Source organism: Stigmatopora argus, chromosome 2, assembly GCF_051989625.1.
Source record: "Stigmatopora argus isolate UIUO_Sarg chromosome 2, RoL_Sarg_1.0, whole genome shotgun sequence".
Taxonomy (NCBI): Eukaryota; Metazoa; Chordata; class Actinopteri; order Syngnathiformes; family Syngnathidae; genus Stigmatopora; species Stigmatopora argus.
In genome coordinates, this window is record NC_135388.1 from 22,094,390 (window position 1) to 22,334,972 (window position 240,583).

General features: G+C 41.8%; 2 protein-coding genes and 2 long non-coding RNA genes across 18 annotated transcripts; 2 read left to right on the forward strand and 2 right to left on the reverse strand.

The window, feature by feature from the left end:
* The first annotated feature begins 7,894 nt into the window (after window positions 1-7,894).
* Window positions 7,895-123,197, forward strand: LOC144065513 (serine/threonine-protein kinase BRSK2-like). Of its 7 annotated transcripts, XM_077588452.1 has the most exons (20): window positions 7,895-8,272; window positions 9,052-9,088; window positions 44,358-44,452; window positions 54,313-54,398; window positions 56,331-56,471; window positions 57,585-57,701; window positions 63,726-63,759; window positions 66,993-67,061; window positions 75,572-75,718; window positions 76,612-76,643; window positions 77,144-77,308; window positions 77,395-77,492; window positions 78,168-78,321; window positions 82,509-82,569; window positions 85,022-85,679; window positions 94,505-94,553; window positions 95,235-95,358; window positions 99,184-99,364; window positions 105,936-106,028; window positions 121,420-123,197. In XM_077588452.1, the coding sequence occupies exons 1-20, from the start codon at window positions 8,225-8,227 to the stop codon at window positions 121,641-121,643; spliced, it is 2,613 nt and encodes an 870-aa protein (XP_077444578.1). In that variant the 5' UTR covers window positions 7,895-8,224; the 3' UTR covers window positions 121,644-123,197. The 7 variants fall into 7 exon arrangements, with proteins under 7 accessions (XP_077444578.1, XP_077444561.1, XP_077444605.1 ...); XM_077588435.1 differs by lacking the exon at window positions 9,052-9,088; XM_077588479.1 differs by lacking the exon at window positions 9,052-9,088 and having other exon boundaries at window positions 85,472-85,679.
* LOC144065543 (uncharacterized) lies at window positions 103,172-139,470 on the reverse strand. 3 transcript variants are annotated; one of them, XR_013297196.1, is made up of 4 exons: window positions 138,593-139,470; window positions 133,119-136,013; window positions 132,465-132,557; window positions 103,172-106,025 (listed from the first exon to the last, which is right to left on the reverse strand). It is a non-coding gene; the product is annotated as an uncharacterized LOC144065543 (long non-coding RNA). The 3 variants fall into 3 exon arrangements; XR_013297195.1 differs by lacking the exon at window positions 103,172-106,025 and adding an exon at window positions 131,329-131,837; XR_013297193.1 differs by lacking the exon at window positions 103,172-106,025 and having other exon boundaries at window positions 131,329-132,557; window positions 138,593-139,468.
* On the forward strand, window positions 115,134-120,143 carry LOC144065555 (uncharacterized). The gene is made up of 2 exons (XR_013297199.1): window positions 115,134-115,630; window positions 118,956-120,143. It is a non-coding gene; the product is annotated as an uncharacterized LOC144065555 (long non-coding RNA).
* A 22,507-nt stretch (window positions 139,471-161,977) lies between the features above and the next one.
* LOC144064422 (para-nitrobenzyl esterase) lies at window positions 161,978-214,943 on the reverse strand. 7 transcript variants are annotated; one of them, XM_077586978.1, is made up of 10 exons: window positions 214,827-214,943; window positions 211,657-211,927; window positions 208,274-208,694; window positions 188,586-188,693; window positions 177,874-178,070; window positions 174,274-174,473; window positions 174,139-174,197; window positions 170,426-170,593; window positions 164,473-164,700; window positions 161,978-162,498 (listed from the first exon to the last, which is right to left on the reverse strand). In XM_077586978.1, the coding sequence occupies exons 2-10, from the start codon at window positions 211,918-211,920 to the stop codon at window positions 162,356-162,358; spliced, it is 1,788 nt and encodes a 595-aa protein (XP_077443104.1). In that variant the 5' UTR covers window positions 211,921-211,927; window positions 214,827-214,943; the 3' UTR covers window positions 161,978-162,355. The 7 variants fall into 7 exon arrangements, with proteins under 7 accessions (XP_077443104.1, XP_077443094.1, XP_077443115.1 ...); XM_077586968.1 differs by lacking the exon at window positions 214,827-214,943 and adding an exon at window positions 214,565-214,710; XM_077586989.1 differs by lacking the exon at window positions 214,827-214,943 and adding an exon at window positions 214,082-214,547.
* Between the last annotated feature and the right edge of the window lie 25,640 nt (window positions 214,944-240,583).

A 240,583-nucleotide genomic window follows, 5' to 3' on the forward strand; every position in this document is an offset into this window, starting at 1 on the left:
AAATCCAGTATGATGGTGGGTCCCTCCCGACGGCGTCGATCGGTATGGAGAGAGGGAGATCCAACATACATTGATGCAATTGGCATCCCCGGGGCGTACCAGATGAGTATAAGTTGGCTAATCAGGTCACAGCAGGTTGGGAGTCTATTTTTTTTTAAGTACCCCAAAACAAAAATGTGATAAATTACCTGCACTACAATGTCCAAAACCTTGGAAATTATACTGAACAGGGATTTGTGGCGATAAAGGAACAACTGGCAGCCACTAGTCTGATGGCGTTCCAGGATCGTGCAGCGGTTGAAATGCTTCTTGAAGGAGCAGGGGGCGTATTCAATGTTTGAAAATGCTGCACTCAACAACACGTCCCCCACTGGGTCCCACACCAGGGTCAACGATGGCTTGCAGACCCTAAACCGCAAGATGAAAAAGCATCCTGGAGTAGAATTATCCGCTTGACAGATTTGTGGGATAAGGCCTTCGTACATACAAAGATTTGGCCTAATCTGTTGCATTTTCCGTAGCCATTTTTGCTACGATTTTGACATTATGTGGGTGTTGTGTTATTCCCTGCTTAAGATCCTTGATAAGCCGACTTATAACCACTGCGATTGCCCCTACAAATTCTAAATTGCATGAATTATATCCTCTGCTGATGAAACGTACTAAGGGGAGCAGTGAATTCCAGGAGCATGGTATTTCCGAGAATGAATTGGGCAAAAATGATTTTGTTTTTTTGCTTTTCAGACCAGCCGAACGAGTAGGGCCTAAGCGGGTAAAATTAAAGCAGCCAACGGAGATATCCCTCTCTTCTTGGATTTGCCATAAAATGAATAACAAACATATAATAAAAAGGGGGGAAATGTAGGATTTATTATGGGATGTTTCTATATGTTTTGTAAGCATTTTTAATAAGTAATAAGGCTATGAATTAATTCATGATAATATTATAGATGTATGCATTTTAATTACTTTTGTATAAGAGTGTCTTTAATTTGAGACTGGGGCAAACTCGAGGTCACCCTGCTGGCTCCAGCTTGTTGACATAACACCTCACCCTCCAAGAACTGTTTACTGGGAGATAGACCTCGCAACCCAGACACCCAGATGCAAGTTCGCAATGATTTACGAAGGACTCATAAATTGTTTTGTCTGGGACGCTGGCAGTTTACCTTATAAAGAAATTATTATGCTTATACTGCAAATTCTTACGCAGGTGTTTTGGTTTCAATCTAATAATGGCAATTGTTTTGAATCAGATTACATTGAAATGTTTTCCGTTTGTCGCGACTAAATACGATGAAAATATACTACACGTCAGAAATGCTCAGGAACGAAGTGGCGTTATGAGTGTAGCTCCTTGCAAGTTGTAACCAGATATGTGAAAGATGTCTTCCAATTTTAATTAAATATTACTAATAATGATTTAAGGGTATTAATCATTATTACAACAGTAACCCACTAAACATTTTGAACCAACATTTTAAATAATGACCACCCTATGGTAAATTCAGGTAACTGTATTCCTGTGTTCATGTGAAAACATACAGATCAAATAAAATAAAAATGAAGCTCACATACACAACTTTCGTTATGCAACTTATGTAATATAGCCAAAATTAGGTGTGCAGCCCGCGATCTACCAGACTTTGTAATATCTTCATCGTTACAAAAGAAGCATAAAAAATATACAGTAATACCTCGAACATCTCGGATTATATAAAGCAGACATTGCCACAATAATCGAAAATCAGCGAATTAGGATCACCCCTATTATCATTACATGCCATACTACATGTTTTTCCGCCTATCCCATACCTGTCAACTTATACGTTTTTCCCGTATTTTATACTGTTTTTGATCATTTAAAATTGTGTAAGCCTTATAACAACTTTTGTACGGTAATTTTTTTAAGTATGTTTTTTGTAAAACTGATCATGTTTTACCCATTTTGGATCGTCTCGGTCACTGGTAGCACACGAGAATGTCATCATGTCTCATTGTTTTCCTGGGCTTATTGGATGGCAGGATGCTTAGGAAGCATTTTCAACGGTGCCTCAAAATCCAAACAGCTCGGCGTAGTCTTTCTCCACATGTTGTGTGCGGCGGGAAATTCACTCGCAACAAAACAGGATTAGGCAATATGTTACCGTTTTCTGCCTGTTTATATCATTCTTCTACGGTCAAATATGGCTTCTTCTTCAGCGTTGAGTGCCACCCAATTCAACGCCAAAGAAGAAGCAGAGCCTTGACTTCCGCCATTTTTTAAATCCCCTGTCTTCCGCTTGCGAGCTTCAACATGAATTTTGAATTTTTTATGAACTTTTTTTATACTTAAGATAAAAAGACGCAATGCACTAAAGCCGCAAATATTGAAGCCACGAAGTGGTGAAGGATCACAGTATTTCAATATTTATTATTCTGTGGACGAGTGGTTAATGCATTGGCCTCACAATTCTGACTTCAAGGGTTCAATCCCAGGTCCGGACCTAGCTGTGCGGAGTTTGCATGTTCTCGCTAGGCTTGCGTGGGTTTACCCTGTGTACTCCTGTTTATTCCCATATCTTAAAAACAAGCGGGGTAGGCTGGTTGAACACTAAATTTCCCTTAGGAGTGTGAGCGTGAAAGGTTGTCTGTCTGCTTGTGCCCTGTGATTGGCTAGCCACAAATTCACGGTCTCCCCAGCCTGTCACTCAAAGTCAGCTGGGATGGGCTCCAACACCCTCTGCGACCCTTGTGAGAATAAGCTGTACAAAAAATGAATGAATGGATGAACGAATGAAGGACTGAAGGAATGAGTGAATGAGTGAATGAGTGAATGAGTGAAAGAGTGAATGAGTGAAGGAGTGAGTGAGGGAGTGAGGGAGTGAAGGAGTGAGTGATTGAAGGAGTAAGTGAGTCAAGGAGTGAGTGGAAGGAGTGGATGATTGAAGGAGTGAGTGAGTGAAGGAGTGAAGGAGTGAGTGCGTGAGTGAAGTAGTGAGTGGGTGAAGGAGTGAGTGAGTGAAGGAGTGAGTGAGGGAAGGACTGAGTGAGTGGAGGAGTGAGTGAGTGAGTGAGTGAGTGAAGAGTGAGTGAAGGAATGAGTGTGTAGGAGTGAGTGAGTGAGTGAAGGAGTGAAGGACTGAAGGACTGAGGGACTGAAGGAGTGAAGGAGTGAAGGAGTGAAGGAGTGAAGCAGTGAAGGAAGGGGTGAAGGAGTGAAGAACTGAAGGAGTGAAGCAGTGAAGGAGTGAGTGAAGGAGTGAGTGTGTGAAGGAGTGAGTGAGTGAGTGAGTGAGTGACGGAGTGAGTGAGTGAGTGAAGGAGTGAGTGAGTGAAGTAGTGAAGTACTGAAGGAGTGAAGGAGTGAAGCAGTGAAGGAGTGAAAGGGTGAAGGAGTGAAGAACTGAAGGAGTGAAGCAGTGAAGGAGTGAGTGAAGGAGTGTGTGTGTGAAAGAGTGAGTGAGTGAAGGAGTGTGAGTGAAGGACTGAAGGAGTGAAGCAGTGAAGCAGTGAAGGAGTGAGTGAAGGAGTAAGTGAAGGAGTGAGTGAATGAGTGAGTGAAGGAGTGAGTGAAGGAGTGAGTGAAGGAGTGAGTGGATGAGTTAATGAATGAATGAATATTCTCATCTCTCATCTCATTTTCTGAACCGCTTCATCCTCATTAGGGTCACGGGGGGGCATGTGTTTTCCCATTTCTTTTGTATTGAAGGTTTTATTTTGTAGACTGCCCGTTTGTATTAAACCTTATGTTCATGCACCCGCACTCCAGTTCCTCTGATCGTGAAGAAAAATTGCAATGGACCGAAACCCAACCACGTCTTTATAATCTTTTAAGCAAATGTATTATGATTGATGCAAAGCAAATGTATAATGATTGATTCTCATAATTACATGTATCTTACAATTATATATACTACAGGTTGACCTCTATGGTTCCCTGAAATACTCAGCTGTTGCTATAAACAGTGACAATTTACCCAGACAGTCAATCAACCATGTGAGAGGCATGTTCATGACATGATTATTCCACACTGACGCAATTAGAATGGTTCACATTTATAGATGCTGCATGGCATGTGTGCCACTGCCAGATAGCATTACCACCACCAGGGGACTCAGCATGCACATGATCATGAATTGAGGAAAAAACTCTTAATTAATTGTTGGATGCAGGTCACAATTTCCACTTGCTAACATTTTGGATGGCTGGGGTAGGGAGATAGTTCAAAAGTGTTGTTGGTGTCACTTTAAATTAGCAGGAAATCATTTTGGAAAAGGCCGTCTCTTGGCAACTGCTTCTGACATTAATATGCAGATTCTGTCTTTGTTAGGGATACAGTTGTGAAGGGGGTGGGGGTGGGGTCTGATGGATTTGCGACTAGATAAGAGAGAGGCAGATGGGCTTGGGGGAGAGAGGCAGTTGTCATAAGGGCCGCAATCCATCTGCCAAAAAGCGTGTTGCCTTTTGTTAAGGTGGAAGGAGTGATGAGACATGGATAGCTCGATGTAACCAACTGCCAAATCCACCAAAAGTGATCCAGCTTTCCCTCTCTCTCTCGTTGGTTCCCTATCTTTTATTACACTCCCCCGTCGATTTTACACAGAATAGATATCACCGCAGACAATACCCCCCTCCCACATACACACAAATATAGGCAAGGACAATTTCTCTGTATAGCACAACTTAATGCAAGGCACTTCGAAGTGCTTTACATTACATGAGAATCAGCAAAGCACAATTAAAAAATAGTAAAAACCAAAATTATGCAAAAGTTACATAACATTATTAAGGCAAGTGAAAAAAAACCAATGGATGTTTGTAAAAGAAAAAGAGTCGTAAAGATTGGTATTTATACCAGTGTTTCCCAACTACTGTGCTATGGCACACTGGTGCGCGATGAGCAATGGTCAGGTGTGCCGTGGCAATTTACCTGCCAAGAACTCATACATTGTAATATTATGAGATATAATTGAAATATGACAAACATTTATAGTCCACATTGTGATATTACAAGATTCAAATTGTAATATTACAAGATTAACCACTCGTGACAGTGAAATTGTGAGCGTGAGTGGATATTCGTTTCATTATGCACTGCGATTGGCTGGCAACGAATTCAGGGTGTCACATGCCTGCTACCTATTGTTGGCTGAGATAGGATGCCCCTAAGACATTTGTCTAGATAAGCGGTGAGGATGATGATTAATGATTAAGTGATTGAATCAATTTTGGGAGGGAGAAAAAGTCATAAAATTACGAGAATAAAATCCGTACATTACTTATTTTTACATGTCATGAATCAGAAGTTGTTGGGGGTTCGCTGTTGATAAAACTTTTATGAGAACAATTTTATATTGTAAACAACGGTGACAAGAGTTTTAAATTAAGCGGCCCAGCGGCTGAGATGCTAGTGCGTCAGCCTCACACTGGGGTTCCTGGGTTCAAATCCAGGTCAGTCCACCTGAGTGGAGTTTGCATGTTCTCCAGTGTGGGTTTTCTCTGGGTACTTCGTCCTCCACATTCAAGACATGCATGGTAGGCTGATTGGACACTCGAAATTGCTCCTTTGTATGATTGTGAGCGTGAATGGTTGTTTGTCTCTTTGTGCCCTGTGATTGGCTGGCCACCAATTCAGGATGTCCCCTGCCTCTGGCCTGAAGCCATCTGGGATAGGCTCCAGCACCCCCCGTGACCCTAGTGAGGATAAAGCGGTTCAGAAGATGAGATGAGATGAATTTTAAATTAGAAGAATTTCAGCTGGTGGTGTGCTTTCAGATTTTTGCTATACAAAAATGGGCCACAGCTCAACAGTTGGGAAACATTGATTTATACAATAGGGACAGTTATAAATAGGCTATAGTAAATAATAATGTGAGTAAGATAACTGTATGTCAACTTAGCCTGATTTACCTTTTCTTGGAACACACAGCAGGACCAACTCTGGTCCTCGATGGCCCTTATTCAGTCTGTTTTCTATGTCTCCCTCCACCAACACACTTGACTCAAATAATCAGGATCATTATCAAGCTTCTGGACAGCTTGCTGATGAGTTGATCATTTGATTCAGGTATGGTAAAGGAGCAAGATATGGAAAACAGACTGGGGGCCTCGAGGATCAGAGTTGGGTACACCTTACCTAAAAGATCTAAATCAGGGGTCTCAAACCGATTCCGCAAAGGGTCCTGGTCTTTTTTTCAACCGATCCAGTGTTGACAGTTTAACCAATGAGGGGTCTTCTAAAATAAATAGCACCTGGTTGCAATCAACTGACTACACTTGCAAAAGGTGTTCGCTTGTTCGAACAATCCACAAAACATTTAGACTGCTAGTCTAAATGCTTTGTGGATGTCAAACAACTTCAGTAGCATACATTTTGGTGCAAGGCCATAAGTGTTTTGCAGACCAGCAGTTACATTTTATAGACCATCATTGTATTTACAGGAATCCAATGTAAGAATTTCTTTACAGGGGTAATATGGTCGAGTTTCTTTGTAATTGTCAGGATTCTGGATGCAACATTCTGGATTAACTACAGTTTCTTGACTGTTTTTTTTTAATTCACCATGGAAATATGTACTAAACACGAACGGATGAATATGTTTTTTTCATGTCTTGTTTTTTAGAGATGCCCTTAATTCTGGCTATATTTTTGTCGTAACCGGCTGATTTAGTTATTCAGTAATACCTGGACATACGAGTGTCCCAACATTTGAGAAATTTGAGATACGAGGAAAATTCTGAGCATTTTTTTGCCTTGAGATACGAGATACATTTCCTCTTATTTCTCTCTCCTGTCCCTTCTCTCTCTCTCCCGTCTGTCTGTACTGAATAATATCACATTTTAGAATTGAAGATTGTAACATCTACATAGCAGTGGCGGGCTGTCAGGGCATTCAAGGCCTTCTCTGCTGGCCTAAGAAATATCTGAATCAAGCTCCAGTGTTTGTATTTAAGCTCCAGTGTTTGTATTTAATCACTAAATGCTGCAAGGAAGTGGATTGTACCCAATTTTAGTGCATTTTTTGCCGTTTCGCCATTGACGTCCATCGCTGTCTTTTCCCGAGGAAATCACCCCTCTGGGCTGGTTGTAATGTCTCAAAAGCTCCAGTATTTGTATTCAGTCAATAAATGCTGCTAGGAAGTGGATTTTACCTAATTTTAGAGCATTTTTTGTCATTTCACGTATGGACGTATCAACGTTCATCGCTGTCTTTTTACCGGGGAAATGATACTCCGGGCCCGGTTCTGATGTCTAAAAAGCTCCTGTATTTGTATTTAATCAATAAATGCTGTTTTCGGCTGGATTTTACCCCATTTTCGGGCAATGTTTGCCCGTACGCCATTGACGTTCATCGCTGTCTTTTCCCAGGAAAATCGCCGCCCTGGCCTGGTTTTAATGTGTGAAAAGCTCCAGTATTTGTATTTAATCATGAAATGCTGCTAGGAAGTGGATTTTACCCCATTTTTGTGCATTGATTTATTGATTATTTTTTTATGTGTTGCAGCTCTTGCTGCAGTAGAGGTTTTATAACCATAAAATAGTTCTTGAGGGTTGGATTGATACGTTGAAGGCGCTACGAGAAAATGCACCGACCGCCACTGCTACATAGGTATTTGTTATTTTGTGAGTAGGTGGTGATTTAGACCAAATAAAAAGATGTTTTTCCATTGTAATATCCTGTTTTGGTGTTTTTTCAGAGGTTGGGAACGGATTAGTTCGTATTTAGGTCATTTCTATGGGAAACATTGATTTGAGATATGAGTAATTTGACATAGGAGCTCGAACCCGGAACGCATTATTACGGTATTACGGCATTAAATAATGGCTAATGGATGAGGGAATGTCCGGCATTTATTTTGAAAGAAACATCCGGAAGTCAACTTTATTGACCATACACTGGCGTCGGATGCTCCAGCTACAACGGCGGTGGATGCTGTCCCATCAGTTCACAGTTCACACCCAACGGCGCAGCAGCGCACCACTCAACATGATATCCCGTTTCAAAGGTTTTAAGTGAGTTGCATTTGAGGACAACGAGCTCCGGGAATAGCGAGGAAGTAGCCTGGATACCCACTTTCGGAGAACCCAACAAAGCAAACTCCACTGCGCAGCAATTTTGTGGTTCTCTTTTCAGAAACGTGTCCAACTTGGACAAGAAAAATTCCCCCTTCAGCGAAATAGTTCACGCCTAAACATGTCATCGTCGGGCAAGGAAGCCAATAGCGGACAATACACCAACTATGTGGGACCCTACCGCTTGGAGAAGACGCTGGGAAAAGGACAAACAGGTCAGTGGTATACGATGTGTTGCTTTGGCTGCCCCTTGATGGTCCTCATCATCTCTCCATCTGCTTTGCTGACTTAACATGTGTACCGGCAATGCAGCTTGTAGTTGTGTGGAACGCCTGGAATAGGGGATATGTGCACTGTGTTGCGTTTGCCGAGACCTGTGCCGTGATTACACAGGGATGCTGCTCTCATTGTGGTGATGATGACGGTGGTGGTTGTATGCCTTTAATCCCTGTTGTCAGGCAGAGAGTGCTCAGCGATAATGGGCCCTTGTGGGCTTTCTTGTCTCTAATTCCGTTATAGTATCCATTTGTCACATGGACACATCGTCCTGAGGTTGCTTTCTGCAGGAGGCTGCTGCCACTGTCATCATCACTTCATGCACATCTAAGGCTCTTTTGGCAGCCTTTGTATGAACACGATACGTTGATTCAGCTTTGTCATGGTTGGTTTTAACATCTGCGCCTGAGTTTTGATGTTCAGTTTTAAGGACCAAAATTGCTAAACAAAAAAATGCCATCAAAATGTCCCCACCCTTGGCAAGTCACATTGTGTTTGGCGGTCATAATTGTGTGTAGAGGGTGGTGGTGTTTAGTGGAGGCTATGGGGTGCAATTGACCCATTAGTAACAGTCAGTAAAGAACAGGCAAAGTTAAAGTTAAAGTTATAAAGCAAGTGCACTTGTATTGTGGTTGCTTGAATGAATGTTCTGGGTAGAAATTTAGCTTCAGGCCTTCCCGGTTGATGTTCTTCTTGTGCCTATGTGGTTTTTCTGCAGGTGGCCTGGTGTCCGCCCACATTCCAAAAACAAGCATGTAAGGAAAATTGAAGAATTTAACTTGCTCTTGGGGTTGAATTTGAGCTTACTCCATGTTGTGTTACCCAGGTGTTCCTAATTGTAATCAACCCCTATCTATCTATTTAAACCCTGTGTGTTTGTGAGTCATTGTCAGATCGCCTGCCTTGTTTATTCCCTGCCAAGTTAACACGCCATGTTCCATGTTCCTCATTTCCCCATGTCTTCTGTCAATTAACGTTTTGTTAGAGCAATTCCACGCACTCACTCGTTCATTGCCTCCTTCCCTGCATTTGGGTCCAACTACGTCCCACGACGCCACACTTGACATAACACATTTCAATCAAGTTTTACTTCAATTTATTACTCAAAATACATTTGGAGCAAAACAGTAAGCAGGTTTTCAATGTTTTTATGTGCTTCCAAGGCACTCAAAATACTTTTATACTTTACATACATTATCTGATTCACCTACTGATGGCACAGCATCAGAAGGAATTGGAGTTTTAATGTTTTGCAATAGTGTTCTACAGAAAAGAAACCCCCCAAGAATGATTCGGTATTGATTTTACGCTTGTTTTTAGTGGGCTTTGGGCTTGCTTCAGTGTGTTTTATTAGGTTTTGTAACATTCCATACAGGCTAAACCAATTTATTACCTATCATAAGAAACCATGGAACGTTTTTCCACTTTGTTTGTTAATTCTAGAAGGATGTGTTTATATTTGTAGTGTTTTTGGTTGAATGGACTGATTGGAATTATTTAAAATATCTCATTACACTAGGTACACAACTTGTTCAGAATACTGTGGATGGAATGGAGCTCATTGGATAAGCTTTCATGTCTGTGTGTATTCTACTCTAAAATAACAGTTTCAACAAAAAAGTCTATCCATTTCAGTATGTTAGATTTAACACTAACAGCGTGATTAAGTACAACCACACTGTAACTCTATCATCATACCATTGGTGTTACTCTAGCAGCATCAACTATTCAATGGATGACACAGGTTAGATTCAGCTGCCCTGTCATCTGTTTAAGCAGGGAGACAGAACTGTTAAAGGTATTTACTGTCTATTTACAATCCCAACAAATCGAAGATGGACTGCATTATTAGCTAAATGAAAAAATCACAAGTCTTGATTAAATTGTGTAATTTGGATGAGGCAGAGCTTCTCAATTATTTTCTGTTGCAATTTCTGTAGCATGCATGCTTGTGCATGTCATGCTACCACTACTGTAATGTTGCGCCCATTGAGGCAAAGCGCCTTATGTATGGGCAAAATACAGAAATTTCTCCCGCAACTGAGACAGCACCCTTTAAGTCGGTGAGCCCTATAGGCGTGAAAATACGGTATTTGTTTTGGCTTCATGCTGTCTGTCCGCTGCATCTTTTTGGCACAGGAAACCTACAGGTCTTTACTCCTCTCCCACCGAAATAACATTGAAGTCAAGCTTTATATACGCAACATAATATTTCCTCCTTTTGGCTTTCGGGTGAGTTATGTTTGACTCACTATCTGCGTTGTTCCCTGCCCTTCCTTCCATCCCTATAAAACACTTTCCCATGCCGCTGATATCCAGAGTAAATTTGCAAGGACACTTTATTCTTGTCTGGCAAAAAAGTATGTTTTTTAAGTCGCAGGTAGCGCTTCGCGCGCCCCTGGGATGGCTCTCCCACCCCCCATAGGGAGCCCTGCTGCACTATTTGAGAAGCATAAGGCATAGGGAGACTTCGATATATATGTAAGGTGGATTTCACTGTTAAAGTAAAACAATATGTCAAAATACTTCACATAAAAAATAAAATCATTGACTTATAATTATTGCTGAGAAGAGTAATGAGCTGAATCTTTTGTGAAAGTTTTAAATGCAACAAAAGGGCGCCCAAGTGCCCTATAAAAGTGAAGCAAGACAACTAGCTTCATTTGTTTCATTTTGATACTAATGCTTTGAAAAGCCAACATGTCGCGTGAAAACGTTTACTCATTTCTTAAACAAACAAATCATGAACTGTTGTCCTAGCTTGTTACTGTACACTTGTAGACAGCATTTGCAGAACTATTGTATAAAATGGATATTACAACAAACCCACCCTTCCACCACTTCAACAGCTCAATTGATTAAGTAACATTTTGCAAAAGCTCCAACAGGAAAACCCATTCACCCCCGGCACAACCTTCTTGGTTAAGATGCACAAGCCATTGCAGACAGACATATACCGGGGAGTTTTAAGTGATTTATTTTGGAGCAATATGAAAGCCACATCCTTCAGCTTTAGAACAAATAAAATGTGTTGGAAGCTATCAAAGAAAAGCCATACAGGTTCAACAATTACACCGAAGCAAATTGTTAGGATACTATAATGCAGTGGCGGGCCGCCAGGGCCTTCAAGGCCTTCTCTGCTGGCCTAAGAAATATCTGAATCATATTATATTTTGTCCATCAATACTTATTATTCCAAATGGTCTGTTAGCTTCCTTTCATTGCTTTTCCCCCTGGTTGCACTGCTTCCAGATGTGTGTTTTCATATTGAAGCATTTAACCAATCACATTTCAGCCATTATTTGTTGCCTGATCAGATCTGCCTCAAAGCCTTCACAATCAGTTCTAGCGGGCTCTGCTGCCTTAAACTAGACTGTTGCTTTTAACCAATCAGATTCCGAGTTGGCAACCCCACAATGATTTTTCATAGGCGTTAGCATTTTGCTGGCTGGGACATGTCATTGCTTTCACAAATTATGATTGGCCTGTAGGCGGGCCAAAGCAGCCAGAGATCGCAAACTCCACCCACATGGCCGACAGTGGCAAAACAAATGAATTCTGTTGCAGATTTCTCACAAAGCTATTTTCCAGACGGACTTTTCCAGAAAAAAAAATGGACATCATTAAGAAAGGGCGGTCAACTCTGAAGCTAGCAAGCCTGTTACAGCCGGGTATATGGTGTGTACGGCACTTTCAGTGTGCTAACTTAGCTCCACAAGCAAATAGTAAATTGTTGTTTTGATTTAAAGCCATTTTCAAAACGGACCATGCCAGAAATATGACAGGACAGGCTCGACTTTCATCATTAGCTTCGATGGCGATAGGAAAGAAGGAAGAAAGAAAGGAGGATGGATATTGTGTAAAAATGATTTTTGATGAGTAAAATATGGCCATATTCCTAAATAATATTTCAATTGTGGGCCAAGTTCTGATATCTGAAAAGCTCTAGTGTTTGTATTTAAGCTCCAGTGTTTGTGATTTAATCACAAAATGCTGCTAGGAAGTGGATTTTACCCCAGTTTAATTTTTGGCGTTTCACCATTGACGTCCATCGCTGTCTTTTCCCGGGAAAAATCACCCCCCTGGGCTGGTTGTAATGTCTCAAAAGCTCCAGTATTTGTATTCAATCAATAAATGATGCCAGGAAGTGGATTTTACCTAATTTTAGTATTTTAGTGCATTTTTTGTCATTTCACGTATGGACGTATCGATGTTCATCGCTGTCTTTTTACTGCGGAAATGATACTCCGGGCCCGGTTCTGATGTCTAAAAAGCTCCAATATTTGTATTTAATCAATAAATGCTGTTTTCGGCTGGATTTTACCCCATTTTCGGGCAATGTTTGCCCGTACGCCATTGACGTTCATCGCTGTCTTTTCCCGGGAAAATCACCCCCTGGCCTGGTTTTAATGTGTGAAAAGCTCCAGTATTTGTATTTAATCATGAAATGCTGCTAGGAAGTGGATTTTACCCCATTTTTGTGCATTAATTTATTTATTATTTTTTATGTGTTGCAGCTGTAGCTGCAGTAGAGGTTTTATAGCCATAAAATAGTTTTTGAGGGTTGGATTGATACGTTGAAGGCGCTACCAGAAAATGCCTCGCCCGCCACTGCTAGAATGTCACACCCATATCTAGGGGCAATTTAGAGTGTCCAATCAGCCATGCATGTTTTTGTTTTGGAATGTGGGAGGAAAGCAGAGTACCCGGAGGAAACCCACGCAGGCCTGGGGAGAACATGCAAACTCCACACAGATGGACATAACCTGGATCTGAACCCTGGACACTAGAGCTGTGAGGCCGACGCGGTCACCACTCGCGCCACCAGGCCGCCCGAAAGAGCTGTATCCATGCTAAAATACTCCTAGAGTAACTTGTGATTAATTTAGATTTTCCATACGTGCATCACTTCACTATTTGGGATGTCTGCAGCTTCCTGTTGCTTTCTGTCAGTAAAGTTTATTTGTATTTTTTTTTAGCAGTTGGTGATCTCAAAAGGACCCAGTCAATCAATCAGACAATGGGGTATCTGAGTGTTTGTCGACTAATACTGGCCTAACAATGGTCTTTAACGTATGATTGGTCGATGACTGTTTAAGAGGCGGTGTTTGTGAAAAGTCAGTTGTTGCCTATTGCTTGGCTTTGATAGTATGTTAGCAGATGAAAAGGTGTTCAAAAACAACTAATCCTAATTACATATATGCAACAGATACCGTAATTACTCGAATATAACACGCAGATTTTTGCTATATAATTAATTCCAATAGATGGGGATGCGTGTTATAATCAATAACTAAAATAAATTACAAATTTTCGATCGAAAAAAGCATTGTCAAACTCACTTTGACGCACGGATTTTACGTCATCTCGTAAAGCCGACGCACGGATTTTACGTCATCTCGTAAAGCCGACGCACGGATTTTACGTCATCTCGTAAAGCCGACGCACGGATTTTACGTCATCTCGTAAAGCCGAGACCACCACTGCCCCCCTCTAGCCTCGTACTCGTCTCAGTTCACCCTCTCTCAGTTCAGTGTTATAATCAATAACTAAAATAAATTACAAATTTTCGATCGAAAAAAGCATTGTCAAACTCACTTTGACGCACGGATTTTACGTCATCTCGTAAAGCTGACGCACGGATTTTACGTCATCTCGTAAAGCCGAGACCACCACTGCCCCCCTCTAGCCTCGTACTCGTCTCAGTTCACCCTCTCTCAGTTCAGTGTTATAATCAATAACTAAAATAAATTACAAATTTTCGATCGAAAAAAGCATTGTCAAACTCACTTTGACGCACGGATTTTACGTCATCTCGTAAAGCCAATCGGATGATGTGTTGTGGGAGGAAGAGGAAGTGGATGAAGGAAGCGTGGACGTTGATAGGATTCTCAACGAAGAGATGTATGAGGAGACGGATGAGAGGACAGACAAAGAGAGAGAGGAACTCTTCATTTGAAGGATTCTAATGAATAAATTTGTTTGAACAAAACAATCGTGAAACGAAGAAAAAAAGGTAAGATTTCTGATTTTCGTCAGCGGGAAATTTTAGGTGCGCACTATATTCGATTACTGCGTTTTTCCAGATGTTTTTGGCCCAAAATTACCTGCGTGTTATTTTCGAGTGCGCGTTTAATTCGAGTAATTACGGTATACTGTGGTGATCCTTCACCACTTCGCAGCTTCAGTACATTGTGCTTTTTTTAATCTTAACTATAAAAAAGTTCATAAAAATGTCAAAATCCACACTGAAACTTGCAAGTGGAAGACAGAAGATGAAAAATTGTGGAAGTCAGGGCACCACTTCTTCAGCGCTGAAATTGGTACTCAGCGAGAAGAAGAGAACTTTCACCGTAAAAGAATTACGCATCGATAATACAATTAGGGTCGTGCCAGCCTTTGGATTACATTAAATACATTTGGCATTGCGCACAGAAAGACGACAGCGAGCCTCTTCCAACACTGTGTGGATTTTGAATTGGCATTGAAAATGCCTGTTAAACGTCTGCATAATGTCAAAATTCACCCTGAAACTCGCAAGCGGAAGACAGGAGATGAAAAATCCCGATGAAAAATGGCGCTTCTTCGCCGCTGAAATGCGTGGCAGTCAGTGCAGAAGAAGAAGCGAAATTTCACCATAGAAGAAGAATCATGCGCTGATTATACAAACAGTGTTGTGGCTTCTCTTCTTATTAAATTCCATACATTTCGCATCGCGCAGAGAGACTACCCGAGTCTTTTCCAGCATTTTATGGATTTGTAATCGGCATTGAGAATGCCTCTTAAACATCTTGCATCATCAATGAAGCAACCGGAAGAAGCGAACATTCCATGTGAATAAAAATGTTTTTTGCTTATAAATTATACTATGAACTTAAATCTCAGCATAGGGGTCAAATGTAGAATCTGTCTTAAAAAATAAAATTATCAGACTATTTTTTCATTTAAAAAGCTTCAGTATATATCATGTTAACTGCTAGAATAGACCTTTAGGCTCTGTCATTTTAAACAGCATATCTGATAAGTAGCTAGTTTTCTGTCCTCAGTTCAGAGACTTCAGTAGAACAAAGAAACCATAGTGTGTGTCCATCAACAAAATAACATGTTTTCTACACTGAATGAACAATTGGTCTGTATGTTTGTGGGTGTTGGAAAGAGTGAGCAAGTGTGGGTCTGGGCTGAGGAACTCATTCATTCATTTTCCATACTGCTTATCCTCGCGAGGGTTGCAAACTCCACACAGGAAGGCCGCCCGAACCCGAGATTGAACCCTCAATCTCAGAACTGTGAGGCCGACATTATATATTTTTTTCTTATTGTCAGATGTTCATCTTCAAAATGATGAAACAGCAGTAGGCATTGTTCTACTGGTCTTCATGTGACAATGATCACTCTTCCTCCAGACCAATATTTTTTTTCTCCTGTTCTTACTCCTTAAGAGAATTTATTGCCTTTTATTGATTAATTAATTTTTTCACTGACTATTTAGGGTACAGGCAAGGGTCTTAGTTCTTAAAATGTTTAAACGCAAATTATTTTTGTCCTCTTTAGTCATCTTTATAGTGCAATTGACACATCAAGGCTCTTGCAAAAATATTATGGAATCTGCGGTCCTTCTCCTTTTATTTTATTTTTTGAATTGATATAATGTGGCCGTGTTGTGACTGGCTGCAAAAATGACAGTGATATAATTAATCCGTCTGTGCTGTAGATCTTAACATTTGGAAAAAAATGTTAAAAAAGTCCCAGTAGACCCGTGTGGGTGCTTGTGTCCACATGCCTGTGGCTGTGTAATGGAGCAGAGAAAACCCAACACAGATGGCTGCATCAAGGTGGCCGAGATATAAAGCTACATTATCGGCAGGTTGCAGATGGCAAAATTCCCACTACTTTCAACATGAAGGCTCATGTATTCAGGCATACTGTATGAACGTATATGTGCGCTCACAGTGTGCAACATGCTTCCGGTTACACTGTCTGTCACACGTGACTTTTTTTTACTTAACTTGATGGGTTCCCTTATAATTGCAAAGTACAAGGTTTACACAGAAGTCAAATAAAATTCCATACCTGCCCAAAATGGATCCCAAAAATCATTTAAAAAACGATTCCACCATTATTGTCACCCGTAACTTGGACAAAGCAATTGAAAAAGGTGGCAATATATCTAAATGGCAATATATGCGGTACCTAAGTATATAATTTGAATGAGCATGGAGCACATTTTTCAGCTGATCCTGATAAAGACTACCCACAGCGTGATCCTCAGCGATGCCGCTGTTGGCCTTAAAACACGCTGACATTCTGATTCTATATTCCTCAAAAGGTTCACCATCTTTTTCCTTAGCCCTGCTAATAGTGGTGTAATTTGCTTTAGTTTTAAATTTCCCCTTGGCCCGTTCGATCATATCACGTACTCTCAACTCCAATTCACGGCTGCCATGACCTATCAGGCCACTATCAGCTTTTGGATCCCAATCCCCCCTAATAGCAATCACCCTCAATGCGGTCATCCAAATTTGCTGTGTTTCCACTCCGTTTAGGTCATAAGATCGCCTAATGTCCTCCATTTGTAAGACAAATTCCTCCACATCAATTTTGTGCGACGTGATGCCGTCTACAGCTTTTTTCACGTCGTCCTGTGTCCAAGTTCTATGAACCAAGATAATAGGGGGCTGATCAATCTCCACATTAGGGTTGGCAACCTCGATCATGGGATATTGTCCAGGAAAGATGTCATTTGTTTGCGGCGCCCCAGCCTGGGGGATAGCGTTTTACCCCATATTTTTGACCATTCCCCTACCGGGCCCCCTGCTCTGGTCAACCGGTCGAGCACATATGTTGGAGGGGGCAGCGACGGATACAACCGCGTCTCCTCTGTACTCCCCGACAATGCCCCCTCCACTTTCTCCCTTTTATGCCTCCTTTTTTTCACACCGGACCCGTCTCATCATCCTCCTTCCTGTGGAACAAAATTGCATGCTCTGCTTTTCCAGCCTCGCTTCTATCAACATGCTCATTCACACTCCGCTCAACCTTCTTAACATTTCCATCACAACGTTTCTTTGCCATCAAGAACCAATAATTGGTATCATCATATCCATCCTCCTCCATTTTATATAGATTACCTCTACGCTTAGTGCGTATTTTATCCTGCAGGTCTAATATTTTATGCATATATTAAGCTGGCCAGCAAACCCATATTTGTTTATCCATAAGTTTAGGTGTTTAACCCTTGTAGCATTTTGATTTTCAACAAATTAACAATCTTTACACGGCAGACGCTGTTTTGGATCGTCTTCACTAGCCGCCTTATTATTCGAGCTCCCCATTTCGAAGTTGGTTGGTGCGCAATTAGGTAGTAGTTTTCTTTTTCTTTTCTGCTTCTTTTGTTTTCCTTAGGTTATCACTACACACGCAACACACAAGTATACCCTCCCGCTCTTGGTATACTTTCGGAGTTTAAGTACCGGACCACAGTACAGGACACCGATGCCCTAAGTTTTATAGACTCATGCTCTGTCTCTTACCTGTTAGGGACTAGTATTCACAGGGTTTTATAGTCGCCGAGTCCACTTCTCAAAATTGACCTTCACATGCAATACTCTTTCCCCGCATTCGGCAACCGTCAACAAATGCAAACATTCACGTGGGCTCACCAGAGATGTCCTCAGATGTCCCCATTAGCAGGATGAGTCTTCAACCGTCGTGAATCCAGGCGCTCCGCCGAAAATCCTGCCCGCAAAGGGTTTTTAGACGCCGTGGCCACGGTCTTTCCCAGATGTCGACCAAGCGCCCGGACTCCTTCGGTATGTTGACCCCCAGGCTCAAAGGACCAAAATGATAGGTTCACCAATAGGCATTCCCAGATGCACGCACAAATAAGGGAGACATCAGACTCCTCTGTAGTGTTCTTGCAAGAGAGAAATCGAACCTGACGCGTCCTCGTCCAAGATTCATTCTGGTGTTCGACGCCTCTCTTGCTTGTTTATTACATAAGATTTTACAACAGGCATCACAGAAGTCAAAACAATTGAGAGTCCTCTGGATCTTCCCAAGGAAGCGGTATGAACCACCCTGTGAGAAGTCAAAACAATTGAGAGTCCTCCGGCTCTTCCCAAGGGAGCGGTGTGAACGACAGTGTGAGAGGTCGACGGTTCCCAAAACATTCTTCTTCATTGCAAGCAAATATATAATGATGTAAGACTAATAATCCTAAGTGAAGCAAAGCGTTCTTCATTGCAAATATATAATAATGTAAGACTAATAATCCTAACTGAAGCAAAGCGTTCTTCATTGCAAGCAAATATATAATAATGTAAGACTAATAATCCTAAGTGAAGCAAAGGGTTCTTCATTGCAAGCAAATATATAATAATGTAAGACTAATAACCCTAACAAATACCTTGAGATACGAGCTTAAATCGTTCTGGACTGAGCTTGTATGTCAATTTACCGTATTTTTACACCTATAGGGGGCACTTAAAAGTCTAAAATTTTCTCTAAAATGGTTGATGCACCCAAATCGGTCAGTGGGCCTCGTCTGTGCACTAAATTAAATTTTAGTATGGCCCTGACCGCTTGAGTTATTTCTTGCCGGCACACTACTTATTGATCAACCCAGCGGACGTTCACCCTAAAAATAGCCTCCCCGCACATTCCAAGCATTACGGTAAATCCGTTCAACACTTCCCAGGGGAGTGGCATTTGACTTCCGTGTGCTTGCAGCACCTTTAACCCTCAAAAACACTCTCAATACTCAAAGAAACAGCATATTAGAGCTATACAGAGGAAATGCCTGATGTGAATGACAACACAATGCGGGTGTGAACACTTGGAAAATGGACTGAAGCCATGAATAGAACACAATTTAACAGCCTTGCTAATGGATGGCCAACAAAGTAGTTCGGGCAGGCAGCGTCGCACGAGTTACGTGACGATTTCGAATGAATTGTCGATGGCGATATAACACAGAGGAGAATCAAAGGCTATTAGTGATGCATGTCGCAAGTTACAATGGATTGTGGATGACTGGGCTCAAGTGTCGGCCAGCACTGTTGTTCGAGCTTTCGCCAAAGCTGGAATCAAGTTCCTGGAATACACAACTCTGACTGACAGAAAAATGCCCAACTCTTTATATCAGAGTGTACCTTTTACCTCAATAAAGCATTATCAAACTTAGTTTTGCTCGTGCTGTCTTTACAAAAAAACATGCTAGCAGCTAGCATAACATATGCTTGCGGATAGCATAACATACACTAGGGGGTAGCATAACATAGGTACAATAGCGGCTAGGATAATATACTCTTGCCTTGTGTCATGCTAGCGCTTTTTCAAACGAAGCGTCCTATGCATTGACAAAAAACAGAAAATATACCCGCAAATGAGACTGCGCCCTATCACACGGTGCGTTTTATAGGTGTGAAAATACGGTACTCGTATCTCAAATTAATTTTCCCATGTAATAGACCGTATTTTCACGACTATACGGCGCATCGTATTTTCAGCCGCAGTGTCAGTAACGAGTGCTATTTCTGTATTTTAAACACAAAGGACGCACCGTTTTTTAGACGCAGCCAGGCATGGCATATATATATTATATATGGATGAATATCGAACCGCAATAGCGCTGGCTACGGGAAGCAGCCCAAGACTCTATTTCCGGTTTCAGGTGCGCAGTGACTCCTGGGATATATACCGTATTTTCACGACTATATGGCGCATCGTATTTTTAGCCGCAGTGTCAGTAACGAGTGCTATTTCTGTATTTTAAACACACAAAGGACGCACTGTTTTTTTTAGACGCATATATATTATATATGGATGAACATCGAAACGCAATAGCCGTTGGCTACCGGAAGCAGCCTATTTCTGGGTTCCGGTGCGCAGTGACTGCTGGGATATATAGTTCTTGCACGCTACACCCACACGCTAAAAACACGTTTTTAAAAAGGCAACGGAAGCAAAACTGAGTTCGGTTGTACTTTATTTAGACATTTTACAACTTACTCACGTCATCATCACCCACAAATCCATCTAAGTCATACCTGTCAACCTCTGCCGATAACTGCCCTTATAAATGATTATTGCTTCCCCTTACAAACCCCAAAAAAACCTTACAAACACCGTACGACTCGTACGGTGTTTGTAAGGTTTTTGGGTAGTTCTTTGGTCAAGCCTCCGGGAATGACGGCAAGCTCCGAGTTCATTTTCATGACTTGGTTTTTCACCGTTGATGTGAGATGAGCACGCATGGAGTCGCAAATCAAAAGTGATGGCGAGCCGTGAAAAAATCCATCCGGTCGCTTGACATACACGTCACGTAGCCATTCTCTCATTTTCTCCTCGTCCATCCAGCCCTTTGGATTCGCCTTCACGATGACGCCGGCTGGAAACTTTTCTTTTGGAGTGTCTTTCGCTTAAAGATCACCATTGGTGGTAGCTTCTGCCCGTTAGCATGGCAAGCGAGAACGACAGTAAAACTTGTCGTGCCCCGTTGTTCGTATCGCCACCGTGCTGGTCCCCTTCTTCTCGACAGTGTGGTTCATCGGGATGTCAAAAGTCAGCGGTACCTCGTCCATGTTCGTTATGTGGTTTGGCTGTATAAGTTTGTCGGCAATCATCTTGGTGCAGTAGGAGCGGAAAATGGCTAGCTTGTCAATGTATTCCGCCGGAAGTTGCTGCGCCACGGTTGTCCTCACTCTAATCGCCAGATGGTGCCGTTTCATAAAACGAAAGCACCACGACGGTCCTCCTTGGAAATGTTCAATTTTCAATTCTCCGCGAGCGCTTTTGCCCTCAGTCGAATGGTGACTGTGGAGACGTTTCTCCCAGCTGCTCTTAGACCAAGAATCCACCGCTCCAGTTGATCTTCCAAGCCGGGCCACCTTGCCTTGTTCCCATGGAAACTCAGCTTCCTCTTATTGACTTGGCGAAGCTTCTTCTCCTGCTTTCTCCATTTGCGAACCATAGATTCATTTATGTTGAATTCCCTCGCCGCTGCTCTGTTCCCATGCTCCACTGCATAATCAATGGTTTGAAGCTTCAACTGAGCTTCGTAAGCGTGCCTCTTTGTAGTATTATTCATTCTTCGTTTTGCAATTGAGCACATGCATGCCCACACTAGTATATATAGGAACCTTGTAGGGGCGTGGCTTTAGCGTCTTCTCCCACACACCCCCTCTGCAAGCCTTTCCCCACCAATGTCTGCCTGTAGCGTCTGACTCCACCCACGTCCGCCTTCTCTCTATATAAGAAGCGTGTCGGCAAGAAGTACTCAGTCAGGCTCCGGAGCTCAGAGCTCACACAGGGCGCTCTGCATTATAAGACGCCCCTGTCTATCTATGTTCGGGGGGACTTTCCACGACAACGCACTCTTAACGGAACAAACAAATTTAAATTAACTTGGATTAATATATACAACACTCAAACATACGTTTAATGTAACTTTACACAAAACTGAGTTCAATTTTTTTTAAATTTATTTTTACCTTCGTTCTGGCCGGGTTAGTTGTTTGCCACGCCTCCACTCCATATTATTTTTGAGTCTCTGCCTCTGTCGCGGCCGAAAAGAAAAAGCCACAGAGCGTCAGTCATCAGAAGGTGGAATGAAGGAGAGCTGGTACTTGAGTGTGAGCTTCCCGATGACAGAATTCCACCCAAGGGCAGAAAGATTCATTGTCCATCTGAAAATGGATGAAGGCACAACAGAAACCTATCTTGGAAGGCCCTTTTTGTGGAAAAATAAATGCTGTTAAATGTATTCATGTCTTTCCTTTATATAGCAAAAAATGCAAGTACCATTTTAGGTTAATTTTTTCACCTTTTTTACCTTAGCTAGCGATGGGCTGTTTTCTGTTGTATATTCAAAATATTCAGAAAATGATGCACACAGATGTCCTCACAATAGGATAACACACGACCACTTGCCAACGAGAAGTAGTCTTGAATTAGCGATCGCTCCGCCAACGGGAGCTAACATGCTAAGGGGGAAAACAGCAAATGCAACAGCCTACCCACATATTGATTGTGGGTAATGAAGTTTTATTCTGAGAAAGGGTTGTCATTGTGTTAGGTTCAAACACCAGACATTTGTCTCACCAACCTGAAAAGAAGGAAATCACAGAGAATTTGAGTTAACTTTATTTAAAAAATGAGAGGTTCAGGGACTGTCCCTCGTGACAGTCCTCCAAAAGCACTCTGAAGAAAATCTTCCCTCGCCAAGTCTCTTATTGTGTTTTGGGAGTGTCCAAGTTACAAGAAGTTTCAAGCTGATCACAGGAGAGAGAGATCTCTCCCAGTTACAAAAGGTTCTTTGATCATGACCATATGCCCCTTCGAGATAACATCTTTACAGTCACCCTCCTGATACCCTGCAACCCTCACACAATAGCTCAAACAGACAGGCGTCGGCCCCCCTGGGTAGTTCCTCTTTGTTGAATAAGGTGAAAACTTTCCAGGGCCCAAGACACTCTCATTCTATTAACTAACATTTCAACAGTCATACCAGAATCAGGATAACTTATATAAAATAATTCCAACATAACCCTCCTGTTTATCCGGATTCTGCTATAAAATATCATCATCCATAACCTCTTCTTTTCAGATTTTCACATTACAGGATCACAAAAATAACAGAAAAACGTTACACTCAAAAGTCAATGCCATAGTCTTTAGCATCTGGGAACATGTCAGGCAGTCCAGTGAACTGCATTTCCTCCTCATCCCCAGATGCGTCGGCGTCGTCGTCATCCCGTGGTTCGCCTCCAGATGTCAATAAGGCATACATTTCGGATTTGACTGGTTCTATGGCATTTGTTATTAATCTTTGACATAACGTACGAATAAGGGGAATGCAACAACATCCACAAGTTGTGAGAATGGCAGCATAAACAGCGATTGACATTAAAACTGATACAACCAACTGTTTGTATCTGCCAAACATGCTACCAAATTCGCCCCACATTGAGGTGTCGATTCCAGAATGTTCTTTCATCTTGCTGTTGAGGGATCGAAGGCCCTCCAGGGCCTTGGTTAAACTCCCGTCAGCTGCTGTGTTGTTAGGGATGAACATGCAGCATTGGTCGCCAAAGATGGAGCACACGCCAACACAATTTGGATGCCATTATCACAATAAATCAATAGTACTTTGGAATTTGGTATCAAACACTGTTTTTTTTTTTTTTTTTTCAGTGCTCCTAAATTTTGCATAGCAGATTTGTTTCTCCACTTCAAATTTCACGTTTGGAGTACTGCTGCTTTTACCATTAAAATTTCATTTGACTAAACAATTTTCCATAATTTTCATCAAAAATTGATTTCAAATTTCTAAATCATTTTCCACCTTGATATCTGATTGATTATATCTTGATGGTCGGCCAATTAGAAACACAAAAAGACAAACAAACCATTCATTTACACTCATTTTCAAAAATCAGTGGTCTGCAATTTTTTCATCACTGGTGAAGAGCCATCCCCAGTCTGGGGCTTCTTGGCAGCTAACCACCTTTTTGCTGTGCTATCAGCCTAATCATTCTCAAAAGAAATAGGTTAATGTTGTTTGGTTGACATCAACTGTTTGATGCTAATGCGATTAATATTCTAATCGTCATTAATATGAACCACGCTAACGCATACTTCCACCTGCTGATGGGCAAAACAAGAAATGTCTTTCTGTGCACCGAAAAACATTTCATGCCTCTTCCGTCCTAGGGAAATCATGCCTATCCTAAATTAATTATTTTATCTAAATTTACCTAATAATTTGGATAAATGCCATTTCTGCATTGTTTTCATGTTTGATATCATTAATAATTTGGATGATTCTTAATACTTAAGTCTAAATCGCAAATCACTCTCATATTTCTAAAACCCAATAGTTAAAGCTCTGGCTGAATTCCTATCCGCTCTAAGAAGGCAGTTTTATTTAAAATAAGAGCCATTTTCTGTGCTCACTATTACCTCAATTACAATTTAGGGAAAATAACCTTTCACTAGGCATTTCCTAATATAATTTTTAGTGTTTAATAAAAGACCCATAATTTTTCCACTAATATATCATAACACTATCAACTATCTCTGTCTCTCTTGTGGTAGTCTTTCCTGCCCTTTGTTTTTGGTGTGAAGGGAGCAGTAAACTGTATGGGCGAAGCCCCCCCCCTCTCCTTTTGTTTGCAAAGAGTGTGCTTAGCTGGGGGGGGGTGTCCGCATCTGTGAAGGGGGGGCTTCACCACCTTTTTTATCTATCTATCCCCTTACTTTTGTTAACCATTTGTTTTGCTACCTCCTGTTTTAGTCGTGCGCTATCATGTCGTCGCTGTGCGCGGGGAGGGTTGCCCCCGCATTCCCTGGCTATGTGGCCCTCTTTGCCGCACGACCAGCAGGCCCCCTTTCCCCCCCCTCGTCGTCGTGCTCCCCGCTTACGTGTGGAGCCTCGCACGAGGAGAGCTGAAGAGGGACCACTGTTTTTTAACAGGCCTAATATATATATATATATATATATAAATCTTATCTTATTTATCCGCCTAAGTATATTTCTTAGTCGTTTCTAGTCTTATATTGCGCTACAATCGAGATTTATGAACGCGTCACAGCGTACTTATATCTTATTTATCTATTCATATGAAGATTACTTGCATGCGTTTATAGTTTTATTCTATTTTTTTTTCTTTATATCGAGCTCTTTCAGTCACTGTATAACAATATCTTTCTCACTTTTACACTTTCACTCCTTTTTAGTTCGGTTCTTTTCTCTTTAACCAGGACTCTATCTTTTTTTTCACTTTTCATTCAATACACCCAGAACTCCACTATCCGTCACAGATTTTTCCTATTCAATACATCCTGGACTTCGCTTTCCTTTACAGAATTTAATTAGTCTTTTCCAACTAAGGGTGTCTGTCCGCCTGCGAAAGTTTGTTGTTTGAATTTGACCTCTGTACGCATGTGGAATTTTGTTGTTTGAATTTTTTTACCTGATAGGGCCTAGGATTGTCAGGGTTTTCATTTCTTTAATCAGGACTCCGCTATCCTTTACAGAGTTTAATTAGTCTTTCTCAACTAAGGGGGTCTGTTACGCCTACGGATTTAATTTTACAGAGTTTAATTAGTCTTTTCCAACTAAAGGGGTCTGTTACGCCTTCATTCATTCCTTTTTTCTCATTCATTCCTTTTTTAAATAAAATTTACTCACGATTCTCTGCGTCCTCGGTATCCCTTCAACCTTTGGACCCCAGCCCGTAAGGAAGAAACAGTCCTGGAAAAGGATCTTTATGCTGTGGCCACAGACTTTTCTGGATCTTGCTCACCCGCTGGGATCCTTAGATATCTTGGGATCCGGCTCGAAGGACCAATTAAATGTTAGGTTCAAACACCAGACATTTGTTTCACCAACCTGAAAAGAAGGAAATCACAGAGAATTTGAGTTAACTTTATTTAAAAAATGAGAGGTTCAGGGACTGTCCCTCGTGACAGTCCTCCAAAAGCACTCTGAAGAAAATCTTCCCTCGCCAAGTCTCTTATTGTGTTTTGGGAGTGTCCAAGTTACAAGAAGTTTCAAGCTGATCACAGGAGAGAGAGATCTCTCCCAGTTACAAAAGGTTCTTTGATCATGACCATATGCCCCTTCGAGATAACATCTTTACAGTCACCCTCCTGATACCCTGCAACCCTCACACAATAGCTCAAACAGACAGGCGTCGGCCCCCCTGGGTAGTTCCTCTTTGTTGAATAAGGTGAAAACTTTCCAGGGCCCAAGACACTCTCATTCTATTAACTAACATTTCAACAGTCATACCAGAATCAGGATAACTTATATAAAATAATTCCAACACATTGGCTATCGGTGTTGTGTGCACGAGTATACTTCATTACCCAGAAAGCCCTCTTTTTGCCCGCGCATGCGCGTTTCCTGGTCGATGCGCAGGAAAAACGAGTCTGAATTAATCGTTCAGTGCTCGTAGATATCTGTTATACACGAAAGATATGCGGCAAAAAAGACAGTGCGCTACAATGATAAACAGCCTCTCATGTCATGGCCACCTGGCTTGGTCGCATCTCGAAATTTTGATCGTATCGCGGGCGATCAAAATTTTCATCGTACCTCAAGCATGTCGTAGGTAAAGCTGATCATAGGTCGAGGTAACACTGTACATATATATATATATACACACATATATATATACACACACACACATATATATATATATATATATATATATACAGTGGTACCTCGAGATACAAGCTTAATGCATTCCGTGACTGAGCTCGTATGTGGATTTTCTCGTAACTCAAACGAACGTTTCCCATAGAAATGAACTAAAAACAAATTAATTCGTTCGAACCCTCTGAAAAAACACCCAAAACAGGATATTGGATTGGAAAAACATTTTTATTTGTTCTAAATCGCCATCTATTAACAAAGTAACAAATAACTAGTGGTTTAATATTACTAAAATTATACGGATTTCGAAGGGCGAGAGAGAGAGGGGGGACTTTTTGCACGGCAACACGCTCGTAACATAACATAAACAAATTTAAATGAACTTGGATTACGATGCAGACACACTCAAAAAAAGGTTAATCTAACCTAACACTAAACTCAATTATAATTTTGTTTGACATTTTGATACCTTTCTTCTCCCGGGTTGGCTCTATTTGCCCCGCCTCCACACTGACTTTCAGTCAATATCGAGGGTTGTTTGATTTTGTATTCCCTTCAAAATATTCCCAAAATGATGCACACAAATGTCCTCACAATAGGATAACGCACAACCACTTGCCAACGAGAAATAGTATATACGCCATTCGTACTGACTAACGGGGGGAAAAACACAGAAAAAAATGCAACGCTCCGCCAAGTGCTCGCAGAGGCATTACACAAGGGAGTTGCGACCACAGAGACATTACACGAGGGAGTTGCGACCACAGAGACAGTGCCCATGATGTTCTTATGAGCAGCCTCTCGCATCCGCTGTCTGCTCGTATATCAAAATTTGGGTACACGGTCGATTGGTCGCCGGTCTTTTGGTCACCGGTCTCTTGGTCACGGTCTTTAGGTCGCCCGGAAGTTTGGTCGTCGTCTTTTGGGTCGCCGGTCTTTTTTGTCGCCGGTCTTTTTTGTCGCCGGTCTTTTGGTCGCCTGATCGGCTGCTGCCATCTACTTTCAATTTATTAAATAGCAGATGGTGTTTTTATTGAAGCAGTCCAATGAACCTTCATTCTCTCTGGGAGAACTTGCAATGTTGAAATACTTTAGATTAGATGGTCATTTTTATCAAACAAATAAAAGTATTAGTATACTTTTAGTTAGACAGTATTTAGATCGTTTCAACAGTATTTAGACTCTAAATATACTGTTGAAACGATCTAAATGCTGTTGAAACGATCTAAATACTGTTGAAACGATCTAAATGCTGTTGAAACGATCTAAATACTGTTGAAACGATCTAAATATCTAATATAAAAATATCAATAAGAGCACTCATTTAACACATCGGCTGCTGCCATCGACTGTCAGAGGCGTCCAATGAACCTTCATTCTCTCTGGGAGAAATAAGAGCACTCATTTAACACATGTAGTGTGAGTGGTTAGTGCGTCGGCCTCACAGCTCTGGGGTCCTGGGTTCAAATCGAGAAAATGGCCATCTGTGTAGAGTTTGCATGTTCTCCCGAGGCCTGCGTGGGTTTCCTCCGGGTACACCGGTTTCCTGCCACATTCCAAGACAGGTGGGATTGGCTCCAGCACCCCCCGCAACCCTAATGAGGATAGAGCGGTTCAGTAAATAAGATGAGATGAGATGAGATTGTTTTTAATTAACTTTTAGGTTCTAAATCCAAGATTATAGATTTTGTCTATATTATCAAGGTTATGAACTCAATGATCCCCATTTTCTTCTGGATTTAATATACAAGTACAGTGGTACCTCGAGATACGAGCTTAATCCGTTCCGGAACTGAGCTCGTATGACGAGATTCTCGTAACTCGAGCGGACGTTTTCCATTGAAATGAATGGAAAACAAATTAATTCGTTCCAGCCCTCTGAAAAAACACCAAAAACAGGATATTGGATTGGAAAAAATGTTTTATTTCTTCTAATTCGCCATCTATTAACAAAGTAACACATAACTAGTGGTTTAATAGTAATAAAATGTAAAATGTGTTTAATTTAACTAAAATTGGGCAGATTTCGCCGACGGGAGACAGAGACGTTTGGGGTCGTGGGGGGGGGGGGTTCTTTGTTTTTCCACGACAACGCACTCGAAAACGGAACAAACAAATTTAAATTAACTTGGATTAATATATACAGACACTCAAGCATACGTTTAATGTAACTTTACACAAAACTGAATTCTAATTTTGTTGTAATCTTTTGTTACCTTCGTTTTTCGGGTTGGCGGTTTGCCATGCCTCACGTTCGCTATCGATGTACTGTTTGCTGTTGTATTGCCTTCAAAATATTCCCAAAATGATGCACACAAATGTCCTCACAATAGGATAACGCACGACCACTTGCCAACGAGAAATAGTCTTTAAGGAACGATCGCGGGACCTTTCCTAAGAAAGAATAACAGGAAATTACATAGCTGAGCTTCCCACATATTGATTGTGGGTAATGAAGTTTTATTCTGAGAAAGGTTGCCATTGCCTATGGGTGTTGTGTGCAGGAGTATACTTCATTACCCAGAAAGCCCTCTTTTTGCATGCGCGTTGTGCGTTTCCTGGTCTTAGGAGGAACTCGTCTGAATTAATCGTTCCGTGCTCGTAAATATTGTTATACACGAAAGATATGCAAAAAAGACCTGGCTTGGTCGCATCACGAAATTTTGACTGCATAACGGGCGAATTATTCGATCGAAATTTCCCCCGTAAGACGAGCATTTTGTATGATGAGCGGTCGTATGACGAGGTACCACTGTACAATTTTACTTGATTCACTCATATATAAAGAATAATGTGTAATGTTTGTTCAATGGGGCGGCCCGGCAGCTGAGTGGTAGGCGCGTCAGCCTTAATTCCAGGTCCACCTGTGTGGAGTTTGCATGTTCTCCCCAGGCCTGCGTGGGTTTTCTTTGGGTACTCCGGTTTCCTCCCACATTCCAAAGACATTCACGGTAGGCTGATTGGAAACTCTACATTGCCCCTAGGTATGAGTATGGTTGTTTGTCTTCTTGTGCCCTGCGATTGGCTGGCCACTAATTCAGGGTTTCCCCTGCCTCTGGCCCGAAGTCAGCTGGGATAGGCTCCAGCACCCTCTGCGACCCTATTGAGGATAAAGGGGTTCAGAAAATGAGGTGAGATGAGATTAGTTTGTGTCTATGTAGCAACAACATAGCAATGAGTCATGAGCTACAGAGAAAAAAAAATTATTGAGCAGCACTGACATCAGTTTTGGATTGCGCAAGCAAAATTGTTAAAAACAGGTGTCACACTCAAAAGAATAGATAAATAAAAAAAATAAACAAAAGGGCGGCTCGGCGGTTTAGTGGTTAGCGTGTCGGCCTCACAGTTCTGAGGTCCCGGGTTCGAATCCAGGTCAGTCAACCTGTGTGGAATTTGCATGTTCTCCCCAAGCCTGCGTGGGTTTTCTTCAGGTACTCTGGTTTCCTCCCACATTCCAAAAACATGCGTGGTAGGCTGGTTGGACACTAAATTGCCCCTAGGTATGGGTGTGAGTTTGTATTGTTGTCCGTCTCCTTGTGCCCTGCGATCGGCTGGCCACCGATTCAGGGTGTCCCCCGCCTTGGCCCGGAATCAGCTGGGATAGGCTCCAGCACCCCCCGCAACCCATGTGAGGATAAAGCGGTTCAGAAAATCAATGAATGCATGAATGAAAATTTGAAATAAAATAAGCAAAAATATGTAAATGCTTTCCTTTCCTTTCATTGCGCTTCCTCCCTTTCCATAATTAGCTCGTCTGAATGATAGAGAGCGGATGTCATGAGGATCCCAAACTGAAGTCAGAGGCCTACTTTGGGCTCTGTGATGGGCAGCATTTTGTTATTTCCTAAACCATACACACCTTTTTAGAGCATTAAATGAAAATGATTCTGGGGGTAAGGGGAGATAGATTTTATATGTTTTTGCCTATATTATTAAGACCTCATATCTCACCTAGTATATTGGCTCACAAATATGTTTCTTACTTTTTTTTACCTCTTCAATTAGAAAAGATTTCCTGCAGGATGGTCTGTCTTGAAAAACTGATTTTATTTGATTGCTATCCATCTGTCCTTGGACTCTCTGTGTGCCAGCTGCTGTCTGCATTCAATTCATCCTCAGCTTAGGCCAAAAAAGACAGCTCTTTGTTGTCTATTGTTAATCCTTGATGGGAGGTTGGGCCTCTTGGCAAGAGTCCTATCGGTCACACAGTATGGGTCTTTGAGCATGGAAGAAGTGTGTTGATTAATTTGTGCCCATTTTAATTTTTGTACTCACCAAAACACTTAACTGGACCTCGTGAAAGTCTCAATGCCCAATTGTTTGACACATGCAATACATCACATGACTGTAAAATGTAGAATTTGCAACATTCAAATGCGATGAGTGCGCATGCACTTTTATCTGTTATATAACATAACTGAATTTCTACTTTTTGTTTATTAACTAATACATTGATGGTGGTTTGTAGACATTTGAAATCTAACCTCTAACCCGAAGCCAATCTCTGCCAGATTACGGTTAAATGCCAGGATACACTCCACATATTGTTAGTCAACCAGAGGGCTAACAAATAGAGATAGATAGCTACTTTAATGTCTTTGTTTTTTCAGCTCTCCTTTGGACATCAAACCCCCAAGATCACCATCTATGGTGCCAGTATGACAGATGGGGTTAAAGAGTACTAGGAATTACAAGGGTTGTTTTTTTCGTTAAAGCTTCACTATCACAGATTTTTGCATGTTAATTAATTGATATAATCTTTTTAAAGAGTTCTCAAAAATTATTGACTCACATAGGCCTATGGTGACAAATTTTAGTGTGCGATATATTAACTTCTAAATTTATGCCTATATATGCAATATTATTATCTTTAAAAAAAACAAATTAACAACTATTGTGGCAGTAGATTCCAATAAACCACCCATTCAAATGCAAAAAATGTTCATTCCTAAAGAAAACAGTAACTACAGTAATCCCTCAAATATCGCGGAAATTGTAGACCAGACATGGCCGCGATAATAATAAAAAACGCGAAGTTGGATCACCCGTATTATTACTACCATATTACAGTGTTTATTCAAGTATAATGCGCAAAATTTTGTACCAAAAAACTGAAGCAAAGTTCGGGTGCGCGTTATACACAAGGTCTTCGCTTTTGTGACCAAATCCCAGTGAAAACCTGCCCTCTGCCGGTGAAAAAGTCCCCTTGGCAGCCGTTATAAAGGGAGACGTAAAACCTGTCTTTGTCCGCCAGATGGGGCGCGAGAGCCCGTTCTGTTGCTCACACTTAGAAAAAAAAACTCAAGAAAAATGGAATCAATTGTTTGGTGAATCTGATAATGATGAATCAGACTTTGAAAATGTTTAAATATTATGACGTATTAGACATTTAAATTCTTTTTTAAATTATAGTTTGTGAATTCTGATCAGACTGGTAGTTTGTTTTACTAGTTTTCCGTACCATATATTGTGAATAAATGTTTTGTCATGGTGACATGTGTTCAGCATTTCCCAGTTTCGAGTACCGGTGCAATCATTGGAGTGAGCTGAGAAAAAGTGAAAAAACCTATACCAATTTTTAGTCACAAATTATGGGTGCGCGTTATACTCAAGGTCTTCGCTTTTGTGACTAAATCCCAGTGAAAACCTGCCCTCTGCCGGTGAAAAAGTCCCCTTGGCCGGCCGTTATAAAGGGAGACGTAAAACCTGTCTTTGTCCGCCAGATGGGGCGCGAGAGCCCGTTCTGTTGCTCACACTTAGAAAAAATAACTCAAGAAAAATGGAATCAATTGTTTGGTGAATCTGATAATGATGAATCAGACTTTGAAAATGTTTAAATATTATGACGTATTAGACTTTTAAATTCTTTTTTAAATTATAGTTTGTGAATTCTGATCAGACTGGTAGTTTGTTTTACTAGTTTTCCGTACCATATATTGTGAATAAATGTTTTGTCATGGTGACATGTGTTCAGCATTTCCCAGTTACGAGTACCGGTGCAATCATTGGAGTGAGCTGAGAAAAAGTGAAAAAACCTATACCAATTTTTAGTCACAAATTATGGGTGCGCGTAATATTCGAATAAATATGATACATTTTTTCGTGCCTATACAAAAATAAAAGTACCGTATTTTCACGACTATATGGCGCATCACATTTTAAGCCGCAGTGTCAGTAACGAGTGCTATTTCTGTATTTGACACACACAAAAGACGCATCGCATTTTAAGGCGCACCCACTAGATGGTGCTGCGCTAAAGGGAATGTCAACAAAACAGTCAGATCGTTCAACCAAATTTTATTAATAGATTACAAATCAGCTTTCTGACAACTCCATTCACTCCCAACGTGAATAAACAACAGTTTTTTTTAAATTTTCTCCGAGGTTAAAGTATTAGTATTTTCGTGACACAGCAATAGCATAATAACTCATGTTGAACAGGTGGGCATCTCACCAAAGTCGTCATTAATCGAGTCAGTAATTTCTGCCTTCCTGAAACCTCGGACCACAGTTGAAACTTCCACTGGGAATGACGACAAAAATAGAATTAATGTGCTCGATCAAGCGAAATGCAACGCCGTTTTATGTCTCAGCATTCACTGGCGCACCAGAAATAGAGTCTGGGGCTGCTTGCCGAAGTTGCCAGGGCTGTTGCAGTTTGCTATTCATCCATATATTATATACATATATATATATATATATATATATATATATATATATATATATATATATATATACATATATATACATATACATATATATATATATATATATATATATATATATATATATATATATATATATATATATATATAGTTCGTAGTCTAGCTTTGAATGCTCTGTTGACGCCAACATCTAGCGGCAGGATTTCTTTTGTAAATCCAGCCGGAATGACGGCTAACACCAAATTAGTGTGTTCACCATCATACCGGGTGTATTGACAAAAGAACTATATATCCCAGCAGTCACTGCACAGTACTTTTTCTACGGGAAAAATAGTCGGGGGCTGCTTGCCGTAGTTGTGAGAGCTGTAGAGGATGGTATACCCTATCGGCTGATTTATTTTATTTAATCGTGATAACATTTTTAGTATTGGTCCATTTATAAAGCGCACTGGATTATAAGGCGCCCTGTCTATTTTGGAGAAAATTTAAGACTATAAGTGCGCCTTATAGTCGTGAAAATACGGTACACAAGTTCAATTATCAAGAAGTGTTTTGATTCAATATTACAACTATAAGCATATGAAACGACTGTAATGTTTTAATATCTAAATATAATCTATATACTAAAAAAATTGTAAATACTTTAAGTACTGTACTCGCAGTGAAAATAATTCCTCTCCGCTTTATTTAAATTAAAAAAACAGGTTATTAGTTTTTTTAATCTGATTCGAGAGGCATTCGATCATCGATGGAATCTTCGGGAGGCGCCGTGGGGGAGCTTTTCAAGAGGAGCTTTTGTGAGAGGTTTTCGGCACACAAGGCAGATGTTGATGGGAATTGGGATCGTTTCTTTTTTGGTACAAATAGAGCTTGGCGATATGACAAAAAATGTTATCACGAAAAAAATATCAGCCGATATCGATAATTATTACAATAACTATCACATCTTTCCTCCTTATTCAAATAGGAAAAGTAACTCTTACCTTTTCTTAAAGAAAATAACATGGAATATGATGATTTTGTTGTTGTTCTGTTGTGCAATAAATATAAGACAACTCCCTCCTTACACTATGAAAAGTACAGAATAAAAGCAGAAATTTTGACAGGCGTCTTTATTTTTATAAATTTGCCTTCAAACCAAAGGTTGCTGTGTAAGATGAAATAAATAAAATAATCAACTGAAGACATCATCACCATTGGCAAGCAGACTATTTTCCGCCTCACAAAAATGTAAATTTTCCTCACATATGGCCATTTACAAAAAAATTAAGTTGGATGAATTTAACCCATTTTAACCCGAGATAACAAGTTTTAGATTTTTGAAATGTTTTCAGAACATTTCCATAAAATCGGGAAACACCTCTATCAAGTAAGAAAAATATTACAGGCTGTCCTCAAATGAGGATAGTGGGTTAAGGACATTTTCAATAAGGCTGCAATTTGCACAGGTATTTACAAGGCATTTTAAAAAAAAGTAAGAAAATGGCAGGGAAAATTCACTCAGATCTTTTGATGGATTACATCTGTGTTGTCCTGCATCTCATAATCACTCATTTTGGCCGTGTTATTGTCCTGTTGCATTCATGGTCTGTCAGCTTTTATTGCTAACTAATCAAAAACACATATCATACCTTATCATCCTCTTCTCCTGAGCGTTGGCCAGGAACTAGCGTTCATGTTGCAACAGCGCCCCATTCTATGTTGTGGTCGGGTGGTGTAATTGCAGTTTAAAATTATCAAATTTTCAGGTTTTTATTATTATTGTTGACTAAAAATATTTCACGATAATTATCATTATCATTTTATGACCCAACTCTAGGTACAAATATATTTTTGTCAAGTACATGAAACTGTCAAGTCGATTGTCAAATTCCATGGCTATGTCCATGTTGTCATCAATCTCTGGGACACTTTGCTTCAAACTCTGAGTATTATTCATACCTGCAAACCTTGGGCAATTGCTCCCCTTACTAATGATTGCAATTCCCAATAGTAAGCGATAATAAACCGTACAAACACAACGCGGCACATATTTACTCACATAGGGCGCACTTAAAAGTATAACATTTTCCCCAAAAGTGGATGGGGTGCCCAATCAGTCAGTCCACCTTTTGTATGCACTAAATTCAAGATTCTGTAGATGTCACTGACAGTTTGACTGGCTGGGTACGTGCTATTGTATTTATAGACAGTAATACCTTGACAGACAGTGGGGCAAATAAGTATTTAGTCAACCACCAATTGTGCAAGTTATCCTACTTCAAAAGATTAGAGAGACCTGTAATTGTCAACATGGGTAAACCTCAGCCATGAGAGACAGAATGTGAAAAAAGCAGAAACTCACATTGTTTGATTTTTAAAGAATTTATTTGAAAATCATGGTGGAAATTAAGTATTTGGTCAATACCAAAAGTTCATCTCAATACTTTATTATGTACCCTTTGTTGGCAATAACAGAGGCAAAACATTTTCTGTAACTCTTCACAAGCTTTTCACACACTGTTGCTGGTATTTTAGCCCATTCCTCCTTGCCAATCAACCTCTAGGGCAGTGATGTCTTGGGGCTGTCGTTGGGCAACACGGACTTTCAACTCCCTCCACAGATTTTCTATGGGGTTGAGATCTGGAGACTGGCTAGGCCACTCCAGGACCTTGAAATGCTTCTTACGAAGCCACTCCTTTGTTGCCCTGGCTGTGTTTGGGATCATTGTCATGCTGAAAGACCCAGCCACATCTCATCTTCAATGTCCTTGTTGATGGAAGGAGATTTTCACTCAAAATCTCTCGATACATGGCCCCAGTCATTCTTTCCTTTACACAGATCAGTCGTCCTGGTCTCTTTGCAGAAAAACAGCCCCAAAGCATGATGTTTCCACCCCCGTGCTTCACAGTGGGTATGGTGTTCTTTTGATGCAATTCAGAATTATTTCTCCTCCAAACACGAGAACCTGTGTTTCTGCCAAAAAGTTCTATTTTGGTTTCATCTGACCATAACAGATTCTCCCAGTCCTCTTCTGGATCATCCAAATGCTCTCTAGCGAACCGCAGACGGGCCTGGATGTGTACTGACTTCAGCAGGGGGACACGTCTGGCAGTGCAGGATTTAAGTCCCTGGTGGCACATTGTGTTACTGATAGTAGCCTTTGTTACTGTGGTCCTAGCTCTCTGTAGGTCTTTCACTAGGTCCCCTCGTGTGGTTCTGGGATTTTTGCTCACCGTTCTTGTTATCATTTTGACACCACGGGCTGAGATCTTTCATGGAGCCCCAGATCAAGGGAGATTATCAGTGGTCTTGTATGTCTTCCATTTTCTAATAATTGCTCCCACAGTTGACTTCTTCACACCAAGCGTTTTACCTATTGCAGGTTCAGTCTTCCCAGCCTGCTGCAGGTCTACAGTTTTGTCTCTGGTGTCCGTTGACAGCTCTTCGGTCTTGGCCATAGTGGAGTTTGGAGTGTGAAAGACTGAGGTTGTGGACAGGTGTCTTTTATACCGATAATGAGTTAAAACAGATGCTATTAATACGGGTAATGAGTGGAGACCTCGTTAGACCTTGTTAGAAGAAGTTAGACCTCTTTGCCAGCCAGAAATCTTGCTTGTTTGTAGGTGAAAAAATACTTATTTTCCGCTCTAATTTTGAAATAAATTCTTTAAAAATCAAACAATGTGATTTTCTGTTTTCCCCCCCACATTCTGTCTCTCATGGTTGACGGTTTACCCATGTTGACAATGACAGGCCTCTCTAATCTTTTCAAGTAGGAGAACTTGCACAATTGGTGGTTGACTTAATACTTATTTGCCTCACTGTACGAGTCTCCCAACATACAAGGAAAATTCAGAGGACATTTTTGCCCAGAGATACTAGCCTAAAAAACAATTCTCGATGCGGCCACCTGGTTGCCGAGTATGCGAGAGTCTGCTTATCAGAACAGTTTTGCTCTCTCTGTCTTTCTTGCCGCATCTCCTCACGCGAAGATATCTACGATCACTGGCCGTACAGTTTTCATTTTTTACGTCTTTTTTGCGTTGATCAGTACAGAATTACCATATTTTCTTGTATATTACCCGCTTCTGTGTATAAGCTGCACCCATAAAATTGCCTAAAAATTGTAGAATTTTACAATTTCTCTCGTATTAGATGCCCCCTGATTCACAATGTTCACCTCCATATTCATGGTTTTAATAGGGAGTACAATTGTGTCACTTTGAAGGGAAAATCTTAAGAAAAATCATCGCATGTGTTATTTCTGAGATACAGACGCTCCCCTACTTACGAACGCAATTGGTTCCGAGCGATTGTTCATAAGTTGAATTTGTTTGTAAGTTGATTCAGTGCTATATTTTGTATTATAATTTATGTTTAAGGCCGATATAAGTATATTGAAGGTTTATACAAGTGCATTTGTATGTTTAAGGCTTGTATAAGTAACACGCATTGGTTTGTACTGAAAAAAAACATAAAATGGAGAGAATATGTACAGTACTGTAGAGAGAGAGATTTATGTATTGGAAACTGGCCAAAAGAAGCGACCTAATGACGATTGCACAGCTTTCTTCTTTTTTTCATCATAAATGATGAGGTAGCACTGTATGGCATCATTCAATTGATTTGCAAACTTTGTGCAACGTTCAATATTTGGGTCCTGCTGCTCGATCTTTCTGTTTATAAATGGTACTGAATGTGCAACGCTCACCACTCTCACGCGCATCAAGCTTCGTTATTATTGCCACTCGTTTCAAATGAAATGGCTTGCCTCTTCCTTGCAACTCCCTCAATAGAAGCCTTTAGCTTTTTACCAACCATATTCAATATTGGATGCATGAGATATTTAATGATACAAATGAAAAAGGTTCTTTGCACACTGGAGATACATTCACGCACTTCCGCATTGCAACGAAGAAGAAGGTAGATGCTGGGTGAGCTGAGCTCTCACAGCGCCAGGTGTCGGTATTAGCGGCGGAAAGAAGTACTACTCCGAAAAAGGGGCGAAATACAAAATTGGACTTGCGAACATTTTTGGACTTAAACGCAATTTGCAGACATGTTCGTATGTACCGTTGTTCGTAAGTTGAATGTTCGTAAGTAGGGGAGCGTCTGTACTGTATCGTCTGCTGGATTGCACATTATTTGGGTCAATATCATAAGGAAGTTAATATGACTCTCTTTATAGGGTGTCGCCTGCATGTAGACAAAAAGGATGTCACATGAGCAGTACAACCAGATGGTCCGCAGTGGTCTACTTTTCTCTGGGTGCTTGAATAGCATGCGATACCATTACGCAGGTATCAAGACTGATATTTTAATGATTGACCTTCGATTAGCCTTAACAACTATTGGGATGTACTGACATGGTAAACACTACGAACACATGTGCCAAGGCTACTCGCGTCTGGCCAGTCAGCATGTTTAACTACAGTAAGATGGTTGCCCCCTGAGCGAGCAATGGCAGGTCCAAGTACGAACACATGTATCAAGGCTACTCGCGTCTGGTCAGTCAGAGCACGTTTCACTACAGTAACATGGTTGCCCCCTGAGTGAGCAATGGCAGGTCCAAGTACGAACACATGTATCAAGGCTACTGGCGTCTGGTCAGTCAGAGCACGTTTCACTACGGTAAGATGGCGGCATCCTGAGCGAGCAATGGCAGGCACAAGTATGTGAGTTTTTTCACGATTTATGCAAGATACGGTTTATTTTTTTCATAGATGTCAGAATAAATTTTGTTTAGCGTTTTCTGTTTATCTTTTCTCAATTTTGAAATAAATGCCTTTGTCGGACGCATTTTCTCGCGTTATGGCATTTCATCTTTGTCACCTTGCAGTTTTGTCCATGTTAAGTCTAATTTGTGCACGTATTAGCCGTACCCTTGATTCATTCCAGTTTTTTTTTAGCGACAAATACAGCGTATATGCGAGAAAATACAGTAAGTGAAAAAAACAGTGCAATGAAGGGTCGTGAGAAAAAAAAAGCACATGATGACAATCGATATTAAGCATGAAATAATAAAAAAACATTAAAGAGGTGTACGTGTGACTGAGCTGGCTCGCCAACGTAAGATTAAAACTTATTTTTAAGTGTATGTGTATAGTATATAGCGAAATCTACAGAATTCTGAATTTACTGCACACTCAAAGCGCTCTGACTTATTGGGTGCCCCGTCCATTTTGGAGAAAATCTTAGACTTTCAAGTGCGCCCTATAGCCGTGAAAATATGATAATTGATAATTTCACATCAGAATTCTGCTGGTGGAATTCGGCTAACCTGTACTAAGTACTGTACGAAGATGTTGTTAAACATGTACTAAATCATGCTTAAATGTGATAACGTAGGCAACCTTCATGTAAACTACTAATCAATGGCAAATATAAAGCTGAGCCAATTGTGTGAAAAATACACTTCTGCAAGCAAAAGTATTGCAAGCTGCTTTGGGTGAAATATTCTCTCTACTTTGAGAATGTTCTCGTTCAAGAAACATACCTGTCAACCTCGGCCAATTGCTCCCCTTATTAATGATTGCAATTCCCCTTATTAAGTGATAATACACCGAAGTTAGGCCAGAACCCTAACTAAGAAAATAGTGTAAAAAAAAAAGTCCAATTTCAAGTTTGCATATTATTGTCTGAATTTTCTGGATCACAATGGTGGTTTGGGTTTGTAATGGAGTTACAGTATTATTTGTTGTATAAATGGTTTATTGTGTCTTTTTTTGTAACACGAGAAAAACATGATGTGCGTGTCATGAACATGGATTTCCTACCTACCGTATTTAGGGAAACAAGACGAGACAAGTGAGCGGGAGACCAATACACTGTATGTAGCTCGTACTGTTTTTTTTGTATGAAGATTTGTTTTTGTTTTGATTTTGTTTGTGACTTCTCTCATCTTATCACACTTTGGTCTTCTCGTTTTAAATCAGCCAATGCAGTTGAAGTGGGATGTAGAGCAATACAAGCTTAACCTCAACCACCTCAGACAGTTGTTCTATGTCGGCAATAGCTCTAAAACCCCATAGACCCCATTTTTCATAAAACCTCCATTTACACTGCAGATGAACCCGTGCTCCACTTTCCCATCTTCCCATGCAGGAGTTGGGAAATCTCTTTTGTGTCTTGAGAAAAAAAAGAAGCATAATAATAAAAAAGAAGATAAAGGTTTAATTTTCTTCCAAATCGCACAAAGAGACAAAAATAAAAGTATGTTGGGTTTTTCCTAATGGATATAATACCAAAATACACAGTTATATTGGTATATAAAACTCAAATGCATCAGTTTATTGCTTTAATTTACAAGCATAGTAGACGATAATGTCCCAGTTTCTTACACAGACAAGCCCTACATCTATCAACTGAATATCCAATAGTTGGGGTCACAGATATTCATTCATTCTCTAAACCGCTTATCCTCAAAAGAGTCGCGGGGGGTGCTAGAGCTAACTACAGACACCAGGCGTGAGACACCCTGAATCGGTGGCTAGCCAATCACAGGCCACAAGGATATGGACAACCATTCACGCTCACACTCATACTGGGGGCAATTTGTGTCACAAACATAAAAATCTCAACTGCGTGTGTTTTTACAGACTTACAGTCCAAAATTTACAATTTTAGTCTCATCAGATCGATTGTGAGTGTAGAGACTTCACTTCACTGAATTTTTCCCACAGGGGGCTGTAATTTCTCTGAAATTATTTTTGACAACATTCCAATGACGGCGGCCCAGTGCTGCGAGTGGTTAGCACGTCGGCCTCACAGCTCTGGGGTCCTGGGTTCAAATCCAGGTCATGTCCATCTGTGTGGAGTTTACATGTTCTCCCCGGGCCTGTGTGGGTTTCCTCCGGATACTCTGGTTTCCTCCCACATTCCAAAAACATGCATGGTAGGCTGATTGGACACTCTAAATGGCCCCTAGTATGGGTGTGAGTTTGCATGGTTGTCCGTCTCCTTGTGCCCTGCGATCAGCTGGACACCAATACAGCGACCCTAATGAGAATAAAGCGGTTCAGAAAATGAGACGAGAGATGAGAACATCCCAATGGAATCGGGGAGTATTTATGTAGCTCATTATATTGGAAAGTAGGTCAAGGTGAATGTTTCTGTACACAATATGAGCATGTATTGCCTTTAGTTGGAATGAAATGTAATTCACGAGTACTGTGCTTATCATGGCAAAAATAATGTGTTGATGTTTAAGATATGTGCGTGTGTGTGGAGGGAGGGGGGTGTTTTGTTAATGGTTCTATCCTTGATCCATGTCTCTTTAAAAACTTCTAGTAAACACCTCACAACATGCGGGAAGACTCAAATCATTTGAGTTGTTTCTCATTCTATTATTGACACTAAATGCAACACAACCTGTATGTCTATCGTCTTTAGATTAAATTTGATAAGGACATTAGCGAAAAGAAACAAAAAAAACTTTTTGCGTTTCCCCCCAAATCTATTTCAAGTGGTACTCGGATGATTCGCCTAAAGAAGTTTTGCCGACGGACGTTTGACAGACGGACAGGTCGCCGAATGGACGTTTTGCTGAAACGGGAGTTGCGCGCTCGCCCCGCCACCCCCGGATCGTGTGTGTACATGTTTTGCAACCTCGGCCCACGGGCCATATACGGCCCGTTAGGATTTTTAATCCGGCCCGCCGAGTAGGTAAATCATATCCCTACGGTCATCGGAGGGGTTTCTCCCCGGGAACAGTGCTTCGTGGGCGGATTTTAATGACACATGCCGAGTTTCATTATCGAGCTCCATATATTTCCCGAGTTTGAGCACTTTAAAAATCGGCGGGGGTTCCCCACGAGCCTATCCGAGAATAGTGCACCGTGAGCGGACTGGGTTGTACGACGCCCCGCTGAATTTCTGCAGCTCCAGAAATTTTTCAAAATCCATCTTAAAACAGCGTTTAATGATTAAATACAAATACTAGTATTTGTATATACAATACTAGTATTGTATTTTATACTAGTATTTTATTTAAAAGAAGACAAAGGAAATTCACATATTCTTCGTGTATACAGAGTAGATTTCCGATGCGCGTTGTGAGGCAACGGAGCTCGACGTCGTCGCTTGTCGGCCATTTTAAGAACAGAGCCATTCGCCAAACGGCTCAAAATGCTCTCAAATTCGGTCAAATCCAGCCGAAAACAGCATTTAATGATTAAATACAAATACTAGTATTTGTATTTGCGACATCAAATGTCGGATAAGCACTGGGGAAAACACAGTTGATGTGTGTGGTGCTCACACTTAGAAAAATTTATGGAGCTCAGGATTTCAGCGGGGCAACAGCCAACCCAATCCGCTCATGTGTCACTATCCTTGGTTACGCTCGGGAAAAAACGCCGCCGATGTGTGTGGTGCTCACGCTTAGAAAAAAATTATGGTGCTCAGGATTCCAGCGGGGCATGTGTCACCCCTGTCCGCCCACAGAGCACTGTGCTCGGTGAAAACCCCCTCCAATGTGTGTGGGGCTCAAATTTGAAAAATTTCTGGAGCTGCAGAAATTCAGCGGGGCGTCGTCCAACCCAGTCCGCTCACGGTGCACTATTCTCGGATAGGCTCGGGGGGGAACCCCCGCCGATTTTTAAAGTGCTCAAACTCGGGAAATATATGGAGCTCGATAATGAAACTCAGCATGTGTCATTAAAATCCGCCCACGAAGCACTGTTCCTGGGGAGAAACCCCTCCGATGACCGTAGGGATATGATTTACCTACTCGGCGGGCCGGATTAAAAATCATAACGGGCCGTATATGGCCCGCGGGCCAAGGTTGCAAAACATGTACACACGATCCGGGGACAGGGCGAGCGCGCGAATCCCGTTTCAGCGAAACCTCCGTTCGGCCGAACCTCCATTCGGCCGAACGGCCGTTCGGCCCAATGACCGTTCGGTGGAACGTCCATTCGTCGACCTGTCCGTCTGTCAAACGTCCATCGGCGAAACGTCTTTAGGCGAATCATTCATTCATTCATTTTCCATACCGCTTATCCTCACGAGAGTCATTGGTGGCCAGCCAATCGCAGGGCACAAAAAGACAAAATACCTATGGACAATTTAGAGTGCTCAACCATGCAAGCCACACAGGAAGGTCCGAACCTGGGTTTGAGCCCTCAATCCCTGAACTGTGGGGTCGATGCCCTAACTAATCTTTCCCCCGGCCACCCAAAACACAACTTAAAATTAGTATCTAGTACTGTGATCCTTTGCCACTTTGTGGCTTCACAACATTGCAGATTTTTTTTCTCGAGTATAAAACAAAAAGTTCATAAAAATGTAGAAATCCACGCTGAAACTCACAAGTGGATGACAGATGAAAAATGGTGGTGAAAAATGGCGTAAGTCAGGGCACCGCTTCTTCGGCGTTGAAATGGGTGGTGCTCAGTGCAGAAGAAGAAGTGTCATTTCACTGTGGAAGAAGAATGAAGCGCCAAAAAACAGCAAGCCGAGGAGGACTTTTCCTCTTTTGCATCGCGGACACAAAGACAACGCAGAGGCTATTCGAGCATTGTTCGGATTTTGGCGTTGAAAATGCCTCTTTAGCGTCCCGCGTCATCATAAATGAATCCACCGTGCGTTACGATAAGCATGGCTCGACCTTAACAACTGCCCGAATGCCCGGGGCAGCGAAGTGTACTCTTTTCCGGTAGCGAATTCCGTTTTGACAGCTACCCAAAAGAGCAGGTAACATTTTTATTATGTGATGTAAAATAAATGAGGAAACTCACAATTGCTTCATCTGTTTTGTTTCTTGCCCTGGTCGTGGTCATTTTGTGACACATTTTCATCGTCTGCGCAGATTGCTGCGCAAGTGAACTCTATCTTCTGCTCGTGTGAAATATTTCTTTTCTCTTAAAGGCGCCACCTTTTTTTATGCAGGCCAGTGCACATGAATCATGTTCCGTTTGGGATATCGTCTTTGTACCGGTAGTCATAAAATATTTCACAATATGTGTGTTTGGGTTACGTTATAAATTAGGGCAGGTGGATTGCCACCTCGGGCAGTTAAGATAGATAGGTTACCTGCCCTAAGGGCAGGTGGCTTATAAAGTTCGTCAAGAAGGAAGAAGGCCGAGGCTATTCCAGCATTTTTTTAATCGCCGTTGAAAATGCCTCATGAGCGTCCTCCGTATTTGTTGTCATTTCATATTTCAAATTGGTTTTAAGATTTTTTTTCTTCTAAATTTGATTTACTGTTTTTGTAGGTCTTGTCAAGCTGGGTGTTCATTGTGCCACGTACCAGAAGGTTGCTATAAAGATTGTCAACAGAGAGAAGCTCAGTGAGTCTGTTCTAATGAAGGTAAGATTTTTCTATACAGTATTTGTAAGTTGAGTTACTGCTCTTAACGGAAAACAGAAGTATGATCTGTGTAAGAGAATCATTCATTGAGTGATAATTTGGGGTGTAATGGTTCACGTGGATGTATTGAACCATTTTGTTATTGTGTGTTCGGTTTTGTTACACTTGCATGCAATTTTCCTTTTAATCTATTTGTGTCCCCTCTTAAAATTTATTTTCAATGTGAGCTAAACGCGGCCTCTTAAACCTTTTTGCACGGTAACGCGCTCGTAACATAACATAAACAAATTTAAATGAACTCGGATTACGATGCAGACACATTCAAAAATAAGTTTAATCTAACCTTGCACTAAACTTAATTCCAATTTAAAAAAAAAATCCCCTTTCTTCTCCGGGTTGGCTCTATTTACCCCGCCTGCACCCTGACTTTCAGATGCAACCTATCGAAGGTTGTTTGCTTTTGTCTTCCCTTCAAAATATTCCAAAAATGATGCACACAAATGTCTTCACAATAGGATAACGCACGACCACTTGCCAACGAGACGTAGTATATACTCCTCTCGTATTAGCGCTCGCTCTGCCATTCGCACTGACTAACGGGGAAAAAACACTGAAAAAATGCAACGCTCCGCCCAGTGCTCGTAGAGACATTACACAGGGGAGTTACCACCAGAGAGACATTACACGAGGGAGTTGCGACCAGAAAGACAGTACCCATGATGTTCTTATGAGCAGCCCCTCGTGTCCGCTGTATGCCTGTATATCAAAATTTGTCTGGTATATGAAGATAAATATTTGCTCAAAATTTTACTCGTATCTCAAATTGCTCGTATGCCAGGGCACTCGTATGTCGAGGTATTTCTGTATATGTAAATATATAAGATTGTAGCCGGGGGTGTCCCATGGTTATGCTTCGTCTGTCGTCCGCACCGAGACCGCCGGAAAAACCGTGAATCCTCCCGCCACCGCCCACTCTTAACGTCGTCCTGTCCGGTCAACTCCGACCACCGACCAACTTAGTCCCCCGGATACCCGTGGCTGCCCCACTGGTCGGAACTAAACTATAAGGCTCCGGGTACCCGATGCTCTCCCCCACGCCTTCGGCGGGGCTGAGGGGGTTTCAATGCCTGCGCTAGTCCTGGCGGAGCGCCCGGCGGCTGCCGTCATCCGGACGTCATATAATTTGGGAAAATAATACAGGGTGTCTCAAAAAAATCTACTCACTTTTAGAATGACGAGAAAACCTTTATTTATGAACATGGAGTGAAGGGAAATAGCATCGAATACATGAGACAAATGTAATTGAAGAATCATGTTCGCAAATGTTCAAAGTGATGACCATTATTGTCCAGACAACGCTGATAACACGCACCAACGGATTCGCAAACGTCGCGAAACATGTCATTAGGAATATCACGACATTGTCTTTCAATTTCCAATTTCAATGCATCAATTGTCCTTGGTTTGTGGCCATAAACGTAGTCTTTTAAGTATCCCCACAAAAAAAAGTCCATGGGTGTTAGGTCTGGGGAACGCGCAGGGTATTCAGTGGGGCCCCTTCGTCCAATCCATGTTGGTATTCTGTACGGTTCCATTTGCTTCAAATTTGTCTCTGATGCGCGCAATGGTCCGGCGCGTGGGTGGCGGTTTTGCGAATTCACTTGTGAACGGGCGTTGCACTTCAGTGGCGTTTTCGGTCTTCCAATAGCATTTCAGGACAAACTTTCTCTCTTCGAAACTAAGTTGATTTCCTGCCATGGCTTCAGTAATTCAGGATATCTGTAACACAAAAAAAGAGTGAGTACATTTATAATGATCATCAATTTGAACATTTGTCTCATGTATTTGAAGCTATTTCATTTCGCTCTATGTTCATAAATAAAGGTTTTCTCGTCATTCTAAAAGTGAGTACATTTTTTTGAGACACCCTGTAGTATAGAAGAGGCAAGTTTGTCTATACCAGGGGTGGGCAAACTTTTTGACTTGCGGGCCAGAATGGATACTAAAATTGGACAGCATTTGGACACGCAATGTAATTTATCAAACCTGGGGATTGAAATATAAGAAAAAAGACACAATTGGAGGTGAAAATTTATTTTCAAATTTACTTTCAACATTAAGAACATATTATTATTCAACGAAAGAAAGCAGTCTTTAAATTGAGAGTGATGAGCGGTATTGCAGGGCAAAGGGAAATGAATGAGCTCATTGATTTTTACTATAATTTGGACAACGTCGGCGGGCCGGATTAAAAAGCCTAACCGGCCGTATATGGCCCGTGGCCCGTAGTTTCAAAAACTTGTACACACACGCCCATACGAGTGAATCCGGGGGCGGGGCGAGCGAGGGAATCCGGCGAGGAGTAACATGTACACACACCCCAATAATACACAACTTATTGATAATTTTGATATTAGATATTTAAATATTAATGCTCTTACATTGTCAATGCAATTACAAACTCACTCTCTCTCTCATGATTATACGCAACTTATTGATAATTTTGATATTAGATATTTAGATATTAAAGCTCTTACATTGTCAATGCAATTACAAACTCACTCTCTCTCTCTCATGATTATAATTTTGAGAGCGAGAGATTACCTGGTTGATCGCTTTAGACAGTAAACTCTCTGTCTCTCTCTCTGTTCTCCGTTCGACGAAATGTCCGGCGGCGAATCCGTCGACGAAACGTCCGTTCGACGAAACGTCCGTTCGACGAAACGTCCGTTCGACGAAACGTCCGTTCGACGAAACGTCCGTTCGACGAAACGTCCGTTCGACGAAACGTCCGTTCGACGAAACGTCCGTTCGACGAAACGTCCGTTCGACAAAACGTCCGTTCGACGAAACGACCGGGTACACGAAATTGGTGGTGCTACTCCACAAAGTGCGTTTTCCCAGTAAAAAAACATAAATAAGTAATATAAAAATATAAAAAGTCATATCCTGGCAAGATAAATTCTAAAATATTGCACAAGCTAAGATATTGCACATTGTTATTGCATACCCCGAAGTTATTGCACAGAAGGGATTGTGTGTAATGCTAACGCAAGTTCAGAGTCCTAATGGCTGTGGGAAAAAAACTGTACGTAAGTCTATTTGTCCGTGCTTTGTGAGACCTGTATCGTCTGCCATAGGGCAGCAGCTGGAACAGGTTGTGACCAGGGTGGTCTGGGTCCCTGACAATGTCTGCTGGGGTAGCGAGGGCTGGCAATGTCATCGAGTGAGGGCAGAGAGCAGCCAATGATCTTCTGGATGACTGAGCACTTCCAGGTTTCAGGGAAGAGACTGTCAATTATGGATTTGTTTACAATCGTGGTTAATGGAGCTATGAGAGATTCTTTGTGGGATTTCAAAAATATTACATCCATATTAAATGCATCTTTGGCTTTGGAGGTTTTGAGACCTTTTTCAACTTGTGACTGGGAAACTACATGCTGGTTAAGAATGGGTTCATTGGTCTTCAGTGGTTTTGGTGGGTGATATTCTATTCGAGGGATGTTAGGTGTCAGTTCTCTAGCAGTCTATAAAATAATAAAGTTGTAGCTATGTCCATTGGGCCACGGATTGTTTTCTCCTTGAACTGTAGTTCCTTTATTTCTCTTTGCTTTGAAGTATTTCCTGCCAGTTTTTAAATATTTTTCCAGATGTCTTTAGTTTTCCCTTTTGCAGTACAATTTTCTTTTTTCATTCATTCATCTTCCATACATCATTCCATCCTCGAAAGGGTTGCGGGGGTTGCTGGAGCCTAACCCAGCTGTTCTCAGGCGGAAGGCAATCTACACCCCAGACTGGTCACCAGTCAGCCGTAGGGCACACAGAGAGACAAACGACCATTCGCACTCCCAATCATACCGCCACCAGAGGGAATCGAGCCTGCGCCACCCCGCACCGAAGTCAGGCGAGTGAATCTCTATACCACGAGGCAGCGGTACTATTTATGTTTATAAATAAATTTTATTTTGAAGTCAGAATTTTTTAAATGATTTTGTTTCTGAGAGAAGTAAATGTCTGTGATCCTTCTTCACTTTGCGACTTCATCTTTTGTGGCCTCACTACATCACTGAATATTCTTCTCACGTATATAAAAAAGAAGTTCATACGCTGAAACTCGCAACCGGAAGACATAAAAAAATGGCTGCGAAAAATGGCGGAAGTCGGGGCACCGTTTCTTCTACGGCGCTGAAATGTTTGGCTAGAACCGCTGAAGAAGAAGCGAATACGGCAGAGGAACAATTGGTGCGCCAAAAACTATAAATAGCTGCAAAACACACCGCCAAGTTGTTTTCATGTTTCCATCGGGTTGCGTTTTGAATCCTGTGGAGAAAGAATAACTTTGAGTCAATTCCAGCTTTGTTTGGATTTACATTGACACTGAAAATGCCACATAAGTGTACAGCGAGCCGAGGACGGGGTGGGCACGCTGCCTCCCCGTTGCTGATCCGGGGGCCCATGTCAGCGTTGTCGGCCAGCGATCCGGCTGCCCATGCCCACGGCGTCGGCCAGCGATTCGGCGGCGAGAGAGGTTTTTGTTGTTCTGTTGTGCAATAAAGATAAGATTACTCTCTCCTTACATATGAAAAGTAAATAAAACCTGCAGAAATTTTGACAGACATCTTTATTTTTATAAATTTGCTTTCAGACCAAATGTTGCTGTGAAATATGAAATAAAATAATCAGCTGAACACATCATTACCATTGGCAAGCAGACTATTTTCAGCCTAAAAAAACAACTGCAAATTTACCTCACATATGGCCATTTACAAAAAAATAAAATAAAAAGTTTGATGAACTTAACCCATTTTAACCTAAGATAACAACTTTTAGATTTTTGTAACCTTTTCAGAATATTTACATAAAATGGGAAAACATCTTTATCTATAATCCTTATAAAGCGTGATTTATGGGCGTGTGAGTGTGTGTGTGTATGTTAAGATTCTCTCGCTACGTTTGTCCAAACCGTGCAACCTAGAGAGTTGAAATTTTTTATAGTGGCCAGAAACGGCTGTCAGATCCTAATAGACGAGTGATAGAGTGATTGAATTTCTTCACCTTCTCTCAGTGTGTAAACTCAACTTTTATTTGTTACAGCTGAAAGCACAGTGGATGTATGAATCGTTTTTACATAATGTGCCCTAAACGCACTATGTGGCTGATTGGTCCGCCAGCGAGTTTCTAGGTGCTCCCCGGAACACTTTTTTTTCTGTCGTGACGGGAGTTATAAAACATCCACCCATCCATAAATCACGCTTTATCTATTCTCTAATCCTTCTAAAGTGTGATGTACGGATGGATGTGTGTGAATAAAAGAAAAGAAAATGCCAGGGAGAATTCACTTGGATCTTTTAGTGCAGTGGTCCCCAATTTATTCCAGAAATTCATTCCAACCTGTAAGAGGAAACCTTTCCACCAATCTGGTAACCTTGACGTACAATCAGTGGATTGCAGTCAGGTGCTTCTTTTTTCAGCTGAAACCTCATTGGGTAAATAGTTTGTGTTGGATCGATTGGAACAAAAACCTGCATCCACAGTGGCCCTCAAGGACCGGTTTGGAGCCCTCTGTTTTAGTGGGTCGGCTCAGTGTTTTATTGCATTGCATAATTGCTTCTTTTGGCCCTGTTATTGTCCTTTTGCATTCATGCTGTGTTAGCCTCTATTGCTAACATGCTAAATACACGTTTCCTCATCATCCTCTTGGTCTGGAACTATCGTTCATCTCGCAACAATGCCCCATAGTCCGTGCTGGTTGGGCGGTGTAATTACAGTTTAAAATTATTTCATGATAATTATTGTTATCGTTTTATCGCCCTGCTCTGATCTCAATGTAAAAGTACAACCACTAAAAGATAACAAACTCAGTGAATAATTCCTCTAGCAAAACCAGGCAGGGGACACCCTGTGTTTGGTATGGGTTCTTTCATGTTTTGTTGGGGTTTTGGTGGTTGGGTTTTTCCCCCTGTGTGATCTGTCCTTGTGATTTCCCATTGAGTTCACTGGTGTTTCTCCTGCTTACTGCCTCTCGTGTCACCCATGTGTTTCTAATTGTCTCGTCAACCCATGTCTTTCTATTTGAACCCTGTGTATTTATGAATTCTGGTCGGATGGTCTCGTGTTCCTGCCTGTTTCTACCATGCCCTGTTCAGTCCTGTACCTGTCATACATTCACGTCCAGCGCTCCTCGTTCCCCCCATGTTTTCCATCTAAGTTTAAATTTCTTTGACTTAGTTGTTAGTTTGTCACTTCCCTTTCTGTATCTGCCTGCTTTCCTGCATTTGGGTCCAACCACCTACTCCGCACACCACGTGAAATCCTAACACCCTGAATTGGTGGCCACCCAATTGCAGGACACATGGAGACAGACAACTATTCATGCACAAGCTCCTACCTATAGGCAATTTAGATTGTTCAAACAGCATACATTGCATGTTTTTGTGATGTAGGAGGAAACCGTACTGAGAGTACTCAGAGAAAACCCACGATAGCCCGGGGAGAACATGCAAACTCTACACAGGAAGGTCTGGAACCCGGATCGAACCCTCGATCTCAGATCCGTGAGGCTGGCTTGCTAACCACTCACTCACCGGGCCTGTACCAATCTTCATTGTATTAAAAAAATATTTTTATTTATTTATTTTTTTGAAGAGAATGAGTTTGAAATTAAATTTACTAAATGTCAGCTTTCTTTTTGTTGTTACTTTGGTTTTTCATCAACCTTTCTTCAGCATTTCCATTATTTTTGAAGTCCCATATGTACTAGTGGATCCATGTGTGTATGTCTAAATGGTAATTGTCGAATACAGTCATACCTCTACTTACGAACGCCTCTAGGTACGAAATTTTCAGGTAATGAAAGCTTTTAATATGCAACTGAGTATCTCAAGATACAAAAACAAGATCCAAGTTACAAAATCCACCCCAAATGTCAATACATTTACCATATCCATTATTTTATTTTGAAATTGTCACGGATGCATTGATTCTTACTTTACAATCTCACTACACTCTACTGGACTCTCATTGGCTGTCTCACAACAACCACTATCCATGTTTCTAGATTCTTTCTTATGTACTTTTGATCGCCGTTCATTGTCACGTGGTTCTGACAGTGTTTTTCTATGTTGAGTTTTTCCAACTGTGTATATAGCAGTTTATTCTGCTTTTATCATCATGCCTCCCAATAAAATTACCAGTGTGAATGAGAAGTGGTCAGCGGGGATGACATTAACGAGTTGGTCGGGGGGCATAAAAACAGACTCTCAACGGAGGAGCTGAATGAACTAGAGCTAATGGAACACTTGGAAATACAGGAGGAATATACCAAGAAGGCGGAGGAGGGGGAAGGAGCAAGCATTCCAACAACAAAAATCAAAGAAATGCTGGAGAAATTTAACAAACTTTCTGTCTTAGAACAAAAACCCATCCTGAAAGTGTTCATGAGTCGTGCGATCGCCCACTTTGAAGACATTTGTCTGTTGCATTATAGATACATTATTAAGAGTCGTCAAAGGCAATGGTCTTTGAATTGTTTTTTTTCTTCCAAAATGTCCAAACAGGTAAGAACCAATAGCAAGAAATAAAATGGATCAAAAATTTAATTTCAAAGAAATCATAAAACATTTGTTTTTTGTTGATTTATATTTTTAATGTTGTTTGAATTCTTAATTTTGTGTTTTTTAGATGTGTTCATGTGCTCTTTTTCTGTTGCCTACCGTTAGCTTCCTTTTGTCCACCTGGGTTTTAACACGGATAGATTTTGCAGGTTTGTTATTAATTTTAAGAGATTAATAAATCATTTTCTTACTATTTTTACTCATTTTTGTGTGTTTCTTACATCTTCCATACAAAATTGGGACACTTTGACCAATTTTAAAGGGTTTAGTTGGTAGTTGTGTGAGGACCCTGGAACAAATTAGAGAATTTTCATCTAAAGTACTTTTCAACTTACAAAAACGTTTTGGAACCAATTATTTTCGTAAGTAGAGTTATCACTGTATTGTGGTATTTACTATTTAGCTCAATAATTACGTATATAGCAGCCGCCTTGTTGTGTAGAGGTCCACTCGCTTGATTTTTGTGCGGGCAGGTGCCGGCTCGACTCCCCCTGTTGGCGGTATGATTGTGAGTGCGTATGGTCATTTGTCTCTTTGTCTGCCCTACGGCTGACTGGCGACCAGTCTAGGGTGTTGTCTGTGTTTCGCCCGAAGTCAGCTGGGTTAAGATCCAGCAACCACGCAACCCTTTCGAGGATGCCTGGTATGGAAGATGAATGAATGAATTATATAGCATGGCCGCTATTTACATTTCACATGCACAATAGGCCTATTTTAAAGCACTGCTTTTTCTTCCTTACAATTCATTCATTTTCTGAACCGCTTCATCCTCACAAGGGTCGTGGGGGGTACTGGAGCCTATCCCAGCTGACACCCTGAATCGGTGGTCAACTGATCACAGGCCACAAGGAGACGGACAACCATTCACACTCACACCCATACCTAGGTCCAATTTAGTGTCCAATCAGCCTACAATGCATGTGTTTGGAATGTGGGAGGAAACCAGAGTACCCGGGGATAACCCACGCAGGCCCGGGGCGTTCATGCAAACTCCACACAGTTGGACAGACCTGGATCTGAACCCAGGACCCCAGAGCTGTGAGGCCGACACGCTAACCACTCGCTCCACCGGGCTGCCGTCTTTGGAATGTCGTCAAAAATAATTTCAGAGAAATTACAGCCCCTTGTGGGAAAAATTCAGTGAAGTGAAGTCTCTACACTTGGTCACTCACAATTCATCTGACGGGTCTAAAATTGTAAAGTTTGGACTGCAAGTCTGTAAAAACACACGCTGTTGAGATTTTGATGTCTGTGACACAAATTGCCCCCAGGTATGAGTGTGAGCGTGAATGGTTATCCATATCCTTGTGCCCTGCGATTGGCTGGCTTCTGATTCAGGGTGTCTCACGCCTGGTGTCTGTAGTTAGCTCTAGCACCCCCCAGGCTGTCTTCCTTACAATATTCTTCTTAACGCTTGGTTGAAGTTGTGTAATTATGCTAATGTATTTGGAATTAATGTCACTAGAGGATGGAAAGCTTTGCAATCATTGAATTTACGCAGAACAATCACCTTAGAACACAAATTAATAAACATGAATATTGTAATCAACCACTGTTCTTTCGTGTCTAAGAAAAAATATTTTCACTCAGTTTACCTGTTTTAGTGGGACAGTCAGTTAAGTTTACACAACTCCACGATGAATCTCATTGTGTAATGATATAGTAGATGTGGCTGTGCAAGTGGGCCAAAAATGAATTTTTGGAGCCGATTGGGAGTAGCAAAGGCATATCGCATTTCAACTTTTCATATGGGCTTCACTCATGTTGATGGGAAACATATTTAAAGTAAGAAGTGGGATCTAATGGATGCCAGCTAATGCTATGGGTGACATCGCCAAGATCGTCCAGTTCCTTTTTATAGTTGATTTTAGCAGGTTTTTTTTTTACCTCAGTTCGATGGTTTAATGGTGGTTTTGATTAATTTTCGCCCAGTTGCTTAGTTGACTAATCTGTACATTGTCTCCCTTCTAATATTTTATCACAATCATGAGTTGAGTGCTCAGGTTTTGGTAGGGGTCTATTGTGAAATTTTATAAATAATAATACTGAGTAATAGTTTGAGTAGAATTAAGTCGAAGCATTTATAAGGTAATAATTTTGAACATTTAAACATGTATTAAATCGAGTGTCACCCCACACAAAGACGTATATTTTCTTCCTGTTTTTTTTTTTTTCAGATTCTTTCCATTTCTGGAAAACAAGTTGCTGTGTATGTCATTTTTCCTTTGTCTAACTTTTTTTGTCTAGGTTGAACGAGAGATAGCCATCCTGAAACTTATAGAACATCCTCATGTGTTAAAACTGCATGATGTCTACGAAAACAAGAAATATCTGTGAGTACAATTATTACACATTATTGGAACAGTAAATACAGACCTACATACACAAAACTCCACACAGGAAGGTCCGAAATTGGGATTGAATCCTTGATCTCAGAACTGTGAGGCCGATGCGCTAACCACTCATCCACGGGCCGGCAAAATGCTTTTTATCAAGGCTGATTAATTTAATTTGTTAATGAAATAGATTAAATCGAATACATTGGTGAGAATTCTACTCAGTAAGCAGCACAGCGTTTTTACATAATGGCATTCCAGGACTGCCCAAGTTTTTGAATAATTTATATTATATAAGGCCTTCTCTGCTGGCGTAATAAATATCTGAATCACAGACTGATGTTAATTATATTTTGTCCATGAATACTTATTAAATAATTCCAAATTGTCTGTTAGCTTCCTTTCATTGCTTTCCCCCTGGTTGCACTGCTTCAGATGTTTTTTCATATTGAAGCATTTAACCAATCACATTTCAGCCATTATTTGTTGCCAGGGTCAGAAATCTGCCTCAAGGCCTTCACAATCAGTTCTGCAGGCTCTGCTGCATTAAACAAGCGTCGATAACACTGTTGCTTTAACCAATCAGAATTCGATTTGGTGACACCAAGGCCTTCCAGCAGGCGTAGAGATACGTCATTGCCTTCTCGCAGGCGTAGGGATACGTCATCGCTTTCACCAACTATGATTGGCTAATGATAGAGTAGGCGGGCCAAAGCCAGAGTGATCCAGCCAGAGATCGCAAACTCCACCCACAATGGCCGACAGAGAAAAACTAATGGATTTGGTTGCAGATTTGCTGACAAAGCCATTTTCCAGACGGAATTTTCCAGAAAAAAATGGACATCATTAGGAAAGGGTGGTCAACTCCGAAGCTAGCAAGTCTGTTACAACCGGGAAAAGGGTTTGTCCACCACTTTCACTTTCACATTGTGGGCCCGGTTCTGATATCTGAAAAGCTCAGTGTTTGTATTTGAGCTCCAGTGTTTGTATTTAAGCACCAGTGTTTGTATTTAATCACTAAATGCTGCTAGGAAGTGGATTTCACCCCATTTTAGTGCAATTTTTGCCATTTCGCCATTGACGTCCATCGCTGTCTTTTCCCGGAGAAATCACCCCCCCGGCCTGGTTGTAATGTCTCAAAAGCTCCAGTATTTGTATTCAATCAATAAATGCTGCTAGGAAGTGGATTTTACCCCATTTTAGTGCATTTTTTGCCATTTCGCGTATGGCCGTATATGGACGTATCGATGTTCATCGCTGTCTTTTTCCCGGGCAAATGATACTCCGGGCCCGGTTCTGATGTCTAAAAAGCTACAGTGTTTGTATCTAATCAAAAAATGCTGTTTTCGGCTGGATTTTACCCCATTTTCAGGGAATGTTTGCCCGTACACCATTGACGTTCATCGCTGTCTTTTCCCGGGAAAATCACCCCCTGGCCTGGTTTTAATGTCTGAAAAGCTCCAGTATTTGTATTTAATCATTAAATGCTGCTAGGAAGTGGATTTTACCCCATTTTTGTGCATTGATTTATCGATTATTTTTTATGTGTCGCAGCTGTAGCTGCAGTAGAGGCTTAATAGCCATAAAATAGTTTTTGAGGGTTGGATTGATTCGTTAAAGGCGGTACGAGAAAATGCACGGACCGCCACTGAAATATACCATTAAAAATGTAGTTCATACACCCAGAAGTCATGCCCAGTTGAAATTGAGAACCAGTTCATTTAGTGTGAAAGCTCAAGAGTGCTTTTTGTATGTTCCCCCACTCTGTAAAATGTAATGACTCATTTCAAAACATTTCAGTTGCTCCACACTTAAATTTTGTTGATAGTACTCGCAATTACACAAAGAACCATCACTCAAATTAGTTTTAACTAAAGCAAGCATGTGGTAAGAACAATGTTTCAGCTTTATTTTCCCTACACATTACAGGTACCTGGTGCTAGAACATGTGTCCGGTGGAGAGCTTTTTGACTACCTAGTGAAGAAGGGCCGGTTAACACCTAAAGAGGCACGGAAATTCTTCCGACAGATCATATCGGCCTTGGACTTCTGCCACAGTTATTCAATATGGTGTGTTGCATTCATCTTCTAACCCGTAATAGCTACAAATATAACATAAAGTTTCACCTACACATTATTTACATATACATATAGGTGGTGTCTGTACATAGATATAGTACATTCTCTACAATGCATATAAGGCTGGGCAAAAAATAGACTAACTTTTCTTTGTTGTCTCACAATTCCAGGGTTAATTTCTTTTGCGATCTTTCCCGGCTGTCTACTATCGTTTATATCTAGCTCTAATAAGTCTTCATAACTGGTTCTAAGCCTGGAAGCACAAAACAGATGCTGATTTATAATAATAATATAATAATAATAATAATTGGACATAGGCCCTGTCGTCATCATCAACAACAAAAGCTATTTGTCATCAGTAAATTATTATTTGCTAAGTAACAAAAAGTTTAATAGCTTCAACATGATAACATGTATTTTTAGTGTATTCAATCAAACGTTGGTTGAACATCATCATTGTATTCAGTTTTCACAGGTAAAGGTAAAGGGAGCATTCTAGGTACATTAATACCTTGTCAGTAACAAGTTTTTACTAATAGGGAATTATACTAGTCACACTAGTGGATGATACAAATAATATTATTGGCTAACTCTGCATCTATTACTCTCTGTGAGCTGTTTCTCCCTGCATTCAAGTAACAGAAAAGCTTTTTGAGCCCACAGGTCATTGTGAGCCATCACGTCATTTCGTCACAAATCACCGGCAGATGCAAATATTAGTTTTTATCTTGGCTTGAAGGAGTGTTACAACATCGTCATCCCATATCACTAGACAGGATCCTAACTTTGAGTTTCTTGATTGCACTACGCGTATAATTACCTGGTTAGCACTGGACATATACACATTTGTTCTGCAAAGCCCGTTTTTTGTCTCAATCCTAATTAACTTGATTTATTGTTTGCAGATTATTGTTGTCTGTTCCGAGTTAGCCAATTGAAGGCATGCTCACACCCTGGATGTGTTTTTCATGTCTCTAGGCTAATGATATGTTTAGAGAGAAAGTCAGGCGGTCATAGTTCACTTGATTTTATTTTTTGCTGAAAAATTCTCTTAGAAGAACCCGATGTATAACCCTTTCATTTATTTCTATCGCTTTTCTCCAGCCACCGAGACTTGAAGCCCGAAAATTTATTATTAGATGACAAGAATAACATCAGGATAGCAGACTTTGGCATGGCGTCTCTGCAGGTTGGGGAGAATCTACTAGAAACCAGCTGTGGGTGAGTTAAAAAATTACAATCAACTGAATTAACTTGTGTTGATTTACTTGTATATTTTTTTTAATGTATTCATCAAAATATAAAAATAATAATTAAGGTAGTACCTGTATTTGCAAATGTCTCTACATACAAATTATTCTGTTTACCTAAAGCTTGAATGGGAATACAGACGCTCCCCTACTTACGAACATTCTACTTACGAACATGTCTGCAAATTGCGTTTAAGTCCAAAAATGTTCGCAAGTCCAATTTTGTATTTCGCATCTTTTTCGGAGTAGTACTTCTTTCCGCCGCTAATACCGACGCCTGGCGCTGTGAGAGCTCAGCTCACCCAGCATCTACCTTCTTCTTCGTTGCAATGCGGAAGTGCGTGAATGTATCTCCAGTGTGCAAAGAACCTTTTTCATTTGTATCATTAAATATCTCATGCATCCAATATTGAATATGGTTGGTAAAAAGCTAAAGGCTTCTATTGAGGGAGTTGCAAGGAAGAGGCAAGCCATTTCATTTGAAACGGGTGGCAATAATAACGAAGTTTGATGCGCGTCAGAAAGTGGTGAGCGTTGCACATTCAGTACCATTTATAAACAGAAAGATCGAGCAGCAGGACCCAAATATTGAAAGTTGCACAAAGTTTGCAAATCAATTGAATGATGCCATACAGTGCTACTGCATCATTTATGATGAAAAAAAGAAGAAAACTGTGCAATCGTCATTAGGTCGCTTCTTTTGGCCAGTTTCTAATACATAAATCTATCTCTCTCTACAGTACTGTACATATTCTCTCCATTTTATTAAATGTTTTTTTTTTCAGTACAAACCAATGCGTGTTACTTATACAAGCCTTAAACATACAAATGCACTTATATAAACCTTCAATATACTTATATAGGCCTTAAACATAAATTATAATACAAAATATAGCACTAAATCAACTTACAAACAAATTCAACTTATGAACAATCGCTCGGAACCAATTGCGTTCGTAAGTTGAGGAGTGTCTGTATTTTCTCTCTCGATACGAAAGAAATTCCAAGTCACAAAGCACAAAATTTAAAAAATTAAAACATCCACTTGTAGCATCCTGTATCTTATTTTGAAATCGCAGTGATAGAGTTGGTCTCACATTGGCTATTAGTTTGGGAGCGGCCACTGGCGGAGTATGAGGGCAGCCATTCAACCAAAGGCCCTCTCTCTGGGCATTTTTCCAGGGCCATGGCGGTGCCACTATGGCTGGCGATGAGTGATTGCTTTGTGTACCTTCAACCCTTGTTCGTCACGGAGTTCTAACACGTTTCTTGAGTTACGGTGCGAGTGAAAAGAATAAGCGTGCTGTTCTTAAAGTGTTCACGAGTCTTTCCATCGCGACAAATGCCTTGCGCATTTCAGGAAAATTATGAAAGGCAATCGTCGTTGGATCAAAATTTCACCAAACACAACATAATTTTAATATGTTAGGTTGGGTGCATATGTTTACTCAGCCGCCAAATGTTTGCCTTGTTGTCCACCCTCACCTAAATGTCTTTGCAAGTTTTGTTGGAGTGCGTTATTATTGTCTTATTTTTACTTTAGTGGGTTAAAAAAAATATTATCTTATTTTCTCTTCTATTTTTTGTTTCAACAAATGCATCATCGAGCGCAGGGGTGGGCAAACCGGCCTTTGAGGGCCGCTGTGGGTGTAGGTTTTTGTTCCAACCGATCCAGCACAGACACTTCAACCAATGAGATCTCTGCAGAAAACAAGAAGCACCTGACTGCAATCCACTGATTGCACTTGTAGGACACCAGATTGGTGAAAAGGTGTCCTCTTTATGGTTTGGAATGAAAACCCGCACCTTTTGTGGAATAGTTTGCCCACCCCTGATGTAGTGCGTATAGTGTTGGACGTGGTAATGAACCAACATTACTAAACCATTGTTTTAGCTTGTATATGGCAGTGTACATAGCTAACAAACAGGGATACAGTGATAACTTGACATACGAGTGTCCCAACATACGAGAAAGAGATACGTGGAAAATTCCGAGCACATATTTTCCTTGAGATACGAGACAAATTTGAGATACGAGCATACGACCTGGTTCCCGATGCGGCCGTCCGGGTGGCTCAGTATGCGGGAGGCTGCTTATGAGAACAGCATTGCTCTGTCTTTCTTGCTGCATCTCCCTCGCATAAAGATATTTAGGAGTACAGGTTGCATTTTTTCCTGGAGATAGCGTGACCGAGTTGATGATCTGCGAAAAAGCCAGCGGAATTTACATGGACTTGAAAGCAAAGCAAGCATCTGATAAAGACACCAGCGAAACCCTTCAAAGCGAGTCGTGGCTGGTTCGATAATTTCCAAAAACGAACACTCGGTTCTGAGGTATGGAGAAACCAGGAAGTTCCGACTCGAAAGCAGCGGTGGAATACATTAACATCTTTGCCTCGGTTACTGCACAAGAAGTTTAGTGTAAAATAAGATTAAAAGTGTGTTTACAGTAAACAAAGTTCATTCAAGTCCAATTTAAAGTTTGTCATCTCACGAGTGCAATGCCGTGAAGTCTCTCTCCTCTCTCCCTCCCTCCCTCTCACCCTTCAATCCCTCCTGTGTAGAGTTTGCATGTTCTCCCCGGGCTTGTATGAGTTTGCCTCGGGTACACCGGTTTGCTCCACATTCCAAAAACATGGTAGGCTGGTTGAACACTTTAAATTGCCCCTAGGTGTGAGCGTGAATGGTTGCCTGTTTACTCATGCCATGCGATTGGCTGGCCACCAATTCAGGGTGTCCCCCGCCTCGTGCTTGAGGTCAGCTGGGATAGGCTCCAGCACCCCATACGATCCTTGTGAGGATAAGCAGTTCAGAGAATGGATGAATGAATATTCACAGAAGTTTGAAGTTTTAAATCTGAAAGACAAAAGATGTGATAGTTATCGTGATAATTATCGATATCAACTGATCATATTTTTTTATCAGGGTAACAATTTTTGTCATATCGCCCAGGCCTACTTTAAACTGTGAAGTGCACTTGTACTGGATACTTTGCATATTGCTAGAATTACTTGAGTGACTAATTGTCAGGCCCAGGGCAAGACAAGTGGTTGGTTGCGCCTGCCAGCCAATCACAGGTCCAGCGCTGGATGGGCCCAACAGTGCCAGGTGTGGCTCATCAGTCGTCAAGGAACTAGGTTAGTTTAGAACTTTATTTCATCCCGTATTCGGGAAATTTATTGGTTGCAGTAGCAAGACAGACACAAGACACATATACCTAGGTAAAAAACTGGAGCCACACACAGGAAGTCCACAAGGTGGGGACCTTCTACAGACTGAGACTGAGGTTACCGCAGTCCCTCAGTAGTCTGGAGGTTTTAAAGATCATCTTCCTTGCCTAGATCCTCCTAAGCTGTCCTATCTCCTAATCTGCAGCAGCGGAGAGTCCGGTGGGGGGCTTCAAAGCACACAAGCAGCCCAGCAAGCACCGGCAGCTCCTCCATCTGACCGAGGATAGATCTCACGCTCCCATAACAATGATGGAATGCTCGGTCTGGAGCGTTGCCTCTTCTCCCAGCACTATTGTCCACTGCTTACAGCTGATCCTGCGTGCATGACAGCGGAGGCACGGCTGAACGGCTCTAAAGACGTCTAGGACTAGCACAAAGAAACCAAGCCACGCGGCGGGTGGGGCTGAGTCGCAAAGGCCGTAGAACAACAAAGCAAAAAGCTCAAAGTACAAAGCAAATCAAAGTATATGGGAAATCATTCAGAAATACCAAAATACAATAAAAAAAAGACAGAAAAGCAGCAAAAACACAAAACAAGCAAGAGCGGACGGAGCTACCGCTTGTCAGGAGCAGCTCGTTTGTCCATCCTGCCTTGCCGTCATGTTCGAGCAGCTGCGAGTGATTCACGATTACTTCCTGATGTGTGTATTTAAACACAACTGAATTGGTATTCATTGTCGGATCGTACTGCGTGCATCACTGCGAAGGTACCTGCGTAATTCCTGCGTAGATCCTATGGCCATGCAGCCACGCTACCATTCACTTTGATGTCACTTGTTCACCATGCTCCGGTTTGGTTTCATTTTGGATTCAGTTCCTTGTTGCTTTGTAAGGCTTTTCTGAGTTATTAAAGTTGTTTTCACGAGCACCAATCGCCTCGTCCCCTCCTGCTTCCCGGCTACTGGGTCCTAATCCCTCCGACCGCGCCACGGCGTCTCGGCGCGATTGTAACAGAACGATCCGACCACATGGACCCAGCCGGAAGCCATCGACGCTCGCGCCGACGCTCTCGTCGACGCCAGCCACCCAGCTCTTATCCCACTGACCACATGGATTCAGCGGGAAGCTCCCCAAGATCTTTTAGGGAAGTTATAATGACTACGGCGTGGTGTGGGCGTCTAGAGACGTTTTTGCAGCGGAAGAATCCTGACTAGGAGGTAATCCCCAGCCTCCATCGGCCCCGTTGGAACGACGCATGTCGATTGGGACTCTGATTTTTCTGAGTGTGAGGATGACCGGGAGCAAATTGATTTGTGGGCTGGAGATTCGGACTCGGACTGTGATTCCCTCAGCCGATTCGGACTTCGATACTGACATCCTCCCCGATTATAGTCATCAACTCACCACCAGGTGGTGATCGGTTGACAGTTCTGCCCTTCTCTTCACTCGAGTGTCCAAGACATGTAGCCACAGGTCTGATGATACAACTACATAGTAAATGATTGAACTGTGGCCTAGGGTGTTCTTGTGCCAAATGCACATATGACACCCTTATGCTTAAAAATGGTTTTCTTTATTGACAATCCACGACAAGCGCCCAACAATAGAACACCGCTCAGGTTCTGAGCAATCATGACCTCAAGGTCTCACTGTCATTGCCCACATGAATATCGACGTTCCCTAGCAAACCGAGGGAGTCCCCAGAAGGAGCACTCTCCAGCACCACTTCCAAGGACACCAAAAAGGGTGGGTGCTCTGAGCTGCTGTCTGGTGCGTAAGCACAAACAACAGTCAGGTCCTCTCCCCCAACCTTGTCTACTGGGGTGAACCCCATAGTACAGGTACCAAGCAAAGGGGGGCAATGAATATGCCCACACCTGCTCATCGCCTCTCACCATGAGCGACTCCAGAGTGGAAGAGGGCCCCTTGAGAGGAGTGGGCACGGAGCCTGAGCTGTGCGTAAGAGGTGAGCCCGACTACATCCAGCCGGACAATCTCTGCATTATAGAAAATACCCAACAAGTGCACTAATATGCTCAAAATATAAATTATCAATCATCAGATCAAAGAGGGTCGTACATTGTGCAGGCCTCTTGCCTACAAACTTAATGATAAATAAATGACCTACATACAAATACACCTTATTTTTAAGCAATGAAAAGAAATCCATGTCATTACAAGCCATGTTTCTCTTCGAAACATAGAGAATGTAGGTAACATTCACAAGCGACACTGTTCAAAGCTGTTCCCTAACACCACGGTACAGTCCTAAACCATTTCATCTTCCTCTGTAACTGTAACCATGCCCATCTGTATCCTTTTTTTCTTTCATTGCAGACAAAATACTTTCCTATCTTTTCTTGTTGACCTTGTCTAGTGTGTAGTCTGCTTTTCGCACAAAGTAAGCTGGGATAGGATCAAGCAACCCTTGCGAGGATGCGTGGTGTAAATTTCCTTTGTAGTGTAAAGAACAAATTAATTGCCTTATATTTCTTATTTATTTAAATGTAATCATATTTATTGTTATTTAGGGACAGCCAAAAAGGTTATTTGTCTTACGTACATTTTACATTTTGCAAGCAATATTGTATTTACTTTTGTTTAGCCAAAGTTATGCATGCCCCTAATGTTATGTAATATTGTGGTGTAAAGAAACCAAGATAGGGATTTGTTCCAGAGGTTTTTTATATGTAGAGACATAGGAGGTAATTTCATCTTTGGTTAGTTGGCTGATGGCTGTGTTCTCTTAGAGTGACTATGATGTGCGATATAGAGGACCACTTTGAGCCCTCTCCAGCATCCACCCATGTCTGACTCTTTTACAGATCGCCGCACTATGCCTGCCCAGAGGTTATCAGGGTAAGTGCTCTATCTTTTTCCCTCCCTCTGTTTGCTGTCTTTTATGAAGTAATAGTAGCACCAAATTCCTGCAGCGCTTGTTACATCACTGCTGCAACCTCTAAGCATTTAATTTCTTTCTGCCCTCATACTATTTTTCTCTCCTTACTCAAAGGAAATTACAATGTCCCACAGCAAATATAGCTGGTTTTACCCCTCATCTGTATTATGTATACATTTAGTACGCATACCATATCTTCACATGTAAGTTTTAGTCTAATAAGGAATTGTTAAGGTGTGTGAAGAATTTAAATATTTCTAAATCTAAGTTTGGATTCTGCATTACCTCAAAAAAGCCTCTACCAGCAAGTATGCTTTTCAATTAATATCCCTAAAAACAGCATTAGTTCATATGAAAATGGAAAAAAAATCAAAGGCTGAGTGGATGTGAAATCTTTTCCAAATTTTATGATGAATGAAATTAAAACTAAAAACTGTCCGGTCCACTATGAACATTCACAAGGTCGAACACAAATAAAGCACACCGAGACAGATGAGTGAGATTTTGAAGCTTCTGCAGAAGGAGGGTCCGATGACTCTCCTTCTACAGAAAATATTTTACTTAGGGCAAGATTTCATGACATATAAATTCTCTATGACAAGGGACATACAAATTGCCTGTTACAAAGATGCAGCGCGACAGTGACACCGATGAAGGTGGTGATACTGATGATGTTAAAGGCTACATATAAACAAAGGACATACCCTATTACAAAGATGCAGTTTTGAAACCGATGGTTGTGATGTGGATGGAAGGTATCTATGACATGGCATGACACGGATTGAAGGTGATGTCATAGATGTGAAACATTATTTGATTACTTTTCAAGATTATTTCACAAAAACTATCACGCCAATTTCAAAATATGGATAAGGATGCTAAAAGTTCATTTACGTTTCGGGCATGTTAGAATTTTCGATTATGGACAGTATTGTCAAATAATTATTAACTAAAAAGAGCATTAACTCATTCACTGTAATTGACAATGATAGACGTTATAGGTTTGTTCGTTGCCAACCTTCGCAGGTCAAATGGATGTTTTCAGAACTTTTCTTCAAAAAAACATGTATTTTACATCTATATAAGAAAATCATTAAAATAACTTTTTTTAACAAAAAAGGCTCTTTAAGATGGCACAAACTCAGCTGTAACACTGAAAATATGAATAATAGCAGTTGTGAAAAACAAACCAAAAAAGTGAACCGGAAAATTGTCGGAGGACCTTCACTACGGGCTGTGCAAAGAGCCCATTAGCAGTTCATTTTAGCTTTAACATACCTGTCAACTTATACGTTTTTCCCATATTCTTTAAGTTTTTTTAACATTTCAAATTGTGTACGCCGTATAACAACTTTTGTTTTTTGTAAAACCGATCTTGTTCTACCCATTTCGGCTCTAATCCGGATCGGTCACTGGTAGCAGACGAAGACATCATTGCTGACTGCTAATAGTGTTGTCGTGCTTTAAGCATGACATGCGCACGCGTATTCCCCTTTCACCCGACCACCTTTTCACTATATAAATATAGCGCGTCAGAAAGCCGTTCACTATGGAGAAAATGCGCCCTATGTGAGTAAATATGTGCCGTGTTGCATTTGTATATATATATATATAATCGCTTAATAAGGGGAATTGCAATCATTAATGTGGAGAGCAATTGGCTGAGGTTGACAGGTATGGCGTTAACTTCTGTATTTGGGTGCATGTCTGGAATGCACTGCTAGCATGTCAGAGGAGTATCCCATTAAACTGTTACTGTATGTTAGATAACCCTGTGAGTTTGAATTGGATGGCATGATAGGACAGATTTTCAATGATCCGGCAAGTATGAAGTCCAAAGTATGGAGGAAATGAAGATTTTGTATTAATAATGGAATATGCTAAAAAAAGATGTTATTTGGTAAGATTGTTAAAATACATGCAAATACCCTGGCAGTATGGCAAATCTTAACACAGATGGATGGTTAGGGAGGAAGTAAGCACACACAAATACACACTTTCCAAACAGAACTTGCCTACAATTAGATAAGATGCTCTCTGAAGGAAATGCATTCACAATTTTATGTGTGTATCTTCAACAAAACATTGTCTCACACTTTTCTAAATGAGCTATGCAACACTGAATCAAATCGTAATCCTATTGAATTGAACATTTCTGAATTGCTCATCTAAAACGGTCTGAAATCGTATCGTGCATGTCGAGATAATGTACATATTAAATTGTGTTTTTTGTGGAGAAGAAGACATCTGTTACGTAAGTGTAGCGTCGTAGTTGGACCCAAATGCAGAGAAGCAATCACTGGGACAAGGACGTGGAGTGCTATAACAAAACTTTAATACTTAAGGCAGGATTCTTTAGAAAATAACAAGGACTTAGAAATCAAATCACAATACCAAACCTGACAGAAGACATGGGGAAACGAGGAACATGGCGTGTTGACTTGGCATGGAGTAAAGAAAGCAGAGGATTCGACAATGACTAACAAACACACAGGGTTTACAGACAATGGCTGATTATCAATCACACGCAGCTGGTTACAAGAGGAAGGGAAGCCCAGAGGGGCACAAGAGGCGAAAAGCACACACACACACACACACACACACACACACACACACACACACACACACACACACACACACACCTCCACCCAAAACCCTAACAAGATGTGACAACACTGTTCGTTCATTTTCTGAACCGCTTTTTCCTCACTAGGGTCGCGGGGGGTGCTGGAGCCTATTCCAGCTGGCTTCGGGCCAGGGGCGGGGAACACCCTGTTTCGGTGGCCAGACAATCGCGGCACAAGCAGACAGACAACCATTTGCACTGACACTCATATCTAGGGGCAATTTAGAGTGTCTTTGGAATTTGGGCGGAAGCCGGAGTACCCGGAGAAAACCCACGCAGGCCCGGGGAGAACATGCAAACGCCACACCACCACTGAGTGTAAATAGATTAGATGGCACCTGCACCAGAATTAGGTGCATGTATAATACACCATCAACTAATTTCATTATTTTTATATGAAAATGTGAAGATGTATTTGAGTCAGAAATGATGGCCCTGTGGCGCAAATTGAAGGGATTTATAGAATAATAAAGAGGCTCCTATTATAAGTATACTACTGTACAGTCTCCAAACAAATGCTGTTTTTCGCTATTTGTGGCTTCTTACATCTCATTGTTTATCTACTAGGGGGAGAAGTATGATGGTCGGAAAGCAGATGCGTGGAGCTGTGGAGTCATCCTGTTTGCACTTCTAGTGGTGAGTTATACACTAATCTCTCAATTTTTTCGGATAATGTAGACCAGACATGTACACAAATGCAATTGTCAAAAAGTGTATATTTATTAAATAATACAGCTACAGTGCCATGAAAAAGTATTTGCCTCCTTCCTTATATCTGTCTTTTTTGCATATTTATCACACACAGGCTTCAGACCATCAAATCAATTTTCTTATGACACAAACACAACCCAAGGAAAGAGAAAATGAAGTTTCTAAATGATGATTTTTATCTACGAAGGCAGAAAAAATTACGAACTTGTCTCTCCCACTGTGAAAAAGTAAAATGTTAAATGACAATCTAACTGTGGCTAATCAAGATTGTAAGAACGCTTACCGTATTTACCCACCTATAAGCCGCTCACGCGTATAAGCCGCATCCTGAAAATTGCCTTGAAATTTTTGAATTTTACCATTTCTCGCGTATCAGCCGGCCCCCTGATTCCCAATTTTCACCTCCATATTCATGGTTTTAATAGGGAGTACAAATGTGTTACTTTGAAGGGAAAATGTTAAGGAAAATCATCACAAGTGGTATTTCTGAGATACTGTGTGAATCAAAAGCACATAATTAGCATCAATATCATAAGGAAGTTAATATGCCTGTATTTGTAAATGCTAAATATCAAATTATTCAATTTGAAAAAAAGTAATACGTCTATCTTGATGAGAACCTGATGGCTTCTGATTACAGAAATTACAATTTTCTTACCAGAAGTTTAAGATGTTGTGGCAGCCGTATTGCTTCTAATGTCAAAATATCTCAATTCTTTCGATGTTCATATTACTCCAACATTTGTCACTTTCACACAAGAAATACAACGAAAAAACATCAAAGTGGAATTTTGTTTTATTTAAAAATCAAGGATACTCGCATCTGGCCAGTCAGAGGACGTTTAACTAGGTTTATACGTCAGCGCTCTAGGTAAGATGGCTGTGCCCCGAGCGAGCAGTGACGGGAACGTGTTTTTTCACGTTTTATGCAAGATACGTACGTTTTTTCTCTTGAATTTCATTCAGACGTCAAAATACATTTTGTTTAGCGTTGTATCTGTTTATCGTTTCTCTATTTTGAAATAAATGACCGTATCGGCCGCATGTCTTGCGTCATGACGTCACGGCGCCATTGCGTCATGACGTCACGGCGCCATTGCGTCATCAGCTTGCATTTTTGTGCATGTCGTGTTTTTATGCGCATATAAGCCGTACCCTCGATTCAGTCGTCATTTTTTTGTCCGACAAAAGCGGCTTATATGTGACTAAATATGGTAATTCTATTTCACAGGCCACACTCACACCTGATTATTATGTGTTGAATCAAGAAAACAATTAAACAGAACGTTTCAGACAAAGTGAAGTAGGCTAGAAAGTCAAGAAGAAAAGCAAAAAAAAGTCATGGACATTTATCAGTCTGGAAAAGGTTATAAAGCAATTTACAAGGATTTGGGGCTCCAGCAAACCATTGTCAGAGCCATTATCCACAAATGGAGAGAACTGGGAACAGTGGGAAATCTTCCCCGGAGTGGTCGCCCAGCTAAAATTATTACAAGACTTTGACGATGACTCATCCAGGAGGTTACAAAAGCACCTAGAAAAACATTGAAAGAACTGCAGGCCTTACTGGCCTAAGTTAAGGTCAATGTTCATGACCATTGCTGTCCAAAAACAATATAAAGGCTCGTCATACGTTTGCCAAAACACATTTTGATGATCATCCACACTTTTGGAAGAACATTCTGTGGACTGATGAGTCAAAAGTTGAACCTGTGTGGCCCGTTACATTTGGCGAAAAAATGGCACAGCATTCCATCACCATTCCACCAGTGAAGCTTGGTGGTGGCAGTGTGAAGGTCTGGGGCTGCTTCGCTGCCTCAGGACAAGGACGACTTGCTGTAATTTATGGAAGAATGAATTCTGCTGTCTACCAGCAAATTTTGAAGGAGAACGTCCAGCCCTTAGTTGGTGCACTCAAACTTCAGCGCTCTTGGAGCATGCAGCATGACAACATTCCAAAGCACACCAGCAGGTCCACCTCTGAATGGCTAAAAACAAAAACAAAGCTAAGGTTTTGGAATGGCCAAGTCAAAGTCCAGATTTAAATACTATTGAAATGGTGTGGTGTGATCTGAAACAGGCTCTTCATGCTAGAAAAGCCTAACATTGCAGAATTGAAACAATTATGCACAAAATACTTTGCCAAAATTCCTGCAGAGCGTTGTGAAAGACTCACATACCTGTCAATCTCTGCCGATAACTGCCCTTATAAATGATTATGATTCCCCTTACAAACCCCCCAAAAAACCTTACAAACACTGTACGACTCGTACGGTGTTTGTAAGGGTTTTTTGGGGTTTGTAAGGGGAATCATAATCATTTATAATGGCAGTTATCGGCAGAGGTTGACAGGTATGGACTCATCACAAATCATCGTAAACACCTTGTTGGAATAATGATTAATACCCTTAAATCATTATTAGTAATATTTAATTAAAATTGGAAGACATCTTTCACATATCTGGTTACAACTTGCAAGGAGCCACACTCATAACGCACCATCGTTCCTGAGCATTTCTGACGTGCAGTCTTCTCTTCTCTGTATTTAGTCGCACATAACTGAAAACATTTCAATGTAATCTGATTCAAAACAATTGCCATTATTAGATTGAAACCAAAACACCTGCGTAAGAATTTGCAGTATAATCATAATAATTTCTTTATAAGGTAAACTGCCGGCGTCCCAGACAAAACAATTTATGAGTCCTTCGTAGATCATTGCGAACTTGCATCTGGGTGTCTGGGTTGCGAGGTCTATCTCCCAGTAACAGTCCTTGGAGGGTGAGGTGTTATGTCAGTTATTGCTGCCAAAGGTGGCACAACCCATTATTAGGTTTAGGGCCAATTACTTTCTCACAGAGGGCGAGACAAGTTTTTTTTATTTTTTCTGCCTTGCTAAATAAAATCATGATTTAGAAATTGCATTTTCTATTTCCTTGTGTTGTCTCTGTGTCATACTAATATTGGTTTGATGATCTGAAACCTTTGTGTGTGATAAACATAAACACAGAAATCACAAAGGGGGCAAATACTTTTTCACTGCATATATGCATATGAAAAAACTCTAATGTATTAATATTTAAATATAAGGTATATGTAAAAAATGTTAATACTTTAAATACTGTACTCACAATGAAAATAGTTCCTCTCCGGTTGATATAAATCCATAAAAAAACTGTTGAATGGGAGTTTTAGTCCAAGTCCCTGAAGGGGAGCCCCTTTTCAGTGAGGTACAGCTTCGCCTTCAGGATTAAACAGTTTGTGAAGGCTTTGGTGATCCCGGCTTTCCGGTTGCTCATCCAGTAGACAGGAAGCAAGGCTTTGTTCTTGTTTTTTAAGCATGAGGACCTATCGAAAATGTTGATTAAGCCTTGCTTTTCCATGAAGCCAGCCACCAGCATCCGAACACATGTGAGCCGTCTGAACCTTGGCACTTTCAGTTCATCTTTGAATAAGTATGTCCAGGAAGGCATCCGCTTCCAAAAAACTTGATCCGGAAGATAATATTTCTCTTAAGTTTTCCTAGGAAACTCTTCCTCGACGTACCGCGTCGCTGCCTGTTCCGGTCGGATCGCCGCCTTCGGCTCGCTGTGGCTCCGCTTTTCAGAATAGTGCACCGTGAGCGGACTGGGTTGGACGACGCCCCGCTGAATTTCTGCAGCTCCAGAAATTTTTCGAATATGAGCAAATTTGGGAATAAGCACTCTTGGGCGGGCATATCAGCCCGGGAATAAGCACTCTTGGGCGGGCATGTCAGCCCAGGAATAAGCACTCTTGGGCGGGCATGTCAGCCCAGGAATAAGCACTCTTGGGTGGGCATGTCAGCCCGGGAATAAGCACTCTTGGGCGGGCAGATGTAGCAGAACCGAGCCGTGAAAGGACAGCAATCGGGTCAAATCCATCTTAAAACAGCATTTAATGATTAAATACAAATACTGGAGCTCTTTGGACATTAGAACCGAGCCCAGGGAAGTGAATTTCCCGGTAAAATGTCGCGATGATGTCGCGATAAGGCAAAAAAACGTCTATATACGTCCATTCGCCATCGGCTCAAAATGCTCTCAAATTCGGTCAAATCCAGCCGAAAACAGCGTTTAATGATTAAATACAAATACTAGTATTTGTATTTGCGATATCAAATGTCGGATAGACACTGGGGAAAACACCGTTGATGTGTGTGGTGCTCATACTTTGAAAAAAAATCTGGAGCTCGAGACTTCAGCGGGGCTTCAGCAACCCATATCCGCCCATGTGTCACTATCCTCGGATAGGCCATGGGGAAAACACCGTTAATGTGTGTGGTGCTCACACTTAGAAAAATTTATGGAGCTCAGGATTTCAGCGGGGCATCAGCCAACCCAATCCGCTCATGTGTCACTATCCTTGGATACGCTCGGGGAAAAAAAACCCGCCGATGTGTGTGGTGCTCACGCTTAGAAAAAAATTATAGTGCTCAGGATTTCAGCGGGGCATGTATCACCCCTGTCCGCCCACAGAGCACTGTGCTCAGTGGAACCCCCCCCCCCCCCCCCCCCAATGTGTGTGGGGCTCAAATTTGAAAAATTTCTGGAGTTGCAGAAATTCAGCGGGGCGTCGTCCAACCCAGTCCGCTCACGGTGCACTATCCTCGGATAGGCCATGGGGAAAACACCGTTGATGTGTGTGGTGCTCACGCTTAGAAAAAAAATATGGTGCTCAGGATTTCAGCGGGGCATGTATCACCCCTGTCCGCCCACAGAGCACTGTGCTCGGTGAAAAACCCCCCCAATGTGTGTGGGGCTCAAATTTGAAAAATTTCTGGAGCTGCAGAAATTCAGCGGGGCGTCGTCCAACCCAGTCCGCTCACAGTGCACTATTCTCGGATAGGCTCGGGGGGAACCCCTGTCGATTTTTAAAGTGCTCAAACTCGGGAAATATATGGAGCTCGATAATGAAACTCAGCATGTGTCATTAAAATCCGCCCACGAAGCACTGTTCCGGGGAGAACCCCCTCCGATGACCGTAGGGATATGATTTACCTACTCGGCGGGCCGGATTAAAAATACTAACGGGCCGTAAATGGCCCGCGGGCCGAGGTTGAAAAACTTGTACACACACGATCCGGGGGCGGGGCGAGCGCGCGAATCCCGTTTCGGCGAAACCTCCGTTCGGTGGAACGTCCATTCGGCGACCTGTCCGTCTGTCAAACGTCCGTCGGCGAAACGTCTTTAGGCGAATCATCCGAGTACCGTTTAATCCCCAATCTTTGTCCATTTCCTTTTGATTAGACAAACAGTATCAGTGGCCATCTGGCTCTGTTTTGCTCATTTTATTGACGTCAATGGGTGATCACCCCAGCTGGGGTGCAGAGTCACAGACCTGCTTCATCATCCCTAGCACTGATGACTGCTATCTCTAACTCAGAGCATCCTCTTTGTCAGAGTTCAGGTACAACATCAAGGAACATCTGACAGGCTATTTCTATTACAAAAGAAGGATTATTTTTCTGGTGATGTGCCATTTGTTAAATCATATTAATTTTACACTTCAACTAGACCTTTAAGGTTTGGCAATCATTCTTGACTCGTCGTACGGAGGAGTTTCTGTGTTTGACCTAGTTACATCTCAACATTTCGCACTAATGACATTCAATGTTCCCTCTAATTTTTTGTTTGTCTGGGCAGAAAGACAACCTCCCTGAGCACACTGAGTACCAGTGTGAGCAACATCATCATTTCTCGCTATGGGCACACACCAGTATCACACCTGCCATAAACAGGTGCATGTCTACTACACATAAATGATTTAGTAATAATAAAATGTAATGATTAATATCTATGAATGGGCGGCTCGGCGGATGAGTGGTTTGCGTGTCGGCCTCACAGCTCTGGGGTCCTGGGTTCAAATCCAGGTCGGTCCACCTCTGTTGAATTTGCATATTCTCCCTGGGCCTGCGTGGGTTTTCTCTGAGTACTCCGTTTTCCTCCCACATCCCAAAAAGATGCATTGTAGGCTGATTGGACACTCTAAAATTGCCCCTAGGTATGGGTCTGTGTGCACTGCTGTCCGTCTCCTTGTGCCCTGCGATCGTCTGGCCACCGATACAGGGTGTCCCCTGCCCCTGACCCAAAGTCAGCAGGGATAAGGCTCCAGCCCCAACCGCCCCCCCCGCGAGTGATAAAGTGGATAAAGCGGTTCAGAAAATGAATGAAAAAATATCTATGAATACAACATCTTCATAAATGCCATTAGAATATGCACAAATCCGACTTAAATTTTACCTTATTTTACACATCTGTCCTTCTCACTTCTCATTCTCGTTCAAATGACTTTTCTGCTGAACGTGTCACTTGAGATAGTCAAGTTTCCATTTATATGCAATATTTTTCCATGATTTTGCTTTGATTTATTTAATAAGGGATAGCACATATTAATGAACATATTTATATTTATGTTAATGAACAAATATATGTAAGATTGTAGGCGAGGGCTAATTTCCTTTTACTATAGTCCGTTGTGTAGGTTGAAGACAAACGGTCACACATACTAGACACACACGCACGCACGCACACAACCACACACACAGCAGATTTAGACAGTTCTCACCCGATTTCACCGCTTGTTCTTCTATTTGCACAGTAAAGTAAAAAGGAATGTATTAAGAAATATTAAAATGTAATTAAAAAAAGAGAGAAGGGCTGTAAAACATTAAAAACATAAGAGTGGACAGAGATACTGCCTGGCGGGCCACGTGAACGGCGCCATCGTGGAGAAAAAAAATTGTTTGTCTGCACAATTTCCTGTTGAATGCTAACCATCCATCTGACTGTTTCTAATGGTTAACAATAATTACCCATGTTATATTACATCAACATGTTTACAGAGGTTTAGCTATTGTTGATTATTGCACATTTTAGAAGTATATTTCAGTACAGTGCTTCAGTCCTGTCAAATACTGTCCTCTTAGTACATTCATTTATTCATTTTCCGAACCACGTACCCTCACAAGAATCGTGGGGGTGCTGGAGTTTATCCCAGCCAACTTCGGGCGGTAGAGCAGGGACACCCTGGCTCACACATTCAAGGTCACACTTATAACTAGGGCAATTTAAAGTATTCAACCAGCCTACCATGCATGTTTTTGGAATGTGGGTGGAAACCGGAGAAAACCCGCCCAGTCCCAGGAAGAACATGCAAACACCACACAGGAATCGCCAGAACCCACCGGGGGTAGAACTGTGTGAGGCGGATGGGCTAACCACGCACCACCATGCCTTGTCTTGTTCACATTCTTTACTTAATCCTAAAACACTTTTGCTATAAATAGCAACACCATCACTATTTTTAACTGATAGAATGTACCCAATAAAATGGCCCTGTCATAAACAATATGATCACAAATGCAAATTGTAGTGGCTTTACTTTTTTCTATTATTATATCCTATTATTATCTACTATTTTAAACTGTTACATGTCCAACAAAATGGAAGAGGAAGCTCCATAGTTACTGAAAAAATTAGAAATTAGAGAGCAAAAAAATATTTTTACAAAGTCCTAATCATAGTGGAAACTTTTTATATATTTATAACCCTACCATTTATCATCAACAGCATTTTGTGGTGTTGAAACCGCAAAAAAATGAAAATTCCTTCCAGAATGGAAATTTTGATAACCATCCACCTTGTTGTCGCTGTCTAAATGGTTGACTACGCAAAAGTGTGTTTTTGGTATGTTTCAATATATACCGTATTGCCCCGAATATAAGGCTTTGTTTTTTGCATTGAAATAAGATTGAAAATGTTCGTCTTACATTCGTGGTCTAGACATTATACCCATTCACAATGCTAGGGAGCGCCAGATATCTTTAAAGTGAATGCTGAACACTTTGATGATTAATGCAATTTTGTTGTTTTATCACAGTGGATTGGTTAATTTACATTTCATAAACCAGAAGCCATTCATTTACAAATGTGATTGCACTTTAATTTACATATTTAATTGTTCAGATATTATGATGTAATATACGGCTTTGGATGATGATTGATTTGAATGAGGGAAAATAACATTCCTTTTCTCTTGAATATATTGTTATAATCATTTGTCTCAAGTGTACGGATATAATTTTCTGTATAAAAATCAAATTTAGGGTCCAAAATCTTTTTTCAAACTTGAATCTTGAAAAACAGTCTTATTTTCACGCCAATACGATATTAGGAGTAGAAAGGTTATTCACAGTCAAGTTTTATTGCTACTGCCACCTACACACTGAGAATGCATACTATATCAGCAAATTGGAGGTTTTATGGACTTTTGCATGACCGTGTGCATGCAATTTACCCACACAAAACGGTCATGTAAATGTGGAATTAACGTAACAGGAAAATGCCACTTTTGCATTTTCTCTGAAGATGGTTATCGTGCAAACGTAGCCTAAGTTCTCATCTCTTGATCAACAGGGTGCTCTGCCTTTTGATGACGACAACTTGAGAAATCTTTTGGAGAAGGTGAAACTAGGAATTTTCCACATGCCTCACTTCATCCCTCCAGAATGCCAGAACCTTCTTAAGGGCATGATTGAAGTGGATGCTTCTAAAAGACTGACGGTGAGTCTCTGCAATTTAAAAGGAACCAGTTCACCTCATAGTTAAGTCAAGTCAATCAACTTATTGTCAGATGTTATACTTGTCTGTAAGATCACAGTGGGTCAGGATACAAAATACAAAATCTACTTTGTGGAATAACAGTCTTGGGGTAACGCAGGGGTCAGTGCTAGGTCCACTGCTCTTCAGTCTTTACATAAATTATCTGCCAAGCTATCACCTGCCAAATGTATGCGGATGATGCCGTTCTATATGTCCACGCGAAAGACAAAACAACATGCTACACAGGGACTCACAGATGCAATGATGAGCGTGAATAACTGGCTTGAAAAATCCGAAATACAGATAAACATATCTAAGACTGTCTATATGTACTTCTCAAAAATAGTTTTAAATAACAGTTTTTGTCCGAGGAAAAACAATCAATGTCGTCCAAGAATTTAAATACCTGGGAATCACTCTTGACTCTAAACTTGTCGTTAAACGACAGATAAAAAAAACCTCTGAATAAAATTAAATTATTTTTGCTCTGTAAATATGGAAAAGTCCCAATATATACTAAATGATAATATTGATATGAAAATCATATACATTAAATGCATTCATTCATTCATCCCAGTGTACTTTGGGTAAAAGGCTTACTATACCCAAGACTGGCCCTGGGATTGGCTGGCAACCAATTCAGGATGTTCTCTGCTTACTGTCCATTGTTGGCCAGGATAAGCTCCAGCACTTTTGTGACCCTCATGAGAATAGGCGGTTTGAAAAATTATTGAATGCATGAATGAATATTAAAAGAGAGCCTTGTTAAATTATTTTGTATTGTGTAATTTCTATGGTTGAATGTCTTTTGTTTTAGTATTTAATCTTAAATGTGTTTTTTTCTTGTGCTGCAGTTAGAGCAGATCCAGAAGCATATGTGGTACCTGTAAGTAAAACCAAACCAACAAAATTCTTTAATTCTTTTATTGGATGGATGGATGGATGGATGGATGGATGGATGGATGGATGGATGGATGGATGGATGGATGGATGGATGGATGGATGGATGGATGGATGGATGGATGGATGGATGGATGGATGGATGGATGGATGGATGGATGGATGGATGGATGGATGGATGGATGGATGGATGGATGGATGGATGGATGGATGGATGGATGGATGGATGGATGGATGGATGGATGGACGGACGGATGGATGGACAGGCGGGCGGATGGGCGGGCTGGCGGGGTTCAGAGGGAGGGGAAGATGGCTGGATGTATAGATCAATAACATTTTCTATCACAGGATTGCTTACTATACAGCTCAAGCGGGTCTCACTTGATCTAATGTAGTCTACTATACACCAGCCAAATAGTAAAATTGGGTTTACAACTGGCATTGAAAGCAATTTTGACTGAGTGAATTGGATTTGTTGTCTTGTAGAGCTGGAAAGAATGAACCTGAGCCTGAACAGCCTCTCCCCAGAAAAGTTGCCATCAGGCTGCTGGCTACAGCAGACGAGATCGATCCAGATGTCCTGGAGAGTATGCACTCTCTGGGCTGCTTTAGGGATAAAGACAAACTGACCAAAGACCTACTGTCTGATGAGTAAGTTATTAGTTGACTGAGTTGACTGAACTAGTAGGAATAAATGATACATAAATATGTATCTATTCACTTCGCCTTCCCTCCAGTGACAATCAGGAAAAGATGATCTATTTCCTTCTCCTTGACCGCAAGGAAAGATATCCCAGCCAAGAGGACCAGAACCTTCCCCCACGCAACGAGATTGGTAGGATCATCTAAAAAGAAACGTGATGGTCCATAGAATACAATAGTGTGAAGTTTTATGATATTTAAAAACTTACTCTGAGTCAGAATACAGTAAATTCTGTGAACTTATGAGCCATCAACTTGTCACGTGTGTTGGGCACGTCTTCCAGGCCACACTCTCTATGGAGAGAGGGCCAGCTTGGCACAGAGTGATCTGGCAAATTACAAACAGCGAGGTTGATGCTACCATGAAAATTAAGATGTGCTGAGTTTTACACTAGAGAGCACTCATAAAAATAAGGGCCCTATTTGGATTGTTGATGATATTTCTTTATGTTCTACCATTGTTTAGACCAGGGGTGGGCAAACCGGTCCTCAAGGCCCACTGTGGGTGCAGGTTTTTGTTCCAAGCGATCCAGCACAGAGTCTTTGACCAATGAGATTCCTGCAGAAAACAAGAAGCACCTGGCTGTAATCCACTGATTGTACTTGTAGGACACCGCATTGGTGAAAAGGTGTCCCCTTTATGGGTTGGAATGAAAACCTGGACCCACTGGGGCCCTTTGGAGATTAGTTTGTCCACCCCTGGTTTAGACTTTAGCCTCTTAGGTTTGTGCTTTTTTGTAATAAGTTACTTTAAAAACATTGATAACATTATGACCTATTTACTTGTTATTCAATCAATTCTGATTAGCAGACCCTCCCAGGAAACGTGTCGATTCACCCATACTAAGTCGTCATGGGAAGCGGAGACCAGAACGGAAGTCAATGGAGGTGCTTAGTCTCACGGAGGGAGGATCACCCGTCCCAGTTCGGCGAGCCATCGAAATAGCAAGTCAGGGACAGAGGTAATTGACTGAACACTAGTCCTTTAGGAAGACCCATGCCCAAAAAAAAATGAAATATGAAATTTACACTCAATTCTCCAATCGCAATTGGGCAAGGTGGTTATGCTGCAAATATAATTTGGTGATATTCCAATGAATTTATGGAGACATCTCCCTTAAGAAGGCATGAGAATTTCCAATTGTTTGATGATGTAGGGCTGCATGCTCAGAAAAGGCTCTGGGGAAATGCCTGTTGTTACACTTTCATTGAATGCACAAGTTTACAAATGACATTTTTGGCCACATTTTTGTTCCATTGGTAAAATGATGTTTGGATATGACTAAATAAACCTATAGAAAAAGCTATTTTTGTGTGCTGCAATAATCAACTAGGCCGGCTTCTTTCATTCATTCATTCATTTTCTGAACCGCTTTATCCTCACTGGGGGGGGGGGGGGTGCTGGAGCCTATCCCAGCTGACTTAAGGCCAGAGGTGGGGGACATCATGTATCGGTGGAGGGCCCATCGCAGGGCACGAGGAGACGGACCACCAGTCACTCTCACAATCAGGCCTAGGGGCAATTTAGAGTGTCCAATCAGCATACCATGCATGATTTTGGAATGTGGGAGGAAACCAGAGTACCCAGAGAAAACCCACGCAGGCTCAAGGAGAACATGCAAACTCCACACAGGTGGACCGACCTGGATTTGAACCCAGGATCCCAGAGCTGTGAGGCCAGCGTGCTAACCACTCGCTCCACCGGGCTGCCCAAGCCCAAATTCCCAAATGTGCAAATTCTTTATTCCTCTCAAGTGGACAGGAAAAGGTACCAACTTATATTCTAAGACAATAAAACAGCAAAGCAGAACGTAGAACTATAACACAAATTAAAACAACACAGACAGAACATTTAGACAATACTGACCAGTCCGGGCCCCCTCTCAGTAAACCCTTCAGTGGCTTCCGGGTTGAAGTGAGGGCCCTGCTCCCAAGACACTTTTAAGACTATATTCAAATGAGCCAGTGGGTGTCCTACAAGTCATGTCCTGTAGCAAGGAGATGAGTTGAGAACAAAAAGTGCAATCCTCCCTTGCCCATCTCAAGAGCGGGGAACAAAGCAACCATTCATTCCCTTTTGGGGGCCCCCTGCCTAGATAATTGAGTTAATTATGTAAAACATGTTTTACCTACATAGCCAACAAAGGATTGTACGGTAATCCCTCGAATATCGCGGCTTCACTACATCGCATATTTTTTTTATATTTTTTTTGTAACTTCAGAAAAATGTGAAAATCCACGCTGAAACTCACAAGTGGAAGCCACTCCCCTGTCCTCCGCTTGCGAATAGGACTCAGCTCTGATGTAAAAAAAATGATTTTTGTTTTGTTTGAGTTCATAGAAATGTGAAAATCCACGTTGAAACTCGCAAGCAGAAGCCACTGCCCTGTCCTGCGCCTGCTACTAGGACTCGGTACTGAAGTTAAAAAAAATAAAAAGTAAAAAAAATCTATATATTTTTTTTAAATAGGGGTGACTCTACTTCGCGGTTTTTCGTTTATCACGGCCATGTCTGGTCTAGATTAACCACGTTTTTGCATGGCAATGCGCTCGTAACATAACATAAACAAAGTTAAATGAACTTGGATTGCAGACACACTCAAAATACGTTTAATCTAACCTTAAAAAACTTTATTCTAATTTTGTTTTAAATTTTGATACCTTCTCCCGGATTGGCTCTATTTGCCCCGCCTCCACCCTGACTTTCAGATGCAACGTATCGATTGATTGCTTTTGTATTCCCTTCAAAATATTCCCAAAACGGTGCACACAAATGTCCTCACAATAGGATAATGCACGACAACTTGCCAACGAGAAGTAGTATATATGCCATTCGCACTGACTAACCGGGGAAAAAAATGAAAAAATGCAACGCAGTGCTCGCAGAGACATTACACGAGGGATTTGCGACCAGAGAGACATTACACGAGGGAGTTGCGGGGAGGTAGACAGTGCCCATGATGTTCTTATGAGCAGCCTCTCGCCTCCGCTGTCTGCTCCTATATCAAAATTTGTCTCGTATCTCAAGATAAATATTTGGTCAAAATTTTACTCGTATCTCAAATTGCTCGTATGTCGAGGTACCACTGTTTAGACCAGGGGTCACCAAACTACGGCACGCGGGCCGGATACGGCCCGCCGGCACATTTGGACCGGCCCTCTGAACAATACCAGAGACGCTATCAGATTTTTTTCCTATTTGGCCTTGAAGACTGGGACGTTTTAATCTTGGTTTTGGCTCATTGCACCCCCGCTGAGCCCACAAATCATCCCAGTGAAGCGGGGCTTCGCATTACTTCTTTGGTGACACGCGCGGGGAGAGTGTTTCCCTTTGATGCACGCGGGCACGTCCACCATTGCATGCGTGACCACAGTGTTACCGAGACATCTGGATGATCGCAGGTGAGGGCGGAGCCCTGGGACCATCGCGGACAATTCAAGCATATAAAAACTGTGCAACCTGTTTGAGAACGGAATAATGGTGAAAAAGTTAGGTAAGAGAAAAATTGATTCAGAATGCAGGTTATTTAACCTGGAGTGGACAAACGATTATTTTTTTGTTCAATGCAAAGAAAAGGCTGTTTGTCTCATCTGTCAAGAGACGTTGGCGGTATTCAACGAATACAATCTTCGCCGACACTAGGAATCCCGTCACAAAGACAAGTATGATAGCTTGCAAGGCAAAATACGAGCAGACAAACTCTCAAAGCGAAAAAGTGGATCCGTTCGGGCCAGCTTTCGGATTGCTAAACTGATAGCAAGCAGCGGTAAGCCTTTCACTGACGGAGAGTTTGTTAAGAAATGTATGGATGCTGTCGCGGAGGAGGTGTGTACCGAGAAGAAAGATGCATTCAATGCCGTAAGTCTGTCGGCGAGTACAATGACCAGACGCGTTGAAGAAATCGGGAGTAATGTATAAGTCCAGCTGCAGCAGAAGATGAAAGAATTCGACTTTTTTTTATTAGCACTGGATGAAAGCACAGACGTGCAAGACACAGCGCAACTGCTCATTTTTATTCGTGGAGTTAGCGCAAACTTTGAGATATGCGAGGATCTGGCAGCCCTCCAAAGTCTCAAAGGGACTACAACGGGAGAGGATATTTTTGGCAAAGTGTGCCAAACCATGGAGAAGTTGGACCTGGACTGGTCAAAGCTAGCTAGCATCACGACTGACGGGGCTCCTAGCATGGTGGGCGAAACTCGCGGTCTAATGGGACGCATGAACCGGGAGTTGGAAAAAAGGGGTCTCACCGCCCCGAATCCACTGCCTAATTCACCAGCAAGCACTGTGCTGCAAAGTGTTGACGTGAGAGATTCTGCTCTGACAACTGAGCTGAACTTTTATCTGTTAAGATTGTGCATGGCACAACAGAAAGTTAATGTTCCATGGCTTTTTTTCTATGAAGAACCCAGAGAGAGTTATTTAGTTATTATTTATTTCATAAATAGTGTTATTTATTTCCTGTTTTTTCTGTGGAGAACTCAGAGAGGGTTATTTAGTTATTATTTATTTCATTCATAGTGTTATTATTTGTTTCCTGACTTTTTTTCTGTAAAGAACCTGGAAAGGGTTATTTGGTTATGTGTGGCTTTCTGGAAAACAATAAAAAAAATTAAGCTCCCCTACGATCGTCACACATTTTCTGTTACAAACTGACACCGGCCCCCCATCAGAGAAGGGAAAGGTTATGTGGCCCTCACAGGAAAAAGTTTGGGGACCCCTGGTTTAGACTATTCACAGCACAAAAAAATGTGGATTAGGACCCAGTAGCGGGGAAGCATGGCCATGGAATCATACGCAGGAATTTACGTAGGTACCTTCGCAGCGATGTATGCAGACGATCCGACAATGAATACCAACTCTGTGGTGTTTAAATACGCACATCAGGAAGTAATCATGAATCACGCGCAGCTGCTCGAACATAACGGCAAGGCAGGAGGGACAAACGAGCGTGGGGATAGGAGCCGGGCTGCTCCTGACACATGTATCTTAAAGACTACGGAAGCCATTGGTTCCTCCCCAAAATAGAAGAAATAAAACATGTTTAAGATCTGGCTTTTTCTTAATTTTTACATGTGTTCTTTTTTAGAATTTTTTATGTGGTGTGGTAGCTCTTGACTTTTTTGTTATGTGTTTATACATGTATAGGTCACGGTCAATCAGTGGAGCATCATCGGGTCTGTCCATCAGTCCGCTTAGCAGTCCGAGGGTAAGTGTTTTTCCATGCTACGGATTCCTTCATTGAAACCTCACTGAGTTCCTTTACTGCCATGTCATGGCATACTCAGGCATGCAGATTATATACTGTATGTTGGCCACTTATCACCAGCTCCATCATGCACCTGTGTGACAGGCCAGAATTGTAAAAAGTCGCAAATGTATTATTTCTGTGTATAGTCTATCATTAAAACGCCGGAAATATAATGTGAGCACACCTGCGATTCTTTGGACAACGATCAACCAATGTTGCAAAGTCAGCAACAATTCGATTTGAGGACATTAGAAGAGTTTAATACACATTGAACACAATCAGTTAGATTTTATCTAAAGCAATAGAAAATATTAAGCAGTTTTTAGATTTTAATTGAAAATCATATTTGAAATAAATAAATCCTCTAAAAGATCACAATTTTGATCAATGCTTTGCATTTTAATTCATTCAGATTCAATTGTGCTTCAGGAATAAATATATACTGTGTCCATCTGAAATCTTGGGTTGGCCATTTGATAAAAGTGAGAGAGGGAAAGGAGTAATCTCTGGTCTATTCAATAAGATGAGACTGAAACAAAAGAATTGATGACAGTATGGAAAATGTAGAAAATATTTAGGTTACTCTCCCAAAAATATTTTTTGCTTTGAATCTGAAAACTACAATTTACAATGATGAACTCCAAACAGCTCGCTTTAATAGCATGGTGTTTTCCTTTTTAAATTTACAGTGGTACCTCTACTTACGAAATTAATTGGTTCCGGAACTTTTTTCATAACATGTATTTTTCCTAAATAAAGCAGTATTTTGTATGTGAATTCTGTAATTCATTCCACGGTCCTCAAACACCCACACACTACTGCTCCTTCATTTCATTTGCTCCAGTAATTTGAATAAAGGACGTGCTTTAACCACACTTGAAAAACTTTTTTTTTAAATTAAAAAAGGACTGTTGTTGTTGGGAGGCAATGTAAGGCCAGCAAAGTGTAGAGAGATTGTCAAGCAGGACGCGACGCTACCGCAAAAAATTCAAAATAAAATGGTTTTAAAATGTTTCGATCGATTTCGTAACTTGGATCTTGTTTTTGTATATTGGAACATTAATTTGCATATCAAAGGGTTTCGCAAACTGAAAATGTCATATGTAGGTAGAAGCATTCGTAAGTAGCTGTACCACTGTAGTACTTTAGGATTCCAAAAATGGAGCCAAGTACTGTAGATAACCATTAAACATGCATTCATTTTCTCAACCACTTCATCCTCACAAGGGTCATGGGCAATGCTGGAACCTATCCCAGCTCACTATGGGCAGCAGACGGGGGACACCATCAATCGGTCGTCAGCCAATTGCAGGGCACGAGGAGACAGACAACCATTCATGCTCACACTCATACCTAAGGGCAGTTTAGGGTGTCCAACTCAGCCGCCGGGCTATTTCAAAATCCATTGGGTGACAAATTTTGTGGTTTTTTTCTAATATTATGGGAGACCTTTTCAAATTATTGCGCTGCAATCAAAGAGAGCTTGAATGGCATGCAAACCTAATTTCGTTTGCGTGAACATTGCTGTTGTTTTATTCTCTATGTTACTTCCTTATAGAGACATTACATGCTATAATCACGAAGCAAATTACACTTGACAAATTATTGTGTATTGTTTATATATTCATTAAGGTTCATTAGTTTGTGCCATTTTCACATACATACATACACTTGTAGTCTATGGCCCTTCAGTGCTAATGTTGGAGCACTTGCTTTATAATGTTGCCACAAGAACAAACTATGACATCATGTCAGATAGGCACTACTGTAGCTTGTTCAGTTGTCAGTTTATCTCATTCCAAAAACTTGCACATCCACATCATTACAATGCATTCACTCTGCTACCTTGGGTAGAGGGTTATGCTTTGTTAGCTTTCAACTCTACCACGAGCTAGTGTTTTAGAGATGCACCGATATATCTAGCATAGATTGCTTTGTTACACTAAGGGACAAACAAATAATTTACATGTGGACCAACCACATGGACACATGGACACAGTTAAAGGACAAACTGAATTATGAAACAAAATTTTGAATAGGTGCGTGGTTTAAAAGACACTGACACACAATGTATGTCAAATGTGGTTCACAAGTAACAGAAAGTCGCTCTAGCTGTTTTGATGTCGGTGCATCTCTGCTGTTAATGCATCAAGAATGCTTCACTGCTGCCTCCTGGTTTGCTGATAATCACTTTGCTAATCGCATGTTGTGTTTTTCTTTTTTTTCTTGCACTCTTATCACCTCCTCCCTGCTCCACTTCTCAACTCATCTGCCACATGCTTTTTTTCTTTTCCTGCCATGCTTTACTCATGGGAATAAACACTTGCTGGTCCACATTGTTACCCATGGCTGCCGGTCCTTCTCTTGGCTGAATCTGTTGTCATGTTTACCGGCGCATGACAAATTACAGCCCAATCGACGTTTTTTCATCCTGCCCCAGTCCCCAGACCTTTGTCGGTCCCCAAATTGCAGCCCCACCCACTCCCTTGATGCCCGCCTTAACGGAGTGGGGCCCCGAACACCCCACATCTTCCAGCCCAAGATGGGGTCTCCCCTTATGCACCCTCGTACCCAGACCCTCCCTGCCAAGCCCAAATTCTCTGCGAAACCTATGCTGGCTACCAGATCCAACCCTCTTCCCAATACAGTCGAGACAACCTCCAACCCCAAGTCTGAACCCTCCATACCAAGCCAGCCTCTAGCGCCCTGCATCCCCAACAGCCCCCGTGTGAAACGGCACCCTCCGCTTACTGTACCCGCAAAGCTTTCCATCCCTCTGTCTCCCATGCCTCCTATGTCACCTCTGCGTCGTCACCACCTGCACCCTGACCACAACGGCAAATCTTTCCACAACTCGCAGGTCACCCCCCATGCTTCTCCCAGAGGAAGTCCTCTCCCCACTCCCAAAGGCACACCGGTGCACACGCCAAAGAACAGCCCGACTGGCACGCCCAGCCCAACACCTCCAACAAGCCCCTCAATTGGTGGCATGCCCTGGCGGACGCGCCTCAACTCGATCAAGAACAGCTTCCTTGGTTCACCTCGTTTCCATCGAAGGAAAATGCAAGGTAGCGTTTGACCGGAGGATTCACATTCTGAGACTATCTAATAGTTGAGTGAGACAAAATAGAACCTTTATAGCTCTAACAATAAATGTATTCCATACTTGAGGCAGTGATATAGATATACTGTGGTTATAGTAGGTTATAGAAGATGTCCCTTTTTTAATGTGTAGTGCAAAAACTGGGATAACAATGGCTAGGTTCTTTCTATAGCAATCTTTATCATCTCTAATCAATTTAACTGAGTCATTTTCACAAGAAAGTCATTTTCTAGTGCGCAAACTATACTTGCAGTATATAACACTGAATAGTAGGTAAAGTTCGGTAATGTCGCACTAGCATAATATTTGCAGTATTAGTCCTTTACAAATCACATTTTTGTGACGGGAGTGGTTCGCGCGTCGGCCTCACAGCTTTGGGGTCCTGGGTTCAAATCCAGGTCGCGTCCACCTGTGTGGAGTTTGCATGTTCTCCCCGGGCCTGCGTGGGTTTCCTCCGGGTACGCCGGTATCCTCCCACATTCCAAAAACATGCATGTTAGACCGATTGATCACTCTAAATTGCCCCTGGGTATGGGTGTGAGTGTGCATGGTTGTCCGTCTCCTTGTGCCCTGTGATCGGCTGGCCACTGGTTGAGGGTGCTAGCCCGGAGTCAGCTGGGATAGGCTCCAGCTCCCCCCTAATGAGGATAAAGCGGTTCAGAAAATGACATGAGAGATGAGATTTTTATTTTGGATGATGTTGAGAAAAAGGGTTACCCAAATCCGGACCGCACATCCTCGCAAGGGTTGTGGGGTTGCTGCACTGTATCTCAGCTGACTATGGGCGAAAGACAGACTACACCCTATAGTGGTTACGAGTCGACTGTAAGGCACACCGAGAGACAGACAACCATTCGCACTCACAATCATACCGCCACCGAGTGGGAATCGATCCCACACTTGCCAGTATCCAAGTCAGGCGAGTGAAACCCTACATCAGGTGGCTTGCCTTCAATTTTACAAATTTTAATTTGATGGCAAGCGCCTAGTGGGTGTAGGCCCGACCAGGCACAGCCGAAGAGGCTATATGGGTTTCCCTTCCCATGTGCTCATTATCTGTGAGAGAGGCCAAAGAGGTGTGACAACAGTTGGGCAGCAGCTAATGTTGGGATCCTTGGCGGTCCGATCCCCGGCTGCCAAAACTAGCTCTTGGGATGTGGAATGTCACCTCTCTGGTTGGGAAAGAGCCTAAGGTAGTTTGTGAGGATGAGAAATTCCGGCTCCATATAGTTAGGCGCACCCACACGCACCGCTTGGGTTCTGGTACAACTCCTCTAGAGGAGAGTTAGACACTTATCCACCTAGGAGTCGCTCACAGTGCGAGGCGCTGAGCAGGTGTGGGCATACTTATTGCTCCCCGGCTCATTGCCTATACATTGGCAGAGCTGCCAACCTCCGACGGCCCCATTTCAGGAGCACCCTTGTCCCATTTCCGGAGTTTATCTGGAGTGAATGCGATTCACGCAAAATCGATATGCGCTGAAGTCGCACAAGATGAATCATTCCTCGGAACTTGTAACTCGGATGATTCACAATGCACTCTTGTCACCAAATTCTTCCGGTTTACAGTGCAGTTGAATCAATATGGCGGAAGCCGTAGCGATAGTGTGAATTTCGAGTCATTTAAATTGGAAATTTGGTACTTTTCTGAAATGGTTGCTTAAAAAAAATTAAGTGACAATTTTTGGGGATTTCCGGAGTTTAGGGAGGTTGTCCGGAGTCCCGGAGTTTGCGTTGCATTTCCGGGTAAACTCCTGAAATTCCGGAGTAGTTGGCAGCTCTGCATTGGGGTCCACCATGGTAGACGAGAGGGTAGCAACCCTCTGCCTTCATTAGGGGGATGAGACCTGAGTGTTGTTTGTGCATATGCACCAAATGGCAGCTCAGTGTACTCACTTTCTTTGGAGTCCTTGGAAAGGGTCCTAGGGAGTGCTCCTTCAGGGGACTCCCTCGTTCTGCTAGGGGAGCTCCTTGCTCACGTGGGCAATGACAGTGAGACCTGAAGTGGCATGATTGGGAAGAATGGCCCCCCTGTTCGGAACCCGAGTGGTGTTCTATTGTTGAGTGTCTGCGCTCCACTGTGGATTGACAATAATGAACACCATGTTCAAGCATAAGGGCACCTTAGGCCACGGTTCGATGATTGACTTTGTGGCGTGTCATCGGACTTGCGGCCGCATGTCTTAGACACTCGGGTAAAGAGAGAGGCAGAGCTATTAACCGATCAGCATCTGGTGTTGAGTTGGCTCCGATGGTGGGAGAGGATGCTGGTGCAGCTCGACTGACCCAAACGTTTTTCGAGGGTCAGCTCGGAAGGCCTGGCAGAGTTCCCTAACAGAGGTTTCAATTCCCACCTCCGACAGAGCTTCTCTCATGTCCGGGAAGAGGTGGGGGACATTGAGTCTGAGTGGACCATGTTCCACGCCACTATTGCTGTAGTGGCATTGCAGAGCTGCGGCTGCAAGGTGGTGGGTGCCTGTCGTGGTGGCAACCTGGTGGTGGACACCGGAGGTAAGTGATGTCATCAGGTTTGAGTAGTCCTATCATGCCTTTTTGCCCAACTCTAGGGGCAGCTGATGGGTCTCGGCTGGCCATGCGGCATGCAGCTCCGGTGGTCTCCGAAGCAAAAACCCATCATGGGAGGAGTTTGGTGGGGTTTATGGACAACAACATTCAAATGGGTTCGAGGAAGTTTTGATCCACCATCCAACATCTCAGGAAGGGAAAGCAGTGCACCATCAACACAGTGTATAGTGGTACGGTATCGGTGGGCCGAATACTTTGAAGACGTCCTCAACTGCACCGACACACCTTCCAATGAGGAAATAGAGCATAGGCCCTCTGAGGCAGATTCTCTGATCTCTGGGGTTAAAGTCACTAAGGTGGTTAAAAATATCCTCGGTGGCAAGGCCCCAGGGGTGGATGAGATTCACCCGGAATTTCTAAAGGCTCTGGATGTTTTAGGGTTCTCTGAGTTGAGACGCCTCTGCAACATCATGTGGACATCAGGTACAGTGCCTGCCTCCTTTAAAAGGGTGGACCAGAGGGTCTGTTCCAATGATAGCGGAATCACTCTCCTCAGCCTCTCTGGGAAGGTATAATCGGTGTACTGGAGAGGATGGTCCGCTGGTAGGTCAAATCTCCAATTCAGGAGGAGCATTGTGGTTTTCCTCCTGGCCATGGAACAGTGGATCAGCTCTATACCCTCAGCAGGGTGGGGGGGCTTCATGGGATTTTGGCGAACCAGTCTACATGTGCTTTTGTGGACTTGTAGAAGGCATTTAACCATGTCCCCCGGTGAGGCCCGGTCCCTCTATGACCGGTGTCAGAGTCTGGTCCGCGTAGCCGGCAGTAAGTCAGATCCGTATCCAGTGAGGGTTGGACTCCGCCAAGGCTGCCCTATGTCACCGATACTGTCATAACTTTAAAGAGAGAATATCTAGATGCAGCCGTGGTGTTGAGGGGTCCGGTTTGGTTGCCTTAGTATTGCGTTCCTGCTTTTTGCACATGATGTAGTTCTGTTGGCGTCATCAGGCAGCGATCTCTAACTCTCACTGGAACGATTCGCAACCGAGTCTGAAGCAGTCGGGATGAGAATCATCACCTCCAAATCTGAGACCATTGTCCTCAGTCAGAAAAAAGATTGCATGTCCTCTCCAGGTCTCCAAGTGGAGGAGTTTAAGTATCATGGGGTCTTGTTCACGAGTGAAGGAAGAGTGGAGTGGGAAATCGACAGGCGGATCAGTGCAGCATCTGCAGTGATATGGACTCTGCATCGGCCCGTTTTAGTTCCAGTTTTAGCCCTATTTACTGGTCGATCGATTTATGTTCCCACCTTCATCTATGGTCACGAGCTGTGGGTTGTGACCGAAAGAACAAGATCCCGGAAACAAGCGACTGAAATGAGTTTCCTGTGTAGTGTCTGGACTCTCCCTTAGAGATAAGGTGAGAAGCTTGGTCATCCGGGAGGGGCTCGGAGTAGAGCCGCTGCACATCCCGATCAAGAGGAGCCAGATGAGATGGCTTGGGCATCTGATTAGGATGGACCCTGGATGCCTCCCTGGTGAGGTGTTCCCGGCACATCCCACCGAGAAGAGGCCACAGGGTCGACCTAGGATGCGCTGGGAAGAGTGTCTCCAGCTGGCCTGGGAACGCCTTGGGATCCTCCTGAAAGAGCTGGATGAAGTGGCTGGGGAGTAAGGAAGTCCGAGCTTCCCTGCTGAAGCTGCTGCCCCCTCGACCTGACCTCGTATAAGCGCAAGAAGATGAAATGAGGTAATTTTACGTTGGTTAATCATTCCAGCAGCCAAAGACCACTGACCACATCTGCTTCACAGTTGAAATGTCACATTGCCTTTGCATGCTATTCCTGCGGTTACATGGTTTTACTCTGGTTACTTAGGTTTTCTTCCAAAATCCTAAAAGATACATGTTAGGCTTATAAAAGGCTACAACTTTCCTGGGGTTTTGATGTGAATCCGATTGTTTGTTCATCTAAACTTGTATGGTAGGTGTTCTGCGATTGGTTGGACCTAGACCTGGGCGATAAAATGATAATGATAATTATCATCAATCAATTTTTGTCAACAATAATAAAAACTTTGGCAAAAAAATCTATAAATTTAAACTGCATTTACACCACCCAAACACCACAAAGAACAGGGCGGGGCGCTGATGCGAAGTGGACGCTATTTCCAGACCGGTACACGGTCGATTGGTCGCCGGTCCTTCGGTCACCGGTCCTTCGGTCGCCGGTCTTTTGGTCGCGGTCTTTAGGTCGCCCGGAAGTTTGGTCGTCGGTCTTTGGGTCGCTGGTCTTTTTTGTCGCCGGTCTTTTTTGTCGCCGGTCTTTTGGTCGCCTGATCGGCTGCTGCCACCTACTGTCAATTTAATAAAAAGCAAATTCACAGATGGTGTTTTTATTGAAGCAGTCCAATGAACCTTCATTCTCTCTGGGAGAACTTGCAATGTTGAAATACTTTAGATTAGATGGTAATTTCTATCAAACAAATAAAAGTATTAGTATACTTTTAGTTAGACAGTATTTAGATCGTTTCAACAGTATTTAGACTCTAAATACTGTTGAAACGATCTAAATACTGTTGAAACGATCTAAATACTGTTGAAACGATCTAAATATCTAATATCAAAATATCAATAAGAGCACTCATTTAACACATCAATAAGAGCACTCATTTAACACATCGGCTGCTGCCATGGACTGTCATAGGCGTCCAATGAACCTTCATTCTCTCTGGGAGAACTTGCAATGTTGAAATACTGGAGCTTTTCAGACATTAATTGGGGGTGATTTTCCCCGGGGAAAGACGGCTATAAACCTCGGCGCGACCAAATGCGACGACCGTTTGCGAAAGGGCCTACATTTCACTAAAACGGGGTAAAATATGCACTTATTGATGAAATACAATACAAATACCGGAGCTTATCAGACATGACTACCGGGCTCTGGGGGTGATTTTCCCGGGGGAAAGACAGCTATAAACCTCTGCGCGACCAAATGCGACGACCATTTGCGAAAGGGCCTAAATTTCACTAAAACGGGGTAAAATATGCACTTATTGATGAAATACAAATACCGGCGCTTATCAGACATGACTACCGGGCTCTGGGGGTGATTTTCCCAGGGGAAAGACAGCGATAAACGTCGACGCGACCAAATGCGACGATATGCGACCATTCGCAAAAGTGCCAAAAATGCACTAAAATGCGGTAAAATCAGCACTTAGTGATGAAATACAAATACTGGAGCTAAAATGACAGTCAATGGCAGCAGCTGATGTGTTAAATGAGTGCTCTTATTTCTCCCAGAGAGAATGAAGGTTCATTGGACGCCTATGACAGTTGATGGCAGCAGCCGATGTGTTAAATGAGTGCTCTTATTGATATTTTGATAATAGATATTTAGATCGTTTCAATTGTATTTAGATCGTTTCAACAGTATTTAGATCGTTTCAACAGTATTTAGATCGTTTCAACAGTATTTAGAGTCTAAATACTGTTGAAACGATCTAAATACGGTCTAAATTTTAGACCGTATTTAGATCGTTTCAACAGCTAAAAGTATACTAATACTTTTATTTGTTTGATAAAAATGACCATCTAATCTAAAGTATTTCAACATTGCAAGTTCTCCCAGAGAGAATGAAGGTTCATTGGAATGCTTCAATAAAAACACCATCTGTGAATTTGCTTTTTATTAAATTGACAGTAGGTGGCAGCAGCCGATCAGGCGACCAAAAGACCGGCGACAAAAAAGACCGGCAACAAAAAAGACCGGCGACCCAAAGATCGACGACCAAACTTCCGGGCAACCTAAAGACCGCGACCAAAAGACCGGCGACCGAAAGACCGGCGACCAATCGACCGCACACGTTCCAGACCAACGTACAGTCGACAAAGAAAATTGTAATGATTGTAATTGTATTTTAACATGGTTAACAATACACCGGCTAACACAGCGCATGAAAGCAAAATGATTATAACACAGCAAACATGAGCGATTATGAGATATAGGACAACATTGAGCCAACCCACGAAAAGATCCAAGTGAAGTCTGCCGGTCATTTTCTTTCTTTCTTTTTTTTTAAATGCCTTTTAAGTACCTACGTACAAACAGCAGCTTTATTGAAAATTCCTTAACCCATTTTAACCCAGTCTCCTCATTTTAGGATTTCCTGTATTTCTTTTTACTTCATATCAAAGTTTACCCATTTCATGCAAATGTTATGAAAATGTTGCAAAAATGTAAAACTTTATACAACTTAAAAAAAGGAAATAAAGTAAGGTAAATTTACATCGTTTCTTTTTGTGAGGCTGAAAATAGTCTGCTTGCCAATGGTGAGGATGTCTTCAGTTGATTATTTTATAGACCGTATTTACTCACATATAAGCCGCTTTTGTCGGACAGAAAATGACTGAATTGAGGGTAGGGCTTATATGCGCATAAAAATATGACATGCACTAAACTGCAAGTTGACGACACCATGACACGATGATTGGATTGGATAACTTTATTCATCCCGTATTCGGGACGCAATGTCACCGTAACGTCATAACGTAATGGCGCCGTGATGTCATGACGTAATGGCGCCGCGATGTCACGACTCAAGACAATGCGGCTAATGCGGTCATTCATTTCAAAATAGAGAAAAGATTAACATAATAAGCTAAACAAAATGTGTTTTGACATCTATGATTATTATTCAATGAAAAAATAAACCGTGTCTTGCATAAAACTTGAAAAATCTTGCTTGTGCCAGTCACTACTCGCTCAGCGCGTCGCCATCTTACCGTAGTTAAACATGCTCTGACTGGCCAGACGCGAGTACACTTGTGACCGCTATTGCTCGCTCAGGCGACCGCTATCTTACCATAGATAAACGTGCTCTGACTGTAGCGTTTACCATTTCCGCACATCCCAATAGTTAAGGCTGATCGAAGGTCGATCGTTAAAATATAAACCTTGATACCTGCGTAATGTGTATGCTATTATTGCACCCATAGACTTTGTGAACACTACGTATACCGCTATTGGCATATTTCATGGTTGTGCTTACGTTACTTCCTTTATAAATTTGTCTATGTGCAGAAAACACCCTCCCTTTCGGAACACAGAAAAGAAATGATTGTACATTTGTGATTATGAAATAAAACAAAATAACGCTTTTCTTTTTTTTCTTTTTCTTTCTTCTTCGAAAGTGACAACTATTGCAATAATATGAACCATCGAAAAAAATCGAGATATTTCCACATTAGAAGCAGTTTGGCCACCACAACATCTTACACTTCTGATAAAAAAAATTGTAATTTATGTCATTAAAAAGCATCGGGTTCTCAAGATAGACTTATTTCTTTTTTCAAATTGAATAAATTGATATACATTTACAAAGACAGGCATATTAACTTATGATATTGACCCTAATTATATGCTTTTGATCCATATAGTATCTCAGGAATACCACGTGTGATGATTCTTCTCAAGACTTTTCCTTCGAAGTAACACATTTGTACTTCCTATTAAAACCATAAATTTGGAGGTGAAAATAGTGAATCAGGTGGAGGCTTATACGTGAGAAATTACAAAATTCAACCATTTTAAGGCAATTATATGGGTGCGGCTTATACTCGCAGGTGGCTTATATGCGAGTAAATTTGATATTTCATTTTGCGCCGCAACTGTTGGTTTGAAGGCAAATTTATAAAAATAGACACCTCTCAAAATTACTGCTGGTTTTATTATTCATTACTTTTCATCGTGTAATGAGGGAGTGTATTTATATGTATCATATTTCTAATCTCATCTCATCTCATTTTCTGAACTGCTTCATCCTCATTAGGGTCGCAGGGGGTGCTGGAACCAATCCCATCTGGTATCATATTTCATATTCCTTTTTTTAAAAGTAAGATAATGAAGTTACTCTCATAATTGACTAATGAGTAAAGTCATTTATTTACTTTTCACAGAAGTTTATCCTTTCAATTTTTTTATTTTTCTATTTTTATCATGATAACAATTTTTGCCATATCGCCCAGGCCTAGTTGGAAATCAGGGACATGTTCCCAGTGCGGGTAGGCTTCAGTCTAACCAGCAACCAAATGATGATAAGCACTAGACAAAATAAATGAACGTATGAATAAACTAGTTTATAGCACTTGAGTGGAATACAATAAATTGCCTACCATTGTGTTTCCTTAAATAACTCTAATATATATATATACACATGCCAAGTATCTTTTCTACAGTAACTGACCAAATTCATGCATGTGCAGTTCCGACACAGGAGGACATGTCCAGTCTCACGCCAGATTCTTCACCAGAGTGAGTAACACAGCTGTACACCTAATGATTCTCCTGTAAGACAAACTGTTCAGAATTTTTTTTATTTTCTGAAATCAAGGGGATCAACCAGTTGTAAGTGTGAAAGGAAAATTGTATATCTCTTGTCACAATGTGTTTAGGAACCACGACTATTAAAGTTTGGCTTCAGCATGAACGAATCAAGTCACATTGATTCTGCTTGAGTCGAAAATAAATAAATAAATAAACAACTGGATAGTAGTAATACCTTGACATACGAGTGTCCCAACATACGAGAAATTTGAGATACGAGGAAAATTCCGAGCAAATTTCCATTCTTCCTTCCGAGCTCCTTACATATGCATTCTGCATTCTCACCCTCTTGCTACTGTGACAACGAAATTTCCCGAATACGGGATGAGTAAAGTTATCCAATCGAATCCAATCCAATATGCTGCTTTACAGTTGTGACATCACAGTTCGAGCAGGGGTTTCAGAATTTATAACTTTCAAACTAAATTTCTCAAGCCTTTGGGGTTGAGATTTGTGTATTTGTAAGAAAGCACGATGTATTTGATTTCTGCATCACCCAATAATTATTAATTTTAAATATTAATTGCTTAAATTTAATCATGAAAAGGTATACAAAGGGGTGTTTTTCAAGTTTCAAGTTTTTATGTCATTTGTCTTTCGTTTCTTTAGACTTGCAAAGAAGTCGTGGTTTGGTAACTTCATTAACCTGGAGAAAGAGGATCAGATTTTTATCGTCATCAAAGACAAACCTCTAAGCTCCATAAAAGCCGACATTGTCCACGCTTTCCTTTCGGTAGGTTTATTTCTTTTCTTTTTTTCTTGATGCATTCTCTTTGAAGTGTATTAGGACTAGAGAGCATCATTTTACTTGAATCCACAAACCTTAGTGCTGTCCATTCATAAAAATCAAACAGTTGTAACTCTGCTGAGAAGATATCTCATCTCATCTCATTTTCTGAACCGCTTTATCCTCATTAGGGTTGTGAGGGGTGCTGTAGCCAATCCCAGCTGTCTCCGGGCCAGAGACGGGGAACACCCTGAATCGGTGGCCAGCTGATCGCAGGGCACAAGGAGAAGGACAACCATACACACTCACACCCAAAGCTAGGGGCAATTTATAGTGTCCAATCACACTACCAGGCATGATTTTGGAATGTCGGAGGAAACCCACGCAGGGTAGAACATGCAAACTCCACACAGGTGGACCGACCTGGATTTGAACTCAGGGCCCAGAGCTAGGAGGCCGACGTGCTAACTACTCGCACCAACTAACCACTGACAAAATATAAAATCAATAAAAGCTACCGGATAATATCAAACAAATCCATGTGAACTAAACTCAAAAGAGAACAACTGGAAAAAAATCAAAGCTGCTGGTGTCATAAATGTGTCAGTTTAATAGTGGTTTTTACTTTTCCAATATTTTTGGAGGGGGAGTATAAAAATGTGGATGATTTAAAAAATGTATGCTGTTAGTATCCCGGCTATTGTAATATTCCAGTAACTGTTTGTTTTTTGTTTTGTTACTGTTCAATGTTGAGTATTGATGCTATCTTCATATCTATTATGAATCTTCTCGCTTTTTGTCAACACTTACACTAGAGTTGTAATAACAATTATTTACCCAATCGACTAATCTGATTATAGTTTCTGCGTATGAGACTGAAAAATCTTTGCAAAAATCAGGCAAAACCCATTTTATGTCAATTTTATAATTGCCGTTGGTTCACATTTTCCTCTTTAGGCAGAGTTGATATAAATTATCAATGACTCGCAGATATACATTAAATCAAAAATGTACCTGTTTTTCTTTAAAACCAAAAATGTAGCACCGATAATAAAAAAAGAACTACATTTATTGCATTATACATATGTGGAACACTGATCTATAGATCAACTTTACACATTACATCTAATGAAATTGCAAGAACTTTTGTGCAACCAAATGAGAACATCAGGCGTCATTAGGGCAAAATTCAAAGTTTATTCAAACGGAGGAATGTTAAAACTTTAATTGATGGCATACTGGAACAATTAGGTCCATACTGTCACCTACTGTACAAGACTGTGTTGTGCCTATTTCTCTACCTTGATTTCAACCCTGAGCTTGAGTTCATTGAGTGCACCCGCAAATACTTGCTGACAATAATCGATAATGAAATTCGTTAGCAACGAATTCAATCAATCATTGCATTTTATCGATTTTATTTTATTATTTATTGCAGCCAGGCGGCCGAGTGGTTAGAGCGACGTGTTCACAATTCTGGGGTCGTGGGTTCGATCTCAGCTCCAGACCTACCTATGTGGAGTTGCATGTTCTTCCCGAGCTTGCGTGGGTTATCTCGGGTACTCCGGCTTCCTCCCACATTCCAAAAACATGCATAGTAGGGTGGTTGATCACTGTAAATTCCCCCTAGGTATCAGTGTGTGCGTGCATGGTTGTCCATCTCCTCATGCACTTCAGGGTGTTGTCCCCCGCCTAATGCCCGAAGTCAGCTAGGATAGGCTGTAGCACCACCCACTACCCTCGTGAGGATCAGCGGTTCCGAAAATCAATGAATAGTTAATTGACCTTGCAAACTCGAGACGTCCCGATGCTGATTTTTCTCACTTACTATCCGATATTTTTCAAGATATGCTTGCTGATACCGATCCGTTGCTAGTCCGGTCCTCATATTTTTAGACCATTAATAATACAGTCATACCTGTCTGTACTTATGAAATTAATTGCTTCGAGAACTTGATCGTAACTTGGATTAATAAGAGCTGTTCTTTATATGTAAATTCTCTAATTCATTCCACGGTCCTCAACAAACAAACAATTAAACCCTTTAACAATGATCCAAAAATGTGCCAATTTTGTATGAACGATGTGTGAAACACAAAAATGAGAGAAAATGATTTATCTGTATCTGAAAATTAATAGGAAGCATGCAAAAACATTTTCTTTTAATGCAGGACAACAGGGCAGTGTAAGGGAAATGCTAACATTAGCTCACAAATACATCCACATATACACATCAAAACAACTTAAAATTATAAATTCAAAACAACTGACTGTTTACAAATATTACACGATCCTCTATTCCTATGTTTAGTTTCTAAAGAGAACTACCGTATTGGCCCGAATATAAGACAGTGTTTTTTGCATTGAAATAAGACTAAAAAAAATTGGTTGGCTTACATTCGGGTTCTACACATTATACCCATTCACAACGCTAGATGGATCTTTAAAGTGAATGCTGAACCCTTAGATATTTAATTGAATTGAATTGAATGCCTTTAGTGTCATTATATAAATAAGACATTTAAAGATTCACCATGAAGTGCACACATAAATAATCCATAAATAAGTAGTAATCATAAGTAGTCAACTTAAATATGCAGTCAGCATAGATAAGTAGTCAACATGAATACATGGTCACGTAAATATGCAGTCAGCATAGATAAGTAGTCAACATGAATACATGGTCACATAAATATGCAGTCAGCATAGATAAGTTCAACATGAATACATGGTCACATAAATAAGTAGTCAGGTACAAAACCTGACTAGAGTGGTTAGCAGCCTATGGACTATTAGTGCAAGTACAAGGTAAGAAATTAGTCTACTTTAGATCCTTCTTGGTGTAGAACTCGAGTTGATGCAGTTGTTACAATGAGTTGTTTTATCACAATAGATTGCTTAATTTACATTTCAAAAACCAGGAGCCATTCATTTACAAATGTGATTGCACTTTAGTTTACATATTTAAATGTTCATATATTAAGATGTGATAGACAGTTTTTGCATGATTTGAATGAAGCAAAATAAAATGCTTTTTCTCCCGTATATATAGTTATAATCATTTGTTTCAGATGTACTGTAATTATTTTCTGTATAAAAATTGAATTTGATGTTCAAAAAATATTTTTTCAAACTTGAGTCTTGAAAAAGAGGGCGTCTTATAATCAGGGCTGTCTTATATTTGTGCCAATATGGTAATACGTAACCCTTAGCAGGGCCAGTGGAGCGAGTGGTTAGCGCATCGGCCTCAGAGATCTGGGGTCCTGGGTTCAAATCCAGGTCACGTCCACCTGTGTGGAGTTTGCATGTTCTCCCCGGGCCTGCGTGGGTTTCCTCCGGGTACTCCGGTTTCCTCCCACATTCCAAAAAGATGCATGGTAGGCTCATTGGACATTCTAAATTGCCCCTAGGTATGGGTGTGAGTGTGCATGGTTGTCCGTCTCCTTGTGCCCTGCGATCGGCTGGCCATCGATACAGGGTGTCCCCCGCTTCTGGCCCGGAGTCAGTTGGGATAGGCTCCAGCACCCCCACAAGCCTAATGAGGATAAAGCGGTTCAGAAAATGAGATGAGATGAGTAACCCTTAGCAGGCATGTTTTGTTAGTGGTTTGATTTACAGCCGCCAAAAAGCACAATGGTACTGAAAGTACATGACTACTGGATTGGATCCAATTTTGAGACAAAATCTGATACTGTCAAAAATAGCTGTATCGGATGCCAATACGGATTCCAACAAATGCCAACGTACCAGCAAGTCTTCTGTCTCCTTCGTTTATCTTAATGCTGTTATCATATTTTCATCGATGGTTAAATGGTCTACTTTCCTCCTCAGATACCCAGTTTGAGCCACAGTGTCATATCACAGACCAGTTTTCGAGCTGAGTACAAGTCGACAACTGGTCCGACAGTTTTCCAGAAGCCTGTGAAGTTTCAGGTGGACATTACCTATTCAGAGAGTACCACTGCTATCAAGGAGAACGGCATCTACTCTGTCACTTTTACACTTCTCTCAGGTCAACCGCAAAGCCTACTGTACCACTGTTTTATCTAGTGGCTCTTTGTTAAATTAACTGCATGCCCAAAGACCTCTGTAGTCATAAAAATAAAATGTATGTATGTAACTATACTTTTATGAATTCAGAATCACTGCCAGGGTGCGCAGTGCGAGTACCAATACCAACAAAGTCACCTGTGACACCCAATTGACCCAGTGAGACCCAAGAGAGCCACATAGTTGAGGAGGGCAGACCTATCCTTGGCAGCCTTAGTGTGGCATGGCGCACACAGCAGCCACTTGTGCAGGTATGGCAGAATATTCATGCCCCCGATTGGAAGGAAGCCAGAGTAGTTGACATCGAGACCACCCAGTGGTCCGAGACTTGAGCAGCCCATGAGCCTCAGTCCCTAGCCCTCCAGCCCCAGTGGGGCCAGCAGGCCGGTACCGACGCCTGTGACTGGTCGGGAGGCAGACGGACAGACCGCTGTGAGGCCTGTAGGGGGCATACCCCCTAATCAGCGGAACATGCTGAACAACGAGGGACGAAGCCCAGCCAAAAGGCCTGCAGGAACACCCGTCTCTGCAGGCCCGATAGCTGTTGTCTGTGTCTATGGACCACAATAGTTCTTTCGAGAGCAAACGCTTTAGAAGCACCGCAAAGCTGGTCAGGCTCCACCGGGACATCACAAAGCGTCCTCCGAGCCGCTTCTGTTATGGGGGACTGAGCAACCCACATCTGGCCTGTATGAGGAACAACATCATTCAACCTAGCTCCCTCGTGACCAAGACAAAAGGGTGCTAGTATTTGATGCAAACAAAAAGGCGAGCTGCAAGCTGAGGGAAAGGGGCACAAACAAAACCTACACAGCAAACAGGCAGGCTAGTGAAAAACGGCTAGCATGAACGCCAAAACACCGCAAAACAAGGCAACAGGCCGTTGTTGCGGGAGCAGATCACTCATCAACCCTGCCACATTCTGGGAGGGGATGTGCACGAAGCCATCACCAGTATGGAACTTCAATAGGTATTAAGACCTCCTGCGACACCCCGTACCAGGAGAGGGGAGGTGCATCCCAGGCAAGGACTACTACCTCGTCCTATTCCAAACCTCATAACAATTGCAAGCTGTGATGCAGGATTAGGAGGGTGAATTCACAGCTCTGACAATTTGTCACAAGGTTATTAGCAACACGCAATAAACAGCAACTGCCACGCAAAAAGAAAAAAGGGACGTAAGCTATGGTTGCACCGGAATTTATACTCTTTCGGAGGTGAACCAGGGGTCACAGGTATTGGATTGGATTGGATTGGATAACTTTATTCATCCCGTATTCGGGAAATTTTGTTGTCACAGTAGCAAGAGGGTGAGGATGCAGGAATAGGAAAGGCATTTTAAACATAAATAGATAGGTAAAAGTAAGTTAATAAATAAATACATGAATAAATATATAAATAAATAAGCGTGTTGCTTAGCACATATATACATACATACACATAAATATACATGCATGCATACAGTAGGTCTCAACACTCAGCCATTTTTTTGTTAAAGAGCCTGACAGCTGATGGGAGGAAGGATCTGCAGAAGCGCTCCTTTCTGCAATGAGGGTGCCGCAGTCTATTGCTAAAGGAGCTTCGGAGGGACTCCACAGACTCATGCAGGGGGTGGGAGGTGCTGTCCATGATGGAAATCATCCTGGTCAGCATTCTCCGCTCTCCCACTTCCTCCACAGAGTCGTATATACGCAGTTATTATGATAACGTGCGAGAACTCCCGGGGATGTAAAACGGCCTGATGCTAACAGCTACTAGCTCGATATCTCGAGTGCAGAGTCGCTCCTTCACAGTAATGTGCCCGGGGCTGCACCATCTACTATTAATAAAAACAGCCAGCCCCCCCCCTTTCTTTCTACCGCTCTCCTCAGCATCTCTGTCCGCCCTCACCAGCTGAAAACCGTCCAAGGAGACGAGAGAGTCCGGAATTAGTTCATTCAGCCAGGTCTCCGTGAAGCACATAATGCAGATATTCCGATATTGTCGTTGTTGTTTGGTCAGCGCCGTTAGCTCTTTCATCTTATTGGGGAGAGATCTTACGTTCCCCATAATAATAGATGGAATGCTGGGTCTGAAGCGTCGCTTTCTCTCCTGACATTTTCGTCCAGCTCTGCATCCTCTTCTCTTCCTCTTTAACTCCGCGGGGAGGTCCAATTGGTACTTGCACTGTGCATGCACAAAGGAATCATTCACTGCTTACAGCACCACCTCTGGCGGTCAGGAGGGATGAAATAGAACTGTAGTACAGTTGCACCTCTACTAAGAATTGAATTGGTTCCAGAACTTTTTTCGTAACTAATATTTCCTAAGTGAAGTAGTACTTTATATGAGAATTCTGTAATTCGTTCCACCGTCCTCAAAAAACTACCAACTAAACCCTTTAATAATGATCAAACTGTCTCACTTCTGTATGAAATGTGTGAGAAATAGACAAAACTCAAAGAAAATGGTAAGAAAATCATGTATTAAAATGAATAACAAGCATGCAAAATATTCGTGCAATAGTACAGTACAGTAAGGAGGAAGCTAACATTAGCACACGAACACATGCAATAAACACATTTAAGCAACTACAAATTACGAATTCAGTATTACTTAGCATTAAATAGAATGCCAAAGGACTAACAGTTTCTCCATCTGTTCCTTCAGAGAGGCCATGCCAAGCAGTCGTTGCTTTTAATGCTTCCTTCTGCTTCAATACTGTAGCAATACTAGGTGTTGGGTTACAGACGGTCATATTGCCTTTATTGATAAACCGCACGCCATTTTTTATCTTCTGGTTTTCTATTAAAAACAATAAATTTAAATAAAGAACTCACTTACGAGGGCGGCCCGGCGGAATGAGTGGTTAGCACGACAGCCTCACAGCTCTGGGGTCCTGGGTTCAAATCCAGGTCGGTCCACCTGTGTGGAGTTTGCATGTTCTGTGTGGGTTTTCTCTGGGTAATCTGGTTTCCTCCCACATTCCAAAGCATGGAAGGCTGATTGGAGACTCTAAATTGCCCCTAGGTATGGGTGTGAGTGCGAGTGGTTGTCCGTCTGCTTGTGCCCTGCGATCGGCTGGCCACCAATACAGGGTGTCCCCCGCCTCTGGCCCAAAGTCAGCTGGAGTAGGCTCCAGCATCCCCTGCGACCCTAGTGAGGATAAAGCGGTTCAGAAAATGAATGAATGAATGATTTCAGTGTCGACAAATAACGGTCAAAAGGGAGTTGTTGTTCTGAAAGGCTCCAACAGGAAGTAACCCTGGCCACAATAATATTACCAGGACAATTTCCAAATAAAATAACGGATTACAGGAAATGCATTTACATTCGTAACTTGGATCTTGTTTTCGTATTTTGGGGCATATCAAAGGGTTCCGTAACCTTTTATTGTCACTATACAAGTACATAGAGGCATTCGTAAGTAGAGGCATGACTGTACTGTGATCCTTCACCACTTCGCAGGTTCAGAATATCGTGTTTTTTTTTTACCTTAAGTATAAAAAGAAGTTCATTAAAATCCACATTGAAACTTGCATGCGGAAGAAAAGAGATGAAAAATGGCAGAAGTCAGGCCGCTTCGTCTTTGGCGCTGAAATGGGTGGCACTCAGCGCAGAAGAAGAAGAAGGAAATTTTCACCGTAGAAGAATGACGCATCGATAATCCAAACAGCTTCGTGCCATTCTTCGATTACGTGACCAGACGTTTCGTCGACGGACACTTGGTCGACGGACACTTCGTCCCCGGACGTTTCGTCGAACGGACGTCTGGTCGACGGACGTTTCGTCGAACGGACGTTTGGTCGCCGGATTCGCCCCCGGACATTTCGTCGAACGGACAATTCGTCGCCGGATTCGCTCGCTCTCAAAATTTTGTGGTCGAAGAATGTACTTTAAAAAGAGGTTTAATATTAAGGCAGGGGTGGGCAATTAATTTCACAAATCGAATTAACCAGTGGCTATAATCTTACATATTTACATGCATATGTTCATTAATTTGTATAGTCCCTTTATCCAATAAATCTAACTCAAACTCAAGTGCAGTTGCCAGACGACCAATCCATTTAAAGTGGAACCTCTGGTTGAAATGTACTGTTGACAAGCGCAGTGAATAAATGGGCTCTTTGACTGCCAATCGCCCAATGAAAATGGATTGGACGCCTATTGCCGTCAATGGCAGAATATGAGTTAACCTCACACACTGACTTGTCTAAGCTTTTCTGTGGAATTTTGTCTATTCAATACTGGCAGATTCTTCAATGGACAGCACAACAAACTGACCGTTCGACGAAACGTCCGGGGACGAAGTGTCCATCGACAAAGTGTCTGTCGACGAAACGTCCGGGTACCCTTCGATTGGTACTCGGCCGTTTGGTCGCCGGACTTTTGTTCGCCGGGCTTTTGGTCGCCGGACTTTTGGTCGCCGGACGTTTGGTCACCCGGAAGGTTATTGATAATTACCATTTAAAATTGTTGCTCAAATTCCCTAAATACAAACTGCGAATTATTATTTAGTCATACTTAATGCCCTATTAATTATTAGGCTAAAGAAAAGTTCCAAATTTCCCGTACTTTTATTGTGTTTTGTTGGAGAACTTGTTAAGGCCCTGACTGACGTCCCTTCCTAAGGGGACAACTCATGTACATACAAACTCTTATACACTCACACGCCCGCTCAGTGAAACTGCTCAGGGCCATTGTTGGCTTTTATTGATGCGTAGACCGTGTTGTTTTACCCTGTTTTGTCGCCGGACTTTTGGTTGCCGGACTTTTGGTCGCTGGACGTTTGGTCGCCGGTTGTTTGGGTCCGGGTGACCAATCGTCCGCGACCAATCGTCCGCGACCAATCGTACGCGACCAAACGTCAGGTCATGCCTTCGATTACATTACATACATTTTGCATCCCGCACAGAAAGACGACAGCGAGCCTCTTCCAGCATTGTATGGATTTTTAAATGCCTATTAAATGTCCTGCATAATGTCAAACTCACACTGAAACTCTCAAGTAGAAGACAGGATGAAAAATGGTGGTGAAAAACGGCGTTGAAAAACGGCGGTGAAAATGGCGGAAATCAGGGCAGCGCATTTATCCTTCTCCTTTTTCAAAAGGCTGGGTGCAAATCCAGGAGAAGAAAGGTACGCCAAATAAAACAAATGAGACGGGCGCTGCACATTTTCTTCGGATAACAGTTCAGAAGGAGGAATAAAATCATCGTTAAGATGGAGAATGCCCTACCGCGAGAAGATGAGTCCTTTGGATACTAACAGGATTAGAACCAAAGCCAAGACCTTTTACCATAGCTTAGCTACTGACGACGACAATGAAGATGAACCACAGCCTCGTTCCAGTCCCGCGAGTGAGCTTCCACGGCCGGCAGACCGGAAGGCAGCGAAACGCTATGCCGTGGAAGAGTTCCCTCACATAATTCAAGAGTATGGTTGGTTATTTCCCATAGCAAGTTTTTAAACATTGATGAGATTGGGCTTTTTTGGGAACAGGATGCCTTCACGGACATTTTTATTCAGAGATGAACTGAACGTGCACACGGATTGCCTGACGCTCATGTGTGATAATGCTGCTGGCTGACTTCAAGGTAAAGCCAAGCTTAATCTATAAATTTGACCGTCCTCATGCTTTAATAAACTAGAACAAAGCCTTGCTGCCTGTCTACTGGATGACCAACCGGACAGCCTGTATCGCGAAAGCCTTCACAAACTGTTTCATCCTGAACGCGCAGCTGTACCTCACTGAAAGGGCACTGCCCTTCAAGATCTGGACTGTGCATGAGCAATTAGACTAAATTGAATTGAATGCTTTTATTGTCACTAAATAAGTATGATGACATTTAAACATTTTTTTTTAATGGAATGTTTGCCCTCTGTTGGAACTCCCATTAAACTGTTTTTTAGATTTATATCAAGCGGAGAGGAACTAATTTCGCTCTGAGTACAGCATTTCAAGTATTTACAATTTTTTATATAGAGATTATATTTAGATATTAATACATTAGTCTTTTCATATGTTTAAAACTAATATTTGATAAATAAATGACAATTGTACCGGTTTACTTGTATTTTTGTAAAGGCGCGAAAACATGGAGTATCGTAGTAATAATAGGGTTGATCCTGCTTTGCAGTTTTTAGATTATCACCTCCATGTCTGGTCTACATTATTGTCGATATTTGAGGTATTACTGTACATGGATTTGACAACTAACACTCAAAGTGAACTACATTTCTTTCACACACATTGAGACCTTTCTGTGCAATATGAACTATTGACATCCTAAAACTTGAAGTTGAAATTAGAATTACATAAAATTACATGGCAATAAAAGATACATAAAAGCAGTATTTGCAGACTTAAAATGTCAAATTCATCCATTTTAATTTCAAAATGTTCATGTTCATACACCTCGCAGTTCTGAGATCAAGGGTTAGACTCCCAGTGGGTTCCGACCTTCCTCTATGGACACAGGATGAGACAGGATGACATGGTTGCTTGCAGTAGGACAATATTTTAATGACATTTCAACCTTTTTAACCATTAGGTCCCGGGCGACGTTTCAAGCGTGTGGTGGAGATTATTCAGGCCCAATTGCTCAGCTCCAGTGACCAGCCCGGCAGCCAACCTCAAATCTCTGGTAAAATAAAAAAAATGAACACCCATTTTACACCTTTATTCCCCCTGGCACTGAGCACGCTTCATTTGGCTTTGATGTTACGATACGTGCGGCGTCGAGCGTGGAACGTAGAAGGAGTAGCACCCAAATGCAGGGAAGCAATCAAGGACATAGAATAGAGTGCTCGAACTAAATTTTAAAACAGAGGCAGGAGGGGAAATCAAGAAAATAACAAGGACTTAGAAATTCAGTAATCCCCCGAATATTGCGGCTTCAACTTTCGCGGGTTCACTACATCGTGGATTTTTTTCTGGTAAAAAATAAGTTCATACAAATGTGAAAATCCACGCTGAAACTCGCAAGCGGAAGCCACTCCCCTGTCTTCCGCTTGCCACTAGGAAAAAGGCAGAAGACAGAGGACTCAGCACTGAAGAAAATTGAAAATAGAACTTTCTGAGCAGCCGGGAGCCGCTGTGAGGATGGATTTTCATCAGAAATGTGAGCCCCGTGCAACGTTGCGCCGTGGTGCTTACTTGAAGATAAAACAGACCGTGCCCGCGGCGTTGGCCGGAGCTTCGGCGGCCCATACCCACAGCGTAGGCCTGGAGCTTTGACAGCCCCTACCCGTGGCGTCGGCCGGGGCTTTGGCAGCCCCTACCCGCGGCGTCGGCCGGGGCTTTGGCGGCCCCTACCCGCGGCGTCGGCCGGGGCTTTGGCGGCCCCTACCCGCAGCGTCGGTCGGGGCTTTGGCGGCCCCTACGCGCGGCGTCGGCCGGGGCCTTGGAGGCCCCTACCCGCGTCGTCGGCCGGGGCTTTGGCGGCCCCTACCCACGGCGTCGGCCGGGGCTTTGGCGGCCCCTACTCGCGGCATCGGCCGGGGCTTTGGCGGCCCCTACCCGCGGCGTAGGCCGGGGCTTTGGCGGCCCCTACCCGTTGCGTCGGGCGGGGCTTTAGCGGCCCGTGCCCGCGGCGTTGGCCGGTGATCCGACGGCAAGCGAGGTCTGCCCCGTAACAGGCAGCGACAAGTTTTTGGGAAGAGGATGCCGGACATTTTTATTAAAAAACAAACCTAAAATGCCAGGCTTCACACAGTTGTGTGTGATGCTGCTGGCTGTATTCATGGAAAAGCCAGCCTTAATCAACATCCTCATAGTTTAAAAAAAACAAGAGCAAAACCTATGTTTTGACAGATTCGTTTATAACAGACAATGGTGCTTTTTAGGTCGTTTTGTTACTTGACATGTTTAGTCAGGCGAGTACAGTAATCCCGCGAATATTGCGGACAATGGACCCATGGCCACAAGAACACAAAAAACTCCCATTTAGCTGTTTTTTTAATTTATACAGAGCTGCCAACCTCCGTCGGCCCCATTCCAGGAGTACCCTTGTGCCATTTCCGTAGTTTATCCGGAGTGAATACAATTCATGCAAAATCAAAATGCGCTGAAGTCGCACAGGACGAATCATTCGTCAGAATTTGTAACTCGGATGATTCACAATACACCCGTGTTACCAAATTCTTCCAGTTTACAGTGCAGTTGAATCAAGATGACGGAAGCCATAGCGATCGTGTGAATTTCGAGGCATTTAAATGGGAAATTTGGTACTTTTCCGAAATAGTGGCTTCAAAATAAATTTAAGTGACAATTTTTGGTGGATTTCCGGAGTTTAGGGAGGTTGTCTGGAGTCCCGGAGTTTGCCTTGCATTTCCGGGTAAACTCCTGAAATTCCGGAGTAGTTGGCAGCTCTGTTTATATCAAGCACAAAGGAAATATTTTCACTGTGAGTACAGTATTTAAAGTATTCACATGTTTAAATATATACATTATATTTAGATATTAATATAAGTCTTTAGACATGCTTATAGCTGTAGTATTTAATAAATATACACTTTTTGATAATTGTACTCATTTACTTGTATTTCTGTATAGGCACGAAAACATGTATTGTGGTTCTTGTGATCCTACTTCGCGGTTTTTCGTTTATCGCGGCCATGTCTGGTCTACATTAACTGCGATAGTCGAGGTATTACTGTAAATAACAAAACCAAAACTGACATGGAAGACAAGGGGGGAAAGAGGAACTTGAAACATGACTTGGCAACATAGCCTGAAGCCGACAAGGCAGACGATCCCACAAAGACTGACAAACACACGGTTTAAATAGACAGACAGGGGTTGATTGATTACAAAGTACACATACCTGGTCACACGAGGAAAGGGAAACCATGAGGGACACAATCGGCAAAAAGTATACAAACCATCTCAAAACCCAACTAGACATAAAAGTACCCCTACTTCAGGGACGAATCCCAGAGGTCCCAAAACCTTGACTACTCCCTCCAAAAAAGGAAGGGTGGCAGGGGACCTGGAGGAGGCCAGGCGCTCTGTCCAAAACGTGAATCAAAACCGAATGTTCATAACAAAAAACTTTTCCAGGCGGGGAGGGCACAGTGGGGCTCTCAAACATAGTCCGGTTGGGCTGGCTAGTCCGGAGGTCGTCCGATCCGGCACGTGAGGAGGTATAGGGCTGGCCGGCCCAGCGGTTATCCAGTCCGGCCCGTGAGGAGGCGTCGGCCTGGCCGGTCCGGCCCGTGAGGAGGCGTCCAGCTGTCGTCCGGTCCGGCCCGTGAGGAGGCGTCGGGCTGGCTGGCCCAGCGGTCATCCACCCCGGCCCGTGAGGTGGCGTCGGGCTGGCCGGTCCCGCGGTCGTCCGGTCTGGCCTGTGAGGAGGCGTCGGGCTGGCCGGTCTGGGGGCTGTCTTTCCAGCCCGTGAGGAGGTGTCGGGCTGGTTGGTCCGGGCGTCGTCCGGTCCGGCCTGTAAGGAGGCCTCAGCCTGGCCGTTCCGAGCGTCGTCTGGTCCTGCCTGTGAGGAGGCGGCGGGCAGGTCGGACTGTCGGTCATCCGGTCCGGCCTGTGAGGAGGCGGCGGGTTGGTCGGACTGTAGGTCATCCGGTCTGGTCCGTGAGGAAGTGGCCGGACGCCCCACCCTGAACGGACTCCTGAACACAAGAAAGGTTGCCGGCCGACTTACCCTGAACAGGTTAAGGGTCGCCGGCCGCCCGGTCCTGGACGCTTGAGGGGTCGCCAACAGCCCCGTTCTGGATGCTCCAGGGGTCGCCGGCTGCCCCGTCCTGTATGCTTGACAGGTCGCCAGCCACCCCATCCTGGACGGTTGAGGGGTGGCCGGCCGCCTCGTCCTGGTCGCTTGAGGGGTCGCCGGCCGCCTCACCCTGGTCGCTTGAGGGGTCGCCGGCCGCCTCGTCCTGGTCGCTTGAGGGGTCGCCGGCCGCCTCGTCCTGGTCGCTTGATGGGTCGCCGGCCACCTCGTCTTGGTCGCTTGAGGGGTCGCCGGCCGCCTCGTCCTGGTCGCTTCAGGAGTCGCCGGCCGCCTCGTCCTGGTCGCTTGATGGGTCGCCGGCCGCCTCGTCCTGGTCGCTTGAGGGGTCGCTGGCTGCCTCGTCCTGGTCGATTGAGGGGTCGCCGGCCACCCCTTCCTATTCGCTCTAGGGTTCGCCGGCCACCCCTTCCTATTCGCTTTAGGGTTCGCCCGGCCACCCTGTCCTGTCAGCATGAAGGGACGTCAGACGCCTCAGCCTGGGAACATGGTGGGTTGCAGACGTCGAGGTCCCCATCCTGGAGCACGGGTGTAAGGTGCGCTTGGAAAATGGGTTGTCGGCACGTCGGCCTGATTGTGGGGGGCAGGAGTTGGTCCCGGCGAGCGGGGAGCTTGAACCGGTATCGGTGAGCAAGAGGCAGGGAGTGGAGCTGGTGAACGGGGAGCCGATTCGGGGGGTCGAGCATTGAAGGCCGCCACATTCCTCCCTCCTCGCTGCCGCCTCCGGGGGGACGGCATAGCCAGACCGTGGTCCTCCTCCGCGACACGGGAATAATCTTGCTGCTCTGCTTTCCCCCCAAAAAGGCGATCTCTCGGGCTTTAGCGGGCGTCGGTTAACACCCCTACCACCTCTATCAGCTGCGGACCATCCTCATAATCCAAATAGTCAGAGTCCAAATCAAGATAGCAGGGTCGATTAACGAAGGGTGATGGAGGTTGGACTGAATCTCTTGGTCGAGAGCACAGGTAGGAAAGCTCGAGTGGGGGAAGGGGGTAATAGTCGGTGGACGGAAAACTGGCAGGCTGTTGTCGGCATGAGTGTCGACGGCTTCCCGCTCGGTCCATCACTGGTGGAATCGTACTGTTACGATTTGTGCAGCATCGAGCGTGGAACGTAGGAGTATGTATGTATATATATATGTATATATATGTATATATATGTATATATATATATGTATATATATATGTGTGTGTGTGTACATATGTGTACATATATATATGTATATATATATATATATATATATATATATATATATATATATATATATATATGTATATATATATATATATATATATATATGTGTATATATATATGTATATACAGACGCTCCCCTACTTACGAACATTCAACTTACGAACAACGGTACATACGAACATGTCTGCAAATTGCGTTTAAGTCGAAAAATGTTCGTAAGTCCAATTTTGTATTTCGCGCCTTTTTCAGAGTAGTACTTCTTTCCGCCGCTAATACCGACGCCTGGCGCTGTGAGAGCTCAGCTCACCCAGCATCTACCTTCTTCTTCGTTGCAATGCGGAAGTGCGTGAATGTATCTCCAGTGTGCAAAGAACCTTTTTCATTTGTATCATTAAATATCTCATGCATCCATTATTGAATATGGTTGGTAAAAAGCTAAAGGCTTCTATTGAGGGAGTTGCAAGGAAGAGGCAAGCCATTTCATTTGAAACGAGTGGCAATAATAACGAAGCTTGATGCGCGTGAGAGTGGTGAGCGTTGCACATATATGTACAACTTGAATCGTTCGACCGTCAGTACCATTTATAAACAGAAAGATCGAGCAGCAGAACCCAAATATTGAACGTTGTACAAAGTTTGCAAATCAATATAATGATGCCATACAGTGCTACCGCATCATTTATGATGAAAAAAAGAAGAAAACTGCAATCGTCGTAAGATCGCTTTTTTCAGCCAGTTTCTAATACATAAATCTCTCTCTCTCTATACAGTACTGTACATATTCTCTCCATTTTATTAAATGTTTTTTTCAGTACAAACCAATGTGTGTTACTTATACAAGCCTTAAACCTACAAATGCACTTATATCAACCTTCAATATACTTGTATAGGCCTTAAACATAAATTATAATACAAAATACAGTGGTACCTCGTCATACGACCGCTCATCATACAAAATGCTCGTCTTACGGGGGAAATTTCGATCGAATAATTCGCCCGTGATGCGGTCAAAATTTCGTGATGCGACCAAGCCAGGTGGCCATGGCATTTTTTTTTGCATATCTTTCGTGTACGTACAACAATATTTACGAGCACCGGATGAGCTATTCAGACCAGGAAACGCACAACGCCCATGCGCGGGGAAAAGAGGGCTTTCTGGGTAATGAAGTATACTCGTGCTCGCAACAGCATCCCCGGTAGCAACTCTATCATAGGCGCCGTTCGAGGGGATGCGAACACAGATGCTACAAGCTAAAAGGAGCCGCTATCCAGCGCCCCTGAAGCTCCCATGAGCAGCGGGGCGATCGCTGATAAAATACTCTGCTCTTTGGCTGCTCATAAGAACATCGGGGGCACTGGCTCGCAACAGCATCCCCGGTAGCAACTCTATCATAGGCGCCGTTCGAGGGGATGCGAACACAGATGCTACAAGCTAAAAGGAGCCGCTAGCCAGCGCCCCTGAAGCTCCCATGAGCAGCGGGGCGATCGCTGATAAAAGACTCTGCTCTTTGGCTGCTCATAAGAACATCGGGGGCACTGGCTCGCAACAGCATCCCCGGTAGCAACTCTATCATAGGCGCCGTTCGAGGGGATGCGAACACAGATGCTACAAGCTAAAAGGAGCCGCTAGCCAGCGCCCCCGAAGCTCCCATGAGCAGCGGTGCGATCACTGATAAGACTGCTGCTCGTTGGCAAGTGGTCGTGCGTTCTCCGATTGTGAGGACATTTGTGTGTATCATTTTCGGAATATTTTGAAGGGAATAGTACGACAGCAAACAGCCCATCGATAGCGAACGTGAGGGTGGAGTGTTTGTTCTGTTTACGAGTGCGTTGTGTGGAAGAAAAAAAAAAACGAAGACACCCGCCCCTTTTGTGCCCCTCTTCCCTCGGCGAAATCCGCACAATTTTAGTTAGATTAAACACTTTATTTCTATTAAACCACTCGTTATTTATTACTTTGTCAATATATGGCGAATTATAAGAAATAAAACATTTTTTCAATCCAATATCCTGTTTTTGGTGTTTTTTTCAGAGAGTTGGAACGAATTAATTTGTTTCCCATTCATTTCAATGGGAAACTTTACCTCGAGTTACGAGAATCTTGTCATACGAGCTCAGTCCCGGAACGGATTAAGCTCGTATCTCGAGGTACCACTGTATAGCACTGAATCAACTTACAAACAAATTCAATTTATGAACAATCGCTCGGAACCTAACTCGTTCGTAAGTAGGGGAGCGTCTGTATATGTATGTATATATATATATATGTATATATATGTATATATATATATATGTGTGTACATATATATATATATATGTGTGTATATATGTATATATATGAATATATATATGTATATGTGTATATATACATATATATATATATATATGTGTGTGTACATATGTGTACATATATGTACATATGTATATATATATATATATATATATGTATATATATGTATATATATATATATATATATATATATATATATATGTATATATACATATATATATAAATATAAATACATATATACAAATATGTACATATACATACATATATGTACGTATATGTACGTATATGTGTGTATATATGTATGTATATATGTATGTATATATATATATACACAGTGGTACCTCGTCATATGACCGCTCGTCATACAAAATGCTCGTCTTACGAGGGAAATTTCGATCCAATAATTTGCCCGTGATGCGGTTAAAATTTCGTGATGCGACCAAGCCAGGTGGCCATGGCATTTTTTTTTGCATATCTTTCGTGTATAACAATATTTACGAGCACCGGATGAGTTATTCAGACCAGGAAACGCACAACGCGCATGCGCGGGGAAAAGAGGGCTTTCTGGATAATGAAGTATACTCGTGCACACAACGCCGACAGGCAATGGAACTCAGAATAAAACTTTACCCACAATCAATACGTGGGTAAGCTCAGCTGCTGCATTTCCTGTTATTTTTATCTAATACGAGGAGTATTATATTACTTCTCGTTGGCTGCTCATAAGAACATCAGGGGCACTGGCTCGCAACAGCATCCCTGGTAGCAACTCTATCATAGGCACCGTTCGAGGGGATGCGAACACAGATGCTACAAGCTAAAAGGAGCCGCTAGCCAGCGCCCCCGAAGCTCCCATGAGCAGCGGAGCGATCGCTGATAAAAGACTGCTGCTCGTTGGCTGCCGCTCATCACTCTCAATTTATTAGTCTACCGTCAATGTCAGCCCGAGAATAAGCACTCTTGGGCGGGCATGTCAGCCCGGGAATAAGCACTCTTGGGCGGGCAGATGTAGCAGAACCGAGCCATGAAATGACAGCAATCAGGTTAAATCCATCCTAAAACAGCATTTAATGATCAAATACAAATACTGGAGCTCTTTGGACATTAGCAACCGAGCCCAGGGAAGTGAATTCCTCGCTAAAATGTCGCGATGATGTCGCGATAAGTAAAAAAAACGTCTATATACGACCATTCGCCAAACGGCTCAAAATGTGTTTAACGATTAAATACAAATACTAGTATTGTATATACAAATACTAGTATTTGTTTTTAATCATTAAACGCTGTTTTCGGCTGGATTTGACCGAATTTGAGAACATTTTGAGCCGTTTGGCGAATGGCCCTGTTCTTAAAATGGCCGACAAGCGACGACGTCTAGCTCCGTTGCCTCACAACGCGCATCGGATATCTAGTCTGTATACACAATACCTATGGGAATACCAAGCAATAAAAAAAAGAAAACGATGAAGAATATGTGAATTTGCTTTGTCTTCTTTTAAATAAAATACTAGTATTGTATATACAAATACTAGCATTTGTATTTAATCATTAAACGCTGTTTTAAGATGGATTTTGAAAAATTTCTGGAGCTGCAGAAATTCAGCGGGGCGTCGTCCAACCCAGTCCGCTCACGGTGCACTATTCTCGGATAGGCTCGGGGGGAACCCCCGCCGATTTTTAAAGTGCTCAAACTCGGGAAATATATGGAGCTCGATAATGTGTCATTAAAATCCGCCCACGAAGCACTGTTCCCGGGGAGAAACCCCTCCGATGACCGTAGGGATATGATTTACCTACTCGGCGGGACGGATTAAAAATCCTAACGGGCCGTACATGGCCCGCGGGCCGAGGTTGCAAAACATGTACACACACGATATGGGGGCGGGGCGAGCGCGCGAATCCCGTTTCAGCGAAACCTCCGTTCGGCGACCTGTCCGTCTGTCAAATGTCCGTCGGCGAAACGTCTTTAGGCGAATCATCCGAGTACCACTTGAAATAGATTTTGGGGGAAACGCAAAAAGTTTTTTTTGTTTCTTTTCGCTAATGTCCTTATCAAAGAACACACATCAACGGTGTTTTCCCCAGTGCCTATCCGACATTTGATATCGCAAATACAAATACTAGTATTTGTATTTAATCATTAAACGCTGTTTTTGGCTGGATTTGACCGAATTTGAGAGCATTTTGACCCTTTTGGACGAATGGACATATATAGACGTTTTTTGCCTTATCGCGACATCATAACGACATTTTAGCGAGGAATTCACTTCCCTGGGCTCGGTTGCTAATGTCCAAAGAGCTCCAGTATTTGTGTTTGATCATTAAATGCTGTTTTAGGATGGATTTAACCTGATTGCTGTCATTTCACGGCTCGGTTCTGCTACATCTGCCCGACCAAGAGTGCTTATTCCCGGGCTGACATGCCCGCCCAAGAGTGCTTATTCCCAGGCTGCCATTGACAGTAGACTAATAAATTGAGAGTGATGAGCGGCAAAGGGAAATGAATCATTGATTTTTACTATAATTTGGACAACGCCGGCGGCGGGCCGGATTAAAAATCCTAATGGGCCGAGGTTGAAAAACTTGTACACACACGATCCGGGGGCGGGGCGAGCGCGCGAATCCCGTTTCGGCGAAACCTCCGTCCGGCCGAACCTCCGTTCGGCCGAATGACCGTTCGGTGGAACGTCCATTCGGCGACCTGTCCATCTGTCAAACGTCCGTCAGCGAAACGTCTTTAGGCGAATCATCCGAGTACCTATGTGTGTATATACCTTTGTCGAAAAAAAATAGTGTTGTTATATGGAAATCAGATGGAGAGATAAAAGGAGCATTGGAAGACTTTCTTACAGAATAAAAAAAAAGTAGACATGATAGGTTTATCTAGTAACTGTTCAATATGCAGTTGTAAAAAAAAAAATTCTATAATTATTTTTATCAAGAACAAAAAAAACGACTGTAGCAAAAATGCTTTACATATGCCGGTGATCGAATGGTGAGGGTGTCGGCCTCACAGTCCAGGTTTGGATTGGATTGGATTGGATAACTTTATTCGTCCCGTATTCGGGAAATTGCGTTGTTCCAGTGGCAAGAGGGTGAGGATGCAGGAATAGGAAAGGCATTTTAGACATAAATAGATAGGTAATAAGTAGGTCAAGAAATAAATACATGAATAAATATATAATTAAATAAGCGTGTTGCTTAGCACATATATACATACATACATACAGATAAATGTACATGCATGCATACGGTAGGTCTTAACACACAGCCATTTTTTTGTTAAAGAGCCTGACAGCTGATGGGAGGAAGGATCTGCGGAAGCGCTCCTTCCTGCAATGAGGGTGCCGCAGTCTATTGCTAAAGGAGCTTCGGAGGGACTCCACAGACTCATGCAGGGGGTGGGAGGTGCTGTCCATGATGGACATCATCCTGGTCAGCATCCTCCGCTCTCCCACTTCCTCCACAGAGTCCAGAGGACAGCCCAGAACAGAGCTGGCCCTCCTGACCAGCTTATTCAGCCTGTTCCTGTCCCTCTCCGTGCTCCCGCATCCCCAACAAAGCACTGCATAAAACACTGTAGAGGCCACCACAGTGTCGTAGAAAGTCCTCAGCAGTGTCCTGCACACTCCAAAGGACCGTAGACTCCTCAGTAGGTAGAGGCGGCTCTGGCCCCTTTTGTACAGGGCGTCTGTGTTTGTGGACCAGTCTAGTTTGTTGTTGAGGTGAACACCCAGGTACTTAAAATTCTCCACGATTTCAATGTCTGTACCCTGGATGTTCACCTGAGTGGTCTGTTGAGGATTCCTCCGAAAATCTATGACCATTTCCTTTGTCTTACTGGTGTTGATGTAGAGGTGGTTTTGCCTACACCAGTCAACAAAGGCTGTGATGACTCCCCTGTACTCCAGGTCGTTCCCGTCCGTCACTCGTCCAACAATAGCGGTGTCATCAGAGAACTTCTGGAGGTGGCAGGTGTCTGTATTATGTTTAAAGTCCGATGTGTAGAGGGAGAAGAGGAGTGGAGAGAGCACTGTGCCTTGTGGGGCCCCCGTGCTGCAAGCTACCACATCAGACGTACAGTCCTGGAGTCTCACATATTGTGGTCTGTCAGTGAGGAAGTCGATGATCCATGCGGCTAGGTGGTTCCTTACTCCAGCCTCTTCCAGTTTCCCTCTCAGTAGAACCGGCTGGATGGTGTTGAACGCGCTGGAGAGGTCAAAAAACATCATTCTCAGCGTGCTTCCCGCGTTCTCCAGGTGTGAAAGAGACCTGTGCATCAGGTAGGTGGTAGCATCTTCCACACCAATGCCTGGACGATAGGCGAACTGCAGAGGGTCCAGCTCTGCATTCATCAGGGGGCTGAGGTGATTGAGGATGATTCTCTCCAATGTCTTGATCAGGTGAGAGGTTAATGCTACCGGCCTGAAGTGGTTTGGCTCCCTGGGGTACGCAGTCTTAGGAACTGGGACCACGCAGGAAGTTTTCCACAAGGTGGGGACCTTCTGCAGACTGAGGCTGAGGTTGAAAATATGCAGAATCACTATACCAAGCTGATCCGCACACTCTCTCAGTAGTCTGGAGCTGAGGCCGTCTGGACCGGTAGCCTTCCTTGCCTCGATCTTCTTGAGCTGTTTTATCACCTGATCGACAGTAATGCAGAGACCGGTGGAAGAGGGGGAGGAAGAGGAGGAGGAGGAGAACGAGGGGGGAGCGTTGCTTCTGGTCTGGGGGGTCAGGGGAGTGGGGGCAGGACTGAATCTGTTAAAGAACTGATTCAGTTCATTGGCCCACTCCCTGCCGCCAGACTCCGGGTCTCTCTCGCTGTTGCCTCCATGGCCCGAAATAGTCCTCAAGCTCCTCCAGACCTCTTTGGTGTTGCCTCTCTGGAGTTGGTTCTCCAGCTTCCTCCTGTAGATGGTCTTACCCTTCCTTATCTCTCTCTTCAGCTCCTTCTGGACCATTTTCAGGCTCTCTTTCTCCCCAGACCTAAAAGCCCTCTTCTTCTTGTTCAGGAGGGCCCTTAGATCCCTGGTGACCCACGGCTTATTGTTGGAGAAACAACGGACCTTCTTGGAGGGTACAATGTTCTCAACACAGAATTTAATATAATCTGTGATGCAGTGGGTCAAGCTGTCAATGTCATTACCATGTGAATTGCACAGCACCTCCCAGTCAGTGGTCTCAAAACAGTCCCTCAGTACCATGCTGGTCTCCTCGGTCCATCTTTGTATGATCCTCGTGGTAGGTTTTATTTTCCTCACCATAGGGATGTAGGTGGGGATCAGATGGACCAGGTTGTGGTCTGAGCGGCCCAGTGGGGGGAGTTTTTTGTTCCCTGGTGTGGCACTTCACAAACTGAGTGAAGGTGGGGAGAGTAGAAGCCAAGGGAGCATGGTTAAAATCACCAGAGATAAGAAGGAGAGACTGGGGGTGTGACGTTTGCAGCCGGGACACAGTGGCGTGAAGCAGCTCGCGGGCGACTGTCGCATCGGCCGAGGGACGTATATACGCAGTTATTATGATAACGTGCGAGAACTCCCGGGGGATGTAAAACGGCCTGATGCTAACAGCTACTAGCTCGATATCTCGAGTGCAGAGTCGCTCCTTCACAGTAATGTGCCCGGGGCTGCACCATCTACTATTAATAAAAACAGCCAGCCCCCCCCCTTTCTTCCTACCGCTCTCCTCAGCATCTCTGTCCGCCCTCACCAGCTGAAAACCGTCCAAGGAGACGAGAGAGTCCGGAATCAGTTCATTCAGCCAGGTCTCCGTGAAGCACATAATGCAGATATTCCGATATTGTCGTTGTTGTTTGGTCAGCGCCGTTAGCTCTTCCATCTTATTGGGGAGAGATCTTACGTTCCCCATAATAATAGATGGAATGCTGGGTCTGAAGCGTCGCTTTCTCTCCTGACATTTCCGTCCAGCTCTGCATCCTCTTCTCTTCCTCTTTAACTCCGCGGGGAGGTCCAGGTCCAAGTCCAGGGGAATCCAGGTGTTGCGTAGCGCTAACAGCTGATCCTTTGTGTAAGACAGCGGAGGCATGGCTGAGTGGGTCAAATATAATGTCCAGAATTCCCAAAAGATAAACTAAACTAATAGCTCAAAGACTGCCTCTCGCACAACTTGAGTCTCGGAGTAGAGTCTTGAAAGTAAAGTTTTAAGACATTAAAGTTTGGAATATAATATATAAAGCAAAGTAACAAGTAAAATCTTAAGAGACAATAAAATGTAAAAATAAAGGATAAAAAAGCTCTAAAGAAGCCCTAAAAACACAGAATACGAGTGGGGGTTTAGGGAGCCACTGCAACAAGCAGCCGCTTTGAACGGCGCCTATGATGAGGTTTGATCCCAGGTCGGTCCTTACTGTGTGGAATTTGCATGTTCTCCCCGGGTTTGCATGGGATTTCTCCAGGTTCTCTGGTTTACCCCCCACAACTAAAAAAACATGCATGGTAGGCTGGTTGAACACTCTGAATTGCCCTAGGTATGAGCGTAAGCGGGAATGGTTGTCCGTCTCCTTGTGCCCTGCGATTGGCTGACACCAATTTAGGGTGTCCCCAGCCTGGTGCCCATAGTCAGCTGGGATAGGCTCCAGCAAACCCCCACGACCCTTGTGAGGATAAGTGTTTCGGAAGACGAATGAATGTTTTATTTAAGAGTAAACACGTGTCGCATTTAAATGGTTGGTATATTAGGATATTTTGTCAATAAATCAGGGCTTTATTTAAATAAATAAAAAATCACAATATTATAGCAAGGTTGGTGCGAGTGGCTAGCGCGTATGAAAAAGTGACGGTCAATTTCAAAAGAAAGGCTGACGAATATTACCTATTTAAGCAATGTTTGGGTGTTATTTTTGGTAAAACATTGTAAACCAAAGTGAAAATATGACGAAAATGAATACTCACACAATAGCAGTGCTGTTGCGTAGTTCATACAACTAACTTCAAGCGGAAATGACTAAGCGGGAGCACTCCAGTGTGCACTTGTTATGATCGCGCCGAGGCGTCGTGGCGCGATCGGGGGAATGTGGACCCAGTCGCGGGGAAGCAGGGTGAGACGAGATGGGCTGTTCTCATGACAGTAACTTTTAATGACTCCAAAGCTTTACAAAATAACAAGGGCTTGTATATCCCAAAACGTAACAAAACCGGAGTATGGGGAATAATACCTTGTAGCGATGTATGCTGTAACAAGTAGGGTTTCACGCAGGACGATCCGACAATGACTAACCATTTGCGTGGTGCTTAAATACCCACATCAGGAAGTAATCACGGATTGTTTGCAGCTGCTCAAACCTGACGGCAAGCTAGGAGGGCCAAATGAGCCGCTCCTGACAGCCGCTGAAAAAATATGGATTTTGGAATCGTCACTAATTGTAATTCCTAAAACCACCACAAGAGAGCAGCAAGCTAACATATTTCTGCTCAGGCATACTCATCGATAATACTTGCAAATGCTAAAAGCTTGAGTTTACACACTTAGAGAAGGTATAAAAATTTAATCACTCGCCTACTAGGATTCGACATTTTCCTGTCGTGACGGAAAGACTCGGCGAGACACGATATTGCCAAGATGCCTTTCCATGTCATTTACAAACGTCATTTTGGGAATAATTTCCGCCAGCAAGTTTCCAGGTGCACACACACACACACCCATCCATACATCACGCTTTATAAGGATTAGAGAATAGACAAAGCGTGATTTATGGATGGGTGGATGTTTTATAACTACCGTCACGACAGAAAAAAAAGTTTTCCAGGGAGCACCTAGAAACTCAGCTACGCGTTTAGGGCACATCATGTAAAAACAACGATTCATACATCAACTCTGCTTTCAGCTGTAACAAATAAAAGTTGAGTTTACACACTTAGAGAAGGTGAAGAAATTCAATCATCGTCTATTAGGATCCAACAGCCGTTTCTGGCCACCATAAACAATTTCAGCTCCCTACATCAATCATTGCACGGTTTGGACAAACGTAGCGAGAGAATCTCAACATACACACACACACACACCCATAAATCACATTTTATAAGGATTATAGATAATGTCCAGTTCTTATGCAACTCTCAGAGATAACAATTATTTTGTTATTATGATTGTTGATTGGGTGTAACTCACCAATTTCAGGATAGTGTGATATCGATTCTTAACAATAGAATATTTGTCAATTTTGTAATCAATTTAATACATTATGTCCACATGAAACTGATGTAGTACCCTTATGTTTTCCCGTTCACCAAAAGTATTTAAAAAAAATACAAAGTAATTTTGATATTTTTTCAATTTTGTCGCTGAAGGATTCCAAACATTTTGGCAATATTATCGGGATTTAGTGTTTTGGCCATTTTTGAGGATAAATTGTGGTTAAAAATTTGATACAAATTTTACACTGAAGATTGCGAACCTTTTTTGTTACTCTTTTGTGTATCTAAGGAGAGTAACATATCACTACTGCATAAATCAATAACACATATATTGTTTCACAGATGTTTCAAATCTCCAAGATTGATTTATTAGATATGAATAATTTGTAACTCAAATTCCAAAAGCAGCCAAAACAGAAGTAAAGATGCTTTAAGTCCAAATGGATGGTATTTGAGCCAAAAAGTTTGTGGGCCTTAACGAAATCCCTCCTGCCAATATTTTCCAAATGTGTGGAAAAAGTCACAACATATTCTTCCTCTTATCCCTCGCCTCATGTTAATCCCACTGCCCATCTGTCTTTTGTTCTCTCTCTCTCTCTCTCTCTCTCTCTCTCTAACTCTCTCTCTCTTTCTTTTCTTTATCCGTCTATGTAGGCAGCCCGTTGAGTAACTTCTTTGACGTGATAAAACAGCTCTTTTCAGACGACAAGAATACTCAAGCGTGCCATTCCCTCGGTGTTCCCGTTGAGCCTAGCTCCCCCACCAAGTATGCTTCGAGCAGCAGGCCACACCAGCCCTTGCCCACTGACTCCAAATGCACTGCTGGCAAAGACAAAACAAAGATGGCCAGCAGCAACAGGACACAGGAACAACCTTAAGAAGCAGTAACATTGCATGTCTAGATTAGAAAAAGTGGGGTTTTCAGGCCATAAAACAGGACGGAGGCCTGCTTATATTGCTCATTAGCTGGGACACACAACTCAACTACTTCATCTTTTCTTCTGGATTTCATTTAGCATAATGGGAATGGCTATGTTTATTAATTCCTAGCACATTGACTGTAGCTTTGCTGGCTCTACCTTCTTGTCTCTGCCACCAGGGATCATCCACAATAACTATAAACCTCGGCAGCGCCCGCTTGAGACCTGCCTACAGCGGCCGGCCCGGTTGTAGCACTCAGTCACTACGAGTATCTGCAGAAAAGACTGAGCACCTTTCTTCACGTCACATTCCTCTCTTCAAGTCCCATTTCGTCCCAGCAGAGCAAAGTGTTTCTGGAGAAAGCTTAAAAAAAGCCTTAAGACAATGATGTTTGTCGATTCACACACATCTTCTACCTTATTTTTCTCTTCAATTCCAACCATGTGTACATAAAATAATGCAACATGTACTCAAATCAAACATGTAGGATGTAATGACTTGCACACAATAATCAAGTGGAAGGAAGTAGAGACAAATGGAGTCGCAGACTACTACATAGGCGGTGATTCTTCATCTCTTTCTTTGTTAATGGTAAGTTTTTAAACTTTAGGCTTTGTTTTTCTTTAAAGTGCTGCCCAAACCATGTGTGAAAGAATGAAGGATCTTCTGTTGTAAAGACTAAATGTTGTTTTGTAAGTTTAAAAAAAGGATTGTGAGATATTTGTTTTAGTGTCATGTTCTCTGTAGTAAGGCATGCTCACATTGAAAAAAATGTAGAAAAATAAGATATTGAGTTCTAAAATTGTTCCAATTTATTATTACAAAGATTAGGGTGTAAGCACATCTTTTAATTTTACAGTTTGTTTTTTTCAATTTGGACCATATTCTATCCTAGCAGATCAGAAAATGGTTTAGCAGCATTTGCAAGTTTGTGCTCAAAACATGATTTTTTTTACATCCTATTCATTGATTTAAAAAAGGATTAGCATAATAACCGATGGTTAAACTCGTTGAAGTGTGGTTAGCGCGTTGGCCTCACAGTTCTGGGGTTGAGGGTTTGATCCCAGGTCGGTCCTCACTGTGTGGAGTTTGCATGTTCTCCCCGGGCTTGTGTGGGATCTCTCCGGGTTCTCTGGTTTCCTCCCACATCCCAAAAACATGCATGGTAGGCTGGTTGAACACTCTAAATTGCAACTAGGTATGAATGAGCGTGAGCATGAATAGTTGTTTGTCTGCTTGTGTCCTGCAATTGGCTAGCAACCGATTGATGGTGCCCATAGTGAACTGGGATAGGCTCCAGCACCCCCTGCAACCCTTGTGAGGAAAACTGGTTCAGAAAATGAATAAACATATTACATCGTCACAAACTATTCATTTTGTGTTGACCTTTACATCTGGTGTGATCCCCACTGCGTGACCGGACATTTCGTCGAAAGACGTTTGGTCCCCGGACTTTTGGTAGAACGGGTTCGATCGCTGTCAAATTATGAGAGTTTACTGTTGAAACCAGCTCTCAAAATTATAATCATGAGAGAGAGAGTGAGTTTAATATCTAAATATCTAATATCAAAATATAAATAAGAGCACTCATTTAACACATCGGCTGCTGCCTATCAATAAGAGCAATCATTTAACACATCAGCTGCTCTTAGTGATATTTTGATATTAGATATTTAGATATTAAACTCACTCTCTGTCTCATGATTATAATTTTGAGAGCTGGTTTCAACAGTAAACTCTGTCATAATTTGACAGCGAGCGAACCCTTTCTACCAAACGTCCGTTCTACCAAAAGTCCGTTCGACCAAACGTCCGGTCGACCAAACGTCCGGTCGACCAAACGTCCGGTCGACCAAACGTCCGGTCGACCAAACGTCCGGTCGACCAAACGTCCGGTCGACCAAACGTCCGGTCGACCAAACGTCCGGTCGACCAAACGTCCGGTCGACCAGACGTCCGAGTACCTTCTCACTGACATTGTTTTCCTTCAGCACTTTGGATAAGGATCTGAACATTTGAGCCCTGTATTTAAATGTTTTGATGTTTCTTTTAATTATTTTTATCGACTGCACGGTTGAGATGAGATAGAACCGCCATGGCTATTTTTGTAGTTTATTTTTCATATTAAGTTATTCTTGTTTATATGGAATTTACTGAAAAAGTTTTAGGTGACATTATTTGGATTTTCTACAGTTTATTTAATTTATTTGGTCAAAAAGGTCTTTCTTGGGAGTTGAATTATTTTTCTGTCATTGGGTGAAATAAACCTTGTAATATTTATATTTGGGGTAAATGATTTCCTGTAATTTAAGAATAATGTATCTACAAATTGTCAGTATCTACAATTACTCAGATCTGACCATGCTCTCATCCTGTAAATAAAACAGGTTTACTTCCAAATTTGTTTAAATGACCTGGAGGATTCCAATTTAGTTAAGACCTCCAATTTGTTTGTCTTTATGTTTGTTTTTTTCTTTGCATGTCATTGCAAAATTGTACTTGTTTTTCTGCTACCTTTTCTCTTTTTACCTATGTTAATGGCCATTTGTTTTATTTATTCATACAATTCCTGCAAAGTTACTTGTCTTCTTTACTTAATCTCTCCAAGTGGGGATGGCTGTTTGCTAATCGGAGAGTTTCAAAGCAATATCTTGCCTTGTTTGCGTTCCTCTTTTTCTACATAGGGAATCCAGAGCAGAAATGGACTCAGAGCATAACTGAGCAGGACTACCATTGGCAATGTATTCCCTTTTGATGTTACTCTGAACAAATTCAATGCTAAAGGAAATAAATTTGTTTTCTTCGGAACTGGTTGTCCTTTTTAAACAGGTTTGTGTTGTGACGTGGAGGTTTATTTCATTAAATTGAATTTTACTTCTGAGATTACATTTTATAGATAACCAGGAGTGCAATTAATTCAGTAAATTATTACGGTGGTACCTCTACTTACGCAATTAATTGGTTCTTTTAAAATTACGTTTTTTTGTAGGATGGATCTTTCCCAAGTAAAGGCACATTTTACGTTGAATTGGTATAATCTGTTTCATGATCTTTAATACTACATCTAAACCAATTAAATGATAAAATTATACCATGTTTTTATGAAATGTCCATGCAAAAGCAAAAATATAAGAAATATATTTATTACTAAGTCATTAAAATAACATCAGAACAATGAATCTGATTCTATTGAGGCATACACACTCTGTTGGTTCCCTCACTCTTTTGACGTGATTGTCTCTTTTTTAGGAAAGCTGTTGGGAACATTATTAGGTAAATAATTTTTTTGTACTACTTTAATACTTAAGGATCCGTGTGAGTGTTGATCATGTTTTTTAATTTTCTTTGGCAATGATACTGTCGTGTGTAGAAATCTGTGTATGTGTGCTTTTCAGTCATTTTGTGTGCATGCAAGAGTATTATTTAGAAAACCAAACCTCTCTCTTGTCAACATCATTGCTTGCAGTTCTAGATTTGTATTTACATGTGATTCCATCTGCTGTTTGGACAGGAAATAGTAGAGTGTGTGAAGTGAATCACTGGCACAGGATACTGAATGCCTGAGCGAGGAGGACTGATGGAAGGTGACAAGATCCATCCTTTGCGTGTACATACACAACGACTGGTGCTGCAACAGTAGGATCATTAACACTCACTGTTCCCCGGGTTGAGCGCTCTTGGCAGTTCGGTGCAGGCCCTCCTATCTACCTAGGGAGCTAACGATTGTCATTGTAATGGCTGTTTACATCCCACCGGATGCTAACGTTAGCACGGCACTTAGCCTCCTGCCAGCGACTGTAAACAAACAGCAGCTTGAACACCCCAATGGAGTCTTTATTGTCGCCGGTGACTTCAACAAAGCATGTTCAAAGACTATTCTGCTTAAGTTTATCCAGTACGTGAAGTGTCACACCAGAGGAGATAAAACTCTAGCCCATGTTTATTCTAACATCAAACATGCTTATGGAGCCACACCCCTCCCTCACCTTGCTGGATCCGACCATCTCTACCTGTCCCTCACCCCCTCATACACCCCACTCCGGAGGCTAACAAGGCCACAAATAAAGAAAATAAAAACATGGCCTGAGGACACCCTTTCTCAGCTGCAGGACTGTTTTTCCCGCACCAACTGGGAACTTTTCGAACACCACAACCTCCAGGACTACACAGACACTACTTTCCTATATCAAAAACTGTACGGACACTGTCACTGTTAATAAACGTATCCAGGTTTTTCCTAACCAAAAACCCTGGATGACCAGTGAGACAGGCGCTCATCAAATGCCGTAACACTGCCTTCAGGTCAGGAGACACGTTACAATACAGCGCTGCCTGAGCAGACCTGAAGAGAGGCATTAAAAAGGTCAAGGCAGCATATACAAGGAAAATTGAGGAGCATTTCACAGAAAATAACCCAAAGAAAATGTGGCAGGGAATACGACACATTACCAATTACAATGACAATAATGTGTCCGTTAACGCAGATGCCTCACTAGCAGAAGAACTGAACCGTTTCTTTGCCCGCTTTGAGACTGACAAATCGGATTCAGTCTCAACACATCCACCACCATGCAGCAGTACACTGAAGCTTCAGGAACATGAAGTGAGACAGGTACTGCGGACTGTGAACACCAGGAAGGCTGCTGGCCCTGACGGAGTACCTGCGAAGGTGCTCAAATCCTGATGACACCACTGTGGTTGGACTCATCTCAGGGGGATGAGTCTGCCTACAGAGATGAGGTCAACAAACTGTCTTCGTGCTGTTTGGTGAACAACCTCACACTAAACACCACGAAAACAAAATAAATAATCCTGGACTTTCGCAAACGCAGCACAGATCTGGCCCCACTCCTCATAAATGGAGTATGCGTAGACAGGGTACAGTCCTTCAAATTCCTGGTCCACTAACACCACGGCAGTGGTGAAGAAGGCCCAGAAACGACTCCATTTCCTGAGGGTACTCAGGAGGAACAACTTGGACACTAAGCTTTTGGTAACCTTCTATAGAGCCACTGTGGAGAGCATCCTGGTATACTGCATTAGTGTGGTCGGCAGCAGACAGAAAAGCCATGCAGAGTGATCAACACCGCCCAGAAGATCATCGGCTGCTCTCTGGCCTCACTGGATGACATTAACAGCCCTCGCTACCTTGCTCTCTAACATTGTTAGGGACCCATACCACCCTGGTCACAACCTGTTCCAGCTGCTGCCCTCTGGCAGACGATACAGGTCTCACAAAGCACGGACAAATAGACTTAGGGACAGTTTTTTTCCCCCACAGCCATCAGAACCTGCGTTAGCACGACACACAATCCCTTCTGTGCAAATAACTTCGTAATGTGCAATATCTTAGATTGTGCAATATTTTACAATTTACCTTGACAGGATGTGACTTTTTATATTTTTATATTGCTTATTTATGTTTTTTTTACTGGAAAAACGCACTTTGTTGTACGCAGCTGTGTATGACGACAATAAAGGCTTTTGATTTGATTGATTTGAGCTGTGCAGATACTGCACGCAAATCACCTGCACAGAAGTGTTAATTTGTTACTTAGGGCCAGTACAGTAATCCCTCGAATACCGCGGATAATTTAGCCCGGACAAGGCCGCAATAATCGAAAAAACGCGAAGTAGGATCACCCCTATTATTACTACATACCATACTACATGTTTTCATGCCTATACAAAAATACAGGTACACAAGAACAATTATCAAGAAGTGTATTTATTAAATACTACAGTGATAGACTGTAATGTATTAACATCTAAATATAATATATAATTAAAAATAGTAAATACTTTAAGTACTGTACTCACAGTGAAAATAGTTCCTCTCCGCTTGATTTAAAAAATAAAATTCAATTGCTCCAACCATGTTGTCATCAATCTCCTAGAGCCGTTGTTTTAAACTGCGTGCCATATTGAAGATTTCTTGTAGCCGTCTTCCGAATGTTCGGTTCTTCTTTCTTGGTAAAAACGCACGGTAGATTCATTTATGCTGCAATGGCGTCCTACGCATTTAGTATAGTAAAATCACTATTTTGGTCACTATGATCATGCCTCGCTCTTTCTTAGGCTCATTGGCGCATAGGAGGCCTTTTCAAGGACGATTCGAAATCCAAACAAAGCTGGAATAGGCTCGGCGCAGTGTTTCTCCACAGGCAATGTGCGCAATTTGAAATGTAATCCTACTCTTAACAAACATTAGGCTCTCATCAGGATCTTAGGTGTCATGCAGCCTCACTTAACCTAAATGATCTGTCATGGATGCTTGTTAAGTCAATCCTTTGATGCAAAAATTAAGAGTGCAGGACCCTCTTATTTTGATGAGAGACAGGCCATTTTATCTCCCATTCACACTCAATCAATGCTTTTTATTTGTTTTCTGCAACCGCAGTTACATAGAATCCAAAGTCTAAAAGAAACATTAAAATAAAAGCCAAAACTATTTTAAAAAAATCACCTCCCATGGTTAAATGAAGTCTACAGACAATGAAAAAACGAGACCATGCTCTTAAAATATCACTTAAAACAAAAAGGGTTAATAATGGACACACATTTACTTCTCTAAGAAATAAAGTAATAAAAGAAATTTGATCTGCAAAATCACTTAATATTTTTTTTATTAACAGAATTAGTACTGCGAAAGGGAACACTTAAGTAATGTGTTAAAAAAAAATTATACACAGTATTTAGCAGTGGCGGTCGGTGCATTTTCTCGTAGCACCTTCAACGTATCAATCCAACCCTCAAAAACTATTTTATGGCTATAAAACCTCTACTGCAGCTAGAGCTGCGACACATAAAAAATAATCAATAAATCAATGCACAAAAATGGGGTAAAATCCACTTCCTAGCAGCAGTTCATGATTAAATACAAATACTGGAGCTTTTCAGACATTAAAACCAGGACAGGGGGGCGATTTTCCCGGGAAAAGACAGCGATGAACGTCAATGGCGTACGGGCAAACATTGCCCGAAAATGGGGTAAATTCCAGCCAAAAACAGCATTTATTGATTAAATACAAATACTGGAGCTTTTTAAACATCAGAACCGGGCCCGGAGTATCATTTCCCCGGTAAAAAGACAGCGATGAATGTCGATACATCCATACGTGAAATGACAAAAAATGCACTAAAATTAGGTAAAATCCACTTCCTAGCAGCATTTATTGACTGAATACAAATACTGGAGCTTTTGAGACGTTACAACCAGGCCAGGGGGGTGATTTCCTCTGGAAAAGACAGCGATGGACGTCAATGGCGAAACGGCAAAAATTAAACTGGGGTAAAATCCACATCCTAGCAGCATTTAGTGATTAAATACAAACACTGGAGCTTAAATACAAACAGTGGAGCTTTTCAGATATCAGAACCGGGCCCACAATTGAAATATTATTTAGGAATATAGCCATATTATACTCACCAAAAATTTTTTTGAACTGTACACGATATCCATCTTCCTTTCTTTATTCCTTCTTTTCTATCGCTATCGTAGCTAATGATGAAAGTCGAGCCTGTTCTGTCATATTTCCGGCATTGTGGGTGGAGTTTGCGATCTCTGGCTGATCTCACGATGGCTTTGGCCCGCCTACTAGCCAATCATAGTTGGTGAAAACAATGACGTATCCCAGCCAGCAAAATGCTAACGCCTATGAAAAATCATTGTGGGGTTGCCAACTCGAAATCTGATTGGTTAAAACCAACAGTCTTGTTTAATGCAGCAGACCCTGCAGAACTGATTGTGAAGGCTTTGAGGCAGATCTGATCTGGCAACAAATAATGGCTGAAATGTGATTGGTTAAATGCTTCAATATGAAAACACACATCTGGAAGCAGTGCAATCTGGGGAGAAAGCAATGAAAGGAAGCTAACAGACCATTTGGAATAATAAGTATTGATGGACAAAATATAATATGATTCAGATATTTCTTAGGCCAGCAGAGAAGGCCTTGAAGGCCCTGACGGCCCGCCACTGGTATATACACATACAGTTACAACCACCAGCCTCCAACCACCCTGAATCGGTGGCCAGCGGATTGCAGGGCACAAGGAGACAGACAACCATGCACACTCACACCCATACCTAGGGACAATTTAGAATGTCCAATCAGCCTACCATACATGTTTTTGGGAATGTGGGAGGAAACTGGAGTCCCCGGAGGAAACCCACGGGCCCAGGGAGAACATGCAAACTCCACACAGGTGGACATGACCTGGATTTGAACCCAGGACCACAGAGCTGTGAAGCCGATGCGCTAACCACTCGCGTCACCGGGCCGCAAGTTTTATCATCGAATAGAAAATCGAAAGTGGTAAAAGAAGTCCCAAAAACATCAGATTGTAGTGTGAAAGTTCAAACTGGAGGCTGAAGAACCATAACACAGCCCCTGTGACTCAGAAAAGTAGAGCATGTATCTTGGGCTCCATTCACATAAGATCAACTGAATGGCAAATATTTTACATTTACGATTTAACAAGCAAACCTGGCGATTAAAAATCTAATAGTTTATCATCTGAAATTTAAACCATGATTTCTTTGAAGGTTGCAATAAATCATACATCGGAGAAACAGGAAGAAGTTTCATCACAAGGAAAATAGAACACAAGGATTGTGAGAAAGAGACAGGAACAAGACGAATAACAGCAATAAAACAACAAGCACAACAGGAAAACCATAAGTCAGCCATCACCGACCACTGCAAAAGGGAAAACCATATCATGGACTGGGAGAAGGCCAGAGTCATCTGTACCGAAGAAAACAAACATCACCGCGAGATCAGGCAGGCCATTGAGATCCGCAAGCAAGGCTCAAAGGCCATGAACAGGGCTTTCATGCTCTATGCCACCCATGGGCAAACTACGGCCCGCGGGCCATATACGGCCCGTTAGGCTTTTTAATCCGGCCCGCCGACGTTGTCCAAATTATAGTAAAAATCAATGACCTCATTCATTTCCCTTTCCCCTGCAATACCCTCGTTTCCCCGATAGATGGCACACTAACCAGATTTTGATGCACTGGCAAAAAAGGGAGAACAACAACACAGTTCCCATTGAAATGTGAGTTTCTCTATTGTGTTAAAAATAGCAACTTGCACATGTACGCACAGCAGCAGTACAGTAGCTTAATTAACATGCCGCTCATCACTCTCAATTTAAAGACTGCTTTCTTTCGTTGAATAATAATATGTTCTTAATGTTGAAAGTAAATTTGAAAATAAATTTTCACCTTCAATTGTGTCTTTTTTCTTATATTTCAATCCCCAGGTTTGATAAATTACATTGCGTGTCCAAATGCTACTGGCCCGGCCCCTCTGTCAAATTTTAGTATCCATTCTGGCCTGCAAGTCAAAAAGTTTGCCCACCCCTGCTCTACGCCACCTGGAGCAGCATCCTGGAGAGTAAATGGACAGCGGGGGGCGTGACTTTCCTGTCAATCCTGGCAGGTAAGTCATGCCCTGATGGAACATCAGCTGACTAAGTCGCGCCTAAATTACACCAGTTATACTCTGATGAAGGCGGAAGTAACACACTGAAACATGTCAGGTAACAAAACAACGTAAAAAAAACATTATCCAATATAAATGAACTTGTCAAAACATAGATAACCACCAGAAGAGAAAATGAACTTAATACAACTGGGTGTCTATTGTATTTCTATTTTATTGGGAACATCCCCCCAGTACTTGATTCTAACAAATTTAGTGCTAGGTTTTTCGAAGTGCTGAGCATATGAGCAAACTGATTTTGGATGTTGTTCCTGATAGTAAAACAAGGAAAATAGAACACTTCAGGGCTGGTCCAGGCTCAGGGTCCTGTTGTGGAGGATAGGGAATCCAAACCTTGGGCGAAGGACCTTGCCTCTGCTATCCCTGATGCCGTCTCATTTTCTAACTGAGAAAGAAGTAAGGGGTCTGAAAGTGTCCTCAGAACCCTGTTGGAGGATACTTCAGGAGTGAGGTTGTGCGTCGCGGATATCTCTGGGGATCCTGAGTGATCAGGTTTCCACTCTACCTTACACTCATAGGACTGTGAGAGTCGACCAGCAGTTCTGGGTGTTTGGCTGTCTAGGGCCTGGTAAGGCAGTGGCCCTGTAAGTGGGAAGTCATCTGAGGTGTAAAGGGACTGACTGTGAATAATAATAGGGACTGGGGAAAGAAGAGAGACTTCGTCATCAACAGCAGGGCGTAGATAATTAATGTATTTGGAGGGGGACGGGTGACAGGGTGGAAAGGCAAACAGTTTTCGACCGCATACGTTACTGACCTCATTTGCTCACGTAGTTTGGTTTAGTTTATTCTTCGAACAATATTTGAAAGTCAACCGGATTGTTTAATAAATACCTTTGGATTTCAATTTGGACAACGCTTTGTGCGTGCTTTTGCGTAAATGCACGTCGAAAGCTCCACCATCTGCCTTGTGTGGCTACAGGCTATATGAACATTAATCTTGAAATTGCCACAACACACAACTTTAATGTGTAATGTTTGTTGTTGGTTTCTGATGAATTAAAAATACTGCACCTCAAAAAATGCAATTCATTTTCCCTTTCATTGTACATTCCTTCCATTCCCTTAGTGTCCCTGTTTGAAGAACATTCTGGGCAGTGTACAGTGTATTGAACAACAGCCATGGAAGATCTAAATGAAACTTCCACTTGCTCATGTTAGTAACCATATAGTCATACAACATTTTACTGTCATTCCATTTAAACTTTTATAAAATGATGTGTTAAAATACTAACAAAAATAATGGTAACTTGTTTGACATCTTACGTTCTTCAACATGGTATAAGATATGGCAGTGAGAAGCCTTTCTCCCTCGAGGATGTAGAGATCCCATCAGCGAAGGTTCAAAGTAAATGGTGTCTGCAAAAATCACATCATCATGATGGTTATTGAATTTGAAGCTTCTCCTTCTGGCCATGTTTAGGTGATTTTTTTCAGTTTTGTCCAGACTCTAGAGCAGGGGTGGCCAACTCTGGTCCTCGAGAGCCCCTATCCAGTCTGTTTTCCATATATCCCTCCTCTATGACACCTGAATCAAATGATCAACTCATCAGCAAGCTGTCCAGAAGCTTGATACCGATCCAGATTATTTGATTCAGGTGTGTTGGTGGAGGTATATATGGAAAACAGACTGGATAGGGGCTCTCGAGGACCGGAGTTGGCCACCCCTGCTCTAGAGCCTCGCAGACTCAATCAAAGCAGAGAGACAACTCAGTCAGAAACACAAGTGCCAAAGTGTTTCGATGGTGTCAAAGCTTCACCACAGGATTGTAGATGAGCTGAATTGATTTGAGCTAGCAGAACAGTTCATATTGCTCCTGATGCAATAAGCCAGAGAAAAATTACTATTGTTTTCAACATCATTTGCAGAAGCTCTGACTGTGGATTCATTCATTCATTCTCAGTTCCACTTGTCCTTACAAGGTTTGCGGGGGTGCTGGAGTCTCTCCTAGCCAACTCTGGACTTTAGGAAAGGAAGATCCATTAGTAGAGCACAATGAGACAAACAAATGAAAAGGTTAAACTTTTAATGCAAAGCACTACCGTATTTAATCGCATATAAGACGCACCCTTAAAATTGCCTTAATATTCATGGCTCTAATAGGGAGTACAAAATGTGTTACCTAGAAGGGAAAATCTTAAGAAAATCATCGCACATGGTATTTCTTGGATACTGTATGAATCAAAAGCACATTATTCGGGTCAATATAATAAGGAAGTGAATATGCCTGTCTTTCTAAATGCAAAATATCAAATTATTCAATTTGAAGAAAAAAAAACAAGTCTATCTTGATGAGAAACCTAGTGCTTTTTAAGGACAAAAAAAACTTACCAGATCTTTAAGATGTTGTCAGCCAAATTGCTACTATAGTCGAAATATCTCGATTTTTTTCAATGGTTCATATGACTGCAAAACTTGTGACTTTCAAACAAGAAACAAAAAAAAGAAAAAAAATCTATGCAGAATTTTTTTTTATTTCATAATTACAAATGTACAATAATTTCCTTTCAAAAAAGAAGTGACGTAACCACAACCAGGAACTGTGTCCGTAGCGGTATAGTGATCTCTGGGTGCAATAATAGCATCGGGATACACATTACGCAGGTATCAAGACTGATATTTTAACGATCGACCCCAAGATCAGCGTGAACAACTATTGGGATGTGCTGACATGGTAAAAGCTACGACACATCAAGGCTACTCGTGTCTGGCCAGTCAGAGCACATTTAACTAGATAAGATAGCGGCGCCCTTGGTAAGATGACGGCACTCTGAGCAAGCAGCGACAGGCACAAGTGAGTGTTTTCACGTTTTATGCAAGGTAGTTTTTTTTCTCTTGAATTTCCTTCATAGATGTCAAAATAAATATTATTTTGCATTTTATCTGTTTATCTTTTCTCTATTTTGAAATAAATGACCCTTATCGGCCGCATTATCTCGCGTTATGGCGTCATGGTGTTATGGCATTTCGTCTTTGTCACCTTTCAGTTCTGTGCATGTCGTCTTTTTATGCGCATATAAGCTGTACCCTCGATTCAGTCACCTTTTTTTGTCTAACAAATGCGGCTTACATGCGAGTAAATATGGTATGTCGTTTCTGCTCTTGTTCTGAATCAAAACTATCTTAGTTATGTAAGCTTGAACATAAATAATAATAATAAGAGTCATTTCCCAAACTTGTAATCACAATATTCATTTATTCATTCATTTGGCATACTGCTTATCCTCACAAGGGTCGGACAGGGTGGACGGGGTGGAGGCTATCATTGTAAGCATACAATAAAACACCTGAACCAAACCAGTTGGGACGTGCCTTTTTCCCAGATGACGCCACTGCCGCTGCCACAATCAAAATCCTCTTTCAGAAGAAAATTGTCTTTTCTGGTGTGGAGAGGCGTGCGAGTGGGCTGCAATTTTTTTCACTTCATCAGCAGATCTCGTGTGTAAAAAAAATCAGCTCAACTCAGTGAGACTGGACTGCAACATGCTTTAAATGGAAGCTTGGGGAAATTCCCACTTCTCTGGGCCTTCTGAGTTGCGTGGACGCGCTCGACTTCTCTGACAATTAACCAAATTCTTGATCTGTTGACCATGCATGTTAGGCATGGCTCTTGAATCAAAAAAGGTTGAAAACCCATTCACACTGTTCGCCCCAGTTTACGTACAAACATTACACTAAAGACACCGTATTATGGCTCCACAAATCACATGCACGCAACAATAAAACGGTTATTTGTAATGCCGTGTCCAGAGTTACATACAGCGAGAAATTCTAATAATCACCTGAAAAAAAAAAAAAAAAAAAAAGTGGCAGCCGGTGGGGGTAGCTCCGTCCACTCTTGCTCGTTTTGTGTTTTTGCTGCTTTTCTGTTTTAATGATTTGATTTGGTGTTTCTTAATGATCCCAATAACCTTGATTTGCTTTGTACTTTGTGCTTTTGCTTTGTTTTCTGTCTAATCACCCTCTTGCTACTGTCACAATGAAATTTCCCGAATATGGGATGAATAAAGTTATCCAATCCAATCCAATCCGATCAATCACTCGAATTCAATCGGTTTTCCAGATGGTGGAGTAGTCATGAGGATGCTTGAACCGCTCCATGCCAGTGACAGTTGTACGAATATCTGCACAACAGCTTCCAAATGACCATTGACTAAGTATGACACAGCCGCCTTTTCTTCACACATTTCGCGTTGTCTTTTTACGATGACTGAGACCCGTCGGGTGTATTAATCGTGGCAGGTGTAGCGACAAAGCCTCTCCACTTCCGAAGCAGTCGCTGCAGCATTTTCTCATGGTGCCTCTACTTATGTCCTCTCTGGGTCTCTATATTGAGGTTGGCCGGGTACAACGCCATGTTTGCACAATCGCCCATGGGCCAATAATGCCTGCCAACATTCCTTATTGGAATTGGAAAAAAAATAATTTGGGGGGAAAAGCAGCAGCCCAAATTCAAAAATAGAGCACGGTAACATCATAGAGCCGTACATTTGCAATCGTTTGTTCAAAACAGCATTCAAATCGGATGTACGGTGTTGTCTCCATTTTGTCCGATGTTAATGAACAAACACACTAATGCACACACACACACATTCTCAGAAATAGTAATATGTATAGATAATGTATTCATTTAAAAATAGGTTGAACATGATTTGCAAATCATATTGTACTTTTTTTTAATATATATATATCAAAATAATCAGAATACTTACTTGATTCCAAAGCGATCCATGAACATGATATGATTGCGAAAGGTCCTGTTGATCAATCTGTTTGATCTCAGATGAGTACAGTTTAGCTTGCTCCTTCATTTTCTGGGTAATAAAGCAGTTAGTATATTATATGAGCCATTTAAATTACTGAAATGTTTCTATAAAATTCATTTGGAAAATAAAAAATCATTATTTAGGGACTACATTTTCTATTTCCTTGGGTTGTTTCTGTGTCATACTAAAATTTGTTTGATGATCTGAAACCAGTGTGTGAGAAATATACAAAAAACAGAAATCAGGAAGGTGACAAATACTTTTTCATGGCAATGTAAATCTGTACCAAGGAAAAGCACTTATTTTGAAACCAAAATAGTGCCTCGTATTGATTCCAGTACGGGAAAAACGGCCGCCCTGATTGGAACCCGAGTGGTGTTCTGTTGTTGGATTTCTGCGCTCGTTATGGATTGACAATAATGAACACCATGTTCAGGCATAAGGCTGTCCATATGTGCACTTGGCACCAGGACACCCTCGGCCGCAGTTCGATGAACGACTTTGGGGTCATGTCATCGGACCAGCGGCCGCATGTGTTGTTAACTGATCACCACCTGGTGGTGAATTGGCTCCGATGGTGGGGGTGGATGCTGGTGCGGCCCGGGAGACCCAAACGTTTCGGGAAGGTCTGTTGGGAACGCCCGGCGGAGTCCCTTGTCAGAAGGAGTTTCAATTCCCACCTCCGACAGAGCTTCTCTCACATCTGGTAAGAGGCGGGCTACATTGAGTCCGAGTGGACCATGTTCCACTCTTCTATTGCTGAGGTAGCAGACCGGGGCTGCGGCCGCAAGGTGGCCGGTGCCTGTTGTGGCGGCAACCCCAGAACCCGCTTGTGGACACCAGCCGTAAGGGATGCTGTCAGGCTGAAAAAGGAGTCCTACCGTGCCCTTTTGGCCCACATATTTGTTTGTTATGTTACAGTGCTTTGATGTGCAAAAAGTCCCCCCCCTCTCTCCCCCCTGCGAAATCCGTATAATTTTAGTACTATTAAACACATTTTAGTAATATTAAACCACTAGTTATTTGTTACTTTGTTAATAGATGGCGAATTAGAACAAATAAAAATGTCTTTCCAATCCAATATCCTGTTTTGGGTGTTTTTTTCAGGTTTGGAACAAATTAATTAGTTTTTAGTTCATTTCTATGGGAAACGTTCGTTTGAGTTACGAGAAAAATCGACATACGAGCTCAGTCTCGGAACGCATTAAGCTCGTATCTCGAGGTACCACTGTATCCACATGTACATATACACACATATACATATATACATATATACACACACACACACATGGGCCGTTACAGAGATGCATTCTCTTGATCTTCCCTGAGCTTCCGGACGCTTGTGAAAAGTGGCTCTCATTACATGTTTTCCCCGACACTAGAACAGCATCTTGCCCTCCTATACTACTTGAAATGAAAAAAAAACTTGTGATAATAATAATTAATAAATGCTATTGTGCTTGGGACTTGTTTCTTTTGCCTTCATTTATGTCTTCAGCCGTCGCCTATGCAGGACTGCCAATATACTCAAATATACTTTATGATTTTGAGAAATCAAAGATGCGAGTAGGGCGGCCCGGCGGATTAGTGGTTAGCACGTTGGCCTCACAGTGGGGGACCTGGGTTCAAATCCAGGTCAGTCCACCTGTGTGGAGTTTGCATGTTCTCCCCGGGCTTGCATGGGGTTACTCCGGGCACTCCGTTTTCCTCCCAAATTCCAAAGACATGCATGGTAGGTTGATTGGACACTAAAAATTGCCCCTAGGTATGAGTGTGAGCGTGAATGGTTGTTTGTCTCCTTGTGCCCTGCGATTGGCTGGCCAGCAATTCAGTGTGTGCCCCACAACTGACCCGTCAGCTGGGATGAGCTCCAGCACCCCCACTCCTCCCCACGACCCTATTAAGGATAAAGCGGTTCAGAAAATGAGATGAGATGAGAATATGTGAGTAATTGAATAAGGTTTGTGCGTGTCTGTCAAGACAGGACCTTGCTACACTGCTGACGACCACAACTTGGATTTTGGCCCATAACTTAGCATCAAAAGGGTTTGAGTAATGACACAAAACATATTTGTGAGAAATCACCACCCAGACAAATGCGATCTCATTATCAACAACATTTTTCCAATATTTTTGGGTGAGCTTTTATAATTATTTATCACCTAATTCTAACTCGGGGTATTTTGATTTTTGGGGGTCACATTTATATAATTGTAAACATGATTAAATTCGTGAATAAACAAACGGGACGTTTTTCTCCAACCGGCTGATAAAATTTAATGTACATAGTTCTTCTGTTGTGACTGTTATTGTTGGGCACATTAACTAATATTGCAATATCAACAGCAGACCGAGCAGGAGCTCCATAGTCTCAAATTAAAATAATACACAATAACCGACTCAGAAATGCACGCTTATTATTGATGATACCTACATTCATTTTTAAATTTATAAAGATTCAATACAATCCAAGCGAACACAAGCTTTCTGATGGTAAACAATCCCACAGCATCCGATGTAAAGCGCAGCAGTGGCAAGGCATAATTTTATCTTATCGGGAGTTATAGGCATACTATTAATAAATAATAACACACAGGAAAGGACAATGAGGAGAGAAGCAGCATTACCTTGTTTGTGTGGAAATGCTGCGCTATCCTTGCGAGTGGCATTTCTCTGCACGTTCATTGGTTCTTAAGAAGCGAGCTCCTCGCACCACTGAGTACTTGGCCGATGAGCTGACAACAATGGCCTCCCGTCATCAAACCATTGATTCCGCACAGGCATACCTCACACAAGGAATACGTCGGAAAGCACGGGCGTGGAAAACAGCGCAGCTACGTGGCTTAAATTAGTAGTGTAGCGGTGCTGGCCCATATGAATGGAAAATATACAAATACACAGCTACCGTACAACAACAAAACTAGTTAGAAAAGGGAGTAATTGTCTCTGTATTTAGTGACATTATATACATGTAAATAGAAAATGAAACAAGCGAAAATGAAACGATTTTTTCCAACTTTAAAGGAAATTCACATTTTTTTAAAGAAATACCAGGAAAAGTTTTTGCATTGGAGTCCAAGTCCAGGTGAGATGATTTTTGATGATCTATACCAGGGGTGGCCAAGTCCGGTCCCCGAGAGCCCCTATCCAGTCTGGCCTTTTTGTGTTTTTCCATTACATTGCCAATGTATATGTGGCGGTGGGCACAGCTCCTTGCATCACACCTGTGTTCCATCTTGTCAGTACAGCATTTAAACCAGTGGTTCTTAACCTAGTTAGAGCTACCTAACCCCTTCAGTTCCATATGCGCATTTTCTGAGCCCTACTTTAGTGTAAATTAAATATGATTTTTTTTTATTCAAGATAAATTCCTCACAGCACTGGTTGGCCAGGCAATGTCACGTGATCATCTGCAGCCAGTGATGGTCAAGCGGGGGATGTTATCGTGTATCTTAGAAGTGCAATCAGTGGATTGCGGTCAGGTGCTTCTTGTTTCAGCAGAAACCTCATTGGTTAAACTGTTTGTGTTGGATCGGTTGGAACAAAAACCTGCACCCAAAGGGGCCCTTGAGGACCGGTTTCCCCACCTCTGCTCTAGATCATTATTGTCAAACAGCTCCACATTAGTTACATCAAACCATGGGACAGAAGTTACTATTGTTGTCTTAATGTCTTTATGGAACCTTTTTTAAGAGTACTCTATGGGCTTTTTTTGAGTGGCCTCAAAGCCCATCGCAGTGCAGGACTCATTTTACTGTGGATAATAACTCTTAATTACTAGCTTCATTAAGAATCTTCACATGGTCTATTGCTTTGGTCTGGTGTTGAATCGCACATTTCAGGCCAAAACACATTATAATTAATCTCTGCAAATCAGCTATTGTTCACCACAGAAATGCACTGCTAAGCCAATAGCAATTATTGCTTTCTTTAAGATGAAGACAAGTGATGGAGGCAGAGGGTGTATATCTGAGCTGAAGATCCCAAAAGCTGATTGGCTGCAGACAAGCCATATCCATGGCTAAGGAAACCAACAGAATGGCATACCTGTCAACCTCTGCCGATTACAAACTCCCTAAAAACCTTACAAACACCGTACGACTCGTACGGTGTTTGTAAGGTTTTTGGGGGGTTTGTAAGGGGAATCAATCATTTATAAGGGCAGTTATCGGCAGAGGTTCACAGGTATGGAATGGATGAAATTTTATTGTTGTGCAATCAACCAACAGTTGATTGGTGAAATAGTAGATCACAATTGACATATTTAGCAAACCTGATTTACATTGTCTTTCACAATTATAATAAATGAGTCTGATAGGTTCATCAATAGGCATTCCTAAATGGACGCCGTAATAAAACAGACATCTGACTCATAACCGGGTTTCTTGCAAGAGAGAATCGATCCACACGCGTCCTCGGTCAAGATCATTCTACCGAATCGATGTCTCTCTTGCTAATTTATTTCATAAGATTCACAACATGCATCTCAGTTCTCAAAACAATTGTAGGTCTGCCGGATCTTCCCGAGGGAGTGCTGTGGACAACACTGTCAGAAGTCAAAACAATTGTAAGTTTCTCAAAACAATTTAAAGTCCTCTGGATCTTCCCAAGAGAGCTTTATGTGAACCACCTTCAGAAGCCGATGTTTCTCAAAACAATTTAAAGTCCTCCGGATCTTCCCAAGAGAGCTCGGTGTGAACAATAGTTTTGAGAAGTCCAGGTGCAAGGGGAGTGACCTTCCCGTTGTTTATCACGGTTGCAAGCAGATGTACTAAAAATGACTTTTTTAATGTTAATAAGCTTCATTGCAAGCACATATATATAATGATTAATATTTCTAACATAAAGCAAAGCGTTCTAACATAAAGCAAAGTGTTCTTCATTGCAAGCACATTTATAATAATGATAACCCTAACAGAGTCCATATAAAATATACATAATGGCTGACTGTTGCCCGTGAATAGCAACACTGATACTATGCTTTGTTATGGAACTAGTGGGCGAGGTAAAAAAATAAAAAAAATAAAAAATATCCAAAAATGAAATGTGTGTTTTCTTTGGTTTACTTACAACCTTTTGCATTGGAGTAAGTACAAAATTGATACCTGGCTTTGCTACCCATCCCTTCCCACAGTACTTGGCAGTGGAGGCAATGAAATAACTCCTCTTTTGAAGTATTTTTGTATTTGTGTGTACAGACGCTAACCTACTTACGAACGAGTTAGGTTCCGAGCGATTGTTCATAAGTTGAATTTGTTCGTAAGTTGCTCAGTGCTATATTTTGTATTATAATTTATGTTTAAGGCCTATATAAGTATATTGAAGGTTTATATACGTGCATTTGTATGTTTAAGGCTTGTATAAGTAACACACACTGGTTTGTACTAAAAAACATTTAATACAATGGAAAGAATACATACATTACTGTATACATACATTAGAGAGAGAGATTTACTAGAAACTGGCCGAAAGAAGCTATCTAATGACGATTGCAGTTTTCTTTTTTTCATCATAAATGATGCGGTAGCACTGTATGGCATCATTCAATTGATTTGCAAACTTTGTGCAACGTTCAATATTTGGGTCCTGCTGCTCGATCTTTGTTTATAAATGGTACTGACGGTCGAAGGATTCAAGTTGTATTCCCGTGCAATGCTCACCACTTTCTCACGCGCATCAAGCTTCGTTATTATTGCCACTCATTTCAAATGAAATGGCTTGCCTCTTCCTTGCACCTCCCTCACTAGAAGCCTTTCGCTTTTCACCAACCATATTGAATAATGGATGCACGAGATATTTAATGATAAAAATGAAAAAGGTTCTTTGCGCACTAGAGATACGTTCACGCACTTCCGCACTGCAACGAACTGGGCAGAGGAAGGTGGATGCTGGGTGAGCCGAGCTCTCAGCGCCAGACGTCGGTATTAGCGGCGGAAAGAAGCACTACTCGGAAAAAGGTGCGCAATACAAAATTGAACTTACGAACATTTTTCGACATAAATGCAATTTGCAGACATGTTCGTATGTACCGTTGTTCGTAACTCGAATGTTCGTAAGTAGGAGAGCGTCTGTATTTTCATTTTTGGAGGCTCCACTTCTTCATTAAGCTGTGATGGATATCACCGAACACTCTTTCAAACTACTCATGTTTGCATTGAAGATATTTAGGCATAACTTTTCTGAAATGTTTCCCTTTCAATAAAAGGATTAGCCACTAGATAAGAGAAAAGCTGTTTGCAATTTGTTCCTAACCTTGTTTATTGGCTTTCACACTTTGTACTTTTCTGTAAATTGGTGCAGTTGTGCATGTATTGGATTTCTATTTATATATAAAATCGAGTGATGTGCTTGAACCTGCAAAGAACAAATAAAACAACTTGACAATATACGTGTCTTTTTTTGACAACGTTCTATTGTACCGATGCTTCTAGCGCATGTACTGCCTACATCTGACTTGCTGACAAGTGGCAAGGCAGTGCCTGACAGTTAATGCTAAACTTGAGGTATTTTCATCTGTATGTCAAAATGATGAAAGATTTTAAAAGTAAACAAGAAACTAGGTTGCTGAAAATTCTTCTGTTACGAATAGCAAGCATCTAGAACAGGTATGGGCAAACCGGTCCTGAAGGGCCGCTGTGGGTGCAGGTTTTTGTTCCAACCGATATAGCACAGACAGTTGAACCAATGAGATTTCTGCAGAAAACAAGAATCACCTGACTGCAATCCACTGATTGCACGTGTAGGACACCAGATTGGTGAAAAGGTGACCTCTCAATAGGTTGGAATGAAAACCTGCACCCACTGTGGCCCTTTGTGGAATAGTTTGCCCACCCCTGATCTAGAAACAGTGGTTCTTAACCTGGGTTTGATCGAACCCTAGGGGTTCGGTGAGTCGGTCTCAAGGGTTCGGTGGAGCCTCTGCCGCGGAGGTCAACCCATATTGACTCATCATGTCTATTCTAACTGGCTGCAGATGATCACGTGATCGCCCAACCAGTCTACATGTGTTTTGTGGACCTGGAGAAGGCGTTCAACCGTGTCCCCCGGGAAGTCTTGTGAGGGGTACTCCGGGAGTATGGGGTTCCTGAACCCCTGATACACGGGGTCCGGTCCATTTATGACCGGTGTCAGAGTCTGGTCTGCGCAGTAAGTCGGACCCATTTCCAGTGTGGGTTGAACTCCGCCAGGGCTGACCAATGTCACCGATTCTGTTCATAATTTTTATGGACAGAATATCTAGGCGCAGCCGTGGCATTGAAGGGGTCCAGTTTGGTGGCCTCAGTATTGCATCCCCGCTTTTTGCAGATGATGTGGTTCTGTTGGCTTCATCAGGCCAACTCTCGCTGGAACGATTCACAACCGAGTGCGAAGCGGTCGGGATGAGAATCAGCACCCCAAATCTGATACCATGGTCTTCAGTCGGAAAAGGGTCGCATGCCCTCTCCGGGTCAGGGATCAGGTCCTCCCCCAGGTGGAGGAGTTTAAGTATCTTGGGCTCTTTCTTGTTCATGAGTGAGGGAAGAATGGAGTGGGAGATCGACAGGCGGATCGGTGCAGTGTCTGCAGTCAGGGGTCGGCAATAAATAATTGGTAGAAAATTATTGCAGTATATTGCCATTAATATATTTTCAATTGAGCGTTCACGATGTAACATATTTATGTTTATGCCGAAAAATGATCAATTATTGTTCGCCGAACCAAAATTATTTTCCTTGGCCATTTTTGTCATAGCGTGCGAGAAATTTGCAAATGCATGCGTGCAAAAAAACACGACTGGACGCATTCAATGTCAAATGCTGTGTGCACTGTGCACGCAAGTGCGCACACGCTAGTATTGCATGTGCATGCGGAATCCGTGTGATCACAATGCGGCAAATTTTTGGTCGGGATACTTAGAGCTAGTTGATTGGTTCATGCATTTCCCCACGTTGACCGCACGCTTTGAGCTGCGCACCACTAATTGCCAATGTTATTCCGTACTCAACATTGACTCAACATGTCCAAGAAGAATGAAGCACTGGTGAGTTCGTCTCTCATATCGTATCACCCTTTGGAAGGTTCCCCAAAGTTTTCTATTATTTCATATAAATCTACAACTGCGAACCCAAAAACCGTAATTTTCTTCTTCATTTTGGATGGGAATTTTGGGGTTGTAGTCCCTGGGGTCATCAAAATTTAATTTTTGAGGTTTAAATCTATTTTTCCCATTAAAAAATAATAACATTTTTCTCACGCTAAGAGCCAATATAATTTTCACCCAATTATTGAAATATATTTTGAACAATTTCTTACAGTGGCGTACAGAGGAATTTTGCGCCCCGGAGCAAGTTCTAAATGGTGCGCCCCCTCAATGTCAGAACTCAATTATAAAGGCAGGCAAATCTAATACATTTCTTTGAAACTTAGCGGGTTACACACCGATTTTCTTTTGTAAATTTGCAAAATTTTCAAAACTGTATTTAGAATTATATTGCAATCATTATCAATTATTGATTTCTACGGCAACATTTTAAATATATTTATTTTCTGCGGCCTAAATTAAAATATATTTATTTTGCGAGACAAATATATTTCTGACACAAAGATTTATATTTTCCAGGCCCTGGTCCAAACATCCTGCTCTTATAATTCAGAGAGAAGTGTTATATCTTATTGTTGGATTTATTATGGAATGTTTCTATATGTGTTGTAAGCATTTTTAATAAGTAATAAGGCTATGAATTAATTCATGGGACCACAGACAATTTTCCTCCCCATCGTCTCCTCAAGGCCCACAACTCGAGGACACATTGTTTTCGGACGCTTTTCGGCAAAACACAACGGGACTGTTTTGACGGGACTCCAGCAGCAGATGGCAATAATCGCATTATTGTTTGAAAATACGGCTGCTTTGTTTACATTATAATACTGCTTGGTTTACTTTAGAATGCTTTGTTTACCTTATAATGAAAATATTATGCAATTCCTCACACCGTTGTTTGGGTGCCAGTTCAAACTTTTATGCTTACTTCTGCAATTCTTACAGTTGTTTTTCTAACCATCTAGGGTGTTATTGTACTGATTACATAACATGTTTTTCGAGTGTCGCGATTAAATACAATGATTCAGTTACTGCAATTCAGAATCCTCTTGCGAACGAAGACGCGTTGGGAGTGATTTTCCTTGCAAGTTTGTAAGCAGTTATGTTGAAAGATGTTTTCCAATTTTAATTAAATATTACTAATAATGATTTAAGGGTATTAATCATTATTCCAACATTTGGTCCTTCGAGTAGCCGGGGTCAACACACCGATAAGGAATCCAGACGCTGCGGTTCAATATCTGGAGTGACCGTGCACGGCGAGAATCCCTTTTCCAGGCTGGATTATTTCTCAGCAGCGCCTGGATTCTGGTCGGTTGAAGACTATCCATTTCTTGGGAACATCTATCGACATTTCTGGTGAGTTCCGTGTGTGATGTCTGCATATTGTTGACGGGTTCCAAATGCGCAAAGGGCATCACACGCGATGGCCTTATTTTGAGAAATAAGGCTCGCGTCCTGGGGATGGCGATTTTTAAAACCCTGCGGATACTAGTCACTAGCAGGTAAACACGGTGTGGTCTATAAAACGTGTGGTCGACGTTGTTTTGGTTGTGTGTGTAGTTGTTAAAACCTAAGAGAAAAAAAGGGTACTACGGGGTAACACACAAATCCACTCCAAAAATGGGTGGTGCAAACAGTAAAGCGGCTATTGACGACGATCCAAAGATGCGTCTGCCGTGTAAAGATTGGAAATTTGTTGCAAATCAAAGCGCTACAAGGGTTAAACACCTAAATTTATGGATAAACAAATGTGGGTTTGCTGGACAGCTTAAATAGGCATGAAATATTAAAACCTGCAGGATAAAATACGCACTAAGCATAGAAGTAATCTATATATAATATGTGAAGGGAGATACAAGCGAGGCGGCTTGTTCCACAGAAAGAAGGGTGATAAAACGGGTCCGTTGTGTGAAAAATAAAAGATAGCGCGGCCTCCTCGGCTGACGGGGAGAGAATAGGAATGTTAGCCAAGGGGTTAGAAAAACAAACAAATGGGGTTAAACAGAAATCGGGTTTTTCAAAAATGCTATGTGCTGGGTTTGTGGAAAATTGGGGCATATATCGCGTGATTGCCTGGACAAAAAGGTCTCTAAAAACAAGGCAGGCCTGCTCAAAATGATTTGAATTCAATTGGAATTTTTGTGTGATGCTGAAGCTTGTAAAACGGCAATTAAAATGATTATTTCCAAGTGCTAGGCATACTTTGTTAATAGTAACTAAATGTACTGTCAATGTACTGGAATGAAATGGTTTATTGTGGCTTATCCTGGTTTCGTTCCCGTCTGCTAGCGGGAATATTTTGGTTAACAGAAATGCAAAACGGCCAATTAAATATTTAGCGGGGTTGCCAAAACTGCGTTTTTGTCATACTCTAAACTTGCCAAATAATGCGTCGACTGCGGGGGAAGCGCTCTGTTTTGGTGCGGCTGATTTGACGGTGTTAGACATTCAGTATAGTATGCGCGCGGACCGCACAAGCGACTAAAATTTTTGGGGGACCCCTTCCGTGAAGACATTACAATAATTGGCCTTGGGGGTGCTGAAGCAAACTTGAGGGCAGAAATGGGTTTTTGCTATGATATAGTTATGCTTGCAGCATATTGTGATTATGGGGTCTTGGCGAAATATTGTGATATAGTTGGATATCGGGAGAGGAATTAATTTAGTCTTCTCTAAAAAGCGTTGTAATTGTGCACAGGAGCCGAAACATTGTGCGCAGAAAGAAAAAGAGGTCGCTTAAGAATGTCAACATTGATAAGCTGCTTTGCAGCATTCGTGAAGGTCACAGTTAGCGGCTAAGAGTGCGCTTCCGTTAAACACTTCATAATAAAAGCAGCAGGGTTTCCGCAATGACCTTCGCACTTATTCTTTGGATTTAATCAGAAAAGTCTTTCGAGGTGATAGAAAATCTGTTTGGAAAAAAATGATTTGGTAAAAGCTTTGGAATTGGGAATAATGCTATTATTATTATTTTATTTTTTGTTTTGTGAAGTTCATAGGGCTCTTAATTGAAGAGAGCTAGTTTTGGAGGATAAAATGATATTAATACTGTTTTTGAATGGTTGGATTGTTCAAAATACTTTAATATAGGACATTGGCTGGTTAAAGAAAAATGAATGGAATTATTTTACAATATTATGGCCTATTGGTGATGATTTGTGGGTCCTTTATTAAACATTGAAAATTGTAATTAGGAAATGTCTAGTAAAAGGTTGATTTCTCTAATTTAATTATTGTAGATTTTTATTGTGGTAACAGAGAGCTATAGGAAATAGCTCTTATCTTAAGTAAACATAGTATGGGGTGATTTGCAAATTATGTCTTAGGTATTAAGAGTTATTTGGTTGTTAAAGAGATCAGACATGAAATTAACAATGCAGAAATGGCATGAGAAATTTCATGGCATTCGTCCAAATTATTAGGTAAATTGAACCTGGCTGGGGTAGATAAGATAATTGGTTAAGGATAGGCATAGTTTCCCTAGAAGAAACATGGAGCGTCTTTAAGTGCACAAAAGACATTCCCTGTTTGGCCTGAAGGGGGAGATATGCTTTGGTATAGGTCATATTGATGACTATTGGGACGTTACTATCTATTGCAGGAGTCACCAAACTACGGCCCGCCGGCACATTTGGACCGGCCCTCTGAACAATACCAGAGACGCTATCGGATTTTTTTCCTATTTGGCCTTGAAGACTGGGACGTTTTAATGTTGTGTTTGGTTCATTGCACCCCTGCTGAGCCCACAAATCATCCCAGTGAAGCGGGCCTTCGCATTGCTTCTTTGGTGACATGCGCGGTGAAGGAATAATAGTTTAAAGCTTAAGGTATTTCATTACATATTGCTACATTCTGTGTGTGAGATTGTAAAGTGCTGAGCGTATGAACAAGGCAGAATGTTGAGTGGGGGGCAAAGGTCAGAGCACAGGATGCCATGGGGGATGCAACAGTGGAATGTTTGCAGATCCCGTGGGGGTTGCACCAGTAGAATGTCTTACAGATGCCGAGACGGGAGATAAGACGAAGGCAGATGCCGTGGAGTGGAAAAGTACAAACTGGGAGGAACCGCTAGGAGAATCTTCAAGAAAGAAAGACCAATGAGCAAGCTAGGGTTAACTGCATTTTACACATAACCAATCGTATAGTGCCAGGATGCCTTTGTGTTGTGTCATTTGCATATTGTGGACTATAAACTAAGTTCCTGGGCGGCTCGGAGAAAAAAGAACGACGACGACGACTGGTGGCAACATGCGTCTGCTTGGACAGACTGAGAGGGCCCTGAATCACAGACTTATGTCTTAGATTTGTATGTTAGAAATAAATCCACTCGTGTGTGAAAATGTCGGCTTCCTGGTACCTTTCTATTGCAGAACGAGCGCGCAAATTGTTGGATGAGTGGCAGTCGGGTAAGGTCATAAATTGGAGTCAGATTATTAACTTAACTTTAATATAATTATAAATTCTAAATTCCAACAATTCATGTTGACCCTCGACTGTGATGCAAGATTGGTATAGTAAGAGCCACTAGAATCTGGGATTCGGGTCTGGGACCCACGTTCACACCAGGTGACGACCTGAGAAAGGAGCCACACGCGTCCGACCGTCTTTCCTCTTGGGTGCACAGTGAAACAAGGTAAGCAGATTCCTTTTCAAATTCTGCATATTGACAAATGCCAAATTATATAGAGGAAGGAGGACCGGCACGTCTTAAATGTATAAGGGTGGACAGTAGGGTGTAAAATCTGGGATTTACCTACGTAGAGTAGTCCATGGTGGCTTCAAAGTGTAAGTGTGGACATTAGTAGGGTATAAAATCTGGGATTTACCTACTAAGAGTAGTTCCATTAGTAGGATATAAAATCTGGGATTTACCTACGTAGAGTAGTCCATTTGTGGCTTTAAAAAAAGGATGGACAGTAGGGTATAAAATCTGAGATTTTACCTACTACAATAATGTGGAACTACTCGTGGCTCGATACGGTGTAAAATCTGGGATTTACGTATCAGTGTGGAAGCGGTGTGTGTGAAAACTAAAATTAAAACTAAAATTGTTCTGCATAAAAAGTGTTTGGGACACGTACGGGTGGATTTCCAGAATGGATTTCAAGATGGGGATGATGGGAGGTCTGATAGTGGTCTCGGGTTCCTCTCAGGTTGTCCAAGTAGACGAATGGAATGCAGAATGGAGATCGGAGAGTTGGTGTGTGTGCGTGCGTGCGTCCGTTTTGAGAGGATGTGTGTGTATGTGCGGATGCGTAATGTGGGGGTTGCCTTTGTCTGCCGCGATGGGTTGAGAGGCATGGTTTCTGTCCCAATTTGAAGGATGTAGAAGATCTGGTGAAGGTTTGTGAAGGTGTGAGGAAGGTTTGAACATAGAAAGGGAATTAGGAATAGAAAAGATTTTGGTAAAGCATGAAGAAAAGAGTTTTGTAAGTGAATAGAAAGGATTTTTGTAAGTGAATAGAAAGGATTTTTGTAAGTGAGCTGAAGGAGAATGGAATTAATTGATGAGTTTATAGAAAATATTTTGGTAAGCTGAATGAGAATGGAATGGAATGAATTGATGAGAATGTGAAGATATAGAAACACAGGTTTTCAAAGACAAGCTAAATTAAATGTGAGTTGGAGAAATAATTTTGTACGTTGAAAGGAAATTTACATTGTACGGGTCAAAAGCGTTTGTCCGTAGCATTGAGAAAAAAGAAAAGAAAAAAAAATGAAAAAAGAACTGACGTCACAGCTAGGGCAGAATTTAAAAAATAAAAAAATAAAAGAAAAAGTGAAATGAGAATGAGTTGGAGGCATGGCCTGGTGCAGGCGGGGGGGGGGTACCTTTCCCCTTTGCTCTCAGGGAGGAGGCGTGATATATGATCCTTCTTAGAGATGTGGCACTAACCCCCTCCCCTCTGGTGAGGGTAGAAAGTTCATGGCGGGGGAGGCTTTTGGCCTGGATCGGTGGACAAAGCTGCGCGCTTGACATGAGACAGCAGGTACGAATGAGCAGCTATTGTCAAGGGTCTTCCAGAACCTATGTAAATTCTAAACAGGAGAAGAGAGAGCAATCCAATCCGTCCAGATATTCCAAGCTATGGTGCGGCACGATCTGGTCGGTTAAGTGGTGGACACTGTGGTCATGGGCGTGGTTTTCTCTGGTGGCCGGGGAAGAAGGTACTCATGAGAAGGCCAACAAGGCAAGGCAACTGTTTTATATGTGGCGGTATGAGACACGGGCACATGATTGTCCCAGCCAACAGCAGCAACCGCAACAACCGTTCCCACGGCAACCCAAGCACAGCAGTATGGCCCATTACAGCAACAGCGGCCTACGCGCGGAGGAGAACGAGGCACTGGCGGACCATGGCGGCCCACAGCAGCCGGCCCAGTCACCTGGACAATATTACCAGGGCGGAGAATTTGATGGGAAGAGACTTGTTGATGTCTGGTGGAGACATTCATCATGTGTGAATGGCCGCACAGTGACTTTATTCCATGATCAAAACCAACATGAACATGTGGACAATGGGGGACAATCTATAGGTCACGTCTTGAGCCTGAAACTTCGGCCACTGGGGGGACTTGTCCGTATATCACCGGTGGAAATCATTCATTGACTCGCTCGGGCTGTACCATTAACCAATGGATGATTTTAATTGTACGTTGTTTTACTGTTTTCAGAAGGTTCTTGGAACACCCTGGCAGTTGAAAGAATGCTTTGGCTCTGTCTCCTGGTCATGGGGCTCGCCGGCTCGGTCCGGTGGTCACGACCAGCACCCCCTTCACAGATGCGAACACCCCTCACCCAAAGATAACAAAAGAAAACTGTTTGTTTTTTATCACCTAGAGCCAGGGGAGAAAGAGAGCCCCCACCAGCCCAGCCCAAGGCCCCCTCCCTCTGCGCAAACAGGGAGAGATGGAGAAATGGAGAAAGCGAGATAGTTGACAGTATGGGGATATATTAGTGACAAATTATGGGTCCTCTATTAGACACTGAAATTTATAATTAGGAAATGGCTAAGTGGAAGGTTAGTTTCTCAAAATTTTAATTGGGGTAAGAGTGAGCTACAAAAATGGTTCTTATATTAAATAAACACAAGCTTGAAGCAGAATAGCAATTCAACAAGTGCAATTTAGCTATTTTAGCAAAAAGAGAGGGATTTGCGATTTAGACTTAAGGATTAGGAATCATCCAAATTATTAATGATATCAAACATGAAGACAATGCAGAAATGGCATTGATCCAAATTATTAGGTAAATTGTAGCTGGCAAGTTTAGATAAAATAATTAATTTAGGATAGGCATAATTTCGCTGAGATGCAATAAACATCATGACTTGTCATCAGTGCACGGATGATAATTCATTGTTTTGCTCATCAACAGATGAAATATGCTTTAGCGTGAGTCGTAAGAATGAAGGACTATGAGAATATGTCTGAAAATGAGTGTGAGCGTGAATGGTTGTTTGTCCCTTTTGTGTTTTTGATTGGCCGACCACCGAGATATGATCAATCGGTAAGGTATCAAGGTGGAAAATGATTTAGCAAATTGGAATCGATTTCGGAATTTGCCAATAAGCCGTTTCACGGATGGCAACGACAAATTATGGAAAAATATTTCGTCCAAGGAAATTTTTAATGAAAAAGCAGCAGTACTCCAAATGTGAAATTTGAAGGGGAGAAACAAATCTGCTATGCGAAATTTGGGAGCACTGGGAAAAACACAGACAGTGCTTGATATGAAATTCCAAAGTACTATTGATTTATAGTGATAATGGCATCCAAATTGTGTTAATAGAAACATTGACTGAATTGACAAGAGTTTCCATATTTAGTTCCGGAAAATATGGAAATCCAATTTGGTGGAATGTACCAGATGCCATTGTTCACTACACGATTGGAACAGGAGGATGAGGCTAATCATATGTCTGCATAAAAGAAAAAACTTTAAAGAAACGCATTAATTTTGGGTTGGCGAAGGGAGATGGTGTTTCTTAACAGGAATCATGGAGAGCACGCGTGAGCAACCCAGGATAAGAGTGTCCGTGCAAGATCCACCTGGTGCACTGTAAGAAGGTTCTCTCATAATATGCATTTTAAAAGTAATGAGTTTTAATTGGAAACTAAAGGACAAAAGTGGTACCATCACTCACAGTTGCGCCCGGCCCCAGACTTTGTGCCCGCCAATGGTGAGCTTAAAGGTTGACCGCCCGGACGGGCAGGTCAAGAGAGGGAATGTGACGATGGCAAGAATTGGATCAAAATTGGACTCGAAAGTGTCTGAACAAAGACGCAAATGTTTAACATTATTGACTATTTTGCTTGCTGGCGTGTGCTTTGTGTGGACTATGTTGATGGTGCAGGATGACGGAAGGAATGGAGTGAAAGGAGAACAAGTGATGGTGTATCATTCCTGGAATGGAACGGTATGGTATGAAGCAGAGCGAGATGGTAGTAAGACGCTGACACAGACACAACAATTACTGCTAAATCTGAAGTGTAAACAATCGACACAGGTGAACGCTTGGGTGACAATTTTGAACTGGACTCAACAGTGGCTTGATTTGTTAATGGAAAAGAGAAAGCCCATTTTTGACACCCATGTTGCACAACAAAATTTAAATGGGACTGGCCCTGGGATTGGAAATATCCAGGAGTCATGGTGTAATGAAAATGTGTCTTTGCCAGCAGGAATCCCTCTCGCTCGTGCTGATGTTTGGATGTGGTGTGAAGCGTAAGTGTTGTACGATAGGCTTCCCTCCAATGCCTCAGGTAAGTGCGCCATAGTAACGCTGATCATGACAATTAAGGGTGACAGCATTGGACATGGATTCCCAACAATGCGTCTCCTGACGGTCGTCTTGCCGGGGCATTGGAGGGTCTGCGCACGCGGAGTAACAAAATGACCAGAGTTAATTTTTTTACTGATTTTTACGAGTTAATTTTTTTTACTGATTTTTACGAGAATTAATGTTTTACTGATTTTTACGAGAATTAATTTTTTACTGATTTTTTTACTAGAATGAAATCTTATACTGATTTTTAGTTTTCTACTGATTTTTTAATTGTTTACTGAGTTTAGCTTATGGTCATTGATTTTAGCTCGTGTCTAACAATAAAACAAGGTATTTGAGTGATGACCTCAGTAGTCTGAGGTCATGAGAGGGAATGAAGGAATAATAGTTTAAAGCTTAAGGTATTTCATTACATATTGCTACATTCTGTGTGTGAGATTGTAAAGTGCTGAGCGTATGAACAAGGCAGAATGTTGAGTGGGGGGCAAAGGTCAGAGCACAGGATGCCATGGGGGATGCAACAGTGGAATGTTTGCAGATCCCGTGGGGGTTGCACCAGTAGAATGTCTTACAGATGCCGAGACGGGAGATAAGACGAAGGCAGATGCCGTGGAGTGGAAAAGTACAAACTGGGAGGAACCGCTAGGAGAATCTTCAAGAAAGAAAGACCAATGAGCAAGCTAGGGTTAACTGCATTTTACACATAACCAATCGTATAGTGCCAGGATGCCTTTGTGTTGTGTCATTTGCATATTGTGGACTATAAACTAAGTTCCTGGGCGGCTCGGAGAAAAAAGAACGACGACGACTGGTGGCAACATGCGTCTGCTTGGACAGACTGAGAGGGCCCTGAATCACAGACTTATGTCTTAGATTTGTATGTTAGAAATAAATCCACTCGTGTGTGAAAATGTCGGCTTCCTGGTACCTTTCTATTGCAGAACGAGCGCGCAAATTGTTGGATGAGTGGCAGTCGGGTAAGGTCATAAATTGGAGTCAGATTATTAACTTAACTTTAATATAATTATAAATTCTAAATTCCAACAGCGGGGAGAGTGTTTCCCTTTGATGCATGCGGGCAGAGTGTTAGCGAGACATCTGGACGATCGCAGGTGAGGGCGGAGCCCTGGGGCCATCGCTATTGTGATGCTATTCAAGCATATAAAAACTGTGCAACCTGAGCCTGTTCAAGAACGGAATAATGGCAAAAAGGTTAGTTAAGAGAAAAATTGATTCAGAATGCAGGGTATTTAACCTGCAGTGGACAAACGATTATTTTTTTGTTCAATGTAAAGAAAAGGCTGTTTGTCTCATCTGTCAAGAGACGGTGGCAGTATTCAAAGAATACAATCTTCGCCGGCACTATGAATCCCGTCACAAAGACAAGTACGATAGCATGCAAGGCCAAATACGAGCAGACAAACTCTCAAAGCTAAAAGTTGGACTATTATCTCAGCAGACTACATTTCTACGCCAAGCTCAGCTGAACCAGGCATCCGTTCGGGCCAGCTTTCGGGTTGCTAAACTGATAGCAAGCAACGGTAAGCCTTTCACTGAAGGAGAGTTCTTTAAGAAATGTATGGATGTTGTCGTGGAGGAAGTGTGTCCCGAGAAGAAAGATGCATTTAATGCCGTAAGTCTGTCGGTGAGTACAATGACCAGACGCGTTGAAGAAATCGGGAGTAATGTATATGCCCAGCTCCAGCAGAAGACGAAAGAATTTGACTTTTTTTTATTAGCACTGGATGAAAGCACGGACGTGCAAGACACAGCGCAACTGCTCCTTTTTATTCATGGTGTTAGCGCAAACTTTGAGATTTGCTAGGATCTGGCAGCCCTCCAAAGTCTCAAAGGAACTACAACGGGAGAGGATATTTTTGACAAAGTGTGCCAAACCATGGAGAAGTTGGACCTGGACTGGTCAAAGCTAGCTAGCATCACGACTGACGGGGCTCCTAGCAAGGTGGCCGAAACTCGCGCATGAGTAATAATGGGACGCATGAACCGGGAGTTGGAAAAAAGGGGTCTCACCGCCCCGCTACGAGTCCACTGCCGAATTCACCAGCAAGCACTGTGCTGCAAAATGTTGACGTGGGATTCTGTAATGACGGTTGTGGTGTCGTGCATAAACTTCAGAGCAAACGGAGAAGATTGTGCATGGCACAACAGAAAGTTAATGTTCCATGGCTTTTTTTTTCTATGAAGAACCCAGAGAGAGTTATTATTTATTTCATAAATAGTGTTATTTATTTCCTGTTTTTTCTGTGAAGAACTCAGAGAGGGTTATTTAGTTATTATTTATTTCATTAATAGTGTTATTATTTGTTTCCTGACTTTTTTTTCTGTAAAGAACCTGGAAAGGGTTATTTGGTTGTGTGGCTTTCTGGAAAACAATAAATGTTTTAAGCTCCCCTACGATCGTCACACTTTTTCTGTTACAAACTGACGAAGAGAAGGGAAAGGTTATGTGGCCCTCACAGGAAAAAGTTTGGGGACCCCTGATCTATTGCTTTAGGCCCTAAAGCAATAGATAGTAACGTATAATTTAAATTACTAACTTCAACTTCTTTTTGCTGGAAAACGAGCTTATAAACGGGAGTCAGATGATGAGGTCGTGTTTTCTCTTTGCAAATAAAGCATGTTGTTTTGAGAACTGATTAAGAAGCTTCACTATAACTGTCCTGTTTGTTTCTGTGTATAATTTCACAAAAACCTTTAGAACAAAATTAAGAACACGAGCAATACATATGCAGAGCTGCCAACCTCCGTTGACCCCATTTCAGGAGTACCCTTGTCCCATTTCCGGAGTTTATCCGGAGTGAATGCGATTCACGCAAAATCAATATGCGCTGAAGTCGCACAAAACGAATCATTCGTCAGAACTTGTAACTTGGATGATTCACAATGCTCTCGTGTTACCGAATTCTTCCAGTTTACAGTGCAGTTGAATCAAGATGGCAGAAGCCGTAGCGATGGTCTGAATTTCGAGGCATTTAAATGTGAAATTTGGTACTTTTCCGAAATAGTTGCTTCAAAAAAAATTACAATTTTTGGGGATTTCCGGAGTTTAGGGAGGTTGTCCGGAGTCCCGGAGTTTGACTTGCATTTCGGGTAAACTCCTGAAATTCCGGAGTAGTTGGCAGCTCTGCATATGTAATTTGAGTGATAATACAGAAAAGATACATGATCAGTCTGAGTAAAGTAAAAAGGGTTATAGGCTGGTGAGAGGATACATTTGAGTACTATTGCAGGAAGAGAATTCTTTCTTCCTCCGCGGGTTCGATTAATTTCGCGTAGTGAGAATGTGCCCTGCACCACTGAAATAGTTCCCTCCGCGGCCGTTATTATGGGCGCTGTAATACCCGTAGTTGTCCCCGAAATGGCGACAATAGCCCGTTTTACCAGGCCCGAAAGCTGTCCACTTTGTACTATATTTTAGTGTTTTACCTGTGCCCTATGTGTATGTGTGGGATTAAGCCACTCCTATTTGTGGTCTCGTTGGTCGAGTATACTAGATCTTATGGGAAAAAAAGTTTACGCACCATTGTGGTTTCCATTTGTGCGCTCTTAATTACCGTAATTACTCGAATTAAACGCGCACTCGAAAAAAACACGCAGGTAATTTTGGGCCAAAAACATCTGGAAAAACGCAGTAATCGAATATAGTGCGCACCTAAAATTTCCCGCTGACGAAAATCAGAAATCTTACCTTTTTTTCTTCGTTTCACGATTGTTTTGTTCAAACAAATTTATTCATTAGAATCCTTCAAATGAAGAGTCCGCATCAGAATCTTTAAATAGTCTCTGCAGATATTCCTCTCTCTCTTTGTCTGTCCTCTCATCCGTCTCCATACATCTCTTCGTTGAGAATCCTATCAACGTCCACGCTTCCTTCATCCACTTCCTCTTCCTCCCACAACACATCATCCCATTGGCTTTACGAGATGACGTAAAATCCGTGCGTCAAAGTGAGTTTGACAATGCTTTTTTCGATCGAAAATTTGTAATTTATTTTAGTTATTGATTATAACACTGAACTGAGAGAGGGTGAACTGAGACGAGTACGAGGCTAGAGGGGGGCAGTGGTGGTCTCGGCTTTCCGATTTTCGATCGGCTTTAGGAGATGACGTAAAATCCGTGCGTCGGCTTTACGAGATGACGTAAAATCCGTGCGTCGACTTTACGAGATGACGTAAAATCCGTGCGTCGGCTTTACGAGATGACGTAAAATCCGTGCGTCGGCTTTACGAGATGACGTAAAATCCGTGCGTCAAAGTGAGTTTGACAATGCTTTTTTCGATCGAAAATTTGTAATTTATTTTAGTTATTGATTATAACACGCACCCCCATCTATTGGAATTAATTATATAGCAAAAATCTGCGTGTTATATTCGAGTAATTACGGTAAGTTGTTTTTATCTCTTCATTTTTCTGTTGTTTAAATAACGTCACCATGTTGTTTAGTGCACTGTGAGATCAAAGAAGTGTGCACATTATGGGCATTGTGGTATTGGTCCTTGCTAAAAAGGAAAACCAACTGACTTATTTAGTGGTAGGGGCGGGCCAGAAAGCAGCGACGACAAGTTGTGTTTTAAACCTGCCTAAAACAAAAACTTAAAAAAAAATCTGAACAAAAGTGTTGCTGCCTATAGACATTCAGAACTCACTTGTTCTCAGCTTGTGGCCATGTTTCAGGACTTATTTTCAAACAGATTTCATTAATTTGGAAGAAAATCATCAAATTGATCTTAGAACATTTTAACTTAGAAGTGTGCTTTCCAAAATGGTCAATAAGGTATGCACCTTCAGCTCTTTTGTTGTGAACTGGCACAATACCAAACATGTTTATCTTATTTAATTTTTGCTAGGGTTATACTTAATATGAAATTGATCAGCAATTTATACACAAATATACACCCTTTGCCTCCATCACTTGTCTTCATCTTAAAGAAGGCAATAATTCAGGGGTCTCAAACTCGCGGCCCGCGGGCCAACTGCGGCCCTCGGGACGATAATTTGCGGCCCCCGTCTTAATATGAAAGATTAATGTTTGTGCGGCCCGCAAGATTGATATGAATGACACTTGTTGTGTTCGGAGCTGAATGAACCAATCACGGTGAGGTATACGGCTCTGGAGGGCGGGACATCGGCCGGGCTGTCCAGTGCCTCGCTCACTCACTCATTCATTCCTCCAATCAGCTGGGCGAAGGAGAAGCCGTGAAGCTGATCACTCCGCTCGGCGCGCACACTCCTCCGCTGCTCTCAGCATAGAACTGAATGAGGCGGTATGATCCGTGATCCAGCCTGTGTCAGTGTAGCCATCTCCGCGAGTGAAACGGAGAAGCGGAGAGCGAAAGTGCGCATGCAGCACAAACCCGAGCGACTGAAAGTGAAAGATTAACCCGAGACTCATTCCAAGTGGAAAAACACATTACACTGTAATAATTACAGAGCCCCAGAGATGTCTCTTTCAAAGCCTGCCGTGAAGAGAAAGGTCGGTGATGAGCACAGACAGTTTCAAGAAAAGTGGGGAGTGCAATATTTCTTTGTTGAACACAGGGGCAGCCCGACCTGTCTCATTTGCACTGAAAAAGTTGCGGTGCACAAGGAATACAATTTGAAACGTCATTATACTGCGAGACATGCTGAGGAGTACGAAAAATACCAGGGAGATGAGAGAGCCAACCAGGTTGCCAGTCTTAAAACATGTCTTCTGAGGCAACAGGATTTCTTCAAGAAGGCTACCAAAGACAGTAATGCAGCAGTCGAAGCTAGCTACGCCGTTTGTGAGTTGATTGCTAAAGCAGGAAAGCCATTGACAGAAGGTGAATTTATCAAAAAGTGCATATTACAGGCTGCACATATTGTCTGTCCAGAAAAGAAAAGTCTGTTCAACCACATCAGCCTTTCTGCCAACACCGTGGCAGAGCGCATTTCTCACCTGTCAAGTGACATTTATGATCAATTGTGTGAGAAAGCACAATGTTTCAGTGTATATTCAGTGGCTCTTGATGAGACCACAGACATCACAGACACTGCCCAGCTCGCAATATATGTCCGTGGTGTTGATGACAATTTTAAAGTAATGGAGGAGTTGCTCACAGTAATTCCAATGCATGGCCAGACCACCGCTAAGGAAATATTTCACCAGCTGTGTGATGCCATTAAGAATGCTGGTTTGCCATGGAAGAGCTTTGTTGGAATAACAACCGATGGAGCCCCATCAATGACAGGGAGGAAGAATGGACTGGTAGCACTTGTTCAAAAAAAACTGGAAGGAGAGGGTGTGGAGGAGGCCATAGCTCTGCACTGCATTATACATCAGCAGGCCCTTTGCAGCAGATGCCTGAAGTTTGACAATGTGATGTCTGTCGTTGTGAAATGCATCAACCAAATCAGATCCAGGGGCTTAAAGCACAGAAGGTTCCGTGCTTTTTTAGAGGAAATGGAGTCAGAATATGGGGATGTGCTCTACTTCACTGAGGTACGTTGACTCAGCAGGGGAAACGTGTTGAAGAGATTTTTTGAGTTGAGAGCAGAAGTAAAAGACTTCATGGAGATAGACAGGGTTGCTGTTCCTGTGCTAAGTGATCCCAAATGGCTCATGGACTTGGCTTTTCTTGTTGATATCACACATGAGCTTAATGTACTGAACAAGAAGCTACAAGGCCAGGGGCAACTTGTCAGTGCTGCCTATGACAACGTGAGAGCATTCTGCACTACACTTGTGTTATGGAAAGCCCAGGTCTCTCAGACAAACCTTTGCCATTTCCCAGCACGCAAGGCTCTCGTGGATGCAGGCACACCATTCAGTGGTGAGAAGTATGTTGAGGCCATTTCGAAGCTGGAATGTTTTATCAGCGCTTTTCTTGTGGAAATCCTGATGCGGCCCAGTCTCACCTAGACTTGGCCTCTAGCGGCCCCCAGGTAAATTGAGTTTGAGACCCCTGTTCTAAAGGGAAAAAGAGGGGAAGCTTGATGACCTGAGAACAGTATACCAACTATGAAGCCTGGAGTTGGAGGCATCATGTTATATATCATAAAGTACACATCATCATGAACAAAGAAAACTGCATGGAGATATTAAGGCAACATCCTGTGCTTAGTAAGAAAGTAATAGTTTGAGATATACTTTTAAAAGATAAAAATAATTCAGAATCCATTATTTTAAACCAGATCTTCAGAGTTTTATTAAACAATTAGAGTATCTTCCCTAAACATAACGTATCGAAAAATAACTTCGTTTAGTGAAGAAAAAAGAGAGCACGGAACTATATGTTCCTCTTGACTGATTTCAATTCACTACAGACAGTGTGGTTTTGTCCCCAGGGAATGATAGTGTGAATGTGAGTGAATTGTTGACCATCTCCAGGTATGCCCTGGGAATGACTGGCAAACAGTGGGAGAGTAATCTGCCTTTTGCCCAGTCAAAAGGGATAGGTACCACATCACTGCAAATCTGAACATTATCCGATGTATCGATAATGTTAATAGATTTTGAGTCATATGTTTTACATGAATTATTAATTATTTCTGTGAAAACTGAGAAGAAAAGTCTCTTGGGCCAATAGTATAGGCCTAAGGTTGAGGACCATGATCACTGAACACAGTGGTGGGCCGTCAGGGCCTTCAAGGCCTCCTCTGCTGGCCTAAGAAATATCTGAATCATATATTTTGTCCATCAATACGTACTTATTATTCCAAATGGTCTGTTAGCTTCCTTTCATTGCTTTTCCCCCTGGTTGCACTGCTTCCAGATGTGTGTTTTCATATTGAAGCATTTAACCAATCACATTTCAGCCATTATTTGTTGCCAGATCAGATCTGCCTCAAAGCCTGCACAATCAGTTCTTGCGGGCTCTGCTGCATTAAACTAGACTGTTGCCTTTAACCAATCAGATTTCGAGTTGGCAACCCCACAATGATTTTTCATAGGCGTTAGCATTTCGCTGGCTGGGACATGTCATTGCTTTCACAAACTATGATTGGCTAGTAGGCGGGCCAAAGCAGTACCGAAGCAGCCGAGATCGCAAACTCCACCCAGTATGGCCGACAGAAGCAAAAACAAATAGATTCTGTTTGCTGACAAAGGTATTTTCCAGACGGACTTTTTCAGGAAAAAAATGGACATCATTAAGAAAGCCTGTTACAGCCGGGAAAATGGTGTGTGGGGCACTTTCAGCGCGCTAACTTAGCTCCACAAGCAAATAGTATATTGTTGTTTTGATTTAAAGCCATTTTCAAAACGGACTATGCCAGAAATATGACAGGATAGGCTCGACTTTCATCATTAGCTTCGATGGCGATAGGAAAGAAGAAAGAAAGAAAGGAGGATGGATATTGTGTAAAAAGGATTTTTGGTGAGTAAAATTACAAATATGGCTATATTCCTAAATAATATTTCAATTGTGGGCCAAGTTCTGATATATGAAAAGCTCCAGTGTTTGTATTTAAGCTCTAGTGTTTGTATTTAATCACAAAATGCTGCTAGGAAGGTGATTTTACTCCAGTTTAATTTTTGGCGTTTCACCATTGACGTCCATCGCTGTCTTTTCCCGGGAAAAATCACCCCCCTGGCCTGGTTGTAATGTCTCAAAAGCTCCAGTATTTGTATTCAATCAATAAATGATGCTAGGAAGTGGATTTTACCTAATTTTAGTGCATTTTTTGTCATTTCACGTATGGACGTATCAACGTTCGTCGCTGTCTTTTTACTGGGGAAATGATACTCCGGGCCCGGTTCAGATGTCTAAAAAGCTCCAGTATTTGTATTTAATCAATAAATGCTGTTTTTGGCTGGATTTTACCCCATTTTCGGGCAATGTTTGCCCGTACGCCATTGACGTTCATCGCTGTCTTTTCCCGGGAAAATCACCCCATGGCCTGGTTTTAATGTCTGAAAAGCTCCAGTATTTGTATTTAATCATGAAATGCTGCTAGGAAGTGGATTTTACCCCATTTTTGTGCATTAATTTATTGATTATTTTTTATGTGTCGCAGCTGTAGCTGCAGTATAGGTTTTATAGCCATAAAATAGTTTTTGAGGGTTGGATTGATACGTTGAAGGCGCTACCAGAAAATGCACCGCCCGTCACTGCTGAAACAATGTAATGTAAATCATAAATGCAGCTATGGAAAAATTAAAGCCAAATGCAATTTGTATTTTTTTTTGTTTTTTTGTTTGCCAGAGATGCCCACATTAACTCAGTTTCACCAACGAGACTTCACAACAATAATCCTGACTATATTATAATAATAAAACCTAACTTCCAGCCAGATGTGGAAATTACATTGACAAACCACATTTTGGAATTTGGACTTTTGACTGAAAACCTTTGGGTAAATGAGAGCTATTTTAAATTTAACATTTTTGTGGGATTTTTTTTAATTAGGAGAAAACATATTTTCTTCACAGGAAGTTTTTAAATACATGGCTAACCAAATGATAGCTGAATAACTTTACAAGTCTTTAATATAATATAATATACAATATATTTCATATGAACCCAAACATATAATCAGTTTATCCATGCATACGCATACAATCCATTCTCCTTCCAGAACTGACAGCGGTTAGATGAGTAATTGTGGGCAACCACAATTTTGCTGGACAGGAGAGCAGTGGCTGCTGGGTAAGTTAACCACTCATTGGCCATCTTACCTGTAAAACACAGTCATTTAAACTTTATTTGCTTATTATTCATGAAAGAACAATATAATGTATAGTGCAGTCAATATCCAAATTCCTTTTTTCATAGAGTCCTGTAAAATGTTCACTCGTGCTTCCTTACTCATTCGTATCACAATATTGGTAGTTGACTATACATCATGTCTACTCAGTGGCGGGCCGTCAGGGCCTTCAAGGCCTTCTCTGCTGGCCTAAGAAATATCTGAATCATATTATATTTTGTCCATCAATACTTATTATTCCAACTGGTCTTTTAGCTTCCTTTCATTGCTTTTCCCCCTGGTTGCACTGCTTCCAGATGTGTGTTTTCATATTGAAGCATTTAACCAATCACATTTCAGCCATTATTTCTTGCCAGATCAGATCTGCCTCAAAGCCTTCACAATCAGTTCTGCGGGCTCTGCTGCATTAAACTAGACTGTTGCTTTTAACCAATGCGATTTCGAGTTGGCAACCCCACAATGCTTTTTCATATGCATTAGCATTTTGCTGGCTGGGATATGTCATTGCTTTCACCAACTATGATTGGCTAGTAGGCGGGCCCAAGCCATAGATCGCAAACGCCACCCACAATGGCCGACAGAAGCAAAAACAAATGGATTCTGTTTGCTCACAAAGCTATTTTCCAGACGGACTTTTCCAGAAAAAATGGACATCATTAAGAAAGGGCGGTCAACTCCGAAGCTAGCAAGCCTGTTACAGCCGGGAAAATGGTGTGTGCGGCACTTTCAGTGCGCTAACTTAGCTGCACAAGCAAATAGTATATTGTTGTGTTGATTTAAAGCCATTTTCAAAACAGACTATGCCGGAAATATGACAGGACAGGCTCGACTTTCATCATTAGCTTCGATGGCGATAGGAAAGAAGGAAGAAAGAAAGGAGGATGGATATTGTGTACAGTTAAAAATAATTTTTGGTGAGTATAATATGGCTATCTATATTCCTAAATAATATTTCAATTGTGGGCCCGGTTCTGATATCTGAAAAGCTCCAGTGTTTGTATTTAAGCTCCAGTGTTTGTATTTAATCACTAAATGCTGCTAGGATGTGGATTTTACCCCAGTTTAATTTTTGCCGTTTCGCCATTGACGTCCATCGCTGTCTTTTCCCGAGGAAATCACCCCTCTGGCCTGGTTGTAATGTCTCAAAAGCTCCAGTATTTGTATTCAGTCAATAAATGCTGCTAGGAAGTGGATTTTACGTAATTTTAGTGCATTTTTGTCATTTCACGTATGGACGTATCGACGTTCATCGCTGTCTTTTTACCGGGGAAATGATACTCCAGGCCCGGTTCTGATGTCTAAAAAGCTCCAGCATTTGTATTTAATCAATAAATACTGTTTTCGGATTTTACCCCATTTTCGGGCAATGTTTGCCCGTACGCCATTGACGTTCATTGCTGTCTTTTCCCGGGAAAATCGCCCCCTGGCCTGGTTTTAATGTCTGAAAAGCTCCAGTATTTGTATTTAATCATGAAATGCTGCTAGGAAGTGAAGCCATGTTTGCCAGAAGATTTTACCCCATTTTGTGCATTGATTTATTGATTATTTTTTATGTGTCGCAGCTCTAGCTGCAGTAGAGCTTTTAAAGCCATAAAATAGTTTTTGAGGGTTGGATTGAAGGCGCTACGAGAAAATGCACCGACCGCCACTGTGTCTACTGTGTTTCAGGGTTAAAAGTGAAATACTACACCAAGTGACTTTTATTATTTATATATATATTATAGCACACCATAATGGACACAAGTTCATCCAAAGAGTAAAGTAAAATGATACAAATTAGTCTTTTTGGGGTACAATAACTAAAATGGACAAAAAGCCAAATGTGATTTCTAAATTTGTTTGCTACCTTTACATTTACTACATTAGATGAGTCATTTTCATTTTTTTTACATTGTCACCATTTCATAAAAAGTTTATTCACATTGACACAAAATAATATTGTTACCTGTTTTGGCAAAGTGTACAAAATGTTGTTTTAGGAGCTCCTGGAAACACTTGTCCTGATCAGACAGGGGTCTCCCGAACAGTGACTCCAGTTCCCCGAAGAAAGCCAAGATATCCAAGCAGTGGAAAGCGAAGCGGCTATGAAATGGCACCACAGAACTAGTCGTGTTGACCGCTCCAAAGGGTGTGTGCGTTATGACATAGCGATACACAGGACTATGTAGGGCAGCTGCAAAACATTTTTTTAATTAAGAAAAGTCAGGAATACATCTACAGGGTGATTGAAAAGTAATTTTGAAATACAGTAATCACTCGAATATCGCGGAAAATGTAGACCAGACATAGCCGCGATAATCGAAAAGCCGCGAAGTACGATTACCCCTATTATTAGTACCATACTACATGGTTTTGCGCCTATACAAAAATACAAGTACACAATTACAATTATCAAGAAGTTTATTTATTAAATATTACAGTGATATGCTATTGGAGTTGTGGCAAAATGCATTCTGGTTTAAGACAGGATGCAAGACCTACAAGACCTACCCAACTCTGCGTCTTTTATAGAAGTAGTACAGTACAGTGAAAACATGAAGGACATGGAGTGGACGGAGCTACCCTACTGTGGGGTGGCGGACCAAAACACGTCAAAACGTCCTGTGCATTGACCGCGTTGCTGCCAGCTCCTTCGTAATCTTGGAAGTCAGTTATCCCTTGGACAAATACGAGTACCTGGGCTGTGTCTCTGACATCGCGGCTCTCATCCAAAGCTAAGGAGGAAAAGTCAAAACGTGCCACTTTATGTTGCAGCTGAAGCTCCAGGTTCCCCGCAATGTCCTCATTCCTTCTTGTCACGGTTCGCCTGGACTGTGGGACTTGCTCAAATGCTTCTTTTTTCAGGGCATATTAGTGCTGCAGAGTCCACCAAGCACTCTTTGACAAATTCCCCTTCGGAGAATGGCTTACTGTTTTTAGCGAATTTGTGAGCTATTGTGAAATATGAATTGTATTCTTATATTTAATCTTGCACCCTTCTGCACTCTTATGAATTTAAAGTTACTAGAATAGAATTTTACTGACACCTACAGGTCAAGGCCTGTCATCACTCTGTATATAGCACACCTCATTCCTTCTTGTCACGGTTCGCCTGGACTGTGGGACTTGCTCAAATGCTTCTTTTTTCAGGGCATATTAGTGCTGCAGAGTCCACCAAGCACTCTTTGACAAATTCCCCTTCGGAGAATGGCTTACTGTTTTTAGCGAATTTGTGAGCTATTGTGAAATATGAATTGTATTCTTATATTTAATCTTGCACCCTTCTGCACTCTTATGAATTTAAAGTTACTAGAATAGAATTTTACTGACACCTACAGGTCAAGGCCTGTCATCACTCTGTATATAGCACACCCCTTCCTTTCTGTATCCCCGCCTAAAGTTTGTCTCCACCTACTTCTATTAAATATCTTCACTGTCCGTTGGAACGGGGTAACTGGCTGGGAGACGTCTCCACATGAACAGAGGTGCTGCCCCCCCCCCTCCCCCATCCAGCTAGCAAGGGTGGGGGCTAAAGAAGAACAAAGAAAGCAGAGCGCGCAGCGGCCATTTTTGAGAACCGTTCAGATAAGTCTCCCCCAGACAACCTCCATCGGCCGGGAGTCAAAAACTACTAAGTGTTTGCTGCTTCCTCTGTATGAAGATTATTGTCGAGGCAATTCAGCTTTGACAGCTATCACAAAGCTTGTCTTGGTTGCTGCACCCCTGGATCCGTGACGTTTGGTAAAAATTCCTTGCCGCTTTTGGGCTTCTGAGCTAGCAAAGTATTTGATTTCGGAGCCCTTTCGGCATCGCTAATTTTTTTGTATTTCTCCACATTTTAACTCTTGTAATGCCAAATCAAATGATAATCCTTAAACACAGCGATGTGCTCTACGCAAACTAAACACATGGCTTTACCACTGATTTCAGTAAATAAATACTTGATGGTCCATATTGTGTTAAAAACCCTGCATTCAGCATCTATCTTTCATTTTTTAGCATCACATGGCCTTTTGGAGGGCTTAAGTTTCTGTTTTGCATCATTATACACGTGAAGATAACAATGACTTCAAAATATAACCAATGCCAGTTTAGTCCATCCGTGAGGTAAAATGAGAAATTACGTTTATTTTGTAATTTCCAATCAACCTTACCCGGCCGGGCCTGTCTCAACCAACCAAATGGTTGTATGTGGCCAGGGGGCCGTACAATGCTAGGTCTGTCTTAAAGGAAGACCACATTCGTGGTCCTCAACCTTTTCCTCACCGCAGACCAGTAAAGCTCTTCCTATTTTTTTGCGGACTGGAGTACGCTTAGGCGGGATTTTCAACGGCGACTCAAAATCCAAACAAAGCTGGACTAGGTTCAGCGTAGTCTTTTTTTCGCAGGCGATGTGCGCAATGGGAACAACAAAATAGGAGAAGGCAAGATGTCGTCCTTCTCTGCCTTTTATATTATTTGCCGTGTCATTCTTCTTCTATGGTATCAGTATCGGTAGATTCTCAAAATCCAAAGCCAAAAATAAGTGATTCTTCTATGGTGAAATATTGCTTTTTCTTCAGCGCTGAGTGCCACCCAATTCAGCGCCGCTGAAGAACTGGAGCCCTGACTTCCGCCATTTTTATCCAGTTTTCCGCTTGCGAGTTTCAGCGTGAATTTTGACATTTTTAAAATATTTTTATACAGTAATTCCTTGAGATACGACCTTAACGCATTCCGGGACAGAGCTCGTAGTTTTTAAAATTAACCTATCTAGTGTTGTTTGCTTTTGTCTCCCCTTCAAAATATTACGAAAATGACACAAACAAATGTCCTCACGATAGGATTAATGCATGGCCACTTCCCAACTTGTCTGGGTGCTCCGCTCGTATTGGAGAGCCAGCTCCGTCACACGTGGTACACGGTCGATTGGTCGCCGGTCTTTTGGTCGCCGATCTTTTGGTCGCCGGTCTTTTGGTCGCCCGGAAGGTAAGTGATAATTACCATTTAAATCGTTGCTCAAATTCCCTAAATACAAACTGCGAATTACTATTTAGTCATACTTAATGCCCTAGTAATTATTAGGCTAAAGAAAAGCTCAAAATTTCCCAGACTTTTATTGTTTTTTGTTGGAGAACTTGTTAAGACCCTGACTGACGTAGCTTCTTAAAGGGACAACGCATGTACATACAAACTCTTATACACTCACACGTCGGCTCAGTGAAACTGCTCATGGCCATTGTTGGCTTTTATTGATGCATAGACCGTGTTGTTTTACCTTGTTTTGTCGCCGGTCTTTTGGTCGTCGGTCTTTTGGTCGTCGGTCTTTTAGTCGTCGGTCTTTTGGTCGTCGGTCTTTTAGTCGTCGGTCTTTTGGTCGTCGGTCTTTTGGTCGCGGTCTTTTGGTCGCCCCGACCGCGACCAAAAGACCGCGACCAAAAGACTGCGACCAAAAGACCGCGACCAAAAGACCGTGACCAAAAGACCGCGACCAAAAGACCGGCGACCAAAAGACCGGCGACCAATCGACCGCACACGGTCACACGTACACAACTCTCATCTTTTTCGATTTTTTCGTGCTTAATATCGATTTTCATCATACGCCTTTTCTTCGCACTACTTTTCAATGCACCTGCTTGCTTTGGACCCACTGTTTTCCGCTTAATGCAAAAAAACTAAAGAAAACAATGCTTCGCCAAGTGCTCGTAGATATCGTTACATGAGGGAGATGTGCCGAGCAAGACAGTGCGCTGTTATAAACAGCCTCTCGCGTCTCAGCCACCTGGCTGTCTCAAAGGCTCGCATCTCAAAATTTGTCTCATATCTCAAGGCAAATATTTGCTCTGAATTTTACTCGTATCTCAAATTTCTCATATGTTGGGGCACTTCTATGTCAAGGTATTACTGTACTTAATATAAAAAACACGATGTACTGAAGCTGCAAATTTTGAAGCCACAAAGTGGAGAAGGATGACAGTACCTATAATTTATTCAAATCCTATAATGTTTATTTTTTCTGTGTTTTTTAATGTATGGCAATGTAATATATGTGCTACAAATAAGCTTAAATAGCATGCTTAAAAGCTGGACTACTGTCAAGCAGTTTCTGCCGAAGGTTTTGACATTTGTAAGGGGCTTGGAGAGATGAAGTTGGCAAGGTTCAGTAATTGGCCTAATCTCTTTAAAATATGTATACTCTGGAGTGATGAAGCACATTCCCCATAGGTTTTGTGACCTGTCACAACTGCAAATATTGGGCAGGAGACAAACTTCGTTACTTGTGAAAAAATGTGGAATTAACCCAAAGTATCAGTATGGTGTGGAATGACTTCGGAGAGAATTGTGGGTACTTTCATCCTTTGCAATACTATCAATCTCGAAAGGTACCTCACTATGTCAAGAGAGGAAATTTGGCCAATTCTTTGGCCTATACGGAAGATTGGATTTTCATGCAAAATAATATGGGGCGCAATTTGTAAAGCTGTGTTCGAGTAAAAAGATGGCTGACAGACATGTTCTCATATTTAGCGCCACAGTGTTTCAAATATGGTGTGAAAATTTTAAAGTCACTTTATTTTTGCACATTTAGAACTATATTGAACAATGTCAGTATTTATTTCTAAATAAGTGCTAAATGTAAATCATAAATCTAAATTCTAAACCTAAATCGTAAATTCAATTGTTAAATCTAAATTCTAAACCTAAATCGTAAATTCAATTGTTAAATCTAAATTCTAAACCTAAATCGTAAATTCAATTGTTAAATCTAAATTCTAAACCTAAATCGTAAATTCAATTGTTAAATCTAAATTCTAAACCTAAATCGTAAATTCAATTGTTAAATCTAAATTCTAAACCTAAATCGTAAATTCAATTGTTAAATCTAAATTCTAAACCTAAATCGTAAATTCAATTGTTAAATCTAAATTCTAAACCTAAATCGTAAATTCAATTGTTAAATCTAAATTCTAAACCTAAATCGTAAATTCAATTGTTAAATCTAAATTCTAAATAAATATAAATCTTAAATGTCTCATCTGAATATTTAGCTCATATGCAAATTCAAATAACAGATGACTGCAAGTTTTAAAAAAAGCCAAAGGAGCTCATTTGTTAGATAATGAAACCTACTCAACTGAGTTCCCTCCAGCTTTTATTTTTTTAAATTTTTCATTGTAATTAGCATATTACCTACATATTTAGTTGAGACATTTAGGATTTAGGATAAGGGTTTGTTATTGTTTTTCGTGAATCGCTTAAATGCCTAATTTCCTAGAGGGGGGATGGGATGTCATGCATTATATGAATGGCCAGCCAGTAGTCCTGTCTTAACACCCTGGAACATTTTTCTCTGGGGTTGGCTGAATCAGCAAGTCTTCACAACTAAACCAAAACAAACAGACAGAAGTTGAAGGGCGAATACATTAAGTTATGACTTTCATCCCGCAATACTAATTTATTGTGAAATCAGTTGACGCGATTACTGGTTGACTTGAGAAGTTGGTGGCGAATGATGGTGCCGCCATTGAGTTTTTAAATAAAAGTCCATACAATATACTCCATCATTTCATTCATGAATTGTAGAAATTACATTTCAAAAATAAATTCCGGGGGCGGCCGAGTCGTTAGTGCATTGGCCTCATAGTTCTGGGGTCGAGGGTTCTATCCTCATTGTGTGGAATTTGAATAGCCTCCCCGGGCTTGCGTGGGTTTTCTCCAGGTACTACATTTGACCGGCCACTCTTTTAGGGTGTCCCCTGCCTGGTGCCCATAGTTAGCTGGGATAGGCTCCAGCACTCACCGCGACCCTTATGAGGATAAGCGGTTCAGAAAATGAATGAATAAATTAGTTGCTTTAAAATGGGGAGTTACTTTTCAATCACCGTGCATATATTGTTGAACACATTATTTTTTTACATTTCATTAAGAGGGGTATTTACCTGCAGCCCTCTGGGCTAGATCATTGTTGGGACATGTTACTCTGATGTCTGAGATCATGGTTGTGTATGCTCTCTCCGGACAGCGGTCTTTGGTTGGGCAGGGGTATGAGGAGGGATAAAGCTCCAGTGCTGCTCTGGGAAGCTTTTCATTAAAAGTCTTGAGTTTCTCTGAAATGAAACAGGCATCAACATGTAATAAACTACCATACTACCGTATTTAAACCCATAAAACCCGCCCACGCGTATAAGCCGCACCTTTAAAATTGCCTTAAAATTGTTGAATTTTCCAATTTCTCACGTGTAACCCGCCCACTGATTCCCAATTTTCACCTCCATATTCATGGTTTTATTAGGGAGTACAAATGTGTTACGTTGGAGGGAAAATCTTGAGAAAAATCATCACATGTGGTATTTCTGAGATACTATATGAATCAAAAGCACATTATTAGGGTCAATATCATAAGCCATCATTACCAATTTTGTCATAAGCAGCTAGATATGATGACAATTAGGCTTTTGTTGAGTCAATGATGATGACAAAGCCTATGTCCAATCATTATTATTATTATAAGGAAGTTAATATGCCTGTCTTTGTAAATCCAAAATATCAAATTATTCAATTTGAAAAAATAAATAAGTCTATCTTGATGAGAACCTGATGCTTTATAATGACAGAAATTACAATTTTCTTACCAGAAGTTTAAGATGTTGTGGCAGCCATATTGCTTCTAATGTCAAAATATCTCAATTCTTTTGATGGTTCATATTAGCCTAATAGTTGTCACTTTCGAACAAGAAATAAAACGAAAAAAATCAAAGGGGAATTTTGTTTTACAGTGGTACCTCGAGATACGAGCTTAATTCGTTCCGGGACTGAGCTCGTATGTCGATTTTCTTGTAACTCCAATGAACGTTTCCCATTGAAATGAACTAAAAACAAATTAATTCATTCCAACCTTCTGAAAAAACACCAAAAATATTCCAAGATGGCGCCGTTCACGCGGGAGCCAGTGGGAGTAGCTCTGTACACTCTTATGATTTTCGTGTTTTACAGGCCTTCTACTTTTTTTAAAATTACATTTTAATATTTCTTAATACATCCATTTTTGCTTTACTTTGTAATTTATACTTTTTACTTTAATGTTTTTACAACTTTCCTTGTTCTGTTAGCCTGGCTTCTCTCGGCTACTTCTTTTTTTGGAACCATTCAGCCATGCCTACGCTGTCACACACATGGGACTACCTGTTACAATACGCAGCAGAATGAGCAACACCTCGGTGCCGCCGGAGTTTCGAAGCTGGACAAAAGTGCCGGAAGGAGAGGCAACACTTCTGACCAACCATTCCATCGTGGGACAAGATGGAAGAGCTGTCGGCGCTTACCAGCAACGGAGTCGAGGAGTTCTGCCCTGCTGCTGTTTTCTTCAGCTCCAGACTACTGAGGAACTGTGCGGATAAGCTTGGAAGAGTGACTCTGCATATTCTCTACCTCGGTCACAGTTTGCAGAAGTTCCCCATCTCGTGGAAGACTTCCTGTGTGTGGTTCCAGTTTTCGTCCAACTTTACGTCTTTTTGAGTCTATCCGTTTTTGCTACCGAAACTCGTAGCTCGTTTTGTGTTTTCGCTGCTTTTCTGTCTTAATGAATTGGTGATTCTTAATGATAACATTGACTTTGATTTGCTTTGTACTTTGTGCTTTTTGCTTTTGCTTTGTTGTTCTGTGGCCTTTGACTGTACTGTCTAACTTGTAACTATGCCTTTTCTTGCTACTGTCACAATGACATTTTCCGAATACGGGATGAATAAAGTTATCTAAAAACAGGATATTGGATTGGATTTTTTTTTAATTTGTTCTAATTCGCCATCTATTAACAAGGTAACAAATAACTAGTGGTTTAATCGTATACTAAAATGTGTTTAGTAGAACTAAAATTAGACAGATTTCGCAATGGGTATGTCAAGATAAATATTTGCCCGAAATTTTACTCGTATCTCGAATTGCTCGTATGTCGGGGCACTCATATGTCGAGGTACCACTGGATTTCAAAATCAAGGCTACTCGCGCCTGGCCAGTCAGACCACGTTTAACTAGGTTTAGACCTAGGGGCAAGATGGCCACACCCCAACGTAGGTAAGATCGCCACGCTCCAACCTAGGTAAGATGGCCGTGCCCCGAGCCAGCAGTGACAGGTTGTGCGTTATCTTATTGTGGGGACATTTGTGTGCATAATTTTAGGAATATTTTAAAGGGAATATAAAAGCAAACTACCATCAATAGGTTGCATCTGAAACTCAGGGTGGAGGCGGGGCAAACAGAGCCGGGAGAAGAAAGGTATACAAATGTAAAACAAAATTAGAATTAAGTTTAGTGTTAGGTTAGATAAAACTTATTTTTGAGTGTGTCTGCATCGTAATCCAAGTTCATTTAAATTTGTTTATGTTATGTTACGAGCGTTGCCGGGCAAAAAGTCCCCCCCCCCCCCCCCCCGCCGTCCCCTCTCTGTCCCTCTCTTTCTACCCTACGCGAAATCCGTCTAATTTTAGTTCTATTAAACACATTTTAGATATTCTCGTAATTCAAACGAACATTCCCATTGAAATGAACTAAAAACAAATTAATTCGTTCCAACCCTCTGAAAGCACACCAAAAACAGGATATTGGATTGGAAAAAATGTTTTATTTGTTCTAAGTCGCCATCTATTAACAAAGTAATACATAACTAGTGGTTTAATATTACTAAAATGTGTTTAATAGTACTAAAATTATACGGATTTCGAGAGAGACGGACAGAGAGGGGGAGAGAGAGAGAGAGAGACGGACAGAGAGAGGGGGGAGATGGGGGGTGGGCTTTTTGCACGGCAATGCGCTGATAAAATAACAAACAAGTTTAAATGAACTTGGATTACGATGCAGACACACTCAAAAATAAGTTTAATCGAACCTAACACTAAACTTAATTCTAATTTTGTTTGACATTTTGATACCTTTCTTCTTCCGGGTTGGCTCTTTTTGCCCCGCCTCCACACCATATTTCAGTCAATATCGAGGGTTATTTGATTTTGTATTTCCTTCAAAATATTCCCAAAATGATGCACACAAATGTCCTCACAATAGGATAACGCACGACCACTTGCCAACGAGAAGTAGTATATACGTCATTTGCATTGAGGGAGTTGCGGGAGAGACAGTGCCCATTATGTTCTTATGAACAGCACGTTGCGTCCGCTGTCTGCTCGTATATCAAAATTTGTCTCGTATCTCAAGATAAATATTTGCCCGAAATTTTACTCGTATCTCGAATTGCTCGTATGTTGGGCCACTCGTATGTCGAGGCACCACTGTAGATGGCAAATTAGAACAAATAAAACATTTTTTCCATTCCAATATCCTGTTTTTGGTGTTTTTTCAGAGGGTTGGAACGAATTAATTTGTTTTTAGTTCATTTCAATGGGAAACGTTCGTTTGAGTTACAAGAAAATCGGCATACGAGCTCAGTCCGGAACGAATTAAGCTCGTATCTCGAGGTACCACTGTACTTCTATTTCTGTATAGGCGCGAAAACATGTATTGTGGTAGTTTTAATGGGGGTGATCCTACTTTGCAGTTTTTCGTTTAGCGCGGCCATGTCTGGTCTAACCACGATATTCGAGGGATTACTGTATATCAAAAAAAAAATTATGCTGAAAAAAATCTGCTCTCTGGGTTTAGTCACCTGTCACAAACCACCTGTAGTCCCCCCATGTCCACATGGAGATATTTTCAGCCGGTGGACTGCAGAAAGAGAAGAAAATTTATCCCAGCTACAGTTCAGTAGTAAATGCTTAATTTGAATTAGGTCAAGCATCACCTGAAGTCCACTTCTTGTTCTGTTGTCCCAATGACAAAAGGGACATCATTGTAGGATCCTTTCTTTTCCCATATCTCAAAAGGTGATGCTTCAAGGACATACCCATCCACTACTGCAACTGGGGCACTGAACAGCCCATTGGTTGGAAGGTCAGTCAACTGATCTGCAGCCCAAGAGGGGTATTCCTGCCATGGTATAGCCTGTCAAACAGTAAGTAGTAAGTGACATATTTTTCAAAATGTAAAGCGATAAATGTATCTGGTAATCTTTGACTGGATCTATTTTTTTTATTTTCACATTTCAAACTTCAATTCAAAATGTACTAACCAAAAAAGAAAATATGTTCAATCATTGAAATACTAAAAAATAAATAGTCTCACTGAATAATATATGAAATAATTAAATAATGTTGTACTTTTACACTTTCAAATATTAAAAGGAATGCACAATTACAGTGGTGTGAAAAACTATTTTCCCCCTTCCTGATTTCTGTGTTTTTCCATAAGTGTCACACAGAAAATAAATAATGATTTCATTTACCAAGGCAGAAAAAATTACGAACTTGTCTGGCCCTCTCTGAAAAAGTATTTGCCCCCTGAAAGTAATAACGGTTTGTGCCACCTTTGGCAGCAATAACTGAAATCAAGCGTTTACAATAATTTGTGATGAGTCTTTCACAACACTGGAGCAATTTTGGCCCACTCTTCTGTGCAGAATTGTTTAAATTTTCTAGCATGAACAGCCCGTTTCAGACCACAGCACAGCATTTCAATAGGATTTAAATCTGTACTTTGACTTGGCCACTCCAAAACCTTAACTTTGTTTTTTTTAGCCACTTAGAGGTGGACGGACCTTCTGGTTTGTTTGCATTGTTGTCTAGCTGCATGCTCCAAGAGGGCTGGAGTTTGGCGCACAAACTGAGGGTCGGATGTTCTCCTTCAGAATTTGCTGGGAGACAGCAGAATTCATTCTTCCACCAATTACAGGAAGTCGTCCTGTTCCTGAGGTAGCTAAGCAGCCCCAGACTATCACAGTTCCACCACCATGCATCACTGTTGGTATAGTGTTCTTTTGATGGAGCTGTGCCATTTTTTCATCAAATGTAACAGGCCGCACACCTTCAGATAAGTTCAACTTTCTACCCATCAGTCCACAGAATATTCTCCCAAAAGTGTGAAGCATCATCACGATGTTTTTGGGCAAACATAAGAGGAGCCTTCATATTCTTTTTGTAAAGTAATGGTTTTTGCCTTGGAACTCTGCCGTGGATGCCAGCTTTGCCAGTTTTTCTAGGTTATTTTGTGACCTCCTGTCGTCGTCTCGCTCTGAGTAATTTTAGCAGGCTGACCACCGGGGAAGGTTTGCCACTGTTCTGCCACTGTTCCCAGTTCTCTCCATTTGTGGATAATGGCTCTGACTGGAGCCCCAAAGCCTTGGAAATGGCTTTGTAACCTTTTTCAGACTGATAGATGTCCATCACTTTTTTTCGCATTTCTTCTTGAATTTCTTTGGATCGTGGCATGATGCTCTGATCTTGTAGCCTACTTCACATTGTCTCACACATTCTATTTAAGTGTTTTCTTGATTTAACACGTGGTGGTAATAAAGTGTGGGTGTGGCCTGTGAAATTTAAATCAGCTTTCCTACAATTGCCATTAGTCACAATTATTTTGTGATTTAATAAAGGGGGCAATTACTTTTTCAGAGGGCCAGAGAAGTTTGTCATTTTTTCTGCGTTGGTAAAGAAAATCATCACTGATAAACTTCATTTTCTATTTACAGTTGTGGTCAAAAGTTCACATACACTTGTGAAGAACATAATGTCATGGCTCTCTTGAGTTTCCAGTTATTTCTACAACTCTGATTTTTTTCTGATAGAGTGATTGGAACAGATACTTCTTTGTCACAAAAAACATTCAAGTTTGGTTATTTTATGACTTTATTATGGGTGAACAGAAAAAAAGTGATCAAATCTGCTGGGTCAAAAATATACATACAGCAGCGCTAATATTTAGTAACATGTCCCTTGGCCATTTTCACTTCAATTAGGCGCTTTTGGTAGCCATCCACAAGCTTTTGGTAAGCTTCTAGTTGAATCTTTGACCACTCCTCTTGACAGAATTGGTGCAGTTCAGTTAAATTTGATGGCTTTCTGACATGGACTTGTTTTTTCAGCGTTGTCCACAAGTTCTCAATGGGGTTTAAGTCAGGACTTTGGGAAGGCCATTCGAAAGCCTTAATTCTAGCCTGATTTAGCCATTCCATTACCACTTTTGATGTGTGTTTGGGGTCATTGTGGGGTCACTGTTGGAACACCCAACTGCGCCCAAGACCCAATCTTTGGGCTGATGACTTTAGGTTATCTTGAAGAATTTGAAGGTAATCCTCCTTCTTCATTATCCCATTTACTCTGTGTAAAGCACCAGTTCCATTGGTAGCAAAACAGCCCCACAGCATAATACTACCACCACCGTGCTTGACGGTAGGCATGGTGTACTTGGGGTTAAAGGCCTCACTTTTTCTCCTCCAAAGATATTGCTGGGCATTGTGGCCAAACAGCTCGATTTTTGTTTCGTCTGACCACAGAACTTTCCTCCAGAAGGTCTTATCTTTGTCCATGTGATCAGCAGCATACTTCAGTCGAGCCTTAAGGTGCCGCTTTTGGAGCAAGGGCTTCCTTCTTGCACGGCAGCCTCTCAGTCCATGGAGATGGAAAACAAGCTTGACTGTGGACACTGACACCTGTGTTCCAGCAGCTTCTAATTCTTGGCAGATCTGCTTTTTGGTGATTCTCGGTTGAATCTTCACCCTCCTGACCAGTTTTCTCTCAGCAGCAGGTGATAGCTTGCGTTTTCTTCCTGATCGTGGCAGTGACAAAACAGTGCCATGCACTTTATACTTACAAACAATTGCTTGCACTGTTGCTCTTGGGACCTGCAGCTGCTTTGAAATGGCTCCAAGTGACTTTGCTGACTTGTTCAAGTCAAGGATTCACTTTTTCAGATCCATGCTGAGCTCCTTTGACTTTACCATTGTAGCGTTTGTGGGCGTTTACATCCAATGAGCCCTATTTAAATGGCCTCAGAGAAGTCACAAGCTGTAGTCACTCATGATCACTCACAAGAAGTTAAGAGGCCATGCTATGAAGCTCATTTCACTGACACAACTTTCTAAGTCACCAAAATTGCTAATTCGTGTTGCTGTATGTATATTTTTGACCCAGCAGATTTGATCACTTTTTCTGTTAACACATAATAAAGTCATAAAAGAACCAAACTTCATGAATATTTTTTGTGACAAAGAAGTATCTGTTCCAATCACTCTTATCAGAGAAAAATCAGAGTTGTAGAAATAACTGGAAACTCAAGAGAGCCATGACAATATGTTCTTCACAAGTGTATGTAAACTTTTGACCACAACTGTACCTGGGTTGTCTGTGTGTCATACTAAAATTGGTTTGATGATCTGAAACCGTTGTGTGATAAATATGCAAAAAACACAGAAATTGGGAAGGTGCAAATACTTTTTATGGCACTGTATATATCTTTATATGGCAAAAATTATGACAATTGCTATATTTAGGGAAATTCAAACATGTACCTGTAATATCTGTTTAACAGGGAGACTTCGAAGGCATACAAGGTCCTTGCAGCCAGTTTTTTTCAGAAAGACCAGATTGTCTGACTCAGCCTGCTTCAGTGTTGCATTATATACATATGATCCACTCATATCTATTGCTGCATGGAAGAGATCCTTTGCAAGAGGTGACATCATTAGGGTCCATACGGAGGTGCCACCTTACAGAGCAGAAAAACATGTCATCTACATTTTGAGGGGGGCTTCAAGACACCATGCTCCTAGAGATTAAATGTGAGTGCTATCTATGCTGTAAGTCTTTTTGTCTCATAGCGATCAATAAGACATTAATTAACGAAAAGAGGAGCTGAGCTCCCCTAGGCTTATTGTCAGGTTTTTATTTCATATTATTATACATTTGCTTGCGATGAAGAATATGCTTGGCCTTGCAACGAAAGAATGCTTTGCTCACCCTTAGTTCATGATTATTATTATCATACTTGCAAACAAGTACAAGCTTGGAAGCCTTGTTTTAGACAAAACAAAGAGGAGCCAGAACACCTTGGAGTACTAAGAATATGGTCTTGGAACTGCACCTGCGACATCTGCCTCCACCACAGATGCTCCACAAGGCTTCCTAATGCTTCGGTCCTCATCTGTTTTGACTATTGTGAACTTGTTTTGTTACACATATATTAGCCTCAACGCACATGGATGCTCAGACATCTGACTTGTGTTTCCTCCCCCCTTTTTATAGTTGAGACATCCATGTAATCAGTGCCCCCGAATGTAATAAAAACAACAGAAAAGACGTGTCAGGTCAGAACGGAGATGGGAAGCTGTCTCAGCGGCCGTTCTCCTTACAAGTGAAAATTCCAGAAGACGGTCTTTTCCTCTTTATTTGAGCGTGAATTTGGGGATGTCTAAAATGACACACAAAATTGTCCCCTTGAAGATCATTGTCATTTTTAGTTGTTTTTTATTCATAAAGCAAAATATTCTTGATTTATTATTTAAAAAATCTCATTTTTGTTTTTGTGAGAGCACCACACCCGGGAAGGTACAATTTTGTTGGGTTAATTCTGGGATGTTACTATATGTTCATTTGGAATTAATGGAATAAAGCTGAAAGGAAGTTTTATTAAGGGGATCATGTGCAAATTTATAATATAGGGGGGAATGTTGGGGTAATCATTATTATAAATGTGTTTGCAATGAATATAAAGCCTTATAATATTATGCTTACTATATTAATCAATATATTTGCTTATTAGGAATAGTAATGCTCATCCTAAATGTGTAACTATATTAAAATATGTGTTGATCGCTTCCAACGAAGCAAACGCTTGCGCCAAGGTCGCTCTCCAGGACAGCGAGAGATACGAGTTCGAAAGGACATAAAACAATCCACTGAGTTCTTGCTCCGAGGACTGATTACTGGAAGATACGCGTCGACCTCTTCCCCAGATGCGAGTTCAACAGGGAAGATCGGCGAAGGACGCTTAAATTGTTGTTGGCTCAACGGATGGCTATCAATCAACTTGTATATTGTTTTTCCTTTGTGACGCTTGATATGGAATTGTTTTGTTTCTTGCTTACGCAATTGGATCGATTACTCGCATATTGTTTTGATTTGAAGCCTTAAATAGGCAGGACATAATGCCGCTCTTTAGAATAATCTTGGGTGGGGCGAGCTGCCGGATGTATTCTCTCTTGCAAGAATTAAATGGGATGTGACTACAGATGCCTTTTTTATTGAAAGCTCAATTGGAAAAACCTAAGGATAAACATACAATTGGATGAACCTAACATTTGGTCCTTCGAGCCTGTGGTCAAGATACCGGAGCAGAATCCAGGTCGCTTCCGTTCGATATCTGGAAAGACCGTGCACGGCGCTTAAATACCCTTTTCCGGGCTGGATTACTCGACGAGGCGACTTGGGTTCTCGACGGTTGACGACTAACACTCTGAAAGAGACATCTGGTGTCATATCTGGTAAGTCCATTTTTTTTAAATGTGACTCGCGTCCAGGGGACTGCGACACGCGTCCAGGGGACTGCGTTACAAACCCTGGGTATACTAGTCGATGCCAGGTAACGAGACAGAGCATGAGTCTATAAAACTTGGGGCAGTTCGGGGTGTCCTGTACTGTGGTCCGGAAAGGTACAAATATAACTCTGACAGTATATCAAGCTAGGGTATACATTTGTGTTGCGTGTGTTACGTGTTGCGTGTGTTACGTATGTCCTTCCGCGGAAAAGAAATTTGCTAACTGATAACTGATTGAAATTTGTTGAAAATCAAAGCGCTACAAGGGTTAAACACCTAAATTTATGGATAAACAAATATGGGTTTGCTGGCCAGCTTAAATATGCATGAAATATTAAAACCTGCAGGATAAAATAGGCACTAAGCATAGAAGTAATCTATATAATATGTGAAGGGAGATACAAGCGAGGCGGCTTGTTCCACAGAAAAAAAGGAGTGATAAAACGGGTCCGTTGTGTGAAATAAAAAATAAAGATAGCGCGGGCTACTCGGCTGACGGGGGAGGATAGGAATGTAAGCCAAGAAGTTGGAAAAAAACAAGTAAATCGGGTTTTCAAAAATACTATGTGCGTGATTGCCTGGACAAAAAGTCTCTAAAAACAAGGCAGGCCTGCTCAAAATGATTTGAATGGGGATTTTGAACATGAGGATGTTGAGCTAATTTTAAACCAGAGATCACATTCTTTGTGAATGAATTCAATTGGAATTTTTTTTTGTGTGATGCTGAAAGTTGTAAAATGGCAATTAAAATGGTTATTTCCAAGTCCTAGGCATACTTTGTTAATAGTACCTAAATGTAATGTCAATTTAATGGAATGAAATGGCTTATTGCGGATTATCTTGGTTTTATCCTGTCAACGGGAATGTTTTGGTTAACAGTCGAAAAGAAATACAAAACGACCAATTAAATGTTTAGCGGGGTTGCCAAACCTGCGTTTTTTGTCATACTCTAAACTGGTCAAATAATGCTTTGGCTGCAGGGGAGCGCGGCTGTCTTTGCTGCTGATTTGAATGCAAAAAAACATGTGGACCGCGTAGCGGCTGATTTGACGGTGTTAGGCATTCAGTATGCGCGCAGCTCAGAAATAAAAAGAGAGCACTTAGGAATGTCAACATTGATAAGCTGCTTCTGCAGCGAGCGTGAAGGTCACAGTCAGCGGGTAAGGGCGCGCTTCCGTTTAAACATTTCAGAATAAGAACAAAACATGGTCTACAAGGGATGCAGGGTTCCGCGATGATCTTCGCATTCATTTTTGGGATTTAATCAGAAATGTCTTTCGAGGTGATAGAAAATCTGTTTGGCAAAGATTGATTTGGTAAAAGCTTTGGAATTGGGAATAAATACTATTATTATTATTTTATTTTTTTGTTTTGTGAAGTTCAAAGGGCTCTTGATTGAAGAGAGCTAGTTTTGGAGGATAAAACGATATTATTACAGTTTTTGAATGGTTGGTTTGTTCAAAATACTTCAATATAGGTGATTGGCTGGTTTAAAGAAAAATGAATGGAATTTTGTTTTTGTTTTTTTACAATATTATGGCATATTGGTTACAATTTGTGGGTCCTTTATTAAGCATTGAAAAAAATTGTAATTAGGAAATGCCTAGTAAAAGGTTGATTTCTCTAATTTAATTATTGTAGATTTTCCTTGTGGTAACGGAGAGCTATAAAAAATAGCTCTTATCTTAAGTAAACATAGTATGGGGTGATTTACAAATTATTTTTTAGGTATTAAGAGTTATTTGGTTGTTAAAGAGATCAGACATGAATTTAACAATGCAGAAATGGCATGAGAAATTTCGTGGCATTCGTCCAAATTATTAGGTAAATTGAACCTGGCTGGGGTAGATGGGATAATTGGTTAAGGATAGGCATAGTTTCCCTAGAAGAAACATGGAGCGTCTTTAGGTGCACAAAAGACTTTCCTTGTTTGACCTGAAGGGGGCGTATGCTTTGGTATAGGGCATATTGATGACTATTGGGGCGTTATTACTGTCTATTGCTTTAGGGGCATACAAATTAAGAATTTAGCCAAAACTTACTGCATTGCAATTATGGGGTTAATACACCTGAATGTTACGGTGATAACGATTGGCAATAACAAGCTTAGATATAGGGGAATATCTACAAAAAAAAATAAAAATAAAAATAAAAAATAAAATAAAATAAAATCTAGATTCAGGTGGGGCCTTTCATGGTGTGAAACAAGTGATGAAATAATGTCTATGTTTTAAAAATAACATCTCCAAATTATAAAATATCAACCTTGGAGAAATGCTTTAAGTAGATGGGTTGACTAGAATGGGCAAAATTCGATAACATTGAAAGGGGGGTAACTTAATGCAGAACAATGAGATATGTGGCATGTGGATCTAATACATTAATTATCTAGTTTCTTCAGGCATCAATTTTGCGGTTGGAGGATCTACTAATGCGGAGTGGATCCAGACCTTCCGGAGTGTGGAGTATTCCTGGTGTCCTCAAGAATTCGTAGGTTTTCTCTGGGTACTCCAGTTGTACTCCAACAAACCAAAATTGTGGATGATTGGGGGAGCACTCAAAGCAAATTCCTTGATTATGAGTGCGAGCTGATAAGCCTTTCAAGGACGGTGGTGGCAGAGTAGGACAGAAACAAAAAGAAAAGAATTTCGCCAAATGAAATTTTTTGATATCTGCAATGCGAAATTTTGGGAACCTGGGGGACTAAACAAAAACAAAAGACTTATCTGGGAGGGCTGCCATTTTGAGTCATGGTAAATTTCATGCCTCAAAAAAGGGAGGTTATATATATTCAATCTATATGCAGATATATGGCCAAAACACGGGCGATTCCCCCTTATGTCAAGCTACAAAAACTACATATCCATTTCAAAGGATACACATGGATTTTATAGAATATCTGTTGTACATAACAGTCCTAAAACAGATTGGGGAAACCTTGTTGCAGAAACTGGTCTAGATTGGCAAGCTTGGATGACACACCCGTGTGCAAAAAAAACCATCAGGCCTTCGATAAAATTAAACCATACGGTGGGGGCATTACAAATCATTATTCAGACTGACAAATTAACTTGTGGATCCTTGTCTGACGTTTTTCCTAAGTCCATGGGCAGGTGGAGAAGACTCTTTTTACAAAAAAATCTACAATTGTGTCTCAACAACAATGTCTATGGAGACGGTAGGAAAGTCGTCAGAGATGGAAACACCCGGATCCGCCATAGTAAAATTAAAATCTGAAATGACCAGAGAATTCATTTCTGCAACGGGGAGTTCCCAAACGGGAGGCGGTAAGAAAAATTGGTTATTGTTGATGGAAAATGCAGCTATTACTATAAATCAAACCTGCATAACATGTATGGGGCCCTGCTCCCTCTCTTACGAGCAGTACCCGCGCAAATTACTCCTGATTGTGTAATGGAGATAATGACAAATGAAAATGTAAGCCCCAATTGTGAGAAATGGAATAATGTCTACCCAGTTACAAGAACTTTTCAACACGTCGCTTTTAAATCATTTTACCTGCTTAAAACCTTACAGGGCATGGTCTGAAGCTGGAGGCGATAAATGAGACGTGGTGTGCCCACGTCCTAAAACCGACAACACCCTGGTACCACGTTCTGACCTATGGTGGTGGTGGGGTCAAAACAAATTATACGACTCCTGCCAAAATGACAGCAGGACTTTGTGCCTTGGTCTCACTGCTATTACCAGTGTCTGTTTTTCCATCTACAGTAGAGGAGATACAATTGGCTGCACAGAAATCCGGTATGATGGCGGGCCCCTCGCGACGGCGTCGCATGGAGAGAGGGTGATCCGACATACATTGATGATGAGTATAAGTTGGCTAATCAGATCGCAGCAGGTTGGGAGTATATTTTTTTCTTTTAATTACTCCAAACAAAATGTTGATTGGATAAATTACCTGCATTACAATGTCAAAAAACTTGGAAACTATACTGAACAGGGATTTGTGGCGATAAAGGAACAATTGGCAGCCACCAGTCTTATGGCGTTCCAGGATCGCATAGCAGATGATATGCTGCTTGCGGAGCAAGGGGGCGTGTGTGCAATGTTTGGAGATCAATGTTGCACCTTCATACCGAACAACACGTCACCCGGTGGGTCCCTCACCCAGGCCATTAGTGGCCTGCAGACCCTCAACCGCAATATGAAGGAGCATTCTGGAGTCAGAGAATCCGCCCTTGAAAGCTGGTGGCATGTCCTTTGGATTTTGGCCCAAATTTGTTGCATTTTCCGTAGCCCTTTTTGCTACGATTTTGACATTATGTGGGTGTTGTATTATTCCCTGCTTAAGATCTTTGATGAGCCGACTTATAACCGCTGCGATTGCCCCTACAAATTCTAAATTGCATGAATTATATCCTCTGTTGATGGGACATACTGAGGGAAGCAGTGAATTTCAAGAGCATGGTAATTTCGAGGATGAAAAATATGGCGAAAATGATTTTGTTTTCTGCTTTCAGACCTGCCGAACGAGTAGGGCCTAAGCGGGTAAAATTAAAACAGCCAACGGAGATATCCCTCTCTTCTTGGATTTGCCATAAAATGAATAACGAACATATAATAAAAAAGGGGGGAATGTTGGGTTAATTCTGGGATGTTACTATATGTTCATTTGGAATTAATGGAATAAAGCTGAAAGGAAGTTTTATTAAGGGGATCATGTGCAAATTTATAATATAGGGGGGAATGTTGGGGTAATCATTATTATAAATGTGTTTGCAATGAATATAAAGCCTTATAATATTATGCTTACTATATTAATCAATATATTTGCTTATTAGGAATAGTAATGCTCATCCTAAATGTGTAACTATATTAAAATATGTGTTGATCGCTTCCAACGAAGCAAACGCTTGCGCCAAGGTCGCTCTCCAGGACAGCGAGAGATACGAGTTCGAAAGGACATAAAACAATCCACTGAGTTCTTGCTCCGAGGACTGATTACTGGAAGATACGCGTCGACCTCTTCCCCAGATGCGAGTTCAACAGGGAAGATCGGCGAAGGACGCTTAAATTGTTGTTGGCTCAACGGATGGCTATCAATCAACTTGTATATTGTTTTTCCTTTGTGACGCTTGATATGGAATTGTTTTGTTTCTTGCTTACGCAATTGGATCGATTACTCGCATATTGTTTTAATTTGTGACGCCAGGTTGACGCTTGGGTTGCTTGATTATGGAATTGTTTTGTTTCTTGCTTACGCAAATGGAATCAATAACCTTGTAATTGTTTTGATTTGAAGCCTTAAATAGGCAGGACATAATGCCGCTCTTTAGAATAATCTTGGGTGGGGCGAGCTGCCGGATGTATTCTCTCTTGCAAGAATTAAATGGGATGTGACTACAGATGCCTTTTTTATTGAAAGCTCAATTGGAAAAACCTAAGGATAAACATACAATTGGATGAACCTAACAAATTTCCTGGGGGTAATTACTACTCTGACGAGAGGAGGGTCTTTGTTGACATATTTTTGTTGCATGTTCAATTTGTTGGATGGCACATAAACATAATGGCAGGCAATGACGAGGCGATAAAGTTTAGTAGGCACAATATCAAATATATTAAAACTTGGGCTCGGAATACTGGAGGAGGTTTAGAGAGAAGCTTAAAATAGGTTTTGGCAACAAAATTGATGTACAGTGGTACCTTTACTTACGAATTCTTCTACAGCAGGGGTCTCAAACCGATTCCGCAAAGGGCCGCAGTGAGTCCTAGTCTTTGTTTCAACCGTTCCAGTGTCCACAGTTTAACCAATGAGGGGTCTTCTAAAATAAGTAGCATTTGGCTGCAATCAACTGATTACACTTGCAAAAGGTGTCCGCTTGTTCGGTTTGAATGAAAACCTGCACCCCCTGCGGCCCTTTGAGGACCAGTTTGAGATCGCTGTTCTACAGTCGTCCAAAAGTTTTGACAATGACAGAAATATTACATTTTCACAAAGTCTGTTCCTTCAGGATTTTTAGGTGTTTGCCAGATGTTTCTAGGGTATGATGACATACAATTGGAAGCATTTCACAAGTATCTAAAGCTTTTATTGAGAATTACATGCAATAAGTCAATAATTGCAGTGTTGACCTTTCCTTTTCAAGACCTCTGCAATTCTCCCTGGCATGCTGTCGATCAACTTCTGAACCAAGTCCTGACTGATGGCCGTCCATTCTTGCATAATCGATGCTTGGAGTTTGTCAGAATTTGTGGGTTTCTGATTGTCCGGCCGCCTCTTGAGGATTGACCACAAATTCCCAATGGGATTAAGATCTAGAGTTTCCTGGCCAAGGACCCAAAATCTTAATGTTTTGTTCCCTAAGCCATTTTGTTATGACCTTTGCTTTATGGCAAGGTGCTCCATCATGCTGGGAAAGGCATTCTTCATCACATACAGAGAGAGGAGGGAGGAGAGAGGGTTTTGTTTTTGTTTGGCTCGGTGTTGTAGCATCATATTAATGGCTTAAATAATTTTCTTATAATTTTGCTATTTTGTGCATCCACACTCATTTACATGCTAATTGTTATACATAATGTTATCATTTTTTTAGGGTTGAGGGGATAGTAGGGCTGGGAGATATGACAAAAAAATGTTATCAGTATAAAAAAAAATATTTTAAAAAATCAGCCTATGGATAATTATCACGATACTTATCACATCTATTTTCATTTGAAAATTCAAAACTTCAAACTTCTGTGAATAAGTAAATTACTTTACTCATGATTCAAACATGAAGGTAAGTATGTTTCTTTACTTAAAAAAGACTGTAAAATATGTTGATTTAAAAAAGTATTTATGTTGTTCTTTCGTGCAATAAGATATGAGACAACTCGCTAAAACCACCCTGAATAATAAAATGATGAATAATAGTAATGGAATAGTAATGAATGATGAAAATTTTGACGGGCATTATTATTTTTATAAATTTCCCTCCAAAACAAAAGCTGTTGCGCAATATAAAATAAAATAAATAAAATAAAATAAATAAAATAACAATAACAATCAAGTGATTGGCTGGCCACCAATTCCTCCCCATATCCCCTGCCTGGTGCTGGTAGTTATCTTAGATAGGGTTCAGCATCCCCCGAGAAAATGAATTAATCAACTGAAGACATCATCACCATTGGAAAGCAGACTATTTTCAGCCTCACAAAAAGAAATTCACCCCACATATGGCCATTTCAAATAAAGTAAAGTTGGATAAACTTAAACCATCTTAACTTAAGTTAACAATTTTTAGATTTTTTTGTCATTTTCAGAACATTTGCATAAAATGAGAAAACTCCTTTATATCAAGTAAGAAATTAATTAGAGAACAGGCTGTCCTCAAATGGGACAATGGGTTAAAATCAGTTAAGGGACTTTACAATGAGGCTGCTGTTTGTGCAAAGTTATTTAGGAGGTATTAAAAAAAAAGAAAAGAAAAGAATTGTCATTACTGTCTGTGTTTAGAAGAGCACAACTAATAAAACCCACTATATACTGTGTCAGAATTTCTCTTATTAGCTTCCCTTGATATCTTATTTCCATATGTTAGCCAATACATAACCTCTCCTGGGAATGCTGTACTGTCATCCCTCACCACCCCGCAGTTTCAACATTCACGGCTTCAGTACATTGCGTTATTTTATATGAAGTATCCAAATAAAAAATGTTCATAAAAATGTCAAAATTTATGCGGAAACTCACAAGCGGAAGAAAGGAGATGAAAAATGGTGGAAGTCAGGGTACCGCTTCTTCTTCGGCCCTGAGTTGGGTGGCACTCAGTGCCGAAGCAGAAGCAAAATTTCACCGTAGAACACAAGTGTCAAATCTATTCCATAAAGGGCCAAGTGGGTGCAGGTTTTCTTACCAACCAATAAAGACGACACCTTGGCACCATTCTGTTCTTTGAACTGTAATTAGTTGATTGCAGGCAGGTGCTGCTTGTTTCAGCAGAAACCCCATTGGGCTTACTGTCTGTGCTGTTTCAGTTTGAAGGAAAACCTGCACCCACTTGTCCCTTTGTGGAATCGGTTTGACACCTGTGCCGTAGAACAGTGTTTTCCAACCAGTGTGCCGTGGAAAAGAGGAAAAGTCAATGGGACATCCTTCTTGGCTGTTCTTCTACGCCTCGTCATTCTTCTTCAACAGTGATTTTTTTCTTCTTCTGTGCTGAGCCCCACCCATTTCAGAGCCAAAGAAGAAGCGGTGCCTTGACTTCCGCCATTTTTCATCTCCTGTCTTCGACTTGCGAGTTTCAGTGTGAATTTTGACATTTTTATTAACTTTTTTAATACCTTATATAAAAAATGTGATGTACTGAAGCTGCGAAGGGGTGAAGGATCACAGTACTATTTGATTAAATGACATCATGATCTAACAAATCTGCCAGCAATCAGTTGTGATTTGACCTGTGAAATAGAATTTAGCATTCCATAAACCGCTTCCTCACCGTTGACACACGTATTACCAATAAAACAGGGCAAGGTTTTGGATTACTTTTATCCTTAATAAATACCCTTAGTAAGTACAATAATTTAGAAACGGCATTTTGTTTTTACAATTTAAAAAAAAAAGACTAATATTAGAATCCACCAGATTATTTGCAACTTTAAAGTGTGGTAAATTTGTCCAATCTTTTTTTCCGTACAAATTAATATAATCAGTTAATGAAAAAATCTAAATGTTTTCTTACCTGAACTTTGCCCAAGGATTGTGACTTTCCCTGGATCACCACCAAACACATGTATGTTTCTTTGTACCCACTTCAATGCAGCAATCTGGTCCATGAAGCCATAATTTCCTATTGACAAAGAGGGTTTTAAATTTTAAACCGTGTAAATATGGCTTTCTGTTCTGTTGATTGTATAAACAGATATTCATAGGGTTCTTGAATTTTTTTATTCCAGGAAATTAATTTCAGTCATTTTTACGTGAGTAAACGGTATTGAAGAAAGCACTGGCTCAAACCCTACTTTGTGTTGCTACCCATAGGAGAGTAAAATTCATGATGGGATCTTGTTCAGTCGTGTAAAGTTCATTTTGTCTTCTTGTAGTTATGTGTTTTGCTTGATTCGTTTAGAACAGACAATGGTGTTTTTAGGTCGCTTTACTAACTGGCATGTTTCGGCGTGTTATTTCTGTCTGAAGTGACCAGTGACACTCTTATGAAGGCGGAAGTAACACACCAAAACATGTCAGGTAACAAAATAACCTAAAAACACCATTGTCTGTTATAAGCGAATCAGTCAAAACAGAGATCTTGTTCATGATACATCTCTGAAAAGTGAATGAGCAACATTCAAGAACAGTGATTTTCTCAGCTTTTTCAAATTTGTCTAGCGAAACGTAAGCTTGACACTGAGCGTTTTTAAGGTTTTGATAACTACCTTATTTGCCCGAATATAATACGATGTTTTTTTGCATTGCAATAAGAGTGAAAAGGTGGGGATCGTCTTATTTTCGGATTCATCATACTCATTCACAACGCTAGACGGCTCTTAGACAGCTCTAAATATCTTTAAAGCGAATGCTGAACTTAACTCCCTAGGCCAGAGCAAACTTCTGGCACGAAGAAAAATAAAAAGAGCGTTAGCATGAAGAAGAATAAAAAAATAGCAGTAAGGAAGAAAAGAGGAAGAAAAGAGAAGCGATAATTGGAGAAACGTAGCGACAATCTAGAGCAGGGGTCTCGAACTCAATTTACCTGGGGGCCGCTAGAGGCCGAGTCTGGGTGAGACTGGGCCGCATCAGGATTTCCACAAGAAAAGCACTGATAAAACATTCCAACGTTATCAAATATCTTTATTTTTTAACAAAAAATAATGAATTAAATAAATTAACTTAAAGATGAATAAAAAATAAATCAATCAGTAATACAAAACCAAATACTAATGAGCATACAGTAGATATACACTGGCTGGCTAAGTAGAGAAAATGAATTATTTTTATTCCGTTTCAAATGTCTGTATTAACAGCTCTTTAACCTTTAACTTTCTGAACTTGAATGGAACATTGAACATGAAATATTCTGAACACGGCTTCTCTTGCCTACTCCTTGCTGCTAGAGACCTGGCAGCGCTTCTTCTCACATAGTCACATTTGGCTTGAGGGAGGAAGCAGTGGAGACCCTCAGTAGAGCTTGAAGATGCTCATCAGTAAGTCTGGACCTGTACTTGGACTTATTGAAGTTCAAGGTGGAGAAGAGCTTCTCACACAAGTATGTGCTCCCAAAAAGGCACATGGTCCGCTTGAACCTTCGGGAAAGTTCAGGGAAGCTGGGGGTGAACTCTCTCAAAAATTGCCCAAGCTTGTCTGCTTCTCCACTCACCTCCCTGAACTTGGCTTTGAGTGCAGAGTTGCACTGCAGGTCAATGAGCTCCATTTGAAGCTCAGGAGGGGCATCTTGCACATCAAAGGAGAAGGGGTCCGCAAAAATTTGAAATGTGGCTTTGTGTGTCTTGAAGTCTGCAAATCTGTGATCAAATTCCTCCTGTAGCTTCGAAATGGCCTCAACATACTTCTCACCACTGAATGGTGTGCCTGCATCCACGAGAGCCTTGCATGCTGGGAAATGGCAAAGGTTTGTCTGAGAGAGCTGGGCTTTCCATAACACAAGTTTAGTGCAGAATGCTCTCACGTTGTCATAGGCAGCACTGACAAGTTGCCCCTGGCCTTGTAGCTTCTTGTTCAGTACATTAAGCTCATGTGTGATATCAACAAGAAAAGCCAAGTCCATGAGCCATTTGGGATCACTTAGCACAGGATCAATCAACTCACAAACGGCGTAGCTAGCTTTGACTGCTGCATTACTGTCTTTGGTAGCCTTCTTGAAGAAATCCTGTTGCCTCAGAAGACGTGTTTTAAGACTGGCAACCTGGTTGGCTCTCTCATCTCCCTGGTATTTTTCGTACTCCTCAGCATGTCTCGTAGTACAATTACGTTTCAAATTGTATTCCTTGTGCACCGCAACTTTTTCAGTGTAAATGAGACACGTCGGGGTGCCCCTGTGTTCAACAAAGAAATATTGCACTCCCCACTTTTCTTGAAACTGTCTGTGCTCATCACCGACCTTAATATGTAATATGTTTTTCCACTTGGAATGAGTCTCGGGTTGATCTTTCACATTCAGTCGCGCGGGTTTGTGGTGCATGTGCACTTTCGCTCTCCGTTTCAATCGCGGAGATGGCTACAGACACTGACACAGGCTGGATCACGGATCATAGCGCCTCATTCAGTTCTATGCTGAGAGCAGCGGAGGAGTGTGCGCGCCGAGCGGAGTGATCGGCCTCACGGCTTCTCCTCCGCCCAGCTGATTGGAGGAATGAATGAGTGAGTGAGCGAGGCACTGGACAGCCCGGCCGATGTCCCGCCCTCCAGAGCCGTATACCTCACCGTGATTGGTTCATTCAGCTCCGAACCAAAGTTCCCTCTAATTTTTTGTTGGTCTGAGCAGAAAGACAACCTCCCTGAGCGCACTGAGTACCAGTGTGAGCGACATCATCGGTACTCGGATGATTCGCCTAAAGACGTTTCGCCGACGGACGTTTGACAGACGGGCAGGTCGCCGAATGGACGTTCCACCGAACGTTCATTCGGCCGAACGGAGGTTTCGCCGAAACGGGATTCGAACGCTCGCCCCGCCGGATCGTGTGTGTACAAGTTTTTCAACCTCGGCCCGCAGGCCATATACGGCCCCTTAGGATTTTTAATCCGGCCCGCCGCCGGTGTTGTCCAAATTATAGTAAAAATCAATGTTCGTCTACCATCAATGGCAGCCCGGGAATAAGCACTCTTGGGCGGGCATGGGAGTCCGGGAATAAGCACTCTTGGGCAGGCAGATGTAGCAGAACCGAGCCGTAAAATGACAGCAATCGGGTCAAATCCATCCTAAAACAGCATTTAATGATTAAATACAAATACTGGATGATATCGCGATGGAGGCAAAAAAACGTCTATAGACGTCCATTCGCCAAACGGCTCAAAATGCTCTCAAATTCGGTCAAATCCAGCTGAAAACAGCGTTTAATGATTAAATACAAATACTAGTATTTGTATTTAATCATTAAACTAACAAATACTAGTACGACCTGTCCGTCTGTCAAACGTCTGTCGGCGAAACGTCTTTAGACGAATCATCCGGTCACGACATCATCATTGCTCGCTATGGGCACACAAGTATCACACCTGCCACAAGCAGGTGCATGTCAATGTTCCCTCTAATTTTTCATGTAAAACATGCTGTAAAACACGAAAAACATGAGTGGACAGAGCTACTGCCACTGGCTGCCACTTAAACGGCGCCATCATGGGGAAAGGGTTAAAAAAAAAAAAAAAAAAATTAAAAAAAAAAAAAAAATGATTTTTTTTTTACTGCGCGCCATTGATTGCTACTGCGCAGAGAAGACGAGAGTAGTGCGCAATTGCGCACGCGCGCAGCTTAGAGGGAACATTGCTCCGAACACAAGTGTCATTCATATCAATTTTGCGGGCCGCACGAACATTAATCTTTCATATTAAGACGGGGGCCGCAAATTATCGTCCCGAGGGCCGCAGTTGGCCCGCGGGCCGCAAGTTTGAGACCCCTGATCTAGAGAGAAGTGAATCGAAGATTTGGGCAGGTCAGGTCAGCTAAGGAGAAGTTAGGATGCAATCCTCAAACCATTGCAAAGCAGCTGTGAAATATGGTCTTACAGAGTGTAATGTACGAAGAAGGAGAGCTAAAAAAAGATCACCTAAAAAACTTTCTCTGTCGGAGAAGCTTTCCGTGGTCCCCAGAGCGGCCGCTTTCAAAAGATTGACAGGAGCGTGTGCGCCGATGTGGTAGGGAAACGAAAGGACGGGATGCCTATCTGCAGAGCCGTCATTCAGCTCAAATCCGTGGAAATAGACAAAGAGCTAAAAAAAATACTGACCGTTGACTTCAATAAAAGCCTCGGTTGGTGTAAAAGAATGATGCGGCGTAAAGGACTAACGCTGCGACGCAGAATGAGTCTAGTCCACCGCCAGCCCTCTGACTTTGGAGACAAGCTGTTGTCTTTTCAGCGCTACATGATCAACTTGAGGAAAAATCACTCTTACACACTGGATCAGATTGCCAATGCTGATCAGACACCTGTCTCTGTGCACAAGAAAGGTGAAAAATCTGTTCTTATAAAATCCATTGGAAATGAGAAGAGGGATATTTCCGTCATGTTAGCCTGCCTTGCAGACGGAACCAAATTCCCTCCTCGTGATTTTAAAACATAACACAGAACTTAAGGAGGTGATGCCAGCTGGCATTATTGTATGTGCTTAGGAAAAGGGCTGGATGGAAATCCAGCTTGTAGTGTTCTGGTGTTGGGGGACTCGGAATAAAGAGGAACATGCTGAATTGGCTGCATTTTGTGGACACTTGTCTGAGCCAGTCAAAAAACAAGGGAAGGCAATGAAGGGCGACTTAGTGATCATTCTGGGGGGAATGACTAGTCAACTGCACGTGTTGGATGTTGTGGTCAATAAACCAATCAAAGACAATCTGCAAAAGAATACAGAGTCGCTCCTGTGCGGTGATCACACATTCACACCGACTGGAAAGATTCAGGTGCCTCCGGTACATTTGCTCTGTGAGTGGATCCTAACACGCCTTGGATGGAGTTTCCCCAAAGAGCACCATCCATGGTTTTAAAAACTGTTGCATATCAAATGCCCTGGATGGCAGTGAAGATGACGTGCTATGGGAGGAGCCAGAGGATGGGAGTGAGCACAGTGACACTGAGCACAGCGAAGCACAGGATGATTGTGAGGAGTAATATTCTGCAGATCTCAGCGACTCTCAATTTTAAGTCAGTTTGCATTACTTTATTGCAATGCTTTGTCTTATTCGGATGTTTCAAGACTCGAATATTGTTATACAGTCGTACCTCTACTTACGAAATTAATTAATTCCAGAACTTTTTTTGTAAGTTGAACATTTCCTGAGTAGAGCAGTACTTTATATGTAAATTCTCTAATTCGTTACACGGTCCTCACACAACTACCAACTAAACCCTTTAAAATTGGCCAAAGTGTCCCAATTTTGTATGAAAGAAAATGATAAGAAAATGATTTATTACTGCCTTAAAATGAATAACAAGCATGCCTTTGACCCAACGGCGTCAGAAAGCCTTCCATTTTGTAGTTTTAGACTTTTATGTGTGCCCTATTTGTGTGTGTGTGTGTGTGTGTGTGTGTGAAAATATGTGCCGAGTTGAATTTGTACGGTTATATTCGCTTAATAAAGGGAATTGCAATCATTAATAAGGGGAATTGCTCCTGGTACTCCGATTTCCTCCATTCCAAAAACATGCATGGTAGGCTGATTGGACACTCTAAATTGCCTCTAGGTATGGGTGTGAGTGTGCTTGGTTGTCCGTCTCCTTGTTCCCTGCGATCGGCTGGCCACCGATACAGGGTGTCCCCCGCCTCTGGGATGAGATGAGAATTGCAATCATTAATAAGGGGAGCATTTACGTAGACTTTTACGTGTTCCCTATGTGGGTAAATATGTGCCATATGTGTGTAAATATGTGCCAGGCTGCATTTCTACATTTTTTTAATAACTTTTTGAGGGGAATTGCAATCATTAATAGGGGGAGCATTTAGCTGAGGTGGAAAGGATCTGCTAAGCGCACGTGCATTCCCCTTTGACCTGTCCGTGTCAGAAAGCCATCCACTTTGCAGTACATTTTGGACTTTTATAGTCAGGATAAAGCGGTTCAGAAAATGAATGAATGGTGTACCCCAGGGGTCACCAAACTACGGCCCGCGGCACATTTGGACCGGCCCTCTGAACAATACCAGAGACGCTATCTGATTTTTTTTTCCTATTTGGCCTTGAAGACTGGCACGTTTTAATCTTGTGTTTGGTTCATTGCACCCCTGCTGAGCCCACAAATCATCCCAGTGAAGCGGGGCTTCGCATTGCTTCTTTGGTGACACGCGCGGGGAGAGTGTTTCCCTTTGATGCACGCGGGCACGTCCACCGTTGCATGCGCGAGCAGTGTTAGTGAGACATCTGGACGATCGCAGGTGAGGGCGGAGCCCTGGGACCATCGCAATTGCGATGCTATTCAAGCATATAAAAACTGTGCAACCTGAACCTGTTTGAGAACGGAATAATGGCGAAAAAGTTAGTTAAGAGAAAAATTGATTCAGAATTCAGAGTATTTAACCTGCAGTGGACAAACGATTATTTTTTTGTTCAATGCAAAGAAAAGGCTGTTTGGGGTTCTGTCAAGGGACGGTGGCAGTATTCAAAGAATACAATCTTCACCGGCACTATGAATCCTGTCACAAAGACAAGTACGATAGCGTGCAAGGCCAAATACGAGCAAACTCTCAAAGCTAAAAGGTGGACTATTATCTCAGCAGAATACATTTGTACGCCAAGCTCAGCTGAACCAGGCATCCGTTCGGGCCAGCTTTCGGGTTGCTAAACTGATAGCAAGCAACGGTAAGCCTTTCACTGACGGAGTTTTTTAAGAAATGTATGGATGCTGTCGTGGATGAGGTGTGTCCCGAGAAGAAGGATGCATTTAATGCCGTAAGTCTGTCGGCGAGTACAATCACCAGACGCGTTGAAGAAATCGGGAGTAATGTATATGCCCAGCTGCAGCAGAAGACAAAAGAATTTGACTTTTTTTCATTAGCACTGGATGAAAGCACGGACGTGCAAGAAACAGCGCAACTGCTCATTTTTATTCGTGGAGTTAGCGCAAACTTTGAGATATGCGAGGATCTGGCAGCCCTCCAAAGTCTCAAAGGGACCACAATGGGAGAGGATTTTTTTTGACAAGGTGTGCCAAACCATGGAGAAGTTGGACCTGGACTGGTCAAAGCTGGCTAGCATCATGACTGACGGGGCTCCTAGCATGGTGGGCGAAACTTGCGGTCTAATAGGACGCATGAACCGGGAGTTGGAAAAAAGGGGTCTCACCGCCCCGCTACGAGTCCACTGCCTAATTCACCAGCAAGCACTGTGCTGCAAAGTGTTGACGTGGGATTCTGTAATGAAGGTTGTGGTGTCGTGCATAAACTTCATCAGGGCAAAGGGACTTAAACACAGGCAGTTCCAAGAATTCCTGTCTGAACTGGAGTCTACGCACGGAGATGTGCTGTACTACACAGAGGTCCGATGGCTGAGCCGGGGCAGAGTTTTGAGGCGTTTTTACGAGCTTCTACCCGAAATTAACGCATTTCTTCATTGAAAAGACAAAACGGTCCCAGAGCTGATCAACCCGGAATGGAAATGGCACCTCACATTTTTAACAGACGTGACAGAAATACTTAACCGCCTTAACTTGCAGCTACAAGGCGAAGGGAAACTCAATTGCAACATGTATTCACACATAAAAGCATTTGAGGTGAAATTAGCGCTGCTTTTGGAACAAGTGAAAAGGCGCAACTTTGTCCATCTTCCTGCTACCCAAAACCTGTCGACAGAGAACCCAGCGGTCCCGTTCCCAGCTGAAAAGTGCGTGGAAGCACTGGAAATGCTGAAGGCGGAGTTCGGTGTGCGATTCACTGAACTACATGTTCATGCAAAAGAAATCCGTCTTTTTCAGAACCCCTTTGTTGCCGACATTGATGAAGCCCAGCCTTCATATCAGTTTGAGTGTGCTGAGTTACAGAACTGTGATGTTCTGAAAGACGCATTCAAGCTCAACAGTCTCATTGACTTCTATGCCTCCTTCCCAAACGACACATATCCAAACATCAAAAAACACGCAATGAGAATGTCCTCAGTTTTTGGCAGCACGTATAGCTGCGAGAAAACCTTTTCTCGCATGAAACTGCTGAAAACTCCGATGAGATCAAGATTGACAGATGAACATTTGCATCAGTGCTTGAGACTGGCTGTAACTAGAATGGAACCTGATATTCAACTTCTCACCAGCCAGATGCAGGCCCACAGTTCACACTGATGAACATACATAGGTAAGCTCACTTTTCTGACTTGAATGAATCTTTCTTAGCATAAACAAATATAATCATAATAAAATCTACTGGGATAAAATCCATCTTTACAACCATACTGGTAGTGAAATTTATTGTGCTGTGTAGGTGCGGTTTCACTTAGTTCCGTTTCTCAACCTGCTTCCTTTGTGGTTTTCACAGGGAAGTTGATGAGAGAGCTGCAAACAGCGGTGTCTACAAGCCTATTGGAACCTACAAAAGGATTATAAGGAAGAAACACAAGAACTTTAAGAGACTGCTCATATATGTCAGAGAGATTCTGCTCTGACAACTGAGCTGAACTTTTATCTGTTAAGATTGTGCATGGCACAACAGAAAGTTAATGTTCCATGGCTTTTTTTCTATGAAGAACCCAGAGAGAGTTATTTAGTTATTATTTATTTCATAAATAGTGTTATTTATTTCCAGTTTTTTCTGTGAAGAACTCAGAGAGGCTTATTTAGTTATTATTCATTTCATTAATAGTGTTATTATTTGTTTCCTGACTTTTTTTCTGTAAAGAACCTGGAAAGGGTTATTTGGTTGTGTGGCTTTCTGGAAAACAATAACTTTTTTAAGCTCCCCTACGATCGTCACACTTTTTTCTGTTACAAACTGACACCAGCCCCCCATCAGAGAAGGGAAAAGTTATGTGGCCCTCACAGGAAAAAGTTTGGGGACCCCTGGTGTACCCTATGTGTGTGTATGGGTAAATATGTACCGCGTTGCATTGTATGTTTTTTTATCGCTTAATAAGAGGAATTGCAATCATTAATAAGGGGTTGTTGTGAGAAAGCCGTTTATCCTCACAACAGTAGAGGGAGGTACTGGAGCCTATCCCAGCTAAGTATGTGTACCTGGCGGGCGATACCCTGAATTGGTGCCCAGCCAATCGCAAGGCACAAGGACAGACAACTATTCACGCTCACACTCATACCTAGGAGCAATTTAGATTAGGTTAGAACTTTATTTCTTCCCGTATTTGGGAAATTTCTTCGTTGTGGTTCTTAGAGTGTTTAACCAGCCTCACGTGCATGCTTTTGGGATGTGAGAGGAAACAGGAGCACCTGGAGAAAACCCACGCAAGCCCGGGGAGAACATACAACACAAACGCTTAACCCCAGAACTGTGCGGTCGACGCGCAAACCACTTGTTCACTGGGCTGCCATATTAGAAACAAAACATACCAATAGAATTCTAAACATATATTGAACTTTAAGTAAACACAATTAAGTAAAACAGAACATTTAAGGAAAATATACAATGGAGTCAAAACTCCAAACCTGACTTTAAATGTGTCAATGAGGCTAAATGGCCTGTATTTTATGTGGATTTTTAAGTGAGGTCAGTGGCAAGTGAGCCTGTCTTGCCTGCTAAGTCTAGAAATGGCACTCAAGATCAACTCTTTCAAACACCGCTACATTAAAGTATCTGCACATGTACTTCGCTTGATCTTTTGGAACTTGGAAAGCTTTATGTATCTTGGAACAATAATTTGCATATCAAAGTGTTCTGAAACTTTCGCATGTAGGAGCATTTGTAATTAGAGGTATCACTGTATATCAATATTGTCCTTCGCTTTTTCCTGGCTGGGAAAAATTGTCTATTTGATTCTCTTTTTAGGTGGAAGACTGCTAGTAAAGTATCATAATTTATCAGCATTTTAATTGTGCCACTGTACTTTCTCGGCAGAAATCCTAATCTTTGTCATTTTGACAGCTAAAATGGCAAGGTGATGTATTTACGATATATTTTCAATGTATTACGGCATCAATCATTGATGTTATGTTGTGATTGCTGGCGCATTGGGGGATGGATTATTGTAACCGCCAAATAGTCGGGATGCCGAATAGATCCACCGAAGATGCAATAACCACCGCCCTCCACGCTGCACTCGACTACAGCTCAGCCTTGAACACCATAAAACCAGATATTCTTATTCCCAAGTTGGCCAACCTGGGGCTCCCACCTTCCACCTGCTCCTGAATTAAGGACTTTCTGGTCAACCGGCCCTAGCACGTGAAGCTGAGTCGCCACCTCTCATTTGCCCAAACACTCAGCGCCGGCTCGCCCCAAGGGTGTGAGGTGAGTCCACTACTCTGCGCTCTACATGACTGCAGACCCCCGCACCCTGAGACCATCATTGGGAAATTTGCGATGATACAACGGTGGTGGGGATGACCACATAGAAGATTGAGACGGGCTACAAAAACGAGGTCCTTAGATTCAGCAAGGGGTGCACTCTCAAAAACTTGGTGCTGAATGTCTCCAAAACCATGGAACTCATACTGGACTTCAAACGGAACAACGCCGCTCAGCTCTGCTGATCTCACTTGGACTGCTTAGTTATTTTTTACTTATTTATTATTTCTTTATTATTTGTTGTTTGTTTGTTGTTGTATTTGTGCACCTTGTGGTGAGCTTAAAAGTCATTATATTTGCACAGTAATACCTTAAGATACGACTTTCCCAACATACGAGAAATATGAGATACGAGAAAAATTCAGAGCAATTTTTTCCTTGAGATAGGAGACAAATTTGAGTTACGAGCATACGAGATGGTTCCCGATGTGGCTGACCGGCCACGTATGCGAGAGGCTGCTTATGAGAACAGCATCGCTCTGTCTTTCTCGTCGCATCTCCCTCGCATAAAATATCTTCGAGCATCGGGCCATACAGGTTGCATTATTGACTGAAAAACAGCGTGACCGAGTCGATAATCTGCAAAAAAGTCAGCGGAATCTACATGGATGGACTTGAAAGCAAAGCAAGCATCTGAAAAAGACACCAGGTGAACCCTTCAAAGTGAGTCATGCTGGTTCGATAATTAAACAAAATAAACTCGGATAAACTCGGTTGTAAAGCATGGAGAAGCAGCAAGTTCCGACTCGAAAAGCCGCTGTGAAATACATTAACACCTTTGCCTCGGTTATCGCAAAAGGTTTAAATTTAGTATAATGTAAGATTCAAATTGTGTGTGTATAGTAATCTAAGTTCATTTAAGTTAGATTTAAAGAATTTAAAGTTTATGTTATGCTAGGAGCGTTGCCGTCCGTCAAGTCTCTCTCCTGTCTTTTCTCTCTCTCTCATCCGCGCACCTTGCAGTAGGTCTGTACAGAGTAATGTGACATTTTAATATTGAAGATCATAACCACTAGATAGGTACAGTTGTGGTCAAAAGTTTACATACACTTGTGAAGAACATAATGAACAGAAAAAAGTGATCAAATCTGCTGGGTCAAAAATATACATACAGCAGCGCTAATATTTGGTAACATGTCCCTTGGCCATTTTCACTTCAATTAGGCGCTTTCGGTAGCCATCCACAAGCTTCTGGCAAGCTTCTGGTTGAATCCTTGACCACTCTTCTTGACAGAATTGGTGCAGTTCAGGTAAATTTGATGGCTTTCTGACATGGACTTGTTTCTTCAGCATTGTCCACAAGTTCTCAATGGGGTTTAAGTCAGGACTTTGGGAAGGCCATTCGAAAACCTTAATTCCAGCCTGATTTAGCCATTCCATTACCACTTTTGATGTGTGTTTGGGGTCATTGTCCTGTTGGAACACTGAAATGCGCCTAAGACACAATCTTCGGGCTGATGACTTTAGGTTATCTTGAAGAATTTGAAGGTAATACTCCTTCATTATCCCATTTACTCTCTGTAAAGCACCAGTTCCATTGGTAGCAAAACAGCCCCACAGCATAATACTACCACCACCATGCTTGACGGTAGGCATGGTGTACTTGGGGTTAAAGGCCTCACTTTTTCTCCTCCAAACATATTGCTGGGCATTGTGGCGAAACAGCTCGATTTTTGTTTCGTCTGACCACAGAACTTTCCCCCAGAAGGTCTTATCTTTGTCCATGTGATCAGCAGCAAACTTCAGTCGAGCCTTAAGGTGCCGCTTTTGGAGCAAGGGCTTCCTTCTTGCACGGCAGCCTCTCAGTCCATGGAGATGCAAAACACGCTTGACTGTGGACACTGACACCTGTGTTCCAGCAGCTTCTAATTATTGGCAGATCTGCTTTTTGGTGATTCTTGGTTGAATCTTCACCCTCCTGGCCAGTTTTCTCTCAGCAGCAGGTGATAGCTTGCGTTTTCTTCCTGATTGTGGCAGTGACAAAACAGTGCCATGCACTTTATACTTACAAACAATTGTTTGCACTGTTGCTCTTGGGACCTGCAGCTGCTTTGAAATGGCTCCAAGTGACTTTCCTGACTTGTTCAAGTTAAGGATTTGCTTTTTCAGATCCATGCTGAGCTACTCTGACTTTCCCATTGTAGCGTTTGTGGGCGTTTGCATCCAATGAGCCCTATTTAAATGGCCTCAGAGAAGTCACCAGCTGTAGTCACTCATAATCACTCACAAGAAGTTAAGAGGCCATGCTATGAAGCTCATTTCACTGACACAACTTTCTAAGTCACCAAAATTGCTAATTCGTGTTGCTGTATGTATATTTTTGACCCAGCAGATTTGATCACTTTTTCTGTTAACCCATAATAAAGTCATAAAAGAACCAAACTTCATGAATGTTTTTTGTGACAAAGAAGTATCTGTTCCAATCACTCTATCAGAGAAAAATCTGAGTTGTAGAAATAACTGGAAACTCAATAGAGCCATGACATTATGTTCTTCACAAGTGTATGTAAACTTTTGACCACAACTGTATTTGTTACTTTGAGAGTAGGTGGTGAAATCAAACAAATAAAATATGTTTTTCGTTTGTAATATCCTGTTTTTGGTGTTTTTTCTGAGGGTGGGTAATGACAATAATAGCATTCAATTAAATTCAATTCCATTTAGTTATTTTCTATGGGAAAAAATTATTTGAGATGCAAGTAAATTGACATAAGAGCTCGGTCCCGAAATGCATTAAGCTCGTATCTGAATGTATTACTGTAATACAGACGCTCCCCTACTTACGAACATACGACTTACGGACAACGGTACATACGAACATGTCTGCAAATTGCGTTTGTCGAAAAATGTTCGTAAGTTCGGTTTTGTATTGTGCGCCTTTTTCCGAGTAGTGCTTCTTTCCGCCGCTAATACCGACGCCTGGTGCTGTGAGCGCTCAGCTCATCCAGCATCCACCTTCCTCTGCCCAGTTCGTTGCAGTGCATAAGTTGCGTAAGTTGCGTAAGTTGCGTAAGTGCGTGACGTATCTCCAGTGCGCAAAGAACCTTTTTCATTTTTATCATGAAATATCTCGTGCAGCCATTATTCAATATGGTTGGTAAAAAGCGAAAGGCTTCTAGTGAGGGAGGTGCAAGGAAGTGGCAAGCCATTTCATTTGAAACGAGTGGCAATAATAACGAAGCTTGATGCACGTGAGAGTGGTGAGCGTTGCACGGGCATACAACTGGAATCGTTCGACCGTAAGTACCATTTATAAACAGAAAGATCGAGCAGCAGGACCCAAATATTGAACTTTGCACAAAGTTTGCAAATCAATTTAATGATGCCATACAGTGCTACCGCATCATTTATGATGAAAAAAAGAAGAAAACTGTGCAATCGTCGTTAGATCGCTTCTTTCGGCCAGTTTCTAATACATAAATCTCTCTCTCTCTATACAGTACTGTACATATTCTCTCCATTTTATTAAATGTTTTTTAGTACAAACCAATGCGTGTTACTTATACAAGCCTTAAACATACAAATGCACTTATATAAACCTTCAATATACTTATATAGGCCTTAAACATAAATTATAATACAAAATATAGCACTGAATCAACTTACAAACAAATTCAACTTATGAACAATCGCTCGGAACCTAACTTGTTCATAAGTAGGGGAGCGTCTGTATGGTAGTAGTAATAGGGGTGATCCTACTCTGCGGTTTTTCGATTATTTCGACAGGATTACTGAAATCTCATCTCATTTTCTGAACTGTTTTATTATCACTGGAGTCGCAGGGGGTGCCAGAGTCTATCACAGCTGACTTGAGGCAAGAGCTGGGAAACACCCTGAATAGGTGGGCAGCCAATCGCAGGGCACAAGGAGACAAACAACCATTCACGGTCACACTCATACACAGGGCAAATTTAGAGTGCCCAATCAGCCTAACCTGCATGTCTTTGGAATGTGGGAGGAAACCGGAGTACCTGGAGAAAATCCACGCAGGCCCGGGGAGAACATGCAAACTCCACACAGAAAGGTCCGAACATGGATTCGAACCCAAGTCCCCCCACTGAGGCCGACACGCTAACCACTCAGCCGCCAGGCCGCCCAGGGATTACTGAATTGAATGCTTTTATTGTCATTACACAAGTATAATGAGATTTAAAACTTTCACCACATCGTACACAAATAACAAATAAGAAACAACAAATAGATCATTAATAAATAAGAAATAAATAAACAAGTAGTCCAAGTGAGGTCAGCAGAGTGGACTTGTTCCGTCTGAGATACGAGCTTAGTGCATTCTGCAATTGAGCTCGTATGTCGATTTTCTTGTATCTCAAATCAACTTTTCCCATAGAAATGAACTAAATACAAAATTCCACCCTCTGCAAAAAACACCCAAAAACGGGATATAAAAATGGAAAAGCATATTTTTCTTGGTTGTAATTCACCATCTATTAACAGAGTAACAAATAACTAGTGGTTATGATGTTTAATAATAAAATGAGGCATTATTCAATACAACGGGGAGTTCGCAAATGGGAGAGACAGAGAGAGAGAAAACGCTACATACACACTTTTAAAAAGTTTTAATCTTACGTGAGACACTAAATTTAAACCTTCTTGTGCAATAACCAAGGCAAAGAGGTTAATGTATTCCACTGCAGCTTTAGAGCCGAACTTTCTGCTTCTGCATACGTATTGACGAGCCAGCTCAGTCATGTGTACACTACTCATGTTTTTCGATGATTTCGTGCTTAATATCAATTGTCATCATACGCTTTTTCTTCGCATTACCCTTCATTGCACCGGCTTGCTTTGGACCCTTGTGTTTCCTTTAATTCTGCACTGACTAACGCAAAAATCACGGAAAAAATGCAATGCTCCGCCCAGTGATCGTAAGGAGATGCGGCGAGAAAGCAGCATAGGCAGCCTCTTGCGGCCTGGCCACCTGGCTGTCTCGAATGCTACTATTTGAAGGTAAATATTTGCTCGGAATTTTACTTTTATCTCAAATTCTTCGTATGTCGGGGCACTCGTATGTCAAGGTATTACTGTAATTTTAGCTGGCCAACCACACTGGGGAAGGTATGCCACTGTTCCCAGTTCTCTCCATTTGTGGATAATGGCTCAGACAGTGGTTCGCTGGGGACCCAAAGCCTTTCTTCTTGAATTTCTTTGGATCGTGGCATGATGCTCTGATCTTGTAGCCTACTTCACTTTGTCTGACACACTCTATTTGTCAGTGTTTTCTTGATTCAACACATGGTGGTAATCAGGTGTGCGTGTTGCCTGTGAAACTGAACTCAGTTTTCCAACAATTGTGATTAATAAGTTATTTTGTGATTTAACAAAAGAGGACAATTACTTTTTCACAGAGGCCCAGACAAGTTTGTAATTTTTTCTGCTCTGGTAAATAAATCATCATTTAGAAACTGCATTTTCTCTTTCCTTGGGTTGTCTGTCATACGAAAATTCCTTTGATGGTCTGAAACCTGTGTGTGTGGTAAATATGCAAAGAAACACAGAAATCAGGAGGGGGCCAAATACTTTTTACGGCACTTTATATATTGCAAAAATATCCGTCCGCCTTGAACTTTTCAACCTTCTGCCACATTTCAGGCTTCAAATATAAAGATATTTTTGGGGGCTAAGAATAAACAATTGCGACACAATCGTGCAGTCGAATGAAATTTATTATTTAGTTTAAACTTTTTTCACCAAAAAATTAAATGAAAAGTGGGGCGTGCAATATTATTCGGCCCCTTTACTTTCAGTGCAGCAAACTCACTCCAGAGGTTCAGTGAGGATCTCTGAATGATCCAATGTTGGTTGATGATGATAAATAGAATCAACCTGTGTGTAATCATGTCTCCGTACAAATGTATCTGCTCTGTGAAAGTCTCAGGGTTCTGTTTAAACTGAAGAGAGCATCATGAGACCAAGGAACACACAAGGCGGTCTGTTAGGGTTATTAGTCTTACATTATTATAGATTTGCTTGCGATGAAGAACGCTTTGCGTTACTTAGCTTACTTAGTGATCCATTTTATTCTTTGTTGGCATCGGTGAGGCAAACCTTTTCGCAGTCGCCGGGATTTGGTTGCGCTCGGGAGGTGGTGCGATGTATCTATCACGGCAGAGTGCCAGCAAGTCTGAAACTATCACTTGGTTGGGCTCTTGCCTGGGAAAAGTGCACTTTGTGGAGAAGCACTATCAATTTTGTCATACGCAGCTGGGTATGATGACAATTAGGCTTTTGTCTAGTCAATGATGATGACAAGCCTAAGTCTGATTTTTTAAAAAAATTAACATTAGAAAAGTTATGATAGTCTACATCTGCTTGCAACGAAGTAAATGCTTTGCTCCTTAGTTAGACTAAACAACAGGGAGGCCGAATCCTCTTGGACTGCTGGAATGTGGAGAAGATCATTCTGCTCTACATGACTTTCATTTGTTTTGAGAGCTAAGACGTCTATTGTAACTAAGGTCCTTGACTATTTGACGTCTCACTCCTGTTTCCCACCTCTCCCTTGAGAGCTGAGACGTCCATTGTAACTAGGGTCCTTGAAGCTAATAAACAGGGAAAAGATGCGTGTGACGCCAGAACGAACCTGGACAGAGACCTATAAGGTTTGATTCTCCTTGCAAGCAAACCCAGAAAATTGTCTTGTCTCTTTATTTGTGCGTGCATTTGAGAATGCCTATTGGTGAACCTATCACGGTCCGAGATACTGTTGTGGAGAAGTTTTAAAGATTTTCCAAGCACCTCAAGGAGCACAATGGAAGCAATCATATGGAAATTGAAGGAGTATCAGACCACTTCAAATCTATCAAGACCCAATGTCACTCTAAACTTTCACCTCAAAAAAAGAGAAGTCTGATCAGAAATGCAGCCAAGAGGCCCATGATCATGCTGGATGTACTGCAGAGATCTACAGCTGAGGTGGGAGTGACTGTCCATTGGACAACAATCAGTTGTACACTGCACAAATCTGGGCTTTATGGAAGAGTGGCAAGAAGAAAGCCATTTCTAAAAGATATCCAAGAAAAGTCTTATTTAACGTTTGCCCTAAGCCACACGGGAGAAACACCAAACATTTGGAAAAAGGTGCTTTGGTCAGATGAAACCAAAATTGAACTTTTTGGCCGAATGCAACACGATATGTTTGACCCAAAAGCAACACAGCTCATCACCCTGAACACACCATCCCCACTGTCAAACATGTTGGTGTCGGCCTAATGGTTTAGGCCTGCTTTTCTTAAGCAAGGACAGTGAAGATGGTTAAAATTGATGGGAAGATGAATGGAGCCAAATACAGGACCAGTCTGGAAAAAAATCTGTTGGAGTCTGCAAAAGACCTGAGACAGGGACAGAGATTTATCTTCCAACAGGTCAATGATCCAAAACACAAAGCCAAATCTATAATGGAATAGTTCACAAATAAACATATCCAGGTGTTAGAATGGGCAAGTCAAAGTCCAGACCTGAATCCAATAGAGAATATGAGGGCAGAGCTGAAGACTGCTGTTGATCCAACCTCATTGAACTCTAGCTGCAAGGAACAATGGGCAACAATTTAAGTCTCTAGTGTGCAAAACAGATATAGACATACCCCAAGTGAATTCCAGCTGTGATTGCAGCAAAAGGTGGCACAACAAAGTATTAATGCTCAACAGCCGAATAATATTGCACGCCCCACTTCTCAGGTTTTTATTTGTTAAAAAAGCTTTGGCTTTGGTACCGGATACCATGAGAATGATCCTCCGATTATTCTCAAGCACCTGAGCGGTAAAACAGTAATTTAACTGCTAAGACTAGAGAGCTGTAGAAAACAATTCCATATTTGGAAGTTCTTTCTGAACAGAGAAATGCCCACTAATATTCAATTTCACTCACACTTGCCTGTTGGAAATAAAAATAGTCATACCTCTACTTACAAATGCCTCTAGGTATGAAATTTTCAGGTTATGAAAGCTTTTTATATGCAAATGAGTGCCTCAAGATACGAAAAAGATCCAAGTTCCAAAATACCCCAAAAAGTAAATGCATTCCTTATACATTATTTTATTTTGAAAATATTGTCGCGGATGTTTGATTCTCACTTTAGAAGGTCGCTACACTCTACTCGGCTCTCATTGGCTGTCTAACAACAACCCTGCATGTATCTTTGACCTGTTGTCTGCTTAAACTTATGCTTGGAAGAAGCAAAACGAACTCTCTACGGAGCCGGAGTAAATACAACGCTCGGCAATACACGAGGAATTCAACGAGAAGGTGGCTGAGGAGGAATCAGCCACCATTCCAACAGTACAAATCAGAAAAAAAACGGAGAGAAACAAACTTTCCGACTTCGTGGAAAAAATATACTGGAAAAAGTGTTCACGAGACGTGCGATCGCCCATTTTGATGACGTTTGTCATGTGCAATTTAGAAACATTATGAAAAGGCATCAAAGGCAATTGTCTTTAGATCGATTTTTCTCTAAACCTTTGTCAGCAAGAACCGCCGAAACCAAAAAGAAGCAGTGGCGATAAATAAAACGGGTGAAAAATTAGATGCCAAAGAAAACATAGAACGTTAATGAAAAAGATTCAAAGTTCAGTGTAATATTGTTTTGAACTTTTATTTTTATGTTTATTAGATATCTGTTCATGTGTTCGTTTTTGTCTGCTATCTCTCTGTTGCCTACCGTTAGCTTCCTCTTGTTCCCCCCTGCGTTTCAACAGAGATTTTGTATGCTTGTTATTCATTTTGAGACAATAATATATTATTTATATATATATATATATATATATATATATATATATATATATATATATATATATATATATAATTTTCTCAAATTTTTGTGTTTGACACATCTTTCATACAAAATTGGGATACTTTGACCAATTTTAAAGGGTTTAGTTGGTAATTGTGTGAGGACCGTGGGGGAAGGACGAATTCAAGAATTTACATATAAAGTAATGCTCTACTTCCGAAATGTTCAAGTTACGAAAAAAGTTCTGTAACCAATTAATTTCGTAAGTAGAGGTAGGACTGTATATACAACAGTTTTCTTTGTTGTCTCCATTTATATTAAAATCTACTCTTGAAGGATTTTTTGTCTACACTGCCCACCTCTCCGTATTTTTTTGAGTGCCCAAAAACTCTCTTGCATCTTTCATCCCACACGATTAAAATGTTCATAAAAAATATGAGGTCTAAAAGTTTTTAACCAGACACATCTGCCAAGGCAATATTTAAACTTCCAATAATAAAAATACAACTGACCTGATGTGTTTGTGAGAGAACCTTTCCTTAGTATCTCCAGTGACATGAAGCCAAATGCATTGAGTCTGTAGTTGAAGCTGACAAACACAATGCCAGTTTCTGCTGCTAGCCTCTCTGTGGGTGAGTAGCCTGGCTCTCCACCACTGAACATGTGTAGGTAGCCACCATGGATCCATACCATGACAGGCAACTTTGAGTTGGCTTTGAGCATTGGTGTCCACACATTGATGAAGAGGCAGTCCTCTTGGCCCATCAGTTTGCCTGTACTTGACATTGGTTGCAGTTGAGGACATATACTGCGGAAGCGGCTGGCATCAGTAATTCCATCCCTACACACTGGGTCGGCTGGAGGTGTCCAACGCAGTTTACCAACAGGTGGAGCAGCATATGGCATGCCCTTAAAGGAGTAAGCCCCATTTTTCTGCAAAATCGTGATCATATTTTTCATTACTATCACATAATTATTATTGATTCTAAGCCTAAAATCAAAATCTCTGTATGCAAAAACACACCAACAAACTGACAAATACCGTAAAACCTCTATTTCAACGGCATGCCGATCTATTTTTCAAACTTTCCCCTGTAATGCTGTTCAATTAGAGGGTGCTGCTCTATTTTTCGAGTAGCTGGTCATAGTTTTGAGCAGACGAGTTAAATTTTATGGATGAAAAGAGAAACCAGGTAACATATACATATTTATTTAACAAAAGGCACAAATACGTAATAATACGTACGCAAATAAGTAATTACAAATTCACTCGTGAAAATCAAGTGACACGTCGCTGTTGTAGCTGTCCTCGTCATTCACATCACCTTCCGCATCAGCGTTGAGTGTCTGAGTGAGTTCGCGATCATCGTCGCCAGCACTGGCTCGCGCTTGCTGGAGAAGTTGCAAATCAGTCTGAATCAGGCCGTATGACCTGAAACAATGGATCTGGCAATCCTTCGAGCCATCGAGAGCGTTGGTCAGTCCGCATCCATTGAACGAATTGATGATTAGATCCTTCGGCAAATGATCCCAAGCATCGACAATCCATTTCAAATAAACTTCCATTGTTGGTGCTCGCCATGTTGCCGAATTTGGTGTAGCTCTTCTCGCCGTGCAACATCCAGTTCTCGTAGAACTGTCCGACTTTGGCCTTGAATGGGGCGTTCCAGTAGACCTCGGTGGCCTGTATAAACTTGGTGCAGCCTCCTGGAATCACGGCCACATCAATATGGAGCTTCTTCAATTGCTTCTTGGTGGCATCGCTAATGTGACAACAGTATGAATCCCAGGCAAGAAAGCGCTTGCCATCTGACCACCTTCTCAGGTTGAGAAAAAACTATTTCACCGGCATGCCGATCTATTTTTCAATTCTTCCACCAAAGTGCCGTTTTATTAGAGGTGCCGCTCAAATAGTGGTTTTACGGTAAGTGCAAAAAAGAAAACTTCAAATTATGGGGAAAGGGAGTAGAGCACAAATTATTTCGGGAAATCCCCGCAGGTCACGGGATTCCCGCGGGAGTCCCGTGGGATGGGAGTCAATATTAAATTAATCCCATTATTGGGACCGTATGGGAATAAATAAAAAACATGGATTGGAACCATAAAAAGATGACTGGTGTTAAAACACTTACAGGACCAAAGTGTCCATTTTAGTACAGTGGTATCTCTACTTACAAATTCAAGTTACGAAACACTTTATGAAAGATCAAGTAAAGTATAAGTGCAGATTCTTTGCTGTAGCAACATTTAAAAGAGTTACTTTTGAGTACCATCTCTGGTTTTAGCAGGCAAGACAGGCTCAATTGCCACTTCACTCCCAACTTCCACGCAGTATTGCCTCACTGACACTTATTTACAATACACTTCCTGTATCTTATATGCTGTGCTGGAGTTGGTTTCCTATTATGAATGCACAAGTTTAATGAGCTGTAGAAGCCAGCGATTTTAGCAGAGAGGCCATTGCATCAAAGAGTAATTAGTGAGCCAAGATATGACCATCCTTGTCTCTCTGGCGTTAAGTTCCTGATTCTGGTGCTGACCCTTGTTCATCACGGAGTTGTTTGTTGAGTTTTTCTCAGTGTTCTCAGGTTTATTATTGGGGTTGATCTCATCTCATTTTCTGAACCGCCTTATCCTCTTTAGGGTCACCGGGGGTGCTGGAGCCAATCCCAGCTTTCTCCAGTCCAGAGGCAGGGGACACCCTGAATCGGTGGCCAGCCAATCGCAGGGCACAAGGAGACGGACAACCATGCACACTCACAACCATACCTAAGTGCAATTTAGAGTGTCCAATCAGCCTACCATGCATGTTTTTAGAATGTGGGAAGAAACCGGAGTACCTGGAGGAAACTCACGCAGGCCCAGGGAGAACATGCAAACCTGGATTTGAACCCAGGACCCCAGAGCTGTAAGGCCGACGCACTAACCACTCGTGCTACCAGGCCGCCCGGGGTGGTTATATTAATTAATTTATTAGACTACATCGACTCGGAATTTCTTAACCTCACGCACTAGCTCAGGCTCTTTCCCTACCAGAAAGGTGACATTCCACGTCCCAAGAGCCAGTTTTTGCAGCCGGAGATCGGACCGCCAAGGATCCCCCTTTGGCTGCCGCCCAACTGTCGACACACCCGACCTCTTTGACCCTTCTCACAGGTGGTGAGAGCCCATGTGAAGGGGGAACCAACGTTGTCTTTTTGGGCTGTTCCCAGCTGGGCCCCATGGGTATAGGCCCGGCCAGCAGCCGCTCGCCATTGCGCCCCTCCCCCAGATCTGGCTCCCGCGTCTGGTCGAGGAAATATGTCGTTTAACAATGTGTCTCATCATAAAAGGTCCAAGGATCACTGGTACACACAAACCCCACCCCCACGATAAGGTGATGACTCATCGGAGGATTAGAGGATATTAGTTAACTAATTAGCCATTATTCATTAATCTATTCATCCTCACAAGAGTTGTGGGGGTACTGGAGCCTATCAAGCTAACTACAGGAAAGAGGCTGAACTGTTCTGCAGCAAAATGTAGGGCACACTAACACCCTATCTGTGATGTTTGGAGTGTTTGATTTAGCTATCTTACATTGTTTTTAGATGTGGCAGAAAACAGTAGTACCCCTAGACAACCCCCACAGGCCCAAGAGAACATGGAAACTCTAAACAGGAAGACCAGAGCCTGTGATTGAGCCTTGATGTCAGAACTGTGAGACATCGTGCTAACCAAAGATTTCCCACAAACCTGTGAGAAAACGTCTTTTCCTGTTCTTCCTCTTAAAAGTCCTTGTTCTGCCCTGATTTTTTTGTGAGATCAGTTTAGATTAAATCATAAGGTAAACGCTAAAATCGTTTCTCACATCTAATTCAATCAATAAATTAAATTATAAAAATATGAAACTCACATGTCTTCCTCTAAATTCGCCGCAGTCAGTGGTCACTTGGACGAGTCCAGGGGGAAGCGTCTGGGCTACATAGCCCAGGTAAGTGGCCAGAATAAGGAGGGCAAGAACCCCAAGGCAGATAAGTAAAATACAACGTCTGGACAGCACCAAGAAAGGCCTGATGTAGTGTCTGTGTCGAACATATTGCATCTCCTCTTCATCCTCCTCCTGTACCAGGTAGCGGTACTCTATTCTTTCCAGGACCTCAAATGGGTCCTCACTCATCTTCTATCTAGGACATGGTACAGAAAAAATAATTTCACTATGTATTGCATTCCAGGTGACACGTACTACACACGGTTGAGTGGTTAGCATATCACACTGACAGTTGAGATCAAGGCCTTCTTGAGTTTACAAGTTCTGCATGTGCTTGCTGCCTTAATGTTGTGGCGTACGCCATGGAGGGTTCAAGCTGTTGTGTACCCTACGGCTCCCTACTCAAGTTGCCTGAGGCCGGCGCTCAGCCTGGGTGCCTGGAGTGTCGTGGCGCAATGGCCTCTACTTCCACTCTGCGGCCAGGGAACAGCAACTCGCTTCTGTGATTGTGCTGCGGCGGTATTGGGAGAAGGCACGGCCTTCTTGGGTGACAGTCTTCCTGGGGCTTTGGAGGCTGTGCCTGAGCCATGTCACCTGGCTGATTCTGCTTCCCAGGTGTACGAAGACAGGTTTAGTCTGGGTTTTGCGTCATCGGGGCTGGGGCCAGTGTCCTCATCTTCAGTCGGTTCTCCTGGTAACTCCATGCTGGCGGGGTTGTGCAGCCTGTTAGCACGCCCGCAATTGGACTTTCCGCCTGCCGCGGCGCCGGGGAGCGTCTTCTTTTGGAGCCAGGAGTGTGCTTCTGCCTTTAGGTTTCAACTGGCAGATTATATCATAGATTGTTTCTTGATGAGATCCTGTGGCTTTCTCGCCATTCCTTTCCCAGCTGCTGTCAGCTTGAGCTGCTTCCCTTGTGGCGAGTCTGACTTTGGGTCCCTCATCTGTTCCCTTTGGGAGTAACTGAGTTTCACTTCTGCAGTTTTTCAGCCTCGATGTCGGCTAGCTGACAATCTTCTTGATGGGCATTCGGCGCCAGTGTGCACGCCGGACACCCTGGTAACTTCCGAGCTCGCCTTTTTTTTAGCATTTTTTCCTATGGGTGGTGTTGGCGGCTATGGGATGGGCTTCGGGGATGCGGTTGCATCCTATTTCTCTGGTGGCGACAGCGCTCGGACGGGTGATGTCCTACCCCGTGCATGTTCATCAGGTGCTGTGATTTTCTCAACTGCGTCTATGGGGGGGTGGCAATGGGATGGTACCGTCGGACTAACCAGCCAATGTTCACTGCTCGGCTGTTGGTGATCCTCCTGGTACAGGCAGCCCTTTTATCTTACAGTATGCTCGGCAGTCTTGTGGATGTACTGTGCCACCGTCAGTTTGGCTGGTGGGGGTAAACATTTGCCCCGATGTATTATTTACAATTCCGTGCACCATCAGCTTTGTGGGCCTTCTGGGACGCCTTCCCTTGCTCTCTCTGGTTTTCCATGGGGGCGCTCCAGCCCTCTAATTTTTGCCTAATTGCTTACTATGCGTTACCGCAACTCGGTCGGTTGCAGGTGGCGTGGTAGAGCGTCCCCTGTGGGTGCACACAGTGCTGCTGTTGGCCCCTTCTGGACGACTCTCCTCTGGTTGTCCTCTTTTGCATCCGGCATTTTGGTGTCAACTGGACTAGTGGGTTCTTCTTACCCACACACCACACATACCTAGGACAATTTGTAGCGTTCAATCTGCCTACCATGCATGTTTTGTGGATGTGGGAGAAAACAGACGCAAGTACCCGAAGAAACTCCATGCGGGCACAGGGATAACATGCAAACTCGCCCCAGGAAGGACATCGCCCAGAGTTTAAGCCTCAAACTCTGAATTGTGAGTCAGACGTCCTTACCAGCCTTACACCATGCATCCAGTCCCTACCAAATATATTCATATATAAAATTATTTTTATTTTAAATTATTCAATTTTAAATGCAACGATTCAAATCAAACAATACAATCTCAAAATACAATATTCATATACAGTTTTATATTTACAATTCAAAGTATTGAGTATGTCAAACTATTCATTTATGGAATAGTTCATATCAATTTTTAGCTATTCAGATTCCTGATGGTACAAATATTGACAGATAGGATAGATCCTAAAGCTACAAACTTTGTGTTTAATTTCACATAGAGAACTTCTCTTGCAAAAGCAACACGATACAGAATTCCTTCTCTGGTACGCTTTGTTGTGGTGCGACCCCATTTATAACTTGTTGCGCACACAAAAACCCATTTCCTGTGGGCCCGCTAGGTTTAAACTAAATATAGATACCAATTAACTAACTTTACATTGGAATTTTACACATACGTGAAAATGTTGCTTTCACACAGGTATTGCTGGTACAACGATTGTTTGTTATACATCATGGGACGAGTTGTTTCACACCGGAAACTAGCCGAACAGTGGTAAATAAACTTCAAAGCCTTAAAACTGGGGGAGCGCAATTCATAACTTTCATTAGAACGTATGCTACAAGACACATTTTTAAAAAAATACGCAGCTGCAGATTATCTGAACATTGTATGGAAGACAGTCGTGTGCGTGTAAATACGTGTTATTCGTGTTATTATTTATTATTAGATTTGTCGTACGAGTTGTCCAACTCCCTTATATCAAACAAAATATGACGTGAAAATACAAGACGTTGCATACAGATATTGAATGCACTTAAAGTATACCTAGAAGTTAAGACAATTACAACTAAATTGTGTTAAGACATGTAACGTAGACGTTTGTTAAATCAGTGCATTGTACGTATATACACTTGAATTTGCATCTTCATTTGCTCACCACGAGATGGACAACACAAGAACAGAAAAAAAAACGTATTGCGGCCAAGAAAAGTTGAAAAAAAAATGAAGTCAAGCCATTCTCCATTTAAGATAATCGAATTTGCCAAACTGGTAAATGCATGTTTGCAGTCTGGTAATGTGAACTGCTTGCTTGCGCCAACTTCAAAATAAAAGCTAAAAGAACAAAGTATTTACTTTTAAAATATTCACATAGGTAATACTTGTATGATCACAACGTCAATTCAAATCAAACGACTTACTTAATTATCCCAAGCTACCACACCGTGGTTTTCGACACTGTAGTCAAGTGAGCCGCTGTTTCTCTTTCCGTAGTCAAGCCGGCCGCGCTTCAATTTCGCTTGCCCTTTTCCTTCCGGTTTTACGGCAAAGAGGGAGAGTGCGCGCATGAACAGAGGGAAAAAGAAGATGACGTCACCGCCGAATCCCAATCAAGCGCTTCGGGCAGTGGTTTTCAAATCCCAACGATTACTTCACCATGCAGTTCCAGCACAGCGTAATCAATAAATGGAGTGTGTCGTTGAAAAACTAAAGGTCTGCAATAAAAAGGGGGTAATCAGCCACCACTTGTCTGGATTTGGGCTCAATAGCTCAAATGACCTGGGCGCTTTTTTATTCCAATGACAAACTCCTTTTTAAAATTATTAATTTATTACTGTCATTAACACTAATTCCTTCAATAGCTCCAGGGCAAATTGATTTATTGACACCAAATTAACAGAAAAGATAGTTGATTACCTTCTGTTTATCGAACACATTTTAATTTTTCAAAGACACACTCAATTCATCATTTAATAATTTATTACTGTTATTTGCACCTATTTTCTTCAACAGCTCCCAAGTATTGTCACCAAATTTACATAAAAGATATGTGATTACCTTACGTTTATCGTACACATGTTGGTTGTTCAACGAAAAACTCAATGTATTAATGATTAATTTATTATTATTATTATTATTATTATTACTATTATTATTATTATTATTATTAATTATTAATTATTATTATTGGCACCTATTTTCTTCAGCAGCTCCCATGTCATTTGACGCATTGACACCAAATTAACTGAAGTAATGGGTAACTACTTTCTGTTTATCGTACACATTTTAGTTTTTCAACGACACGCTCCATTTATTAATTATTAATTTATTACTGTTATTATCACCTATTTTCTTCAGTAGCTCTCAGGCCATTTTACCTATCGATCTCAAATCAACACAAGTGATGGCAAATTACCCCCTGTTTATTGTATACCTTTTAGTTTTTCAACGACACACTATTTATAAATTACTCTGTGCTGGAACTGCATGGTGGCGTCATCGTTGGGATTTCCTCCAATGTGCAGGAAAAAAAATCATTGGGGTAATGTTATTTTTTTTATTTAAAGAGAGACGTGTATTTGTCAATATGCCATCTTTACATTTAATTAAATTGCAATTCGAATGAGAGGGAAATAAAATCCACTCCTCGAACAGCTTGACGTCATGGTCTTATTTATTCTCCGTTCATGCATCCCTCTTTGAGATAAAGCCTGAAGGAAAAGGGCAAGCGAAAATGAAGCGCGGCTGACTTCACTTCGAAAAGAGAAACGGCGACTCACTTGACCGCAGTTTTTCGAGTCCGACACATGCGTATCTTCCATTTCAAAATAAAAGTATTTTTTATACTAAACTGTATAAGAACATATTATATTTCTTCAAGTGATTTTAAAATGATCAAATTTCTCCAAAGCCAATCTGTATGGCGAGTCTAAAACCTTTGACAGCAAGTACCACCCCAAATACCATGTATTCTCGCATATTAGCCATCCCCGCGTTTAAGTCGGGCCCTTAAAATCATTTAATTTTGCAATTTCTTGCGTATAAGCGCCATGTTTCACAATTTTCATCTCCATATTCATGGTTTTAATAAGGGAGTACAAATGTGTTACTTTGAAGGAAAAATCTTTAGAAAAATAATTGCATGTGGTATTTCTGAGATACTGTATGATTCATCTCATCTCATCTCATTTTCTGAACCGCTTTATCCTCATTAGGGTCGTCGGGGGTATTGGAGCCTATCCCAGCTGACTCCAGGCCAGAGGTGGGGGACACCCTGAATCTGTGGCCAGCCAATCGCAGGGCACAAGGAGACGACGGACAACCATGCACACTCACACCCATACCTAGGGGCAATTTAGAGTGTCCAAACAGCCTACCATGCATGGTTTTGGAAGGTGGGAAGAAACCAGAGTACCTGGAGGAACCCCACACAGTCCCGAGGAGAACATGCAAACTCCAGGTGGACCGACTTGGATTTGAACCCAGGACCCCAGAGCTGTGAGGCCGACGCGCTAACCACTCGCCCAACTGGGCCGCAATCTGATAATTTACTAAATTTTATCCAAAATTTACACTAAACAAAATTGTTACGTTGTTTTGCATGGAATGTGGTGTGGTGTGATTCAGACAAAAGGTGAAATCACACACCAATCTGCACGTAACAGGCTTCCACAGGGATTATGGAAAATGTTTGGTAAGGAGTAGACACAGGAGACAGAATTTCTTCTTGATATTCACTCATAAAATCGACATTGCATCAATCCACTTTGATTCGCCTAACATCAACATGTTCCAAGATGGCGGCGTTCACGCGGGAGCCAGGGGGAGTAGCTCTGTACACTCTTATGTTTTTTCGGGTTTTACAGCCCTTCTGTCTTTTTTTTAATTACATTTTAATACTTCTTAATACATCCCTTTTTACTTTACTTTGTACTTTATACTTTTTACTTTAATGTTTTTACAACTTTCCTTGTTCTGTTAGCTTGGCTTCTTTCGGCTACTTATTTTTTGGAACCATTCAGCCATGCCTACGCTGTCACACACATGGGACTAGCTGTTACAATACGCAGCAGAAGGAGCAACACCTCGGTGCCGCCGGAGTTTCGAAGCTGGACAAAAGTGCCGGGAGGAGAGGCAACGCTTCTGACCAACCATTCCATTGTGGGATAAGATGGAAGAGCTGTCGGCGCTTACCAGCAACGGAGTCGAGGAGTTCTGTCATGCTGCTGTTTTCTTCAGCTCCAGACTACTGAGGAACTGTGCAGATAAGCTTGGAAGAGTGACTCTGCATATTCTCTACCTCGGTCACAGTCTGCAGAAGTTCCCCATCTCGTGGAAGACTTCCTGTGTGTGGTTCCAGTTTTTGTCCAACTTTACGTCTTTTTGAGTCTATCCGTTTTTGCTACCGAAACTCGTAGCTCGTTTTGTGTTTTTGCTGCTTTTCTGTCTTAATGATTTGGTGATTCTTGATGATCCCATTGACTTTGATTTGCTTTGTACTTTGTGCTTTTTGCTTTTGCTTTGTTGTTCTGCGGCCTTTGACTCTACTGTCTAACTTATAACTATGCCTTTTCTTGCTACTGTCACAATGAAATTTCCCGAATACGGGATGAATAAAGTTATCCAATCCAATCCAATCCAATTCAATTGCGCAAATGAATGAATGAAATGAATTTCATTGGATGAACCATATCAATATGACCACTTACAGTTGTTTACTTTCGTATTTTACCATGATACCCTGCCAAGACTGTTTTGTCCGACGGCTGACCGATGCTTGAAAATGCATGCGGCGCCAATGCACGCAGGTGGGGGGTTGCGCCTGTCAACCAATTACAGTCAATGCAGCCTCAAACTGTGCAAATTATGGATCACCTTAACAGCAGTGCATACTACCTGAACCGTGACCGGTCGTTTCGGCGACTGACGTTTGGTCGATGGACACTCGGTCCCCGGACGTTTGGTCGAACGGACGTATCGTCGACGGACAGTTCGCCGAACGGACGTTTCGTCGGCGGGACAATTCGCCGAACGGACGTTTCGTCGGCCGGACGTATCGTCGAATGGACGTTTGGTGGACGGATTTGCCGCCGGACAGGACGTCGAACGGACGTTTCGTCGCCGGGTTCGCTCGCTCTCAGAATTATAATCATGAGAGAGAGAGAGAGAGGGAGAGAGTTTACTGTTGAAAGCGATCAACCAGGTAATCTCTCGCTCTCAAAATTATAATCATGATAGAGAGAGAGTGAGTTGGTAATTGCATTGACAATGTAAGAGCATTATAATCAACTCATCAGAAAGCTGTCCAGAAGCTTGATGCCCATCCCGATGATTTGATTCAGGTGTGTTGGTGGAGGGAGATATGGAAAACAGACCGGATAGCGTCTCTCGAGGACCGGACTTGGCCACCCCTGTTCTTAAGTGAGAATCAATGCATCCACGACAATATTTTAAAATAAAGTAACGGAAAAGGAATGCATTTGCTTTTTGGGGGATTTCGTAACTTGGATCTTTTTCGTATCTTGAGAGACGGACTCATTTGCATATAAAACGCTTTCGTAAGCTGAAAATTTCGCAACTAGAGACATCCGGAAGTAGAGGTATTTGTAAGTGCCCGGTTTTTAAACTGGTTTCTGAACAAAGCAAATTAACACAGCCTGAGTCCATTTACAGACTTGTAGATATATGGTAGATATGTAATAGTTGTTTGTTTTATGAAAGCTTATGGCAGAGGGCATAGCCCAGTTACATCTGTGACTTTGCCAGTGTTTCAAGTTATTCATCGTGGAAAAGGTAGTGCCGACACATGATCACTCATAAAAAACATATAAAAAAGATATAAAGAAGGGTGACACATTTATTGAGAGAATAAGCAACACATTTTGGCATAAGCTCGGGCAATGAAAAATGTCCTTTGAACAATGACATTAACTTGTGTACAGACGCTCCCCTACTTACGAACGCAATTGGTTCCGAGCGATTGTTCATAAGTTGAATTTGTTTGTAAGTTGATTCAGTGCTATATTTTGTATTATAATTTATGTTTAAGGCCGATATAAGTATATTGAAGGTTTATACAAGTGCATTTGTATGTTTAAGGCTTGTATAAGTAACACGCATTGGTTTGTACTGAAAAAAAACATAAAATGGAGAGAATATGTACAGTACTGTAGAGAGAGAGATAGATTTATGTATTAGAAACTGGCCAAAAGAAGCGACCTAATGACGATTGCACAGTTTTCTTCTTTTTTTCATCATAAATTATGCGGTAGCACTGTATGGCATCATTCAATTGATTTGCAAACTTTGTGCAACGTTCAATATTTGGGTCCTGCTGCTCGATCTTTCTGTTTATAAATGGTACTGAATGTGCAACGCTCACCACTCTCACGCGCATCAAGCTTCGTTATTATTGCCACTCGTTTCAAATGAAATGGCTTGCCTCTTCCTTGCAACTCCCTCAATAGAAGCCTTTAGCTTTTTACCAACCATATTCAATATTGGATGCATGAGATATTTAATGATACAAATGAAAAAGGTTCTTTGCACACTGGAGATACATTTACGCACTTCCGCATTGCAACGAAGAAGAAGGTAGATGCTGGGTGAGCTGAGCTCTCACAGCGCCAGGCGTCGGTATTAGCGGCGGAAAGAAGTACTACTCCGAAAAAGGCCCGAAATACAAAATTGGACTTGCGAACATTTTTGGACTTAAACGCAATTTGCAGACATGTTCGTATGTACCGTTGTTCGTAAGTTGAATGTTCGTAAGTAGGGGAGCGTCTGTATATTGGAATTCATTGCTTCTTAGGAGTTGTCATTGTTAAACAGAAACTTCCTCATATTTAGTCTGTGTCTGGTGTTAATCTAAACTGCCTGAACTGTCTCTGGTGAAGGACGTGGGCATACCTGGAGGCCCAGTTAACCCTTGTAACACCATCATGCACACGAGCAGTTCCAAACACGTGCGTTTATTTGACTCCTGCCAAAAAAGAAACTTTTGAAGCTGCAGATATGAGCATGTAGGGAAAAGAACAAGCAGCAGAAACTGTGAAAAATACAGTACATGCATGAGTACTGCTAAATATTTAGTTACATATCAGTAGGAACATCTGTTCACCTTTGCTTTTTCTACTGCAACCGCTTCAAGTCTAGCATGCAGGTCATGACCACAGACCTTTGGAGCTCACTCCTTACAAAACAGAATAGCACTTTCTCGATCCAAGCAACAAAAGAAAAAGAGCTACCATGCGGTATTCATGCGTTATATTACTAATACATATACCTGCGGCCCTAGTGAAGATAAGGAGTACGGAAAATGAATGAATGAATAACATACAAACATCATCTATCTATAAGACTATTTCTGAGAATGTGTGTGCGCCAGTAGCGGGCTGTGCATTTCACACCTAGTCCTTCAGTAGTGCTACGTGTGAATCAATCCAACCCTCCAAAAGTATTTTATAGCCATAAAACCTTTACTGCAGCTACAGCTGCGACACATAAAAAAAATCAATAATAACCTCAAATATTGAAATATTATTTAGGAAAATAGACACATTTTACTCACCAAAAAATTATTGCTGAATGTTGAGTCTGTCATGTTGTATTTCTGGCATAAGTTTTTATTCTATTTAGGGCTGAAAATGTCAGTTCGACAGAAGCAGCGGACACGGGGATGGTCACTGCTAATCACGCGTTAAGCGGGAGAAGGCTGCATGTAGGAAAGTTTTCTGGTATTCCTAAAACTTCTGCGGGTTGAGGAGGGAGAGAAACATCAGTCTTTCGTGGTCTAGAAATCTGGTCCGCGTCTGGCAAATAATATTGTCCAGAATCCTGTCGTGGAGTTGGTGGAAATGCGCACGAGAATCTTGCGCTTGACCTCTTCGTCCGCTTGGAGCACCTGCACTGCGTTCGGTGGCCTCGTAGAGTTTCTCCTCCTCTCGCGTTCAACTTTGTCACAAAACTCCTCTACTCTTGCAAGACAAAACTGTACATCCAGTTTGTTGTTCTGTAGTATTGAAAAAAGCACATCTGAATGCTCAAAAATGTCATTAAATGTGTGAAGCAAAAAACAAAATTCAAAATCATCCATACGTGCTTTAAACGCATCAGCACACCTCACAGACTACTCGTACTCGTCATGATGCTCCAGGATGTGATGAAACAGTTCCTTTAGAGCAGTTCTCTTCTTAAATACTGTATTGACCACTCTGGATATGTACTGCCACATTGGTGCCACACGAGGCAGACACCACTAGCAGACTTCGTCCAGCAGCTGTGTGCGTCGAGGTGATCTGGAAAAAAATGAAGCAAAGCCATTAAGGTGAGCAAAAAAATATCTTGCATTCTTTAAGCTTTGAGGCCCCCCGAGTCAGTACTAAATTGAGCTGATGTGCATAGCAGTGTATGAATAAAGCTAACGGTGCTCTCTCCTTAACTTTAGCCTGCACCCCATTTAATCCAGAAGACATGACCGCTGCACCGTCATAAAACTGTGCCACAACTTTACCCAGGCATTCATTTTCCACCAAAAATTGAATGATAAGACCTGCATTGTCATTGGGTCACTTCCCCCTGGTAACATTTTCATATCTGACGAACCGCTCCTTGACACCTTTGCCCGTGAAATACCGCAGAACCAGTGCGAGCTGTGTTGCATTACTCGCGTCTGTCGTCTCATCCACCATATTTATACAATTTGCAGTGTTCCTCGGAGCCCGTGAGCCAGGGGTAGCGCTTGTAGTTAGCGAACTGAAAGTGGCGGACAAACCCTTTTCCCGGTTGTAACAGGCTTGCTAGCTTTATGAATTGACCGCCCTTTCTTAATGATGTCAATTTTTTCTGGAAAAGTCCGTCTGGGAAATGGCTTTGTCAGCAAATCTGCAACCAAATCCATTTGTTTTCCTCCGTCGGCCATTGTGTGTGGCGTTTGCGATCTCTGGCTCGCTCACTCTGGCTTTGGCCCGCCTACTTTATCACTAGCCAATCAAAGTTTGTGTAAGCAATGGCGTATCTCTACGCCTGTGGGACGGCCTTGGTGTCACCAAATCGAAATCTGATTGTTAAAGCAACAGTTTTATCAACGCTTGCTTTATGCAGCAGAGCCTGCAGAACTGATTGTGAAGGCCTTGAGGCAGATTTCTGACCCTGGCAACAAATAATGGCTGAAATGTGATTGGTTAAATGCTTCAATATGAAAACACACATTGGGAAGCAGTGCAACGAGGGGGAAAGCAATGAAAAGAAGCTGACAGACAATTTGGAATTATTTAATAAGTATTTATGGATAAAATATAATTAACATCAGTCTGTGATTTAGATATTTCTTAGGTCAGCAGGGGAGGCCCTGAAGGCCCTGACGGCACACCACCAATGTGCACCTATGTGTATGCGTGTCCGTGAGGTCTGGGTGAAATGGAGACAAGACCATAAGTCCGATTTGAATGCGGTTTTCACCAAAAGTTGGCAAAATTACGCCTCTAGATGTACCGTGCCCGATTTTGGAATTTGGACTCCAGTTTTTCAGAAAATCAATATTTGTACCATGGTGTCGCATTTTTGAGGTCGGAAAAGTGAAACTATGGGCCATTTTTTTCGGTAAACTTTCAGATCAAAACTACTGCTAGAGCCTATCCCACACGACTCCGGGCCAAAGGCGGGGGACAACGCCCTGAATTGATCGCAGGGCACAAGGAGACAGACAACCATGCACTCTCAAATTCATACCTGGGGGCAATTTAGAGTGTCCAATCAGCCTACCATGCATGTTTTTGGATTGTGGGAGGAAACCAGAGTACCCGGAGGAAACCCATGCAGGTCTGGGGAGAACATGCAAACTCCACACAGATGGACATGACCTGGATTTGAACCCAGCACCCCAGAGCTGTGGCCTACGCACAAACCACTTACGCCACTGGACCGGGCGAAAAGTTGTTATAATAATTAATAATTGCACTTATGCATGGGACTTGTTTTTTTGCCGTCGTGGATGTCGTCCGTGGAATTGCCCCTAGGTATGAATGTGAGCGTGAATGGTTGTTTGTCTCCTTGTGCCCTGCGATTGGCTGGCCACCAATTCCTCTAGCCTGAAGTCAGCGGGGTTAGGCTCCAGCACTCCCCGCGACCCTAATGAGGATAAAGCAGTTCAGGAAATGAGATGAGATGAGATTATTCCTCTGGCCACCTGATGGTGTAGGGGTTCACTCGTCCGACTAGGGTGTAGGCAAGCGTGGGATTGATGCCACTTGGTAATGATATGATTGGGTGTGCGAATGATTGTCTGTCTCCCGATTTTGGAATTTGGACTCCAGTTTTTCAGAAAATCAATGTTTGTACCAGGGTGTCACATTTTTTAGGTCGGAAAAGTGCAACTATGGGCCATTTTTTTCGGTAAACTTTCAGATCAAAACTACTGCTGGATTCTATCCCAGCCGACTCTGTGACAAAGGCGGTGTAGGCAAGCACGGGATTGATGCCACTTGGTAATGACATGATTGGGTGTGCGAATGATTGTCTGTCTCCCAAGTCCACTGGGATAGGCTCCAGCAACCCTTGCGAGGATGCAAGTTCAATGAGTGAATGAATTATCCCTCTGATTGAATTCATAAAAGGATTCAGAAGACGAAATTGAAATATATGATGATATAATGAAACTTCAGGTGGAAAGTGGTGTGTAGAAATCAAAACCCCACACTTAAGGCAGCTGGAAGTCATTACACCCTGCCTCCCCCCACCCAAAGGCACTACCCCTACGATCACTGCCCCACCCCCAACATTGTAACTCTCTGTCAGTGAAAAACTCCAAAAGCTTTTGGAAAATGTTGGGAAAATGTAAAAGCAGTGTTGATAAGAAAGAAGAAACAAATGATATCTGATACAAATTGTACACTTCGACGAATACGCATGCCCAATGTTGTTTGTGCGTATGCACCAGACAGCAGCTCAGAGTACAATCTGGTCCTTGCCTTTTAAACTAAATCTGTCTTCCATCTTTCTGTTCTACTGCTTATTCAGTGCATTCCCTCTCCACATGGTGTCTCCATAGTAATTGAATTGATAATGAGCATTTCACTGTTTCTTCCTTTCTGTTTGTTCTTTGAAGCTTCGGTTCAACTGTATATTCATCACCTGTTCAGCTCTATATTTTTTATAAGTAACACATAATTCCAAACATACCGTATTTACTCGCATGCAACCCACTTCCGCGTATAAGCCACTTAAAATTGCTTTAAATTGAAGAATTTTACAATTTCTCGCAATTTTCACCACCATATTCATGGTTTTAAAAGGGATTACAAATGTGTTACTTTGAGGGAAAATATTAAGAAAATTCATCGCACGTGGTATTTCTGAGATATTGTATGAATCAAAAGCACTTTATTAGGGTCAATATCATAAGGAAGTTAATATGCCTGTCTTTGTAAATGCAAAATATAAAATTATTCAATTTGAAAAAAGAAAAAAGTCTATCTTGATGAGAACCTGATGCTTTTTAATGATAGAAATTACAATTTTAAGATGTTGTGGTGGCCAAATTGCTTCTAATGTCAAAGATCTCGATTTTTTTCGAAAGTTCATATTACTCCAATAGTTGTCACTTTCAAAAAAGAAATAAAATGAAAAAAATCAAAGCAGAATTTTGTTTTATTTCACAATCACAAATTGATTGATTGATTGATTGATTTAATAAGGGACAGCACACATTAATGAACATAATCAATTCATGTTAATGACATGGGTTGACGAGACAATTAGGATCACCTGGCAGCAAGCAAGCAGGGGATACACCGGGGGTGGAGAAACGTCAGGTGAACACAATGGGCAATCACTCGGACAGGACACCAAGGAGAAAAAAAGCATAAGAAAACCAAGCAAACCTAACAGCGTGCTTGGTGAGAAATTATAATTAGATAGTTTAGTCAGCAGTATGTGGTGGTTGATGGCATCAAATGCCTTTTTGAGATCAATGAAGACTGCACGAATGACCCCGCCTTAATCTAGTTTGGATTTTATGTTTTCTAAAAAGAAACAAACCACCGTTTCGGTAGAATGATGTTTTCTAAAGCCGAATTGCAGCCTGTTAAGGTTGTATGGACTGCTATTAATGTGATCCACAATTTGCTCCGCTCAGGGGTCGGCAATAAATAATTGGTAGAAAATTATTGCAGTTTAATGCCATAAATTTATTTTCAATTGGACTTTCACGATGTAAATATATTTATGTTCATGCTGAAAATTATCAATTATTGGTCGCCAAACCAAAATTATTTTGTATAATTTTCCTCGGCCATTTTCCGTAGCGTGCGAAAAATCCGCAAATGCATGCGCCCAAAAAACACGCCTGCACACACATTGCTTGCATTTCTCCATGCATTCAAGATCAAATGCTGTGTGCGCTGTGCACAGTGCACGCACGTGCGCATACGCCAGTATTGCATGTGCATGCGTAATCCACGTGATCACAATGTAGCTGATTATTGGTCAGGCCACTGAGAGCTAGTCATGCATTTCCCCACGTTGACCGCACACTTTGAGCTGTGCACCACTAATTGCGAACGTTATCCCGTACTCGACATTGACTCAACATGTCCAAGAAGAACGAAGCGATGGTGACACTTTATTTTGGGATCGTCTCATCCAATGCTCCTTTGGAAGGTTCACCATAGTTTTCAATTTTTTCCATATAAATCTACAACCACGAACCCAAAAAGCGCAATTTTCTTCTTGATTTCGGTTGTAGTTCCAGGGGTCATCAAAATTTAGTTTTTGGGCTTTAAATCTATTTTTCCCATTAAAAAATGATAACAATTTTCTCACGGTGAGCGCCAATATAATTTTTGCCCCATTATTGAAATATATTTGGATTACCGTAATTACTCGAATATAACGCGCACTCGAAAATAACACGCAGGTAATTTTGGGCCAAAAACATCTGGAAAAACGCAGTAATCGAATAAAGTGCGCACCTAAAATTTCCCGCTGACGAAAATCAGAAATCTTACCTTTTTTTCTTCGTTTCACGATTGTTTTGTTCAAACAAATTTATTCATTAGAATCCTTCAAATGAAAAGTTCCTCTCTCTCTTTGTCTGTCCTCTCATACATCTCTTCGTTGAGAATCCTATCAACGTCCACGCTTCCTTCATCCACTTCCTCTTCCTCCCACAACACATCATCCGATTGGCTTTACGAGATGACGTAAAATCCGTGCGTCAAAGTGAGTTTGACAATGCTTTTTTCGATCGAAAATTTGTAATTTATTTTAGTTATTGATTATAACACTGAACTGAGAGAGGGTGAACTGAGACGAGTACGAGGCTAGAGGGGGCCAGTGGTGGTCTCGGCTTTACGAGATGACGTAAAATCCGTGCGTCGGCTTTACAAGATGACGTAAAATCCGTGCGTCGGCTTTACGAGATGACGTAAAATCTGTGCGTCAAAGTGAGTTTGACAATGCTTTTTTTGATCGAAAATTTGTAATTTATTTTAGTTATTGATTATAACACTGAACTGAGAGAGGGTGAACTGAGACGAGTACGAGGCTAGAGGGGGGCAGTGGTGGTCTCGGCTTTACGAGATGACGTAAAATCCGTGCGTCGGCTTTACAAGATGACGTAAAATCCGTGCGTCGGCTTTACGAGATGACGTAAAATCCGTGCGTCAAAGTGAGTTTGACAATGCTTTTTTCGATCGAAAATTTGTAATTTATTTTAGTTATTGATTATAACACGCACCCCCAACTATTGGAATTAATTATATAGCAAAAATCTGCGTGTTATATTCGAGTAATTACGGTAATTCCTTACTGTGGTGTACTGAGGCATTTTGCACCACGGAGCAAGCTCTAGAGCAGGGGTCTCAAACTCGCGGCCCGCGGGCCAACTGCGGCCCTCGGGATGATAATTTGCGGCCCCCGTCGTAATATGAAAGATTAATGTTCGTGCGGCCCCTAAGATTGATATGAATGACACTTGTTGTGTTCGGAGCTGAATGAACCAATCACGGTGAGGTATACGGCTCTGGAGGGCGGGACATCGGCCGGGCTGTCCAGTGCCTCGCTCACTCACTCATTCATTCCTCCAATCAGCTGGGCGGAGGAGAAGCCGTGAAGCCGATCACTCCGCTCCGCGCGCACACTCTTCCGCTGCTCTCAGCATACAACTGAATGAGGCGCTATGATCCGTGATCCAGCCTGTGTCAGTGTAGCCATCTTCGCGAGCGAAATGGAGAAACGGAGAGCGAAAGTGCGCATGCTCCACAAACCCGCGCGACTGAACGTGAAAGATCAACCCGAGACTCATTCCAAGTGGAAAAACATATTACAGAGCCCCAGAGATGTCTCTTTCAAAGCCTGGCGTGAAGAGAAAGGTCGGTGATGAGCACAGACAGTTTCAAGAAAAGTGGGGAGTGCAATACAGCACTCCCCTACTTACGAACGCAATTGGTTCCGAGCGATTGTTCATAAGTTGAATTTGTTTGTAAGTTGATTCAGTGCTATATTTTGTATTATAATTTATGTTTAAGGCCGATATAAGTATATTGAAGGTTTATATAAGTGCATTTGTATGTTTAAGGCTTGTATAAGTAACACGCATTGGTTTGTACTGAAAAAAAAACATTTAATAAAATGGAGAGAATATGTACAGTACTGTAAAGAGAGAGAGAGATTTATGTATTAGAAACTGGCCAAAAGAAGCGACCTAATGACGATTGCACAGTTTTCTTCTTTTTTTCATCATGAATGATGCGGTAGCACTGTATGGCATCATTCAATTGATTTGCAAACTTTGTGCAACGTTCAATATTTTGGTCCTGCTGCTCGATCTTTCTGTTTATAAATGGTACTGACGGTCGAACGATTCAATGCCCGTGAAACGCTCACCACTCTCACGCGCATCAAGCTTCGTTATTATTGCCACTCGTTTCAAATGAAATGGCTTGCCTCTTCCTTGCAACTCCCTCAATAGAAGCCTTTAGCTTTTTACCAACCATATTCAATATTGGATGCATGAGATATTTAATGATACAAATGAAAAAGGTTCTTTGCACACTGGAGATACATTCACGCACTTCCGCATTGCAACGAAGAAGAAGGTAGATGCTGGGTGAGCTGAGCTCTCACAGCGCCAGGCGTCGGTATTAGCGGCGGAAAGAAGTACTACTCCGAAAAAGGCGCGAAATACAAAATTGGACTTGCGAACATTTTTGGACTTAAACGCAATTTGCAGACATGTTCGTATGTACCGTTGTTCGTAAGTTGAATGTTCGTAAGTAGGGGAGCGTCTGTATTTCTTTGTTGAACACAGGGGCAGCCCGACCTGTCTCATTTGCACTGAAAAAGTTGCGGTGCACAAGGAATACAATTTGAAACGTCATTATACTACGAGACATGCTGAGGAGTACGAAAAATACCAGGGATATGAGAGAGCCAACCAGGTTGCCAGTCTTAAAACATGTGTTCTGAGGCAACAGGATTTCTTCAAGAAGGCTACCAAAGACAGTAATGCAGCAGTCGAAGCTAGCTACGCCGTTTGTGAGTTGATTGCTAAAGCAGGAAAGCCATTCACAGAAGGTGAATTTATCAAAAAGTGCATATTACAGGCTGCACATGTTGTCTGTCCAGAAAAGAAAAGTCTGTTCAACCACATCATGCTTTCTGCCAACACCGTGGCAGAGCGCATTTCTCACCTGTCAAGTGACATTTATGATCAACTGTGTGAGAAAGCACAATGTTTCAGTGTATATTCAGTGGCTCTTGATGAGACCACAGACATCACAGACAATATACATAAATTGGATTGGATTGGATTGGATTGGATAACTTTATTCATCCCGTATTCGGGAAATTTCGTTGTTCCAGTGGCAAGAGGGTGAGGATGCAGGAATAGGAAAGGCATTTTAGGCATATTTCACCAGCTGTGTGATGCCATTAAGAATGCCGGTTTGCCATGGAAGAGCTTTGTTGGAATAACAACCGATGGAGCCCCATCAATGACAGGGAGGAAGAATGGACTGATAGCACTTGTTCAAAAAAAACTGGAAGAGGAGGGTGTGGAGGAGGCCATAGCTCTGCACTGCATTATACATCAGCAGGCCCTTTGCAGCAGATGCCTGAAGTTTGACAATGTGATGTCTGTCGTTGTGAAATGCGTCAACCAAATCAGATCCAGGGGCTTAAAGCACAGAAGGTTCCGTGCTTTTTTAGAGGAAATTGAGTCAGAATATGGGGATGTGCTCTACTTCACTAAGGTACGTTGGCTCAGCAGGGGAAACGTGTTGAAGAGATTTTTTGAGTTGAGAGCAAAAGTAAAAGACTTCATGGAGATAGACGAGGTTGCTGTTCCTGTGCTAAGTGATCCCAAATGGCTCATGGACTTGGCTTTTCTTGTTGATATCACACATGAGCTTAATGTACTGAACAAGAAGTTACAAGGCCAGGGGCAACTTGTCAGTGCTGCCTATGACAACGTGAGAGCATTCTGCACTAAACTTGTGTTATGGAAAGCCCAGCTCTCTCAGGCAAACCTTTGCCATTTCCAAGCATGCAAGGCTCTCGTGGATGCAGGCACACCATTCAGTGGTGAGAAGTATGTTGAGGCCATTTCGAAGCTACAGGAGGAATTTGATCACAGATTTGCAGACTTCAAGACACACAAAGCCACATTTCAAATTTTTGCGGACCCCTTCTCCTTTGATGTGCAAGATGCCCCTCCTGAGCTTCAAATGGAGCTCATTGACCTGCAGTGCAACTCTGCACTCAAAGCCAAGTTCAGGGAGGTGAGTGGAGAAGCAGACAAGCTTGGGCAATTTTTGAGAGAGTTGACCCCCAGCTTCCTTGAACTTTCCCGAATGTTCAAGCGGACCATGTGCCTTTTTGGGAGCACATACTTGTGTGAGAAGCTCTTCTCCACCTTGAACTTCAATAAGTCCAAGTACAGGTCCAGACTTACTGATGAGCATCTTCAAGCTCTACTGAGGGTCTCCACTGCTTCCTCCCTCAAGCCAAATGTGACTCAGCTATGTGAGAAGAAGCGCTGCCAGGTCTCTAGCAGCAAGGAGTAGGCAAGAGAAGCCGTGTTAAGAATATTTCATATTCAATGTTCCATTCAAGTTCAGAAAGTTAAAGGTTAAAGAGCTGTTAATACAGACATTTGAAACGGAATAAAAATAATTCATTTTCTCTACTTAGGCAGCCAGTGTATATCTCTCATTATTATTATTTTATTTTTGTATTACTGATTGATTGATTTTTTATTCATCTTTAAGTTAATTTATCTAATTCATTATTTTTTGTAAAAAAATAAAGATATTTGATAACGTTGGAATGTTTTATCAGCGCTTTTCTTGTGGAAATCCTGATGCGGCCCAGTCTCACCCAGACTTGGCCTCTAGCGGCCCCCAGGTAATTTGAGACCCCTGCTCTAGAGTGACGTGCGCCCCCTCAATGTCAGAGCACAATTATAAAGGTAGCCAAATGTGATAAATTTCCTTGAAACTTAACGAGTTACACACCAATTTTCTTTTTTAAATTTGCTAAATATTAAAAAACTGGATTTAGAAATATATTCCAATAATTTTCAATTTTCTACAGCGAAAATTTAAATATATTTATTTTCTGCGGGCCAAATTAAAATACATTTATTTTGTGAGACAAATATATTTCTGACACAAAAATTAATATTTACCAGGCCCTGGCTCAATTACTATCTTTTCTAAGACTTTTGAGATGGCCGGAAGGATGCTTATAGGTCTTGTAGTTGTTGTTAATGCGGGGTTCCCTGATTTGAAGACCGGTGTGATAACTGAGCACTTCCAGGGTTCAGGGAAGAGACTCTCGTTTATGGATTTGTTTACAATAGTGGTTAATGGAGTATGAGAGATTCTTTGTGGTATTTCAGAAATGTTACATCCATGCTAAACACATCTCTTGCTTTGGAGCTTTTCAGGCCAGATACTGATTTTTCTACTTGTGACCAGTGTTCCCTCTAAGCTGCGCGCGTGCGCAATTGCGCACTATTCTCGTCTTCTCTGCGCAGCAGCAATCATATGGCGCGCAGTAAAAAAAAAATCGGATTTTTTTTTTTTTTTTTTTTTTTACCCCTTTCCCCATGATGGCGCCGTTCAAGCGGCAGCCAGTGGCAGTAGCTCTCTCCACTTATGTTTTTCGTGTTTTACAGCATGTTTTACATGACAAATTAGAGGGAACATTGACATGCACCTGCTTGTGGCAGGTGTGATCCTGGTGTGCCCATAGCGAGCAATGATGATGTCGTGACCGGATGATTCGCCTAAAGACGTTTCGCCGACGGACGTTTGACAGACGGACAGGTCGCCGAATGGACGTTCCGCCGAACGTTCATTCGGCGACCTGCCCGTCTGTCAAACGTCCGTCGGCGAAACGTCTTTAGGCGAATCATCCGAGTACCGATGATGTCGCTCACACTGGTACTCGGTGCGCTCAGGGAGGTTGACTTTCTGCTCAGACCAACGAAAAATTAGAGGGAACATTGCTTGTGACTGCGAAACTATGTTAAGATTAAGAATGGGTTCATTGGTGTTTAGTAGTTGTGGTGGGTGGTATTCTATTTGAGGGATGCTAGGTGTCAGTTCTTTAAGTCTATAAAGTGATCATTTAACGTTGTGGCTATGTCCTTTAGGTCACAGATTGTTTTCTCCTTCAATTGTAGTTCCTTTGTTTTTTGTGCTTTTAAGTATTTCCTGCCAGTTTTTAAATATTTTTCCAAATGTACAATTTCCTTTCAAAAAAGAAGTAACGGAAGCACAACCAGGATGTGTGTTTTTACTGTTACTGTAATGTTAATTACAAATCTAACTTTTGGCAGGTTCGCACGCTTTCATTGTTTTGTTCAAACCCGTAAGTAAGTGATCACTCGTGACCTCGTATACATTTCAAGATGAGCAGATAAATGCTTTTATGTTATAGTTATTTAAAATCACCGTGCGCCACTCTAAATCCTGAGCGACTAACAACCATCAAAAATGATCAACCACATGACTAGAAGCACCAAAAAATGATCAACGACGGTCAAATTGTGGAACCCGTATGGTGGCTTGAAGGACAAAATCATATTAAGTAAAATTTTAATGGGAAAATTAAAGCATTTTTTAAACAGGAGATGAAATTTTAATTAGCAAAAGTGCCGTTTTCATCACGATGGATTTCTTCACCAAGTCTCTGGGTGCAATAATAGCATGAGATACACATTACACAGGTTTCAAGGCTGATATTTTAACGATCGACCGCAAGACCTTTGATAAGCCTTAAATACTGTTAGATGTGCTGACATGGTAAAAGCTAAGAACACATCTCTCAAGGCTACTCACGTCTGGCCAGTCAAAGCACGTTCATAACAGGGGTGGGCTGCCGACACCATGAACGAGTGGGGGCCATCACAAGTGGGTTTTTTCACCTTTTATGCAAGATACGTTTGTTTCCTTGAATTTCATTCATAGACGTCAAAATTAATTTTGTTTAGCGTTTTATCTGTTTATCTTTCCTCTATTTTGAAATAAATGAACGTATCGGCCGCATTGTCTTGCGTCATAGCGTCATGGCGTCATGCCGTCATGGCGTCATGGCGTTATGGTGTTTCGTGCATGTTGTCTTTTTATGCGCATATAAGCTGTACCCTCGATTCAGTCATCATTTTTTGTCCGACAAATGTGGCTTATATGCAAATAAATACGGTAAGTTAAGGCCCATAAAAACTGTTTCAGAATTAACAGACACTGAGATTTAGCATTTTGCGTGATGCAACTTAAGCTCCAATCAACAAGGTTGGCCACGACTGGGTGAGGCATGTTTGAGAGGAATTCTCATAATGGGTTTATATTTTCTGTGCTGCCAATGGTGGCTACATTTGAGCACTTCTAAAACCTGAAATAAAACTTGAGGTTTTATTCAACACTTGTCTGAGATAGTTTCGTAATGAATTTCAATGCTGACATGTGGCATGATGATTTTGGAGCAATTACTTTCCAACCACCCTGTACATCGGTCTGTCGGTAAGAAAATCCACAACTTGAATGTTAAAATAAATATTGTGTGATAGGTTTCAAATAGTTTTTGCACAGGAATATATATTAATATTTTTTAATGAAGTAATTAAATGAAATAAATAGTGCAAAAACAATTTAGAACACATTAATTGAGATCACAACATATATCGCAGGAATGTTTTTTAATCCGGCACCAAGGGGTGGTCCAACACCCAAAAAAACCCACCCCTTCGTTGCAGAGAGTTTGTCCTCCACAAACAAATGATGACAGACATCAGTCTGTCAGTTGCTCCACTCCCCACCTGGGACAGGGAGTTAGGGGAAAGCCCGTGAGAAAACGTGTGTTTATCTAACACCATAAATTGACTTAATGTTTAGAGACGTCTTACAAAATAGATGAAAAACAAAACTGCATGGTAGAATAATGCCCTAATTTTCAATTTTAGCAGGACTTTGGATGCGATTAAGCCTAACCTCCCACCACCAGCTGTGTCATTGCTCTTTGTGAGCCGGTGCGGGTGGGGCCACATACCCCCTGGTTTCAAGTGAGGTTGTGTGATTCAGGCTATTCACTCCTTTATCTAAGCCCTTCACCTTATCCTTAGGGACTATATTGCTTCTCATAAAGGTGCAAAACCAAGGGTGAAACAGGCTGAAGGGAAGAATTGCTATTGGCCATTAAACTGGTATCATAGCCTTCCAGCTCCTGCAGATGTTATAGTTAAATCTTAAATGAAAGTTTTTGTAAACAGGAAGTTCTTTATCACTGCAGGGTACAACAATTTTGCTTACAGTGACCGAGGCCTTGCTGTAAACACAGTGAGTTATTCGACAAGTTATCATCATGGTTATTTTTTCATTTGTATTTCTCTCTATTTCAAGGGCCTGTCATCTATTATTATGACAATACTAAATCACAATTTATTATCTGTGTATTATATAGTATCACTGATTCTTATACTAGCCTCCCACCAGTGCAATGTCAAGTCAAGTCAAAAGCCTTTATTGTCATTATACAACAGCTGCGTATAACAAAATTAGTGGTGCTATTCCACAAAGTGCGTGTTTCCCAGTAAAAACATAAATAAGTAATTTAAAAAGTCACGTCCGGGCAAGGTAATTCTAAAATTCTAAAATATTGCACAATCTACAATCTGGCGGTTTTGACTGAATCTCCACATATTAGTAATTTTTAAAACTTTAAAATGATATTTGAAAAGTCCTCATTTTTTTGGTAGAATGCAGTAAATTTTGCACTACAGTATAGAGCTTATCTTGCTGCAAGTCTTCCTGGACAAATTCATTAAGATATAAAAACATTCACATTTTTAAGAAAAAGATATTGAGAAGGTTGAAAATAATGACTCATTCATTCATACATTCATTCACGCATCCTCGAAAGGATTACATGGGTTGCTGGAGCCTAACCCAGCTGACTTTCGGCAAAAGGCAGACCCAGGACTGATCGCCAGTCAGTCGTAGGGCACACATAGAGACAAATAACCATACACACTCACAAATATACCACCACCAGCTGGAAACAAACTCGCACCTGCCCGAAAGAAGTCAGGCGAGTTAACCTCTACACCACAAGCCGGCTTAGAAATAATGATTTATAATATTTTTCACCAGATATAAGACCCATAAAGCTGGTATGGGAGCAGTGTGAAGTATTGGTGAAAGAAGTGCCCATCATGCCAATGCAATTCATGGGTCTTCTATTCCAAAAGGTAATTTTTTCACACTGACGTGTGTAATGTGTAGTGTCTTTTTAGGGTTTTGGGTGTGTGTGTGTCTTTGATTTTGGCCTCTTGTGTCCCACCGGGTGGCCAAGTCCGGTCCTCGAGAGCCCCTATCCAGTCTGTTTTCCATGTCTCCCTCCACCAACACACCTGAATCAAATAATCCGGATCGGTATAAAGCTTCTGGACATCTTGCTGATGAGTTGATCATTTGATTCTGGTGTGGTAGAGAAGGGAGATATGGAAGCGCCCGTTCCGCCACTAGATCGCGACGTGCTTCAGGATGGTGGCCCCGACGCCTACAACCCATCATGTTCCCAGGGCGAGGCGTCCGGCATCCCTCCATGCTCACAGGCCGGGGAGGCCGGCTCACAGGACAAGGCGGCCGGCTCTCGGGACAAGGCGGCCAGCTCTCTGGCCACGAAGGCTGGCTCTCAGGACAAGGCGACCGGCAGCCCTCCTAGCGACCAGGACGGGGCGGCCGACGACCTATCACTTGTTCAGGGTAAGGCGGCCGGCGACCCTTCTCATGTTCAGGAGTCCGTTCAGGGCAGAGTGCCTGGTCTCCTCATGGGCCGGACCGGCCAGCCCGACGCCTCCTCACGGGCCGGACCAGATGGCTGCCGAACTGACCGGATTATGTTTCAAAGCCCCACCACACAGTCCCAGCCTGGGTTTTTCTATTATTGACATTTGGGCTTTGTCTCACATTTTGGACTACACGCCTGCTGGCTGCCTTCCTTTTTTTCTGAGGTAGGGTCTGGTTTTGGGACGTCTTGCATTCATCCCTTAGGTGGGGGGTATTGTCATGTCTTGTTAGGGTTTTGGGTGGAAGTGAGTGTGTCTTTGCTTTTCACCTCTTGTGTCTCTCTGAGCTTCGCTTCCTCTTATGACCAGCTGCTCGTTATTGATAATCCAAAATTCCCTTTTGGGTCCAACCGCCATGTTCCACGATCAGCCGAATCGTAACATAATGTCACCAAAAGTGGATGTCTGCAGACCCCAAACAACTACCGGTTCCAGTGATGTAAAATCAGTAATGTGACCTTTTTAATCTACTAATTATTTTATGTCATTTACTCTCAATATTACTTAAATCTCCTGATACTACATGAAAAGCAATGTTATGATCACACAGATGTTAGGTTGCCAAAGGTTAATGCCCTACCTACCTACTTAACCAAACAATGACCATTTCATGTAGTAACGTAAAAACAAGAAAACGACTTAAATCTTTTAATATTACGACTTTTTATTCCCAAAATAACTTCAATCTCCTAACATTACGCATACAGCAGTTTTGTGCTTACACGGACTTAACTTCGAATAAAGTTGAAGCCTGTGAAGCCAAACAACTTCTGGTTCAGGTTACAGAACAATAAGCAACAAAATGACTTTAATTTCATAGTATTACTATTTAAATCATGTAAAAATACAATCTATAATTTAATGTTGATCATATTTTTTATTTTAATCTCATAATAATTCAATTTCAATCTCGGAATATTAAGGTATTTCTCTCAAGATTTTACAATGAATGGCTTCTTGTAATTTCCTGCAGAAGACCTGACCATCGCTCATGGTGTGCTGCGGAACAGTGGTTGGATAATACTGAACTAGGGGACAGGAGGAGCCGACACTAAACCGTTAAATTAAAAGTCATATGAGGACTGTTATCTACTTAAAATATATACTCTCTGTATATACTCTTTAACCTGTCATACTCAAAATATATCCTCACCAGCAATGTTCCCTCTAAGCTGCGCGCGTGCGCAATTGCGCACTACTCTCGTCTTCTCTGCGAAGCAGCAATCATATGGCGCGCAGTAAAAGAAAAATTTCGGAAGTTTTTTTTATTTATTTATTTATTTTTTATTTTTTACCCCTTTCCCCATGATGGCGTCGTTTAAGCGGCAGCCAGTGGCAGTAGCTCTGTCCACTCTTATGTTTTTCGTGTTTTACAGCATGTTTTACATGACAAATTAGAGGGAACATTGACATGCACCTGCTTGTGGCAGGTGTGATACTGGTGTGCCCATAGCGAGCAATGATGATGTCGTGACCGGATGATTCGCCTAAAGACGTTTTGCCGACGGACGTTTGACAGACGGACAGGTCGCCGAATGAACGTTCGTTCAAACAGCGTTTAATGATTAAATACAAATACTAGTATTTGTTAGTTTAATGATTAAATACAACTACTAGTATTTGTATTTAATCATTAAACGCTGTTTTCAGCTGGATTTGACCGAATTTGAGAGCATTTTGAGCCGTTTGGCGAATGGACGTTTTTTTGCCTCCATCGCGACATCATCGGGACATTTTACCAAGGAATTCACTTCCCTGGGCTTGGTTCTAATGTCCAAAGAGCTCCAGTATTTGTATTTAATCATTAAACGCTGTTTTCGGCTGGATTTGACCGAATTTGAGAGCATTTTGAGCTGTTTGGCGAATGGACGTATATAGACGTTTTTTTGCCTTCATCGTGACATCATCGCGACATTTTACCGAGGAATTCACTTCCCTGGGCTCGGTTCTAATGTCCAAAGAGCTCCAGTATTTGTATTTAATCATTAAATGCTGTTCTAGGATGGATTTGACCCGATTGCTGTCATTTTAAGGCTCGGTTCTGCTACATCTGCCCGCCCAAGAGTGCTTATTCCCGGGCTGCCATGCCCGCCCAAGAGTGCTTATTCCCGGGCTGCCATGCCCGCCCAAGAGTGCTTATTCCCGGGCTGCCATGCCCGCCCAAGAGTGCTTATTCCCGGGCTGCCATTGATGGTAGACTAACATTGATTTTTACTATAATTTCGACAACGCCGGCGGCGGGCCGGATTAAAAATCCTAACGGGCCGTATATGGCCCGCGGGCCGAGGTTGAAAAAAATGTTCACACACGATCCAGGGGCGGGGCGAGCGCGCGAATCCCGTTTCGGAGAAACCTCAGTTCGGCCGAACGTCCATTCAGCGACCTGCCCGTCTGTCAAACGTCCGTCGGCGAAACGTCTTTAGGCGAATCATCCGAGTACCGATGATTTCGCTAACACTGGTACTCAGTGCGCTCAGGGAGGTTGTCTTTCTGCCCAGACCAACGAAAAATTAGAGGGAACATTGCTCACCAGCCTATAACCCTTTTGACATTACTAACACTAATCATATATTCTGTTTGTATTATCACATAGATCAGTGGTTCTTAACCATGAGCTCCCAAACCCCACCAGTTTCATATGCACATTCACCAAACCCAACTTTAGTGTTAAATAAAATCAGTTTTTTTTCCAAATCCAAGATATATAAATTCCTCGCCGTACTGATTGTCACGTGATCATCTGCACCCAGTGATGGTCAAGCGGGGCATTTTATCGTGTATAGACATGATGAGTCGATGTGTCTTGACCTCCGCGGCAGAGGCTCCACCAAACCCCTGAGAACGACTCACCGAACCCCGAGGGTTCGATCGATACCGGGTTAAGGGTTGACCACTGACACGGATGCTTATTTCTCCTACACTTTCCACACTTATCTTTAGACTGATAGTTCCTTTCCTGTTAAGACCTGGGTGTGCAAGAAGATGTGATATATTTTTCATTTCTGGCACAAAAGATCCTGCCAGTATTCTCAATGCCTAAGCGCTAAATCAAGTTAATTATCAGACTAGCTGGCCGCAGAAAAATCCTTATATGGAAATTCCTTTTTGTACTGAAACCCACCCACTAATCAGTGGCGGTCGGTGCATTTTCTTGTAGCGCCTTCAACGTATCAATCTAACCCTCAAAAACTATTTTATGGCTATAAAACCTCTACTGCAGCTACAGCTGCGACACATAAAAAATAATCAATAAATCAATGCACAAAATGGGGTAAAATCCACTTCCTAGCAGCAGTTCATGATTAAATACAAATACTGGAGCTTTTCAGACATTAAAACCAGGCCAGAGGGGCGATTTTCCCGGGAAAAGACAGCGATGAACATCAATGGCGTACGGACAAACATTGCCCGAAAATGGGGTAAAATCCAGCCAAAAACAGCATTTATTTATTAAATACAAATACTGGAGCTTTTTAGATATCAGAACCGGGCCCGGAGTATCATTTCCCCGGTAAAAAGACAGCGATGAACGTCGATACGTCCATACGTGAAATGACAAAAAATGCACTAAAATTAGGTAAAATCCACTTCTTAGCAGCATTTATTGATTGAATACAAATACTGGAGCTTTTGAGACATTACAACCAGGCCAGGGGGGGTGATTTCCTCGGCAAAAGACAGCGATGGACGTCAATGGCGAAACGGCAAAAATTAAACTGGGGTAAAATCCACATCCTAGCAACATTTAGTGATTAAATACAAACACTGGAGCTTTTCAGGTATCAGAACCAGGCCCACAATTGAAATATTATTTAGGAATATAGCCATATTATACTCACCAAAAATTATTTGGGAGACCAGGAAGACCTGGGTTCAAATCCAGGTTCAAAGTATTTAGACCCCATTCATCGTTATTGCCGTCATTGTTCGGGGGGAAATTAAGCTTCCACCTTGCTCCTCCACACCGTCCAGCCAGAGAGCTCTATTTTCGGATAAGAGCAAATGTGTCATCCCACTGACCGGACTTTAAATGGAAACTAACTTTCCACTTCTTAGCCGCCCGAAGGCCTCTATTTTCGGACAAGGGCGAAGGCTTCTGCCGTAACGTCGCCCGGAGCTTGCACCATCAGCGACAACGAGGCTCCTGGAGTCCGCTGAGCAAGCTATATTTTTGGTTTAGGAACATGGCGTCCGGCGTTAGGTCGCCCGGGGCTCGCATTTCTGAAAAAAATCCACGTTCACTGAGGCTCTCTGTCGTCCAGTTCGCTGAGCAGCATGAATTTTGACATTTTTATGAACTTGTTTTTTATATGTACTGAAGCCGCGACGTGGTGAAGGATCACAGTGTATCATCATTTTCCGACTTTTAAGTGCACCTGAATGAGAGCCACATTCAGAAAAATAATGAGTAGTCCATAGATAGTATTTAAGTCACACCCTGATGGTGTAGTGGTTCACATGCCAGTAGCCATATGAATGTGAATGTGGTTGTCTTTCTTCATACGTGTCCTACGGCTGACTGGCATTACGAAAGATGAAAGAATGAAAGTCACACCCAGTGGAAAAAACAAAGCTTGTAGTAAATCATTTTTGATTAGTACACTATGTAAAATATTTAACATCAATGGCTCGTCCTGAAATAGAACAATACATTTGGGGGTTAGTTAAAACTGACTTGTAGAGCGTTAAAAATGATTGCATGTGTCATGATGTGCATTGGACAAACTTTATTGTCTGAAGTTTGAGCCCTTTAAATAGGAGAAAAACATACAAGGATCTGACCACACATATGGTCAACATATCCATGGACATGCACATACTCTTTTA

What these genes read in the sequence shown, in the direction of transcription:
- LOC144065513 (XM_077588435.1), top strand. Translation starts at nt 8,179, where the DNA reads ATGTCATCGTCGGGCAAGGAAGCCAATAGCGGACAATACACCAACTAT. An exon ending in AAAGACCTACTGTCTGATGA is followed by an intron (nt 77,309 to 77,394) that starts GTAAGTTATTAG and finishes CCTTCCCTCCAG; the next exon opens with TGACAATCAGGAAAAGATGA. An exon ending in ATAGCAAGTCAGGGACAGAG is followed by an intron (nt 78,322 to 82,508) that starts GTAATTGACTGA and finishes ATACATGTATAG; the next exon opens with GTCACGGTCAATCAGTGGAG.
- LOC144064422 (XM_077586978.1), bottom strand. Translation starts at nt 211,920, where the DNA reads ATGAGTGAGGACCCATTTGAGGTCCTGGAAAGAATAGAGTACCGCTAC. An exon ending in TTCTCTCACAAACACATCAG is followed by an intron (nt 188,694 to 208,273) that starts GTCAGTTGTATT and finishes CTTTGTCAATAG; the next exon opens with GAAATTATGGCTTCATGGAC. An exon ending in AATCCTTGGGCAAAGTTCAG is followed by an intron (nt 178,071 to 188,585) that starts GTAAGAAAACAT and finishes CTGCTCTGTAAG; the next exon opens with GTGGCACCTCCGTATGGACC.